The 220942-nt window shown below is 44.3% G+C and overlaps 12 protein-coding genes and 4 pseudogenes across 29 annotated transcripts in view; 5 read left to right on the forward strand and 11 right to left on the reverse strand.

The window, feature by feature from the left end:
• Window positions 1-7446: 7446 nt before the first annotated feature.
• LOC115531436 (gastrin/cholecystokinin type B receptor) lies at window positions 7447-9991 on the reverse strand. Its single transcript, XM_030340702.1, has one exon. It carries the CDS (start codon window positions 9322-9324, stop codon window positions 8011-8013), a length of 1314 nt encoding a protein of 437 aa, XP_030196562.1. The 5' UTR covers window positions 9325-9991; the 3' UTR covers window positions 7447-8010.
• A 26843-nt stretch (window positions 9992-36834) lies between these two features.
• tfam (transcription factor A, mitochondrial) lies at window positions 36835-41120 on the forward strand. The gene is made up of 7 exons (XM_030339473.1): window positions 36835-37148; window positions 37431-37573; window positions 37874-37944; window positions 38461-38610; window positions 38931-39026; window positions 39705-39761; window positions 39900-41120. The coding sequence occupies exons 1-7, from the start codon at window positions 37063-37065 to the stop codon at window positions 40161-40163; spliced, it is 867 nt and encodes a 288-aa protein (XP_030195333.1). The 5' UTR covers window positions 36835-37062; the 3' UTR covers window positions 40164-41120.
• zgc:171971 (RNA_pol_Rpc4 domain-containing protein) lies at window positions 41045-49897 on the reverse strand. Of its 6 annotated transcripts, none has more exons than XM_030339469.1 (9): window positions 49261-49897; window positions 47667-47928; window positions 47528-47574; window positions 47275-47432; window positions 44743-44867; window positions 43815-43932; window positions 43039-43334; window positions 42546-42698; window positions 41045-42348 (listed from the first exon to the last, which is right to left on the reverse strand). In XM_030339469.1, the coding sequence occupies exons 2-9, from the start codon at window positions 47853-47855 to the stop codon at window positions 42205-42207; spliced, it is 1230 nt and encodes a 409-aa protein (XP_030195329.1). In that variant the 5' UTR covers window positions 47856-47928; window positions 49261-49897; the 3' UTR covers window positions 41045-42204. The 6 variants fall into 6 exon arrangements, with proteins under 6 accessions (XP_030195329.1, XP_030195332.1, XP_030195328.1 ...); XM_030339472.1 differs by lacking the exon at window positions 49261-49897 and adding an exon at window positions 48368-49047 and having other exon boundaries at window positions 47275-47429; XM_030339468.1 differs by lacking the exon at window positions 49261-49897 and adding an exon at window positions 48368-49047.
• LOC115530754 (uncharacterized) lies at window positions 49172-68030 on the forward strand. 7 transcript variants are annotated; one of them, XR_003973782.1, is made up of 7 exons: window positions 49172-49280; window positions 50095-50184; window positions 50303-50425; window positions 50636-50867; window positions 52474-52583; window positions 53136-53386; window positions 67744-68030. XR_003973782.1 is itself a non-coding variant. In XM_030339474.1 (6 exons), exons 1-6 carry the CDS (start codon window positions 49278-49280, stop codon window positions 53196-53198), a joined length of 621 nt encoding a protein of 206 aa, XP_030195334.1. In that variant the 5' UTR covers window positions 49172-49277; the 3' UTR covers window positions 53199-53796. The 7 variants fall into 7 exon arrangements, 6 of the variants coding, with proteins under 6 accessions (XP_030195334.1, XP_030195335.1, XP_030195336.1 ...); XM_030339474.1 differs by lacking the exon at window positions 67744-68030 and having other exon boundaries at window positions 53136-53796; XM_030339475.1 differs by lacking the exon at window positions 67744-68030 and having other exon boundaries at window positions 50636-50834; window positions 53136-53791.
• LOC115530756 (T-lymphocyte activation antigen CD80) lies at window positions 63428-68030 on the forward strand. Its single transcript, XM_030339482.1, has 4 exons — window positions 63428-63704; window positions 63823-63942; window positions 64134-64332; window positions 67493-68030. Exons 1-4 carry the CDS (start codon window positions 63681-63683, stop codon window positions 67531-67533), a joined length of 384 nt encoding a protein of 127 aa, XP_030195342.1. The 5' UTR covers window positions 63428-63680; the 3' UTR covers window positions 67534-68030.
• Window positions 68031-70020: 1990 nt separating this feature from the next.
• On the reverse strand, window positions 70021-73143 carry LOC115531239 (sulfotransferase family cytosolic 2B member 1-like). Its single transcript, XM_030340369.1, has 7 exons — window positions 73089-73143; window positions 71908-71978; window positions 71626-71834; window positions 71117-71243; window positions 70868-70959; window positions 70474-70654; window positions 70021-70376 (listed from the first exon to the last, which is right to left on the reverse strand). The coding sequence occupies exons 3-7, from the start codon at window positions 71821-71823 to the stop codon at window positions 70195-70197; spliced, it is 780 nt and encodes a 259-aa protein (XP_030196229.1). The 5' UTR covers window positions 71824-71834; window positions 71908-71978; window positions 73089-73143; the 3' UTR covers window positions 70021-70194.
• Window positions 72706-89898, reverse strand: LOC115531230 (sulfotransferase family cytosolic 2B member 1). Of its 2 annotated transcripts, none has more exons than XM_030340362.1 (8): window positions 88466-89898; window positions 86128-87169; window positions 75813-75960; window positions 74501-74763; window positions 74041-74167; window positions 73793-73884; window positions 73280-73460; window positions 72706-73171 (listed from the first exon to the last, which is right to left on the reverse strand). In XM_030340362.1, the coding sequence occupies exons 3-8, from the start codon at window positions 75949-75951 to the stop codon at window positions 73062-73064; spliced, it is 912 nt and encodes a 303-aa protein (XP_030196222.1). In that variant the 5' UTR covers window positions 75952-75960; window positions 86128-87169; window positions 88466-89898; the 3' UTR covers window positions 72706-73061. The 2 variants fall into 2 exon arrangements, with proteins under 2 accessions (XP_030196222.1, XP_030196224.1); XM_030340364.1 differs by having other exon boundaries at window positions 74552-74763; window positions 88466-89892.
• A 458-nt stretch (window positions 89899-90356) lies between these two features.
• LOC115531236 (sulfotransferase family cytosolic 2B member 1-like) lies at window positions 90357-102340 on the reverse strand (annotated as a pseudogene).
• LOC115531234 (sulfotransferase family cytosolic 2B member 1-like) lies at window positions 99372-101759 on the reverse strand (annotated as a pseudogene). The gene is made up of 6 exons (XR_003973855.1): window positions 101613-101759; window positions 100807-101015; window positions 100452-100578; window positions 100204-100295; window positions 99813-99993; window positions 99372-99715 (listed from the first exon to the last, which is right to left on the reverse strand). The product of XR_003973855.1 is annotated as a sulfotransferase family cytosolic 2B member 1-like (transcript).
• Window positions 102341-102485: 145 nt separating the features above from the next.
• On the reverse strand, window positions 102486-126666 carry LOC115531233 (sulfotransferase family cytosolic 2B member 1-like). The gene is made up of 8 exons (XM_030340368.1): window positions 125240-126666; window positions 122902-123943; window positions 107585-107732; window positions 104312-104523; window positions 103822-103948; window positions 103574-103665; window positions 103060-103240; window positions 102486-102951 (listed from the first exon to the last, which is right to left on the reverse strand). The coding sequence occupies exons 3-8, from the start codon at window positions 107721-107723 to the stop codon at window positions 102842-102844; spliced, it is 861 nt and encodes a 286-aa protein (XP_030196228.1). The 5' UTR covers window positions 107724-107732; window positions 122902-123943; window positions 125240-126666; the 3' UTR covers window positions 102486-102841.
• Window positions 126667-127130: 464 nt separating this feature from the next.
• On the reverse strand, window positions 127131-139100 carry LOC115531238 (sulfotransferase family cytosolic 2B member 1-like; annotated as a pseudogene).
• LOC115531235 (sulfotransferase family cytosolic 2B member 1-like) lies at window positions 136164-138512 on the reverse strand (annotated as a pseudogene).
• Window positions 139101-139239: 139 nt separating the features above from the next.
• Window positions 139240-143955, reverse strand: LOC115531231 (sulfotransferase family cytosolic 2B member 1-like). The gene is made up of 6 exons (XM_030340365.1): window positions 142834-143955; window positions 141098-141309; window positions 140576-140702; window positions 140328-140419; window positions 139814-139994; window positions 139240-139705 (listed from the first exon to the last, which is right to left on the reverse strand). Exons 1-6 carry the CDS (start codon window positions 142985-142987, stop codon window positions 139596-139598), a joined length of 876 nt encoding a protein of 291 aa, XP_030196225.1. The 5' UTR covers window positions 142988-143955; the 3' UTR covers window positions 139240-139595.
• A 1138-nt stretch (window positions 143956-145093) lies between these two features.
• Window positions 145094-149743, reverse strand: LOC115531232 (sulfotransferase family cytosolic 2B member 1). Of its 2 annotated transcripts, none has more exons than XM_030340367.1 (7): window positions 149483-149743; window positions 148872-149012; window positions 146598-146809; window positions 146305-146431; window positions 146048-146142; window positions 145513-145700; window positions 145094-145416 (listed from the first exon to the last, which is right to left on the reverse strand). In XM_030340367.1, exons 2-7 carry the CDS (start codon window positions 149008-149010, stop codon window positions 145362-145364), a joined length of 816 nt encoding a protein of 271 aa, XP_030196227.1. In that variant the 5' UTR covers window positions 149011-149012; window positions 149483-149743; the 3' UTR covers window positions 145094-145361. The 2 variants fall into 2 exon arrangements, with proteins under 2 accessions (XP_030196227.1, XP_030196226.1); XM_030340366.1 differs by having other exon boundaries at window positions 145520-145700; window positions 149483-149688.
• A 274-nt stretch (window positions 149744-150017) lies between these two features.
• wu:fj29h11 (protein NO VEIN) lies at window positions 150018-195812 on the forward strand. 4 transcript variants are annotated; one of them, XM_030340358.1, is made up of 49 exons: window positions 150018-150283; window positions 150815-150956; window positions 151099-151304; window positions 155087-155625; window positions 156027-156228; window positions 156492-157399; window positions 157713-157841; window positions 158113-158310; window positions 158459-158599; window positions 159152-159406; window positions 159907-160084; window positions 160548-160714; window positions 163707-163853; window positions 164060-164235; window positions 164693-164868; window positions 165064-165297; window positions 165595-165704; window positions 166192-166389; window positions 166978-167107; window positions 167648-167891; window positions 168035-168182; window positions 168559-168736; window positions 169089-169269; window positions 169891-170017; window positions 170392-170511; window positions 171562-171712; window positions 171852-171964; window positions 172061-172211; window positions 172659-172907; window positions 173805-174014; window positions 176027-176208; window positions 176477-176663; window positions 177510-177652; window positions 178928-179106; window positions 181257-181516; window positions 182266-182485; window positions 183813-183996; window positions 184867-184993; window positions 185585-185677; window positions 186040-186234; window positions 186755-187005; window positions 187979-188151; window positions 188774-188858; window positions 190017-190125; window positions 191451-191573; window positions 192188-192493; window positions 193029-193164; window positions 193573-193726; window positions 194759-195812. In XM_030340358.1, exons 2-49 carry the CDS (start codon window positions 150829-150831, stop codon window positions 195200-195202), a joined length of 9645 nt encoding a protein of 3214 aa, XP_030196218.1. In that variant the 5' UTR covers window positions 150018-150283; window positions 150815-150828; the 3' UTR covers window positions 195203-195812. The 4 variants fall into 4 exon arrangements, with proteins under 4 accessions (XP_030196218.1, XP_030196219.1, XP_030196220.1 ...); XM_030340359.1 differs by having other exon boundaries at window positions 191454-191573; XM_030340360.1 differs by having other exon boundaries at window positions 155087-155490.
• Window positions 195813-213271: 17459 nt separating this feature from the next.
• The window catches only part of bsk146 (brain specific kinase 146), a gene marked incomplete in the record, with an annotated part of 16462 nt that continues 8791 nt past the window's right edge, over window positions 213272-220942 (forward strand). The window contains 1 exon segment of the mRNA XM_030341051.1: window positions 213272-214082.

Consider the following 220942-nt stretch of genomic DNA (forward strand, 5'->3'; position numbering starts at 1 on the left):
GTTTGGTGAGATTAGCCGCCACTAGGTAGGCTGGTAGACTGATCTATCCGTCACACATCTAGGTGGACACGCCCACCTGTGATGTCATAAGGGGCAGATTTCCAAAACGCTTGTAACGGCTAATTAGACCACACCTGGTGGCATGCCATGGGACCTTTAAACATATGCTGTAATGAACGTAGTGACTATGTATCAGGTGTGTTATGTGTTTATGGTAAAACGGGGTTTGGCGCACCGTGGGAAAGTGGATTGGAGTACATTACGGAATTAAATCTGTTTTGGAGTTGAATACATACATTTGGAATGACTAGATGATTAACTGGGGATGACACTGGTCAATGTGTTTACATGCATACTATAACGCACGGCACAGTTTCATTCGGAAATGTGCGACTGTCATGTAAGCACTAAAGAATACCAATCAAAAAGGAGATTTAGATTCAGAAGATGGTCTCCATGAGTTTTTCTACTAATCTTTGTCATAGATTCATGCCCCTCGCCCAGAATCAAGCAGGTTCACCGGATGAATTCAAAAATGACATTATGGGCTTGCTTTGTGTTCCTGTTTTGTCTTGAAACATCCAAAACATGAGAGAGCGAGAGAGACAGAGTCACATTGAGTGAGAGTCACACTGAGTGAGAGCAGTAATACTTGCGCTGCTGGATATTGACACATAACCACTACTTCTATACTACAAGATAATGAAGAGGAAACTTCAGCCAATCTTTAGTGAACGCTTAGCTAAAAATCATCACATTGATGGACGGTGTCACCCGATGGTCAACAGATCCAATCCCCCCTTCAACTGCTGGCTAATCCAGTCTCACCTAGAAAGGCCTCCAACTTTATTGGATTGAAATTAGCGGTGTACAAATATTTAACTCGACCACACACAGGAAAACACAAAGACACCAATTCAACTTTACAACTTTAGAGCTGTTTCATACAGTGCAAACAACTGTTGAGCGTGAAATTGTTTTTATAATAAAGTATCATGATAAATGCTTTCTGTGTGAAAAACTTGGATGTGAGATTCGTTTGTTTAGACAGCTGGGATTACTTTTAGCGCTGTCCTGCTGTCCAACAGCAGGGACGGAAGCCTGATTTCACACTATAATTATATTTAAATCCTGAGATTTATCAGACATATGCTGAGCTTTATTGCAAAATTATCCTTTAAGAGCTCGAGCAGATAAACATGTTTTGTAATATCTATGAATTCTGTCATTTTCATGGAATAAGGTATCAACTTTCTCATCTTATGACTGAGGCTAAAATCCTCAAACAAGCACACATACAAAGCCACCTTCTAAACGCCACCTTCTTCTTTTTACGAAGAAGTGGGCGCTATATTCAGGATAATACTAGGTAAGTAGCATTCATTATTATATTTCACACCCAGCAGACAGTCCAAAAAGTTTCACATGAATGCACGTTCATAAAAAGCAGGCAAGCAATTGAATCATCGGTCAAATATGTATTGAAATTGAGTAGCATTACGTGGCAGATTTAATCAACGATCAAGCAAATTATAAATGGTACTAACACGAGTAACCTTTGTCAGGATTAAATCCCACAACATTTCACAGCTCTCCTAGTCTTGCTTCAAGGCGCACCATGTTCACTGGTTTGGAACCAATGGGCTCGATAAATAGCTTATTTTGACATGCTGGGCTTTCACATAAAGTGTGTGCATAGGTGGGTGTGTGAGGCTCTCTGTGCGTGTGTGTGTGTATGTGTGTGTGTGCGTTTGTGTGTCCCCGTGTGTGTGTTCATATGTGTGTGTGTGTGTGTGTGTTTGTATATGTGAGTGTTTGCATGTGTCCATGTGTGTGTGTGTGTGTGTCTTTGTGTGTGTGTGTGTGTTTGTGTGTCCGTGTGGGTGTGTGTTTGTGTGTCTCCATGTGTGTGTCCATGTGTGTTTGTTTGTGTGTGTTTTTGTGTCTGTGTGTGTGTGTGCGTGTGTTTGCATGTGTCCATGTGTGTGTGTGTGTGTCCATGTGAGTGTGTGCATGTGTGTGTTTGTGCGTGCATGCGTGCGTCTATGTCATGTGTGTGTGCCTCCATGTGTGTGTGTTTGTGAGTGTGTGTGTCATGCCCATGGCCCCTGGATCCCAGCATGTCTGCGCTGCTGCATAGCTCTTCTTGTGTACCATATTGACAGTGGCCTCCGGCCTGTGACAGACAGAGGAGATAAGTGGGCAGAGGAGGAGGGCAGAGGAGAGGACTTTGCACCTAACGACGATCACTCCAGTCCCCGGGAACCTCGGTTGTCTTGTTAAGAGAAAAAGCCCACGTCGGCCGTTCCGCTCTCTGAACGTTGTCACTCAGCGGCGGTTCTGATTGGTCCACACAGCCCGTTTGGGCTTAGTTATGGTTGCACGTCTGTAAACCCGAGGGGGTTTACAGACCCGTTACGTCCTCACACAGACCCTCCTTCCGTGCACCGCGAGGGCCTGACGTGCGCCCCACAAAAAATTGTAACCTTGCGTCGAGGCAACGCAGCAGCGAGGGCTGTGATTGGTCCGCTTACTAACACCTGACGCAGAACCCAAACGGGTTCACGTCTGCGTCGAAGCGTCTGCGTGGTCCCTGCGTTGCGTCGACGTGGAACCATAACTGAGCCTTTAGAGTCCTCTGCTGGGGAATGTATTATACATGCATTTTCTTTTTGCGGGCGGCTGTTTGGAAGAGCAGTGAGGCGTTTCACTGAACACCCAGAGAGCTAGTGGTCCACTGAAAGTGAATCTAATCAAACATTTAGAGGACTATAGGGAAGATATATTAGAAGAATATATTAATGAAGTCTATAGAAGGAATTAAGACCTTGATTCGAGCAACCCGTCTTGCATAAGGACATGGTAGTTGCTCGTACTTGTTTGTATGTACTTCCTATGCATCATAGGAACACAAAAAAAACATGCACCCTGGAACATTAATATAATTTCAATGCTTTATTTATAGTTTTTTATAAGTATTTTTCTGCAGCATGGCTCATGTGTCGGTGGGACCTTGAAATCGACTGGCTCAGAAAGAGAAGCAAATCAGAGTCACGGTTAAAATGGAATGCAATTACACAGGGCATGTGGAAAATGGATCTCATTCTGTTGTACAATCCATTGCAAATTGTATCAACTGAAAAACTCCTTTAGAAGGCATGTTTCTAACCGTGTGTGGGAACGGTGTTGGGGCCCCACATGGGATGGGCCATCATGGGATATGTTGGGACATGGGGAGCACCCCTCTATCTTTGATGAGTGCATCTCTCGTCCCGTCCCTCGAACCCGCAGCCGCAATCACGTCCTTTCGGAAGCCATTTGTCTTGTAGCATTTGGGATTAATGCACAGCTGCTCATTTGCATATTACAATAACATTAAGAACTGTGGCAATTAATTAGTTTGGCAAGTCATTTGCATGTTTAAATTGAGATGCATACATTGCTTTGCTTTCCCATAATGTAACTCAGTACCAGGGAAATAACCGCCTATGTATATATTACCCTGTCTTCTTATCTTATCTTATAATTAATGACTTCATTATTGCTCCTCGTCAATCATCAGAGACAGAGCGTATAGTGAGCCTACCAAATTAATACATTAGCAGATAGAATCTAAGAAGGGGATAATCAGAGCAACGCCGACCGCTGTCATTCCCTCGGCTGGGCCATCATGTTCCATCAAACGACGTTGTTAACCAACGCCACATCCAACATCCCTGGATGTTCAAACCCCAGTACGGCTCAGAGACTCCCAACGGGGAGAGGCAGAGCGCCAGCTAGCGACGGCTCTCAACGACGGAGAGCGCGCGGTCGGGCGCGCGCGTGTGTGTGTACGGCTCCGGCTGCTCCAGCTGCTGAGAGAGCTGTCAGAGAGGGTCCTTCAGGGCTTCATTAGTCCAGCCCGGGTAAGGCTGGATTGGTAGTACCAGGGGCCTCCTTGGGACTCCTCCAGCTCCTGGTTTTGGAGCGGGATATGAGCATTATGTAGTCAGAACCCTTGGCGGTCACGCTGTCGTGTACTGAAGTCGAGGGGGTCTGTTGGAACTTGGTTCCCCTCACCAGTGTTTAGATGTGTGTGTGTGTGCGTGCGTGTGAGACCAGCCAAGCACTGTTGGGTGTGTAACGCACATGGACTGTGTAAAACAGAGACAGAGCTGGAAGTTATCCGACTGATTGCATGATTATCGCGATCAAGAGAGTGGGGGAAGCTTGTCATAATTCTGTGGAGCTTTTTTTTCCTTCTCTCCCATCGCAGACTCCTTTTGTGCTCTGGAGCCCGTGGGCTGGTTCCTAGTTTGCGCCGATCCACACCAGCCTTGAAGACCCCTAGCGACTCAAATAGTCCCCCCCCCCTCCCCCCCCAGACACTCTTCTGTGGGATACAAGCTTATCACACCGATGTAAACGTACACATACAATCACCAGGACATTTATACACTCGGATAAAAACATATAAACATACATATTTAAACACACAAGCACACGCACGCACACACACACACACACACAGAACTGTCATACAAGCTCCTGTTATTTAAATAATTACTGCACTAAATGATAACACTATCCCCTTCTCCTCCCACACACAGGGCCGGGAACCAACTTGACCTAATATTCACCAGGTCCTGCGACACCTCTGCTCTCTCCGTTACCCCGCTCCCCGTGTCTGACCATCACTTTGTTGATTTTTCTCTCCCCTTGAAATCCTCTCCCCCCCTCCTCTCTAGTCCCCACATTGTCACCACTCGCCGTAACCTCAAATCTCTCTCTCCCTCTACGTTTGCCTCTACTGTTTTGTCTTCACTACCTTCTATCGAACGATTCTCTCAACTATCTACAGATGAATCTTCAGACACTCTGCTATCCTCCCTCTCCTCCTCCTGGATTCCCTCTGTCCCTTCCACTCCAGACCTGACGAGGTCAACAGAATAATAACATCTATCCATGCCACCAGCTGCCCCCTTGACGCTATGCCCTCCTCTCTCCTCCAGGATGTCTCAAGCGACATCCTGCCATTTCTCACCTCAATTATCAACTCCTCCCTCACTTCAGGCATTGTTCCAGCGTCTTTCAAGACTGCCAGAATAAAGCCTCTCCTCAAAAAAACAACTCTTAATACCACCAACATCCAGAACTACAGACCGGTATCTCTTCTTTCTTTCCTGTCTAAAACACGGGAACGTGCCGTTGCTAACCAACTGTCGTCCTATCTCTCATCTAACAACCTCCTTGACCCTCACCAGTCAGGTTTCAAGAAGGCACACTCCACTGAGACGGCTCTCCTCGCGGTGACTGAGTCCCTCCGTGCTGCCAGAGCCTCGTCCCTCTCATCGGTTCTCATTCCCCTCGACCTTTCCGCAGCATTTGACACGCCCTGATTGCAACACTCATATCGGAATGTCTGGCGGACGTCAGCACCTGGACAACTGCCCATCACCTGAGGCTTAACCTCAACAAAACCAAGCTCCTCCTAATCCCAGGGAAGAATTGCCCACACATGGACTTACTGGTCACCGTTGAGAACATTACTGTATCTCCCTCTCCAACTGCCAGAAACCTCGGTGTGGTATTGGACAATCAGTTATGCTGCACCGCAAACATCACTGCGGTGGCCCGATCCTGCAGATTCGCACTTAACAGCATCCGCAGAATCCGGCCCTTCCTCACAAGGGAAGCAGCTCAGCTTCTAGTCCAATCACTGGTCATCTCCCGCCTCGACTACTGCAACTCACTCCTGGCTGGACTTCCTGCCTCTGCGATTAAACCTTTGCAGCGCATCCAGAATGCGGCAGCGCGCCTCGTGTTCAACCTTACGAAGTTCTCCCATGTGACCCCCCTCTTCCGGGACCTCCACTATCTCCCTTTAGTAGCTCGCATCAAATTTAAGGCGATGGTACTGGCATACAAGGCAGTCAATGGAACTGCCCCTGCCTACCTCCAAGCATTGCTAAAGCCACACACCCCAGCTCGATCCCTCCGCTCAACTACCTCAGCTGGACGTCTGGTACCGCCATCGCTAAGAGCTAGCAAAGGCTGTTCAGCAAAGTCACAACTTTTCTCGGTTTTGGGACCTCAGTGGTGGAACGAGCTCCCTGCCGCTCTCAGGACCGCAGAGTCACTCACTATCTTCCGAAAAAGACTCAAGACTCACCTGTTCAGAGTCCACCTCGACACTGCATAGCCACCCTCCCCCTTCTGGCCACCATTGTACACTGTATTGTGTTGTGTTGTATTGTATTGTATTGTATTAAAGTACTTAACTGTGTAGCAACTGCAGTAGCTGCTATCATTGCTGTAACACGGGGAATTGGTTAGCCTAGCGATTGTTGTACTTGCACTTGGTTCTATGAACATCCTTTCTGTACCGACAGCAATATATTGATGCACTTCTTATGACAAATGTACTTATTTTGAGTCGCTTTGGATAAAAGCATCTGCTAAATGCCCTAAATGTAAACGTAAATGTAATGTAGGACACCAACACACAGCAACAAGTTAGCTCAACTGAATGTGCTTATGATATTTTTTTTCGTATTTATATTGATCTTTAGAGAAAGGTGTTTATGCGCGAGGAGGGGAGCTTATCGGTTATGCTTTCCCTGTATGAAACAATACAAATATATTATGTATTCATGAAACACTATAGAGAACTCTGAAAGGAAGTGGCACTCTTTGAATTGAAGTGTGTGTGTGTGTGTGTGTGTGTGTGTGTGTGTGTGTGTGTGTGTGTGTGTGTGTGTGTGTGTGTGTGTGTGTGTGTGTGTGTGTGTGTGTGTGCGTGCGTGCGTGCGTGCGTGCGTGCGTGGGTGGGTGGGTGGGTGCGTGCGTGCGTGCGTGCGTGCGTGCGTGTGTTTGTGCTTGACGTTGATTCTGATGCTCACGAATTGGTAGTCCTCATGTCAGGACGAATAAGGCAGTTGGTAACGGATAGCTCACTGTCAGCCATCAGGTCTATCCTTCATGTCTCTGCTTTTAGCTCTCTCTCACTCAATATGACACTCACTCAATGCGACGATCTCTCTCTCTCTCTCTCTCTCTCTCTCTCTCTCTCTCTCTCTCTCTCTCTCTCTCTCTCTCTCTCTCTCTCTCTCTCTCTCTCTCTCTCTCTCTCTCTCTCTCTCTCGCTCTCTCTCTCTCTCTCTCTCTCTCTCTCTCTGTCAGTCTTTCTTTCATGCCACACTTTGCCCTGGAGATAAACACATGGAGACATGAGACATTTTATAAATATATATATAAAAAAATAAAATTATATATATAAATCAACAGGGCTGTTGATTGTGTCAGTCATCTTCTCTTTCATTTTTTTCTGCACCGCGTCCCGCCAGGAGCGGTTGTCTCGCGGGAGAGCTTGTCAACAGGATGACGCGTCAGGGAGCAGCTCATGTGGAACAGCGCGCCTCGCGCCCAGAAGCCCGGCCATCGAAAAGATTAACAGCTTGCTCTGTGTTTGATTTCTTTTTTTTAATCCTTTATCAGATATTTTCAATAGGGGACCTTTCGAAAATCAAAACGAAAACTTTGTGATAGTAAAAGCTAAATTATCTCCTGGATTATTATTGAAGAAAAAATTTTTGTGGTAATGACGGGATGACTCAGATATATGGAAATACATTTTTAATGCACACGTTGTTGATGTTGTTGTTTAACCCAGTGAAGACTATTTAACAGCAAATAGCAGCAATGTTTATAAATGTCTAATACAATTCAACTTCGTGGCTACTGGACAACATACGCAAAATGTAGATACACGTGAAATGGTCCAATGGGCAATACTTCCACCGACACCTTCCTCCCTACTTGCACGGTCTCGGGTGTGTCATTACGGCTTCCTCAGTAAAACACCACGGTCCCACACCGACTCACACACATTCAGTCCTCCACCGGCTCACTCACACTCTCAGTCAAATACCGTCCCACAAACTCTCGGTCAAACACCGTCCAACACACACTATTTTCAGTCCAACACTGGCTCACATACACACTTTCCGTCCCACACTGTCTCACCCACTCTCAGTCAAACACCGTCTCACACACCGTCACGGCCGACAGGCTCCTGCTCTTGGCCAAATTGTTCCCGCCCTGCCCGTAAACCTTTGAGGCGCTCGCGACGCCTGGCGCGCGTTTCTCCCCGTGCGCCGGAGCGCACGGGGTCGCTTTGCTCTGCGAGCTGCACGTGGAGGGCTGCTGGAGCGACAGGCTGAATACAGAGGACAGTTTATCCCGGTAGCTCTGCCGGAACCTCTGGGCCGACCGGTAAAGGTTCCCCACGAAGCAGTAGCACAGCGGGTTGAGCGCCGAGTTGGTGAGCCCGAGCCACTGCGCGAACGGCCTCCCCTGGAGGATCCACTCGTGGCGCAAGTGGTTCACCTCGCTCCCCTCCTCGCGCTCCAGTGAGTCTGGCATGTTGAAATCGATCCAGATGTCCACCACGTACAGGGGCAGCCAGGACAGGGTGAACAGCAGCACCAGTGACAGCACCATCTTGGCGATCCTTTTACGCACCCGTATGCGCGAGACCACCTGCGCGCTCCCTTGCTGGTTGGGCTCGCTCAGCAGCTTCTCGTCCGCGCCCCACAGCTTGCGCACGGTCAGGCAGCTGATGACCAGGTTGAACACCACGGGGAAGCAGTAGAGCGAGCAGAACAGCAGGAAGTTGTAGCCCTGCCGCAGCCGCACCTGGCTCCAGCCCTCCACGCACACCGTGACCGTGTGCGCCCCGTCCAGCAGCGCCAGGGCCCGCGTGGTGTTCATGAACAGCAGCGGGAGGCACAGGCCGGACGCCGCCGCCCACACCAGGCAGATCATGCCCAGGATCCGCCGGCCCGTGAAGAAGGAGCGCGCGTGCAGGGGGTTGTGCACACTGTAGTAGCGGTTGAGGCTGATGACAGCCAGGCTCAGGACGCTCGCGGACACGGACACCGCCTGCACGAAGGGCACCGCGCGGCACATCAGGTCCCCGAACACCCAGGCGTTGTATACCTGGTGGCCCAGGTTGACGGGCATGCACACGCACACCACCATCATGTCGCACACCGCCAGGTTGACGAGCAGCCGGCGCGTGGCCGACACCCCGGACAGCCGGTTCCGTTTACGCGTGAGTACCAGCAGCGCCATGACGTTCCCGCCGAGCCCCGCGATGAACGATACGGTGTACATGACCACGAGCGCGATGGTGCCCGGCTCGTGGCCCGAGAACAACACGTCCACGGAGAAGGGGTTGGGGTTGAGGAAGGTCCAGTTGTAGTCATGGGTACGGTCCTCCCAGAGGGAATAGTTGGCGGATAAGAAGTGCTCGAACCGCGTGTAGATCCTGGAGAGATTCATTTCCCGCGGCCGGTCACATCGCACGCGCTCTGGAAAGTGTCCATCACTCCGGAGGAGGAGGAGGTGGCGCGAGGAGCCGCCGATATCAGACGGACGGCGACGGGAACACAGCGAGCCGTTTAGAACCACTTTTATTTATCTGCGCGTGCCTGGATACGAAGAAAAGACGCAAGCAGCATTCCGCTCAAAGTGTGATAAGTATACCACTCAGAGTATACGAAGTACTCCGCTCCGAGTCATCCCATGCAGTGTCTCGTGCGCTGGTCGGAGCTGCACTGAGGTGGCGCGCGGTCCGTCTCTTACTATCCCTGTCCGTTCTAAGTGTCACCACCACCAGCGGATGTGGTAAGATACTAGACATCCATCCCTGCCACCCTCACACACTTAGAAGGATGCAGATCCAAATAAAGCTCACTTTCTATTTGAAACCATGTGGGTTGGTGAGGTAAAAACAGATTGAGGGAAATTCTTTGTTGTCCAAAGCAAGCCAATACATTAATTTACATGAACTTCTCGGTAAATGTACTCATTCTAACCATGAAAGCATAAACAACATTAATATTTCATGAATTATGCAAATCATATATGAGGACTTTGACTGCAGTTTTTTCACTTTAATATGACTTATTCATATTCATAAACATCATCATATTAAGTAAGCATGTTATGAATATGTTAAATAATCAGAAACATAGATCGAACATGTTAAATATGTATTCTAGGTTCTGTTTCATGAAGGTATCTCACCGAACCGCGTGTGTATTTCATAAAGCCTTTGCAGGCTTGTGCATGGGTGCTGTTAGTGTTTAATCTCATCCTGCTATCTTAAATGAATGCTAATGCCATTTTAATGTCGACGACTTAATGGTGTTTAAATGTGTTTCTCAGACGAATTACCAACACGCATGGTTCTGAGCAGGCGCTGAGGCAGCGCACGTTTTAATTCCAGCTCGCTATTCCCTAATTCCTCATTAAAGTTCCGGTATGAATCCTCAGAGAGTGAGAGGTTGGTCTGTCGCTCGCTCCCCAATTGATGAGAGGATTTAGCGGAGATGGGAGGTAATTTCCCTCTGAAGGGCTTGATTTAGCCCCAGCAAGAGGTCCCGTCATGAGTGTGATATAAGAAGACCTCTGGGTCGTGCTGGGTGTTGCCTGTAAAAATAGACGGCGTCTCTTGTCTCTTGGACGACTGACTGTGTTGCTCGCACCTTTTGAGAAGCAAAGCATGAAATGAGACGGCTGGGCCCACAGCTGGGAGTCCATGTTGGATTGTAAATCTGTGATATAAAGTAGTAGGGGGTGCCTCTGACCATTCCCCACCTGACGCACGCACACACACACGCACGCACGCACGCACACGCACACAGACACACACACACACACACACACACACACACACACACACACACACACAAAAACACCCTGGGCCTGTGTGTCTGGGTTTGTGTTTGTGTGCGATACAGAGAGAGATATGTACAGAGATATAGACACAGACATGGAAACCAGAGCCGGAGCCGGAGACAGAGACACAGAGAGAGAGAGAGAGAGAGAGAGAGAGAGAGAGAGAGAGAGAGAGAGAGAGAGAGAGAGAGAGAGAGGCACAGAGACAGCTACAGAGACACAGAGAGAGAGAGAGGCACAGAGACAGCTACAGAGACAGAGAGAAAGAGAGAGAGACTGAGAGAGAGACAGCTCGTTCACTGGTGAAATGTCAGGGTCATTAATAATGGGGTGTTAGTGTGCATGTGTGTGCGTGTGCGTGTGTGTGTGTGCGTGCGTGCGTGCGTGCGTGCGTGCGTGCGTGTGTGCGTCAGGTGTGCAGGCAGGAGGAAACGCAGGATGAAAAAAGTATATTTATTTGCCCATTTCAGGCTAATACAACACCCTTCTAATGTGTTGCTGACCGAAGATCACACACATTATAACGTATTAGTCCTATTAACACATTCACCCACCTACTCACAAGATAATCCCCAACAGACAGCCGTGCAACCTTCCAAACCATCACCCCCTCCAGGAACACACACAAACACACAAACACAGACACACACAGACATGCCTGGGGACACACCACACAAACACACACACACACACACACACACACACACACACACACACACACACATAGGCATTGCCCACTCCCCCCGCTTCCTCTCGCCCCCCTTTGCCCCTATAACATGAGACGCATTATGCAACCGATCGTGTCCAGACTGTCCAACTGGGTGATGTTTTTTTTCAATAAACTCATGACTGCACGGACCCCGTCCAACATCCCCTCTCCTCCACCCTGCTGAGCAGCGTCCGCGGCCCGAGACGCACCATGGCGACGGGGCCATAGCGACGGGGCCATTGCGACCGGCCATAGCGACGGGATGGTGAGGTGAGGGATGGAGCATGGAGCTCCGTGAAGAACCGCTCCTGGATACGGCGGGGGTCAGGACCCAGAAATGGTACGTGATCCGGTTTGGAAGTCGTGGGGTCACAAGCCTCACAGCACTGAACGCTCTTTTTTCCCCCAGAGTTTGCGTTTGATTTGGTCCCCCAGGACACACTGAAATTGTCTTTATGGGACCTGAGATGAAAAGGTTTGAGCTGTAAATAAATTATAGAGAGAAGCTGCGCAGCGCACTGCAGGATGTGCCAAAACACTGCATGGGATTCTATTGGTGATGAAATTGAGTGATAAACAATGCCTTCATTTAAATGCATACAATTCAAACCCACCAAATGAAATCGCACTTGTTTACAATGCCCAGTCCAAACACAACATCATTGTTCATAATAACCGCACGTTTTTTTTCATATTCTATTATTGTGTTTTGCCTGACACTCAGATATATTATATATTTATATTATAAACACATTAAAAGTTACAAAGCAATACCATCGTGGGAGTGAACCTGCCTTTGTGTCCAACGTGATTAAGGAGCTGTTGCTTTCAGTGAATCCCTTCTAAAAAAACACAATACACAAACACACACGCACGCCCACGCCCACACACACACACACACACACACGTGTACCAGAAAACATATCACGCACGGCTGCTCCACCGACCTTGGTTCGGGAAGAGCAAGCGGCCCCTCCAACCGTTTTCCGGGGGGGGGGCGGGAACGTTGTACCGCACGCAGGCAGGCAGGCCCGGAACAGTCCAGAAAGTAAACAAACACACGATGGCCAACACACACGCGCGCGCAACCTCAGAGCGCACACACACTCACACGGTGAAAGGGAGTAATGACTCGGCACTCGCCGGTAGCTCCCCTCGGGGGGGGAGAGGGGGGAGGGTGTGGGGTGATGGGGGTGGGGTGGGGGGGGGGGGGGGGGGGTGACGTGATGGGGGAGGAGGGGCCAACAGTTTGAGCAGTTTCACAGGAGGGAAAAAGTTAGAGGTGAACCCATCTGTGTGACTCCCTCTTTCCGTTCCATAAAACCGCTATTTGGGGGGGGGGGGGGGGGGGGGGTGTGCGCCATGCGTGAGAGCGGGCAGACAGGCGGAGACAGCAGCCGGCGGTGGCTTCTCACGGACGGACCCCACAATCAAACACTTTCCCAGGGAAGAGTAATTGAGTGGCAACGGCACCATTATGATGGCCAGGACTTGATGGTTGCATGTGGTTTTATTTAATTAGCATGACGTTATGTCTCTTCCGATTCTGGGGGACCGTTCAGAGAATTGAGTTTCCTCTCCGCTAATCAGCCCTGGACAGATGTCTATACGCAATGCCGTCTATGAATGTAACCTCAATAGAAATGGGATTCGACAGACGCAAAGGTGTACGAAACAATCAAACATACAAGCACTGTGACTGTCACAAACGAACAGGGGCACGTGAGCACACACACACACACACACACACACACAAACATACACACCCACGCAAACACACATACACAGACAAACACACACACACACAAACACATGTACACACACACACGCAAACACACACACAGTAGATGCAAAAACATTCAATAACTGGGGGACATACATGTGTGACATTTCAACCTCAAACCCTTAAACCCTCTGGCGACATTTTGAGGAGGATGCTGCCGGCTGAGCACTGATATGAATCCCTTAAGATTCCTCCTTAAACATTATCTCTGTTAGCTACTAGGTTTAGTTATGTGTGTTCACAGCTCAAATCGAATGGCAGCCGCCCAGCTCTGACAACCACAATAGGTTTTCCTGCCCTTGTTGCATTCTGTAACTTCATACAATATATTAGAATTTTGCAAAGAAGTTTGATTGATTGCTTAACTTTATGATGGTTTGATGGTTAACGGACCACCACCAGCAAGGCGAAGGGATTCTGATGAGGGACAGAAGTGGAATGAGAAACTCAGGTTATAATCACATGACGGACATGACGGTCACACAGGAAGACCTGACCTACCATCCAGGGTATAGATACATCCCTGTGTCCTGGACCTAGTCCCAAGAATATAGACCCATCCCTGTGTCCTGGACCTACTCCCCAGGATATAGACTCATCCCTGTATTCTCGACCTACCATCCAGGATATAGACCCATCCCTGTGTTCCATGCCCACCTAGAATATAGACTTATCCTCGTGTTCTGGACAAGCCTATCCTCATGTTATATCATATCCCATCTTATATTAAAAACCAATTTCATTGGAATTATTTCCACATTTTATATTGCTAGAACATGGACCCTTCTGTCTGGCAGTATGTGCTGTGTAATCAGACGAAGAGAGAAGCAATTATCCTCTCCTCTTTACCACCGCCAACGTCATCATCTAAATGGAAAATAGCTGCGGTGATTGTAAAGGTAGATGCATTTGATTATGGTTTGCGGTTGCTTCCCTGGGTTTTCTGCTGAAAATGTACTGTCAATACTTGTGGTCATGAAAGAGGGGAGAAAGTACAGGAAGAAAAATGGGTTAGCTATGTGTCGGCGGTGAAAGAAATGGACACTTTTTTCTTTTTTTTATATAATGTTTTTTTTGAATAATCATAATTATTTTCCCTTGGTACCCAGAGAGGATTACTGTATATCTGTGGAGGCATGGCCGGATGAGGTGAGATGCAGTCAATATTTAAAAGCACCCAAGATCTGACAAGTGGTAAAAAGTTTCTTTTATCTCAGCTCGCAGCCTTGAAAATGCAGGGAATAAGGGAAGAAAGAGAAGACTTCTCCCAAAATAAGCCACGACTTGATGTTTCGCGATTGTAGAGCGACAAAAAAACGCTTGTGACTCAGGACACGTCTAATCTCTGCATCTTCAGTACCACCGCGGCCTCCGCTGTGGATGCAGATAAAAGCCTCTCAAGCTAAGAGATGTCGAAAAGTGCTGAGGCATAATGTCTCGCCCTTCTGAAGATGGCTTTCTTCTGCCAAGCAAAGACAGTTTTGACATCGGGCCAGGGTTAAAAGAGGTTGAGAACTGATATGGATATTTGTGGCTTCTTTGGACCTCATGCAAACCATTAGGTTGATTTGATGTTATTTTGCTAACTTTTTTGAGCGTAGGGATCTGGTTGATTTGGAGTTGAAAATCTTTTATGTTTGTTTTTAATGCTTGTTGATTCCTAGTGCGTGATGATTCCAAATCCCTAATTTGACGAAGGACTGGAACTGATCCTAGAACTGATTGTGTGCAAGGAAAATATTGTCAGTTTGATATAGCCTTACCCACTCTCTACCTTGCCTGGAATACCAACTGAGTTTGTTATATTTAAACGATATAGCTAGCTATATTGTTAACTGGGAGTTCTGTTGGCATCGACTGACTGATGACACGCAACATTAATGCTAGCTTATAGTAGTCCAATCGGCATACCACTATCTTGACTAGGGTTGGGCGAAAAAAGTATGTTAGGCTACATTCTTGTTTGGTCTACAAAAAAATACTTGGATGACCATTATTTCGATACAATTTACAAACTGATCCCAAAAAACTTAATTTTAAATTAAAGTTCATTTTAAACCAACATCCAATAACCAACACTGAAGGTATGCAAGGGCAGGTTCAGTGCCACTCTCATCAGCACTTACTTACTGAAATTACTACGTCGCAAATAAACCTAAAGAACTGTGGTCTATCCGAGGTCGACGATGCATTTTATGGGAAATGATGTATCAGCAAATACATTTGAAAACATTGGCAATAAATTAGGCTGTCATTATTTCTTTGGTTCCACATTTTCTGCTCTGTTGTGAAGTTCAACATAACAGCCTCGTCGGCAGTTATCGTTTGCCTGCTGCTGCGAGAACAAATCTCCATATTAAATGTGATCATAAATGATATTCCAAATGTTGAAATTGCTGAAATTGAAGTGAAAACAGTGCGCTCTAACAGCACTAGATTGAATGAGATTCGGATGGTCGCGTTCACGACCAGTGTGTGTGACAGCCAGGTGGGGAATGAATTGAAGTAGACGGAGAGACTGACTCTACTTTTTACCAATGAATGAGTCTCCTTTTTATTGCTGTTAAAGGTTTGAGGGGGTTAAGTCAAAACAAAAATAAAACAAAGGACTATACTTGCCAAATCAAACTTGTTTGCTTTCTTCCCTCTGTCTCCCATTGCCCTGCGAGGGTGTACTGACTATTTTTCTATAAAAGTTCAGCATATTTCTTGCCGGCCGCATCGATGGCTGGAGGGCTAAACACTTTTAGCACTCATCCTCACGATTTGTAGTATATGTCTTGCATGCACATCTTTCCATATATTATATTATTCTTTTTATATATTAGGTTAAAACATCTAATTTGCTGAAATTGAGTGATTGGTTATGCAATTAAGAAAAAACAACGGTAGGCCTCTTCGTAACTAATTTATATCTATTTTTAATTCAATAATGTAATGTATATATATTTTTTGTTTTTTTACAAACCTTAATTTTGGTGCCCCCCCAGGTACTTGGTGCCCTACACACTCTGCGTACTCTGCGTATAGGGAGTGGCGGGCCTGCATCTTTTCAACAGACAGCATCGCCCAGGTGACCCAGCCGGGATTGACAAAGTCCCGGCCTGTGTCCAGTTTGCACTACCTCACCCACGACTCTCCTCTCCTGATCCTCAACCACCATGAGGCGACTTCAGCTGCCGCAGCGGCCATTGCTGTGAACCTTCGCTTGCATTCCCCTGTGATGCCCAGTATGCTGTAGGTCCCATGCACAGAGGGACCGGCCAGCGAACACGCTGCCCTCTACTTTGATGTGCTCACACCTCGCACATCACCCGTTGGAGAGGCACTGCTCTACCAGCTCGGCATGCTTCACTCTCTTCCTCTCACTGACCTCCTCTCATTGCAGTCTTCCCCAGGTTCGCTGATTTCCAAGGGGTTGACCTGACTGAGGCTTCCGAGACCAGCAACATGTCCGGCCTCAGTGTTGTTACAGCAAAATTTAACGGGAACTTGAGTTGCAACCCCAGCTCAACCTTCAGCTCCCAGTCTTGTGCTCTCCCTGTAAGATGCTGTTGTCTGATGAAAGCAATGGTTTTCTTGGAAGGGCCGATGCCCTTGCAGTGGTTGACTCCGCTACAGATGGTGTCGGCAATGTGCTTGAGGACTTGTTCATGATGCCCACGGTAGCGCACCTCCCCCAGGGCTTTCGAGCAGGAGCTGGGGATATGCTCCAGGGTCCTTCTCCTCTGGCAAAGAGGGCATGCTGGGGTCTCGACCTTCCCCCAGATGTGCAAGTTAGACGGGCTCTTGAATCAGTTCCCCCCGACCCTTCTGGGTCCACCCGCTAAACTTTGCCTTTATTTTCTCTTAGGTATGTATTTTATTTTATTACTTGACTTTATTGTGCAGTTTTACCTTTGACTTTGTTTTCTTCTACTTAGCTATTTTATTTTATTTTATGACAATGTTTCTTCTTGAAGCACTTTGAGACAGCCTTGTGTATGAAAAGTGATATAGAAATAAAACTGCCCTGCCTTGCCTTTCTCCCAGAGACAGATGTGGGGGTAAGGTAATTAAAGTAGATGATTAAGATGGTCCTGAGTCATCCATTCACAAAGAGATGTATCGAACAATGTCCAATACCTCCTCATTATCAAGGTGGTTCGTTACCACTGTGAGGCGGACCTGTCACAGACAACAGACAGAACTCCATCAAATCGGTCATCAAACAAACAAAGTTTCACAAATCTGATGTATCATCGACCACCAGGTCAATATTTGTGCTCCTCTTGTCTGATGGATAAACACACAAATTGTACGTGTGGGTTTTTGTGTGTGTCTGTGTGTGTCTCTGTGTGTGTGTGTGTGTGTGTGTGTGTGTGTGTGTGTGTGTGTGTGTGTGTGTGTGTGTGTGTGTGTGTGTGTGTGTGTGTGAGAGAGAGTAACAGGTTTCGACTGAGGGCATTGAGAGAACGGTCAACAACAAGGAGAGAGAGAGATAAAAATAGAAAGAGAGGCTTAGATCAAGATCGTGTTAACCGTTCAGAACCGGTATTTTCCTTGAATAATATTGAATGTTTAAATATTGAACATTTGTTTACATACATTATGTATATTTTTATATACATACTGTATTTGCAGATCGATTTGAGTTTTGTCAACCATGTTTTATTTTTCTATTCGATTCCATTGAATTATATGTATACAGTATATATATATATATATATATTATTTTTTTTATCATATATATCAATTTATTTTTTAAAACCAATGATGTTAAATTCAAACTCCCTCTTGCTGTGTATTAGACCTTTGATGGCTACTGTAAGATAGTCCCACAAAAACACCCACCCACAACATTTACACATCATATACTGAAAACAAGTGTACTTCAAATTTCAAATAATGCCTTTTATTTCTCAATGGTCCACATTTCTAGAGGCCCCAAAATACCGATCGATCCCCCTTCACTCAAAACCCAGACCCATTTATAAAGGAGCAACGGCCCCATAACCACCTGTAGTTTCCATTCTGCTGCAATTTACAGCAGCATGGAGGCCTGCTGTGCACACAGGGAACACTTACCACCACCCCCTATATTCAGTGGTCTGCAAAAACGGAATTTCAGAGTGAGAGGAAAAATCAACACCTTCTCAATGCAGTGGAGCTGAATGTACGGGCGGCCACGTGTCCTCGTGGCTCTAGGCGTGACGCAAAGAACGCCATATGCTCCACACCCCAAAACAGACAGATCTGAACAGACATGCACGCATGTTCACACACACACACACACACACACACACACACACACACACACACAGGCGATGATGCACATCAGGGAACACTTTGTGACTCTCCTACCCACTGTTCTCCTTGACCTATATGCTGTGTATATGTATGGTGTGTCATTTGTGTGGGTGTATGTGTGTGTGTGTGTGTGTGTGTGTGTGTGTGTGTGTGCGTGTGTTTGTGTATGTGTGTTTGTGGGTGTGAGTGTATGCGTGTGTGTATGTTTGAGTGAGTGAGTGAGACATAAAGCAGAGATAAAAAATAACATGAAGAGAGAGAGAGACAGAGAGACACACACAGAGTGTGAGAGAGAGTGATCGAGAGAAAGAAAGGTGAAGAAGGAGAGAGGTGTAGAGGGAGAGAGGAAGAGAGGTGTCGAGGGAGAGAGGGAGGGAGGAATAGGGAAAGAGAGGGAGAGAGACTGAGAGACTGCTTTGGCAATGTTAATGTTTATTTTCCGTCCTAATGTCGTTTTTTCCTAATTTAATTCAACTGGATTAATAGGGAGATAAAGAGAAAGAGGGAGAGGGAGAGTGATAGAGACAGAAAATTGTATCCGTCCATTCCAGAATAAATGTCTGAAAGAGCTTGATTCATTCTTAGAAAACATTAGGTTTTTTTCTTTTGCGTTTTATTTTATTGATCCCCCTCATTTAGGGTTTTTCTTGCAAATTCATTGAATGGTACGAACGCAGTACTCTGAATAGTTGCATTGAGAGACGCTCACCAGAGGTGCGGATCTATATTGAGCTGGGCCAAGGTAGCCGGTTCATCCTGAACGGAGGACTGAAAACACTCCTCGAGTCGCTTGCTCACTCCCAATCCCAAGGATCGGCCAAATAAACGCAGGCTGAGTCACTGGAACCAGAGGAGAGGAGGACAAGGAGAGGGGGGGAGGATAGGGGAGGATAGGGGAGGAGATGAGCGAAGAGATGAGGAGAGGGGAGGAGAGGGGGGGGGGGGGGGAGAGGAGGGGATGAGCAAAGAGAAGAGGAGAGACAAGGAGAGACTAGGAGAGGGGAAGAGAGGGGAGGAGAGGAGAGGGGAGGAGAGGAGAGGGGTGAGAGGAGAGGGGAGAAGGGGGAGGGGATGAGCGAAGAGGAGAGACAAGGAGAGGGGGAGAGGAAAGAAGAGGGGAAGAGACAAGGACAGGAGGGACGAGGAGAGAAAAGGAGAGGAGATGACAGGGGAATAGAGAAGAGGAGAGGAGAGGAGAGGAGAGGAGAGGAGAGGAGAGGAGGAGAGGAGAGGAGGGACGAGGAGAGGAGAGGAGAGAAGAGGAGAGACAAGGAGAGAATAGGAGAGGGGCGAAGAGCAGAGGATGGGATGGAGAGGATTGGAGAGGAGAGAGGAGGAGAGGAGAGTGAGGGACGAGGAGAGGAGATAAGATGAGTAAGGAGGAGGGGAGATGAGGGAAGAGGAGTGGAGGGAGTGTGTAGGGAGAGGAGTGGAGGGGGAGGACATACGAGAGGAGCAGATGCTAGAGGAGTGGGGTGGAGAGGAGAGAGGAAGAGAGAGGGCCCTATGAAATCCGCGATAACGAAAACGCGGACGGAATCACGGAATTGGACAATAAAAACGGAATCAACTAATTTTTTTTTTTTTATTATTATTTTTTTTTTTATTAAGCAGGAAAGTATTAAAAGTAACAAAGTTACAATGATTTCCAGCAGGTTCCTGTTCTTCAGCACATATAACATGCAACAGGGACAAGGCACATCAGACGTCACATTTACAATATGCAGCGGAATGCAGCGGGATTCGCCATTATTTTGGTGAAATTCAGTTTCGAGGGAAAAGGGAAACAACACAGGTGACATTAACGTCACTGAATGTTTAGCAGTCACTCGCACAACAATGTTAAAAAAAAATCCCCGGTCCACCACGCAAACAATAGGTCCCGCTCCTAACAAGAAGCCGAAGAAGAAGTTGAAGCGCCCGTAATTCGGTTCTAACCCCAAATTCAGAGCCGAACAATATCCAAAACACTTCTATCACTCAGGTGTTTTGTAGAATATTTCAACATACTATCGATTGGAAACGCAAAGATACGTGCGATGACCACTTGAAGTCCAAAATCCATATGAAAAACAATGAACGCCGTAGCCAGGGCACGCCCCTTCAAACAACACTTTGAGTTTATAAAAAAATAGTTTATAAGCACTTTAATATTTATGTCATGTTTTTATTTGAAGCACTAAAAACAGTGCAATGTTGTGATGTTTTAATAAATGTAGTCTTCTATCTGATTAAATTGTATTCGTTCGCACTTATTTGACACTCGTTCTGATGATTTTAAGTGTAAAAACGGAATTAATGAAAATTAAAACGGAAAAAACGGAATTTGGAAAAAAACAAAACGGAATTTGGAAAAAAATAAAACGGATTTCATATGGCCCTAGGTAAGGACGGGAGGGGGGTGGAGATGGTAGAGGATGGATTGGAGAGGAGAGAGGAAGAGAGAGAGGTAAGGAGACGAGGGGAGAAAGAGGAGATGAGATGGGGTGGGGGGGTCAGTGTGAAATGATTTGGCGAAAATGGTGATGGGGCATTGCTGTCTGCGTTTTCTTGATTCATGACAGCCATCAGCGTGTGACACAAAACCACACACGCGCACACACACACACACATACACAAACACAGACGCACAAACACAAAAACACACATTACTTTCTCCCTCTCTTTCACACACAAACACCCATCAGAGCTCCACCAGACCCAAATAGAAGTCTTATGATGAAAGATGAAAACATATATTAGTCTTTTCCGAGGGCTGCAGTCAACCAATCTCAATTTCACGCACAAAGAAAGTCCTGACAGACACTTAGTGAGACACGAGAGCCATAGAGGACCGGTCTACGTTCTCGTCTGCGTGCGTGTGGCGTGCGCGTACTGTCCAACAAGCGCTGTCAGTGTTTGAGTTAAAGGGTGCTAGGAGGAGCAGCTCATGATAACAGGATGTTAAGATTCTGGAGTTCCTAAAGGCAGACAGGAAGCGACCATAAGCCAAACCAGGAGGCAAAACGTTCCACAGCTTCCTCAGGACAAAGACCAGGTCCACTCTGGACAAAGCTGTGCTGCTTACAAGCATGCCAGGGAGGGAACACAGTATCCATCATTGTTGGCACGATACACAGCTTGAGATGAACTGTGGAGGGCCTGTGGCAGAGGATAGAAGGAAAATAATAGACATGGACTAGACACAGTAACAGAATAGATGTATCCCTCTTGGAGGTCACTTCTAGGGGCCAGGGACGATCAAGAAATTTCATGGATGATTTCTTTAAAAGCGATTTGAAGTGTGTTCGTAGACTGTAGCGAGCTCACAATTCACGTCACAACATGCTGGGTGAAATCTACAGGGATGCGCCTGGCCTGAAAAGAAAGTCCTTGATGTCTGTCTAGCTGGCAGTCTCCCTGTGTTGCTGAATTGATCCCGGATAAAGGTCCTCCTTCCCATTCAGTTAGTCTGTTGTCTTCCCTCTGTTAACATGAATGTGCTTGTCGTTCCTCCTCCCGGGGAGCCACCGATGCGCAGCGAGCTCTTGAATTGAAAGGTCGGTAAGTGACGTGAAGTGCAAAGTGTGTTGTTTGCTGAAAAGGTCTCCTGAGTTGGGTTTGACGTGGCCGTGTTAAGAACGTCATGGCTCCGTCTACCTGTTGGACACCGGATGCTAGAAGTGGGACATGAGACAAGGCCAGCTAACTGATCTATAAAGGGGATTTAATGTATGCGGTAGCAAATTTATCCATAAGCCGTTAAATAGCATTAGTTAATGTAGTACTAAGCATTAAGCAACAGTTCATAAACAGTTAACTAATGTGTCTAGTCATTTAGTGAACAATAACTAATGACGTTCATGTTTACTTATGGTGGTCAAGTTGACGAATGTTAGACATTATTTAACCCATATCCTTACCTTAAGTATGATAATGCTTATTGCTGCATTAACTAATGTTAATGAATGTACTTTTTGTTGTTAAGTGTTACCAATGATGATCATTTGCTTTAACATCAACATATTTATATCATAAGGGGAAGCACAATACATTTACCTCTGTTCACATTTATTATAAGTAATTAAAAGAGTGAAGGATGAAAAATATACATACATTATATAATTCTAAAAATATAAACAAAGATTGTTCTCAGGAGACTTCATGAGACGAAGACAATATGTGTTTAGATCTAGTGCAAAGCTGTCCATCTGCCCATCTTAAACAAGCTTGTATAAGAAGAATTGATAACCCCTACTTCAAACTAAAACAGACCATAATATTTGCAGAATAAATACCAGACTCTTTACTAATATTAACACAGGGATCAAAGCAGCTGCATGAAGTCTGTTTCCTGGGGGACATGAAGGGAGGGTAGATGTCTTTCTACAAAGCCAGTTTTATTCCAAAAGATAACATGAGAAATGAAAGCAGAAAAAGTAATGCATACATAACTTTGGTAATCAAAACTCACAAAGTGGACCGATGATTGGGCATTGGTTGCCGTAACGTACCTATGAACTGTGAGCATAGTGACTTATTGTCTTGTCTGGTTTTCAAATAAACTAAATCAATCCGTCATCCATCACCTGTTTGTTTCATTTGCACAAGTTTGGACGATTGCTTTCCTGACATAACACAACAACAGACCTTGACGCGGCGTTAGAAGTCGAAGAGCATCTGCTCTGTGTGCAGAGCGCAGAGCGGTACGACGGCACCTTAATGCTGATAAATGCGTCCAATGCATCGGCGCCACCAAACTGCACGGACGGTCAAACCAGCTCGGGCTGATAAAAAAAAAACCATTTGCCGAACTCTATTGCTTACTTGTATTTCCTCAGAGGGCTAGGAGGAACGTGAGAACAACTTGATGTCATGTTTATTCTGCTGGAAAATGAGGAGCTAGCGGCGTTTTTAAAGTTTGGAATTCATGCGAGGGACGCTGAGACATGAATGGGACTTGATGTGGGCGTGACCCTGTCTGACATGATTGGTGAACCCCTCACAGGACAAAGCCAGGACTGGGGTAGGATGGAGAGAGGGGGTGGAATGTTAATTTGGTGCGCATCAGGAATATGGCTGCCTATCAGATTTTAAAGATTTGCCGGAAAGGTGGATCAAACTCTTTCCCCAAGTATTTTTTTTACTAATGTGACAGTTTTTCATATCAGTGTGAACAACAAAAGTCACATGGAATCTGATATTTGCAGACACTTTCATATTTCGTCCTAAATCCGATACAGGGTAGCCCCGGAGCAACCTCAACTCGACTGAACAGTAATGCCGGAATCCACGTGGCTTTTTGCGTACGTTTAGCAATGTGTGGTAAACAGCCTCTGTTGCCAGTGAACACAACCCAAATCCTACGAGCTCTCTTGGGCAGATGGGTAGCCTGTTTGGCTTCGATAGCTGCTGGACCCAAGAGCAGAACACAGAGACAGGGCTGGAGTTGGAGTAATGAACGGGTTTATTTGGAGCAGACCAGGGGTGAGGCCTGGGGCAGGTTGGAGAGTGGGGAGCTTCAGGCAGGATGGAGCGAAGCAGGTGTTGATCCACAAAACACTAAGGAAAGGAAACAAAGATGAGGCACGAGATTCCAAGGGAGAAGAACGACTAAGTGTATATACTGTATAAGTACGAATATCTCCCACTGAAGTTTGAAGTACAGTCTGCTGATGACTGCAGGGAAACCAGGAGTATTTGAAGGGGAGTCGGTGAGCGGATGAAGGCTAAGTGGGAACATTTGAGGGGTTGCAGGCACATCATAGAGACAAACAGGTGGTGTGGCAGGCACAGGAGGATAACACAAAGCAGTGTTGTGCCGCAAGAGTCACGAACAAACACTCTCTGTGCAGCAGAAGAATCTGTTGCTCTATTATATGATAAAAATGATAAAAAAAATGTGCCGCTCATTCTCCTTCTCCTTGTTATCCTCCACTCAAGAATTCACTGTCTGACGCTGCACATCGCCCTGAACCCGGAACCATAAACACCGCTGTGGTCTACATGTCTCACCTAAAAAAGTCTGTGGACTGGACAGCCAACTAAAAGAAAATGGAGAGCGATAAATCAAAGGTGAGCAGCGGGGCTTGCAGTCCCCCACGCAGGGGAGACGTTCACTAGGCCCCGTCCGCCCGAGGGTCCGGCGGACAGGATGACTAAAGGGCCAAGTCGCGGGCGTGTGGGTCTCCTACGGGTCCTCACGTCTGAGTGGCATTCTGGCGTGTCTGGAGCATGAGGCAGCATGGTAAACAGAGTCAGCTGTACCGGGGATTATTATCGGGCCAGCGAGGAGCAGGGATTACCCGGGATTCAGACCGTCGTCCCGCGGACACTCTATCTCCACGTCCTGCTGATTCACAGCCAGCAGCACGCACACACACACACACGGCCGCACACACACACACAGACATACCAATGACTTACACACACACACACACATACCAATGACTTACATACACACAAGCGCGCGCACGCACGCACGCACGCACACGCACACACACACACACACACACAGTCTGCTTCAGACCTACCTGTAATGACTCTTCTGAACCTCTCAGTCAATCTCTGCCTCCTCTCCGCAGAACACTTTCAGGGGCTTTTCAGTCCGCTGTAAAAATGAGTTCTCATCTCGCTGGGGAACTAGCAGGGAGAACGAAGGAGGGCCACTGTGCGGATGTAATTGTGTGGTTGGGGGGGGGGGGGCAAGCGGGCTGAATCAGCAGGAGAGGCCAGAGCTCACCTACAACCGCCTTTTATTAGCGGAGAAGGCTTTTGAGAAAGAGAGCGAAAAGAGCTAATTTCTCTCTGCCGTTTTTCTATTCACCGGGGACGCCCTGTGAGAGAGAGTCAGGAGAACTCATTTCCCCCGGCCACCTCTCCATTCACCCGCGACGGCCTTCTGAGAGAGAGAGTCAGAACCTGGTCCATAGACACTGGCACTGGCTCTCTCTCTCTCTCTCTCTCTCTCTCTCTCTCTCTCTCTCTCTCTCTCTCTCTCTCTCTCTCTCTCTCTCTCTCTCTCTCTCTCTCTCTCTCTCTCTCTCTCTCTCTCTCTCTCTCTCTCTCTCTCTCTCTCTCTCTCTCTCTCTCTCTCTCTCTTGTTCTCTTTCCGTCTTGCTCTCTCTCTTTCTCTGCATGCATACAAACAGGAGTTTGTGTGCATGTGAGAGCGAGAGTGTGTATTTGTATTTGCCTTCATTGGTTTGTGTATGTGTACATGTGTGTGTGTCTGCGGGAGGGGGGGGTGTGTGTGTGTGTGTGTGTGTGTGTGTGTGTGTGTGTGTGTGTGTGTGTGTGTGTGTGTGTGTGTGTGTGTGTGTGTGTGTGTGTGTGTGTGTGTGTGTGTGTGTGTGTGTGTGTTTCTGTGTTTGTGTGTGTCTTTGTAATTTTGTGCCCAGCACCAGAACACAAGAACAGGGCCTAGACAGAGAGAGACGGGCGGCCCCATGAGTCTGGCTGGACCTGGGAGATACTCCCTGTTTACATTTCAGCAACAAAATCAATCAACGCAGACACACCTCTAAGCTGCTCTTATGGTTGAATACTGTAAGTCATAAAGCTGCAATTAAAATGCAGGAGTGATTCTAGCCTGAGTAGATTATAGGCTTACTTCATGTATAAGGTTCAGAAAACGGTCAAATAGTACAAAAAAATAGGCTTTGGAAATTGCCTTTAGCATGATATAGACAGGGTTCTCAGAGCGCAAATCACAGTATTTCAGACACAATATTCAACAAAAGCCACAAAACTATTCCCTATATGAATGCTTTTACCTGATTGTTACATACACCTAGACTGGGTTGCCCCGCCCATTCTGCCGGCGATTTGAGTTCGCCCTGCACAAGGGTCTGGAGAAGAGCAGCACATTTCTTTCTGCTTCCGATACGTTTTTGCGGGAGCCAATCACCAAGCTGGCTGTTCCCCTTGACGCGCTATTGGCAGACTAACATACACCACCATACACACTGCTTTTGTGTGTGAGGATTCCCTCCAGAAGCCACATTCCCATTCCACAATGGCATGTCCAATTTGGAAGGCCTTTTTCTGTGCATGTTGGTGTATGTAACAAGCAGGTATGCTTTTAATAAAGGAAACTACTCAGGAAATGACCAACTATTGCCTTGATAACATGGACGTTTAACTGGATGACAGATCTCTCTCCGCAGACATAAGGATGAAATGTGTTTTTCCAGCCAATGATGGAGCCCAGTTATTGAAAATCCTAAATGAGCTTTAACTTTAAAACAAATATCGTTTCTGTGACCTTGATCAGTTTCATGTCTGTGTTTATGCACGACAACACTCGTCACTAACAGTGTCCACCATTAAAGATTTTGGTAGAGTAAGACAGACGGCACTACGGCTTCAGTAGCGATACAGAGATCCACGTAGACATTAAGAAAATAACAATATCCACCAACCATCCATCTCCAACTTAGGCTTCTCCCTATCTATCTGCCAATGGATTATGGACATCCTGACCAACCGACCTCAAACAGTGAGAATAGGCCCACGCATCTCCTCCCAACTCACACTCAGCACTGGCTCCCCTCAGGGCTGTGTACTGAGTCCCCTGCTATATGCTCATTACACTTATGACTGCAGCCCCCGCCCACCCTACCGACACCATCGTCAAGTCGTCAAGTATGCAACACAACCATCGTTGGCCTCATCTCCGGGGGAGACGAGGCCGTCTACTGGGAGGTCAGCTGACTGGCGGGACGTTGCCAGGACAACAATCTCTCCCTGAACACTTCCAAGACGAAGGAAATAATCATGGACTTTCGTAGGAAAAGGGAAGACACGGAACCGCTTTGCATTAATGGGGAATGTGTGGAGAGGGTTCCTCTCTTCAAGTTCCTTCACACACTTCACAGAGGACCTCTTTTGGACTAACGAGTAAGATTTTCCCCTGCGAAATGTGGTTGAGTAAAAGTATAAAGACTCTCAAGTAAAGTACAGATACGCTAAATAGTTACTTAAGTACGGTAACAAATGACTTGTACTTCGTTACTGTCCACCACTTAGTAACTGTCCACCAGTGTATGTTGTACTGTGCCCTGTCTTGATGTATTTACTGTCCTGTTGATGTATATTATTGTATGTAGTGCCTTGATGGTGAAAGAATTTCCCCCTTGGGGATTATTAAAGTGCAATCAATCAATCAGTCAATCAATCAAACGACATCTTCATTTTCCGCTTCCTCCCCAGATCTGGAAACATCTTGACGACATCTTTATGTTCTTTTTAGAACTCTATTTATTTATAAAGCACCAAGAGAACTGCCATCCAATATTTTTGTATCCTGTGCAATGACAATAAAGAATTATATCATATTATAATTCTTTATATCAGCGGAACACTTCTTTCGTTACGTAACACTACATTTTTGTCCATGGTCGTTGCCATTGCCTTGATAATGCAAAGCATTGAGGGTTCTTTAGAAGGCATATGCCATTCACCGCCATGAAAGCTTTGAAGGTAGGATCATATCTGGCGGTTTCATATATTCCATGAATACATTTCAGAAAACCTACTGAAATCTTTTGATCCTTTATAACTCACTAAGGTGGCCAGCGCTCTTATATATTATGTGCTCTTTTACCTACAGCCACTATTCAATTTCTACCCGCCCTGTATTCAATAAATAAGGTGTGTGCTTGGATATACCAGCTTGACTACATGCATCTAAAGATGGTAGCATGACTTTATATTGACGAGGTCATCACTCTGACATAAAGAGTGTGTGTGAGAGGGAGTGAGTGATTGAGTGAGTGAGTGATGAGTGAGGAGTGAGTGAGAGTGAGAGTGAGAGTGATAGAGAGAACGAGAGAACGAGAGAGAGAGAGAGAACGAGAGAGAGAGAGAACGAGAGAGAGAGAGAACGAGAGAGAGAGAGAGAGAGAGAGAGGGAAAGTGTGTGTGTGTGTTTGCGTGTGTGTGTGTGACTTTGTGCGTGTGTGCGTGTATCACACAAACACTCAAACGTACACAAATGCACGTACGCACACATGCCGCGGCAAACACAAACACAGTGTCAGTAAGGCTTTTTCCGAGTCACGCCGAGATGGATCAATCATCATATTTAATATCATATATTTAATATATATAATTTATTAAATATCCTCCCACTGGAATAATTCTCCCAGAATTACTTTCTCTCTATTTTCTCCTTTTTCTTTTTGAGGCAGCCTTCCCTCCATCTTCACTAGCGGCCAAGACACCCTCATCACACACACAAACGCGCACACACACACACACACACACACACACACACACACACACACACACACACACACACACACACACACACACACACCACACACACACACACACACACACACACACACACACACACACACACACGTCATATCAGGAGAAACACACACCCACGCACACACACACCCCACTAACTTTCACAACACAGTGGAGTTAATCAACAATCATGTGTGATCACTGTTTTAAAAATAGATGTAGGTAGCCGGAACCACTGATTCTTTAGTACTCTAATCACAGGCATGAAAACAGAAAGTGTGTTCCATTACACAAGGGAAGTGAATAATCCCTTTTCTATCACATTGCAGTCTATTATATATTATTGATTGCATGAAACTTCTACTGTATCATATGTATGTATGAGCAGTGTAAGTACATCTACTTTTTCAAACGATGTGTCTACTGCATGAAATGTATCTACTGTATCAAATATATGTATCTTCTTCTGTTTAAGATCTATGGATCGACTGTCTGTCTACTGTACTGGTTCTGTAGTCAAGGCAATAATAGTACAGTTGGTATGTAAAGTCGATCACGTGGAAACGTGATTTGATTTGAATCTGTCTGCGTGATTCTCTTTTCACAAGTATCAAGAGTGTGTGTTTGTGTGTGTGTGTGTGTGTGTGTGTGTGTGTGTGTGTGTGTGTGTGTGTGTGTGTGTGTGTGTGTGTGTGTGTGTGTGTGTGTGTGTGTGTGTGGGTGTGTGTGTGACACTTAACACTAAAATTTGAAAGAAGTACACTTAGAACAAATGAATTGAACCAATTGTGCTTTTACCATGAAATTATGATTGAATGATCTACATGGCAAGAAAACCGTCAACCGTTCTTTAATTTGTGTTCTTCTTTTCAGTTCTGTAGTGATATTATTCATGTAACTTTAAGATTATGGTTTTTTTGTACTGGAATAAAAAACCAAAACATTTTAAACCACCCCTGGGGCAGGTGTCAGGGATCCTTGGACACGTATCTAGCTCAATTGGGTATGCACCCAATCCTATACCTCTCACTCACTCCCTGCACCAGTAATGCGCTGCTTGCTGCCGGTCATGGAGATGTCTGCTGGTTCCAATTGTTGCTCAAAGGCCTACCCACATACCCAGATTCAGGTTCAACCTACACACACTGAACACTCTGAATACACCGGACACCCTAAATACTCTGAATACTCTGAACACTTTGAATACACTGAACACCCTGAATACTATGAATACTCTGAACACGCTGAACACCGTGAATATTCTGAATATTCTGATCACTCTAAATATTCTGATCACTATCACTCTATTTGAGAAAAATGGATTGAAATTATTCACGGGAAATGCTTGAATTTCAGGCCACCTAGACTGTCTAACAAATCAGGGTAAATATGTGCACGTGTATGAATGATCACACACGCATGTCTGGACACACAATCACAAAATCAGACATGGACACACACGCGCACACAATAATACCCCCCCCCCCCCCCCCCCCACACACACACACACAAACACACACATACCCACAATCAGACATGGAAACAAACACACACACACACACACAAAATCAGACATGGAAACAAACACACACACACACACACAAAATCAGACATGGAAACAAACACACACACACACACAAAATCAGACATGGAAACACACACACACACACCCACACCCACACCCACACACACACACACACACAGACATGGAAACATACACAAACACACAAATACACACACATACCCACAATCATACATGGAAACAAACACACACACCCACACACAATCAGACATGGAAACATACACACACACACACACACACACACACATATAATCAGAGGCAATTTCACACATACAATCCGACCAAGCACACACAGAAAAACACAACACACAGAGAGATTTCATCATCTGAAAGAACTAATCATCTGCCGCAGCCCGTAAACGAGACGTCCTCGTATTCAGCCAATCAGCTTCCACAGCCTCTCCTCTGTGGCAGATTGAGCGAGAGCGCTCTACGGATGCAACCTCACAATGCCTCATCTGGGCCAGTGTGCTGAAAACAACCCAACACATTACTGCCTCAACATTACCCGTCACAAGATGGTCTTTTTTGGATGAATTAAAAAAAGAAGGCTGTGTAGTATTTTGCGTTACTTTATATACCTAGATAAACTAGTGTGTTCACTTTGTGTTGATTTGTATTGTAATTCTTTCTGGCTGCTACTTAAGACAATCTCATTCTCCATCTTTTCTCAGTCAAAACAGTCACCACAATGCACCAAACAGTGCCAATCACAGCCGGAAAATAGTTGTAGGCCTATTCTTGTTTCTGACAGCAAGCAAAAAAAGCAAGTAAAACAAACCAATAGAAGCACTGGCTTTAAGACCTTAAGAGAGGAGGAAGAAGGGGAAAGGAGTGAAATGTAAGTCTTAATATGTAGGCAGGTATATAGAGCAGGCAAAACGCAGAGAGAGGGAGAGAGGGAGAGAGCGAGACTGAGAGAGACAGAGGACAGATATACGTGTTGCTATCAGGTCAGATATTTCCCATAATGACCAACCGAGCAGGATTAGCTAAACCCGCCCAGTACCAATAGACAGGCAAATTGATAGCATCTCAGATTAGGCCTACCTCAAATATCTGGGATGAGCACGAATGCTAATGTACTTCCCGCTATTGACTCGACCTTGTGTTACTTTTGGCTCATTTAAGCAAAGGGATGGGAAACATTATCTCTGGTATTGACCTTCACTTCATGTGCGGATATCGATCTGGTTTCCAAATATGTTTTCACTCTATATTTCCTATCCGAGGTCTAAGTGTCTGTCTCAGAACATGATTAGCAGGGAATTTGATGATTTTTTTGTATGTAAGGACACAGCACCGAATAGAGATCAGGCCAGGATTTCGATTTTACAACCCACCCTGCGTCTAAATAGATGTCTTTGAACATCAGAGCACATCTATCCTTCCTCCCCATGATCGGCCTGCATAGTCAATCTAATAGAACATGTGCTTCTAGATCGCCCCCTGCTGATTAAACCTCATATCTCACGTTGAACATCCATCGTAAACCGAGAGAGGAAGGACTACGGTTCGACCTTTGGGCCACCTCAACAGTCATACAGCAGCTTATTTAATTTGGCCACGTTGATAACCTCGGCGGTAGAGATGCATTGAATACACAATAATGTAGGTCCTCAAAGAAGCTCAAATTTAAACCCTATCTAACGTTTCTCCCGCAGGCTTGGCGGCTGGTGGAATTTATTTGAGGGGGGGGCTGAACGTTTGCATTCCAAACCCCTGTAGGGGGGTCTGGGGGGATTCTCCCCCACAAGATTTGTTTATGATTTTCACAAACAAACGAAGCATTCTGGTGCATTCTGACAAAATAGTAACGGCAAAAAAAGAACATATACTTACAAAGACGAATGGGGCCAGGGAACTAAGAGTTAATTTTTTGCCTTGTAGAAATCAGCCATATTAAGAGTGCAGATGCATCAACAATAACTTTGAATTACACACAAGGTAACATACTCTCTCTCTCTGTGTGTGAGTGAGAGGGAGAGAGAGATAGAGATAATGGGTGAGTGTGTTACGGCCAAGCCATTGTGTGGGTAAACGTCACTAATATATCTACAGTCTGCATTCGTAAGCATTTAGACAAATACAATGAAATATGAATTCCACAAAATTCATGTAAATGTGCAAACTTTTGTGTGTGGTTGTTGAAGACACACTTAAGGCATGATACCATCATAGGTTTGCAGAGGACTACATAAAGTACAATATGCACACTGAAGGCCTGATGCCACCATAGGTTTGCAGAGGACTATATACAGTATGTACACTGAATAGGTTTGCAAAGGACTATATACAATATGCACAATGAAGGCCTGGTCCCATCACATGTTTGCAGAAAACTATATACAGTACACTTGAAAGGGGTGGGGGGAGGTTGTGAGGGTCTGCAACCAGTGTCCATCTCAAGGGAAAAACATATAGGCTAGTGGAATAAATAGAAGTTGCTTACCTCTAGCATGGCTAGCTTCACACAGTTGTTCATATGCACTCTTCCTCGCTTGTGTTTTTTTTATCCGTTCTGACAGATGTTTCAGGTCTGTCAGTGTCAACCCTGTCTGTGTTCACGAACTATCACACGCGCTTATTTTAAAAAGTATACAAGCAAAGCAAAAAATTGCATTGGCATACCACAGCTAGTTAGCCAAGCCTGAACCAAAATCTGGAAAAACTTCTCTTGTAGGCTCTATCCTTTTCTCTTGCTTGTTGTGTTATGTCCACTTCTGGCTTTTCTGCCCTGAGTTCTTTAACTTGCGATTTTTCTGCAAATGTTCTTCTTTCGAAGGGATTCATAAGCAAAGATTTGACTGAATTTGGGGCTAGCTGAACTCACAGTGGTAGCAGTACTCAAAGTCGCCATCTTGCTGATCTCTGAGGTAATGGCAAATGCGCGGTTACGCGCAGTGGACGGTGCACTGCGCTTGGGGCTATATCTTGAGCGCCCCAAAGCCATACAATTCGACGACGCTGATTGGCGAAATTATGTACTATTCTGCCTAGCAACGGGGAAAACATTGGCTAATAATTCAGGCATGTGGGGCTGAGCGAAATGCGCCCCACGGAAGACATATACAGTACTTCACCAAAATGAACATTGAACATGTAAGTGAATGAAGATATAATTATGGGGGATTCTAAATATATTCTTAAGTAAATGCATTATTCGAATGCAATTAACATAGATGAATTCTCAAAATGAGAAGATTTAAAAAAATATATATATAAATATATTTAAAAAAGAAAAGATGGCCGGTCGGCGGGAGGGCGGCGCCCCAGCGCCCTCTATAGGCGTGCCGCCGGGCCGCAGCTATTTACTCCATAAAAAACTCAAAAAAATAAATCCAAGCTACGAAGTTTCTCAAGAATAAAACACACTATCCAAGAGCTTTTAACCAGCCCCAACCATTGACAAATCATAGACAACAAAGCTTTAACTTAACTCCATTGTTTGACAGCATAAAGATGGATGCACGTTTTACTGAACAATTTAATATAATAAATCTATAAAAAGAAAGCCAGTCATTTCGCAGTATACAATTATTTTTGATGAAAATTGGTTAACGATCTTCTGTGAATTATAGGCCTCGATAAAAGCTTATTTGTAGAAGAAAGAGAAAAAAAGAACAAAAAGCCGCTGGGCAGCTCCATTGTTCCATTGTTTTCAACAGACGACCTGCTGGAGAGTACATGCACCCCAGTTCTGCCGCCTCACCCAGAGTCCAATCAGTCTGACTCGGGGTAGGTGGGGCTACACACACACACACACACCGCAGTCACTAACCATTTGGTCCCTTAGTTTCTGCAGTGTTGTTTCTAACAGAATGGGCTGCATTCGGTGCTTAATGATCCCATACATTTTTGTTCACATTGCATCATTCATTATCATCGAAAAAGCTCATTATTATACCTATAGGTAATGTTTTTTTTCACCCTCAAGTAGTAAACCTTTTGTTTTAACATGTCCTTTCTTTATTTATCTTTGCATTGCCTACTTTGAGGTTGATGAAACATGACTTCAGGATGTACAACCATTTGAACCCCAATGTGAAAACATGGACTAGAAAACTCCCCTTGGTTTGTGGTCCTTGGGTGAACAGAAACTAGAAGAAATAGTCGATTGAGCTAGCACTAAATTGCCCATGGGTTCATTAATATTATTCAGGCAGAGTGTCTGTCTCGCTCAAGGTAACTTATATTCAAGGGAAAACAGACTTTATTCTGTGCATAACTTTTTCTATTCCTAACCTCTTCATCTGCTTATATACGATTACTTTACTCAACTGTTTCTTATTACATCTCTTTCTCTCTCTCTCTCCCTCTCTCTCCTCTCTCTCTCTCTCTCTCTCTCTCTCTCTCTCTCTCTCTCTCTCTCTCTCTCTCTCTCTCTCTCTCTCTCTCTCTCTCTCTCTCTCTCTCTCTCTCTCTCTCTCTCTCTCTCTCTCTCTCTATATATGTCAGACCTACAGTCCACACTTGTTTTGTATTCACAAATGCACCTTGATTTGAATATGTATTCAAATGTGTTCCTAAATAATAAATGTCTTTGTATTACTTTTAACATTATTCAAATAATGAAATTACTCTTTTTAAGATAAGAGCAAAAACACTTGATTTATTCTCTTATCTTATTCTCCATTAAATAAGAAAAGATAACCTTCACTGGCTCATGTGAAATCAACAATTGTTTGTCGGAAGTATATGAGACCTATGTGAAAGAAAACTATATAGCTACAGAGATGGGCCCAGGTTCATAATAAAACGAACATTAAGTATTTTTCAAGTAGACCCTGCATTGCCGCAAAAATTAAAAGATAGGCCTACATGCCATATGACATTAGTTCCTAATTAATTGAGAACGGTGAACGGACAATTTGACTGGAACTACTTAGCAGGCGTCCGAATATCAGGAGTTAATGCATACCCTGCAGCCAATCAGAATCGAGCATTCCACCAGACCGTGGTATAATTAAGCAATAGATCACGCCAGGCTGTGGTATGTGCTCATTATACCACTGCTAAGGGGCGTTGTCCGGCCCCGACGCGCAGCGGAGGGCCGGCGACCCCCTTCCCAGTGGTATAATGAGCACATGCCACTGACTGAAGTGATCTATTGCTTTTATACAATGGTTACTGTTATGGCGAAACGAAAGTCATAGACACACTACATTTAAAAAGAAACCAAGAAAGTCAAAATAGCCGTTTTTATTAAAGAATACAAAAAAGTAGTCCCTCCTGGCTGCCGCTATGCATCGACGGTCGCTATGCAACACACTTTAGCGTCCCTCCGAGAGAAGGCTCCGATAGAGCGGTTCGCCGGCAATTTATTTATTTACGCCGATTTTAGGCTTCAGTGAACTGTGAACTGTGCTATTGCTTTTATACAACTGTTACAATTATGGCAAAATGACTCCACACACACACTAGTAAAAAAACTAGTAAATATATTTCCCCGCTGGTGAATCCCCTCCTCCATGGTCAAGTTAAATCTCCGTGTGATAGTTTCTTACGATACTTTGTAACGGTTTCCTCTTCAAGGCGCGGAGTGATACTTTCACAAAATGATCGGGCGTCATAGCAGTTGTGTATACGCTAATTATACAACAGTTGGGAACCAATCAGATCGCTGGATTTAGGTCCCCCATTGTATATTAAATGCTTATTATATTACCATACAGCAAACACTGGCTGTCAACTGTCAAACTGCAGTAGGCCACTATAACTAGTTGGCCCTAGGCCTACTGTTGAGTAGAAAACCAAACATTATGAGTGTTCTTTACTAGTGGGCTTAATTACATCAACTCCACTAATTGCATTTTTAAGATAAGATAAGATAAGATAAGATAGTCCTTTATTAATCCCCCTTGGGAGAAATTCACAGGTGACCAGCAGTACAGTGGGAAAAGAGAAGAGCGAAAAAACAGTATATATACAATACATTTACTAATTGAAAATAAAATTATAGTACAAAACTATTTTAATAAGATAAAGTTAAGATAAAACAAACATACTATATACATGTAACTCTCCGTTTGTAGGTGACATGTGTGTTAAGTAAATAAATAAGTACGATGAAATATGAGGTATAATATAAATATAAGTATAAATATAAATATAAATGTGCCAAATGTGCCGGGACCCTGAAGTAATCGAAAAATTACTAGACCATCATCAGCTTTATCGACAGATTTGTGCTGTCTGTCACTGTGATTTGATTTGAGTGTAGTAACTATTGCCTAGTAGTAACTGTTATTAAATGTCGAATATATCAAACGATTACGAAGATACGAAATGTTAGATTTGACGCGAACAAGGGAAACACTCAAGATAAATAAGATAATAAAGCTGAACAAACGCATTTCTACATCCAAACGTTATACTGACCTACATCGTTTAGACAGTCGAATAATAAATGATTGTTTACACACATTTAAATATGCTCAGGCGGACGGTCTCAAGCTTATATCGAAAGTGCTGTTGTGAACATAAAATGCTACAACATATTTGTATTTGACCTTCTGTGATTGGCGGCGCTGGCAGAAGCTATCCTCGTGAGACAATCTCGATCTCGCGAGTCCGGGAGGAAGGCGCCTTTTGCAGCTCCTGCATGGCCGATTAGAGGGAGCAGAGAACTGGACCAAAGTCATTCTGTGTTTCTAATGGAATAGTGATACGCCCTTGGCTTATCCAAGGACAATAGATCGGTCTGTTTCATCACGTAAGCGGTTTTAGAGATCAGGCATGGCGCATTTTAATCTAATGACAGCAGGTGTTAGCCTCTTGGCTAAATCCTTCAGTGCCTTATCCTGCACCAACTCTCTTGCAAGGTAACTTCAACTTGTTATGGGAGCTAGCTGGCTATTGTTAGCCAACGTGTGTCAATCTAAAACGAGTCACTCGTGTCACCATGCATACAAGTACGAACTGCAGTTATTGACTGTAATGGCAGTGGGATGAGGTTTTGTGTGAAACACCGTGTACTTATTTTCCCATGAGTTTAGAAGATCAATCATTCAATTATGGGCTAAATATGAGATAGTATCGTTGTTGAGGACGTTCAGAAAATGAGTTCAGTTAAAATGGTCGAACTCGTGGTTGGTTTTGTCCAGGTGCACCAGTGTCCACCCAGTGTCCTTCTTCCTAACATCAAGAGGTCTGACTGCCCAGGCGGGTGGACCTCCAAAGAGACCCCTAAATGGATACATGCGATACGTGGTGCAGCAACAGCCCACCATAGTTCAACAAAACCCAGGTATTTAGAAGGCCTGATCCTACAACAATATGATCATCATATGTATTGTGCCTAAGATGTATTATTATGCCCACTTCTTGCACTACTTCTAAAATGGATCTAGCAATCTATAGAGCTATTGTTCACTCGATTGCATTATTGGTGTTGGATCTAATGATTGGCTACTCTGAACTGTGCATTACACCTTTACTCTTATGTGTGCTTATCCTTTCTTTTCAATCAGAAATCTGTATTTATATAAAAATCTGTTTTAGTCACAATATAAAATGGGTTGACATCTTGTTATTTATACGCTTTCAGCTATCAAGATAACTGAAGTAATCAGGAAGATAGCCCAAGAGTGGAGATTGATGTCTGCAGAACAGAAACGTGTGAGTTACCCTTATACTATGCAATTAATTAGTTTAATGTAATCGTGGCTGACATCACGTTATCATCTTTTTGAAAAGTTGAATGAGCACCAAATGCAAGTGCCAGGCACTTGTTATATATTTTAAAGGAAAGTTATATATACATAATTAGCTAATTACCTTCTAAGTAGAGTAAGTAACCATAACCCACCATGTACAGTATGTGGTGATAACGGGTTTAAACTATTAGTTTAACTAGTTCTCTAGTGTGTAGCTGTAGCAGCATTAATTTAGCGGTCCATAGAGAAGCAAATGGTTAGGTCTCGGTTTCTCCTGTCCTTCACAGGTTATTGCAGCCCTAAATCTGGTCTTGTAGATGATAGACGTCAAAAAGCGCAACTACAGCTCTTATCGGGATGTGTTTATTGTTGTGTTCATACTGTGTTCAACGTTATTCACACTGCACAAGAGCAGCAGATAAAGTCATCAAAGAAGCAAAAGTTTCTGTCATCAATGGAGCGAACTTCTGCCTTGTAGCCTTTCGTGGAGGACTTTCAGCGCGCCAGGGACCAGTTCAAGCTGGACCTCAAGAGGTACGAGGCCAAGCTCACCCCTGCAGAGTTCGAGCAACAGGCCATTGAAAGGAAACAAGTGATGGCTAAAAGGAAAGAAATCCGCAGGAAGAGGGTAAGTGAGAAATCGTTGTCACTGCTTAAATAATTAGCTTGGCGTAGAGCAGCCTAATCAGTTAGTTGTATTAATGCAAATTATGCAAACTATAATGGCCATTCATTTACTTGTATAATTGTGCATGGAAGCTGACATTGAATTCTGGTGAAATGGTTTATTTTTTCATGGGAGTTGATGCTTAGAAATGCACACAGCACCTCTAGTGGCATGGCTAGAATCTCTCATGTATCCCTGGAGGCCAAGTTTGTCTCTGCACAACATGTCTACTTCAATCTGTTAAAGTTCTTCTCCCTCTATCTCCCCCCCGCTGGCTTTAGGAGATGAACAGCTTGGGGAAGCCCAAGCGGCCGCGCTCTGCATTCAACATCTACATGTCGGAGCACTTTGTTGAGGCCAGGGGACTCACAATGCCGGTGGGCCACTGAGCACAAATCATTGAGTTCATACAATGCATTTATGACTTGCTCCATCATAAGGAATCTCTGGCTGGTGGGCCACCCGACTCTACTCATTGAGTTCAGACACATTATTATATGTATCTGATGCCCCATAATAACTAATATATCGGGATCTCAGTGGTGTAACGAGCTTCCTGCCGATGTCAGGATCGCGGAGTCGCTCACCAGCTTCCGCAAAAGACTCAAAACTCAACTGTTCAGAGTTCACCTTGATTCTGCATAGCCATCCAGTCCCTTCCGGCCACCATAGTATGTTATACGTCCTGGCAATTAATGTACGCACTTATAGTACAGACTTGCATAATACTTACTTAATTGTGTAGCATCTGCAGCTGGTGCTATCACTGCTGTACACAGGGAATGGGTTAGCCTAGCGATTGTTAGTACTTGCACTTGGTTCTATGAAAATCTTTACTGTACCAACAGCGATACCTTGTTTCACTTCTTATACCAAATGTACTTATTGTAAGTCGCTTTGGATAAAAGCGTCTGCTTAATGCCCTAAATGTAATCTATATTATGATTTCTGAAGATTATGCGTTGCAGCTTTGTAAAGGGCCTTTGTTAACAATTGACCTGGACCCGGATACAACGTGTTGTCTTGACATTAATATTTTTTTTCTTTTAATGCAGGCCAAATTGATTTCATTGATGGATGACTGGAGAAGTCTTCTCGGTTACAAAAAACAGGTATTACATTTTTTACATAACGAATTTCCATTTTACAGTCTTGACTATTAATTGAAGATTCCTCCACCTAAAACGAATAGTCTGAGATTGTGTGTTACACAGCGTTCCTTATCCCTCATGTCTCTCCCCTGGCTCCAGGTTTACATGCAGCTGGCGGAAGACGACAAGATCCGGTACAAGAACGAGATAAAGTCGTGGGAGGAACACATGCTGGAGATAGGCCGTGAGGACCTCCTCCGGGAACAAACCAGGCCCAAAAAGGCCCCCGCCAAGAAGAGGGCCACCAAGAAGGAGGTGAAGGCAAAGCCCAAAGCGAAGAAGACTGCGACGGCCGGAGTGGTGAAGGCCGCTGGGAAAGGGAAGACGGCTGGGAAAGTGACCGCCACCAGGAGTAAGAAGTAAAGGAGTCAGGCGAGCTTGACCACTGGATCCCAGACTACTGAAATGTTCATGAGTATAACCAGGAGGTTCTAGGACTCTCAACCCATCCCGTTGCAACCAGGAGGAGTGGTCATCGTCATGAATGCTACCTTAGTACAAAGGGACAAACCTTTGTCCAGAATCAGTCATTTCTTGAAAAACGGTTTCAGTGACCACTCAATTCTATTTTTCAAATTGCCTGGCAGAGAAACAATAACAACACTTTGATGTTCCTTGTTACCAGCGCTGAAAGTGTCATAAAAGGTCTGAGAGAAAACATTTCACTCCCATATTGAACAGGTTTGTTACTGTGAACATGAGCACATTATTCCTGAAGGGCCTTCAGATGGTCTTTGTGTCTGTTGCTAGGAGACTGGTTTGTGTACCAAGATGATCCACAGAATGTTGTTGGCATGTCTCCAAGCCACAATGGCAGAGGAAATTGTATACAGTCCTTGTCGGCTGATAAGTGTCTGGATAAAGGCAGCCTCACTTTCTCCAGGCATTTGTTTCTGCATCTTTTCCAAATGGGTTTCATTTAAAAACAGGATGACACAAAAGAACTCTAAAATGTTTTTTTTTTTCTTTCTCCAATATGCAATAAAGCGGTTCGATTTTGTTTTGGTATACAAAATGTATTTTGTTTTCTTTTAGTTTCAATACTTTTTTGTAAATGAAAAAATATCTCATATTTGACCAGGTAGCTTCTTAAGGTGTTCCACCTCAATGTCTGACTGAATGTATAGACAATGTTTTTTTGTTTTTGTTATTTTTTCAAGTTTCTCAAGTTCTAGACCTGCCAGTTATGAAGTTACCATTATTATTACTACCAGTGTTTGACGAAAACGGTTTTGGATCATGCGCTTCTTGCAGAAATCTGGTTTTATTACATTGTTAAATGTTACCAAATAAACTGACAAATGTTGTTTTTTCACAAAATGACTGGGATGTAGAAGAGTGATAAGGACGAACATATACGTTATACAAAGGGAAGTCGTTTGACATTGTGGAAATATTCAGTTGACTTGCTTGAAGAAAGTGCTGTTTTTTTTATTAACCGTTGGTCTTGTAATACAAAAAAATTCCTTTTCAATTCCATTTTTTATATCAAAGGTAATATCCCAAACTGAGAACTTGCTGATTGAAGGTGTCTGCTCAGTATATTGCGGTTTAAGGGCCACTGTGTAAAAGTATCTAGCGGCATAACTTTAAGTAAACAGTTCCAAAACATACCCTGTTTTGACTTTAATCTTAATACAAAATATATGCTATTATTCAGTCACCCATCTTAAAAACGGTGATGAGCCAGTCAGAAGGAGATCACGACCACTTCTTGTTCAGTAACAGTTGAAATTGCGTTATGGTCGGAGAACACTGGTGCACCTGGACAAAATAAACAATGAGTTCGACCATTTTAACTGAACTTATTTTCTGAACCTGCTAGCTACGTTTTGAAAATGGTCATCAATCCAAGGATAAAAAGGCCAGAGGACTACAAAGAACGAGAATCTAAATGTAACATTAAACATACATTATCTTCATCAGTGCATCAAGTGAGTATGGGCTTTCCTCTTGTATTAAATTACATTCATCCCATTAAAGCTTGACTCCATGTTGTCAGAAGATCTAAAATGCATCAGTTCTACCTACATTGCTGGTGAGTGTCAATCTCAAGGCCATGTTCCTAGTAAGCTCTGTCAATTCCACCTGAATAAACGGAGGTCCTACTCGCTGCCCTCCTTCTCTAGGAAGCTGGCAATTCCACCAGTATAAACTGTTCCTGCTCTCCACTGGAGATTATTGACAAACGGCAGATTTCTCCATGTAACCCCAAACACATCCTACTGCATTACAGGACGCGTCTGTTTTCCTTCTGGACGCCAAACGTGATCTTCAGCAATGCTTTTAAGATCTTTTGTTTTGTTTCAGAGATGGAAGGACGAGGCTGGTCATCTCTGATAGTTTGGGCAGTCGCGTGTCTCCGTCAGACGGTGAAGTCCATTCGTTAACAGAGAGGAGCTCATCATCTCTGCCCCGATGTCGGGTTTGCCGGGGCCTCCTGCAGGAGAGTCTGGAAGTCCGGAGAGAACACCAGTTTCCTCTCTACGTTCCCAAGCACCGCCATGTCCCCCGTTCTACCGCCAGACAAACGCACGGACACCAGTTGCTGTCGTGAGAGAGAAAGAGAGAGAGATGTAATAAGAAGCAGTTGAGTAAAGTAATCTTATATTAGCAGATGGAAGCGTCACAATTACAAATTTACGGTTAAGACACCATAACATATTGACCAACTTAATAAGTGAGTCTATTGGTGGTTGTTAAAAAAAAAAAGACAAGATGATATTTGTATCTATAAATGCACACCTGGAGGAATGAGAAGGCTGCACCCTCAGACACATCCATGATGTTGTCTCCCAGTTTCAGCTGGACGCGACCAGAGCGTCTGACCAGCAGTTTACCCAGCATGCCCTCTGAGAAGTCTGACAGAACCGCTTGCCTTTCCCTCAGCGGCACCTTCTGCCCAACGGTAGCATGGGATACAAATGAAACGGAAAATGCTATGAACATTGTATAAAGTGTTGGAATAAGTGTGCATCAGTTGTTGACGTGTTCACACGCTCCGATTAGTGCACTGTACACAAGTGGACCAAGTTAAAGACGGAAATAGCCTTCAACATGTTTTTGAACATGTTGAGGACTTTTTTCCGTCTGTCTGGAACACCAAGTTTTCATTAAATTAAGAAAAGTCAAAAAAGATGTACACAATTAATTTTCAACATTTCAACATCAATATATGCTCTGAAAATACACACAACAACCATGCCCGCACGGACACCTCAGCCCCCGGGTGACTCACCGGTGGCGGGGGCTGGGCTGCCCTTCTGCTGGGGGTCTTCTCGGGGGCCGTGGCGTGGCCGGCGGGGTCCGCCTCCCCCTGCGACGCTGAGGGCGGGCCGGGCATGCAGTCCGGCAGCTGGATGAAGAAGAGCTCCTCTTTCCCGCTCAGGCTGAGCTCATGGAAGAGTTTCCCCAGGGTCGGGGCCGCATGCCCGGGTAGCTCTGCTGCCCGCATCTGGGACCCTCTCCTGGAGGGGTCACAGCCAGCACCCGTCCCCAAGACTGGAGACTCACCCATGGATGTGTCCTTTTTAACTGCCAGTGAGAGGGAGAATAAAAGCGTTGAATTAAAATATGCATAACACAACTGAAGAGAGTGTCGGTTATGGACCTCATGGAGTGCCCATAAACAGTGGTGTAGTTCTGCTTCACTCCATGCTAGTGGGACTAATTGACGTTGAATGGTCGTTAGCTTGATGTTGGCCATATTTAGAACGGCTTTTACAGAACCGTAACACAAACACAGAAAAACAAGTAAATTACGATGTGAAATAGACGCAGGCAAATTGTATTATTGTCGGAACGACTGCAATAAACGCTGACTGTGACAGAGAACTGTGAAAACCTCATTATTACTTCCCCAGAGTAGTTAGCGTATAAACAGACATGGATACATCACAAGGTCCTTAGACAAGACGCTATGGAAGAGGGAGACTAGCTCACACAAAATAATAAAAAGCAAGTCGTGGAAAAACACTTCCAATTAAGAGTATAGTCGTTCCGTAACCGTCTTACACGTTGTGCTAGTGACCATAGGCGTCTCTGTCTTCTGGAAGTTGGTATGAGTCTGGTAAAGAGGCAGCTGGACGGGCCTCAGTCGCGCATCGTTCCTCAGGTCAGGGTCGTCTATGAACTGTAGTCGGGGAGAGAGAGACAACCTTTATGAGATGCCATACAATACTACTTCAGGTTGTACCCCCTGTTCCAGCTTTCAAATATATCTCCACTAGACTTCAGGAATAGGAAATGTTTTAACTTGTGTGGTTACTGGTAATACGTTTTTTAGACCGATTTGAGATGCACTATATCAATCCCAGACAGGAAATGTGGGGGCTAAACTCACTCAATCTTAATGGACCACGCTTTACAAAGTAGGGTGAATTCTGAAGAGATTTGTATGATACAATATAGTGTTATGGTGTTATTATTTTAGACATTTGTTTTGCATCACACACATTTGCACAAGACAATTCGTTTTATTTGACTTTACTGGTATACTATTGTAGTACTACCTTGAAGTACTACCTATATTTTGCCACTCTACTCAAACTTCTGTCTCAATAGAGCAGAAATGTTGAACCGTGTGTTGAGTAAAACGTGGGAGAGAGAGAGAGAGAGAGAGAGAGAGAGAGAGAGAGAGAGAGACAGAGAGAGAGACAGAGAGAGAGACAGAGAGAGAGAGAGAGAGAGAGAGAGAGAGAGAGAGAGAGAGAGAGAGAGAGAGAGAGAGAGAGAGAGACAGAGAGAGAGAGAGAGAGAGAGAGAGACAGAGAGAGAGAGAGAGAGAGAGAGAGAGAGAGAGAGAGAGAGAGAGAGAGAGAGAGAGAGAGAGAGAGAGAGAGAGAGAGAGAGACAGAGAGAGAGAGAGAGAGAGAGAGAGAGAGAGAGAGAGAGAGAGAGAGAGAGAGAGAGAGGAGCAGCAGGATAGAGAGTGTCTACTCACGTCGTCACGCTGCAGTTTAAACAGCATCTCATCTTCATCCGGCTCCGACTCCCTTCTCTCCTTCTTCACCGCCTTCCCCAAAGGTGACGCTGCGGCCTCGCCAAGATCTGGGGTCCCCCGCCACGCTGAGCAGGGAGGGAGGGGGTCCACCACAGAAAACGACGTACGTTAGGACTGCAACGATCAGTTGCTAAATTGATCCTGTGATAACTGATTTAACGTGATTTAACGTCATTTATGTCACAATCAAATGTTCCAATACCAATCAAATGTTCTGCATTCAGCTTCAGAAGTTCAAATATTTGATTCATAGATCATTGTATACTGGCTTATATCCTGGTCACTCAGTGGAAGTAAATGGCGAATAATGGATGCAACAATTAATAATAATAATAATAATAATATTAAGGAGTTCTGCTTAACTAGTTCTAAAGAAGTATGTAGGTGGGAATAAAATCTCGAAGATGAGATGAGATGTAGGTGGGAAGTTTAATAATAACTTGTCACAACAAGTATGGGCATAGACCATGTGTAATAAACCAAGACTGGGTGTCCCCTTTGTTAAATAATGACCCGCAGTCAGACTTGTTCTGTGTGGTCTTGTAGGCTACTGTCCTGTGAGCCGAATCACCTAAATGAATTCCAGACGATTTGTGTCCTTGGTATTAATAAAGACTTGACTAGGCTATCTATCTATCTAGACTATTTAATCAAAAATCATTCACCTCAGGCTCCGTGAATAGTGGGGAATAGCGGGAATAGAGGGATAAAAGACGAGATATATCCCTTGTCATTTATCCCTCGTCTTGTCGATTAGTTTGTGTATGCGGCGATTTCAAAAACGTGTTTTGTTTAAAGCATGACTACACGCGATTGGTTGGTTAGATTGGTGGTATGGAGAGCTAATGAAAATGATTCCCGCTTAAATATGAACGTTCTAGATCGCAAATATTTTCTATAAATACTACCGCTTATCATCACTTTGTATCAAAATCACTATTGATGTTGCACTCATTAACTACTGAACAAAAAACTGAAAACACAGCTGTCATTATCATTGTCACTAACAGCGATATATTGTTTCACTTCTTATGACAAATGTACTTATTGTAGGTCGCTTTGGATAAAAATGCTGCTAAATGGTCATTTGTCAGCTGTCTATCCTGTTGTTTCGTGCATTATTCATTTGCATTATTATTGCATTATTATGCGTGCATTATTGCTTTGAACAATGTATTATTCCTTTGCACAACGTATGTATTTTCGATATTTGAAAACGATATCGTCCGATTCAGAGCAAGGAGGATTAGTATGCTAGGATCTTGGTTAGCAGGCATGTATCGCGCCTATTTTACAATGATCTCAAACGTTTCATTAACTCACACACCAGACCAACCAACCACGCGTGAGACCTCTGCCCAGGCTGGAGCCTTTTTGTTGCGATCTCTGAAATGAAAAAGGCTTGGATCGTACAACACCGGGCGCCCAGTTACAGCCGCGATAAATTTTCTCAGTCGACATTATGTACAGTCAGTAGGAACTAAAGAAGTAGGTAGGAACCAAAGTGCCGGTGTGGGTGTCGGATTCACTCAGCCGCCAGATCGACTCGGGGTCCTAGATGCGCAATAATGACGCACTTCCTGTAAACGCTGTCTTTTAAATGCGCATGCGTGTTTCATTCATTGCCATGTTATTCCCAAATATTAACAATCTCCTTTTGATTATTCTAATCTATGAATAATAATCTGCCTATACGTGGGTTATATATAAAAGAAGAATCGGTTAACTCCATTCACTGAACGGGGCGATCCACTTTATTTCCAGCGCTCCCAACACAGAGTCAAAACAGAGATCCACACGGAGACACTTCCGTTCTCCTCCTTCAGAATAAGAGTCCCTAACAGGAACTGGGTTACATATGCATTCATCAGTGCTTTTAGACGTGTTTCCAATGGCTTTGTTTGTGCGAAAGGAAGGGCTGCATTCAAGGAAATCAAAACCAAAACGGATTGAGCCTTCTTGTTATGTCCATGATTGAGCCCCTTTTATAAACAACCCTTCCGGGTTTGGTCCGTTGGCTTGTGTCGATATGTCAAGTGTCGATACGTCATCTGTAAGCGCAGGACCCCGAGTCGATCTGGCAGCCGAGTCAATGTGGTCCCCACACCGGTGTCCGGTGTTCCCTGGGATCCACGCAAGCAAAGAGCGTCTACATTCCGATTGGCTGTCAGTGTTTTGCCGCTGAAACGGGTCATAGTAATTTGCATAAAGTTCAGCCGTCTTCAGCTTTTTTTGGTCGCTCTGGTCGCTCACCTTTTGCCTCTGGTAGCGCTTGAGGCTTGTGTCGCTTTGGTCGCTCTTGCCCATAGAAAGTGAATGACTCCGGTGATTTGGCAGCTCAATTCGCTTTTGGTCTGAACGCACAGACGTCGCTTTATACTCTGGTAATTTATGATGGCCCTGGTATACCCCAAAAATATACTGATACTGAATAAATGTTCAGAAGTGAGAGGTTGGGATGGGTGGGGGCACCTATTTTGCGCATGGTGTCGGCGGGTCCTTGTTCAAAGATGGAGTGAGACTGGATGGTCTGGGGTCTCTCTCTCCTCCTCCCTCGGCTCTCTCTTTGCTTCTCATCTCGTTTCCTTCTCTCCTTCTTCGGCACCTCCTTACTTTCGTCTTGTAGCCTGCTGACAAGCAACACATGAAGCAAATGAAACACCAGGTCAATATGAGTCCAAATGGGTTATTTATATTTAAACGTAATTTATTGCCAGCCACTTACTCGTCTTTACTTTTCCTAACAGCTTTTACGTTTGGCTCGAAGATTTTCTGTAGGGGTACAACAGGTTGTACTGTTTACTTTTCGTTTTGAGTTTAGTGCTGTTTAAAAGACGCAACTATCTTCTGCTCTGTAGGCCTACCTTTGGCTTTTTTAGTCCGCCCAAAGTGAGGTCTCTGGATTTCAGAGATGTCAGTCTTCCTGGTGGTACGGGGGAGGAGAGCCCCGTGAGGCGTCCTGGATGCCCCCTCCCCAGGGCGAACCCCAGTCCGGTCCGGCTGCCACATCCAGACGTCCCCGGGGCACTTTCCACGTCCCCGATGTCACTCATGTTGTAAATTAAACCAGCTTCGGTTTGAGGTCAGACTCTGAAAGCTATCTTGCACAATATGGTGCTCCTACGCCTAGAATCAAAACATAACAACAAAGTCAGGTCTCTTAACACACGCGCACGCACGCACACACGCACACCGGACACACACACACACACACACATACACACACACACACACACACACACACACACACACACACACACACACACACACACACACAGACTATCCCTCTCTCACTATCTCTCACTCACCCATTCAGTCACTCACTATCTCTCTTTCTGAACATCAATTTTAAATGCATGTCCAACTAAAACTAGAAATATAACGACAGCATAGCTTGTCCTCCATTTTGTTGACTAGACATACAGACAGAACAATAACAGTAGAACCTGAACCCATGCATGTGTTATAAGCACACTGCAGAATCCAACACACTCTCCGTTCCCATGCATATGAAGAAATATAAACGAGAATATAACCATGTGTGATGGTTATTTAGCGCGCTAACCTGCAGCTTGGAGATTTCGTCGCGATCTTTTGTGTGTGTGTGTGTGTGTGTGAGATCGTCTTTGCGCTTTCGTTAAACACTTCGTAGTTCATACTAGATCCGACCTATACGTGTGGTTCATAATGCGAATAGCGAAGTAATAAAAGAATAATTTTCAATAAAAGCTTTCGATCGGTTTGTCTTAACAATCGAGATGGTGTGGGTATTGTTTTCTTCCGTCTTGTGGTGGGAGGGGGCGGGGGGTTATAGTCCGGACGACATTCTCTTACTGAGCCGCCAAGTGGCGCTGTTTCATCAGCATATGTGTTATGAGATGCCCAAGTTGTTATTATCAAATGATCAACGTTTAATCACAGGTATGGATTGCGTCCGGACCGGGACCCACAATCGGGCATGTACATATTTTTGTGTGAGATATTGTGTGAGAATTTCAAGGCATTTTAATGAAATCACAGTCTTCATTAGGGCAAATCAGTCAAATCTTCTCTGAGCAACTCCAAACCTAATAACACACTTCATTGAGATCAAAAAGCAAACCCTTATAATTTTTAAACCACTGTTATGTTAATACTGTTCTGAAGAAACCTTCCTAAGTTAACAAGACACAATTACCTTACAAATGCTAATTTGACGCCCTGTTTACACGACGACGCTTGCGGGTGAAAATTACCAAATATTTGATCAGATGTGCCTCACCATAAAATGTTCCAGGTGATATTCATGAGCCCCACTGGAACGCCTCCACAAAGACACACTTGCGTCTATGCGAACCCTGCAGGCCTGTAAAGTAAACCGCTTTTCCACCGCACATGTAGCTTTTGTTTGCCTTTGCTACAAGTAGAAGACAGGAAGTGGCCGTTGCTCTGCATCTGCACCTTTCGTCTGCAACTCACCGCATTGTTCAATCCAGATGGTACGTTCTGAGCCTCTCTCCTCTTCCCTTACCACAAGCCTCTCCTTTTAATAACCGTCCTAACCCCGGTGTCAGCACGGGTGACACATACACGTTTCAATGTTTTTCAATTGGACAATGGGAATTCCCATGGATGAAATCAACAGGATGAGCCGACTTTCTTGTGTCTTGTTTGATGTGAGGGTGGTCGGGCATCGGTCAGAGAGTCAATCGCCAAGCGAACGTTGGGTCTGATGGATGAGGTGCTTTGGCAAAACCCGCTGCATGCCTTCTGTGGTCCTGTAACTGGTGATACCCCGTGGCGGACTCAGACTGTTTGAAAGGCAGGGTCGAAAAAATAAAAAGGGCACATTCTGCACAACATGGGGCCCAAACAGCTTGCAAAAAGCTATGATGCATCATGTATGGCAATTTCTCTCATACTCACCACTCAGGGCACTTTTTGTCAACCATGGAGGCACTGTAAGGGCATTAAGAGGGCACTCATTGAGGCACGTTATCGAATTTTCTTGTTCTAGAAGGCTCATCATCATAATTTATTGTATGAAGGGGCACCACAGGGCACCCAATAATTTTTTTCACATGTAAAGGGCAGCCAATAAGGCACTTTCTCTCGTATTCGCCACTCTTGAGGGCACTTTTTCAACCATGGAGGCACGGGGGGGTTGTGGGCATACTAAAGTCAGTGCGGCTCCGTTTATGAGCAGCCTATAAACAACTAATGAGGATAAATAGTCAATATTTAAGTTAGAAAAAAAGTGCATTACAGTAATGCGTTGAACTGGATTTCTGAAACCCGCCGCCCCCTTGACAGGAAACTGTCTACACTGAAGCGGTTTCAGGGGCCCACTTTGTTTCCAACACTGATCAATTGCAGAAGATGTTATTGTCAATATATGTTGTGGTGAGTACATACATATTCATTTTTTTTAGGTTTCATTATGTTTGCCCTAAATGTGTAACTATGTCAATAAAATGAGAGAATAAAACAATGAATACATGCTTTTATGTTTTCATCTTAGCTGGCGTTTCTACATTTAGCAACCTCAAGTCCTAAAATAGTCGGGAATTGCAAAGAAAATGGTACTTTAAACTGTCGTGGAATCGATAGCGTTGAATCCTTCAACGCTATCACATGGACCAAGGTTAGTTAGTTTGCAGTTAAATACTGTACTGTATTTTAATTTAAATGAAAATCAGATAAAATCCTATCAGACATTCAACATTTGATCTGCGTTCATCTATTACACATCCATATTATAGCAATGTTGAGACAAAGAGCTCTGGCTCAAATGGGATCAAAATAAAAGCAGCCCCCTACAAAGAAATGATCATTTTCTTTCTATTGGGGACAGCAACCGTCTTTCCGTATAATCAGAAGAAGCCGTGGTCAGATTTGGCCATATGATTTCAATCGGACTGCTTACCTGACCGATGAAAACAGCCTTCTTCTCCCTGACCTTACGCCTGAAGACTCAGGAACCTACGAGTGTCTGATCGGGGCAAACCCCGGGGGTAAGAACTCCAAGTCCACGGTGATCCTGGAGGTTCCAGGTAGGCAGTACGTTTTACACAGCCCGTGCTCAGGTAAACATTGGCCCTAGTTTAGTCATTAGTTGATTAGGGCCAAAAGGCAACTTGAAGAATTTTTCGTTTTTTTTATGATTTCTAATGATGCAATTAAAACGTTGTTTTTGTTACAGATAAATAATATAATATTATTATAGAAAGGAGCCCTTGCCTACAACCATACTAGCTCTAACATCAGGGGATGAAAAATTGTGTACCTTTACTCGAATGCTGTAATTAATTACAATTGTGAGATACCAACAAATATATTTACTTTTTTTAGACTTGATATTATAATTTGATATAAAGAATGTATTTATACTTTAATCCCAAAACAAGAAGGCCTATTTAACTTTGTATAAACCGTCATGCAACAAGGACTAAATGTGTTTTCACATCAAAAAAGTATATGCTGATTAATTTAGGCCATTCACTTTTAATAAGCATTTACATAGGCCTAGAATTAAAAAGTAGGATGCATTCTTTAGTTTAAAGGTTGGGTATGGAATTCGCTTTTTTGGCCATTTTTGCAGAATTACTTGAAATCCTTATCATAACCCACTTACAGCCACTGAGTTAGAAGTACTGACATGAAAATTAAACAAGTCAATCATCTGTGGAACGGGCAGGGCTCGAAAAACTCCAGCCAATGATTTCCAGAGCCACCGAGTTGCATTGGACAGTAAGTACGTCAATCAAACGGTCGTACTGCACTCCCCCTCCCCCGCGCCCCGCGCACGACCCCTTCGTGCAGTACTCGTGACCCAGAGCTCGTGACCCAGAGCAAGCTCCTGTTTGTTGTTATCCTGCGGTAGCTACTGGAACTAGTTAATCCACATTTGGACCTAGCAGTAGAAGACAATTTCCATGGCAGGCAAGACGCCACCATCCCCATGTTGTTTTTTTAATGTTGCCATGTTGTTTAACGAAAACCTACGCTAGCCTGGCTCGCTCTCGCGCATCTGTGTTCGCGCTCGTGCATGATTGCGCGTCCAGGTAGGACCATTTGAGTTGTGTATTTTCAAAATCTGCTGGCGTTTCGCAAATCCCATACCCAACCTTTAAGATTGACTTTTATACCAATATACTTTTTCTCTGAATTTAATTACTTTCACTTTAGGCTTTCTAAACTTATCAACCATTTCCAACTGCTGCTTTATTTTTTGTATTGCTGTTATTTCCGATGAGTTGAAACCTATAGTTACAGTTAAAATTGTTTGGGGGGGGAGTAAAACAATTATCATTTTGTCTCAATACGAAAAATAAACTATCAGTTTATATTTATCTGGTCATTTGAATATTCGAAAGGACAAGATTTTCTTATTTCTCTTTTCTTTCGCCAATCATTTGTAGTATGGGCTCCCACCCTTGGAACTTACACTCCTTCATTGAAGTGTATATTCCAACTAAATACAACTTCTGGTTTGTTTTCTATTGTCTTTTTTTTTAATCTCATAATCAACATTTTAAAACATATTGCAATCTAAATTGATTCATTTAAATGTAGTAAGAAATAAAATAAAAATATGTTCTCTAGAAAACAAGAATTGTATCTGAATTGCAATTACTGTGCTTTGCTGCTGAGCCTCCATCGTGCCGATGAGTGTCTCTTGACTTTCTGCAGTTTGTGTGACTGAGCCCCCCGTTCCTGAGCCACCTGATCTGCCCATCCCACAGACAGTTGGCTGTTTCCTGGCCATATGCCTTCTCAAACTTCTTCTGCCCATCATTGTGGTATGTCATTATTTTATTTTTCGTAATTATTCAGTTGCAGAGAATCTTGAGGCCTTTGTTCGATGTTGTCTTAATTGCCCATGAGTGAGTAGCCTGGCCTGTAGTCCTACATTGATTGATTGATTGATTGATTGATTGTCTTTATTTCTAACATGTAAACAATAAAAAAAAACATGATTATCAATCAATTAATGATTATCAATTGATTATTAATATATGAAATAAAAAATAAAAGAGACAACAAAAAAAAAACACAAAGAAAAAATTCTACATGCTCGAAAGGGGGTAGGAGGAAGTAAAAAAAATGTATCTAGTCCTACCCCTACATTGAAGGTACCTCATTACCTTTATGATGATATCTACAGTAGCCTATTAGTTTTACATGTATATGTCATTGTTAAGGCACCATGAGTCTAGAACCGCAGAAAGCAAGATGTCAAACAATATAGCTTTAGCTTTTGGCGTTCCCTGTCACATTGCAGTGCTTTAATAATTTCTAAACAACAAGGTCCGAGCAGATCTTGATACATGTTTTTTTTTATTTTCCCACAGGCCCAAGTATTTCACGGCTTGCGGAGAGAAGTGAAGAGTGAGAACCCCCTGCCTTTGAGTTAATTTAATTTAAGTTGTGATATTAATTGTATTCCTTTGTATACCATAACAGCTGACTTTGTGTGCATCCCACCCCTTTATGCTATATTATCCAATAGTATTTTTAAAGAATAATTTTCTTTACTTGCTATTGAAGGATTGAATCCTCTTTCTGTCATCCTAAAGATACCTTGTAATTAGACAGCCCATAGGTTCAAGGTCACCAAATTATGATTTATCATAGGGCTGCTGAGAAATTGCCTTACTTCCTGTTTTGTCCAGCATGGCCTGAAGATCATATGTGCCAAGTTTTGAGATGATTGGAAAACATTTGTGATAGAAGATGCATTTTGAAGGTCTATACATAAACCAAGATGGCGGAAAATCCATCATGGTGCCAAGCGACGACATAGTATGCAAGCATATATGTAGCAAAATTCAAATGGCAATGCAATTTGCAATTCAATAAGTCATTACATCATGCAATTGACAATTCCTAATGCAATTTAATAATGTAATTTGTCAATACGTTATTCAAAGTGTATTTTATTTTGCAAAGTGACAAGGAAATCCTCAATTAAATGTGCAAAAGTTATAACAATAAAAAAAGAATAACATTTTGTCAAATTTTTTGAGTTCCTTTATTTTGAGTTCCTTTATTATATATTTATTGAAAAGCAATAGCGTCCCCGTGATTGCAATGCACTTTGCCACGCTCCGTGTGTTGCGAAATTCAAATTACTTTTCAATCCGCAAAGCGTTTTGCAAAAGGTTTAGCATAACGCTTTTCAAAAGATTTAGCAAAACGTCTCAGCCAATCGCATCTAGGCGGGAACTACGTCACTTCCTCGTCAGACCAGCTGATCATCCACGACCTGGCTAGCACTTGGCACTTTCTTTTCTATGCCAAGCATTGTGCCAGGTTTGACGGATATAGTAATAACGTGAAAATGGCGGAAAAGACGGTCGCGGAATTGCTGCGCGAGCTTGTTGCTTTGCTTAGAGAAGATGCAGAGCAAGAGACTACACCATATCAGACGACCGAAATGATAGCGAAAGAGCAAATAACTTTTGGCTGGGTGGTAGGCAGTGGAGGTAAACCAACATTAGGTTTTGAATAACTGGCGTAACGGCCTCTTCTTTTTGGAAACGAGACAAATACCGTGGTCTATAATAACATGGACAGTCTGGTCACAAGTTGATCTGGCTGCCTCCTGCTCTTTGGAAGACTAGTTGTGGTTTTTTGTACTGCAGATGATGAAGTCTCTATGGCTCAACGGCACAATGGCATGGAATCTGAACTTGAAATATTTTCCCCCCAAAATTGTATGAGTTTGGAACTTCCGGTTTGATTAAATTCGAATAATACAAGGTTTTACCATCACAATCATCTTGTGCAAGCTTTTGTGGAGGTATACTAAACATGGGGAAACCGAGGAAGAAAAGCCAACCTACAGACGAGCAGTCGCCTGGGAAGAACCAGGACCGCAAACCGAATGCTAGCCAAAAGGATCTGCGCGCACCTAGCTCAAACGAACAGCATGCTACTGGCAATGCTCCGCTGATTTTTGACAAAGTTGTAATTCCCTGGGATGACAGACGGATAGCGGGAAAGTGACAGCATGCGGCGGCTACTCTCTGGAGTGTGACGCTAGTGAAGTTGAAAACGCACGAAGCACGTCATTACGTATACACGCAGTAACGTCAACGGTCAAGTGGATGGTGTGGGCTGAGGGGAAAACAGCAGACCGCGCGCAAATAAAAAAAGATATATATTTTTTTTTTTTGGGAGATAACATGTGACATGTGGGTCTGCGCGGGCCGGACATTTTGCTCTTGCGGGCCGGATCTGGCCCGCGGGCCGCTAATTGGGGTTCACTGCCATAGGGTATGGGCATTTAACGTCAGATGATGGAGTTGCTGAATTTTGTTCCATAGTTCAAGTGGAATATTTATGGACAGGACATGGACATCTACTGGCAGGGCTTTAAGTTGCAGGTCCTAACCCTAACCGTTCCTTCAATAAAGTATTTTTTCAAAGTAAATCAATACAATAACTTATACCACAACATGTTAAATGGCCCACATGATAATGATTGTTCAGTAACCCTCACGTTCCAAGTGTGTTCATGTTACTATATTATAAAAATGAAAAAAATGAAATGCAACGCCTAATAATCTATATCTATTTAAGCCGATTAAGTTGATAAGACAACGATATAGATAGAAGTAACTAATATCTAATCATAGTTGGTAACTGTTTTTATTCAACGTCTCCCCCGTCTGCTGCCTTAATACAATGACGATTTGCCGGATACTAATATGATAGAATATGTTAGCAATCATGAAAATGTTTCACGATAGTGGCTTCATCCAGATTACAAACAAACAGCGCCACACACATACACACACACACACACGCACACACACGCACACGCACGCACACGCACACGCACGCACACACACACACACACACACACACACACACACACACACACACACACACACACACTGTGTCAAGTTTTAGGCAGACAGCATTTTTACTCCAGTTTGTTTGTAAGATAGTATTGTTTCCCAAATTCGTTTTACTAGCATCCCTACAATCATGGGTGGACTGGGAAAAAAATTCAGCCCTGGCATTTTCTGTCCAGAACAGTCCACTACATTATCAGCACTAGGGGTGGAACGAGACAAACGGGAGGAACCCTGTATGTACTTGATTAAAACAATTTAATCAAGTACATACATCTGAATAATAGTACAGCACTGTAAATAGCAGTTGTTGCTTTTTTTTGTTTTTGTTTTTCAAGTTTGTGTCTCTTGTCCTGCCAACAAGAAAATTGTGAAACCCGAACAGGAAGTTAACAGACCTGCTGTGGTCGCTGCATCTCCACCCCCCATATCTACAAAAACCTTGTTAAATAACAAACTTGATCCAACGCTAAATTCTCTCTTGCAGTGACTGTGAATATCTTTTGGTGTAAGACCAGCATTAGTTAAAGGAGACATATTATTGTGTTTTCCCGACAAGTAAACATAGTATTTGAGTTCCAGAAAACATGTTTTTGAAGTTGTTTGCTGGAAATAACTTTTAATAATGTAATGAAAGGTAGTAGCCTATAACTTGTTTATATAGGTAGGAATATATATAGAATAGGATAGAATCGGCGCTGGTCGCGCTAGCATCCTGGGTCGGCAGAGAGGAAGATGTAGGTGTTGTGAATCTCAGCTCTCCTTCGTCTCCTGGTTGCAGGTATGACTCCGAGACCGTTCGTTTATGTTTAAGGTACCTAAACGACAACGGCTGCAGCATTGTCCTTTACTGGAATGATGTTTACACTTTCAGATCACTTTAGGGTGACCATTTCAATAACACCAAAAAGGAGGACATTATAATAATAATAATACATTTAATTTAGAGGCGCCTTTCAAGACACCCAAGGTCACCTTACAGAGCATATAGTCATCATACATTTTTTAAATAAAAGACATTGTGGAAAAAATAAATAAATAGATAAATAAACATAAGCAATAATAAATAAATAAAACAAAAACAAGGCAAAACAAAACAAAACAAAAACAATCAAAACAGTGATCAGTTAGACGTTGTGTGCGAGTTTGAACAGGTGAGTTTTGAGTTGTAACTTGAAGGTTGTAATGGTGTCTGACTGTTTTATGTGTGGGGGGAGGGAGTTCCAGAGCCTGGGTGCTGAACAGCTGAATGACCGGGCACCCATTGTAGTGAGTCGTGATGTGGGGATACATAGTAGTCCAGCAGAGGTTGAGCGGAGGGAGCGGGAGGGAGTGTATTCTTGGAGGAGGTCGCAGAGATAACTGGGGGCTAGGTTGTGGAGAGCTTTGTAGGTGAGGAGTAGGGTTTTGTATTGGATACGGTAGTGTACTGGGAGCCAGTGAAGTTGAATGAGGACAGGGGTGATGTGGTCAGATGATTTGGTGCGGGTGATGATCCGGGCGGCTGAGTTCTGAATGATCTGCAGTCTGTTGATGAGTTTGGTGGGGAGTCCGGTGAGGAGGGCGTTGCAGTAGTCTATGCGTGATGTGACAAATGAGTGAACTAGGATTTCAGTGCTGATTGGGTCAGTGATGGGCAGAGTCTGGCGATGTTGCGGAGGTGGAAGACTGCAGTCCGGGTGATGTTGTGAATATGGGGTGCGAATGAGAGGGTGTTGTCCAGGATGACGCCGAGGCTCTTGACTTTGGAGGAGAAGGGTACTGGGAATCCATCGATAATTATGAGTGGAGCTGGGGTGTGTTGTGATTTAGTGAGGGTGGATTTGGATCCGATGAGCAGGGCCTCGGTCTTGTTTCCATTGAGTTTCAGGAAGTTCCTGCTCAACCAGCTCCGGATCTCTTCCATTATGCGGCATATCAATAAATTACTATGGTGTACATAGGACTCTGGTATACTCTCATTTATAGTGCAATTTTGAGTGGTTCAAAGATGATGTTTGTGAAGCTGAATGGGAAAAAATATTAATGAAAAGTCAAAAAGTGTTTGTTCACAGTATTTGTAGTTATTCAATACATTGTGGTGTTCAAAAAGTGACCACTGAGATTATATTTTTTGAAGTGAAGAGTACCACAAAGCATAACATGTGGGGACTTAAATGTGAAAAACAATTAACAGGTAACAACATAATAAAAAAAATGCTTTTTAAAACTTTTCGATATAAATTCATGCTCTTTTGTCCATTCAGAATTAAACGAATCCGAATACTTAGTACATACTATTTCTGTTCAGTGTCTACTACTTGACCGTACCACACTTGACTATGTAGTACGGTCTACAGCATTGGTTCTCAAAGTGCGGCACGCGATGACATACTATGATATTATGTAAGTTATAAAAAAAAAAAAAAAAAACTTTTTTATTTTTATTATTATATCAATATTAATTTAAACAATATAAATACATATAAAGAGAAAAGTCGACTCTCTCTAGCTTTCAATTAAATCCTTTTACATTTATTAGTTTTAATCCGACTGTACATTACTTTAAAAGGCGGAACCTCAGTTTCGTGATTTAGACCTCACTTGACCTCACACCCGGAGGTCCACGGTACAATGTTTTTTTTGACCACTGGGATGCTGACGGCGTTTCCCGCCAATTATTGTTTTCCTTTGGCGGCCCTCAGTCAAATTTTGGGTTCCTAAATTGGCCCTCAGTTGTCAAAACTTTGAGAACCCCTGGTCTACAGCTATGCGTAGAACACCTCCGAACGCTTCCGAACACCGCCGAAACTCCACCGGATGTTTGGAGATGACGTATCTCCCCTCAGATGCCGGCAAAATTACCTTGATAAGTTACCTGTTTTCCTTCTTGTCATCATTGCTATTAAATTAAAAATGTCTCTTTTTACTTAATTACTTACTTTACTTTTTTACTTTAATGACTCTTTTTTTCGCCGCTTTCTACAACGTCTTTCTGGTGGTGTCGGGTCATCAATCTCTTCTTCGTTCGTTACCAGACTCTGGTTGCATTGTGGGATAGGGTAGTGAACTCTGTTGTTTACTGTGGTAAACAACAGTAAACATTCGGAAACGTTTTCCGTACTACACAATGCGTAGGCCTACTGATCATTTGGACGCGCTATATTTGTGGCGTACTACAAAATGCAGTCAAGTATGAGTATTGGGATTCAGCCGAGGTCTTGCGTTTTGGCATGATGCTAACTTTCTGTCAATGTCATACGACGTAGCAGCACATGGACCCTTGTTTACTTTTTTAACCAATGATAAGCAGGTCACCTGACACCGCTCTTAGCCGTCATTTGTTAGACCAGATATGTTACTGCGTTGGATGCATTTTTTACAGTCTATGATTGGATATTGTGCTGCAGCCCAGCAAAGATGAAAAAACTCCGCTCTTCAAGCCTATGCCTCAAAAAGGAGGACAAATACGCGTTCCGGCTTGATGCTGCGCCGGACGCCGGAAAGGGCATTGAAAATCCGGACTGTCCGGCCTAAAGCCGGACGCCTGGTCACCCTAGATCACTTGGAGGCTTGAGCTTGTGTGTCTGTAACTGTCTGCTGAACTCGCGCCGAAACATCAACCTAGACTTAAAGGCCCACTATGCAACTTCGGGCATGTCTTCGCTGTTTTCTTGGTTTTGGCACGCACAGTTCTCTACACAGCGCCCCCTAAAGCTTCGTAGTAGATATTTCACAACACTGTCGTAACAACTCGTTGACGTCCCTTCCCCATGCTCTTCTACGCGAGCCATGTGCATTTGTTTTCAAAGAAGCCGGCGAATGCGCGGAGCCATGTCCGAAATAGATGTTCATAAAGTGTAGGCAAGGTTATACATTTTTTAAATGGTGTCTTTGCATTGCAATAAACATAAATCCATCATTTTTTATAGTTGACGGGGAGAATTTATACCCTAGGTTATAATTATTTTATCTTAGGTTGAACAGAACAATCAGTGTAAGAGGTTTGGCCAACATAATAATCTAAATAAACAAGAACCTGGATTCGGGGATTCAGTCTGTATCTGGGGGACGAGACAGACGAACAGCAAAACACCCATGGAAACAAAGGTGTTTATATGGTTGCAACCAAGCAAGCTAGAAACAAACAGGGCTCACAACAAAACGGTCGAGAAAACAATTTTTACAGGGCTCAAAAAAATGGTTGAGCAAACACATGTGTACAGAGACTATCAGAATCAAGAATATTACGCAGACAAAGTTCACCCAAGGGTACTTTCAATTTCAAAAGCAACACGGCCGAGTCGGCGTCTGATTTGCAGTCTTTTTCTTTCAGTTCACGCAATTCCTGAAAAGCTTGCCCAACGTTTACTCGTGTCTGGCCTCTCTGCCGGTCTGTCTCCCTTTTCTCTTCTTCTGTTCCTCCGACATTGGGTTTCTCTGTCTCTTTTTAGTCGGCTGATCTATGATGAATATAACAATCCATTAGTTACTTGTGTTTATATCGAGCCGGTTCCGTGTTTGTGGGTCTGTGCCGTAAAGCAATTCGTTACTGTAGTGACCATAGTAGTGACCCTTGCACAGAAGCATACGGCCGACATCTTTCTTTTTTCTGGGTGGAAATAGTAACATAGTTACGCCATTAAATGCGTTTATGGAAACATTTTTAGCGAGAAATGTGCATTTTACTTTCAGAATGTTCGCTCGGTGAATGTGAAGGATGTTTGGTTTGATAGTTATGACGAAGAGTGAACGCTCCGTTCACTTGCATGGACAGAGTCTCTGGCTGCTAAGCAACCTCAACGTCTTGGCGGACTATATATCTGCTGATCAACACTACGAATGCTGGAAACACACCAGACACACCATGTGAAGTTATTTAACCCGATTATCGTTATTTATGAGTCCTTAGCCCAAGTGAAGGAGTTCAAGTACCTCGGGGTCTTGTTCGCGGGTGAGGGTACTATGGAGCGTGAGATTGGCCGGAGAATCAGAGCAGCGGGGGCGGTATTGCGTTCGCTTTACCGCACCGTTGTTACGAAAAGAGAGCTGAGCCGCAAGGCAAAGCTCTCGATCTACCGGTCGATCTTCGTTCCTATCCTCACCTATGGTCATGAGCAGTGGTGTAGTCTACGTGATACGCAGGTATACGCCGTATAACCACTAGGAACGCACCAGGATTTGCGTATACCCACTTAAAAATGTGCACGGATACGTATCAATCGTCTTGTGACAGATCTTTCACTTCTGTGTTTATTTTTCGGAAATATCGGTTGGGTATAACTGCAATAAAATACTTTAAGCAGGGGAAGTTATCTCCTACATTCACCATTCATAAAATTCCCGCTACGCGCTCGCGCTCTGCCCTGTCTCTGTTACGAAGCGCGAAGCTGCCCCTGCATCTCTGCACGTTAGTTGGCGGGCCAAGCCCCTCCTTCTCGCGTGTGTGTGCCTGTGTGTGCGTGCGTGGGCGTGCGTGTGTGTGTGTGTGGCCAGTCCTCCCGTATTAATGTGTAAACCACATAATAAGTAGTCAACAGAAAACAATGTTTTAATCCCACTTTATATCTCCTTGTTACTTTTAGATGAGAACCCCTGGCCAGCCTTTCAGACTGGGTGTCAGGCTAGGGAATTTAAAAACAGGCATCCTTGGTTAGAGTGAGGGAAAAAAAGTTATAGGTAAATGTCAGCCAACATACAGTTGTTATACACAATTTAAATTCATAATGTTAATCACTATGCAAATGAGAGTATATAGCTAATTCATGGTGATTTTTAAGGTGCAGTAATTTCACACTTTTACACAATTCAATTACTGTATGGTATGTTGGATAACAACAGTAAGAGCTCAAATTAGAGCAATTGAAAGAGTGAAACATTAGTCTCCTGTCATCTCCTTCTCATGCACTGGTTAGCCATGGATGTAAACAGTTCATTCAATTATTTTGAGTAGATTTTGTCCTTGTTTAGCATGTGCTATTGCTACTATAGATATACAAAGGAGAACTTGTAATTTTTGCGTTCTATTTGTTCATGCTGTTATTAAAACTGGTTCTTTCCATGATTGTTGATAATCGTTATACTCTTAAATCAGCGGGTTGTAGACCCCTGCGTCGGTGAGTGTGGTGCGACACCCCATAAGCGCCACACACGTACCGGTCGGACGGGTTTGTACGAGGCTGGGAGGGAATCATCACAGTATACCCACTACAATAAAATAGACTACACCACTGGTCATGAGGGTTGGGTGATGACCGAAAGGACGAGATCGCGGGTAAAAGCGGCCGAGATGAGTTTTCTCAGAAGGGTGGCTGGCGTCTCGGGATAGGGTGAGAAGCTCAGTAATCCGTTGGGAACTCGGATTAGAGCCGCTGCTCCTTTACTTAGAAAGGAGTCAGCTGAGGTGGTTCGGGCATCTGGCAAGGATGCCTACTGGGCGCCTCCCTTTGGAGGTGTTTCAGGCACGTCCATTGGGGAGGAGACCTCGGGGAAGACCCAGGACTAGGTGGAGAGATTATATCTCAACACTGGCCTGGGAACGCCTCGGGATCCCCCCGTCAGAGCTGGTCAATGTGGCCCGGGAAAGGGAAGTCTGGAGCCCCCTGCTTGAGCTGCTCCCCCCGCGACCCGACCCCGGATAAACGGATGACGATGAGATGAGATCGTTATTTATATCCGAGATTATTTAATCTAACCCGATCTAAACTCTATCATGCACCCAAACACGGCGGCGTTGCCTCGCAACTGGCTGTTTATATCTAGCCGGTGCCATGTTTGGGTGTGTGTCTGTGCCGTAAAGCATTTTCGAAACTACAATCTGACTACATTTCGAGGATACTTCCGCTGCGTCACATGCGGATTGTGTCGGTCCGAACAGATCAAGTTGCATATGCGCTTTTTCACTGGAGAGGCGACATGGGTAAATGACACACCCACCAATCAACCCAGAAATGGATGCAGAACCATCAGCATAACTCTCAACCTGCATACTTAATGTAATTTTGGCTAAAAAAGTTGCATAGTGGGCCTTTAACCACCTTTTTTTTTAATTGAACAATACATATTTAGACAATTTTTGCACAAATTAAAAGCCGCTTATTACACGGCTATGTTGCCAAAGCGAAAAAATAACTTCAAAAGGTGTGTCTTTTTATAATTACCATTCGCAGTGTTGATCATTTGCTTCATATTGCTTATGTTTATTTATTTTTACACAATGTCTTGTTTTTAAAAAAATGTATGATGACTATATGCTCTGTAAGGTGACCTTGGGTGTCTTGAAAGGCGCCTCTAAATTAAATGTATTATTATTATTATTATTATTATTATTATTATTATTATTATTTTATTATTATTATTATTATTATTATTATTATTATTATTATCAGCAGAGAAATAGTCCGCATAAGACGTTTACGTTGCTTAGCAACCGAATACGCTGGGGTTGATGAATTACCTGACTACATGCGGAGTGATATCAAAGACGTTCTTTATCACGCTAAGGAGGGATCCAGAGCCTACGGAGGCGTCCAGCTCATAAAGGAGACTATTCATCATGTGTCAATTCTAGAGATACGAGCGGTCAAGATGTTCGAGAGACCCCGACGCTCAAGGCCACAAGAACAAGTGTAATTCCCGCACATAGCCACAAACAAAGTTGCAATGCCAACACATAGCCACAAGGGGTCAGCACTATACCACAAAGCAAGTTGCAATGCCAACACATAGCCACAAGGGAGCAGCATAGAGACACATACAACATCCAGAGAGGCGGGAGTTCAGCACCATGCTTAGCCAATCAGAGCACATAACTGAGTCCACGCCTGCCCAGCAGATAAGTCCCAACTGGTCCCAACACATAGCCCAGGGGGTTAGAACGCTCCAGGTAAAGCGTCCTTTGGAATGCCCTACTAAGTGTATCTCCACATGTGTTGGTACAATTCCCCTCCTTTTGCTTCATGTATGCTAGTCCAAACCTTTGCTAAATAAAGTGATCAAAGCGATCCTGACTCGGCAGATTTATCCAAAAGAACACGGCGTGATCAATTGCAGAAGATGTTATTGTCAATATATGTTGTGGTGAGTACATACATATTCATTTTTTTTAGGTTTCATTATGTTTGCCCTAAATGTGTAACTATGTCAATAAAATGAGAGAATAAAACAATGAATACATGCTTTTCTGTTTTCATCTTAGCTGGCGTTTCTACATTTAGCAACCTCAAGTCCTAAAATAGTCGGGAATTGCAAAGAAAATGGCACTTTAAACTGTCCTGGAATCGAAAAGGGCTCCTTCAACGCTATCACATGGACCAAGGTTAGTTAGTTTGCAGTTAAATACTGTACTGTATTTTAATTTAAATTCAACTCATTCAACATTTGATCTGCGTTCATCTATTACACATCCATATTATAGCAATGTTGAGACAAAGAGCTCTGGCTCAAATGGGATCAAAATAAAAGCAGCCCCCTACAAAGAAATGATCATTTTCTTTCTATTGGGGACAGCAACCGTCTTTCCGTATAATCAGAAGAAGCCGTGGTCAGATTTGGCCATATGATTTAAATCGGACTGCTTACCTGACCGATGAAAACAGCCTTCTTCTCCCTGACCTTACGCCTGAAGACTCAGGAACCTACGAGTGTCTGATCGGGGCAAACCCCGGGGGTAAGAACTCCAAGCACACGGTGATCCTGGAGGTTCCAGGTAGGCAGTACGTTTTACACAGCCCGTGCTCGGCCCTAGTTTAGTCATTAGTTGATTAGGGCCAAAAGGCACCTTGAAGAATTTTTCGTTTTTTTTATGATTTCTAATGATGCAATTAAAACGTTGTTTTTGTTACAGATAAATAATATAATATTATTATAGAAAGGAGCCCTTGCCTACAACCATAACATCAGGGGATGAAAAATTGTGTACCTTTACTCGAATGCTGTAATTAATTACAATTGTGAGATACCAACAAATATATTTACTTTTTTTAGACTTGATATTATAATTTGATATAAAGAATGTATTTATACTTTAATCCCAAAACAAGAAGGCCTATTTAACTTTGTATAAACCGTCATGCAACAAGGACTAAATGTGTTTTCACATCAAAAAAGTATATGCTGATTAATTTAGGCCATTCACTTTTAATAAGCATTTACATAGGCCTAGAATTAAAAGTAGGATGCATTCTTTAGTTTAATATTGACTTTTATACCAATATACTTTTTCGCTGAATTCAATTACTTTCACTTTAGGCTTTCTAAACTTATCAACCATTTCCAACTGCTGCTTCATTTTTTGTATTGCTGTTATTTCCGATGAGTTGAAACCTATAGTTACAGTTACTAAAATTGTTTGGGGGGGGGGGGAGTAAAACAATTATCATTCTGTCACAATACGAAAAATAAACTATCTGTTTATATTTATCTGGTCATTTGAATATTCGAAAGGACAAGATTTTCTTCTTTCTCTTTTCTTTCGCCAATAATTTGTAGTATGGCCTACCACCCTTGGAACTTACACTCCTTCATTGAAGTGTATATTCCAACTAAATACAACTTCTGGTTTGTTTTCTATTGTCTTTTTTTTTATCTCATAATCAACATTTTAAAACATATTGACATCTAAATCAATTAATTTAAATGTAGTAAGAAATAAAATAAAAATCTTTCCTCTAGAAAACAAGAATTGTATCTGAATTGCAATTACTGTGCTTTGCTGCTGATACTCCATGGTGCCGATGAGTGTCTCTTGACTTTCTGCAGTTTGTGTGACTGGGCCCCCCATTCCTGAGCCACCTGATCAGCCCATCCCATAGACAGTTGGCTGTTTCCTGGCCATATGCCTTCTCAAACGTCTTCTGCCCATCATTGTGGTAATTATTCAGTTGCAGAGAATCTTGAGGCCTTTGTTCGATGTTGTCTTAATTGCCCATGAGTGAGTAGCCTGGCCTGTAGTCCTACCTTGAAGGTACCTCATTCCCTTTATGATGATATCTACAGTAGCCTATTCGTTTTACATGTATACCATGAGTCTAGGGGCCCTATCTTGCATCCGGCGCAAGTGACTTAGTCACTGGCGCATGTGTCGTTGCTAGTTTACAACTGGCGCAGAGCGCTCTTTTGCCACCTGCGCCACTCGCCGGTAAATTAGGGAATGATCTTGCGCCCCAAGGGGCGGTTCGGCGGAAGGAGGAGGCGTGTTCTGGCGCAAACGGTATTTTGCTGTCTCTGAATACCATTGCGCTACTGACCAGGAAATACCTGGTTTAAAGTCAGTGGCGCGTTGTTCAGATGCTATTTTAAGGGCGCAAGCATACATGCGCATGCGATGCATACGGATTGCTTGTGCACCTCGCGCATACACTTTGCTTCTCTCATCTACCTAGCCGCACATTCTTGGTAAATTATTTGGGAAAGAACAGCTGATGCAGCGGTAATAAGTTGTAGGCTACTTTTTAATCAATGCATCTGCAAACACCGTACAGCAAACACATATTTTCTTGACACAGACATCGTGTAGGCCTACATGCCCATAACTTTTAGGATTGATGAGTAGGCCTATTTGATCGTGAAAAACATTGTTTTACCGCGAGTGAGTGTTAAAAATAATTAATGAATGCGGGCGCGCGTGTGTGCTCTGTTTAAACACACGCAAACTAAACACTCTCATCATCATCTCATCTTCGTCCGCTTATCGGGGGTCGGGTCGCGGGAGGAGCAGCTCAAGCAGGGGGCCCCAGACTTCCCTTTCCCGGGCCACATTGACCAGCTCTGACGGGGGGATCCCGAGGCGTTCCCAAGCCAGTGTTGAGATATAGGGCCCTATTTTAACGGTCTGAAACGCAAGTGGGAAAGCGCAAAGCGCAAGTAGCTTTGTGGGCGGTTCTACGGCGCTATCGCTATTTTACAGGCGGATAAATGACGCTTGCGCCGTGGCGCAAGCGTCAAAAGGGTTGGTCTGAAGCAGCCTAATTACCCGTAGGTGTGGTTTGGGCGTAACGTGCAACAAACCAATGAGAGTGCCAGCTCCCATCCCCTTTAAGAGCCATGAGCACATTTGAATCGGACGAGTTAATATTTTGACAGCGCGTCTGCAGTCTCCGATGAGACAGATGCACATGAATTTGCAAATGGCTTAGTTTATTGCCAAATAATGTGGCCTAATTCACACATGGAACAAGGGGTTTTCTTCCACAACTTCAGAAACAGAGTCCTCAAATAAATTTCGGCAAAGAAAACGTATGATAGGCTATAACATATGATACGCGGTAACTGTGGTTCTATTTAATGATATACGCAATACATTATAAACATTGTTTCTTATCAGTATTGTATGCTATCCTAATATATTAGGATAAAGAAGAAAACCCCTTATTCCATGTGTGAATTAGGCCACATTATTTGGCAATAAACTAAGCCATTTGCAAATTCATGTGCATCTGTCTCATCGGAGACTGCAGACGCGCTGTCAAAATATCAACTCGTCCGATTCAAATGGGCTCATGGCTCTTAAAGGGGATGGGAGCTGGCACTCTCATTGGTTTGTTGCACGTTACGCCCAAACCACACCTACGGGTAATTAGGCTGCTTCAGACCAGCCCTTTTGACGCTTGCGCCGCGGCGCAAGCATCATTTATCCGCCTGTAAAATAGCGATAGCGCCGTAGAACCGCCCACAAAGCTACTTGCGCTTTGCGCTTTCCCACTTGCGTTTCAGACCGTTAAAATAGGGCCCTAGAACCGCGGAAAGCAAGATGTCAAAGAATATAGCTTTGATTTTGGCGTTTCCTGTCACATTGCAGTGCTTTAATAATTTCTAAACAACAAGGTCCGAGCAGATCTTGATACATGTTTTTTTTTATTTTCCCACAGGCCCAAGTATTTCACGGCTTGCGGAGAGAAGTGAAGAGTGAGAACCCCCTGCCTTTGAGTTAATTTATTTTAAGTTGTAATATTAATTGTATTCCTTTGTATACCATAACAGCTGACTTTGTGTGCATCCCACCCCTTTATGCTACATTATCCAATAGTATTTTTAAAGAATAATTTTCTGTACTTGCTATTGAAGGATTGAATCCTCTTTCTGTCATCCTAAAGATACCTTGTAATTAGACACCCCATAGGGTACGGGCATTTAACGTCAGATTATGGAGTTGCTGAATTTTGTTCCATAGTTCAAGTGGAATATTTATGGACAGGACATGGACATCTACTGGCAGGGCTTTAAGTTGCAGGTCCTAACCCTAACCGTTCCTTCAAGTATTTTTTCAAAGTAAATCAATACAACTTGATTGAATAACTTATACCACAACATGTTAAATGGCCCACATGATCATGATTGTTCAGTAACCCTCACGTTCCAAGAGTGTTTATGTTATTATATTCTAAAAATAAAAAAAATGAAATGCAACGCGTAATAATCTATATCTATTTAAGCCGATTAAGTTGATAAGACAGCGATATAGATAGAAGTAACTAATATCTAATCATATTTGTTAACTGTTTTTATTCATCGTCTCCCCCGTCTGCTGCCTTAATACAATGACGATTTGGTGGATACTAATATGATAGAATATGTTAGCAATCATGAAAATGTTTCACGATAGTGACTTCATCCAGATTACAAACAAACAGCGCCCCCCACACACACACACACACACACACACACACACATACACACACACACACACACACACACACACACACACACACACACACACACACACACACACACACACACACACACACACACACACACACACACACACACACACACACACACACACTGTGTGAAGTTTAGTTTTAGGCAGACAGCATTTTTACTCCAGTTTGTTTGTAAGATAGTATTGTTTCCCAAATTCGTTTTACTAGCATCCCTACAATCGGGTGGACTGGGACAAAAATTCAGCCGCGGCATTTTCTGTCCAGAACAGTCCACTACATTATCAGCACTAGGGGTGGAACGAGACAAACGGGAGGAACTCTGTATGTACTTGATTAAAACAATTTAATCAAGTACATACATCTGAATAATAGTACAGCACTGCAGATAGCAGTTGTTGCTTTTTTTTGTTTTTGTTTTTAAAGTTTGTGTCTCTTGTCCTGCCAACAAGAAAGTTGTGAAACCCGAACAGGAAGTTAACAGACCTGCTGTGGTCGCTGCATCTCCACCCCCCATATCTACAAAAACCTTGTTAAATAACAAACTTGATCCAACGCTAAATTCTCTCTTGCAGTTTTTAGTCAGTAGGTGCGTTTCTATGGGGTCAGAACAGTCTCATTAATAATGAATGCGAAGAGAAGGATGCACAAATATATTTAGTGATTTATGTATAAATTACTCTCTTCTCGCAAATACATTTCAACGCACACACAAATGGATATCGGTATGTATAAATGTAAAATAAATCCATAAACAAAAATAATAATAAATAAATAATAATATAATATAATAATAAATAAATAATAATAATCACACATTTCTGATCCACCCACAAATGTGCCTTGTTTTAAATAAATGTAATATAAATCCATAAATATATTAATTAAAAAATATTTTGCAATTTTCATCAAAAATGTATTTGGATGTTGTTACATTTATTTACAAACTGTTGAACTTGTATTAACAAGACGCTTTTCATTTGTGAACTTGTTTGCATTTGTGTGTGAACTGGGACTGTATTTATATGTGGATTTTTGAGGCTCTCCTGACGTCGCTAGATTCACAAATGCATTTTTTTCAACAAGGAACTCTCTGTAGCCAATCAGATGCCTCCCTCCTTTTCAGCCAATCACATGACTGCTGTTCCAACCGCTGAGTCCAGCCTCCGAGCCTCCCACTTCCCTCGGTTAAATGTCTATGGGAAATAACATGTTTTTTTTTTGAATGATCGTACATAACAATCTCTAGGTGGCGAAAAAGTAAAAGCTGCGTTTTGAGCTACACACCTATCAGTTTCGACTGGGTTTTGGGATTGTCGGTGCCGTCAAAGTAGTAAACGGCACCGCCATGTAAAAACCCAGTCACTGCAGTCAAGTGATTGGCTGAAAACGAGGGAGTCATCTGATTGGCTACAGAGTTCTTTTTTGAAAAAATGCATTTGTGAATCCAGCAGCGTCAGGAGAGTCTCAAAAATCCACATATAAATACAGACCAGTTCACACACAAATGTTAACAAGTTCACAAATGAAAAGCGTCTTGTAAATTCAAGTTTAACAGTTTGTATATAAATGTAACAACATCCAACATCCAAAATACATTTTGATGAAAATTGCAAATATTTTTTTTATTCATATTTTTTTGGATTTATACTCCATTTATTTACTCCACAGACGTGATTCAGAGGGAAAAACACTTCCCTTGACACTTTCGTTCAACAGCATTGAAAAGAGCCGTGCAATAAATTGAAAATATATTATATATTATTTTATTTTTTATTTTTTTCAGAAAAGTTTGGGGTGGGCCTGTTGAACAGTGCCTGTTAAACGCTGAATAAAAGGTGAGAACGCAACGCCACTTTTGCGTTTTCTGTCAAGATCGTCTCCGTCTAAGAAATGCTGATTGTGATTTTAAATCATGATGCTGTTAGGAATAGTACTTTTACAATGGGTTGGCTTTGCCCCAGGACATGATAGAACACACAAAACGAATCCCAAAAAAATGTGTATTTTACATCCTTCATTTGCTTTCGGTAAAATTCATCAAAGTATTCCGCTTCTGCTGCAGTAAGATGATTCTTCCAGTCTCCAGCAATACCTGAGAAAGAAGATATATGATAAATGATGAAGAAGTATTGAGGACTAATGATAAGATCAACCATAAATGTGTGTTTCTGCTCATAGTAATCCCTTACCTTTCCTGAGGAAATCTGACACATTCTGGTCCATCATTGTACTTGGCATCAGGGAGTAGTTCGACATCTTGTTCTTTTTCATATTCTTCAACACACATCGATCGGTAATCTTCCTTATCATCTCAGAATCCAGAGGTGTGTCCAAGAACTGAGCCATCCTCGTCACAGAGGCCTCCAGATCCTACAGCAACAGAGGTTACCAAAGCACAGTTACTAGAGTATTAATTATCATCATCATCCCCATCTTCATCTGTATGAATATATAATCTAAATATGTGTTATAAGTGTCATGATTATTATTAGTAGCATTAAATATAACCAGTTTAAGTTTTAAGATTGATCTAGATTCTTATAATGTACATGATTAACAGAGCTGTATTTGCAGTCTTCCTACCAGGATCATCTCTTCATAGGAGATGTACATGATGTGCTGTTCTGTGGCAGACAGCCAGCCCTTCACGTGATCGAACCACGAGCCAAAAATCACTAAGGTTAGAGACGAAAAAAAGTTTATGTGAATGTGCAATGGCCAAAGTCGACCGAATACCTGTCTCTGGATTAAATATTAAGCCAAGCAGTGAAAACAAACACAAAGGGTAACAGTGAACAAACGCTATACACAAGCAATCCATATACTGTATACCTTTTCCATCAAGAAATTTGTTGAGAAATTCAGTCTGTGTCCCTGGACTAACCAAGAAGGAGGCCATCCTACTAAAGTGTGAGTAGGAAGTGAATACATTTCTCGGGTTCCTCATCACATAAATTACCTAAATTACAAAGAAAAACACACGCACGCACGCACACACACACACACACACACACACACACACACACACACACACACACACACACACACACACACACACACACACACACACACACACACACACACACACACACACACGCGCACACACACACACACACACACACACACACACACACACACACACACACACACGTGGCTTTACCTCAGCAATAACATTTTGATTGTTACTCATCCCAATTCACCTAGCAGGCAAGAACATCTGCTCAATGACTAAATTATAAAGTCGGAGCATACAAATAGTTAAAAATGTACAGGGACGGACATTTCCATTGGTTTATATCTTTACATAATGAACCTCTATGGCTCCAATCTGTATAGCATACCCTCGGTTTGACCTTGAGGAAGCCCGTTGGCATCATGTTGTACTGGAAGTGAGTAACGAAGACCCGTGGGGACGGTCTCTGGTCCAGGTTATGGATATATGCTCTGGCCTCCAACCAGGGGACCCGGTCCCAGTTGGGCACAGTGTCCACCACTACTGGGTCTCCCTGGTTCAGGATCAGAGGTACTATCTCCTGCATCCATACTGTCCCTGAAAGCATCACGCAGGGTGTTATTGTGGGGTTTGTGGTGCTGTTGTGTACTTCCTGTTGCAGTCGTCTTACTTGATTCATGCGCTTATTTTTTGCCAACTGGTTGTGACGGTATACAGGTCTTCTTCTGTCATATCTGCAACCTGTATGATTGGAATGGTAGTTGACAAGTGAAACACATATAGAAGCATTCAGACTTTGCTCTACAGTCCTGAATCAATGAAGGTTAACAAAAGTAAATAATAAAGGAATTACATGCTGTTCTATTACTTCTTGGTGTGCATGGTCGGTGAAGTTCAACCCTATTTTATGCAGGCCTAATTTATAGCTGTTCTACCAACAGGTTTATGACGATTTTTTGGGGGTAAATAATTTAATTGTTGGGTACTATTAGAATAGGGTTAGGGTCAGGGTTCATAATAATAATTATAATACATTTAATTTAGAGGCGCCTTTCAAAAGGCGACTGAATAGTGACGCCCCCTTTTTTTCAATTTCTTTTTCTCTATTGAACTTTCTAAGAATCGTTAAATAAAGATTTGTTAGCCTGGAACCAAGCCATTTATCAGACAAAAACATTTGATTTGGTGCAAAATATTTGCTAAACGGAAGGTAAGGCAAAGGTACAAGCAGGGCCATTTCTTGCCGCAGACTATGCTGTTGCATAGTGCCCCTAATGTGAAGGCATATAAAGGAGTATCTCATCATTTGTAATTATTATATAGTATTTACTGCGCTAACCTACACCGAAGAGATATGATTCGCAATAAAATTAGCAAACGTGCAAAGTGGTGCTGCTTCATCGGATCAAGCATTTTTTTTTTGTTATAGAATGTTTCCCTCACCCACAACCAGGAATAGACACATTAATATAGGTGAGATATAATTTATTTCACGAATTTGAAGGGATTTGAATGAAATCCCAGTCTGTATTCATGAAGGCAAGTCATTCAAATCTTCTCTGAGCTAGTCTCAGCAAATTAACACATTTCTTAGAGAGAAAAAACTGAATTTATCCCTTATCGTTATTAAGCTGCTTTGTTACACATGTTACGTTACACCTGCTCATACTAAGTTAACGAGACAAAATAACATTAGAAATATAAATTTTAGACTCTGATTGTGGTTTTAAATCATGATGAATCATGGCCATTAGTAACAGCACTTTAACAATTGGTTGGCTACTTTGCCCCAGGCCATGATAGAAAACACAATAATTATATTTTCTAATCCCAAAAAAAATTGTATTTTACATCCTGCATTTTCTTTTGGTAAAATGCATCAAAGTGTTCCGCCTCTGCTACAGTTAGATGATCCTTCCAGTCTCCAGCAATACCTGAAAAAGAAAAGATAAGATGAATGATGAAGAAGTCATATACATAGGACTAATGATATGATTCACCATACTGTTAAATGTGGGATTCTGTTCTTAGTAATCCCTTACCTTTCCTAAGGAACTCTGATACATTCTGGTCCATAATTGTATTGGGGACCAGGGAGTAGTTTGACATTTTGTTCTTTTTCATATTCTTAAACACACATCGATCGGTAATCTTCCTTATCATCTCAGAATCCAGAGGTGTGTCCAAGAACTGAGCCATCCGTGTCACAGAGGCCTCCAGGTCCTACAGCAACAGGTTACCAAAGCACAGTTACTAGAGTATCCATCATCATCATCATCCTAAATAATCATTAGCATCGTCTCTCTTTGCATCAGTCTGGTTTATTTTTGCCACTCCCAGCCTATGTAGGTTCGATACAGACCTTTGATATCTCACCCTTCTGGGGTTCAAAAAACAAAACCTTAGAGGTTCTACATAGAGTGATGGGTTAAAAGCGTCATGACTATTCATTTTCTTAGTATGATATAGAACCATTTTAAGTTTTAAGATTGATCTAGATTGTTATAGTGTACATGATGCAGTTTTTTTTTTAGCTGTATTTGTAGTCTTCTTACCAGGATCATCTCTTCATAGGAGATGTACATGATGTGCTGTTCTGTGGCAGACAGCCAGCCCTTCACGTGATCGAACCAAGAGCCAAAAATCACTAAGATTAGAGATGAAAAAAGTTTATGTGAATGTGCAATGGCCAAAGATGACCGAATACCTGTCTCTGGATTAAATATTAGGCCAAGCAGTGAAAACAAACACAAAGGGTAAAAGTGAACAAACGCTATACACAAGCAATCCATATACTGTATACCTTTTCCATCAAGAAATATGTTGAGAAATTCAGTCTGTGTCCCTGGACTAACCAAGAAGGAGGCCATCCTACTAAAGTGAAAGTAGGAAGTGAATACATCTCTCGGGTTCCTCATCACATAAATTACCTAAATAAAAAAGAAAAACACAAACACACACACACGCATGTACGCACACACACACACACACACACACACACACACACACACACACACACACACACACACACACACACACACACACACACACACACACACACACACACACACGTGGCTTTACCTCAGCAATAACATTTTGATTGTTGCTCATCCTAATTCACCTAGCAGGCAAGAAAATCTGCTCAATGACTACATTTTAAAGATTGAGCATACAAATAGTTTAAAATTTTAAAATAGCAGTTTTCAGGGACATTTACAGAGGCGAGCAGAATACACAGCTTCCTTGAGTAAAAGTACAGATACCCCTTGCTCTTTCCATAATGAATCTGTATGGCTCCAAGCTGCAAAGCGTACCCTGGGTTGGACCTTGAGGAAGCCTGTTGACATCATGTTGTACTGGAAGTGAGTAATGAAGACGCGTGGGGACGGTCTCTGGTCCAGGTTAAGGTGACGGGCCCTGTTAGTGTGCAACCAGGGGACCCGGTCCCAGCTGGGCACAGTGTCCACCACTACTGGGTCTCCCTGGCTCAGGATCAGAGGTACTATCTCCTGCATCCATGTTGTCCCTGAAAGCATCACGCAGGTTGTTATTGTGGGGTTTGTGATGCTGTTGTGTGTTTCCTGTTGCAGTTGTCTTATTTGATTCATGTGCTTTTATTTGCCAACCAATCACTTGGTTGTGATGTATTGGCTTATACCAGTGGTTCTCAACCTTTTTTGAGCAAACGCCCCCCTGACCTTACCCTGATCCTCTGGCGCCCCCCCCCCCAATAAAAAAATACAAATAAACTAACAACCCCACTCACATTCGTGTTATATTGCTTAAAGTTGTCAGTGCATCATTTTTCATTGATTTTGCGTTGGTCACTAATATCAATGAATGCCTCTTGAGTCAGTTTTGGTGCAAAAAATATGAATGAATATTCATGACATGCAATTCAACTTCCAAAGAGAGAGAGAGAGAGAGAGAGAGAGAGAGAGAGAGAGAGAGAGAGAGAGAGAGAGAGAGAGAGAGAGAGAGAGAGAGAGAGAGAGAGAGAGAGAGAGAGAGAGAGAGAGAGAAGAGTTGAGGAAGAAAAGGTTGGCACCATGCGGCCCGGCACCTTGACCTTGGGCACCGCGATCACTCCCGCGTCTCCCGCGACTCCCGCCATGCCCCGTGAACGAATGAATGGCCAGGGAAACACGGGCACCGCGGCCCGGGCAACGCGGACTCCACGAAAACAGATCGCATGCAGAGGCCTAACAAGGCTTATATATTTTGTATTTGAAATGCAAAAGCCTTTTCGTGGAGACTACGCTCAGAGCAGCTGGAACTGAACAACAGGAAGGAGGAAAATGGGCTATGAAACTAAATTTGATATTTTTTTCTTGCTATCGGCCATGTTTGATTGTGTTGTGTTGGTTATTGAACTGTTAACATTTGCTTTTGAATGTTAAACATGATGAAAACGACCACCACGTAATATACATGCATAACAATTTATACATACTAATTATTAAACCTTCCCACCTGCATACTACATAAAAACTAATTTATCAAAACTACTTTTCACTATTTGATGCATCAATCGTCCGCCATTTACTTCCATTGGGTATCCAGGAATGCTCTTACCTGACTTGGGATAAGTAACAATCAGAATGTCATCTGGACGGAAAGAGAACTCCTCGTAGTATTTCAGGCTCTCTGGGGTATGGGTCAGTTTGACCAAATACACACCCTTGTACACGATATACAGCTCCTCTTCTGCCATAGCTGCAACCTGCATGGATAGGAATGGTAGTTGAAAAGCAAGATTTCATTGAAGCATTCAGACTTTAGTCTATGCGCAGCGGTTTTGAATAGGTGAGGCGCGCCTCCCATGGGGGCGCCAAAGAGGCAAAGGGGAGGCGCCAGTACCGCGGGAAGTAGGGGTGCTGTCTGAGGCCCTGTCTTATCACAGAAAACGATTATTTCTAAAAACTCCGGCCAAAGTGGAGATTTCTGAAAACGCCGTTTATGTGTTGTCGTGTGAACGGGGAGAAACGGGATTTTAGGTTCTGAAGCGTCACATTATGCACCAGGAAATGCTTAACGTCATGTGAGCGCCCGCTGTACCGTATTGGTATATAAACACAAACCTCTTTGTAAGACGACCTATAGTTGGAAAAAAGATTTAAAGACCAGATCTTATTTTTATAAATAAATAAATTGTATTCATTGAAATAATATACGAAAATAAAAAGGCATAGAATAAAACACTGCATTGCCACTAGTGCAAATAGGCCGTAGGCCTACAGATGTGTACACCAAAGACTATTCCTGACACTCCTCTGCCCCGCTGTGTTCGCTCTGGCTGTGGTCGCTCCGCACTGTTTCGGCCCGTGGCAAAGCGAGTCATCCTCGCTGCTGTCCAAGGCATTTTGAGACGCAGCATTTATTTAATGCTCATATGACCTAGTGCTGAAAAAAAGTTATATGAAAAAGTGTGAGGGGAGCGGTGGTGTGCTAAACTTTCTGTGGGCAGCTGGATGTGAACCATGGTGTGAACACAAAGATCGATTTTCGACTGTGCGCGCATGCACTGGTGTAATTGAGCTGCGCTGCTATATATCTTTTTTTTATCAATGTAGCGAGTTGCGAGTCTAGTCCAGGCTGAGTTTTTTTTTTCCAGCACCCCCTGCTGAGAATACGTTCCCGCGGCTATGGGTTGCGCTACACGCGACACACAAAGAAAAAAATACTCATTTGTATGCAGCTCTATTGATATCGATAATTGTTCTTGCGTGTAGTAGTTTTAAAATGCATCGTTTCCTTGTCCCAAGTCAACAGGAGTCAGCATTAAGGGAGGAGACAGGACCCCGCAAAAAACGTCGGAAATATGATTTTGAATGCGTTCCTGCATTGTCTGTGGAGAGCGAGTTCCCCCAGATCTCCACTAAAGCTATGGAAGTCTTAATCCCCTTCCGCACTGACCCTGATTAAAAACAAATACAGATCAAGGCTGCAGGTGGAGGACGACTTGCGTATATTTCTCTGCACTGCAGCCCCGCATCGAACACCTCTGTATGGCAAGCCGAGTGTGCCACAATTCGACTTCAATTAAACGCGTTCTGAAACGCCAGCACGCGTGCCCAGAACGCGTTCCGGCGTTTCAGCGCGCGCGCCCAGAACGCGTTCTGGCATTTCAGCGCGCGCGCCAAGAACGCGTTCTGGCATTTCAGCGCGCGCACCAAGAACGCGTTCCGGCATTTCTGCGCGCGCGCTCAGAACGCATATTAGCATATTAACAGCACGCGTGCTGTTAATATGCTAATGCGCTCCTCCCCTCAATTTTCTCAGCCAATAGATTTGAGCCGTTTTCACCCAATCATATGCTAGGGCAAACACACAGACAACATCAGTCGAGACCAGAGCTCTTCTTTCGCGAATCAGTTTCTCTCACTCCTAATCAGGAGATTGTCGGCAGGTGCTGGTTGGACCGGGACCGCAGTGTATAGAGCCTGCCCAGACAGGCTTCTCCCTCCTCCCGGCATTTGATTTCTGCTGTTTGTTTGTAACACATGGACTAATGTTCACTTAATAACAATATAGTAATAACATACTAACTAGCTAATATAAATATATGATTAATATATTCCTCACCATGACCTGACGTGTAGACACTGTGAAAAAGAAATAGGAAAAAGGTGACCAAAACGTTTCACTAAATTAAAGGCTATGAGTGAGTTTGTAGGTGAGTTACAAATGTATCAAGAGTAGAGGCCAGTTTAATGTGAAAAGGGATGGTTAAATGGTAAATGTTGTGAATATTTTGGGGGCAATTTTGGCTGCAATATTTTCTGCATTTATATAGGCTATACACCAACTATTTATGTAATGTGACAGGAGCAGGATGGAAGTCTTCCTAAAGGGCTTGGTCTGTTGGGTACCAATACCTACCAGTTGGTTACCAATAGTATCAGTTGTAGTAGTATCTATCTCCTCACCTCCCTATATTATATATACATATATATATATATATATATATATATATAGTTTTTTCTATCTGTCTCATTCCAACTGATGAAGTGAATTATACCTCGTCTTATAGGCTACTACCACGTACAGGCTAAAACCTGCAACTGCATGTTAATACTTCAGACGGACTTATTTACTTCTAATGGAATTTTAACTCTAACTTCTGAACTCTTTTATTGTTTTTATTGTACTCAGAAGACGAATAAGCTGACTCATGTAATGCTGTAATAAATAAATGTAATAAACGATACCAGAGGCGTCGTCAGCCCCTTTTTACTGGGGCACGTGCCCCAGTAAAAGTCTCCAGTGCCCCAGTAAAATTCCATTGATCATTATTAAATTCATCTGCAGAAGCGCCGCTCTCGCTATGGAATCGGCAGGATTCATCAAGTGCATCTCCTGCTGCCTCTGGAGTCTTCAGTCGAGCCTGCCTCTTACCAGCCAATCAAAAAACGAAAGGGGCTACATAAAAGCCAATCAGAAAATACCCCTACTGTATCTGGGTAAGATTTAACGCAACAACCAATGAAAAAAATCAGTTATTTACGGATTCGTCCACGTGACTCTTCTGAATGTTTCAGTGGTAAAGTGTGTAAAGTATGACCAAGTGTTTCTTTCTGTTCAATAGTCTAGATAGAACTTTATCAATCCCCTGTAGGAGAAATTTGTTAATAAAACAATAATGGTAAAAAAAATAAGGAATCTCCCACTTCCGGCTTCCATGAAAGAGAACCATACTAATTCACACAATAGCGTTGATGCAAATCTAGCATTAAAGGTTAATTTAAGGAAGTTCTCTCCAGTCACGCTGAAATTAGTTTGCTAGTAGTAGCGCTTTAATTTGCAGCATAAGAGAATTCTGAGAAATCTGAATGCTGACAAAATTCTCAGAATTCTGACACTGCAATTTATTTGCACGCTATGACTAGTGAACTACTTTAAAAAAAAAAACTCAACACTGCGACCAGGCGACAAATGACTGGGGAGAACCTTCTTAAATGAACCTTTAATGCTGGATTTAATTATCAGAATTCGGATTTTATCCAAGTATTCTGACTTTATTATCAGAATGCTGAATTTTATCTCACAATTCAGAGTTAATTAGCCTATTCGATTTCTGAATTAAAATTCTTGTGATGAATAATCTACATTTGTACAGTCGATGTGCAGCACTTTAATTCCCGTCAACTTTGTTTTCTAACACCAGCATTTCCACAACTATGCTCATGTTCGTGACTGCTATACAAAACCATTTATAGTGCATCTATTTTTCTGCTGGGTAGTGATAGTCGCCCTAAATGCAGCTTTAATTTGGGCTCTGATTCTGAATAAATGCCGCTGCTGAACTGTGTGAATAAATAAAGGGAACTGAAATCGAAAGAAGACGTGTGGTTTTGATGTACCGTGAATTCCAGCTGAAAGTGGAACATTGCTGCCATCAGGGGAAATTAATGTAACCTAGGCATATTGTAAGTAGCTTTCAATTCCTTGTTTTTTTGTTGATCATGTTTCGTTGGAAACCACGGGAGCTGGAAACAGCCCAGAGTAAGTCATCTCCTTTTTTAACGTTACAACAAATTCACAACTTGTTTGACACAAACAATGACAACTTGATTGCTGTTAAAGAATGTTGCCCATATAATTAGCACCAGTTTTTCAATACTGAGCGTCTGTAGCCTGTAGTTTTATAGCACACACACACACACACACACACACACACACACACACACACACACACACACACACACACACACACACACACACACACACACACACACACACACACACACACACACACACACACACCATGCGTGCACGCACACACGCGGAAAATTAATAATGAATGAAAAATTGTCTGTATTCAAAACTTGAAGTTTTAGTGGACAAAAACTTCCTTAACACAAAAAAGGAAATTATGGATATACAGGGTGTTTTTAACATACTGGATCCAACAATGTTCCCAACACTGACACAGATAATTCAGATCATTGCACTCACAATTCCTGTAAACAGTTGTAGTTGTGAGCGATCTTTCAGTGTGTCGAGAAGGCTCCACACCTGGCTTAGGTCCACCATGGGGCAAGGAAGGCTTCACCAACTTTCTCTTTTGTCCATTGAAAAGGAGCAACTATGCAAAGTGAGTCAAAGCCACGTTATTGACCGCTTTGCCACCATGAAGGCGCGGCGATACAGCTTAATAGTGAAAGAATTATCATTTAAAAAGGCTCTATGCAGTAGTGTATGGACTTATTTAGTTTAATTTACGAGCTTTGATGGTTCTATAACATTTTCCAGGTTGATTGGTGGCAATGAGCCACCTCACCTTAAGTCAGAAATTCTATTAGTTTTAAACCTTGTTTCTTGCCTTTTTAGTACATGTCGTTCTGGCAAAATTATGCTGTTTCCACACAGCTTCTAAATAAATATAGATGTGTAGACTTCTCCTGATAAAGAGGTGAAGGTCATAAAGAGACTTTTTGTTTATTTGTCAGTTACCTTATTTGTAAATCTTTGAGATGTGTATGTGTTTAAATAAATATAATTGTACGGTACTCATGAATCCATCTTTGCGTCTTTACCTTTACCAGTGCTTTAATATAGCCTACAGTATGACAGTGACAATGATTTTGAAGCTCGTACATAACCTTCTGTATCAATCTATTTCATATTGTGCACACGTAAAAAAAAAAATGTTGGCAGTTGGGGGCCTGTGCCCCAGTAAAACTCTAGGTCTAGCAACGCCCCTGAACGATACGCTATAAATAAAAGTATTTTTTAATTATGTTATCATAGTTGCCACGGCACTTACCATACACAATGTTCGGTCAAGTAGCTTAGATAGTGTATAGTCAAAGTGTATGTACTTGTAGTGTTCACCACCTCCACATTAACCACCTAATTTGAAACATCTTAACATCTTTCGACTTTAAGAACGACACAACAGAAAAGATTCGCGAAAGAAGAGCTATGGTCTCGACTGATGTTGTCTGTGTGTTTGCCCTAGCATATGATTAGGTGAAAACGGCTCAAATCTATTGGCTGAGAAAATTGAGGGGAGGAGCGAATTAGCATATTAACAGCACGCGTGCTGTTAATATGCTAATATGCGTTCTGAGCGCGCGCGCAGAAATGCCGGAACGCGTTCTTGGCGCGCGCGCTGAAATGCCAGAACGCGTTCTGGGCGCGCGCGCTGAAACGCTGGGCGTGCGCGCTGAAACGCCGGAACGCGTTTTGGGCGCGCGCGCTGAAACGCCGGAACGCGTTCTGGAAAACCAAAACGCGTTCTGGGCACGCGTGCTGGCGTTTCAGAACGCGTTTAATTGAAGTCGAATTGTGGCACACTCGGCTTGCCATACCTCTGCGCATCAAAAGCGAGGCCTCATTGTTCCATCCCTTTGTCCACAGGTCCAGTCGTCGGATCCCCCCCTCCCCACCCTTTGTCCCTGCAAACATTCTCTTCCCCTACCCTTCCTCATTCATATTGCTTAAAGAAGATCGGGAACGGTGGGACGGGGGCTTCGATTTAACTAACAATAGAGATGCAAGTGGCCTCGCTGTTGTTGGTTGGGTTGAGGTTCTTGTCTTATTGTTCTTTCTTCCCCTTGCCCCCTCCCACCCTCACACCTAGCCATGTGTTGGAACCAGGATGTACATTTAGTTAAGGCCCCGTCCACACGAAGCCGATTTCATGGCGAAACCGCAAAGGTCTTGTACGGTTCGGCCTTCCGTCCACACGAAGCCGGCGAATCCGCTGACCGAAACCGCAAACTTCTGAAACCACCCTCGGAGGTGGTTTCAAATCTATCCGGTTTCGTTTTGGTTTCGTGTGGACGCCTGAAACCGACTGAAACCGCAAACCATGACGTCATCGCCCCACCCCTCGACCTCCTAGCCAATGGCTCTTAAGCCCGCGGAGTCTCAGAAATCACAACAAAAAAGATGATGGCGGACTACAAGCTTGTAATCGTTCTGCAGCATATCATGTCCCTTGTTTGGTTGCTAAGCCATTATTTATGAAGAATCTAGTTCGCCATCGTAGAAGAGCTGTTTGTTTGTGTTGTTAGCGGTTCGGGGGGCAGCCTTTATGCGCATGCTCGCATCTTCTTCTTCTGGATTTGTGTACCAGAAGCAGCGCCCCTTATGGGCCTGGAATGTTTACTACAGCGTTTCTACAGATCTATCCGGTTTCGCTTGGCTTCGTCTTTACGGAGATACTTCGAAACCGGATAGATCGAATCCGTAACGGTTTCGCCCGTTTCGGCTTCGTGTGGACGGGGCCTAAGTGTTTGTATATTTGAGGGTCTGTGTGTCTGGGTGCTGAAATACAGTGAGCCACTCCCTAGTTGATATCGGCAAAACACGCAAATGTTTGTGTAGGTTGTAATCAATGTTTTTTGATTCACCAACATTAATAGTTTAAATGATCTGTAAATGTTCACATTTGTACTAAATTTGTTCTTCCTCTTCAGGCCTTTGCAACCCAAGCAGTGATGGATGCCCGACATTCAGGGTTTTAATCGGTGCCCAAGGCGGGAGTTAGCTCAACTGCTGTAGTTCAATTACAATAACATTTGTTTCATCCGATGACTTCTGAATTTTTCTTTTAGGTTCAGTTTTTGTTTTGTTTGTAGAATATCAACATATATTTAATACCCAGATGTGCATAATTGTTGTAGGTTTGGATGACTCTTTATTCTACCTAGTTTAGACGGTTTTGATTGACCTAGCTCAAGATTCACCGGGTGTCAGCCGTAGGATTGTGGCACTTCCTGGGAGCCTCCGGGCCACACGTTAATCGACTAATCGTTCCTGCAGTGTTCTGAGGTGGTAACGGTGGGGCTCATGGGGAGGCCCCGGGAGAGTTGTCATTCGCGGGCTCACACGGGGAGAAATCGGGTAGGTCAGTAAGTCAGAAGGTTGAATTAATGTATCGATTTGATGTTGACCAACAAAAAACTAGATAATTATAATAATAAATACTGTTCATGTAATGGTATAGTTAGGTCTGGGACCTGCGTAGCTAAAAAAACTGTTTTGGAAATAGTAATGAACGTGTCCGGGACATGTATAGCTATAAAATAAGTAAAGATAAAACTGGGTTTTACTTTACTTCACTTTGCTAAGACATATTCACGTTTGATGTGGTATGCAGAAAGTGGCGCAATAGGATGTTGTGCAGAGAATAAGGCGTATTCACGTTTGATGTGGTATGCAATGTACATAGGAGTGAATCAAAGTGTGGACAACATCAAATGCGAGCAATAGGTAGAATAAATGAAGATTAGGTCATCCAATATACATAGTTAGTGTAGGACAATCAGGTAGTATGATGAAGGTAACTGTTATTATGAGATACGGTTAACACAGAAGTGATATTGAACATGCACATTTTAACATTGTTATTTCCCTTTTACATCTTTTTGGTTATAGGAACTTGGTTGCACTACGGTGTTGTTAGCTTTCGTTGTCATTCAATGCGCATGGCTGAAGCATGCGCAAGGAGGGATGTAGTGTGCAATTCAATCAAAGTAGATACTGTAAAACAATTAAAATTAGAATTCATGGAAATATGTTTTTGAACAACTAACTGCTGTACATGAGTTTGTATTTCTGCAATAGAAACAAAAGTTCCAGAACCAGATGCACACACACCCGGAGCCTACAAACTACCACCGCCGAGCAAGGACTAACAGTCACATGAGGAAATCAAATAACGCTCCGGATGGGTTGGTAACCAGGGCGCCGGCATAATTACAATCCCTCAGGTTAGAATTGGCAGAGAACTCCGGCATTAATGACCCTTTCACAGCATGGATGGAGAATATGTTTGGGAGGTGGAAAGGCACGATCCAGTAAGTGCCCGTCGCGGGAATAAATGCAGAGACCGTGTTAATTGTCACCGGCTGCCGTTGTATTCCCTGCGCACGAGGGCTACTGCATCTGCTGATCACCACAGCAGTGGGCGCTACAGAAGTGCCAAGTGCCATTCAGGCTTACATGGGGATCAGATATGATCCGATGAAAGTAAACGATACATCACCTTAGGGGCCCGACCCTATCCAGTTACAATATATAGAATAAAATGCCACCATTTGTAGCACCTGTGTCTAAGATAATCAATATCCTGGATTTACTTGAATAATTAATTATTGAACCACCAAGACGAGTTGTGTTTGTTATTATATAGTATTGTTTGGTTGCGAGTACAACCCGTTATTTCTGAATCGCTGCATTGATAATGGTACTGTTGATCTTCCTTGAGACGGTTGTTTTACAGGCCACCTGTTACTGACACGACGACGACGGAGAACCTGTTTGGAGGCTCCCATGATGTAGGAGTAACCTCTCTGAGTTGAGCCCTTGACAAGGAGGGACGAGTCTTGGGTTCATGAATTACAGGCCCGACGGCGACAGAAAAAACAATGACTACGATAATAACATCGCCCAAAACCACCCACATGAACCGGCGCACCAATACACGAAGATCACCTGAACCCCCCAAATCCATGCCCAAACCACCCACATGAACCGGCGCACCAATACACGAAGATCACCTGAACCCCCCAAATCCATGCTAGCCTATCAATCATTTTGAAATTTTAAAATTGCATTATGACCACCAATTTTTACGTTACTTTTGCACTTGTTGAATATTTTATGACCTTGTTGCACATAACCAAAAGTATTAGCTCAGGATTTCTATGGATAGTTTTGTTTGTGTGCTGTTTGGCCATGTGATTGTATGATAACAAGATTTATGTTCATTGTTGTATTGTTAAATAATGACCTGTATTTCCAATGAGACCCACAAGGTGAATGCCGTCTCAGTATTATGAGCGCGTAGTGGTTTTTTCCCTCTCTTCAAGAGTTCTTCCCACAACGGTTGATGGTGTCGATGATTGATCCTACTTTGGATATGTTTTTCGGTGTGGTAAATGGTGTTTATGATCTAAAATATTATTGTATGGTCATCTGAGATGACCAAGGAGGGATTGTTACGTATTTTAAGAATCTAAGCTTCCCTCACTTGTCCACTAGGAAGTAGGACCAAACATATAAGCTGCGTTACCCTCACATAGCCACAAGGGGAGCATGACGTTATTGAAGGCTGCTCCCTCTTCACCTTTAATTAAGTGAAGAAGCCGAAGCCATAACGTCACCCCGGCCACGCCCACTAGGCCACGCCCACTGCATAGGCCACACCCACTTGACGTCCTGTACGGAGGACGTCGAGTGAACAGCCAGAGATTTTCAGCGACACCCGCGAAGGGTCACGGGCCTCTGCCCGTGGCCCATAGAAGAGTTCAATAGGTAGACGGCGCAGAGAGCCCCCGGGCTTAGGCCCGGGGGCTTGAAGTAGATCACGGTATTTTCCTCTCACTCGTGTTAGATACAATTCCTTCCGTAGTCTCCATTTACCATACCGAAACATGCCGACGACTTTATAATAAATGAAGTGAGTTAAAGCAACCCGGGATTGGACATTTTCGAGAATATGCAACAGGACCACTCCAAATGTTCAGTGCCTCTCGTTTTAATATTTACATATTATATTTATAGGTACATGTTTGAGTAGAAACACTATTCAACAGGGATGTAGCCTTTTAAATCAAGTGGTCCCTGGAAGTTGGTCATCACACAGCAGACGGTCCACAGCTGATTGACTGTCGCAGACAAGGTGAGAGGACAGTGCGTTCCCAGATACGTTATTCCTTGACTGCCTATTGCTCTTTCTATGAGGATTCGAAGTCGAGAGATTGCTTGTGTTTTCAGAGCATCCTCTTCAGTGAACTGCGCAGTGGTTAAAGATAAATTAATTAGTAATATTATTGTGAGTGCTTCAGTCCATCTTAAACATTTGTCTACATATCTTAATGGTCACATTTGGGTCAAAGTTTTAATTTGAAATGTTCATTCCTTTCATGCCTACCTGTCATCTTGAAGGGTGGTATAATCAGCGTTGCCCCACGATCAGCTAGTGGCTTCTCGATGGTGAAACCCTTGTCTGCCATGCAGCCGTCTCCTGGCTCCAGTAAATCCAGCAGTCCACTTCGTTCAGTCAGCTCTGGGTCGGAGATGGAGCCGGTGAAGAGACTTGACACAAAAGTCACAGCACTACAAGGGGCAATCCCAATCAAGGCCTTAAAGGTTGTTGTGTTCTTGTAAGATGATGTTCGGGTAATCATCGACGTCACCTCGGTGCAGTCGATGATTACCCGAACATCTGGACTGTACTGCACAAATTTGCTTGGCATGGTGTTCTTGACTTGCTGTTTACTCATCCAGATGGGGAGGGAGCCAAGGAGCAGGGGAGGGAGCCAAGGAGCAGGTAACGGTAGTTGGCCCACGGTATAACCAAGTGGGTTTAAGAACAGTATGGGGTAATAGTAGGCCAATATTTCAGAACACTAACAAACACTGACAAACCTGGTTTAGGAGCAGAACCGAAATCATGTTCTGTCATCACCACCGAAGCTGCGATCTCCTCCATCGGCTCTTATTCACAGGGCAGCGGTTGCTCCAGAGGAAGGGATGGGTGAACGTCTTGGCCTAAGCGAGTTGATGCTCTTTTATAAAAAGACCCCCTTCTTGGCAGTCCCCAGTTGTTCCACTGGAAACGGGAGGGTACAGACCCGATTTTCAGTCGCTTGGTGTGACCCCGGTTGGTTGCTAGCTGTAGCGTTTGTAGTCTGATTCACTAGTGCCGGCTACAAACAAACGTGCTACCTTGTTTTATTTTAAAGTTTGGCCCTTCATCCCGGCGAACCGCTTGAATCCACTTCTTCCTTAGACTCATTTCAGTCGGGAATCCATGAAAACTTAAGTAGGGTTGGTGTTGTTTGTTAGATGTACAAAGTGGAACAGAGCAGTGACATCTAGCCTTTGTTTCAGCCATGGTGGAAGTGCGCCGGAAGTTTTCATGCACAACGAAGACAAATCCCGCCACCGGAACCAGGAAGCGTGATAATCCCCTATTGAGATCAAGGTAAAACGCAGCTGCGGGTTAAACCACAAGTACATATGACACAGCAATGGAGCCTAATACCGCGTTTCCACTGCAGGGTGCGTAACGGTTCTGTCGGAGGTGCGGTACGGGTTGAGTTTCCACCGCCAAAAGTGGGCGTGACCCGGACTTAGCTGTACCAGAGCCTGCTGTACCCGTTTTGGCCTCGTTTTCAGTACTCCTCCGTTGGGGTAGCCTACTGAAAACGAGACGAGACGCCTGAAAGGGTCCCGGGAAATTCTAGCTACACACCCCCTCCGTTGATTGGTCGACAGAATCATCACTTCCGGGCGACGTGGGGATAGAAACAAACAAACAGTAGCCTCGAGGTATTATTCTTTACAATTAACATGTCGCGTAAAACGCTTGCTTGGGCGAACAAGGAGGTGGAGACGTTCGTCTGCATTCTTGGGGAGGAAGACGTTGTTTACGATGTTTACGTAGCTGCCGCGGCGATCGACATTCCGCCTACCTTAAAGGGTACTGTCGACGGTGGAAACGCGACCTCTGAACTGAGCTGGGCTATACCGCCCCCTCCCTACCGCACCTTTGGGAACCGATCCGTTCCGCACCCTGCAGTGGAAACGCGGCATTAGACGTCACGTGACTTCTTAAATTTAAAACCGTGTTAAACTCTAAAAAGTCGCTAAACTAGCGACAAAGCAATTGCCCCTAGAGGTTCTACATAGAAGGATGGGTTAAAAGCATCATGACTATTCATTTTCTTAGTATGATATAGAACCACTTTAAAAGGCACCCAGTGCAACTTTCGAGGCTTAAAAATAAACATTCAATTTCTAGTCTTTTTTACACGTAGTAAGTTTCAATAACTCCATACCATTACATACCGACATTCAAGCAGCAAAGATGTGACGTCGTTGTGTGGTGAGAACTGATAGAAAATCGATAACAACAACAATGCCGCCATTTTCTTTATTTTTTGTAACCTACAATAAATAAAGCAGGCTTCCAGTCAATGGAAAAATGGCTTCTCCCCACCGGCGATTGTTGTTGTTTACGATTTTCTATCAGTTCTCACCACACAACGACGTCTCATCTTTGCTCCTTGAATGTCGATATGTAATGGTATGGAGTCATTGAAACTTACTACGTGTAAAAAAGACTAGAAATTGAATGTTTATTTTTCATTGAATGTTTACATAAAGTTGCACTGGGTGCCTTTAAGTTTTAAGATTGATCTAAATTGTTATAGTGCACATGATGTAAAGAGGGTTTTTTTTAGCTGTATTTGTAGTCTTCTTACCAGGATCATCTCTTCATAGGAGATGTACATGATGTGCTGTTGTTCTCTAGCAGCCAGCCAGCTCTTCACGTGATCGAACCAAGAGCCGAAACGAAAACCACTAAGATTAGTGAAGAAAAAAGTTTATGTGAATCTGCAATGGCCGAAGACATCAAATACCCCTCATTTAAAGGGTAAAAGTTACACAAGTACACACCAGCAATTAATAGACACCTTTTCCATCAAGGAATCTTTTTTTTTTTTTTGTCTGACATATCTAGTGGTGTTCTGTGTACTTACCTGGGCGTGTCTATGGTATCGCAGTATCCGGCCCTGAAACGGTTTGCCCTTTGGTTACTCTCTTAATGGATGCAAAAGGCGCCATGTTTTCACGTAGGCAACCTTGGGTACAGCAGATTATGTGAATGTGTCTACGGCTGAACCCTTTTTTGTCTCAGTACTATTCAGGATTACTCTCAGTACAGGAGGGGGGCTGGGTTACCCTCCGCTTGGTTGTTATCAGCCTTTGGCCAGGACGTGGCGATGGTACTGGTGTATGGCGTGGGCTGGGCATCATAGACACAGATGCATATTTTCACAATCGATTTGGCCCATTGTCCAAGGTCACACCTTCTGCTAGAAAAAGCTCTGTAAATTCCCCCAGAATAAACTGGTGTCCTGCACTCGGCTATTCTGCTCTAGAAAGCTCTACTGAAGAGAGCATCGGACCATTATGGACCAGATGAGTGACTGCCCATATACAGAGGTGCAGTTCTGCTACGCTACATGCTAGTGGCACTGATTTATATTGATTGGTCTTTAGCTTGATGTTGGCCATATTCAGAATGACTTTTACAGAAGTTTAACACATTTTATAGAAGGTCTCAGAATCATATGTTTAACAAGCTGGAGAAAGGTCTTGATGGTGAAGCAAGCACAAATTCCATTTTGATATGCCTACGAATCCTTTACAACATGTGTGAATAAATGAATAGGGATCAGGTCCTCAAGCTTCGGATGTGTCTGCAAGATGTTCCAGACTGCAGGGGAAGAAACGGGACTTAATGCAAACACCAAGGCCTGTTCGCCAAACTGATGAGTGCCCTAGGGACGGATAGACTAGCAAATAATAATTGCTAGTCCTTTGTGAGATAAACCCACAAAGAAAGAGCAAACAAGGTTATACTTATATTGTCTAAGAAAATATTTTAGCAGATGTGCCTTTTCGTTTAGACGGCGACGGCGCTTTCGGGGCATAAAAACGCAAAAAAGTGAAACCACCCACCAGATTGAAAATGCTCCACCGTTGAGTTTCTGTCTAAAGGGTTAACAACTGCTAGCCTGGTTCTACCAGACTCTCGTACTTCACTTAATTTCATTTCATTTGTACAGAGAGTCTGGACCTAATCAATCAAAACGTTAACTCACTTGAAGGCGGGTGTCTGTTGAAGTTTAAAATGATTGGATCTGCCCAGTGCCACTCTGGATCTGCCATAACCAATCGCTAACGTTTGGTTGTGACGTATGTCATGCGCCGGGAATCACGCGCAGGTTGTACACAAACCAAACACCTTGCGCGTCTGCACGAAAATGTCCGTCAACGACAGCTGCAGGTTTTGTTCGTTGAATTTAATTTATCAGGGAAAAATTGCACATTGTAAATCAATATTTTATAGTAAGGCCAGAGATGAAGTATGCAGTCAACTTTCGAAGCTGGGACTAGTCATTGTTCTCAGACACGCCCTCTGTTCGCTGATTGGGCGCACACTGTGGTAGCGCAGAAAACCAAATTACATACAGCAGGTCCAGACCTAGTACTGAAGGGAAATTCAAATTGAGCGGAAGTACTTAGGTGGGCGGAGCCAGGCTAAACAACTGCCGGGTTCTTTTAGAAAAGGTTGCCAAGTCAGGATCGCTTGTGAATAACTTTATTTGGTAAAGGTCCGGTATGATATCTATGAAGCAGAAGGATGGGAATTGTATAGCCACGCGTGGAGATACGCTTAGCTGGGCATCCGTGGATGCCCTGCCTGGAACATTCTGATCTGTTGGGCTATGTGTTGTGACTAGAATAATGGGCAGGCGTGGCCTCCGTGATGTTCTCTGTTTGGCTAAACATGGTGCTGAGCTCCCGCCTCCGGGATACCCGTATGTGTAATCGGTGCTGGTCCCTTGTCCCCTGGTCCCAACTTGGTTTGTGGCTTGGTCCTGACCACTTGTGGCTTTGTGTGTGCATTACAACTTGGTTTTTCTGGCTTGGTCCTGACCTCTTGTGGCTTTGTGCGGGCATGCCGCTTGTTTTTGTGGCCTCGAGCGTCTGGGTTTCAACACCTGGCCTGCTGTTATCGCTAGAATTGATGCGTGAATGAATGGCTCCTCACATGAGCCGGTCGCCTCCCTAGTCGGCAAGGACATATCTGGCCTCTCGGTATGCGTCACACAACGCAAAAGTGGGCTCTGATCTGCTCACTCTGGCTCTCGTCGGTACACGTTTATGTCCCATCCATTTGCAGTTCAGGCAAACAAGCCACCTGGCATGCATACTACATCGAATTTCACACACTTTTGCATCACCGTATGTGCGCAGAGTTCCACCCAAAGACGCTTGTCTATTTGAGTAATAAAAAGTGAGAACGCAACGCCACTTTTGCGTTTTCTGTCAAGTTCGTCTCTTTCTAAATTGAGCCTGAGATGCTGATTGTGATTTTAAATCATGATGAATCATGGCCATTAGGAATAGTACTTTTACAATGGGTTGGCTTTGCCCCAGGACATGATAGAACACACAAAAATAATCCCAAACAAATGTGTATTTTACATCTTGCATTTGCTTTCGGTAAAATTCATCTAAGTATTACGCTTCTGCTGCAGTTAGATGATTCTTCCAGTCTCCAGCAATACCTGAAAAAGAAGATATATGATAAATGATAAAGGAGTATTGAGGACTAATGATAAGATCAACCATAAATGTGTGTTTCTGCTCATAGTAATCCCTTACCTTTCCTGAGGAACTCTGACACATTCTGGTCCATCATTGTACTTGGCATCAGGGAGTAGTTCGACATTTTGTTCTTTTTCATATTCTTAAACACACATCGATCGGTAATCTTCCTTATCATCTCAGAATCCAGAGGTGTGTTCAAGAACTGAGCCATCCGGGTCACAGAGGCCTCCAGATCCTACAGCAACAGAGGTTACCAAAGCACAGTTACTAGAGTATTCATTATCATCATCATCATCTATATGAATATATAAATATATAATCTATAAATATGTGTTATAAGTGTCACGATTATTATTATTAGTATTAAATATAACCAGTTTAAGTTTTAAGATTGATCTAGATTGTTATAATGTACATGATTAACGGAGCTGTATTTGCAGTCTTCCTACCAGGATCATCTCTTCATAGGAGATGTACATGATGTGCTGTTCTGTGGCAGACAGCCAGCCCTTCACGTGATCGAACCACGAGCCAAAAATCGCTAAGGTTAGAGATGAAAAAAAGCTTATGTGAATGTGCAATGGCCAAAGTCGACCGAATACCTCTCTCTGGATTAAATATTAAGCCAAGCAGTGAAAACAAACACAAAGGGTAAAAGTGAACAAACGCTATACACAAGCAATCAATATACTGTATACCTTTTCCATCAAGAAATTTGTTGAGAAATTCAGTCTGTGTTCCTGGAATAACCAAGAAGGAGGCCATCCTACTAAAGTGTGAGTAGGAAGTGAATACATCTCGGGTTCCTCATCACATAAATTACCTAAATTACAAAGAAAAACACACACACACGCACGCACGCACGCACACACACGCAAACACACACACACACACACACACACACACACACACACACACACACACACACACACACACACACACACACACACACTTGGCTTTACCTCAGCATAACATTTTGATTGTTACTCATCCCAATTCACCTAGCAGGCAAGAACATCTGCTCAATGACTAAATTATAGTCTGAGCATACAAATAGTTCAACATTTAAAAATAGCAGTTTACAGGGACATTTCCATTGGTTTATATCTTCCCATAATGAACCTCTATGGCTCCAATCTGTATAGCATACCCTCGGTTTGACCTTAACGAAGCCCGTTGACATCATGTTGTACTGGAAGTGAGTAACGAAGACCCGTGGGGACGGTCTCTGGTCCAGGTTATAGATAAATGCTCTGGACTCCAACCAGGGGACCCCGTCCCAGTTGGGCACAGTGTCCACCACTACTGGGTCTCCCTGGCTCAGGATCAGGGGTACTATCTCCTGCATCCATACTGTCCCTGAAAGCATCACGCAGGGTGTTATTGTGGGGTTTGTGGTGCTGTTGTGTACTTCCTGTTCCTTCCTGCATTCGTCTTTTTTGATTCATGTGCTTATTTTTTGCCAACTGGTTGTGATATCAAAAAAATTGTATCATAATTATAAAATTCATACCACAGTATAAATCAGTGCTGATCAATATTGGTCAATATGGTTCCAAGGGTATGACTATTATTTCGATTACTCTTCTGCACGTGGACACCTCCACAAATCCAACAATATGCGCAGATCCATCAAGAAAAAGTAGTGTGTAATAAAGTATGTGTAATAATAGCAAGTGTTTATTACACATAGTCTATGTCCATGTCCATACTTGATGTTACAAGTTATTATCAAACTTTCTACCTACATACTACTTTCTTTGAAGCTAGTTTAGCAAAACTAATTATTATTATTAGTTGAATCCATCATACGTCATTTACTTCCACTGCGTGACCAGGAAAACTCTTACCTGACTTGGGATAAGTAACAATCAGAATGTCATCGGGACGAAAAGAGAACTCCTCGTAGTATTTCAGGCTCTCTTGGTTATGAATTTTTTTGATTAAATATACGCCCTTGTACACGGTATACAGCTCTTCTTCTGTCATATCTGCAACCTGCATGATAGGAATGGTAGTTGACAAGTGAAAGACATAGAAGCATTCAGACTTTGCTCTACAGTCCTGAATCAATGATTGGCATGAAGTTATATTATACATTAATTATATTAAGTGAGGTCTTTCATTAAAATCCATTCATCGCCTTGTTTATTAACCTGATCTTAAATCACCATGACTTACCACAGGGGTTTAAGAGATGAGCCCTGGGAAAGCAATATTAATTTAAACAGTGAAATATGCATTTGTAATAGTTAACAATGCCACTTTATTTGTCTGTGGCATATACAGTCATAATCCTAAAGCTGGTAGTGTCTGATTTTAACCAGGGTATGGATTAGTTTATTTAACGCTAACTTGAAGCCTACAGAATATACATTCTAAAGCCACAGACGAGAAACCACTGGAGGGCGTTTCCTCTCACCGTGACGTGAGCCAGCCGTCTTTGAGGGGCCACTTATACGTAAATGAGGCGGCTGGGGGTTCATCTTTTGTAACACGTGGATGAGGGACACATGATGATGTCCCTCAGAGTGCAGGCACTTGTTGACCAAGGAAAGACAGGTAATATCAATAATGTTTAACATTTGGGACAATACTTATCTTGTATGGTTTGTACTTAAAGTCAACCTTACTTATAGCCTACTTATAATCTAAGTTTACTGAGCAATAGACTGATGTCATTAGCTGCGTTTCCATCCCCCTGATTTTACGCAAATTTTGAAGTATCGAATCAGTAATAATAATAATACATTTAATTTAGAGGCGCCTTTCAAGACACCCATAAAAATCCTCTTATTCGCAGAAGTTGGGTAGTTGGGTTGCAAAATGGGAGATGGAAACACACTTTTCGAAACAGCTGTGACGTAGCGAACACACAGGACAACGTCCTTCCAATTTCCGCATAACGACCGGCCATAGCAACCCTGCCGACATCAATTGGTATCGTCAATATCTATATATTTTTAAGCGTTTGTATACATGGACAGATGTCTATGTTTGTATATCCTTTAATTATACCGTGTCCATTAATCCCTGATATATGTACACCTAAGTAATTCCAGTCAAATTGCAGGGCTCTCAAGTTTTGAACTGAGTTCAGAGTGAGGTTTTGTCGGGGGGGGGATATTAACATGTGACTGCATACAATGTGTCCAGAGACATGTTGACTAATGTATAATAATAATAATAATACATTTAATTTAGAGGCGCCTTTCAAGACACCCAAGGTCACCTTACAGAGCATATGGTCATCATAAATCGTTTAAAAGAACAAGACATTGTGGAAAAAAAATAAATAAATAAACATAATAAATAAAAAAATAAATAAAACAAAAACAAGACAAAACAAAACAAACAAACAATCAAAACAGTGATCAGTTAGACGTTGTGTGCAAGTTTGAACAGGTGAGTTTTGAGTTGTGACTTGAAGGTTGTAATGGTGTCTGACTGTTTTATGTGTGGGGGGAGGGAGTTCCAGAGCCTGGGTGCTGAACAGCTGAATGACCGGGCACCCATTGTAGTGAGTCGTGATGTGGGGATACATAGTAGTCCAGCAGAGGTTGAGCGGAGGGAGCGGGAGGGAGCGTATTCTTGGAGGAGGTCGCAGAGGTAACTGGGGGCTAGGTTGTGGAGAGCTTTGTAGGTGAGGAGTAGGGTTTTGTATTGGTTGCGGTAGTGTACTGGGAGCCAGTGAAGTTGGATGAGGACAGGGGTGATGTGGTCAAATGATTTGGTGCGGGTGATGATCCGGGCGGCTGAGTTCTGAATGATCTGCAGTCTGTTGATGAGTTTGGTGGGGAGTCCGGTGAGGAGGGCGTTGCAGTAGTCTATGCGTGATGTGACAAATGAGTGAACTAGGATTTCAGTGCTGGATTGGGTCAGTGATGGGCGGAGTCTGGCGATGTTGCGGAGGTGGAAGAATGCAGTCCGGGTGATGGGGTGTGTTGTGATTTAGTGAGGATGGATTTGGATCCGATGAGCAGGGCCTCGGTTTTGTTTCCATTGAGTTTCAGGAAGTTCCTGCTCAACCAGCTCCGGATCTCTTCCAGGCACGTGATGAGGGAGGTGGGGGGGATGGCAGCGGTGGGTGTTTGGTGGAGATGTAGACCTGTGTGTCGTCAGCGTAGCAGTGAAAATGGACCCCATGGTGACGGAGGAGTGTGCCCAGCGGGAGGAGGTAAGTGGTGAACAGGAGTGGACCCAAGACTGACCCCTGGGGGACACCCAGTGAGACACCTGAACACCCAGACTTGTGGTTGCTTAGTTGAACAAATTGTTGACGGCCGGTGAGGTAGGATGTAAACCAGGAGAGTGCAGCACCAGTGATCCCAATGCCAGCCAGGCGGTCCAAGGAGCAGAGGGTGGGAGATGGTGTCGAATGCTGCGCTGAGATCGAGGAGGATGAGAATGGTGAGTAATCCAGAGTCGGCTGCAAGGAGGAGGTCGTTGGTGATTTTGACTAGGGCTGTTTCAGTGCTGTGTTTTGGACGGAAGCCAGATTGGAACGGTTCGTGGAGATTGTTTGTGTCGAGGTGGGACTGTAGTTGTGCGGCAACCACCCTTTCAAGTGTTTTGGAGATGAAAGGGAGATTGGAGATGGGCCGGAAATGGTTAAGGTCAGTTGGGTCAGCACCAGGTTTTTTCAGGATGGGAGTGATGGCAGCCAGCTTGAGAGTGGGGGGTACAGTACCAGTAGTGAGCATGATATGATAGTATGATAGTAAGCATAATTGGCCCTTAACACTAATATTCAGAAACAACACTGCCTCAAAAAAGGCTATAGGCCTAAGCAACACCAGTAGAGGCATATAATTTTCTCTGAAATTTTAAACATTGCAAACGTGCAAAAACATACATTTATATTTATGTGGCATTCAGTCCAATGCTTAAAATATATCTGTCGCATTCAGTAGGCCAATGCTGTGGTAAAGTGTGCAAAGTATGAACAAGTGTTTCTTTCTGTTCAATAGATAGAACTTCATCAATCCCCTGTAGGAGAAATTTGTTAATGTTTGTCCCTATGAAACAATAATGGTAAAAAAAAGAAATACAAAACATGACGGTAACTCTAAAGTCAAACCGTCCAATCTGAAGGCTCTACTCAACCACTCCCCCTCACTTCCACCAATGCAAAGTGAACAGAACTGAGTAGGGGAGGGTGTAGCCTCACTAGTTTGTGAAAGACCCAGAGAAACGCAACGCAAATTCAATGTGAACATGCATGAGGCTTTGTGATGAAATCCAGTACGATTTTGAAATTCCTCCCGGACACTTTTTTTTTTTTTATGTCTCAAAAAGAGGGCTTGTCCGGGCAAAAGAGGACGTCTGGTTACCCTACGTACGGGGAACCCATTTGATTCCTACCTGTTCCACTGTTAAATAGCGGCGCAAATTGGTGGGCGCTATACTGGCAATTTTTCTGCATGAGAAATACGAAGTGTGGCGTGTGAGCGTGTGCATGGGTTGGATTGCGTGTGTCTCACGCCGAATGCGTGAGAGCGTGAGGCGATCTCTCTGCTCCACTTCACCACTTTTTTTCAAGGCGAGGATAAAAGCATAGAAAGAAGTGAAAACCACTATAATTCGAGGCATGTGGAAAGTTTTAGTTATGTGCGCTCTCTATGTGCCATCTCTGTGCCAAGTTCCAAGTGCGGGTGTGGTGACGTATATCATATGCGTCGAGAGCACGAAGAGCTGTAGTTCACAAAGCGGCCTCACATAAAACCTAAAATTATCAAACTTCTTCATGAAATTTTTTAGGTTTCTTTGCATGAAAAATTATCATTTAAATCCACAAATAACATATGTGTAATCCAGGGCATATAAAGACTGGGACCAGAAATTAATTATTTTCTCTCCATTGACACCATTCATATTTTTCGATCTCATAGGTCCCATGAGCTCTACCGGAAGGGGCGTGACTTCGCCACTCTATAACTCTGGGTGAGCTCTTTGGCCTTTACGGGTTCACGCCCCCTTGAGAAAGTGAGATGCGCAGTACACATCCAAAACTAATTTATAAGACCTATAGGCTAATTATTTAAGAGATACATTTCCAAACATTAGAATGACACGTGTGGCCTCTTCCACAATGCTAAAATATGATGAATAAGGAGCGGAAGTTTAAATCGATTAAATTCAAGAGCTTGCTGTAGAGGTGTGTGTGTGTGTGTGTGTGTGTGTGTGTGTGTGTGTGTGTGCGTGTGCGTGTGTGAGAGCAACCCGGTGCTTAATAATAAGAGAATTTATAGGCTACATATGTATCTGTCCACAATCTGAAGAGAAAACTGAATTTAAGTATCATATAAAATCATTTTGAAAATCTTTTTTCAAACAATTATGCATTATATAAAGAAATTATAAAAAAAAAAATATATATATATAGATATATTTATACTAAAATGCAGTCAGTCCAGTTGTGAAAAACATAATTGATCTTTTCACAATCCTAACAATGTATTCATAGAACATAAATCTAATAACACTTATTACCTTATGGAGAAAAATAAACTGTAATGAACCAATTGTAATAAGGTAACATTATAGGTTCTTACAAGCCTTGATCACTGCACAGAAACTTATTCGAAAAGTGTATGAAAGGTGATCTGATCTGCATAACCCAGACAGAATGTCCTGAAACTTCTTGGGTGACCCAATGGGGTCGTGAACTATAATCCTGAAGTGGAATGAGTCTGGGATAACAGGGCATTTCCTTTTAAACAAATCCGAATTCATATGTAATATGTCTCATATTTGAATTTTTGGTGGGCTTTTATTTTGAAAATAAATATCAAAACGGCCGTACATTTCCTTTGATAGCATTTGCTTTTATTGACTGTCCTTTGGTATGTACCCGACGAATGCTTTTAATTTGAAACTAGTTCAGAGACGCTATTACCGTAATAGTTAGTATAAACAGGTACAGCAAAAAACTGGGTTGGCTGGCTTGACCGCAGTATGGAAACGCACCTAATTCGAATTTCTTTTTTGCGAACTTTTTAAAGATTCGCTTCACCTTTTAGATGGAAACGTGACTATTGACTATAGATGGATGTCTGTCTGAGTGTTTGTCAACCCGGGACCTTCTAATCGAAGGTGATGGGAATCACATATTGGACAGGGCCCGGAGCCTTCCCCTGATGCCTCTCTCTCCAATATGCTCTACCAATGTTCCAACAGTTTGGCTGAGATGCCTCCAATATTTTCCACCATTTGAGTGAAAGCATCTTGAACACCGTAATGCTCAAAATAATACATTAATATAATCATAAGCTGTGAACTATGAACTGTATTGCTATGAACGTTATCGATCAATCTATAAACATCAACATTCAAAATAAACATTTGGCCTCATTTAAATGCATATGGAAGATGTTATAATGCTCCTCACTCACTCACTCACTCACTCACTCACTCACTCACTCACTCACTCACTCACTCACTCACTCACTCACTCACTCACTCACTCACTCACTCACTCTCTATCCCTCTCACTATTCATGAGTCACTAGTTCAGTCACTCACCATCATCAATTTAAAATGTATATCTACCTAAAAATAAGTAAGGGTTTATCTAAGACTAACTAATTCACAGCATAGCTTCTCCTCATATTGTTTACTAGAAAAACAGCCAGAACAATTACAATAGAAACCATGCATGTGTTATAAGCCCACTGCAGATTCCAACATGCTTTCCAAGACAATTTTTGCACATTTAAAAGCCGCTTATTACACGGCTATGTTGCCAAAGCGAAAAAATAACTTCACAATTTTATAATTACAATTCGCAGTGTTGATCAGCAGAGAAATAGTCCGCATAAGACGTTTACGTTGCTTAGCAACCGAATACGCTGGGGTTGATGAATTACCTAACTACATGCGGAGTGATATCACAGACGTGATTCAGAGGGAAAAACACTTCCCTTAACACTTTTGTTCAACAGCACTGAAAAGAGCCGTGCAATAAATTAAAAATATATTATATATTATTTTATTTATTTATTTTTTCAGAAAAGTTTTGGGTGGGCCTGTTGAACAGTGCCTGTTAAACGCTGAATAAAAACTGAGAACACAACGCCACTTTTGCGTTTTCTGTCAAGATCGTCTCCGTCTAAGAAATGCTGATTGTGATTTTAAATCATGATGAATCATGGCCGTTAGGAATAGTACTTTTACAATGGGTTGGCTTTGTCCCAGGACATGATAGAACACACAAAACTAATCCCAAACAAATGTGTATTTTACATCCTTCATTTGCTTTCGGTAAAATTCATCAAAGTTTTCCGCTTCTGCTGCAGTTAGATGATTCTTCCAGTCTCCAGCAATACCTGAAAAAGAAGATATATGATAAATGATGAAAAAGTATTGAGGACTAATGATAAGATCAACCATAAATGTGCGTTTCTGCTCTTAGTAATCCCTTACCTTTCCTGAGGAACTCTGACACATTCTGGTCCATCATTGTACTTGGCATCAGGGAGTAGTTCGACATCTTGTTCTTTTTCATATTCTTAAACACACATCGATCGGTAATCTTCCTTATCATCTCAGAATCCAGAGGTGTGTCCAAGAACTGAGCCATCCGGGTCACAGAGGCCTCCAGATCCTACAGCAACAGAGGTTACCAAAGCACAGTTAATTATCATCATCATCCCCATCTTCATCTGTATGAATATATCAATATATAATCTAAATATGTGTTATAAGTGTCATGATTATTATTAGTAGCATTAAATATAACCAGTTTAAGTTTTAAGATTGATCTAGATTCTTATAATGTACATGATTAACAGAGCTGTATTTGCAGTCTTCCTACCAGGATCATCTCTTCATAGGAGATGTACATGATGTGCTGTTCTGTGGCAGACAGCCAGCCCTTCACGTGATCGAACCACGAGCCAAAAATCACTAAGGTTAGAGATGAAAAAAAGTTTATGTGAATGTGCAATGGCCAAAGTCGACGAATACCTGTCTCTGGATTAAATATTAAGCCAAGCAGTGAAAACAAACACAAAGGGTAAAAGTGAACAAACGCTATACTCAAGCAATCCATATACTGTATACCTTTTCCATCAAGAAATTTGTTGAGAAATTCAGTCTGTGTTCCTGGACTAACCAAGTAGGAGGCCATCCTACTAAAGTGCAAGTAGGAAGTGAATACATCTCTCGGGTTCCTCATCACATAAATTACCTAAATAAAAAAGAAAAACACAAACACACACACACGCATGTACACACACACACACACACACACACACACACACACACACACACACACACACACACACACACACACACACACACACACACACACACACACACACACACACACACACACACACACACAAACGTGGCTTTACCTCAGCAATAACATTTTGATTGTTACTCATCCTCTATGGCTCCAAGCTGTATAGCATACCCTCGGTTTGACCTTGAGGAAGCCTGTTGGCATCATGTTGTACTGGAAGTGAGTAATGAAGACACGTGGGGACGGTCTCTGGTCCAGGTTTTGGATATATGCTCTGGCCTCCAACCAGGGGACCCGGTCCCAGTTGGGCACAGTGTCCACCACTACTGGGTCTCCCTGGCTCAGGATCAGGGGTACTATCTCCTGCATCCATACTGTCCCTGAAAGCATCACACAGGGTGTTATTTTGGGGTTTGTGGTGCTGTTGTGTACTTCCTGTTGCAGTCGTCTTATTTGATTCATGCGCTTATTTTATGCCAACTGGTTGTGATATCAAAAAAATTGTATCATAATCGTAAAATCCATACCACAGTATAAATCAGTGCTGATCAATATTGGTCAATATTGTTCCAAGGGTATGACTATTATGTTGATTACTCTTCAGCACGATCAGCACAAAATTGTATCATAATTGTAAAATCCATACCACAGTATAAATCAGTGCTGATCAATATCGGTCAATATTGTTCCAAGGGTATGACTATTATGTTGATTACTCTTCAGCACGTGGACACCTCCACAAATCCAACAATATGCGCAGGTCCGTCAAGAAAAAGTAGTGTGTGATAAAGTATTTGTAATAATAGCAAGTGCTTATTACACATACTATCTCCATGTCCATACTTGATGTTACAAGTTATTATTTAACTTTCCACCTACATACTACTTTGAAACTAGTTTAGCAAAACTAATTATTATTATTAGTTGAATCCATCATTTGTCATTTACTTCCACTGCGTGACCAAGAAAACTCTTACCTGACTTGGGATAAGTAACAATCAGAATGTCATCTGGACGAAAGAGAACTCCTCGTAATATTTCAGGCTCTTTTGGGCATGAATTTTTTTGAATAAAAATACGCCCTTGTACACGGTATACAGGTCTTCTTCTGTCATATCTGCAACCTGTATGATTGGAATGATAGTTGACAAGTGAAACACACATAGAAGCATTCAGACTTTGCTCTACAGTCCTGAATCAATGAAGGTTAACAAAAGTAAATAATAAAGGAATTACATGCTGTTCTATTACTTCTAGGTGTGCATGGTCGGTGAAGTTCAACCCTATTTTATGCAGGCCTAATTTATAGCTGTTCTACCAACAGGTTTATGACGATTTTTTGGGGGTAAATAATTTAATTGTTGGGTACTATTAGAATAGGGTTAGGGTCAGGGTTCATAATAATAATTATAATACATTTAATTTAGAGGCGCCTTTCAAAAGGCGACTGAATAGTGACGCCCCCTTTTTTTCAATTTTTTTTCTCTATTGAACTTTCTAAGAATCGTTAAATAAAGATTTGTTAGCCTGGAACCAAGCCATTTATCAGACAAAAACATTTGATTTGGTGCAAAATATTTGCTAAACGGAAGGTAAGGCAAAGGTACGAGCAGGGCCATTTCTTGCCGCAGACTATGCTGTTGCATAGTGCCCCTAATGTGAAGGCATATAAAGGAGTATCTCATCATTTGTAATTATTATATAGTATTTACTGCGCTAACCTACACCTAAGAGATATGATTTGCAATAAAATTAGCAAACGTGCAAAGTGGTGCTGCTTCATCGGATCAAGCATTTTTTTTTTGTTATAGAATGTTTCCCTCACCCACAACCAGGAACAGACACATTAATATAGGTGAGATATAATTTATTTCACGAATTTGAAGGGATTTGAATGAAATCCCAGTCTGTATTCATGAAGGCAAGTCATTCAAATCTTCTCTGAGCTAGTCTCAGCAAATTAACACATTTCTTAGAGAGAAAAAACTGAATTTATCCCTTATCGTTATTAAGCTGCTTTGTTACACATGTTACGTTACACCTGCTCATACTAAGTTAACGAGACAAAATAACATTAGAAATATAAATTTCAGACTCTGATTGTGGTTCTAAATCATGATGAATCATGGCCATTAGTAACAGCACTTTAACAATTGGTTGGCTACTTTGCCCCAGGCCATGATAGAAAACACAATAATTATATTTTCTAATCCCAAAAAAAATTGTATTTTACATCCTGCATTTTCTTTTGGTAAAATGCATCAAAGTGTTCCGCCTCTGCTACAGTTAGATGATCCTTCCAGTCTCCAGCAATACCTGAAAAAAAAAAGATAAGATGAATGATGAAGAAGTCATATACATAGGACTAATGATATGATTCACCATACTGTTAAATGTGGGATTCTGTTCTTAGTAATCCCTTACCTTTCCTAAGGAACTCTGACACATTCTGGTCCATAATTGTATTGGGGACCAGGGAGTAGTTCGACATTTTGTTCTTTTTCATATTCTTAAACACACATCGATCGGTAATCTTCCTTATCATCTCAGAATCCAGAGGTGTGTCCAAGAACTGAGCCATCCGTGTCACAGAGGCCTCCAGGTCCTACAGCAACAGGTTACCAAAGCACAGTTACTAGAGTATCCATTATCATCATCATCCTAAATAATCATTAGCATCGTCACTCTTTGCATCATTCTGGTTTATTTTTGCCACTCCCAGCCTATGTAGGTTCGATACAGACCTTTGATATCTCACCCTTCTGGGGTTCAAAAAACTAAACCTTAGAGGTTCTACATAGAGTGATGGGTTAAAAGCGTCATGACTATTCATTTTCTTAGTATGATATAGAACCATTTTAAGTTTTAAGATTGATCTAGATTGTTATAGTGTACATGATGCAGGTTTTTTTTTTAGCTGTATTTGTAGTCTTCCTACCAGGATCATCTCTTCATAGGAGATGTACATGATGTGCTGTTCTGTGGCAGACAGCCAGCCCTTCACGTGATCGAACCAAGAGCCAAAAATCACTAAGGTTAGAGATGAAAAAAGTTTATGTGAATGTGCAATGGCCAAAGATGACCGAATACCTGTCTCTGGATTAAATATTAGGCCAAGCAGTGAAAACAAACACAAAGGGTAAAAGTGAACAAACGCTATACACAAGCAATCCATATACTGTATACCTTTTCCATCAAGAAATTTGTTGAGAAATTCAGTCTGTGTTCCTGGACTAACCAAGAAGGAGGCCATCCTACTAAAGTGAGAGCAAGAAGTGAATACATCTCTCGGGTTCCTCATCACATAAATTACCTAAATAAAAAAGAAAAACACAAACACACACACACACACCCACACACACACACACACACACACACACACACACGCATGTACGCACACACACACACACACACACACACACACACACACACGTGGCTTTACCTCAGCAATAACATTTTGATTGTTGCTCATCCTAATTCACCTAGCAGGCAAGAAAATCTGCTCAATGACTAAATTTTAAAGATTGAGCATACAAATAGTTTACAATTTTATATAGCAGTTTTAAGGGACATTTACAGAGGCGGGCAGAATACACAGCTTCCTTGAGTAAAAGTACAGATACCCCTTGCTATTTCCATAATGAATCTGTATGGCTCCAAGCTAAGCAAAGCGTACCCTGGGTTGGACCTTGAGGAAGCCTGTTGACATCATGTTGTACTGGAAGTGAGTAATGAAGACGCGTGGGGACGGTCTCTGGTCCAGGTTAAGGTGAAGGGCCTTGTTATTGTGCAACCAGGGGACCCGGTCCCAGTTGGGCACAGTGTCCACCACTACTGGGTCTCCCTGGCTCAGGATCAGAGGTACTATCTCCTGCATCCATGTTGTCCCTGAAAGAATCACGCAGGTTGTTATTGTGGGGTTTGTGATGCTGTTGTGTGTTTCCTGTTGCAGTTGTCTTATTTGATTCATGTGCTTTTATTTGCCAACCAATCACTTGGTTGTGATGTATTGGCTTATACCAGTGGTTGTCAACCTTTTTTGAGCAAACGCCCCCCTGACCTTGCCCTGATCCTCTGGCGCCCCCCCCAATAAAAAAAATACAAATAAACTAACAACCCCACTCACATTCGTGTTATTTTGCTTAAAGTTGTCAGTGCATCATTTTTCATTGATTTTGCGTTGGTCACTAATATCAATGAATGCCTCTTGAGTCAGTTTTGGTGCAAAAAATATGAATGAATATTCATGACATGCAATTCAACTTCCAAAGAGAGAGAGAGAGAGAGAGAGAGAGAGAGAGAGAGAGAGAGAGAGAGAGAGAGAGAGAGAGAGAGAGAGAGAGAGAGAGAGAGAGAGAGAGAGAGAGAGAGAGAGAGAGAGAGAGAGAGAGAGAGAGAGAGAGAGAGAGAGAGAGAGAGAGAGAGAGAGAGAGAGAGAGAGAGAGAAGAGTTGAGGAAGAAAAGGTTGGCACCATGCGGCCCGGCACCTTGACCTTGGGCACCGCGATCACTCCCGCGTCTCCCGCGACTCCCGCCATGCCCCGTGAACGAATGAATGGCCAGGGAACCACGGGCACCGCGGCCCGGGCAACGCGGACTCCACGAAAACAGATCGCATGCAGAGGCCTAACAAGGCTTATATATTTTGTATTTGAAATGCAAAAGCCTTTTCGTGGAGACTACGCTCAGAGCAGCTGGAACTGAACAACAGGAAGGAGGAAAATGGGCTATGAAACTAAATTTGATATTTAGGGGTCCAAGCCAACAGGTTGGATCCCTATTGTTTTTGTAAGGATTATTATTATTAGGGGTCCAAGCCAACAGGTTGGATCCCTATTGTTTTTGTAAGGATTATTATTATTATACTTCCCATCTAGAAGTGGTACCACAGCCCAAACAGTAAATGGTGCACACGCGCCAATTGCATCACTAGATCCAGGTCCGTGAATACTACGCAGACGACCAAACCCAGACACGCCGGCCACTAGGTGGCGCTATACCAAGGAAAGACGCGTTTGGGGCTATAACTCCCACACCGAACCTCCCACAGTCAAAAACTTGTACCCACTTATTCACTGGAGTCTGCTGCATCTTTTGGCATAGGCCACGCCCATTTGCGTCTAGAATTTTTTTTCGCAAAATCGCGAAAACCGCAAAAGTGTTTTTTCCATACTCCTCCCACATTTCTCGACCAATCAACACCAAACTTTGCACACGACATCTTCAGACGCACACGAAAAGAAAAACTCAAACACTTTTTGATCCGACCTTCGATTACGAAACGGTAGCGTTTTGAATATTTGTTTATAAGCTAAATTAGACGTGGAATATCAAAAATCCAAAGAAATCCAAAATTAGACATCGGATCAAGTCCTATTTTTTGAGACATGTCGATGCTCCACTTAATGGCGTTCGATAAAAAAATCGGAAAAATTCGCCACAAGGGGGTGCAAAAAACCGATGACATTGTCTATCTCCTATTTGGCCAATGGAATGTTCTGAAAACGCGTTTCAGGCTATAACTCCCACACCGAAGCTCCCACAGTCAAAACCTTTATATCCACATGTTGTTCACGGTAGCGTTTTGAATACTTGCTTCGCGTTGTGCCGGCGAAACGCACATTTCTTGTCGCGTTGTGCCGGCGAAATGCACACTTCTTGGACCCCTGCATAACTGCTTGCAGTTCTAGTTATACTTCCCATCTAGAAGTGGTACCACAGCCCAAACAGTAAATGGTGCACACGCGCCAATTGCATCACTAGATCCAGGTCCGTGAACACTACGCAGACGACAAAATCCAGACACGCCGGCCACTAGGTGGCGCTATACCAAGGAATACGCGTTTGGGGCTATAACTCCCACACCGAACCTCCCACAGTCAAAAACTTGTACGCACATATTCACTGGAGTCTGCTGCATCTTTTGGCATAGGCCACGCCCATTTGCGTCTAGAATTTTTTTTCGCAAAATCGCGAAAACCGCAAAACTGTTTTTTCCCTACTCCTCCCACATTTCTCGACCAATCAACACCAAACTTTGCACACGACATCTTCAGACGCACACGAAAAGAAATACTCAAATACTTTTTGATCCGACCTTCGACGACGAAACTGTAGCGTTTTGAATATTTGTTTATAAGCTAAATTAGACGTGGAATATCAAAAATCCAAAAAATACCAAAATTAGACATCGGATCAAGTCCAAATTTTTCACACATGTCGATGCTCCACTTAATGGCGTTCGATAAAAAATTCGGAAATTTTCGCCACAAGGGGGCGGAATAAACGAGGAATTTGTATATCTTCTAATTGGCCAAAGGAATGTTCTTCAAACTCAAGGGAAACCATCAAGGGGCAATCCCGAGCCTATATAGAAAATATGGCCAAGAATTATTAATGTGGGCGGGAGTTATTTGGCAAAGGATAATTCTCTTTGGAAAATTTCGCCACAAGGCGGCGCCAAAAAACGACGACAATGTCTATCTCCTATTTGGCCATGGAATGTTCTGAAAACGCGTTTTAGGCTATAACTCCCACACCGAAGCTCCCACAGTCAAAACCTTTATATCCACATGTTGTTCACGGTAGCGTTTTGAATACTTGCTTCGCGTTGTGCCGGCAAAATGCACATTTCTTGTCGCGTTGTGCCGGCGAAATGCACACTTCTTGGACCCCTGCATAACTGCTTGCAGTTCTAGTTTTTTCTTGCTATCGGCCATGTTTGATTGTGTTGTGTTGGTTATTGAACTGTTAACATTTGCTTTTGAATGTTAAACATGATGAAAACGACCACCACGTAATATACATGCATAACAATTTATACATACTAATTATTAAACCTTCCCACCTGCATACTACATAAAAACTAATTTATCAAAACTACTTTTCACTATTTGATGCATCAATCGTCCGCCATTTACTTCCATTGGGTATCCAGGAATGCTCTTACCTGACTTGGGATAAGTAACAATCAGAATGTCATCTGGACGGAAAGAGAACTCCTCGTAGTATTTCAGGCTCTCTGGGGTATGGGTCAGTTTGACCAAATACACACCCTTGTACACGATATACAGCTCCTCTTCTGCCATAGCTGCAACCTGCATGGATAGGAATGGTAGTTGAAAAGCAAGATTTCATTGAAGCATTCAGACTTTAGTCTATGCGCAGCGGTTTTGAATAGGTGAGGCGCGCCTCCCATGGGGGCGCCAAAGAGGCAAAGGGGAGGCGCCAGTACCGCGGGAAGTAGGGGTGCTGTCTGAGGCCCTGTCTTATCACAGAAAACGATTATTTCTAAAAACTCCGGCCAAAGTGGAGATTTCTGAAAACGCCGTTTATGTGTTGTCGTGTGAACGGGGAGAAACGGGATTTTAGGTTCTGAAGCGTCACATTATGCACCAGGAAATGCTTAACGTCATGTGAGCGCCCGCTGTACCGTATTGGTATATAAACACAAACCTCTTTGTAAGACGACCTATAGTTGGAAAAAAGATTTAAAGACCAGATCTTATTTTTATAAATAAATAAATTGTATTCATTGAAATAATATACGAAAATAAAAAGGCATAGAATAAAACACTGCATTGCCACTAGTGCAAATAGGCCGTAGGCCTACTGATGTGTACACCAAAGACTATTCCTGACACTCCTCTGCCCCGCTGTGTTCGCTCTGGCTGTGGTCGCTCCGCACTGTTTCGGCCCGTGGCAAAGCGAGTCATCCTCGCTGCTGTCCAAGGCATTTTGAGACGCAGCATTTATTTAATGCTCATATGACCTAGTGCTGAAAAAAAGTTATATGAAAAAGTGTGAGGGGAGCGGTGGTGTGCTAAACTTTCTGTGGGCAGCTGGATGTGAACCATGGTGTGAACACAAAGATCGATTTTCGACTGTGCGCGCATGCAGTGTAATTGAGCTGCGCTGCTATATATCTTTTTTTTATCAATGTAGCGAGTTGCGAGTCTAGTCCAGGCTGAGTTTTTTTTTTCCAGCACCCCCTGCTGAGAATACGTTCCCGCGGCTATGGGTTGCGCTACACGCGACACACAAAGAAAAAAATACTCATTTGTATGCAGCTCTATTGATATCGATAATTGTTCTTGCGTGTAGTAGTTTTAAAATGCATCGTTTCCTTGTCCCAAGTCAACAGGAGTCAGCATTAAGGGAGGAGACAGGACCCCGCAAAAAACGTCGGAAATATGATTTTGAATGCGTTCCTGCATTGTCTGTGGAGAGCGAGTTCCCCCAGATCTCCACTAAAGCTATGGAAGTCTTAATCCCCTTCCGCACTGACCCTGATTAAAAACAAATACAGATCAAGGCTGCAGGTGGAGGACGACTTGCGTATATTTCTCTGCACTGCAGCCCCGCATCGAACACCTCTGTATGGCAAGCCGAGTGTGCCACAATTCGACTTCAATTAAACGCGTTCTGAAACGCCAGCACGCGTATGGCAAGCCGAGTGTGCCACAATTCGACTTCAATTAAACGCGTTCTGAAACGCCAGCACGCGTGCCCAGAACGCGTTCCGGCGTTTCAGCGCGCGCGCCCAGCGTTTCAGCGCGCGCGCCCAGAACGCGTTCTGGCATTTCAGCGCGCGCACCAAGAACGCGTTCCGGCATTTCTGCGCGCGCGCTCAGAACGCATATTAGCATATTAACAGCACGCGTGCTGTTAATATGCTAATGCGCTCCTCCCCTCAATTTTCTCAGCCAATAGATTTGAGCCGTTTTCACCCAATCATATGCTAGGGCAAACACACAGACAACATCAGTCGAGACCAGAGCTCTTCTTTCGCGAATCAGTTTCTCTCACTCCTAATCAGGAGATTGTCGGCAGGTGCTGGTTGGACCGGGACCGCAGTGTATAGAGCCTGCCCAGACAGGCTTCTCCCTCCTCCCGGCATTTGATTTCTGCTGTTTGCTTGTAACACATGGACTAATGTTCACTTAATAACAATATAGTAATAACATACTAACTAACTAATATAAATATATGATTAATATATTCCTCACCATGACCTGAGGTGTAGACACTGAAAAAGAAATAGGAAAAAGGTGACCAAAACGTTTCACTAAATTAAAGGCTATGAGTGAGTTTGTAGGTGAGTTACAAATGTATCAAGAGTAGAGGCCAGTTTAATGTGAAAAGGGATGGTTAAATGGTAAATGTTGTGAATATTTTGGGGGCAATTTTGGCTGCAATATTTTCTGCATTTATATAGGCTATACACCAACTATTTATGTAATGTGACAGGAGCAGGATGGAAGTCTTCCTAAAGGGCTTGGTCTGTTGGGTACCAATACCTACCAGTTGGTTACCAATAGTATCAGTTGTAGTAGTATCTATCTCCTCACCTCCCTATATTATATATACATATATATATATATATATATAGTTTTTTCTATCTGTCTCATTCCAACTGATGAAGTGAATTATACCTTGTCTTATAGGCTACTACCACGTACAGGCTAAAACCTGCAACTGCATGTTAATACTTCAGACGGACTTATTTACTTCTAATGGAATTTTAACTCTAACTTCTGAACTCTTTTATTGTTTTTATTGGACTCAGAAGACGAATAAGCTGACTCATGTAATGCTGTAATAAATAAATGTAATAAACGATACCAGAGGCGTCGTCAGCCCCTTTTTACTGGGGCACGTGCCCCAGTAAAAGTCTCCAGTGCCCCAGTAAAATTCCATTGATCATTATTAAATTCATCTGCAGAAGCGCCGCTCTCGCTATGGAATCGGCAGGATTCATCAAGTGCATCTCCTGCTGCCTCTGGAGTCTTCAGTCGAGCCTGCCTCTTACCAGCCAATCAAAAAACGAAAGGGGCTACATAAAAGCCAATCAGAAAATACCCCTACTGTATCTGGGTAAGATTTAACGCAACAACCAATGAAAAAAATCAGTTATTTACGGATTCGTCCACGTGACTCTTCTGAATGTTTCAGTGGTAAAGTGTGTAAAGTATGACCAAGTGTTTCTTTCTGTTCAATAGTCTAGATAGAACTTTATCAATCCCCTGTAGGAGAAATTTGTTAATAAAACAATAATGGTAAAAAAAATAAGGAATCTCCCACTTCCGGCTTCCATGAAAGAGAACCATACTAATTCACACAATAGCGTTGATGCAAATCTAGCATTAAAGGTTAATTTAAGGAAGTTCTCTCCAGTCACGCTGAAACTAGTTTGCTAGTAGTAGCGCTTTAATTTGCAGCATAAGAGAATTCTGAGAAATCTGAATGCTGACAAAATTCTCAGAATTCTGACACTGCAATTTATTTGCACGCTATGACTAGTGAACTACTTTAAAAAAAAAAACTCGACACTGCGACCAGGCGACAAATGACTGGGGAGAACCTTCTTAAATGAACCTTTAATGCTGGATTTAATTATCAGAATTCGGATTTTATCCAAGTATTCTGACTTTATTATCAGAATGCTGAATTTTATCTCACAATTCAGAGTTAATTAGCCTATTCGATTTCTGAATTAAAATTCTTGTGATGAATAATCTACATTTGTACAGTCGATGTGCAGCACTTTAATTCCCGTCAACTTTGTTTTCTAACACCAGCATTTCCACAACTATGCTCATGTTCGTGACTGCTATACAAAACCATTTATAGTGCATCTATTTTTCTGCTGGGTAGTGATAGTCGCCCTAAATGCAGCTTTAATTTGGGCTCTGATTCTGAATAAATGCCGCTGCTGAACTGTGTGAATAAATAAAGGGAACTGAAATCGAAAGAAGACGTGTGGTTTTGATGTACCGTGAATTCCAGCTGAAAGTGGAACATTGCTGCCATCAGGGGAAATTAATGTAACCTAGGCATATTGTAAGTAGCTTTCAATTCCTTGTTTTTTTGTTGATCATGTTTCGTTGGAAACCACGGGAGCTGGAAACAGCCCAGAGTAAGTCATCTCCTTTTTTAACGTTACAACAAATTCACAACTTGTTTGACACAAACAATGACAACTTGATTGCTGTTAAAGAATGTTGCCCATATAATTAGCACCAGTTTTTCAATACTGAGCGTCTGTAGCCTGTAGTTTTATAGCACACACACACACACACACACACACACACACACACACACACACACACACACACACACACACACACACACACACACACACACACACACACACACACACACCATGCGTGCACGCACACACGCGGAAAATTAATAATGAATGAAAAATTGTCTGTATTCAAAACTTGAAGTTTTAGTGGACAAAAACTTCCTTAACACAAAAAAGGAAATTATGGATATACAGGGTGTTTTTAACATACTGGATCCAACAATGTTCCCAACACTGACACAGATAATTCAGATCATTGCACTCACAATTCCTGTAAACAGTTGTAGTTGTGAGCGATCTTTCAGTGTGTCGAGAAGGCTCCACACCTGGCTTAGGTCCACCATGGGGCAAGGAAGGCTTCACCAACTTTCTCTTTTGTCCATTGAAAAGGAGCAACTATGCAAAGTGAGTCAAAGCCACGTTATTGACCGCTTTGCCACCATGAAGGCGCGGCGATACAGCTTAATAGTGAAAGAATTATCATTTAAAAAGGCTCTATGCAGTAGTGTATGGACTTATTTAGTTTAATTTACGAGCTTTGATGGTTCTATAACATTTTCCAGGTTGATTGGTGGCAATGAGCCACCTCACCTTAAGTCAGAAATTCTATTAGTTTTAAACCTTGTTTCTTGCCTTTTTAGTACATGTCGTTCTGGCAAAATTATGCTGTTTCCACACAGCTTCTAAATAAATATAGATGTGTAGACTTCTCCTGATAAAGAGGTGAAGGTCATAAAGAGACTTTTTGTTTATTTGTCAGTTACCTTATTTGTAAATCTTTGAGATGTGTATGTGTTTAAATAAATATAATTGTACGGTACTCATGAATCCATCTTTGCGTCTTTACCTTTACCAGTGCTTTAATATAGCCTACAGTATGACAGTGACAATGATTTTGAAGCTCGTACATAACCTTCTGTATCAATCTATTTCATATTGTGCACACGTAAAAAAAAAAATGTTGGCAGTTGGGGGCCTGTGCCCCAGTAAAACTCTAGGTCTAGCAACGCCCCTGAACGATACGCTATAAATAAAAGTATTTTTTAATTATGTTATCATAGTTGCCACGGCACTTACCATACACAATGTTCGGTCAAGTAGCTTAGATAGTGTATAGTCAAAGTGTATGTACTTGTAGTGTTCACCACCTCCACATTAACCACCTAATTTGAAACATCTTAACATCTTTCGACTTTAAGAACGACACAACAGAAAAGATTCGCGAAAGAAGAGCTATGGTCTCGACTGATGTTGTCTGTGTGTTTGCCCTAGCATATGATTAGGTGAAAACGGCTCAAATCTATTGGCTGAGAAAATTGAGGGGAGGAGCGAATTAGCATATTAACAGCACGCGTGCTGTTAATATGCTAATATGCGTTCTGAGCGCGCGCGCAGAAATGCCGGAACGCGTTCTTGGCGCGCGCGCTGAAATGCCAGAACGCGTTCTGGGCGCGCGCGCTGAAACGCTGGGCGTGCGCGCTGAAACGCCGGAACGCGTTTTGGGCGCGCGCGCTGAAACGCCGGAACGCGTTCTGGAAAACCAAAACGCGTTCTGGGCACGCGTGCTGGCGTTTCAGAACGCGTTTAATTGAAGTCGAATTGTGGCACACTCGGCTTGCCATACCTCTGCGCATCAAAAGCGAGGCCTCATTGTTCCATCCCTTTGTCCACAGGTCCAGTCGTCGGATCCCCCCCTCCCCACCCTTTGTCCCTGCAAACATTCTCTTCCCCTACCCTTCCTCATTCATATTGCTTAAAGAAGATCGGGAACGGTGGGACGGGGGCTTCGATTTAACTAACAATAGAGATGCAAGTGGCCTCGCTGTTGTTGGTTGGGTTGAGGTTCTTGTCTTATTGTTCTTTCTTCCCCTTGCCCCCTCCCACCCTCACACCTAGCCATGTGTTGGAACCAGGATGTACATTTAGTTAAGGCCCCGTCCACACGAAGCCGATTTCATGGCGAAACCGCAAAGGTCTTGTACGGTTCGGCCTTCCGTCCACACGAAGCCGGCGAATCCGCTGACCGAAACCGCAAACTTCTGAAACCACCCTCGGAGGTGGTTTCAAATCTATCCGGTTTCGTTTTGGTTTCGTGTGGACGCCTGAAACCGACTGAAACCGCAAACCATGACGTCATCGCCCCACCCCTCGACCTCCTAGCCAATGGCTCTTAAGCCCGCGGAGTCTCAGAAATCACAACAAAAAAGATGATGGCGGACTACAAGCTTGTAATCGTTCTGCAGCATATCATGTCCCTTGTTTGGTTGCTAAGCCATTATTTATGAAGAATCTAGTTCGCCATCGTAGAAGAGCTGTTTGTTTGTGTTGTTAGCGGTTCGGGGGGCAGCCTTTATGCGCATGCTCGCATCTTCTTCTTCTGGATTTGTGTACCAGAAGCAGCGCCCCTTATGGGCCTGGAATGTTTACTACAGCGTTTCTACAGATCTATCCGGTTTCGCTTGGCTTCGTCTTTACGGAGATACTTCGAAACCGGATAGATCGAATCCGTAACGGTTTCGCCCGTTTCGGCTTCGTGTGGACGGGGCCTAAGTGTTTGTATATTTGAGGGTCTGTGTGTCTGGGTGCTGAAATACAGTGAGCCACTCCCTAGTTGATATCGGCAAAACACGCAAATGTTTGTGTAGGTTGTAATCAATGTTTTTTGATTCACCAACATTAATAGTTTAAATGATCTGTAAATGTTCACATTTGTACTAAATTTGTTCTTCCTCTTCAGGCCTTTGCAACCCAAGCAGTGATGGATGCCCGACATTCAGGGTTTTAATCGGTGCCCAAGGCGGGAGTTAGCTCAACTGCTGTAGTTCAATTACAATAACATTTGTTTCATCCGATGACTTCTGAATTTTTCTTTTAGGTTCAGTTTTTGTTTTGTTTGTAGAATATCAACATATATTTAATACCCAGATGTGCATAATTGTTGTAGGTTTGGATGACTCTTTATTCTACCTAGTTTAGACGGTTTTGATTGACCTAGCTCAAGATTCACCGGGTGTCAGCCGTAGGATTGTGGCACTTCCTGGGAGCCTCCGGGCCACACGTTAATCGACTAATCGTTCCTGCAGTGTTCTGAGGTGGTAACGGTGGGGCTCATGGGGAGGCCCCGGGAGAGTTGTCATTCGCGGGCTCACACGGGGAGAAATCGGGTAGGTCAGTAAGTCAGAAGGTTGAATTAATGTATCGATTTGATGTTGACCAACAAAAAACTAGATAATTATAATAATAAATACTGTTCATGTAATGGTATAGTTAGGTCTGGGACCTGCGTAGCTAAAAAAACTGTTTTGGAAATAGTAATGAACGTGTCCGGGACATGTATAGCTATAAAATAAGTAAAGATAAAACTGGGTTTTACTTTACTTCACTTTGCTAAGACATATTCACGTTTGATGTGGTATGCAGAAAGTGGCGCAATAGGATGTTGTGCAGAGAATAAGGCGTATTCACGTTTGATGTGGTATGCAATGTACATAGGAGTGAATCAAAGTGTGGACAACATCAAATGCGAGCAATAGGTAGAATAAATGAAGATTAGGTCATCCAATATACATAGTTAGTGTAGGACAATCAGGTAGTATGATGAAGGTAACTGTTATTATGAGATACGGTTAACACAGAAGTGATATTGAACATGCACATTTTAACATTGTTATTTCCCTTTTACATCTTTTTGGTTATAGGAACTTGGTTGCACTACGGTGTTGTTAGCTTTCGTTGTCATTCAATGCGCATGGCTGAAGCATGCGCAAGGAGGGATGTAGTGTGCAATTCAATCAAAGTAGATACTGTAAAACAATTAAAATTAGAATTCATGGAAATATGTTTTTGAACAACTAACTGCTGTACATGAGTTTGTATTTCTGCAATAGAAACAAAAGTTCCAGAACCAGATGCACACACACCCGGAGCCTACAAACTACCACCGCCGAGCAAGGACTAACAGTCACATGAGGAAATCAAATAACGCTCCGGATGGGTTGGTAACCAGGGCGCCGGCATAATTACAATCCCTCAGGTTAGAATTGGCAGAGAACTCCGGCATTAATGACCCTTTCACAGCATGGATGGAGAATATGTTTGGGAGGTGGAAAGGCACGATCCAGTAAGTGCCCGTCGCGGGAATAAATGCAGAGACCGTGTTAATTGTCACCGGCTGCCGTTGTATTCCCTGCGCACGAGGGCTACTGCATCTGCTGATCACCACAGCAGTGGGCGCTACAGAAGTGCCAAGTGCCATTCAGGCTTACATGGGGATCAGATATGATCCGATGAAAGTAAACGATACATCACCTTAGGGGCCCGACCCTATCCAGTTACAATATATAGAATAAAATGCCACCATTTGTAGCACCTGTGTCTAAGATAATCAATATCCTGGATTTACTTGAATAATTAATTATTGAACCACCAAGACGAGTTGTGTTTGTTATTATATAGTATTGTTTGGTTGCGAGTACAACCCGTTATTTCTGAATCGCTGCATTGATAATGGTACTGTTGATCTTCCTTGAGACGGTTGTTTTACAGGCCACCTGTTACTGACACGACGACGACGGAGAACCTGTTTGGAGGCTCCCATGATGTAGGAGTAACCTCTCTGAGTTGAGCCCTTGACAAGGAGGGACGAGTCTTGGGTTCATGAATTACAGGCCCGACGGCGACAGAAAAAACAATGACTACGATAATAACATCGCCCAAAACCACCCACATGAACCGGCGCACCAATACACGAAGATCACCTGAACCCCCCAAATCCATGCCCAAACCACCCACATGAACCGGCGCACCAATACACGAAGATCACCTGAACCCCCCAAATCCATGCTAGCCTATCAATCATTTTGAAATTTTAAAATTGCATTATGACCACCAATTTTTACGTTACTTTTGCACTTGTTGAATATTTTATGACCTTGTTGCACATAACCAAAAGTATTAGCTCAGGATTTCTATGGATAGTTTTGTTTGTGTGCTGTTTGGCCATGTGATTGTATGATAACAAGATTTATGTTCATTGTTGTATTGTTAAATAATGACCTGTATTTCCAATGAGACCCACAAGGTGAATGCCGTCTCAGTATTATGAGCGCGTAGTGGTTTTTTCCCTCTCTTCAAGAGTTCTTCCCACAACGGTTGATGGTGTCGATGATTGATCCTACTTTGGATATGTTTTTCGGTGTGGTAAATGGTGTTTATGATCTAAAATATTATTGTATGGTCATCTGAGATGACCAAGGAGGGATTGTTACGTATTTTAAGAATCTAAGCTTCCCTCACTTGTCCACTAGGAAGTAGGACCAAACATATAAGCTGCGTTACCCTCACATAGCCACAAGGGGAGCATGACGTTATTGAAGGCTGCTCCCTCTTCACCTTTAATTAAGTGAAGAAGCCGAAGCCATAACGTCACCCCGGCCACGCCCACTAGGCCACGCCCACTGCATAGGCCACACCCACTTGACGTCCTGTACGGAGGACGTCGAGTGAACAGCCAGAGATTTTCAGCGACACCCGCGAAGGGTCACGGGCCTCTGCCCGTGGCCCATAGAAGAGTTCAATAGGTAGACGGCGCAGAGAGCCCCCGGGCTTAGGCCCGGGGGCTTGAAGTAGATCACGGTATTTTCCTCTCACTCGTGTTAGATACAATTCCTTCCGTAGTCTCCATTTACCATACCGAAACATGCCGACGACTTTATAATAAATGAAGTGAGTTAAAGCAACCCGGGATTGGACATTTTCGAGAATATGCAACAGGACCACTCCAAATGTTCAGTGCCTCTCGTTTTAATATTTACATATTATATTTATAGGTACATGTTTGAGTAGAAACACTATTCAACAGGGATGTAGCCTTTTAAATCAAGTGGTCCCTGGAAGTTGGTCATCACACAGCAGACGGTCCACAGCTGATTGACTGTCGCAGACAAGGTGAGAGGACAGTGCGTTCCCAGATACGTTATTCCTTGACTGCCTATTGCTCTTTCTATGAGGATTCGAAGTCGAGAGATTGCTTGTGTTTTCAGAGCATCCTCTTCAGTGAACTGCGCAGTGGTTAAAGATAAATTAATTAGTAATATTATTGTGAGTGCTTCAGTCCATCTTAAACATTTGTCTACATATCTTAATGGTCACATTTGGGTCAAAGTTTTAATTTGAAATGTTCATTCTGTTACGTATTTTAAGAATCTAAGCCACCCACACATAGACCCAATGATGCAGGACCAAACATATAAGCTGCGTTACCCTCACATAGCCACAAGGGGAGCATGATGTTATTGAAGGCTTCTCCCTCTTCACCTTTAATTAAGTGAAGAAGCCGAAGCCATAACGTCACCCCGGCCACGCCCACTAGGCAACGCCCACTTCATAGGCCACACCCACTTGACGTCCTGTACGGAGGACGTCGAGTGAACAGGCCAGAGTTCAATAGGTAGACGGCGCAGCAAGCCACCCGGGCCTTAGCCCGGGGGGCTTGAAGTAGATCACGGTATTTTCCTCTCACTCGCGTTAGAAACAATTCCCTCCGTATAGCTTCAGTTACCATACCGAAACATGCCGACGACTTTATAATAAATGAAGTGAGTTAAAGCAACCCGGGATTGGACAACTTTCTTCGAGAATATGCAACAATTTGGTGACCCGCGACGTTTGGAAGAAAGTCCCGAAAATCCCGGGGGGCGCGACGCTAAAACAACTTCAACAGGCCACACACGTCTGAGGTAAGTATAAATCATTGTTTTAAAGATTAAATCTGAAATAGGATTGGTTATAAGAACACTTAGGTGTAAGCTTGTTTTAGCCACCGTCCGATTGTGCTGCTGCAGAGGCCTAGCATAACAACACGTGTAGATCAACGGTTGCAAGGAACTGTGAAGACCCCCCCATCCCCCCATCCCCCCATCCCTTTGTTTACCTGGGCGCTCCTGGCTGTTTGATAAGGCAATGGTAGCCTGCACAAAGGGACCCCCGGTGTGTTATGTCTGTCTGTCTCTGTCTCTGTGTCTGTCTGTACCACGTGGGAGACGTAGTACCTGTGTTTTTTTGATTTATATGATGAATGTCTCGAAGTTAAGCCGAGATAAGGTAATCATAAGGTAATTGATGAATGTCTCGAAGTTAGGCCGAGACCATCTAAGGTAAATAGTGAAAGCGCCGAAGTTAAGCCGGGCCACTATAAGGTTTATTTATTACCGGCCACAAACTTCCAAACTCTTTACGGTGGGGTGAGGAAAGGTCAGGTTTTTAACGTTAATCTAGCTTAGTTGCATATTAAAACGGAGGCTTGGCCAAGGAGTTCAAATTGGATTGATTCCTCCCGGTTCATTTCAAATCTAATGTGCAATTTTGATTAGTATACAACGCAGCCGTAGAGTGTAACCACGGGGTGTTAAAGAGACAGCGCGTCTTCGTGACGTGGGTTTCCTTTGTCCAGACGTCCGCCATCTTGGGTCTTGCAGAGACCAAGAGCAGCGGGGAGCCCCCCCCCCCCCCCCCCCTCTCTCTCCCTCCTCTTCCCCCCCCACCCTCTCTCTCTCTCCCTCTCTCCTTCCCCCCTCTCTCTCTCTTCTCCCCCCCCCCCCCTCTCTCCCCTCCACCCCCCCCCCCCCCCCCCCTTCCCTCTAGAAGATCCTATCGTGAAACCCCCCCACTCCCTTTGTCCCAGTCTTCACAGGTCCAGTAGTCAGACCCCCCATCCCCCTGTCCACAGGTCCAGTCGTCGGATCCCCCCCTCCCCACCCTTTGTCCCTGCAAACATTCTCTTCCCCTACCCTTCCTTATTCATATTGCTTAAAGAAGATCGGGAACGGTGGGACGGGGGCTTCGATTTAACTAACAATAGAGAGGCCTCCCACCCTCACACCTAGCCATGTGTTGAAACCAGGATGTAAATTTAGCCTTTGCAACCTGTGTTTGTGTGCATTGATCTTAATATTCTCTCTCTCTCTCTTCAGGAAATAGCAGTATATGCAGTAACGAATGCCTAACACTCAGACATTATGTTTTTCAAGGTTGCTGGGCCCTTCTGTCTGTTTTCATGCGTTTTGTGTATCAAAACAGGAGTGCAATAGACACGGGTTGTGTCATGCACAATGATATTAGAGAACCAGGATGGTTCAAATAGACACAGGGTTCAACTGCTAAAATAATATGTTTAATTAATAAATGATGCACATTGTTTTAACCGGTGCACAAGGCGGGAGTTAGCTCAACTGCTGTAGTTCAATTACAATAACATTTGTTTCAACCGATAACTTCTGAATTTTTCTTTTAGGTTCAGTTTTTGTTTTGTTTATAGAATATCACCATATATTTAATACCAAGATGTGCATAATTGTTGTAAGTTTGGATGACTCTTTATTCTACCTAGTTTAGACGGTTTTGATTGACCTAGCTCAAGATTCACCAGGTGTCAGACGTAGGATTGTGACACTTCCTGGGAGCCCCCGAGCCACACGTCGACTGCACCAGGTGTCAAGACGTAGGATTGTTGCACTCCGAGCCTCCGAGCCACGCGTTAATCGACTAATCGTTCCTGCAGAGTTCTGAGGTGGTAACGGTGGAGCTCAATGGGAGGCTCCGGGAGAGTACAATCGCGGGCTCACACGGGGAGTGGTGGCGGTGGGGCTCATGGGGAGGCCCCGGGAGAGTTGTCATTCGCGGGCTCATACGGGGAGAAATCGGGTGGGTCAGTAAGTCAGAAGGTTGAATTAATGTATCGATTTGATGTTGACCAACAAAAAACTAGATAATTATAATAATAAATACTGTTCATGTAATGGTATAGTTAGGTCTGGGACCTGCGTAGCTAAAAAAACTGTTTTGGAAATAGTAATGAACGTGTCCGGGACATGTGTAGCTATAAAATAAGTAAAGATAAAACTGAGTTTTACTTTACTTCACTTTGCTAAGACATATTCACGTTTGATGTGGTATGCAGAAAGTGGCGCCATAGGATATTGTGCAGAGAATAAGGCGTATTCACGTTTGATGTGGTATGCGATGTACATAGGAGTGAATCAAAGTGTGGACAACATCAAATGCGAGCAATAGGTAGAATAAATGAAGATTAGGTCATCCAATATGCATAGTTAGTGTAGGACAATCGGGTAGTATGATGAAGGTAACTGTTATTATGAAATACGGTTAACACAGAAGTGATATTGAACATGCAAATTTTAACATTGTTAATTCCCTTTTACATCTTTTTGGTTATAGCAACTTGGTTGAACTACGGTGTTGTTATCTTTGGTTGTCATTCAATGCACATGGCTGAAGCAATGCGCAAGGAGGGATGTAGTGTGAAATTAAACCAAAGTAGATACTGTAAAACAATTAAAATTAGAATTCATGGAAATATGTTTTTGAACAACTAACTGCTGTACATGAGTTTGTATTTCTGCAATAGAAGCAAAAAGTTCCAGAACCAGATGCAGACACACCCGGAGCCTACAAACTACCACCGCCGAGCAAGGACTAACAGTCACATGAGGAGATCAAATAACAGCAGGATTTGAATCGCACCGGATGGGTTGGTGGCCAGGGCACTGGTATGATTACAATCCCTCAGGTTAGAATTGGCAGAGAACTCCGGCATTAATGACCCTTTCACAGGATGGATGGAGAATATGTCTGGGAGGTGGAAAGGCAGAATCCAGTAAGTGCCCGTCGCGGGAATAAATGCAGAGACCGTGTTAATTGTCACCGGCTGCCGTTGTATTCCCTGCGCACGAGGGCTACTGCATCTGCTGATCACCACAGCAGTGGGCGCTACAGAAGTGCCAAGTGCCATTCAGGCTTACATTACCTGAGGGGCCCGACCCTATCCAGCTGCAATATGTAGAATAGTCAACACCTATGCTATTCTAGTAGAATCGACTGTATTTAAGATAATCAATATCCCGGATTTACTTGAATAACACATTTTAAAACAACCATACCAGACTATGTTTATTATTTGGTAGTATTGCTTGGTTGCGAGTGCAACCCGTTATTTCTGAATCGCTGCATTGATAATGGTACTGTTGATCTTTGAGACGGTTGTTTACAGGCCACCTGTTGCTGACACGACGACGACGGAGAACCTGTTTGGAGGCTCCCATGATGTAGGAGTAACCTCTCTGAGTTGAGCCCTTGACAAGGAGGGACGAGTCTTGGGTTCATGAACTACAGGCCCGACGGCGACAGAATCCATGCCCAAACCACCCACATGTAACAGCGAACCAATGCACGAAGATCACCTGAACCACCCGAATCCATGCTAGGCTATCAATAATCTTGAATTTTTTAAAATTGTATTATGACTACCAATTTTTACTTTACTTTTGCACATGATGAAAATTGTATGACCTTGTAGCACATGACCAAAAAGTATTAGCTCAGGATTTCTATGGATAGTTTTGTTTGTGTGCTGTTTGGCCATGTGATTGTATGTTAAGAAGATTTGTGTTCATTGTTGTATTGTTAAATAATGACCTGTATTTCCAATAAGACCCACAACGTGAATGCCGTCTCAGTATTATGGGGACGCGTAGTGGTTTTTCCCCTCTCTTCAAGAGGTCTTTCCGCGACGGTTGATGGTGTTGATGATTGATCCTACTTTGACTATGTTTTCGGTGTGGTAAATGGTGTTTATGATTTAAAATATTATTGTATGGTCATCTAAGATGACCAAGGAGGGACTGTTACGTATTTTAAGAATCTAAGCCACCCACACATAGACCCAATGATGCAGGACCAAACATATAAGCTGCGTTACCCTCACATAGCCACAAGGGGAGCATGATGTTATTGAAGGCTTCTCCCTCTTCACCTTTAATTAAGTGAAGAAGCCGAAGCCATAACGTCACCCCGGCCACGCCCACTAGGCAACGCCCACTTCATAGGCCACACCCACTTGACGTCCTGTACGGAGGACGTCGAGTGAACAGGCCAGAGTTCAATAGGTAGACGGCGCAGCAAGCCACCCGGGCCTTAGCCCGGGGGGCTTGAAGTAGATCACGGTATTTTCCTCTCACTCGCGTTAGAAACAATTCCCTCCGTATAGCTTCAGTTACCATACCGAAACATGCCGACGACTTTATAATAAATGAAGTGAGTTAAAGCAACCCGGGATTGGACAACTTTCTTCGAGAATATGCAACAATTCCTTTCATGCCTACCTGTCATCTTGAAGGGTGGTATAATCAGCGTTGCCCCACGATCAGCTAGTGGCTTCTCGATGGTGAAACCCTTGTCTGCCATGCAGCCGTCTCCTGGCTCCAGTAAATCCAGCAGTCCACTTCGTTCAGTCAGCTCTGGGTCGGAGATGGAGCCGGTGAAGAGACTTGACACAAAAGTCACAGCACTACAAGGGGCAATCCCAATCAAGGCCTTAAAGGTTGTTGTGTTCTTGTAAGATGATGTTCGGGTAATCATCGACGTCACCTCGGTGCAGTCGATGATTACCCGAACATCTGGACTGTACTGCACAAATTTGCTTGGCATGGTGTTCTTGACTTGCTGTTTACTCATCCAGATGGGGAGGGAGCCAAGGAGCAGGGGAGGGAGCCAAGGAGCAGGTAACGGTAGTTGGCCCACGGTATAACCAAGTGGGTTTAAGAACAGTATGGGGTAATAGTAGGCCAATATTTCAGAACACTAACAAACACTGACAAACCTGGTTTAGGAGCAGAACCGAAATCATGTTCTGTCATCACCACCGAAGCTGCGATCTCCTCCATCGGCTCTTATTCACAGGGCAGCGGTTGCTCCAGAGGAAGGGATGGGTGAACGTCTTGGCCTAAGCGAGTTGATGCTCTTTTATAAAAAGACCCCCTTCTTGGCAGTCCCCAGTTGTTCCACTGGAAACGGGAGGGTACAGACACGATTTTCAGTCGCTTGGTGTGACCCCGGTTGGTTGCTAGCTGTAGCGTTTGTAGTCTGATTCACTAGTGCCGGCTACAAACAAACGTGCTACCTTGTTTTATTTTAAAGTTTGGCCCTTCATCCCGGCGAACCGCTTGAATCCACTTCTTCCTTAGACTCATTTCAGTCGGGAATCCATGAAAACTTAAGTAGGGTTGGTGTTGTTTGTTAGATGTACAAAGTGGAACAGAGCAGTGACATCTAGCCTTTGTTTCAGCCATGGTGGAAGTGCGCCGGAAGTTTTCATGCACAACGAAGACAAATCCCGCCACCGGAACCAGGAAGCGTGATAATCCCCTATTGAGATCAAGGTAAAACGCAGCTGCGGGTTAAACCACAAGTACATATGACACAGCAATGGAGCCTAATACCGCGTTTCCACTGCAGGGTGCGTAACGGTTCTGTCGGAGGTGCGGTACGGGTTGAGTTTCCACCGCCAAAAGTGGGCGTGACCCGGACTTAGCTGTACCAGAGCCTGCTGTACCCGTTTTGGCCTCGTTTTCAGTACTCCTCCGTTGGGGTAGCCTACTGAAAACGAGACGAGACGCCTGAAAGGGTCCCGGGAAATTCTAGCTACACACCCCCTCCGTTGATTGGTCGACAGAATCATCACTTCCGGGCGACGTGGGGATAGAAACAAACAAACAGTAGCCTCGAGGTATTATTCTTTACAATTAACATGTCGCGTAAAACGCTTGCTTGGGCGAACAAGGAGGTGGAGACGTTCGTCTGCATTCTTGGGGAGGAAGACGTTGTTTACGATGTTTACGTAGCTGCCGCGGCGATCGACATTCCGCCTACCTTAAAGGGTACTGTCGACGGTGGAAACGCGACCTCTGAACTGAGCTGGGCTATACCGCCCCCTCCCTACCGCACCTTTGGGAACCGATCCGTTCCGCACCCTGCAGTGGAAACGCGGCATTAGACGTCACGTGACTTCTTAAATTTAAAACCGTGTTAAACTCTAAAAAGTCGCTAAACTAGCGACAAAGCAATTGCCCCTAGAGGTTCTACATAGAAGGATGGGTTAAAAGCATCATGACTATTCATTTTCTTAGTATGATATAGAACCACTTTAAAAGGCACCCAGTGCAACTTTCGAGGCTTAAAAATAAACATTCAATTTCTAGTCTTTTTTACACGTAGTAAGTTTCAATAACTCCATACCATTACATACCGACATTCAAGCAGCAAAGATGTGACGTCGTTGTGTGGTGAGAACTGATAGAAAATCGATAACAACAACAATGCCGCCATTTTCTTTATTTTTTGTAACCTACAATAAATAAAGCAGGCTTCCAGTCAATGGAAAAATGGCTTCTCCCCACCGGCGATTGTTGTTGTTTACGATTTTCTATCAGTTCTCACCACACAACGACGTCTCATCTTTGCTCCTTGAATGTCGATATGTAATGGTATGGAGTCATTGAAACTTACTACGTGTAAAAAAGACTAGAAATTGAATGTTTATTTTTCATTGAATGTTTACATAAAGTTGCACTGGGTGCCTTTAAGTTTTAAGATTGATCTAAATTGTTATAGTGCACATGATGTAAAGAGGGTTTTTTTTAGCTGTATTTGTAGTCTTCTTACCAGGATCATCTCTTCATAGGAGATGTACATGATGTGCTGTTGTTCTCTAGCAGCCAGCCAGCTCTTCACGTGATCGAACCAAGAGCCGAAACGAAAACCACTAAGATTAGTGAAGAAAAAAGTTTATGTGAATCTGCAATGGCCGAAGACATCAAATACCCCTCATTTAAAGGGTAAAAGTTACACAAGTACACACCAGCAATTAATAGACACCTTTTCCATCAAGGAATCTTTTTTTTTTTTTTGTCTGACATATCTAGTGGTGTTCTGTGTACTTACCTGGGCGTGTCTATGGTATCGCAGTATCCGGCCCTGAAACGGTTTGCCCTTTGGTTACTCTCTTAATGGATGCAAAAGGCGCCATGTTTTCACGTAGGCAACCTTGGGTACAGCAGATTATGTGAATGTGTCTACGGCTGAACCCTTTTTTGTCTCAGTACTATTCAGGATTACTCTCAGTACAGGAGGGGGGCTGGGTTACCCTCCGCTTGGTTGTTATCAGCCTTTGGCCAGGACGTGGCGATGGTACTGGTGTATGGCGTGGGCTGGGCATCATAGACACAGATGCATATTTTCACAATCGATTTGGCCCATTGTCCAAGGTCACACCTTCTGCTAGAAAAAGCTCTGTAAATTCCCCCAGAATAAACTGGTGTCCTGCACTCGGCTATTCTGCTCTAGAAAGCTCTACTGAAGAGAGCATCGGACCATTATGGACCAGATGAGTGACTGCCCATATACAGAGGTGCAGTTCTGCTACGCTACATGCTAGTGGCACTGATTTATATTGATTGGTCTTTAGCTTGATGTTGGCCATATTCAGAATGACTTTTACAGAAGTTTAACACATTTTATAGAAGGTCTCAGAATCATATGTTTAACAAGCTGGAGAAAGGTCTTGATGGTGAAGCAAGCACAAATTCCATTTTGATATGCCTACGAATCCTTTACAACATGTGTGAATAAATGAATAGGGATCAGGTCCTCAAGCTTCGGATGTGTCTGCAAGATGTTCCAGACTGCAGGGGAAGAAACGGGACTTAATGCAAACACCAAGGCCTGTTCGCCAAACTGATGAGTGCCCTAGGGACGGATAGACTAGCAAATAATAATTGCTAGTCCTTTGTGAGATAAACCCACAAAGAAAGAGCAAACAAGGTTATACTTATATTGTCTAAGAAAATATTTTAGCAGATGTGCCTTTTCGTTTAGACGGCGACGGCGCTTTCGGGGCATAAAAACGCAAAAAAGTGAAACCACCCACCAGATTGAAAATGCTCCACCGTTGAGTTTCTGTCTAAAGGGTTAACAACTGCTAGCCTGGTTCTACCAGACTCTCGTACTTCACTTAATTTCATTTCATTTGTACAGAGAGTCTGGACCTAATCAATCAAAACGTTAACTCACTTGAAGGCGGGTGTCTGTTGAAGTTTAAAATGATTGGATCTGCCCAGTGCCACTCTGGATCTGCCATAACCAATCGCTAACGTTTGGTTGTGACGTATGTCATGCGCCGGGAATCACGCGCAGGTTGTACACAAACCAAACACCTTGCGCGTCTGCACGAAAATGTCCGTCAACGACAGCTGCAGGTTTTGTTCGTTGAATTTAATTTATCAGGGAAAAATTGCACATTGTAAATCAATATTTTATAGTAAGGCCAGAGATGAAGTATGCAGTCAACTTTCGAAGCTGGGACTAGTCATTGTTCTCAGACACGCCCTCTGTTCGCTGATTGGGCGCACACTGTGGTAGCGCAGAAAACCAAATTACATACAGCAGGTCCAGACCTAGTACTGAAGGGAAATTCAAATTGAGCGGAAGTACTTAGGTGGGCGGAGCCAGGCTAAACAACTGCCGGGTTCTTTTAGAAAAGGTTGCCAAGTCAGGATCGCTTGTGAATAACTTTATTTGGTAAAGGTCCGGTATGATATCTATGAAGCAGAAGGATGGGAATTGTATAGCCACGCGTGGAGATACGCTTAGCTGGGCATCCGTGGATGCCCTGCCTGGAACATTCTGATCTGTTGGGCTATGTGTTGTGACTAGAATAATGGGCAGGCGTGGCCTCCGTGATGTTCTCTGTTTGGCTAAACATGGTGCTGAGCTCCCGCCTCCGGGATACCCGTATGTGTAATCGGTGCTGGTCCCTTGTCCCCTGGTCCCAACTTGGTTTGTGGCTTGGTCCTGACCACTTGTGGCTTTGTGTGTGCATTACAACTTGGTTTTTCTGGCTTGGTCCTGACCTCTTGTGGCTTTGTGCGGGCATGCCGCTTGTTTTTGTGGCCTCGAGCGTCTGGGTTTCAACACCTGGCCTGCTGTTATCGCTAGAATTGATGCGTGAATGAATGGCTCCTCACATGAGCCGGTCGCCTCCCTAGTCGGCAAGGACATATCTGGCCTCTCGGTATGCGTCACACAACGCAAAAGTGGGCTCTGATCTGCTCACTCTGGCTCTCGTCGGTACACGTTTATGTCCCATCCATTTGCAGTTCAGGCAAACAAGCCACCTGGCATGCATACTACATCGAATTTCACACACTTTTGCATCACCGTATGTGCGCAGAGTTCCACCCAAAGACGCTTGTCTATTTGAGTAATAAAAAGTGAGAACGCAACGCCACTTTTGCGTTTTCTGTCAAGTTCGTCTCTTTCTAAATTGAGCCTGAGATGCTGATTGTGATTTTAAATCATGATGAATCATGGCCATTAGGAATAGTACTTTTACAATGGGTTGGCTTTGCCCCAGGACATGATAGAACACACAAAAATAATCCCAAACAAATGTGTATTTTACATCTTGCATTTGCTTTCGGTAAAATTCATCTAAGTATTACGCTTCTGCTGCAGTTAGATGATTCTTCCAGTCTCCAGCAATACCTGAAAAAGAAGATATATGATAAATGATAAAGGAGTATTGAGGACTAATGATAAGATCAACCATAAATGTGTGTTTCTGCTCATAGTAATCCCTTACCTTTCCTGAGGAACTCTGACACATTCTGGTCCATCATTGTACTTGGCATCAGGGAGTAGTTCGACATTTTGTTCTTTTTCATATTCTTAAACACACATCGATCGGTAATCTTCCTTATCATCTCAGAATCCAGAGGTGTGTTCAAGAACTGAGCCATCCGGGTCACAGAGGCCTCCAGATCCTACAGCAACAGAGGTTACCAAAGCACAGTTACTAGAGTATTCATTATCATCATCATCATCTATATGAATATATAAATATATAATCTATAAATATGTGTTATAAGTGTCACGATTATTATTATTAGTATTAAATATAACCAGTTTAAGTTTTAAGATTGATCTAGATTGTTATAATGTACATGATTAACGGAGCTGTATTTGCAGTCTTCCTACCAGGATCATCTCTTCATAGGAGATGTACATGATGTGCTGTTCTGTGGCAGACAGCCAGCCCTTCACGTGATCGAACCACGAGCCAAAAATCGCTAAGGTTAGAGATGAAAAAAAGCTTATGTGAATGTGCAATGGCCAAAGTCGACCGAATACCTCTCTCTGGATTAAATATTAAGCCAAGCAGTGAAAACAAACACAAAGGGTAAAAGTGAACAAACGCTATACACAAGCAATCAATATACTGTATACCTTTTCCATCAAGAAATTTGTTGAGAAATTCAGTCTGTGTTCCTGGAATAACCAAGAAGGAGGCCATCCTACTAAAGTGTGAGTAGGAAGTGAATACATCTCGGGTTCCTCATCACATAAATTACCTAAATTACAAAGAAAAACACACACACACGCACGCACGCACGCACACACACGCAAACACACACACACACACACACACACACACACACACACACACACACACACACACACACACACACACACACACACACACACACACACTTGGCTTTACCTCAGCATAACATTTTGATTGTTACTCATCCCAATTCACCTAGCAGGCAAGAACATCTGCTCAATGACTAAATTATAGTCTGAGCATACAAATAGTTCAACATTTAAAAATAGCAGTTTACAGGGACATTTCCATTGGTTTATATCTTCCCATAATGAACCTCTATGGCTCCAATCTGTATAGCATACCCTCGGTTTGACCTTAACGAAGCCCGTTGACATCATGTTGTACTGGAAGTGAGTAACGAAGACCCGTGGGGACGGTCTCTGGTCCAGGTTATAGATAAATGCTCTGGACTCCAACCAGGGGACCCCGTCCCAGTTGGGCACAGTGTCCACCACTACTGGGTCTCCCTGGCTCAGGATCAGGGGTACTATCTCCTGCATCCATACTGTCCCTGAAAGCATCACGCAGGGTGTTATTGTGGGGTTTGTGGTGCTGTTGTGTACTTCCTGTTCCTTCCTGCATTCGTCTTTTTTGATTCATGTGCTTATTTTTTGCCAACTGGTTGTGATATCAAAAAAATTGTATCATAATTATAAAATTCATACCACAGTATAAATCAGTGCTGATCAATATTGGTCAATATGGTTCCAAGGGTATGACTATTATTTCGATTACTCTTCTGCACGTGGACACCTCCACAAATCCAACAATATGCGCAGATCCATCAAGAAAAAGTAGTGTGTAATAAAGTATGTGTAATAATAGCAAGTGTTTATTACACATAGTCTATGTCCATGTCCATACTTGATGTTACAAGTTATTATCAAACTTTCCACCTACATACTACTTTCTTTGAAGCTAGTTTAGCAAAACTAATTATTATTATTAGTTGAATCCATCATACGTCATTTACTTCCACTGCGTGACCAGGAAAACTCTTACCTGACTTGGGATAAGTAACAATCAGAATGTCATCGGGACGAAAAGAGAACTCCTCGTAGTATTTCAGGCTCTCTTGGTTATGAATTTTTTTGATTAAATATACGCCCTTGTACACGGTATACAGCTCTTCTTCTGTCATATCTGCAACCTGTATGACAGGAATGGTAGTTGACAAGTGAAAGACATAGAAGCATTCAGACTTTGCTCTACAGTCCTGAATCAATGATTGGCATGAAGTTATATTATACATTAATTATATTAAGTGAGGTCTTTCATTAAAATCCATTCATCGCCTTGTTTATTAACCTGATCTTAAATCACCATGACTTACCACAGGGGTTTAAGAGATGAGCCCTGGGAAAGCAATATTAATTTAAACAGTGAAATATGCATTTGTAATAGTTAACAATGCCACTTTATTTGTCTGTGGCATATACAGTCATAATCCTAAAGCTGGTAGTGTCTGATTTTAACCAGGGTATGGATTAGTTTATTTAACGCTAACTTGAAGCCTACAGAATATACATTCTAAAGCCACAGACGAGAAACCACTGGAGGGCGTTTCCTCTCACCGTGACGTGAGCCAGCCGTCTTTGAGGGGCCACTTATACGTAAATGAGGCGGCTGGGGGTTCATCTTTTGTAACACGTGGATGAGGGACACATGATGATGTCCCTCAGAGTGCAGGCACTTGTTGACCAAGGAAAGATAGGTAATATCAATAATGTTTAACATTTGGGACAATACTTATCTTGTATGGTTTGTACTTAAAGTCAACCTTACTTATAGCCTACTTATAATCTAAGTTTACTGAGCAATAGACTGATGTCATTAGCTGCGTTTCCATCCCCCTGATTTTACGCAAATTTTGAAGTATCGAATCAGTAATAATAATAATACATTTAATTTAGAGGCGCCTTTCAAGACACCCATAAAAATCCTCTTATTCGCAGAAGTTGGGTAGTTGGGTTGCAAAATGGGAGATGGAAGCACACTTTTCGAAACAGCTGTGACGTAGCGAACACACAGGACAACGTCCTTCCAATTTCCGCATAACGACCGGCCATAGCAACCCTGCCGACATCAATTGGTATCGTCAATATCTATATATTTTTAAGCGTTTGTATACATGGACAGATGTCTATGTTTGTATATCCTTTAATTATACCGTGTCCATTAATCCCTGATATATGTACACCTAAGTAATTCCAGTCAAATTGCAGGGCTCTCAAGTTTTGAACTGAGTTCAGAGTGAGGTTTTGTCGGGGGGGGGATATTAACATGTGACTGCATACAATGTGTCCAGAGACATGTTGACTAATGTATAATAATAATAATAATAATACATTTAATTTAGAGGCGCCTTTCAAGACACCCAAGGTCACCTTACAGAGCATATGGTCATCATAAATCGTTTAAAAGAACAAGACATTGTGGAAAAAAAATAAATAAATAAACATAATAAATAAAAAAATAAATAAAACAAAAACAAGACAAAACAAAACAAACAAACAATCAAAACAGTGATCAGTTAGACGTTGTGTGCAAGTTTGAACAGGTGAGTTTTGAGTTGTGACTTGAAGGTTGTAATGGTGTCTGACTGTTTTATGTGTGGGGGGAGGGAGTTCCAGAGCCTGGGTGCTGAACAGCTGAATGACCGGGCACCCATTGTAGTGAGTCGTGATGTGGGGATACATAGTAGTCCAGCAGAGGTTGAGCGGAGGGAGCGGGAGGGAGCGTATTCTTGGAGGAGGTCGCAGAGGTAACTGGGGGCTAGGTTGTGGAGAGCTTTGTAGGTGAGGAGTAGGGTTTTGTATTGGTTGCGGTAGTGTACTGGGAGCCAGTGAAGTTGGATGAGGACAGGGGTGATGTGGTCAAATGATTTGGTGCGGGTGATGATCCGGGCGGCTGAGTTCTGAATGATCTGCAGTCTGTTGATGAGTTTGGTGGGGAGTCCGGTGAGGAGGGCGTTGCAGTAGTCTATGCGTGATGTGACAAATGAGTGAACTAGGATTTCAGTGCTGGATTGGGTCAGTGATGGGCGGAGTCTGGCGATGTTGCGGAGGTGGAAGAATGCAGTCCGGGTGATGGGGTGTGTTGTGATTTAGTGAGGATGGATTTGGATCCGATGAGCAGGGCCTCGGTTTTGTTTCCATTGAGTTTCAGGAAGTTCCTGCTCAACCAGCTCCGGATCTCTTCCAGGCACGTGATGAGGGAGGTGGGGGGGATGGCAGCGGTGGGTGTTTGGTGGAGATGTAGACCTGTGTGTCGTCAGCGTAGCAGTGAAAATGGACCCCATGGTGACGGAGGAGTGTGCCCAGCGGGAGGAGGTAAGTGGTGAACAGGAGTGGACCCAAGACTGACCCCTGGGGGACACCCAGTGAGACATCTGAACACCCAGACTTGTGGTTGCTTAGTTGAACAAATTGTTGACGGCCGGTGAGGTAGGATGTAAACCAGGAGAGTGCAGCACCAGTGATCCCAATGCCAGCCAGGCGGTCCAAGGAGCAGAGGGTGGGAGATGGTGTCGAATGCTGCGCTGAGATCGAGGAGGATGAGAATGGTGAGTAATCCAGAGTCGGCTGCAAGGAGGAGGTCGTTGGTGATTTTGACTAGGGCTGTTTCAGTGCTGTGTTTTGGACGGAAGCCAGATTGGAACGGTTCGTGGAGATTGTTTGTGTCGAGGTGGGACTGTAGTTGTGCGGCAACCACCCTTTCAAGTGTTTTGGAGATGAAAGGGAGATTGGAGATGGGCCGGAAATGGTTAAGGTCAGTTGGGTCAGCACCAGGTTTTTTCAGGATGGGAGTGATGGCAGCCAGCTTGAGAGTGGGGGGTACAGTACCAGTAGTGAGCATGATATGATAGTATGATAGTAAGCATAATTGGCCCTTAACACTAATATTCAGAAACAACACTGCCTCAAAAAAGGCTATAGGCCTAAGCAACACCAGTAGAGGCATATAATTTTCTCTGAAATTTTAAACATTGCAAACGTGCAAAAACATACATTTATATTTATGTGGCATTCAGTCCAATGCTTAAAATATATCTGTCGCATTCAGTAGGCCAATGCTGTGGTAAAGTGTGCAAAGTATGAACAAGTGTTTCTTTCTGTTCAATAGATAGAACTTCATCAATCCCCTGTAGGAGAAATTTGTTAATGTTTGTCCCTATGAAACAATAATGGTAAAAAAAAGAAATACAAAACATGACGGTAACTCTAAAGTCAAACCGTCCAATCTGAAGGCTCTACTCAACCACTCCCCCTCACTTCCACCAATGCAAAGTGAACAGAACTGAGTAGGGGAGGGTGTAGCCTCACTAGTTTGTGAAAGACCCAGAGAAACGCAACGCAAATTCAATGTGAACATGCATGAGGCTTTGTGATGAAATCCAGTACGATTTTGAAATTCCTCCCGGACACTTTTTTTTTTTTTATGTCTCAAAAAGAGGGCTTGTCCGGGCAAAAGAGGACGTCTGGTTACCCTACGTACGGGGAACCCATTTGATTCCTACCTGTTCCACTGTTAAATAGCGGCGCAAATTGGTGGGCGCTATACTGGCAATTTTTCTGCATGAGAAATACGAAGTGTGGCGTGTGAGCGTGTGCATGGGTTGGATTGCGTGTGTCTCACGCCGAATGCGTGAGAGCGTGAGGCGATCTCTCTGCTCCACTTCACCACTTTTTTTCAAGGCGAGGATAAAAGCATAGAAAGAAGTGAAAACCACTATAATTCGAGGCATGTGGAAAGTTTTAGTTATGTGCGCTCTCTATGTGCCATCTCTGTGCCAAGTTCCAAGTGCGGGTGTGGTGACGTATATCATATGCGTCGAGAGCACGAAGAGCTGTAGTTCACAAAGCGGCCTCACATAAAACCTAAAATTATCAAACTTCTTCATGAAATTTTTTAGGTTTCTTTGCATGAAAAATTATCATTTAAATCCACAAATAACATATGTGTAATCCAGGGCATATAAAGACTGGGACCAGAAATTAATTATTTTCTCTCCATTGACACCATTCATATTTTTCGATCTCATAGGTCCCATGAGCTCTACCGGAAGGGGCGTGACTTCGCCACTCTATAACTCTGGGTGAGCTCTTTGGCCTTTACGGGTTCACGCCCCCTTGAGAAAGTGAGATGCGCAGTACACATCCAAAACTAATTTATAAGACCTATAGGCTAATTATTTAAGAGATACATTTCCAAACATTAGAATGACACGTGTGGCCTCTTCCACAATGCTAAAATATGATGAATAAGGAGCGGAAGTTTAAATCGATTAAATTCAAGAGCTTGCTGTAGAGGTGTGTGTGTGTGTGTGTGTGTGTGTGTGTGTGTGTGTGTGTGCGTGTGCGTGTGTGAGAGCAACCCGGTGCTTAATAATAAGAGAATTTATAGGCTACATATGTATCTGTCCACAATCTGAAGAGAAAACTGAATTTAAGTATCATATAAAATCATTTTGAAAATCTTTTTTCAAACAATTATGCATTATATAAAGAAATTATAAAAAAAAAAATATATATATATAGATATATTTATACTAAAATGCAGTCAGTCCAGTTGTGAAAAACATAATTGATCTTTTCACAATCCTAACAATGTATTCATAGAACATAAATCTAATAACACTTATTACCTTATGGAGAAAAATAAACTGTAATGAACCAATTGTAATAAGGTAACATTATAGGTTCTTACAAGCCTTGATCACTGCACAGAAACTTATTCGAAAAGTGTATGAAAGGTGATCTGATCTGCATAACCCAGACAGAATGTCCTGAAACTTCTTGGGTGACCCAATGGGGTCGTGAACTATAATCCTGAAGTGGAATGAGTCTGGGATAACAGGGCATTTCCTTTTAAAACGAATCCGAATTCATATGTAATATGTCTCATATTTGAATTTTTGGTGGGCTTTTATTTTGAAAATAAATATCAAAACGGCCGTACATTTCCTTTGATAGCATTTGCTTTTATTGACTGTCCTTTGGTATGTACCCGACGAATGCTTTTAATTTGAAACTAGTTCAGAGACGCTATTACCGTAATAGTTAGTATAAACAGGTACAGCAAAAAACTGGGTTGGCTGGCTTGACCGCAGTATGGAAACGCACCTAATTCGAATTTCTTTTTTGCGAACTTTTTAAAGATTCGCTTCACCTTTTAGATGGAAACGTGACTATTGACTATAGATGGATGTCTGTCTGAGTGTTTGTCAACCCGGGACCTTCTAATCGAAGGTGATGGGAATAACATATTGGACAGGGCCCGGAGCCTTCCCCTGATGCCTCTCTCTCCAATATGCTCTACCAATGTTCCAACAGTTTGGCTGAGATGCCTCCAATATTTTCCACCATTTGAGTGAAAGCATCTTGAACACCGTAATGCTCAAAATAATACATTAATATAATCATAAGCTGTGAACTATGAACTGTATTGCTATGAACGTTATCGATCAATCTATAAACATCAACATTCAAAATAAACATTTGGCCTCATTTAAATGCATATGGAAGATGTTATAATGCTCCTCACTCACTCACTCACTGACTCACTCACTGACTCACTCACTCACTCACTCACTCACTCACTCACTCACTCACTCACTCACTCACTCACTCACTCACTCACTCACTCACTCTCTATCCCTCTCACTATTCATGAGTCACTAGTTCAGTCACTCACCATCATCAATTTAAAATGTATATCTACCTAAAAATAAGTAAGGGTTTATCTAAGACTAACTAATTCACAGCATAGCTTCTCCTCATATTGTTTACTAGAAAAACAGCCAGAACAATTACAATAGAAACCATGCATGTGTTATAAGCCCACTGCAGATTCCAACATGCTTTCCAAGACAATTTTTGCACATTTAAAAGCCGCTTATTACACGGCTATGTTGCCAAAGCGAAAAAATAACTTCACAAGATGGATCTTTTTATAATTACAATTCGCAGTGTTGATCAGCAGAGAAATAGTCCGCATAAGACGTTTACGTTGCTTAGCAACCGAATACGCTGGGGTTGATGAATTACCTAACTACATGCGGAGTGATATCACAGACGTGATTCAGAGGGAAAAACACTTCCCTTAACACTTTTGTTCAACAGCACTGAAAAGAGCCGTGCAATAAATTAAAAATATATTATATATTATTTTATTTATTTATTTTTTCAGAAAAGTTTTGGGTGGGCCTGTTGAACAGTGCCTGTTAAACGCTGAATAAAAACTGAGAACACAACGCCACTTTTGCGTTTTCTGTCAAGATCGTCTCCGTCTAAGAAAGGCTGATTGTGATTTTAAATCATGATGAATCATGGCCGTTAGGAATAGTACTTTTACAATGGGTTGGCTTTGTCCCAGGACATGATAGAACACACAAAACTAATCCCAAACAAATGTGTATTTTACATCCTTCATTTGCTTTCGGTAAAATTCATCAAAGTTTTCCGCTTCTGCTGCAGTTAGATGATTCTTCCAGTCTCCAGCAATACCTGAAAAAGAAGATATATGATAAATGATGAAAAAGTATTGAGGACTAATGATAAGATCAACCATAAATGTGCGTTTCTGCTCTTAGTAATCCCTTACCTTTCCTGAGGAACTCTGACACATTCTGGTCCATCATTGTACTTGGCATCAGGGAGTAGTTCGACATCTTGTTCTTTTTCATATTCTTAAACACACATCGATCGGTAATCTTCCTTATCATCTCAGAATCCAGAGGTGTGTCCAAGAACTGAGCCATCCGGGTCACAGAGGCCTCCAGATCCTACAGCAACAGAGGTTACCAAAGCACAGTTAATTATCATCATCATCCCCATCTTCACCTGTATGAATATATCAATATATAATCTAAATATGTGTTATAAGTGTCATGATTATTATTAGTAGCATTAAATATAACCAGTTTAAGTTTTAAGATTGATCTAGATTCTTATAATGTACATGATTAACAGAGCTGTATTTGCAGTCTTCCTACCAGGATCATCTCTTCATAGGAGATGTACATGATGTGCTGTTCTGTGGCAGACAGCCAGCCCTTCACGTGATCGAACCACGAGCCAAAAATCACTAAGGTTAGAGATGAAAAAAAGTTTATGTGAATGTGCAATGGCCAAAGTCGACGAATACCTGTCTCTGGATTAAATATTAAGCCAAGCAGTGAAAACAAACACAAAGGGTAAAAGTGAGCAAACGCTATACTCAAGCAATCCATATACTGTATACCTTTTCCATCAAGAAATTTGTTGAGAAATTCAGTCTGTGTTCCTGGACTAACCAAGTAGGAGGCCATCCTACTAAAGTGCAAGTAGGAAGTGAATACATCTCTCGGGTTCCTCATCACATAAATTACCTAAATAAAAAAGAAAAACACACACACACACACACACACACACACACACACACACACACACACACACACACACACACACACACACACACACACACAAACGTGGCTTTACCTCAGCAATAACATTTTGATTGTTACTCATCCTCTATGGCTCCAAGCTGTATAGCATACCCTCGGTTTGACCTTGAGGAAGCCTGTTGGCATCATGTTGTACTGGAAGTGAGTAATGAAGACACGTGGGGACGGTCTCTGGTCCAGGTTTTGGATATATGCTCTGGCCTCCAACCAGGGGACCCGGTCCCAGTTGGGCACAGTGTCCACCACTACTGGGTCTCCCTGGCTCAGGATCAGGGGTACTATCTCCTGCATCCATACTGTCCCTGAAAGCATCACACAGGGTGTTATTTTGGGGTTTGTGGTGCTGTTGTGTACTTCCTGTTGCAGTCGTCTTATTTGATTCATGCGCTTATTTTATGCCAACTGGTTGTGATATCAAAAAAATTGTATCATAATTGTAAAATCCATACCACAGTATAAATCAGTGCTGATCAATATTGGTCAATATTGTTCCAAGGGTATGACTATTATGTTGATTACTCTTCAGCACGATCAGCACAAAATTGTATCATAATTGTGAAATCCATACCACAGTATAAATCAGTGCTGATCAATATCGGTCAATATTGTTCCAAGGGTATGACTATTATGTTGATTACTCTTCAGCACGTGGACACCTCCACAAATCCAACAATATGCGCAGGTCCGTCAAGAAAAGGTAGTGTGTGATAAAGTATGTGTAATAATAGCAAGTGCTTATTACACATACTATCTCCATGTCCATACTTGATGTTACAAGTTATTATTTAACTTTCCACCTACATACTACTTTGAAACTAGTTTAGCAAAACTAATTATTATTATTAGTTGAATCCATCATTTGTCATTTACTTCCACTGCGTGACCAAGAAAACTCTTACCTGACTTGGGATAAGTAACAATCAGAATGTCATCTGGACGAAAGAGAACTCCTCGTAATATTTCAGGCTCTTTTGGGCATGAATTTTTTTGAATAAAAATACGCCCTTGTACACGGTATACAGGTCTTCTTCTGTCATATCTGCAACCTGTATGATTGGAATGATAGTTGACAAGTGAAACACACATAGAAGCATTCAGACTTTGCTCTACAGTCCTGAATCAATGAAGGTTAACAAAAGTAAATAATAAAGGAATTACATGCTGTTCTATTACTTCTAGGTGTGCATGGTCGGTGAAGTTCAACCCTATTTTATGCAGGCCTAATTTATAGCTGTTCTACCAACAGGTTTCTGACGATTTTTTGGGGGTAAATAATTTAATTGTTGGGTATTATTAGAATAGGGTTAGGGTCAGGGTTCATAATAATAATTATAATACATTTAATTTAGAGGCGCCTTTCAAAAGGCGACTGAATAGTGATGCCCCCTTTTTTTCAATTTTTTTTTCTCTATTGACCTTTCGAAGAATCGTTAAATAAAGATTTGTTAGCCTGGAACCAAGCCATTTATCAGACAAAAACATTTGATTTGGTGCAAAATATTTGCTAAACGGAAGGTAAGGCAAAGGTACAAGCAGGGCCATTTCTTGCCGCAGACTATGCTGTTGCATAGTGCCCCTAATGTGAAGGCATATAAAGGAGTATCTCATCATTTGTAATTATTATATAGTATTTACTGCGCTAACCTACACCTAAGAGATATGATTCGCAATAAAATTAGCAAACGTGCAAAGTGGTGCTGCTTCATCGGATCAAGCATTTTTTTTTTGCTATAGAATGTTTCCCTCACCCACAACCAGGAACAGACACATTAATATAGGTGAGATATAATTTATTTCACGAATTTGAAGGGATTTGAATGAAATCCCAGTCTGTATTCATGAAGGCAAGTCATTCAAATCTTCTCTGAGCTAGTCTCAGCAAATTAACACATTTCTTAGAGAGAAAAAACTGAATTTATCCCTCATCGTTATTAAGCTGCTTTGTTACACATGTTACGTTACACCTGCTCATACTAAGTTAACGAGACAAAATAACATTAGAAATATAAATTTCAGACTCTGATTGTGGTTCTAAATCATGATGAATCATGGCCATTAGTAACAGCACTTTAACAATTGGTTGGCTACTTTGCCCCAGGCCATGATAGAAAACACAATAATTATATTTTCTAATCCCAAAAAAAATTGTATTTTACATCCTGCATTTTCTTTTGGTAAAATGCATCAAAGTGTTCCGCCTCTGCTACAGTTAGATGATCCTTCCAGTCTCCAGCAATACCTGAAAAAGAAAAGATCAGATGAATGATGAAGAAGTCATATACATAGGACTAATGATATGATTCACCATACTGTTAAATGTGGGATTCTGTTCTTAGTAATCCCTTACCTTTCCTAAGGAACTCTGATACATTCTGGTCCATAATTGTATTGGGGACCAGGGAGTAGTTCGACATTTTGTTCTTTTTCATATTCTTAAACACACATCGATCGGTAATCTTCCTTATCATCTCAGAATCCAGAGGTGTGTCCAAGAACTGAGCCATCCGTGTCACAGAGGCCTCCAGGTCCTACAGCAACAGGTTACCAAAGCACAGTTACTAGAGTATCCATCATCATCATCATCCTAAATAATCATTAGCATCGTCTCTCTTTGCATCATTCTGGTTTATTTTTGCCACTCCCAGCCTATGTAGGTTCGATACAGACCTTTGATATCTCACCCTTCTGGGGTTCAAAAAACTAAACCTTAGAGGTTCTACATAGAGTGATGGGTTAAAAGCGTCATGACTATTCATTTTCTTAGTATGATATAGAACCATTTTAAGTTTTAAGATTGATCTAGATTGTTATAGTGTACATGATGCAGGTTTTTTTTTTAGCTGTATTTGTAGTCTTCCTACCAGGATCATCTCTTCATAGGAGATGTACATGATGTGCTGTTCTGTGGCAGACAGCCAGCCCTTCACGTGATCGAACCAAGAGCCAAAAATCACTAAGGTTAGAGATGAAAAAAGTTTATGTGAATGTGCAATGGCCAAAGATGACCGAATACCTGTCTCTGGATTAAATATTAGGCCAAGCAGTGAAAACAAACACAAAGGGTAAAAGTGAACAAACGCTATACACAAGCAATCCATATACTGTATACCTTTTCCATCAAGAAATTTGTTGAGAAATTCAGTCTGTGTTCCTGGACTAACCAAGAAGGAGGCCATCCTACTAAAGTGAGAGCAAGAAGTGAATACATCTCTCGGGTTCCTCATCACATAAATTACCTAAATAAAAAAGAAAAACACAAACACACACACACACACCCACACACACACACACACACACGCATGTACGCACACACACACACACACACACACACACACACACACACACACACACACACACACACACACACACACACACACACACACACACGTGGCTTTACCTCAGCAATAACATTTTGATTGTTGCTCATCCTAATTCACCTAGCAGGCAAGAAAATCTGCTCAATGACTAAATTTTAAAGATTGAGCATACAAATAGTTTACAATTTTATATAGCAGTTTTAAGGGACATTTACAGAGGCGGGCAGAATACACAGCTTCCTTGAGTAAAAGTACAGATACCCCTTGCTATTTCCATAATGAATCTGTATGGCTCCAAGCTAAGCAAAGCGTACCCTGGGTTGGACCTTGAGGAAGCCTGTTGACATCATGTTGTACTGGAAGTGAGTAATGAAGACGCGTGGGGACGGTCTCTGGTCCAGGTTAAGGTGACGGGCCTTGTTATTGTGCAACCAGGGGACCCGGTCCCAGTTGGGCACAGTGTCCACCACTACTGGGTCTCCCTGGCTCAGGATCAGAGGTACTATCTCCTGCATCCATGTTGTCCCTGAAAGAATCACGCAGGTTGTTATTGTGGGGTTTGTGATGCTGTTGTGTGTTTCCTGTTGCAGTTGTCTTATTTGATTCATGTGCTTTTATTTGCCAACCAATCACTTGGTTGTGATGTATTGGCTTATACCAGTGGTTGTCAACCTTTTTTGAGCAAACGCCCCCCTGACCTTACCCTGATCCTCTGGCGCCCCCCCCCCCAATAAAAAAATACAAATAAACTAACAACCCCACTCACATTCGTGTTATATTGCTTAAAGTTGTCAGTGCATCATTTTTCATTGATTTTGCGTTGGTCACTAATATCAATGAATGCCTCTTGAGTCAGTTTTGGTGCAAAAAATATGAATGAATATTCATGACATGCAATTCAACTTCCAAAGAGAGAGAGAGAGAGAGAGAGAGAGAGAGAGAGAGAGAGAGAGAGAGAGAGAGAGAGAGAGAGAGAGAGAGAGAGAGAGAGAGAGAGAGAGAGAGAGAGAGAGAGAGAGAGAGAGAGAGAGAGAGAGAGAGAGAGAGAGAGAGAGAGAAGAGTTGAGAGAGAGAGAGAGAGAGAGAGAAGAGTTGAGAGAGAGAGAGAGAGAGAGAAGAGTTGAGAGAGAGAGAGAGAGAGAGAGAAGAGTTGAGAGAGAGAGAGAGAGAGAGAAGAGTTGAGAGAGAGAGAGAGAGAGAGAAGAGTTGAGAGAGAGAGAGAGAGAGAAGAGTTGAGAGAGAGAGAGAGAGAGAGAGAGAAGAGTTGAGAGAGAGAGAGAGAGAGAAGAGTTGAGAGAGAGAGAGAGAGAGAAGAGTTGAGAGAGAGAGAGAGAGAGAGAAGAGTTGAGAGAGAGAGAGAGAGAGAAGAGTTGAGAGAGAGAGAGAGAGAGAAGAGTTGAGAGAGAAGAGTTGAGAGAGAAGAGTTGAGGAAGAAAAGGTTGGCACCATGCGGCCCGGCACCTTGACCTTGGGCACCGCGATCACTCCCGCGTCTCCCGCGACTCCCGCCATGCCCCGTGAACGAATGAATGGCCAGGGAACCACGGGCACCGCGGCCCGGGCAACGCGGACTCCACGAAAACAGCTGTTTTCGTGGAGTCCGCGTTGCCCGGGCCGCGGTATATATAAGCCTTATTAGGCCTCTGCATGCGATCTAGATCGCATGCAGAGGCCTAATAAGGCTTATATATTTTGTATTTGAAATGCAAAAGCCTTTTCGTGGAGACTACGCTCAGAGCAGCTGGAACTGAACAACAGGAAGGAGGAAAATGGGCTATGAAACTAAATTTGATATTTTTTTCTTGCTATCGGCCATGTTTGATTGTGTTGTGTTGGTTATTGAACTGTTAACATTTGCTTTTGAATGTTAAACATGATGAAAACGACCACCACGTAATATACATGAATGTATAACAATTTATAAATACTAATTATTAAACCTTCCTACCTGCATACAACTTTAAAACTAATTTATCAAAACTACTTTTCACTATTTGATGCATCAATCATCCGCCATTTACTTCCATTGGGTATCCAGGAATGCTCTTACCTGACTTGGGATAAGTAACAATCAGAATGTCATCTGGACGGAAAGAGAACTCCTCGTAGTATTTCAGGCTCTCTGGGGTATGGGTCAGTTTGACCAAATACACACCCTTGTACACGATATACAGCTCCTCTTCTGCCATAGCTGCAACCTGCATGGATAGGAATGGTAGTTGACAAGCATACAGTGAAAGACTTTATTGAAGCATTTAGTCGCTGATCTACAGTCCTGAAGGGTTAATAAAATGACTGAATCAATCACGTTGTGCTAGTGACCAGAGGCGTCTCTGTCTTCTGAAGATTGGTATGAGGCTGGTAAAGAGGCAGCAGGACGGGCCTCAGCCACGCATCCTCAGATGTTGGGGGAGAGAGAGAGACCAGAAGGGCCGCTTTACAACCTAATGAGATGCCATTCAGTACTAGTACGAGATGTTCCAGCTTTCAAAAAGAACACGTGTGGAAAGAGGCGTGAATGCATCACAAGGTCTTTAGAAAATACACTAGGAAGAGGTTTGACTACAACATTAAAAACCACTTTTCCAAAGTGTTCGAAAAGCACTTGAAGAATAAGAATATATAACATACAACAAACATTTAAAGTACATAAAACAAAACATTTTATAGTAGGTAGTATAAACGAGAATCTCCCCATGTCTGATGATAATATAGTATTCACTGCGCTAAACTGCAGCTTAAAGATTTGCCACGATGGGTTATCTAGCGTGTGCTTGTCATTGCGCTTTCGTAAACCAATTCACATTCATTGTATATCTGACCTGGTTCACAATATTAGTTAAGTTCGAAAGAATATTTTTTAACAAAAGTTAAGCAAAAGTGCAAAGTGGTGCTGTTTCATCTGATCAAGCATTTATGTGCTTTGTGATGTATTAGTTGAAACCCAAGTTTTTATTATCAGATTATAACCTTTTATTTACAGATATGGAATGTGTCATCGACCAAAAACTTGGAAGAAACATATATGTGAGATATAATTTATTTCAAGAATTTGAATGGATCTTAAAGGTTGGGTATGGAATTCGCTTTTTTGGCCATTTTTGCAAAATTACTTGAAATCCTTATCATAGCCCGCTTACAGCCACTGAGTTAGAAGTACTGACATGAAAATTAAACAAGTCAATCATCTGTGGAACGGGCAGGGCTCGAAAAACTCCAGCCAATCATTTCCATTGCCACCGAGTTGCATTGGACAGTAAGTACGTCAATCAAACGGTCGTACTGCACTCCCCCTCCCCCGCTCGCGACCCCTTCGTGCAGTACTCGTGACCCAGAGCTCGTGACCCAGAGCAAGCTCCTGTTTGTTGTTATCCTGCGGTAGCTACTGGCAGGGGCGGCCCCAGCACATTTGGCGCTCTAGGCGAGATTGTTGAGGGGGGGGGGGGGGGGGGGGGGGGAGGTATGCAGCGATTGTTGGGGGGGGGGGGGGGGGGGGGTATGGAGCGATTGTTGACCGGGGGGGGGGTAGCCGATAAGAATTTTTTTTTTTTTTTTGGACGCACTATTTTGCGCTCCCCCTCTAGATGGCGCTCTAGGCGGCCGCCTAACCCGCCTGTAGGGAAGGCCGCCCCTGGCTACTGGAACTAGTTAATCCACATTTGGACCTAGCAGTAGAAGACAATTTCCATGGCAGACAAGACGCCACCATCCCCACCACCACCACCAGCAAAGAGAAGGAAAACTCTTTTTCAGAGAGTAATTGATAATAAAAACGCTGAAAGAGAAAAACTGAAATCAAGAATAATCCTAGGCACTGCTTTTCGAACGTTGGCGGCAACTGAAGGACGAGAAGGGTCTAAAAACCGATGCTTGTGTGGCGGTTGACCTAGTTTCAAAGTTTATACCGTTTATACTCGGTAATACCGGTGTTGAGACGAGTGTATTACTCGGTGTGAAAATGTCCACACCGCAGCAACCCTAGTGAAAACCAGGACTTCCAATACAATTATATGAAACAAACATACATTTTCTAAAAATAGTAATGATTTATGTGACCGTTTAATGTTTATAACATCTGGCGCAACCATAGCGAGTAACCCCTGACTGCAGCTCGCAGATCGAGGAGGAGCTAAATGTGGGCAAATTCCGCGCAGCATCATGGACTCAGTATCATGGTTTTACCCTCTCGGGCGCCATCTGGTGGCGGAGATCCGGCAGCACATTCTCAAACATCAATACAGCACAGCACAGCACAATGACTACCGGTAATATGGAAAAAGGTTAATGCATTTGATAGACTGAGACATTCCTACTTTTAACTTGTCATTTCAAATGTCTTTTTTAGTATAGACACATAGCTATTATGTTACACCTGTTCCGAAGAAGCCTAACTAAGATGACAAGACCAAATGAATATACAAAAACAAATTTCAGACTCTGATTGTGATCATTAATGATAGCACTGTTCAATGGGTTGGCTACTTTTGTCCTTGGCCATTTTAGATAACACAATAAATATATTTCTAATCCCAAACAAATGTGTATTTTACATCCTGCATTTTCTTTCGGTAAAATTCATCAAAGTAATCCGCCTCTGCTACAGTTAGATGATTCTTCCAGTCTCCGGCAATACCTGAAAAATAAAAGATCAGATGAATTCAGTCATAGTATTGAGGGCTAATGATATATTTAACCATTTTGCTGAATGCTTGTTTCTGCTCTTACTAACCCTTTACCTTTCCGGAGGAACTCTGACACATTCGGGTCCATAAATTCACTCGGGACCAGGGAGTAGTTTGACATTTTGTTCTTTTTCATATTCTTAAACACACATCGCTCTGCAATCTTCCTTTTCATCTCAGAATCCAGAGGTGTGTCCAAGAACTGAGCAATCCGGGTCACAGAGGCCTCCAGGTCCTACAGCAATAGAGGTTACCAAAGAACAGTTATTAGAGTATTCATTATCATCATCATCATCCTCATCATGATTCCATTCATCAGCATTGTCTCTCTTTGCATCCTTCAGATTTCTTTGTGGCACTCCCAGCCAAAATAGGTTATAGATCGACCTTTGTTATCTAGAATGATTACTTGACTTAAACAAACCGACACTTCCAAAATTAATTGTCATCTGGCCAAAGGATATGGACAGGAGCTACACTATTCGCTATGAACCAGGGGAGTTTTGCAATTCCTCCCATTATATTTAAAGTTAGTTAGTTATCTAAGTATCCAAGATACAGCTTTATTTGCCATCTTCTTACCAGGATCATCTCTTCATAGGAGATGTACATGATGTGCTGCTGTTCTGCAGCAGACATCCAGCCCTTCACGTGATCGAACCACGAGCCGAAAATTGCTGAGGTTAGAGAAGACATTAGTCATATATGATTGTGCAACTGGCCAAAGACATAGAATACCCGTCTCTGGATTAAAAAATTAACCACGCAGTGAAAACAAACACAAAGGGTAAAAGTGAACAAACGGTATACACAAGCAATCCATTTACGGTACTCTATACCTTTTCCATCAAGGAATTTGTGGAGAAATTCAGTCTGTGTCCCTGGAGTAACAAGGTAGGAGGCCATCCCACTAAAGTGAAAATACGAAGTGAATACATCCCTCGGGTTCCTCATCACGTAAATTACCTAAATAACAAAGAAAACACACATACACACACACACACAAACACGCACACGCACAGTTATCATATCAAGTCCCGTAGGGTAGCAAAGTAGAAGCGGGAGTGGGACATTTCCATTGGTTTATATCTTGACATAATGAACCTGTATGGCTCCAAGCTGCATAGCATACCCTCGGTTTGACCTTGAAGAAGCCCGTTGACATCATGTTGTACTGGAAGTGAGTAATGAAGACGCGTGGGGACGGTCTCTGGTCCAGGTTAAGGTTGCATGCTCTTGTTTCCTCCAACCAGGGTACCCGGTCCCAGTTGGGCACAGTGTCCACCAGTTCCGGGTCTCCCTGGCTCATGATCAGAGGCACTATCTCCTGCATCCATGTTGTCCCTGAAAGCATCACGCAGGGTGTTTTTGCTGTTGCAGTTGTCTTTTTTAAAGGTCCCACAACATGCTATTTTATGGATGCTTTAATATAGGTATTAGTGGGCCACTAACACAGTATTCAAAGACGTTCCCGAAATTCAGCCGTGGTGCAGAGTTACAGCCACTCCGAGCTAGTCGCACATTGAGCTTCCCGCAAATGCGCTGTTTTGGTGTCTGTAGCTATAATGCAAATGAGGAGGAGCGCGGCGGGTCAAGGAGGAGGGTGGGGGTGTGGCCCTGAGCAGCTTGCAGCCACGGTACCATGCACTCTGTTTACAGTGGATGTATCACAATGGCGAGGCGCACACAGCCTTTAGCTGTGTGCGTTCTGTAAATATTCTAGAACACACGGGAGTCCTGGAGCTCTTTATCTAAATAATATCATATTATACATAGATATCTATGTTATATAATATATAACGTAGCGCCGGGGTTATGTTTGTTGTTTTGTTATACGACTGCTATTGGTTGATGTGTTCCCATCATGCTTTGCAGTGCGGAAGTTAGGGGAGGAGTTAAAAAGACGTTGAGCTTTGTTGTGGTTACGGGGTGCTCGTTGAGCTTTGTTGTGGTTATGGGGAACTGGGGATTTTTCAATAATGTCACTGAAAGAATATAGCACGCCTCTGCTTTTGATAGTTGCCACAATAATATCGCGGCCAAAAGTGAGTGAGAGCAATATTATGAATCTCAAATGACCGCGTTGCGTTCCTGGTTCTTCCACTTCCACATCAATCTGAAGTAGACTGAACCGCGACATGGAGGAGAAAGGGATTGTTGCCGGGCAGCGCTTAGGCACCTCCGCCTCCTGCAGCGCCGGATGGGGGTGGTCCCTCGGCAGCGGTCCCTTGGCAGCGGGAAGCGGGCTCAAGCGGGAAACATTTGCGGCCAACAATCCCTTTCGCCTCCATGTCGTGGTCCATGTTCTTGAGGGAGTCAAAGCCAAAGTTCCTTTCCCCCAATTCATTCTCAACCATGGCTGAGATAACCCCCAATACGAGTCTCGTTGTAGAAATACCAGAGACGAGAGTCCGACGTGTTATGCGCCATAACACCAAAGGCAGAACGGTTATCCAAATAACAAGGAAGTGTAGAACACTTACGTTACAGTCCTGGAGCTCTATATCTAAATAATATCATATAATACATAGTTATCTATATCATATAATACATATTATCACGGCCAAAAGCTGTGTGGGCCTCCAGACGATATTATGAATCACGAACGACTTCGTCAGCTTCTCCGACGTCTCTGGTTCTTCCACTTCCACATCAATCTAAAGTAGACTGAACCGTGCGCTGCCTGCTGCCGGCTGCCGGCTGCCCGCTGCCGGGCGGTGGTGCTTTACAGCGGTGGTGCCTCGCGGCAACCGGTGGCATGTCGCAGTTCATGTACTTCAGGGAGTCAAAGCCAAAGTTCCTTTTCCCCAATTCTTTCTCAACCATGGCTGAGATAACCCCCACTACAGTCTTGTTGTGGAAATGCAAGAGACATCAAAGAACGGACAGCAAACACTTGCGTTACAGTGTGTGTAATCACACATTTGTATTACTTTGCAATACCTGGACACCTCCACAAATCCAACAATATGCTTAAAGTGTCATACTAGCATCATCTGTTGTTGTTTATTCAGGTCATTATTTCCAATAATTATTTCCAATAATGGGAGACCCCATTGTGGTTTATTCCACATAGTCTATGTCCATGTCCATACTTGTTGTTCACAGTGTTTAACACATTTAACACTACATGTTCAAACACATACACAAATTCTTCCTGCATTTGCAGGAAGAATTCTTCCTGCATTTGCAGGAAGAATTTCAATGAATGTTAACCTTTGCTTTTGAATGTTAAACACGGTGAAAACAACATCACAATATATATAAATGTTGACAATTTATAACAACTTATATTTTTAAAGGTCCCACCTAAATACTACTTTAAAACTAATTTTGCAAAACTATTAATATTATTTTTTGCTTCCATTTGCCATTTACTTCCACTGAGTGACCAGAAAACTCTTACCTGACTTCGGATAAGTTACAATAAGAATGTCATCTGGACGAAAAGAGAACTCCTCGTAGTATTTCAGGCTCTCTGAGGAGTGAACCACTTTGGGCAAATACACACCCTTGTACGTGGCATACATTTCTTCTTCTGTCATTTCTGCAACATGAATGGATAAGACGGGTAGTTGACAAGCAAGACAGTGCGAGACTTTCTGAACCATCCGGACTTTGGTCTACAGTGCTGAAGTTAAATTAATTAATTAACCCTTAAAGTAATTGAAGGTAACACTCTATAATAAGGTGCCATAAATAGAAAACTAGTCATTACCTAACCCATTGTCAATATTTGTTAATTACTACTAAAATATCAATTTGGCACAGGTTAATAGTTTTTCATCATTAATTAAACATTAGTTGTTTGCATAGCCCTAACCCAAACCTAACACACGACCCTATCCCTCACCCCAACCAGCGACACTCTGTGGTCAGTGGGACAAAAACTATTAACTTGTCCCAAATAGACATAGTAACAACTAACAAATATTAACAAAGGGTTAGGTAATGACTAGTTTGCTATTTATTATGTCACCTTATTATAAAGTGTTACCGAATTACGTTATGGCCTACCCGATAGGCCTACGCCTCGTTATCCTCTCACGACGAAAGTCTGGGATCGGGATCCTCCAAATGATAGAGAGGCGAGAGAGAGAGGGGCGGGACTGGTGTCTGCCCAGAAAAGGTTTCGTCATTTGTTTTGGTTATTCTTTTATAACGCCGTAGACCTAGAGGAAATGTATTTCGTTGTTCTTTCAGAAAAGTTGACTTGTTCTTAGAGGGGGGTTAATCATAACAGGCATGGATAAACATGTATTGAGAACTTATTTCAAAAAGAGATTTGAAAACATCATGAGTAAATAGTAGAAGTAACTCTGGCTTCACCCATTAACTGATGTGATGGTCCCATAATCAAAACATATAATTAAACGTATTATAACCAAATGATAAAAAAAAAACACAGGAATCTCCAATCGTAGTATAGGCTACTCTGTATATTTCTTATGCGCTCCACTACATTTAACGAATCGACGAAGTGAACAAGTTTGTCCACTAGATGCTGCCTTAGAAGAGTATACAAATGACGTCAGATGAGCACGTGACCGCTGCGCTACATATATTCTACCGCCAACGCTCCCGTTTCTACTTTCCGTTTCACCAAAAAGTGTTTTTCGGTGCTGGGGCTTACATATATTACACAGAATTAAACCAACACCACTCTGCAAGTGTGCTACTAGTGGGCTTACGTGCAGCTCATGTCAAATACATGTTGTGAACGCTGCAGAGAATGTTATTGCCAAGGGTCTTGGGATGAGTGAGCATCGGAGGCGACATGTACATGGAGAAATGAACAGCATATAAGCACATTATATGGTAGTTATTATACATCACACAATCACCTGATATTCATTTGTTTTTCCAGTAATTAAGCCTGGCTAATACCTTACGATAGCTAATTGCTAACTGTTGCATGGGTCGATTTGCTTTCAAGGGACCATTGTGTTTCCCCGGAGGAGCAATCGGTTCGCACCGTTTTTAATCGATTGATAATGCAAGTTTTTAGATGTGTTCAAACTAGCGGATCGACGCATTTTATCTGCTTGTTTGTCACGTCCGCAGAATGGCAAGTAACCGATGGGTTACTGGGTGTGAAATGCGTCTAGAAACTGCCCTCATCCTCTTACCATTTCCCTATGCATAAGTCCTTTGTTTGTGTGAATGTTCATATCTGTCTTGAGTTCAGTTCTCTGCAACATAATGCTTATGAGTCATAACGAGTTAACGTAAGAACAGGTGTAAATCCATTTCTCCCTATCTATATGTATCTAAATATATGGGTCTCTTTTCTCTTTCTGAGACAACAGTCCCAGGGTTCTACCAATGTGATTTTAAACCATGTTTCAGACCAGCGGGACACCATGGAGGAGATACAGAAGGAGGTCGTCCGGCTGTGCAACGGCTACCCGGAGGGTCTTCCAATACAGGAGATCCATGGCCTCTACCAGCGGACCTACGGGAAACCCCTGCGTCTCGGGACCCCTAAAAGGTAGGCCCACATCAGTGGACGAAAGAAGGCAGATTCACTATGTTCACCTTAGGCTACCTATCTGTACCTTTGGCCATGGTACATCAGATCAGGATGTGATTTTACAAACCGTGTCTGATGGACCCGTTTGTGTGCTGTGTAGGTTTGCCCCGCTGCAGACCCTGCTTAGGAGCGTGCCTGACCATCTCTATCTGTGCACCGATGGGGAGATGGTAGTGTGGCCCATCGCATCTCGGCCATCGGCCTCGCGGTCGGCACCTTCTTTCCCGTCGCCGCCGGCTGCCCTAGCAGCAGCAGCACGCGGCCCTCGGCTGGCCTCACCGCGGAACGGCAGCTCCGGCGGTAAAGGTGAGTGATGTCATCAGCAGCCGATGAGGTGAGGGGATGTTCCGTCCGTCTAGCAGCAGCCGTTGACTCTTTTCGGAACGCCAGTCTGGTGTGGAGAGATGTCCTTGGTTTCTTTTTCACTCATAATATATCAATGGGCTTTTTGAAATGGCCTACGTGGTGGACTAAACCAGCTTGAACGATTTAATGATTTTGATTAACCGTTGCTCTGTGAATGAGTACATACTTCTGCTTACGCAGAGGGGGTCTGATGAGTAGGCGGTCATTCATTGTGGCCAAGGATGTATGGCCCCATAAGCGGACGCACTGCTCAATATATGGGGCCATATGCAGCCCAGTCCATCTCCAAACGATGGGTCCTGCATGCATCTTTGATGCATTGACAGTTTGTCAAATGGTGCATTCCAGGCAACCCGGAACTCGTGTTTACACATCCTTCTACCCGTGAAAGTGCCCTGGAACGGCAGTCAAATCCGCAGCTCACTACCCGTGAACTCATACCAGATCGATGTACTCCCAGTTCCGGCTCGTAACTTACGGGCTAAAAAGTGTCCCTGGAACGCAGCATTAGTCCTCCTGTTATGGAATCACCCAAAACACATACAAATACATACTGGAACTAATCACAAAAAAAAAAAAAAAAAATGTGTCAAGGTAATGGGGCCTAAGTTTTCCTGGTGTGAACGGGGTCATCATTGATGCAGATGAGTTCTTTGATCCGATATCTTTTGCGTTAAGCAACTTCCTTCCTTCATAAACTTGTTGGGGATTTCCTCCTTGGTTCTGGTCAAAGTTACAAAGGCCAATTGATTGAGCATGTGTTTGTATGATTGCTATACTTGTAAAAAGGTTAATGAGTGACTTAATGCAGCTTAAAATGGATGAGGGGGAGGATGGGGCTAACTTTGCAAGTTTCTTTGCCCCAGAAATCGGAAGGGGCAGCGCCTGCAGTGTGTTGTAAACGTCTCATCCGGCCAGTTATCGATCGCTGTGTGCCATAATACTTTATCTTCAGTTGGTTGAACCAGCAATTATCTGGGAGCGGTCTCTGATTTGGCTCATACTAACAAAGACACACTCATTATTCTAGCACAGGTATTCTAACAGAGCATTTCACTCACGAATAGCTGACATGATGGCTATGGCATTGCTAACAAAGTATACTCAAATAGCTCTTGTATCTTGCATACATCACCTTTTATTCATATATTGGTTTATTTAAACATTCTTTTCCCACTGGATTCTGTACTTCTGCTTTGAGATGGAGAGCAGAGTGACTTTGTTTAAAGTTTCATTTGAGTAGTTGACTCATGAGAAAATAAGGACATGGATTACTCTTTGTCCCCGTCAAAGTACAAGAATAGCACAGAGTATTTTTGGGATATGGAGAATGTGAGTTTACAAAATGAGTTTACAAAAGGCCTTTTGTTGGGAGACGTATGACCCTGGTCACATTCTAAAATATCCTGTAGAGACTATTTGACTGGTGTAAATAAGGTGGGTTTAAACAAAACATTGGATCCTATTTTCTTGCACTTTGAGGGCTAGGGTTATGAAATTTCATAGCACGATGGCCTTTGAGACTGTGTCTTTGGTTAAGAACTGTACCAACGAGATTGACTAGAATTTACTGTCACCTGCATCGTTGGTGAAAATGGATGCAAATTTAAATCAATGTTGTGTATTTCCAGCTTAATTGTGACATGGCTTTGATAACTTTGTGTAAAGAGATGTATCTATCAGGCTGATATGTTGGGCTCTTATCTAGTAAAAAAGCAATAAACTGCATTCTAGTAGCCATATATATTCATATTGTTTTGTGCTTGAAGCTGGCCCCTAGTCACAGCTTGATAGCCCTGGTGCAGGGTCACGTGATTTCATTGGCAACAGCCGAGTTGAATCAGCTGCGGATCAGGAATCTGAAACTTAAAGACACACACACTCACACCCTCTTTCTCTCCCTCCCTCTGCTGCTGCTACCTCTGGTTTTGTTTTCCCTTCTCTCTCCATGTTGTTTTACATTCCCAACTCAAAAGTAAACTAAAGGTGACACCCTAGGCTGGTTCCATTTATAAGTGTATTATTGTTATAGATATTTATTATAAGTAAATTATTATATCATTATTAATGTTGCTTATTCAAACATTTAATCAAAGGCTTTATTATTACGGCTGAATATGACTAGACTTACTCTTAAGTCATTTAGCAGGTGCTTTTAAGGCCCCTTTGGTGCATTCAGGAACAGGATGCCCGATCTTGCTCAAAGAAGCTTACAGTTTACAAATTATGAGTTCATCAGAATCAACCAAACAAGGTAGGCCTTTTACTTCTGTTACCCGTCTTGCATGCAAATTTTCATACACACAAACACTCAAACACACAAACACACACATGTAACACAAGAACACTTGTAACACAAGAACACTTGTAACACATGAGCGTGGAGAAGCTGTTCTGCCTTTTTTGCTGTCTTTTATGCAAGGGCTTTTGTTCAAAGGAAAGGGGGGGGATTACCCAATGAACGGGGGGCTCAGCAGCATCATTCTGCATCACTTTCAGTTTCGTTTCTCCCTCACGTCAGTTGTGAACGCTTCTCTGTAAGTCCTTAGGAGGAGGAGGCAGTTGATAAACACAGCAGACCACAGCAGCTGCTCTCCCATATTCAGTTGGTAGTCCATCCACTGATATCCGTTTGTCTTGTGCCTGAACATTATGATTTGTCGTTTGGTGAACCCTAGGAGTTGCTTCAGAGAATAGGTAAGATTAAAAGGCTTGTCTCTTCTAGGTCAACCGGTTTGCTTAGTTTGATTAGGTTTTGTATTGTGTAATATATTGAAAAGATATGAGACATTGTCTTGTTTGCTTTTTATCAACATATTGTTTAATAGGACGCTGGATATTTCTCAACTACAGAAAGTTATCGGTTATTTAGTGAAAAGACAAGACAGCTGATTCGTTTAAACCTGTTGACGTCATCAAACCGGATATGTTCAGATTTTTAAAAAGATGTTTTTCAGGTTCAACCCTTTTAATGACCAATACTCATATTGTGCTTCAGGGTTAATAATAAGGTGTTTACTAAATGGATGAATAGCCTTTTATTGGCTTTTTCACCATAAATGCAAAGTGTTTTATCTACATCAGATAAGCATCAGATGACAGCCGCTTTATCCCTTTAACACCAGGTACTATCCAGGACTGGACTGTATGTTACCAAAATCTTAGATTTAAGCATGGTAACAATTCCACAGCTATTTTCAGTGATTCCCCCAGGAAATGTCTTAGTCAAGGTGGTCTTTTGGAGGTATTTTTTATTATTAATAATAATATTAATAATAATAATAATTAAAATGATATATATATATAGCAGTGTTTCCCCCAGCACTATATGGTTAAGGCGGCCGCCTTAACAACAATAGGGCCCCTCCTTGACTACCAATGTATAAAAAATAAAAAATAGAATATTTTTATTTTATATTCATTTTTTTTATATTTGTTTTATACATTGGTAGTACATTGGTAGTCAAGGCGGGGCCCTAGTATGGTTGAGGCGGCCGCCTTAAGCACACCGTGCTGGGGGAAAAAATGGTTGTATTGTTCTGTTTGATGTCCATTTTTACCTGTCGGGGTGCCGCCCATGTACTTCCCTTTGGGGACAATAAAGTCTAAAGACTACCATAATAACCCCCAGTATTTATTAAATATTTTTCATTCCTTTTTATGTTTTCATTATTATGCCTTTTTTATTCATGATATTCTATGTTGTGTTCTTCTTGTCATAGCGACGACCATCATGGGCGAAACCCGGGAGGAAATCGTGGCCATGATTAAAGGCTTCCCCGGCGGCGTCCCCGGTAGGAAGGTGGCCGAGCAGTACAACCGGACGTACCACAAGAACCTGACCGTGGCCTCCCTGGGCTTCAAGTCCATGGCCCTGCTGCTGGCCTCCCTGGACAAGGAGCTGGTGGTGCAGGGGGAGCTGGTGTTCCACCGGAGCCACTGGCCACCAGGGGTCGCCGACACCGCGCTCGAGGCCGGGGACGGGGACCAGAGCACTGCCCAAGAGGCGGGCGAGAGGCCTTCAGCGTCGGCCCTGGGGGACGGCCAGCCGGCGAAGGCCCGGAAGAAGAGGCATCGATCGGGGAGGGGAGCATCCCCGGCCCCCCCTGCTGGCCAGCCGCTGGAGGTGAGTTCCTCTCCTGGAAGCGTCCCATCGTTCGGCGTTTACCAAGCGCCTCTTGGAAAACACAGCGTTCCAGCCGGAGCAGGCGAGCCCGTAGAGACGCTGTCGCAAGATCAGCTGTTGCAGAGGATCACACAGGTTGGTTGTGTTACGCAAACCGTTAAGCTTGAATGCTTTTGGTTTATGATCTGGTTTATCTACATGTGATGAGTGATGATGATGACTGATGGCTGATGCATGCTTGCCAATCTCAAAATGCAACTGAAAGTGCAATCTTTCACCTAAGATTGCACAGTGTTTCAGCAGACAAAATCACTGTTCATAATGAAAAAGCGTGTGTCTAAGTGTCTTACGCTTCATTAATCATGAATCATCATTTATCAGGATGAGAGGTTTTAATCTAATATTCAATATCTCAGTCTAATATTACACCTACCAAATGAGGAGTCTGATTTTCAGATACTAGTAGAACCCGTCTGTTTTTTAATCTGTAGCATAGCAACACTTCCCTTGGTGACTGTAACACTGATGTGTCCTAGGTTATGAAGGAGGACAAATTGGCTGGCGGGTCAATGGCGCGGCTGGCCGAGAGCTATTCTGAGCGGTTTGGGGAAGCTCTCCCGCTGGAACAGTACATGACTCTGTATGACACCTGGGATTCCAGACGCCCTGGGAAACCATCGGGGGCATCGACGGAAGCCGCAGAGCCGCGCAGGCCGGTGCCCACACAGCACACTGAAGGTTGGTGCTTCTCGGTGTTTGACGTTTACAGAGTAGAAAATGGACTCTGGCTTATTTATGGTACCTGGAAAATGTTCAATTGAATTGATGCACATATTCCCCAGATATGTCATAGGAAAGTAACTCAATATCATTGCTTCGATCTCAAAAATCTAAGTAACATTTCAAACCCCCTCCTCCTCCTCCTCCTCCTCCTCCTCCTCCTCCTCCTCCTCCTCCTCCTCCTCCTCCCCACTCCTCCTCTTTATCTTCTGTCCTCCCAGCTCCCACTACGTCTTCCATTGCGACTACAAAGGACTTCCTGTCCTTTGGCTCCCTGCCTTCCAACATCCTTCCCCTAATGCCCGCCCACTCCCTGGCTTCTGGCCTCCTGCCTTCCGGCGCCCTGCCCTCAGAGGTTCCCTACCAACAGCCCTTCGGCTCCAGGCATACCAGCTCCCTGTTCTCCAACTCCCTGTTCTCAGACTCCCTGTTCTCCGGCTCCATGCCCGCCGGCACCACGCCCACCAGCTCCTTGTTCTCCGGCCCCAGGCCCACCAACTCCCTGTTCTCCAGCTCCATGCCCGCCGGCACCATGCCCACCAGCTCCTTGTTCTCCAGCTCCGTGCCTGCCGGCACCACGCCCACCAGCTCCTTGTTCTCCGGCCCCAGGCCCGCCGGCACCACGCCCACCAGCTCCTTGTTCTCCACCTCCAGGCCCGCCGGCACCACGCCCACCAGCTCCTTGTTCTCCGGCCCCAGGCCCGCCGGCCCCAGGCCCGCCGGCCCCATGCCCGCCGGCCCCATGCCCGCTGCCTCACTGCCCTCCAAGGTGGCCTCCCCGGTGGCCATCGGCTCCCTGCCCATCAAACCCCCGCCCGCCGGCCCGTCCGACGAAGACTTCCCGGCCCTGGGCGCGGCGGTGGCCAGGGAGCCCCGGCGGGCCACCCCGACCCGGCCGCCGCTGGAGGAGACCCGGAAGAACTCCCCCGTCTTCAGGGACGACTACCACGGGCAGCTGCGGCACGTCCACGCGGCCAACCGGCGCGCGGCGGAGGTCCTGGAGGCGGACAACGAGGACGCCAAAGGCCGGAAGAGGAACCGCGTGCTGGACCTGGAGACGGTCAACAGCCTGGTGGAGGGCGTCATACGCGACCTGGCCGATGAGGGCGAGTTCGTCACGCAGGTGAAGGTGAGCCCTGAGTGACACAGAGGCAGTCAGCGTCACCATTAGTCCTCTTATGGCGTGGAGGACACAAACTGTGATGGAGTGCATCAACAAAGTATTTTCAATGAGTTTGCTTTGGCTTTCAATCAAACACAATGAAGCCCAAGTGCTTATTTCCATTGTGGTCCTTTTGGGTGTGTTACTCAAAGTGGGGGCAAGGCTGGAGGGCAGCAGGTTTTCCCTCTCTCTGTCCTCATCTAGGTCCCTGTCTTTATCCGTCTCTCTCTTTCTCTGACTCTGTCTCTGTCTCTGACTCTGTCTGTCTCTGTATATCCAGGTGGTGTCCAAGGTGTGCATGCTGATGCAGGTCCCGTCCCTCCGGTCAGTGGGCATCATTCAAGCCTGGCACATACCGGCAGTGAAGGACCTTCAGTACACCATCCGGGAGATCAACATGTTCCTTGAGGTACGCCTGCTTTAAACACTTCTCTGCCGCCGTGTCGTTTTGACACTCACCTTAATTTAAATGAACAATAATTCTGCTGCAAAACATCTTTGATTTTGAATCTTGAATCTTCCAATGTAGTTTCCTTTTTATTTATTTTTACATTTGATTCCTACCTTTGTTTATCCCTACGAATGGCCTTGTGTCTGAAGGGGGCTCTATCAATAAGCTTGCCTCGCCTTTGTTATAAAAATGAATATTCATCCACGGGTGTCGTTGGCCTTCTTGTTAGTCCACCGAGGCGGCGACGGCCATTTGCACCCTTTATGAGCTGGGCCTGTCCCTGGCCAGCCTGAAGGAGAAGAAGCGCTACGAGGAGCTGAACCTGGGCCCGCTCTGCAAGCTGCCTATCGTCCACCGCATGTTCAAGATAGACAGCAGCACCAAGGATGACGACATCCCTCAGATAGAGACCGTGGACATCCTGAAGGTAGGCTTCATTTCAGATGTCGTAGTTAAGGCGGCATGCCTGTGTTGCTTTAGGCGGCCGCCTAAACTGTAAAGTGCTGCGGTAAACCCTGAGATAGAGACCTGTGTCGCTGTTCCACTGGTAAACTCGTACTCCTCCTCTTCCATAGAGCCTGAAACATTTCAGGCACATCGAACACAAGCAGAAGGTGGACCTCGCTGAGTTCATGAAGCATCTGGCGGACCAGCACAGCTGTGAGTCTCCCTACGAGCTGGGCATCCGGATCCAAAGCCTGGGCCTACCTATAGCGGTGAGAGACCATCTCCCATGGAGGGAAACCATTGATCCAAACTTTTCTGACCCTGTTCACGGAACAGGGTTCCATAAACCCCATCATTTATGGATAGGAATGATCGTACTCCAAAAAAAAAAAAAAAAAAAGGCATTTGATATCATTTCCTTTGTGAGGTCAATGATCATAAAACAAGTTTTAGTTAGTTATTATCTAGTTCCTGGTCATTTGTCACGGATGAGTTACTATATTTCATTTCTATGAGTGTGGTTTTAAAAATTACTCTGGGTTCGATGATTTCAGCAAATATTAAATGAATAGGAGAAAGAACTTAATGGAGATCCTCCGCTTTCAATTTAACAGGCAAATAGTAATTTACAATTCAAACGTAATGACGTCAATCCCTGACCGGAGTGCCTTGGAAGGTTAAGCAACTATTGCTCATCTCTGTTTGTAGAAAGATCGTTTTTAAGTAAAGAAAATAGAAACGTTAAGGACACGCAGAAGCCACAGTCATGAATCCCTGCCCTCTGGCCCCGCCCCCTGCCCCCTGGCCCCGCCCACTCCCAGACCCTGAACAAGGTGACCCGCCTTGAGCATCAGCATCTCGAGCGGGCCCAGCATCTGATCCAGAGGGAGCTGGAGGAGGAGGTGACGGACAAAATGAGGAAGATGAAGAGGAACGTGATGGATCCCTTCTCCGCCGCCTCCTTCGGCGCCGGAAGTCTGGAACTCCGCAAGAAGTACATCTCCATGGCGGCGGTGGAGGTCGTGCTGGAGGTCTTCACCAACGCGGCAGACATCTTTAGCTCCAAGCTGAACAAGGTGAGATCCACCGATCTCTTTTGTCGAGACCTTCGGGGGAATGGAGCAGGATAAAGTGCAGCGTTCGACCATTTTAACGTCTGCAGTGACTGCGACTACAAAGGAGGCTTGTATGGATTGCAGTGACAACAAAAGTGCTAACTCCCATAACATACTGACATTGCATAACATACGAGCATACAAACTGCTTACAAACATAATTATTCTGTTCTGAGGACGGGTGCTTTCCTCAACGAAAATGTAATCAAAGGCTTACGAAATTAACTAGTATTAAAGCAAATAAGGTTTTATACACGTGACATATGGCGTTACTCGCGGCAGATCTCAAAGTTACCAATATTTACACGATCATGGGATTGGATACGGCATAATCTTTGGGTAACCACGATTGTTAACGCAAGGATTTTATTGATTGATTATGATTTTTCCATGAAAAAAACCTCTTTGGGGTTATGAAAAACGACCTCCTCGGCTGATGTTTCGTGTCACTTCCTGTCCAGCGCGTCCAGGACTTCCTGCTGCAGGTGTCGGGCGATCGGCTGTGTTCGGCCATGTTCCAGCTGGCCATCTGCGGGGGGTCCCTAGCCGTTCCTCAGGACCTGGTGGCCAAAGACCAGCCGGCGAAGGCTGCAGGGAAACCTGCCACACACGAGCCTGCGGTCGCCCTGCCCAGCGAAGGTCAGCCAGTACACTGTTAATCCACTGGTGATGCACACATCATGGGAGCCCGCATCACAAAACACAGCGGGCTGATTATGTAAACGCAGGTGTTTTTCATGTGCAGTATGATCAATCACATATATAGTCTAATTAATATTAGAATTCTACTTTGTACACACAGAAATGAAAATAAAAACATACAGGCCTAACATTAAGAAATACACGCAGAAGATGACAAACTGATTTAGAAAAAAAACTGAAATCTCATGTTTTGTTTATATGTCTCGTCGTATCTCTTATAGTATTCATGAGAGTACCCAAAATCTGTACTCATATTTGACCTTCAAAAAATCTGTTATCTAATGTAAACTGAGAGATCAAAAGTGCTCCATTTTGGTTCTAGATGAAGGATGGAATGACTTCTATTGTACTGAATAAGCACTACTGAGTCTCCTTTCTCCCTGGTGCTTGTCCCTCCCAGATGCTGTGAAGCAGTTCCTTAGGACCAGTCTGTCCAAACAGAGTACAGCTTTCTCTCTGAGCTCCATGGCCTCTCTGGAGAAGAAGCTGAGCTCACACTTTAAGCTCCCGGAGTTTGGGTCTCTGCAGAGAGGAACCTTCCTGGAATTCCTGGTTAAAAACGACCAGGTATCTCACACACACTCACACACAAACACACGCACACACACACACACACACACTGGTATTACCCTGCAGGTGGCCCTACCGATGGAGCGATTGCAGATAGTGGCTCCTTGAGATAAAAGCACAAGAAGCACTAACCCTAATATTCCACAGTTTTTTTTTACACAAGCAATGAGAGGATGGATGCTGTATAGTGTATACTAATGAACAGGCTCAAATGGGCTAGTGAAATCGAGCGCAACCTTCCTGCAGGAATCTCTAACCTCTGATTGGTGGGTGGGGGTCTCCTGTTTGACAAAACCAAAAATGCAGCACGAGCGCACCAAACATATTTTCTGCTGTTTTGTCTGTCAAAGAGGCTAGCTAGTCTTTATCAGAAAATCCACGATTTCCAGCTGTATTACAACATGACCTGGTAATAATAATACAAATAATTTTAAAACCTTGACATAATCTTTCAGATGTCTATTAAATGACAGTTGGCCACAAGACGATTCTATATATGCCTCTTCTTGAATTGCTTCATGTTTTAGTCGGCAGAGCCTTGTAATGCTGCGTAGCATGATAAGCATGATAAGGTGCAAGGAGCAGAAAAAGTTGACATGGGGGCTAATTTTCAGTTGAAAAAAAACGCTGGCATTAGTTTATCAGCTGAGGGCGTATTCATTGCCATAACGAGTATTAGAACATGTTAGACTCAGGCAAACGCCCTCAGCTGATCAAAGGTGTCAGGGGGGGCGTGAGCCGCAGAGGGGACTTAGTGTCTTATGTATTTATTTATTTATTTTAATACATTTTATTTTAAATAGACATAATACCAAGGGTCAGAAGTTTTACAAGAATTTTGATCTTACAAAGTGGTGTCGTTATTCATGCTTGAAAGATGAACATATATTATTTTTTTTGAAAGGGAATAAGCTGATGAAGCTGACAAGTGACCAATGTTAATTTTTGTAATTAAATGCAAACCCCAGTGAATCATTGTTTCTCTGTTTTGAGATTCACACAGACTTAGCAGTCTTGTTTAAATGTTACAAATTGAGTTAATAAACTGAAGTTGGAAATAGTTTTAAGTTGTTGCAGATGTTATCTCCGCTAATTTTATTAATCTAAATAAATAAATATTAGCAGGTTCTGAATAGTAGGCTACTTCAATTCAGGGATGGCGTGATACAATGTCTGTCTCCTAGGGGGGGAATGAATGAAAAATAATTGAGAACCACTAAGACATGATGTACTTGTTGATTAGCTCAGCTAAGCTTGTTATGGCAATGAAAACGCCCTCAGCTGATAAAATAATGGCAGTGGTTATTTTTAAACTGAAAATTAGCACCCTTTTTTTTTGCATCAGAACAACAAGATTTTTTGGCATCAGAAGTTTTATAAAAATGTATGGGTCCCTGAAGTTGAGGCAACATAGTTTAGTGCTCCCGAAATAGTGGTCTGTTTCTCATAGTATTCGACTAGTACATGTTGTACTTGTTGATCTTTTTGCATCAGAAGTTTTATAAAAATGTATGTTGATACAGTTTATACAATTTTATGGGTCCATGAAAGTGAGGTGACATCATTTAGTGCTCCCGAAATAGTGGTATGTTTCTCATATTATTAATCTAGTACATGTTGTACCAATGTGTTTCAGTAACATATTCAGGAAAATATGGTCATTTTTGAGTGAAACTTACACAAAGGAAATTTAATATACCTCAAATTTGGTTATTCCAGTTCACATCCATTGATTATTCCTTCATCCAAACAGTCTTTTTTCATTTCATCACTTTAGTGGTTCAGAACTGCATTATTTAGCTGACACTGCCAGCTATCATCTTAGACATACAACAGCATAGTAACTAATGACGCGTTTCCACTGCAGGGTGCGGTACGGTTCGGTTCGCAAAGGTGCGGTACGGATTGCGTTTCCACCGCCAAAAGTGGGCGTGACCCGGACTGAGCCGTACTAGTTTTGCCCTCGTCTTCAGTACTCCTCAGTTGGGGTACTGAGACGCCTGAAAGGGTGTCGGAAAATTCGAGCTACACACCGCCTCCGTTGATTGGTCGTCAGAATCGTCACTTCCGGGCGACGTTGGGATAAAAACAAACAAACAGTAGCCTCGAGGTATTATTCTTTACAATGAACATGTCGCATAAAACGCTTGCTTGGGCGAACAAGGAGGTGGAGACGTTCCTCTACATTCTTGGGGAGGAAGATGTGCAGAGGGAGCTTGGTGGAGCAGTGAGGAACGAGAAGGTCTTCCCGCTGGTTTCTGGTCGAATGGCTACACTGTGTCGCGCTGCTATGATGTCACGATGTTTACGTAGCTGCCGCGGCGATCGACATCCGGCCTACCATAAAGGGTACTGTCGGGGGTGGAAACGCGAACACGGAACTGAGCTGGGCTATACCGCCCCCTCCCTATCGGACTGAGGCGAACCGTACCGTACCCTGCAGTGGAAACGCGGCATTAGGACTTTATACACTCGTATACCCCTGTGGCTTCCTGGGGTTGAGCCCCCCCAAAAGTCAGAACCTAGACTCGCCCCTGGTTAAAAGTTTGCGATTAACTATGTCTACACACCATGTACAAGTAGTATCCTAGAATGCATTACAGCAATTAGACAGAGCACAAATATTATTATTAATATTATTATTATTATTAAATTATCTTAGCTATAACTGAATCAACAGTTTGAAGATCAGTTGTCGGGTCTTGAAATTATTGTGAAACGTATTCGTCTTGTGAAACATGTTCTCCATTTTACCATATCTTGTGTGTACCAGTGTACTGTGTCCCATTTTGTAGTGTTTATTTACCCCTCTGTTGCGTTTTGAGCGTTCAATGCATTAGGGAGTGCCTCCAATCGTGGGATAGTTGTAGGGAACAGAAATGGTCCAGGGCTCATATCTCTCTCTCTCTCTGTCTCTGTCTCTGTCTCTGTCTCTGTCTGTCTCTGTCTCTGTCTCTGTCTGTCTCTGTCTCTGTCTCTGTCTCTGCAGCTGCTGCAGGAGACTGTAGGGGGCGCTGTGGCCCTGGGTCGTGGTGGCGGCGCAGAGCACCAGGGCTGTGGCTTCTGGCCCAGCCGCCAGGATGTGTTTGAGTTCATCAAACAGTGTGGAGCGTTCACCTCCTCCGAGCCTGACGCAGTGGGTCACCTCACTCACTCACTCACCCACTCACTCACCCACTCACTCACTCACTCACTCACTGACTCACTCACTCACTCACTCACTCACTCACTCACTCACTCACTCACTCTCTCAAAAAATAAATCGATCACCAACAATGAACGACCTCGTGAGATCCACACTGTCTAACGTCATCTTCTGTACCCCTATCGTCGTCATCACAGCTGGTGCACATTGAGCGGGCTCTAAGGGCCCATTACAGGGTGCGTGACAGCCGGGACCTGGGCTTCGGGCCCCTGAAGACGCTGGCTGAATTTGTGAAGCGCCAGAGAGACCTTAAGGGGGGTGGGGCCTGCGTCCAGGTCCACTATGAGACGGCCCTGTTCGCCAAGCACAGCAGGTACACAGTGTGTGTTTGTGTGTTTATACAGGTCAAGGCGCATTGAGGATCAGCATCTCTTTTACAAGAGAGATCTGATAAGCAGCAATACACTGCAGGGCAAAACCGCAGTACACCCTTAACAAACCATAAAGTAGCCACTTACAAACACTAACACACACACACAAACAATACGGTACACACTTGCAAACAACACAATACACTCGCTAAGCTTTAAAGTACGCACTTACAAACAACACAGTACACCTTCTTTCATTTTTCTCCCCAGGTCTAATGTTTAGCACTAGCCAACAGTGTGGCTGTATGTCTTGAAGCGTGCGTACATGTAAACATAGGTCTTACGCAAAACGGTTGACTAAACAAATAGTATTCATCCAGGATCGAGGAACTGCAATCATTTCATCAGTCATATCCCATGGTTGTTCATATTCCTCCCCTGGGTCATGTTGTCCTCCAGCGCCACCGACGTGGGTGGAGCGTCTGTGGGTCTCCTGGGGGAGGTCTCCCAGGACCAGGCCCTGGCCTGCCTGCTGTCCTGCCCCCTGCTAGAGGACATGGAGCAGTGGAGCCAGTGGGAGGTGGTCTTCAGGCCTGTCCACGGCCCCCTGAAGGACTTCATCGAGAGGAACGCAGGTACACCATTCCGGAGTGTGTGTGTGTGTGTGTGTGTGTGCGTGTGCGTGTGTGTGTGTTTCAGTTTCATGGACATGATATCTATGAAGACTACGTGTCAAAATAGAGAGGCTTGATACACCGGTTGGGTTCCTGTGCACACGATGGGACAATTCAGAGAGCCTAACCCCAACCTTAACCCTGGATCATCCGCAGCCGTGCCGGCCAACTCTGATTTGGCGGCCCTGGAGGTGAGCCCGGGGGTCCTACTCCGCATCACCACGGCGACGGGCGACAAGCTCTTCTCGCAGGCGGCGACGAACCTTGACCCCGTGGGCACCGCCGGCCACCTGGTGTCCATGGCGGTGGCGGACGGCGTGGTCAACGTGTCCACGGCGCTCCTGGCCAATCACATGGAGAGCGCCCTGGCGGCGGGCGTGGCCAATGCAGGTAGAGGCCCCGCCCTCCTCCGCTTTTTGCTTCCCGTCGCTCTCCCTCCTCTTTCCTTCCACAAGCCTGTTTTCAAACTGTCGGAGGGATCGGACACTAGAGGCTTATTCATGAATTGTTCCCATTATTTTCCCGACTTTTGTTTTCAAACAACATATCAAACATGTAGTCGTCCGATATTACATTTTCTTATTTATAACTGCAATTCTATCCAGAGGTGGCCTGATGGATGGATGGATCATAGCGGGTCAGTGTTGCAGCAGAGGCATTCTAACTGCTGTTTTTTGTGTTTGTCAGATATGTCTCAGGGGGACGATGACGTGTCCAGCTACGGATCTGTGCCCCGCTTCCTCCTTGAGAGCATCACTCGGATCCCCCCCATGACCTGCCAGGCCCTGCTGCAGCAGGTGGGTACCCATGCTCCCCCCCCTCCCCCACCACACAGGTTGGACGTTGACGCATCGCAAGGGGGTTTACAGACCCATTACGTCCTTGCGGACCCTCCTTCCATCCAACGCAAGGGTCTGACGTGCGCCTCCCAAAATTGTTAACCTTGTGTAGAGGAAATGCAACATCACGGCAGGACACTGGGTGGTGCTAGAATGCAGGGAAACTCTTCAATTTTTTTACTGACAACTCATAATAGGACCGCTGTATGTCGATGTTCAAACAAGGTCATAATACTTCCAAGCATTCTTCCTACCTTTTGTCCTGGAAGAGTTCTTCTTGTAGGGACCTACATACTCACTCACTCACTCACTCACTCACTCACTCACTCACTCACTCACTCTCAGACTCACTCATACTCACATTGCTCTCTCCCTTTACAACTCCTCCCTCTTACCTACAGCAGCTCTTAGATGGTTAACATTAAACCCCCCTGACCCCCTGCAGGTGTTCCTGGAGCCTCTGTACCGGGTCTTGGGCCAGGCCAGCTCTAAAGCCCTCCTGCTGGCTGTGGCTCGCTCGGACCCCCGGCACCTCAACCGCCTGCACCAGCTCGCCATCCGCCTGGGGGTCACAGAGTGGATCAAGGACTACCAGAAGAAGATGGACCCTCCCAAGCCGCGGGACACGCTCACGGCTACAAAGGTCTGCTGATCGTGATACATCCACCCTTTTTTATGGCAAATGTTTTGATGGCTCCATCGCTCAGAATGGATGACACTGCATTATCTCAAGAATATAGCAGTTGCCTTAATATAAATCGACCCCAGTATTATCATTACCCCCCGATTATTAAGAGGTCCATTAGAGAAATGAAAATAAATAAATAAAATGTAAGCTCAACATGCCGGCAATACGTTTTGTAGCGACCTGGGTATGATTCCAATCTTGGGTCCTTAGTTACATGTCATTCCTTCGCCTTTCAAACCAAGATCCCTGTCTCTCGTCCCTCTCCTGTCCATAAAGGAAAGGCAACAAATCTTCCTCAAGATTTACATTTTTTTATTTGGCCATTGTCTATGCTATCAGAAAACACCCATAGCTAACAAAACCAAGAGAGGACTGGGGATGCAGCCTGCAGCTTGTAGCTACGGGCTACATTCCGGGTTTGTTTGTAGAGTTGTCGACACGGGGCTGAGCGGTACCTCGGCTCCACTCCCTCTTTAGTGTTCTCAATGATCGCTTCTCTTATTTTTTCGGGGCCATGTTTTCTGTTTCCGTCCGTCTGTCTAGCCTGACTTGATGGACTCCTTCGGCGGCAGCCAGTCCGCCCTCAACCTGAACGGCGATGACGACTACCTGGACGATCCCGCCAAGGAAGACAGCTCTGAGACGTCGTCGCTCAACCGCCAACAGCTCCCAGGTGAGAGAGGGGAAAACTGCAATGCATTATGGGAGAGATCGACGGCTAGTTCGGTGCACGCCTATGTCATCGGTTCATGTTTTGCTGTTCCGATGCTTCTTGTTAAAAACATCGCTTATAGCTTATACATTTATTAACTGGGGAAACGATACTTAACGGTCAATGTATGACTATCTATATATTCTATAAAAAATTAGTCTAGTTTAAAAGCAGTTGTATACTTTATCATACAGTGAGATAGTTAGGAAGGTATGGGAGATAGTGGAGAGACATGCATCAAAGGACCGCGGGCAGGAATCAAACCCGGATTGCTGCGATCAGGACTGAGCCTTAATGGTACGCACTCTACTCGGTCAGCCACCGGGGCGCCCAGAATTTTCTTTGAAATATTTTTTAAGGTTAATGCAATTAATTTAACACAGAGTTGCTGATGTTACATCTTGAACCGAGATCCATGAGTCGCGATGCGTACTGCTTACTGCCAACATACTGATCAATAACCTTTGATCCGTTCCATCTGTCTGCCTACTCCGCCCGCAGCCGAGAGTGAGAGAGAGGAGGACGACGTGGAGGAGGAAGAGGAGCCGCGGTACGAGCTCGTCAACAAAGAGACCCACAGCGACTATCTGACGGCCAGCGAATGCGACGGAGGCCGTGAGATGGGCGAGGCAGAACTCTCTGAAACTGACGGCGTGAAGGTGGAGAAGGAAGAGGGGGAGGGGGAAGACGCTGCTGACACTGAGGGCGAAGAGAACTTTGAGAGAGCCCTGATCGAGGACATAAGGTTGGTTCTGCTGGCTGTTGTACTGCTACAAGGAAGAACTCAAAATATGTAAATCTTGATTATAGGTTGTACACTTTGCTGTTATTAAATTACCTCACCTCTAGTGATTAAGTCCTGTTGGATTTTCACCTTTCCCTCCTCAGGAAGAGTCAGTTTGGCGTGGGTGTGGAGCTGACCGCTGAATGCAAGAATCTGATGGCGGTGCAGCAGGAACGACTGGGCCGCAGCCTGGACCGCCTGTCCACAGAACTCTACAGCAAAGACGCACACTTTGTCCTGGAGCTCATTCAGGTACATCTATCTCCAGAGCCATTTGACTGGTGGCCTGTCAGAACGGATCCAACATTGTTTTTCTCAGCCCTGCAAGGGAACAGCCAGCTCTCAGGGTTCAGTAAAGGTTAGGTGCATTGCTCAGGGAAGCCTCAGCACTTAGCTAGGAGGAGCTAGGGATCAAACCAGCAACCTTACCGGGTTACCAAGACCTGTTTTTGATATTTTACGTTTATTTAATATTAACATTTTATTGTTGAATCATGCAAAGGGGTTTTGGTTAGTTGAAAACAATTTGTTTATCGTGTGTTTTCTGCACCAATACGACACAGGAAAATACCCCTAACCTTCTAAACACTTTAACTTGAAAACCACGAATAACCCGGGTTGATTTCAGAACGCGGACGACAACACCTATCCGCTGGAGGGGGGGGTGGTGCCGGCGCTGGTCCTGGTGGTGGAGAAGAACTGCATCACCGTCCTGAACAACGAGAAGGGCTTTCAGGACCAGAACATCAGGGCCATCTGCGACGTGGGCCGCAGCACCAAGGGCAAACACAAATACGGATACATAGGTATTTCCCTTTCACTTTTGAGTCAAAGTCAGGAGTAGGACTCTCTGGGGACCCCTAGTGGAGACCCCCCCCAAGGTTGGCAACGTCAGTCTTCTAACTGCGCCATTTGTTGCACTTGTTCCCACATTTTCCTTACAGGGTGAACACTTAGTTCATTATTATATCCTGGATATAATCAATCATAGATCATAGAAAAAGATATGAGAAATCATTCTTAGGAAAATAATACTGATTATGAATAAATCAAGGCTATGGATAAAATCCTGGACACGAAAAGTCATGTTGAAACAACCGTGTCTCGATCCATGATTCTGGTTGTCCCTCCCCATCATTCTCGCCTCTCTCCCCGCAGGGCAAAAGGGCATCGGCTTCAAGTCTGTGTTCAAGGTGACGGACCGCCCCGAGATCCACTCCAACGGGTTCCACCTGCGCTTCGACAAGAAGAGCGGCCCCATGGGGTACATCCTCCCCCACTGGGTGGAGGAGGAGAGACCCCTGGACCTCCAGCAGATCCCCAGCATCGGCGAACACAGGTCTGTGGTCTGGAGAAAGCTGTGAATACGTTGTCCTCGAGATCGCAGTTTTATTTTGTACAATTAATTTATTGGAGGGGCTGTAGGTAAGATTTAAGAGCCATTCTTTCAGTGTTGATTGTTCGATAGGCCATGGCGTTGAGATAGTCAGCTAGTGGTGAGCGGAATTATCTGGGGGAATATCTTTTCCTAGTGTACTGCGAATGCCTCTGTATGAGACAATTTAACAGCCGGCTCGTTTCTGACCATCAGGGCAGAAACGATTGGTTCTGGGACTCCCATCTGCCTGTCAATCACAAGCGTGCACACGGCAGCGGGAAGGTTGCACTCTTAAATGGAGGCGAAACATAGGGAGCCTGGAGGGAGGTGTTTTCTTTCTCTTGCTCTGTTCTGCTCGGCTCTGATATTCAAACCCTGAAATCTTAACAGCTAAGCGGCAGCACAATGTTAAGGCAAGGACAATATATACCAATACAGATCATCAGAGTTGCCAATCACAGCAAGGAAAGGAATCGGATCCAAGAAGCAAAATGTTTAGGTAGAACATTAACATCAACACGGGGTCAGATATTCTGGCCTGTTTGGTAACCCTCCTCCTCGTCCTCTTCGTCTCCCTGCTAGCTGGACCACAAAGATCTGCCTCCCGCTACGGTCGGAGAACCAGCAGACGAGGAACCTGTTCCACGACGTCCACCCCTCCCTGCTGCTGTTCCTCCACCGGCTGCGCTCCATCACCATATACAACCAGGTGGCTGCACACGCAAACACGCATGCAAATGCACACGGAAATGCACACGCGCGCACACACACACACACGCAAATGCTAACGCACACACGCGTGCGTACAATCACAAACGCATGCACGCAGATGCACACGCACACGCACGCACACAAAAACACGTGCGCAAACAAAAACACAAACACACACACACACGCGCAAATAAACATGTAAACACACATGCAAATGCACGCACACGCAAATGCACAAGCATACACACAAGAACACACGCATACATTCACACAAACACACACACACGTACACACACGCATACAACACACTCTGTCATTCTCCCACACTCTCCCACACGATCAACATCCTTACCCGTGTGTGTTCCTCTGCAGTGTGAGCGTCAGGTGGTGGCGATGACCCGACGTGACCGGAGCCACAACGTTCTGGAGGTGGAGCACACGGAGGGAACGGAACGCTGGCTGGTCATCAAGCGCACGCTGGAACCGAAGAAGGTACGCACACGCACACATGCACACACGCACGCACGCACACGCACACACACAGGGGGATCATGTGCCGTAACGCGGTGATCAACAACATAGCCAATAAACATGTAAACACAACAGGACCAACGACGGTAAAATGCATGGACGGCACGCATAATGTGGAGGGTTAATGGAGGTTCAGTTCAGATTTCTGCTCGTAGTTTGACCGGCAAGCGAGTGGAGCTGTTTGTGTGGGATTTGATTCTCTCCAAGAGAACTCTGTGGAACGTCAGCTGTAAGTGGTTTGATGTTCCAGACGGAGGATCTTTCCCCATCACAAAAGTGATCCACCTGTACTCTCTGACCTCTGGTCTGGCCCTTGCCTCCTCCAGCCTCTGCCCCAAGGGACCGATAATCAAACTCACCCTGCCGTCTGCTCACATGATCGATGCGATATGAGATTAAGCACTTTACCAAGCGGCATCCCCGTCTGAAGGCAACGGAAAAAAAGGAAGCAGTTAGCACAAAGGCAGTCTGTAGACTGCGGAACTAGCTGTTGTGACTGTGACTCTGTGTTGTACTTAATTAAAGCGCACGGCGGTTGTGACTGTTTGAAGTACTAAATGAAAGTGCATGGTGGATGTGATAGTGTATTGCACTAAATGAAAGTGAACGATGGTTTTGACAGTGTGTTGTACTCAATGAGACCGCCCGGTGGTGGTGACCGGGTGTTGTACTCAATGAGACCGCCCGGTGGTGGTGCCCGGGTGTTGTACTCAATGAGACCGCCCGGTGGTGGTGACCGGGTGTTGTACTCAATGAGACCGCCCGCTGGTGGTGCCCGGGTGTTGTACTCAATGAGACCGCCCGGTGGTGGTGCCCGGGTGTTGTACTCAATGAGACCGCCCGGTGGTGGTGACCGGGTGTTGTACTCAATGAGACCGCCCGGTGGTGGTGACCGGGTGTTGTACTCAATGAGAGCGCCCAGTGGTGGTGACAGTGTGTTGTACCCAATGAGAGCACCCAGTGGTGGTGACAGTGTGTTGTACTCAATGAGACCGCCCGGTGGTTGTCCAGATCAAGGAGGAGGTGGAGTCCACGGAGCTGGCCCTGGCCTTCCTGTTGGGGGACAGCTCTCTGCCCGGTGACATCATCACCCAGCCCCAGAAGCAGCCCGTGTTCGCCTTCCTGCCGCTGCGCAGCTTCGGCTTCCGCTTCATCGTCCAAGGTGAGCTCACAAGGAGAACGCATCACGTTATTAACGTTATTAAAACCAACATGTCACACAACGAGGTTAACCACGCATGAAGAGGTTAACCACACATTATTCACCGGAAAAGCATCTGGTTCTTCCCGTGTGTCCTCAGGCGACTTCGACATCCCCTCGTCCCGTGAGGACGTGGACAGAGACAGCCCCTGGAACCAGTGGCTGCGCTCCGAGATCCCCCAGCTCTTCGTCCAGGCCCTTGACGTCTTCAACGTACGTTCGACTCTCGACAACACAAACAAACCTTAGATGGGCTAAGTAGACTCACTACGACTCACCGCCTCACCGCCTTTCCCTTCCCCCCGTCAGGACCACCCAGAGTTCAGCGGGATGAAGGGCTTGGTCCACTTCCTGCAGTTCGTCCCCCTGCCAGACGAGGTGCTGGACTTCTTCAAGCCGGTGGCCAGGCAGATTATACAGCTGCTGAAGGGCCAGGCCTTCCTTCCCACACTCAACTCAGGTACTCACTCACTCACTCACTCACTCACTCACTCACACCTACCTGGCTTGGTCAAACTCGGCTTCCCCAAAGTGTGAATTCATAAGGCGTGAAGGGCTTTGAGGGCACGATGCCACATAGCGGTATTATTTTAGAAAGGTCATGTTTGATTAGCGGGACTAGTTATCATGGTAATGGAATGTAGTGTCAACATCTTCTGTCTCTGTCTGTATCTGTATCTTTGTATGTCTGTGCCACTCTCTCACCGTTACGCACATAATTTGCCTTTAACATCAAAACTCTCCTCAGATTTAAAAGCATCTGTATGCTTTTTTTAATGCTTTAACGCCACTTATTTTTTCATATTTTTCCTGAGTTTGTTTTTACTTAGTTTCTTAAAAAAATAAATGTGCGTGTTTCAGTACTTATACAATCTGAATAAAAAGTGTTTTTCTCGGTCATCGTCAGAACGGGAGGTGGAGTACAAACTGCCCTCCCAGGTGGCCGTCTGCCAGGACTCTGTGATCCGCAACGTGATTGGCCGCGAGGAGCTGGACAGGCACCTGTCCCTGGCCTACCTCCACCCCAGCCTGCAGCCCCTGCCCCCCCTCTCCCTGCTCTCGCACCTGGGGGTGCGACACCTGCGGGGCTCTGACGTTACCACGGTGACCACCGCCATGGCCCGGGAGCTCACGGCAGGGGGGGAGCTGCACACAGGTGCGTCCGTGACCGTCGCTATCTACACCATTGCCATGTGTACCTTGCTGTGTACCTGTGATGTACTGCCTGACTACTGTCCCATTGTGTGGTGACGTGTACAGATGTGTATATAGTAATGATTAACCGAATTCAAACCAACATTGTGTTGTAATAGAACGCAATTAGCAATCGGCAAAGAGTGATAAGAAAAATAAATTGGGTTGTGCTGGTCATACTATAGAATGATTTACTGCTTATTTAGTGAATTATAAAGAACATACTCTGAAAAAGAAAAATCGCATTCTAAATCGCAAACACAATATTGCAATTCGATTATTTCCCCAACTCGTTCAGCCCTATTATATAGTATGTTCCTAGAGGAAAACTGTACTTTAAAAGGGCCATTCATGGAAATCAAGAAAAGCATTCGTATAAAGACTGGTTTTAATGTTGCATGAAGTACGTAGGTTATAAAAGCTGATCCTTCCTATCTGTGACATCAGGAGTTTGAGGAGAACTTCCAGTAAGGCCTTAAGGGTGACATATTATATCACCGGCTGTGAGTGTGATTAGCCGTTACAAGCCGTTTTGAAAATCGGCCTCTTCTGACATCACAAGTGGGCGGGTCAATCTAGATGCATGACGGACAGATGAGCAACATTTGCTCCAGTCAGCTGGGGAGGCTTGTAGTATGATCCATCCAGCACACATCTAGGTGGACACGCCCACTTGTGATGTCAGAAGAGGCCGTTTTTCAAAACGGCTTGTAGCGGATAATCACCCTCACACCTGGTTGTATAACATATCACCTTTTAACCTGTAGGCGTACACTTGTTCTTTAACACATTCTGCTTTACTTGTCCTGTGAGGCTGAATGAAGCCCCATCACCTGACGCGGTCTCCTCTCTCCCCCAGATGAGGGACTGCGCCGGCTCTCTCGGCTGCTGGTCTGTAACTTCCGGGCGCTGGAGTACGGCTATGGCGAGGAGGAGCAGATCCTGCAGGCGCTGCGGGAGCTACCCATAATCCCCCTGGCCGACGGGCGGGTGGTGGCGCTCAGCAGCGTGGGGGTCTTCTTCCCCATGGAGAAGGCCGAGAAGAAGAAGGGCAAGCAGAAGCCAGCAGGTACACCCCCCGGGGAACGGCGTGTTCTGACCTGCAGTCGGGATTGTGTCGGCTGCCATAGATATTCCTGGCCTGGTCCCGCTATCCTGCATACTTACGCTAAGTTTCAATTTCCCTTCAGTACTACGTCTGGATTTGCGGTATATATCCGCGGGTTTTCTCCAGCCAACCTTTTGGCCGTCCAATCAGCGATCAGAGGGAGTGGCTGAGATCAATGACGTTGAGGTTGTGCACTAGTTTGCGTTGTAGTCAAACGTTTGCGATTGGTTGGGGCAGATCCAATAGTTTTAAACTCCAACAGACGCCCGCTTTCAAGTGAGTTAACGTTTGTCAATGGAGAGTGGCCAGACTCTCTGTGCAAATGAAATGAAATACGAGAGCAAGGTAGGACCAGGCTAGGATATTTCTGCCATGTCAGGGAATCTTTCCCCCACCTCGGATTGATGGGGCTATCATGGAGGATCATGTACTCCTGTCTGCCTGCTACTGGATTCCCGCTGTTCTCGTGTTCTCATGCGCTGTATAGCTGTTGTGACATGAGAATACTGAAGAGGAAACTGTTCATCGAGTGAATATATGTGGACAGTGTTAATAATACATATGGCCGTTGAAGAAAGTGTCATGTTATGATAAAAGAGGTCACGGAAGATGTTAAATCGCCACAGAGTGGGAACTCGTCCAAGGCTCTTTCCAAGATATTGATTTAAATCTGGTGCTCAGAGCGAAGGTCAGGCAGCGAGTTAAGGTGCACTTGTAAGGGTTTGAGAGTCGTAGTTTGTCTTCGAGTATGAAGAGGCCGTGCGTTGTGTCTCTGGACACCGGAACGACCTGTCGTCGGCTTGCAGGTGTGGGCTGCCTTCGAGTCTCTTCAGAGGAGGAATACAAATAGAACCTGCTTGGTTATTTTCTTTTCTTTAAGTTATTTTAACACTCTTAAGAACCACGTGTCAGCAGTTACACAGACACACACAACCCGTCACACACACACAACCCGTCACACACACACACACACACACACACACACACACACACACACACACACACACACACACACACACACACACACACACACACAGGCGCATATGCATACACACACATACAAGCACCCACCGACGCACATACACATCTAACTGCAGCAGCAGAGGTAGGCATATGACTATGTCCACCTCTCACCTCTAAAAAGTACAGACCTACACTATTTTTACACACACGCACACGCCCACGCACACAGAGGGGAGAGAGAGGCATGCCCATTGCCCACACGTGGGTTGGCAAACTTGGCAGTGTTTTGCGTCATCCATTTCACAATAAAAGACCCCCCCCCCCCCCCCGCCTCTCTGAAAGCAAGGAGTCAGAGACAGACGATGAATAATTCTCCTCTCCCACACCGTGACGTCATCACTCTGGCTGCACTTCAATGGCAACCACAGCCTTTCAAACACACACACACACACCTCTGTACGCACACGCACAAACACACGCTCACTCAGTTAACCTTCAGTGGTCCTCCAATTCCAGACTGGAAGATCAGTGGGTAGAAAAAATTAAATCAATGCAGGATTGTACAGTCATCCGATCCACACAGTCACACAACACCACTACAGCTGTATAAGCTGCTGAGAACGATGTTCATGAACAGCTCTATTCTGAGCCCAGATGTATTCTATATGTCGTGTACTCTGTCATACGCAATAGTCTTTATTACAGAATAGAAGACTATATTTTTGTCCTCCTGTTCTATTGTGTTCTCCTATCCTATTCACTGTGTCCCCCTGTCCCACAAACCGTGTTCCCCCTGTCCCACTCACTGTGTCCCCTGTCCTACTCCCAGTCCCACTCGCTGTCCCCCTGTCCCACTCGCTTTGTCCCCCTGTCCCACTCGCTGTGTCCCCCTGTCCCACTCGCTGGGTTCCCGTGTCCCACTCGCTGGGTTCCCCGTGTCCCACTCGCTGTGTCCCCGTGTCCCACTCGCTGTGTCCCCCTGTCCCACTCACTGTGTCCCCCTGTCCCAGGACCCTTTGCGGCGCTGTACGAGGACGTGAGCGTGGTGCACCCCTCCCTGCTGGCCTGCGAGGCTCCCCTGGAGGCCCAGCAGGTGCGGGAGCTGCTGAAGAGGATGGGCGTCCACGAGCTGGAGCCCCAGCAGCTGCTGGAGAAGCACATCTACCCGGCGCTGCGCGACAACTCCTGGAAGGTACCCCTCTGATCACGTTGTGTGGGCGCCCTAACCAACTCTCTTGTGTGTATTAGTGTGTACTCTAACCAACTCTCTAGTGTGTGTGTGTGTGTGTGTGTGACTGTACTATGATGGCGTTGTGTGTGCACCCTAACCAACTTTCTTGTTGTTCTTTGAGTGTCTGTGTTTACTCTGATGGCGTTGTGTGTGCACCCTAACCAACTCGTGTGTGTGTGTGTGTGTGTGTGTGTGTGTGTGTGTGTGTGTGTGTGTGAACCCCCATCAGGCCAAGCCAGAGGCGGTGGTGGTGAGCTACCTGGTGTTCATCAAGCAGCACAGCGCCGCCTCCAGCTGGCCCCTCCTGGACACCGCAGTACCCGTCCAGACCAGCAGGGGGCTGCTCTGCCCCCAGCTCCACCGGGTGCACTTCTCCTCCGAGTACAACAACGTGGACCTCACCAAGATACTGCCTGGTGAGAATGTACACACACACACTCGCTCCCCTCACACCCACGCACACACATTTAGTCGAAGAAACACACAATCCTCATGCATGCATGATGAATCGCATACATTCACACACATGCACATAATTGCGTGCCCACACACACACAACCGCGTGCGCACACATGCATATTTGTGTGATCAAACTCACATTTTGGCATATTGGCAAAAAGTGGAAGGATTTGAATAATCCTGGTTTTGAATTGACCCAGAGTTCACTCATGCTTCAGGAGATTTTGTGATCTTCAACCCCGTTTCTGTGTGTGTGTGTGTGTGTGTGTGTGTGTGTGTGTGTGTGTGTGTGTGTGTGTGTGTGTGTGTGTGTGTGTGTGTGTGTGTGTGTGTGTGTGTGTGTGTGTGTGTGTGTGTGTGTGTGTTCTGTGGGCAATGCCTCCATTGTTGGGAGTAAAGCCAGCATGAAATGTTAGCTTGTGTGGAACACAGCTGTAGGGGAGCCTGTGCTGTCATGCGTGTGCGTGTTTGTGTGTGTCTGTGCCCGCGCGCGTACACCCACACCCACCCGTTACGTAAGAGGCAGAGCCCTGGCCGTCGTGTTACAGACCACTTGAGCCCTACTTGTGTTTTCTGCCTTTTGCTTTATTAGCTGCTCATTTTATTATCCAACTGCAAATCTCTAAACACACACACACACACACACACACACACACACACACACACACACACACACACACACACACACACACACACACACACACACACACACCATGTACAGCCTGAACTTCACTCACCTGTCCGCCTCACCTGTCCCATCGCCCCCACCCCTTTCCACCCACTTGGTCCAACCCGAACCAAAGGCTGTGATTGGCTGCTGCTGAGCCCCTGCTACGTGGGGACCGACGGAGACGTCGAGGGGTGGAGAGAATTCTTCTCCGCCCTGGGGGTCCGGGACAACCTCATCATCCGCAAGGAGAGACGCACCCTCTCCCCCTCCGAACTGGTGAGCCTGTGTGTGTGTGTGTGTGTGTGTGTGTGTGTGTGTGTGTGTGCGCGTGTGTCATCATTTGGCCTAAGCGTGTGTGACATTGTGTGTGGGCTATTTTTAATGAACCCATGGTATTTAGCAGCTGAATGCAACAGGATTTTTTGCAAATGCTGCATATCCGAAAAAGAGCGAACTTTGACTTTATAACCTTCAAACAGTCCTTCTCGGGACAGGAGGCCCAAAGTCCACAGCATACTGGTAGCCATTGCTGAGCAGGAGGCCTCTTACCCCTATTTCCTTCCATGGCGTGTCACCCTGAATAATAGTAGTTATAATAACAGTAAACTAAATAGATATAGTAAACTGAGCCCTGTATATAGCATTAGCAATTTGAAACCCCCCCTACCCAACCCCTTGAATGAGGGTTTTATTCAAGTTGTTTTTTTCAAAGAGAGTTTAGAGCACGGTTTAATGAAGTAGGAACAGGCTGAACAGATGCAGCCTTTGAAACACATTTCAACGACGGCACGCTACCGAGCAGCTGCCTTCTACCAGGCACTCCCGTGCGCTCGGCTGCAGCCCGGCCGCGGCGAGTCAGGCAGCGGTAATCCATGGCAGATTAAAGGATGAAGGTCCCCCAGAAAGTGTGGAGTCCCAGCTAAAGCCAGAGACACGTAGAGGGCTTTCAAGAGGAGCGGGGAGCGGCCCGGTGACTGATGCGACGCGACCGCCCCGACCGGGCTGTGAACACTCAGCAGCCCGCTGGGTTTAGCGTCCGCTCACAGAGGGAGCGTTCAGCCGGTGCCCGTATTGCCTTCAAGCAACTGCATTACCGTCTGACTCTGCACTGCTCACACACTCATACACACTTAAACACACGGCTCTTTCAAAGAGTTATTTATATTACTCAGCTTTGTTGGGTACCCCAGTCTAATTGGTGAGTTATGGTGTTCTACGGTCTTGTATTTCTGAATTGCACACGCACATCGCGGCTATGAATAACAGACTGTTGTCATGGGCGTTTTTTTTTCAATTGATCAATTTTGGTTTATTTTATGTTCTGTCAAATCTTTGATTTCTTTAGGTTTGTGTGTGTGTGCACTAAGTATGAGATTTATCACCATCTTCCCCTACCTGTTGTACTCAACAGCACTACTATTGTACCCAAGTACAGCAGTTCCAGTATTAACAGATACCATTATAACACCCCATAGTGCACTACATTATGTATGGCTTTGCCAACCTTGACCGCTGTCCTCATTGTGATGCTTCATTCTCCGTGTCCCCCAGGCCGCCAGCCCCTGGGCTGTGGGGAGCGACTCCTGGCCCACAGCTGAGGGGGGCTACGTCATGGACGACTACCCCTGCCAGGAGTTCCACTCCCTGGCCACGGCTGAGCTGCCCGACAGGCAGCTGGTGGAGCAGAGACGAGCGCTGCTGGAGATGGTGGAGGACAACTGGGATAAGGGGTGAGGAGGGCGCCTCGGAACACGGACAGCGCACGCTCGCGCGCACGCACACACAAACACACACACACACACACACATGTACACACGTACACACGTACACACACACACACACACACACACACACACACACACACACACACACACACACACACACACACACACACGTACACACACACACGTACGTACACACACGTACGTACACACACACACGCACACACACGTACACGTTTACACACACACACACACACACACGTACACACACACACACACACACTTACACACACACACACACACTCGTACACACACACACACACACACGCATGCACGAAGACACACACAGGTACAGACACACACACACACTCTCTCAAACACACACACACACACTTAAACCCACACACTTCAACACACACATAATCTCTTCTGCCACTTTGGTTACAGAGTTAAAGTAAGAGTTAGTAGTAAATACTGTCACTAGAAGCTGAGGGCCCTTAGACTCAATAGGGTTAGTGTATACTGTCACTGGAGGCTGTGGCTCATGATACACTCAGAGTGAGGGATGTCCTCAGGGATGACAACAAATATTCTAAGCCTTTGTTTGGGTGTCAACCGCTGTGGCCTTGAATTCACTCCAGGGATTACCCTGGGATTTAGCTGCTCATAGTTCACTCCGACCCTGTGCGTGCGTGCGTGCGCGCGTGCGTGCGCGTATGGTCGATTAATTCAGGTGAAATAGGTCAGTCTGTACCTTACTGCTCAAAGCAAATACCTTTTCATCTGCTTCAATTGGTTAATGAATAAATGGGCTTGCCGTTTTGAAGTAGCTTTTCCTTATTATGGCTGCCTCTGATGTTTCTGAATGAGTCTATATATTTTTTTCTATTCTAGAACAGCTGCATCTCGCTCGCTGTGTCTCTAGCTCTGTAGTTTCGCTTTTTTAAATCCAGTTATTTTGAAATTGCCACTATCGCTATGCAACTCTTTTAATAAAAAGATTCTCGTGGTTGCAATTACTAATGGATCGAAGGGTCGCTGCCAAACAAAAACTGATTTAAGACACCTTCACACTCGCACACGCCTAAAATATAGTCTTCACAATTCACGCGCACACAAACGCACAGGCACACACTAGATGTGATCCAAATCTAGCTTTCTTTCGTCTCGCACCACAGCACTAGAATGTCATTCAACCCTGATGAATAGCGTGTGATGGTTGGCTCTTCTTCAAAGTGCAGACTGGCTCCGGCGAGTTACTAGACGCCTCCAGTCTCTCTGTTCCCTGGCGGGAATGTGGGTCATTTAGTTCTGACTCTGTTCCCCAGTCCTCCAAAGGCAATATAGGTTTCAAAAGGGCCCCCATCTGATATCCTTGAGCAGGCAAGTGTGGACTCTGCTGTCTGACGCTGGGTTGTAGTCGTATTATCAAGGCCTTTTGATGATCAATTCATTAAAGGAGGTTTGGGTGTTAATCTAGGTTTGTCGATGTAAAAGGCAGTCTTCTCCAAACGGGGTCTCCCAATTTATATACACTTGGCTTTGCTTTATTATTGGTTTCTTCCTTCAAGGGTGGGCAATTTGGAGAAACCGGCCAGAATGAGCTAGATTTTGAGATTGTCTGATGGAAAAAAATCCCACCATTCCCTTCAAGCCGCCCTCCAAAGCCACTCCCCAGCAAAACGTGACTAGCTCGCTAGCTTTAGCAATATGTCTGCCCAGCCTTGTGGAAGACTCTGGTCATGCGCAATGAGTGCAGAGGCAGTGTGCTTGCAGGTAGCCGGGGCTGCAGGTAGGGCTTATTACAGGCCTGCCAGGGCCACGGATACCGGGTGTCTTCCCCCTTCACGAAAGAGCATTTGATGTTGTCATGCAAAGAGAATTTTAACAAAAAAAAGCTTCTTAAATACAACACCTGCCCTATCATTAACGTGAAGCCTATTTTGATGGTTCACATAAGATCACAGCCTACCGAACACAAGCAGTAGTGGTCAAATTGTCCACATTTCCTTAACCTTTATTCATGCAGCTTTGTCTCATTGATATTGAGAGGCCGGGTGCTAGCATCCGACGCACAGGTAGTACCGAAGCAGAGCCGACGTCATGCAGAGCCTGCAAGTCCGTGCGTCACATTAACCGCGTCTCCTTCCTGTCCACAGCGACCGCTACTCCCAGTACATCACCGCGCAGGTCGTCGACGCCGACGGCCAGCCCGCCAAAACCACCAAGTCCTCCTTCTTCCACTTCCTGTCCCGGCTGCCCTGGGTCCCGGCCTACCGGATGCTGGAGGGCGGGGAGCGGCAGGTCCAGTACCTCGTCCCCGACGCCGTGTACCTGGCGTCCCCCGAGGTGCACGGCCTGCTGGGCGTGCACGTCTGCTACGTGGAAAAGACCCCCAGCGAGCTGAGTCGCAAGCTGGGTAAGGATGTCGCCCCAGACGCCCGTCCATCCGGTATCCTGGGGGTGTTATGAGGAGGGCGTAAGGTGAAGGACGCGGCGGGGAGCGTCTTAGGCCCAATCCCATTTCTACCCCATACCCCTCCCCCTTGTTTTGAAGGGGGAGGGGGAAGGGGAAGGGGAAGGGGGAAGGGGTAGAAATGGGATTGGGCCTTAGACGTTGTTTGTGTTTTGGGTGTTGGAGTTGAACTGGTCTCTGCTACGTCTGGCAGGCGAGCTCCAGTCAAACAGAGGACATGTAAACCCTGCTGATCATCCTACCAGCAGGACAATCAGTCTGATTTGTCTTTGTTTATTATTAATTATAATATAACAGGTTATTACTAGAGTGGTTTTAGAGTATTTAGAGTAGAAAACATGAACTGACACTCTCAACCGGCGGGTCGAGCATTGGGGACGGCCCCTTCTTCATCTTTGGAAAGAAACCTGTGAATGAATTAATGATTTAATGTTAAATCACTCATTTAATTGGTTGTTATTACTTTGAGCTGAGCCCCAACTGTAGCAGCTTTTTGTTTGCTCAATGCTTTAAACGGGACATAAAGGATCAGCACAGGCAATCATTGGTAAATGACATGTTCGGGTTGTGAGTCAATAACCAGCGACCAGTGCGTCCTGAGGCTAGACCAGGGGAGAAGCAGCGCTCTGAGAGAGGGCAGAGCGTCCTCGCCTCTCATCCTCCTGTCTGTGGCTCCTCCTCCTCCTCCTCAGGGATGAAGCACAGCGTCTCGGTGGAGGAGATGATCTCCTACCTCAAGACCTGGAGCTCCCGGCCGGAGGAGACGGAGGCGGAGGGCCGGCCGGGGCCAAAGTTCACCAGCACGGTGCAGCACGTCTTCAACGTGTACTCCTACCTGCAGAAGAACTGCTCCCAGGGGGCCCTGAAGGAGCTGTTCGAGCACTCGCCCGCCGTCTACGTGGAGCACGACAGGTCAGTGGGCGGGGCCGGGGCCCTTCTGCACATTGTACTGTTTAGAGGGGATGTAGATGACCACCAGGTTTGAGTGGGATTAGCCGCTACAAGCCGTTTTGAATAGCTCACCTTTAACGCCGTTACATTGAGCAGGGGATTTTACCCTTGCCCCGCAGTAAGTTAGGATGTCATTAAGTAGCAGGTAGGGGTTAACGATAGGGAATCTTGCTCAGTGATGCTTGCCTGTATGGTCGCACCCATGACTCTTTTTCAATGCCAATTCTGGGTATTGGTTTTGGATAAAAGGCTGAATACATTAAGAAGAAAGTAAAGTTAAGAAAGTATAAAAAACATTATATTATCTATCTTACAGCTGATTAGCAGCTTTGATTTTGCGATGCAAGAAAAGTTTTGTGAGGATTAAATGCAACCAAAATAGGCTGAAAGATGGTAGCGTGCAGTTGTCTGTTATCTGCGGACATCAGGTTTGAACCAAGACCCTTTCGCCGTGGGGTCACCCTAACCACTCTGTTGGGCCCAGCAGTAATTTAGAGCAGACCTTCTGTGGGGAGATGGCAAAGAGCCTGGGCCTGAAATCACAAACAGCCTTGTTTCCTGTTTCATTAGAGAGGTTCTCCTGAAGAAATTCATTCCCGCTAGTGACTGAAGCGTTCTATAAGTGGATTTCTACAGGGCCAATCACAATGTGTTGCTTTGAAACCGCAACAGAAACCTTTCTTAACCGACTTGTACAACTGGCTGAGTTTGTGTTCGCTTTGATGAGCCAATGACGTGATGTAATTACAATCCCCGACTCCAACATCACGGATTGGTTTAAACAAATCTGAGGTCTCACTCTAGATGTGAATCTAAAGCCTGACTCTAGATATGAATCTGAAGTCTCACTAGATGTGAATTTAAAGTTTTACGTCCGGATATGAATCCAAAGCCTGACTCTAGATATGAATCTAAAGCCTGACTCCAGATATGAATCTAAAGCCTGACTCTAGATATGAATCTAAAGTCTGACTCCAGATATGAATCTAAAGCCTGACTCTAGATATGAATCTAAAGCCTGACTCTAGATATGAATCTAAAGCCTGACTCTAGATATGAATCTAAAGCCTGACTCTAGATATGAATAGAAAGTCTGACTCTAGATTTGAGGCAAAGTCTGACTCTAGATATGAATCCAACCTTCTGACTCTAGATGTGAATCCAAAGTCTGACTCTCGATATGAATCTAAAGTCTGACTGCTGAGACTACCACAGCCCCTTCCAGCCTAAATGTAACCCTAACCCTAACCCCATAACGCCTCGTGGTTTCCCCCCCCCCCCCCCCCAGGCGTGAAGACGGCTGGACCTCGGGGGTCTTCTACCACCTGAAGGAGGTGTGCTGGAGCGACCCCACCCAAATGTTCAGGCGCTACAAACAGCTGGTGCGCGCCCCCGACAGCCCCCTGCCGGAGCCCCGGCAGCTGGCCCCCTTCTACTCCACCCTCGAGGGCATGCGGGAGCTCTTCACCAGGGTAACCACCGGGGGCGCCGTTGGGCCTCCTCCCCTCTTCCTCTCTCGTCTCTTTGGCCTCACTCTTATGCTACTTATCGCGCTGTGTCTCGAGACGGAAGCGGACGGAGCTGCTTTACGTCCTCAAACACAAAGGCACGGCAAGAAGCGTTGTTCAATTCTGGCCGTCTTCCGTCTTTCGCCTCGTTTGGCCGCAGTAGATGACTGAGCTGTTGGCCGTGTGCATGTGTCAGCAGGCTAGGATAAGGACTTTATGCACGGTTAGCTAGCTCGTAAGGAACATGTATAAAAACTGCTTTTTTGTTCGCCTGAGGGAAAGTTTGTCATGCTTACCAACGGGAGTGACACCGGCATAAAACTTAATTTGTTCATTTACTCAAGGTTGGCATCTGATTTAAATGTAAATTATAACAATTATTCACAGACGAAAGTTGACGGCATACTCGGTTGACCCTAGTCCGTGTTTACTCCACTCAGAGGAAGCAGAGACCTGACGTGTGTGTGTGTGTGTGTGTGTGTGTGTGTGTGTGTGTGTGTGTGTGTGTGTGTGTGTGTGTGTGTGTGTGTGTGTGTGTGTGTGTGTGTGTGTGTGTGTGTGTGTGTGTGGTTATGCTCCCTGTGTGTGTGTATGTGCTCCCTGTGTGTGTGTGCTCCCTGTGCGCGTGTTTGTGCACCCTGTGTGTGTGTGTGTGCTCCCTGTGTGTATTTCCTCTGTGTGTGTGTGTGTATGTGCTCCCTGTGTGTGTGTGCTCCCTGTGCGTGTGTTTGCGTGTTTGTGCACCCTGTGTGTGTGTGTGTGTGTGTGTGCTCCCTGTGTGTGTTTCCTGTGTGTGTGTGTGTGTGTGTGTGTGTGTGTGCTTCCCCCCTGTAGCAGCTGAACGTGGAGCCCAGTCCCACCATGTTCCAGTACGTGGGTCTTCTGGAGCTGGTGTGTGCCTCCTGCCCCATGCCCACGGCGGAGGTTCTGCAGGACGTGTCGGTCATCTACGCCCGCCTAGGTGAGTGGAGGGACGGGGAGATTAAAGCCATGTCTACGGGCCTTCTGGAGCTCAGAGCTCCACAAATGGGACGTTTTTAAACGTATGATCGATCTGACGTTACAAAAGTACCTTCTAACCCGCCATCTTGGTGCTTCTTCCCCAAAAACGTCTTTGCCAAACACCGGTATAAATACCGATATTGCAGTGATCAACCATGACTTCATGTACTTGATGTACTCCTTCATGATCATGTACATGTTCATTTTATTGTATATATTTTATATTTCTATGTATTTAATTCGTATTACGGTGTTGACCTTAGCCTTGGCACAATAATTTCATTATCAAAAACTAACCTGTGTTTAACGGAAATAACAATGATATTAACCTAGAATATGAGGATTTTCATTATGTTCTTCCATTTCATTGGTTTAATATATGTTCATGTTGCCCTACATCTAATAAATATGAGATTATCTGACCCACATTTGGGGAGAGATAGTAGTAGTTCCTCTTTCATCTTCTAAACGGACTAAAAAGTGCATGGCTAGCCTGTAGTTCTCCCAGACTGTATTTATGGCGTTTCTCTCACTGTGTTTCCCTCCACAGCTAAGAAGTGTAAGACCACAATGTCACCAGAGCAGGACTACATGGATCATGGTCAACCCAGGACCATTAGCAGCTACTGCTCCACCCTCAAGGGTGAGGCCCGCCCCCCCACTCACAGACCCATGGCTGTCATTGGCTCGATCTAACACGCCAATCTACAGCCTCAATCCTCAATCCAATCGATTATTATTGACCATCATTTAATTGATTGTAATGATGTTAAAAAATGAATTAAAATGCGCTTTTTTGTAAACCAGTGCACTATGATAACCCCCAAGTTTATCTTTCACTATATATCATTATATAATATGTAGTATATATAAAGTCTTCAAATTTGTATTATATCAAATTAAATCAGTTAAATGTGTATACCACTACCTGCGAAGTCCAATGGACCCCATTGAAGAGGGACAGAAGGAGGGCGTGTGTATGATGGGCGTGTCGTTGTGTTCCAGGGATGGTGTTGGACAAGAAGGTGTTCCCCACCAAGGCCAAGAACTGGGTGACCCTGGCCCGCCGGCCCATGGTCGCGGACGACCGGGAGCTGGAGAAGATCTTCAAACCCCATCCCGGGGTGTGTCTGCTCAACCTGCCCCCTCCCGACAAGAAGCACGGGGCACTACCCAGGGGCAAGCCCAGAGACCACCGCGGTACGTAGACCTCGGGTTTAGCCCCGCTTTGAGACCGGATGCATGGATCTTTCTTTAACCCAGGCAAGTCGTAAGTAGGGCTGCTCGATTATGGAAGAAATCTGAGCAGATTATTTTGGTCATTATTGAATTCCCAATTAAAAGGGGCTGGGATATGAAGTTAGTAAGGTCGTACTGCTCCTCGTCGGACTCAAAAGCATCGACACGACAAGAGCAGTCGAGCCCTGTGTCGTAGTACGGGATCAACCGCACGCGGTATCGACTTTTCCTGTCTGCTTGTCGTGTTGGATCAGCCACGGGTCTAGGAGTGGGGGGGGGGTAGCGGGGGGGTGTCCCTTCCCTTCCCCTTGAGGGTGCAGCAGTAGCAGTGATTGGTCCTGGGTCTGCTGCTTGTCGTGCGTCACCTCAAACACAACGTCATCTCAAACAAAGACATGGGCACCGCCCGTGCTAACCCCACCTCCACACCCCCCCCCCCCCCCCCCCCCCCCCCCCACACACCCAACCAATCCCTCCCCAGGTCCGGCCTTCCAGGAGGAGGACCGCGACCTCTTCCTGGAGATCTGCGGCGTGCGGCGTCTGTCGGACTGCGTGCGCTCGGAGCCGCAGACGGAGAACCTGCGGGCGTGCCCGGCGGTGCAGGCGCTGGTGCGCGCCGTGGTGCCCTACGTGCAGCGCTTCCTGTGCGCCCACGAGGAGCTGGCGGCCGTCTACCGCGAGCTGCAGGACGCCGGCGTGGCCCAGACGCTCCGGAACCTCCAGTACAGACAGGTCAGCCCCCCCCCTCCCCCCCCATGCCGGGTCAGCGCCCGTAGGACGAGCCCAGTTCACACCACAGGAGTTCTGGATGGATGGATAGAGGATAGCTGGAGTGATAGAGTGATATTTATATATATATATAGATCAATTAGGTTGAGTGATATGAAAATATTACATATTGATAGATGGATATATTAGAAAGAGATTGATGGATATTTTAGATAGATAGATAGGTATAGATATATTCAATGTATGTAGGGAGTGATATAGGTGTATTAGATGGACATAGTGATGGATGGATGGATGGATATAGATATTTAACAATTATTTGCCAAAGGAGGAGTGAATGGTGGGGAATAGCCCCCTGAGACCGCTATTCTCCACTATTCACGGAGCCTGAGGTGAATAATTGTTTTAGTATATACCCCACGTGAACTCTCCAAAAATAAACAAGATACCATTCTTTGCCGGGATTTTATTTATTTTTTATTAGCGTGACTAGACTGTCACGCGCACTCCCATTTAGAAAACAACATCCCGAGTTTGAGATCTCAATTATGGGATATTGCCCAATATCCCGAGATAGCGAACCAATCAAATCGCGCCACCTTAGGCGGTTCACGTGTAGCATATACTAATGTGATATAGATATATTAGATAGACGCTTTATTCATCCTGGAATTCAGGGTGTCACAGCCGCTCACATCCAAACCTTTAACCAATAGTTGAATCCAATATTAAAGTAAGTGACAATAGAACAAAACACAGCCCTGCAGACGACGGGCTGTGTGATGATTTGTGACACAGGAGGGGACAGCAAGTGGTCCAGTTTGAGTCCAACCCCCCCACCCCACCCCACCCCACAAAGCCCCCTTAAAAGTGTGTGTGTTCTGGCGTCCCCCGGCCGGTAGTACCTGTGACGTGCTCGCCTCGTGACCCCCTAATCCGAGCGAGCGGTGGCGGCGCCGTCTGTGCCCTCCTTCAGGTGGGGAAGCTGTACATCCGCTACCAGCTGTCGGTGGGAGGCGGTGGGGACCCCCTGGACCCCGACCAGGAGCAGCCGCTGCTGGAGATCCAGGACGTGGTGTGTCTGCTGAGGGACGACAAGGAGCTGTACATCCAGAAGGACCATCTGACCGCACACATGGACATCTGCAGGTGTGTGTGTGTGTGTGTGTGTGTGTGTGTGTGTGTGTGTGTGTGTGTGTGTGTGTGTGTGTGTGTGTGTGTGTGTGTGTGTGTGTGTGTGTGTGTGTGTGTGTGTGTGTGTGTGTGTGCGTGCATCAATTTCCCGACCTGGTGTTTATTCTAATTCCTGGGAGGTCGGCCCCCCTGTCAACACCCCTTCAGTTAGCTTCCAGTCATCGGAGGACAGGTGTGTCGCATCGACGCTTCATAGGACAGGTGTACCCTGTCACTGTATCGGCCAATCAGAGGCTATGCATTCCATCGTCTGCGCACCCATAGATGAAGCCATCTTATTAACACCGTTCTACAAAAGGTGTTTGGCTTTAAAAACAACGTTCCTGAAACAAATTCCTCCTCCCCTGAAAGCTTTTAAATATGAAATCTGGAGTATTGGAGTAGGAATTTCGGGCCGATTAAATGTTTGGAATCAAGACAATTCTGTCATCAATTACGCCATTTGTTTGTTTGCGTGCCCTTCATTATAACGCTCATAGCATGCGCGTGTGCAGGCGTGTGTGTGCGAGGGCTGTGTATAGCCGGGTCGTAGCGCCGGGCCGTGGTGTAACGGCGTGTGCTTGCGTTGTGTTTCCAGGGAGCTGGTGAAGCTGTTCTGCGTGGAGACGGCCCACAGGAAGGAGCTCATCGACTTCCTCAGTGGCTTGATGACCTCACTGGACGTAAGCGATCAGTGTGTCCTCTGCCTCTCCCTACAGTGCACCCAGCCGGACTAGAGGCTTAGTGTAACAGATGGGCCAGTAATGACGATCTGGTCGTGATGAGGCGTGTCCTCATTTCCGATCCGAGAAATGCAACAGATTCGTTGGGGTGCCGGTTTACAACGTGAAATGGGCCACTAGCACTAACCACTGCTTTCGCACGCCCAATAACTTTCAAACCAAATTAGTTTTCCTGGTACAGCATTGACCTCAAGCAGTAGTGTTTAGGGTATATTGAAATAAAGGCTATGCCTTTCTTTGTCTGAAAAATAAGAAAAAAAAAGGAATGTCTTGTAATTGAATAATATGTTTTACGACTTTTGGTGTCTAATCTTTGTAATCATGATAATTTGCCTGTACACCTTTTACGGTCCCGTACAAGGTGCTGTGCCTGAACAATCCTCATTTCTGTACACCAACTGCTCTGATAGTGTTGCCTGTGCTGTCTTTTTCTCTGTGCTGCCTGAACGAGTCTGTTTCTCTGATTGGATAAGCTGCATCGGTGAAATTGGCAACATTGCGAATGTAATACATTCCCGTGTAATTAATTTGTTTCATCATCTGATACTCAATAACTGCAATCCCATTCCGTGCCAACTACCGCCGCCCGGATCTTTGCACATAAAAGGCTTCTGAAAATTGCTTAGTTTATTTATTTCTTTAAAAAAAAAACTATTTTAATGGTGCGGGGGGGAGGCCCTAATGAGTTAGCGCATGCTAATCGGCTTCTTGACATTCCGTGGAGACCATGCTTCTCCAGAGCTCCCCTTAAAGAAAAACCAACATGGAGGTGTGTTTATTTGGGACGTCTTCCGTGTATTTCATGAGCACTGCACCTCCGTGTATCACTGCTACCTTTACATGGAACGTCCCACCGGCTGCTGAAGTCACTGAGGATTACACTAACCAACCAACCTTTTTGTGTGTGTGTGTCTCTCTTTCTATTTCTGTCTCCTTCTGTGTGTTATTGTGTGTGTCTCCCCCTCACTCTCTGTGGTTTTGTCCGTGTCTCTTCTTCTCTCTCTGTGTTTGTGTGTGTGCCTCTCACCCTCTCTCTCTCTCTCTGTCTTTGTGTGTGTTTCTATCTGTGTGTGTGTGTGTGTGTGTGTGTGTCCTCAGGACCCGGCGTCTCTGAAGCGCTTCCTGAAGAGGGAGGACGTGCAGGAGCTGCCCAAGGAGGAGGTGCCCTGGGAGGTGCCCGAGCCCCCCCGTCCTGAGCTCCCCCCAGGTACCAGGGAGGGAGGGAGGGAGGGAGGGAGGGAGGGAGGGAGGGATGTGTATCATGACGGTCAAATTATCGCAAATCACATCAAATGAGCCGAATAGAGCGTCACAAAATCTCTCTGGGCCTGGAGATCTCGACTTGGAAACATGCTCTAATTTTTCATAGCGCTCATCCCAAGATGCTTAATCAATATGTGTTATTTATGCGATGGTGTCGCCGCTCTTGGCAGAGCGGGGAGGCCTGCCTGGTCTCAGTGAGCAGCGTGTGAGCCATGTTAGAACTGGAGAGCTGACAGCCAGTGGGTCCAGAGAGAGGACACACAGCACCAGCTGAAGGAGCAGCTGGCTGGGCCAGGAGTCCATAAGACACACCGAACACAGACACACACACCCACAGAAACATGCACACAGGAACACAGAAACACACACACACACACACACGCACACAGAAACAAGCACACACACAGAAACACACACACACACGCACACACACAGAAACACACGCACACAGAAACACACACACACGCACACAGAAACACACGCACACAGAAACAAACACACACACACACACACGCACACAGAAACACACACACACGCGCGCGCGCAGACAGAAACCGAAACACACACACACACACACAGAAACCGATACACACACACAGAAACCGAAACACACACACAGAAACCGAAACACACACACACACACACACACACACACACACACACACACACACACACACACACACACACACACACACACACACACACACACACACACACACACACACTATAATTAAATAGTGGGCCCTATTTTCCACAGCTGTGTCTCTGTCTCCGATGCTTGCATCCTAAAGGGCCCCACAGCGGACCTTTTCTTCATCCACATGTCGCCAGCGTTCTGCTAACGCTGCCTTTCCGCACGCAGATGCTCCGGTCTGCGGGCCTTTGCGTCCACACCCAGCGTGCCTCTTAATAGGTCGGGTCCGTCTTTATTTTTACCCATCTGCTCATGCGGCGTGCATAGGCTGCCTGGGCCGGTTGGGTAACGTCTCCGTAGGAAACACCGCAAGGACCCCGCGATCAAAGAGCTGCTGTGTATCTCTAGCCCTGCCCCTCGATTGCGTAACGCCGATACACGCGTCAGACATCTGAGAAGAGCACGCCGAAAAACTGATTCGATGACATTTGCAACGTTCGCCGAAATGTCACATTAGCCCTTCTTCAATTATTCTCTCCCGTTGTTTCCCCTCCTCCCCCCCCCCCCCCCCCCCCCCACACCTGAACACCCTCCCCCCTCCCTCCTCTCCCCCGCCCTCCCTCCCCCACGACCAGCAGCACCCAGGCCGTTGGCGCCCCCGGAGGAGGCTCCCCGACGGGAGGAGGACGGAGAGCAGACCCTGGCCTGCTGGCCCCCGAAGGCCAGCATGGGCATCGTGGCCACGTCCGGTCGCACAGGTACGCTCAGGCTGGCCCTCGACCCTCGCCCTGGAAACACCAGGCTCTCTGGAGCAAGAGTGATGCAGGAATCTGTCTGTAGACCAAACCACAAGAGGTCAACTTATTCTATTCTAATAATAGAATAGAATAATTATTATAATTATAATAAAATAATAATAAATGGGATTTATAAAGCGCTTTTCTAGGAGGGGGCGTGGTGGTAAAACAAACAGACTGACAGCAGTGACACACGGCTGTCAATCTGGGGGGGCGGCTAAGAGTAGGCAGTAGAGACAAGATGGGTTTTGAGGCGGGATGGAGCCTAGGAGCGGCCCTGGAGAAGGCTCTGACCCCAAAAGTGCAAACGTCACGCAAGGTCTTTTTTGGCGTATCACTTGTCATGAGATGCTCGGCGTCCTGATTAGAATGTTCAGGTTAAATCCATCAGTAACGCCGTTATTTTGCGTCCATATTTTGTTCATGTTCTATTCAAGTATTTTACCTGAGTGGAGGATATGTCGGAGATTGTTCGGTTGTCCTTCGCCCCTGATGCAGTCGTGCTGTCAGAGGCGATGTGTGTTCAATGCTGTAGTCACCGTGGCAACAACACGATCATGCCCGTTGCTCCGCAGGCGCCCGGAACGACAGCGATGCGGTGGACGCCGTCATGAAGATGTGGCCCCCCCCGGCGCCCCCGAAGGACCAGGACCTCGACAGGGGCGACCGCGGCCCCGCCTCCTCCGGCACGGGGGTGCCACAGGGCCCACAGGGGCCCCCGCACAGCGGCGACCCAGGGGCGGCGGCGGCGGCGGCGGGCCAGCCCAGGCCCGCCTCGGACCAACCCAGGCCCGGCTCGGACCTGCCCAGGCTCGCCCCCGACCACGCCCACTCCGGCTCCCCCGGCGCTGGCCACGCTGGTAGCAGCCAGCCGTCCCCAGGTGACTCACGTCCTCTCCACCCCCGTTGAAGCCCTCTCAGCGTAGGGCTGACTCACGCCGGCTCTCCTCTGGTTGTAGCACTCGGCGTGTTGCACGCCGCGTCGGGAGAGCCTCTGCCCCGAGCTCCCCCGGCTGAGGACCGTTTGCCCGTGCGCGGGCGGAACTATTAGACTAGTTCAAACCGAAGTTGCGATGTAACAGAACGCAATATGCACATCGCCACGGCTGCGGTTTGCATAACAAAAACATAATTATCTTGTATTCAACATTTGAATACAAATGTTATATCAACTCATGCATCAAATCATAACAACACAGGCCTGGCCTGAAGGAAAGAGCACTTTATATGTCGCCTGCTTCCCGTGTTGTGTCGGTCAAAGTATAGGATATTCATTGCTTGTTTAATGAATACTACAGAACAAAAGGAACTTTAAAAGAGAAAGATCTCCTACTGAACCTCAAACGGCTCAGCCCTAGCCTGTGTGGGGCGGTCGTCCCGTGTGTCCGCGGGGTCCTAACTCCCCTCCTGTTTCAGGGTCAGAGGGCGGTCAGCGTGAGGGTCACCCCCCGGGGCCCGGCGCCGGGTTTAGCGGCGGGGAGAGACCCGTCCACAGCGGCCCCCCACCGGACCAGCCCAAGACGGACTCAGACCAGCGTCCAGCAGCCATCCAGTGAGACCCCCCGCCTCCCTTCATCTCCTGAGCCCTGTCGCTGAGGGGAGCGGCCCGCTTTGCTCTATCCTGAGAGGACTTAGTACTGCAGACGGATGTCATCAGTCGGGACTTGGGTTCTCCTAGTAGGATTTGGGTTCTCTATGTAGGACCGATGACGTCAGTCGTCTGATTTCTGCGCAGTAACAGAGTTGAAGATGGCGCACATGCGTTTTTAGCAGTACCCTCTTAGGCGGTACTCAGTAGAAAACAGCTGAGCATGTTGGTTACCCTTAAATATGGCAGTGGCCAACATTGTGGATGTGTATACATAACTATATTCATTTTATGCAGACATCTTGGGTAGTTGCTTGATTCAAGACAAACACTTTTCATCAGTTTCCTTAAACGATTTCCCCCCGCCCAAAGGCCTGTCCCCGAGCTGGTGGTGACGGGCAGCACCTTCCAGGGCACGGAGGGCGTGTCCCAGCGGCCCCCCCTGGCCATGGACTTCCCCCAGTGGAACAAGAGCGCCCTGCTGGAGCTGGAGGACATGGAGCTGGCCTGCACGCGACCCACCACCGTGAGTACCGCGCCAGCACTGCTGTCTCTTCTAGGCCCCCTAACCTCGTCGAAGCACAACATCCGTCCAGGCGATTAGGCCAAAACAAGACAGACGTTGGAGGTATGAGAAGGAGCGGACACAAAGGAAGAGCGGGTGTGCCAGGTGTTGTGAAACAGAGCCTTCTAAACAGAGCCTTCCACCTGACACATTTCTGTCAGAAATGTTCAACACCAATCCCTGAGACCCAAGCAGTTGTAGTGATGTGTGCGTGCGTGCGTGCGTGCGTGCGTGCGTGCGTGCGTGCGTGCGTGCGTGCGTGCGTGCGTGCGTGCGTGCGTGCGTGCGTGCGTGCGTGCGTGCGTGCGTGCGTGCGTGCGTGCGTGCGTGCGTGCGTGCGTGCGTGCGTGCGTGCGTGCGTGCGTGCGTGCGTGCGTGCGTGCGTGCGTGCGTGCGTGCGTGCGTGCGTGCGTGCGTGCGTGCGTGCGTGCGTGCGTGCGTGCGTGCGTGCGTGCGTGCGTGCGTGCGTGCGTGCGTGCGTGCGTGCGTGCGTGCGTGCGTGCGTGCGTGCGTGCGTGCGTGCGTGCGTGCGTGCGTGCGTGCGTGCGTGCGTGCGTGCGTGCGTGCGTGCGTGCGTGCGTGCGTGCGTGCGTGCGTGCGTGCGTGCGTGCGTGCGTGCGTGCGTGCGTGCGTGCGTGCGTGCGTGCGTGCGTGCGTGCGTGCGTGCGTGCGTGCGTGCGTGCGTGCGTGCGTGCGTGCGTGCGTGCGTGCGTGCGTGCGTGCGTGCGTGCGTGCGTGCGTGCGTGCGTGCGTGCGTGCGTGCGTGCGTGCGTGCGTGCGGGCGGGCGGGCGGGCGGGCGGGCGGGCGGGCGGGCGTGCGGGCGGTTGGGGGAGGGGGTGGTGTGTGAAGGTGGAACCGAGGTTGAGGTGGTGGGTTGGTGAAGGAGCTGCCGGGGTTGGCGGGGTGTGTAGGTGACTCCGATGTTAGGGTGTTGGGTGGGGGTGTGTGCATGAGACCAAAGAGCTCATGGTTGGGTGGTGGTGCCTGCTCAGGTGGTGCTGACGGACGTCCCGGGGGACCTGGCGGCCATCGGGGCGTGGGGGGAGCAGCTGGTCCACTCCTTCCTGTGCCACTGGCGGGACGGCGACGCGGCCGACCGGCCCTCGGAGGTCACCTGGTGCAACCAGCAGGCGGAGAGCGGCCAGCCCTACGACTTCAAGCTGACCTTCCCCCCGGCGGCGGCGGCGGCGGCGGGCCCTCAGCCCGGGGCTGAGGGGGCGGTGGTGTACGTGGAGGTGAAGTCGACGGTGAAGCGGGACAAGGCCTTCATCCACCTGTCGGCCAACGAGCTGGACTTCGCCCTGACGGAGCGCGAGCGCTACCACATCCTGCGGGTGTACAGCGTGGGCGACGCCCAGAACGTGCGCCTGTGTCGCGTCCGGAACCTGGCGCAGAAGCTGCACGCCAAGGACCTGGAGCTCTTCCTGTTCATCTGACGCAGCGCTGTGATTGGCCCAAACACACAACACAACCCAGCCGAGCCCTCCCAACCCCCCCCCTCCCTCTCCCACACCTGTATCCTTGGTAGTTTGCACTCTGTATTTTTATTTTTATTAGTCTGTGGACCAGGTGGTGGTTAGAAGCTGTGGTGACCTTTAACCCCCGAGATGAGGACCTGCTGGAGGCCTCTGTGTCGTGCTGGGCACTATTTACTGTTTCTACTCAGGCACTGAAAACGGAAGGGATCTTGACTGCCTCTGCACAGGCTGTTTGCGTTGTTCTGGATTTGTGTACTTTGTTCCGATTTTTTACTAAATTAATCAGTGTTTTTTAATCGCTGCTTTTATCTGTGTATCCACTGTCATTTGTCAGCAGCGTTTGCACTTTTCCTTTTAAAAATGTTGAATTTTACAAAGGTTGTCCAATCTTTTCTCAACAGACCGTAGCGTAGACTGCCCAGAACTTTTGTGGTATTTGTGAAGGCTTTTCCTCCAGTTTCAGCATCTAAACCATTCCCCGTTCAGGCACACGTTCACAAGGTTTTTAATATTGATGCTTCTGTTTACCTGTGGCATTTTAATCTAAATAAAAATGTTTCTGACTTGAGTTCATTGTTTTTGCTTTTGATATTCATCTGTGCGTTTTTGTAATAAGCAAGGAGACCTAAATAATCATTGGATACATGACGTTATAAGAGGGCCTAAACATTTCATCACAGCACCCAACGTGGACAAATTAAAACCATGCATTAAATATTCAAAGTGGTGTTAAAGTAAATGGATCATAATAAACTCAATAGATATTCTGTATTTCCTTCTCTTAACCTTGGGAAGATAAATAGAAGCTTCTGATATTACATTTAAATGCAATTCCTTCTATTAATTATCAAGTTGACATAGGCTCTTTTCAAGAACATTCTTCTCACCATTGCGCAACCATGTCATGTCACACATTAATAAAAGGAACAAAAAACAGGCAGAAAAGTGTTATCTAAAAGTTATCATCAAATGTAATCCAGTTAATAAACTATAAAAAAGGTGTTCCGTTACTTTTTCAGAAAAGTAATCAGTTACTTTTCCAATAAAGCAATCTGTTACTTTTCTGAAAATAATTCAATAAATGTAATCCGTTCTTTACTGAAAAAGTATCCTTAACAGCCTGTGCCCTCATGGACGCTGTTGAACGGAATAAAGCCTAGGTCACCCTGAGATTGTCGTCACCTTTCCACGCATGGCTAAATATAACATCCAGTCACTGCACGGCTCCCTGCTGCGACACGAAAGCTGCCTGATGTTCACCAGCTACTTTAATTCGGATTATGATGGTCAAAATAGATCATCCTTCCTCGGACAGTGCTGCTCTGCTATTCCCAGCGTTTCGCCAAGGGTGGTTCGTGTCTGGTCTGAGAGATGTGTATCTGTACTGTATCTGGGAAGAGTTTCTCATCCCCACCCGTGCCTCGGGTGGAGATGATGGGTACTGTGATGCAACCCCTTGGCAACCACAAGGATCCAATAACCCACTGCAGACGCAAATGGGCGTTCTCGTGTGGAGGGGGTTCCCGTTTACGCAGAATGGAACGCCCTCTTCTTATTCTTCGTCGCCTTTCTCGCTGAACTGTATTAAAATGTCAAAGTGTACATCTCCGAAACCATGTAAATAGTGTTGTATATAAACTTTCAAAGCTTTTCAAATCTTATTTGGAAAATAACTTCACATGGTGTGTCTTAGCAAGCGAAGACGCTGGGGTTGACAAGATACCGGACTACTACCCATGCAAGTGAACGGAGTGTTCCACGGCATTGAGAAGACCCGTGTAATAAAGGCCTATAAAATGTCTGTTTATGGCATAGATTTCTCCTAAAATTAGGCCTATAAAGCAATGATAACAAAAACAAAAAAAACACAAACGATCGATCAAAGGCCCGACCCGACAATCAAAACCCTCATTGTTTAACATGAATTGGCTAAACAAATGACCACTGTAGCATTTAAACACAATTCAAATTGTGCAGAGAATTATTTCCATTGGTCAGTGGCGGCTGGCGATCAAACTTGGTGGGGCACAGAGACAGGGGGTCTGAGGTTCTCGCCCCCCCCCCCTATGAAGGTATTATTGTAGCAAAAGTCTTTAGCACCTGTAACTGCAGAATTTGAATGCGTACACTAAAGTCACAGTAAATTTGAAGTCGTATATATTTATTTTGCATGTGTACTCTAAAGTCACAAATGTGTAACAGTACATTTGTAGTCGTAAAAAAAATATATATTTTTTTTATACCATTGTAAACACAAAATAGGGTCTACGAGTAGGCCTACGCTAATCTGTGTTACAGGTGCACAAATCCTTTTGCTACAATTATTGCAGCGCAGTTGGTGCAAAACACATTCGCACACCCGTGTTTCATAATCTGAGAACATGCCCAAAAGGTGTGCATTCGTAAACCCAAATTTGAACAAATGCATCAGAAGTTGCACATCTGTGAACGCTATGTTAATTCAGCATTTTAATGAGCGAGCACAAAACCATTTTACAACTGCTCGAATCTGCTCCTGCAAGTCTCAGCTGTGGGGTTTTTTGCAGGTTGTTTTGCAACACGCCTAGGTGGTAAATGTGTAGCAAAAGTATTCGTATCCGTAGATGACAGAGCGTCCGTGAGCGGGACAAAATAGTCCCGCCCATAATTTCCTAATCCAATGAAATCGCCGGCAGGGATGCATTTCTCAAATTACACTGGGACCCACCGCGTGCCAGCCATGGAGCTATAAAGATCGCAGCATACTCAGCGCGGGATACGTTTCTTTCTGGAGAAGTGAAGAGGGCGTCCTACTGAACGGAGATGGGTATCCTTTATTATGTTAAATTAAATGATTTAGTTCAAGTGAATTCCCCCCAAAGTATTTCATTAACATGCCGCAAATGTCCTTGAATGTATTTTAATGGTCGCCATAACATACATTCAGAAATGTTAATGCAATACTTTGGGGAGAATTCACTTGAACTAAGTAATTTCATTTTACATAATGTAGGATAACCACCTCCGTTCAGTAGGACGCCCTCTTCACTTCTCCAGAAAGAAACGTACCCGCGCTGAGAATGCTGCGATCTTTATAGCTCCATGGCTGGCACGCGATGGGTCCCAGTCAGGGACGGCTGGTATAAATGGGCTAACAGGGCTAAGCCCTCTTACAGTGAAAATAAAAAAAATATTATTAAAAACTTAGAACATATTGTTTTAAATTTTGGTAGAACCTAAAGGAGCAACAGCACCAAAAAGTGACAGAAAAACCCAGGATATATATATCTTCGTTTTTTTTCCTGTGAATGGGCTAAATGTATTCAGCCCGAGCGCAGTAGCATAAGCTTCCATTGACGTTTGATTGACAGGTGCCCTGACACGCCCCCTTCCTATGCTTCCCATTTGGGCTAAATTAGTTTAGCCCAAAGGCTGACCTAGCACAGTAGCTACAGTAGGCTACAGTTACCTTCGACTAATCACAGCACAGTAGCGCAAGTGCAGTATGGCGGGCCTTAGCATGAAAATTAAGGAAGTGGATTATTTACTTTCTAATCGGTTTTCTTTAATGTCTTTGGAGGAAAAATTGGAAGTGAAAAGATTGGGGACACATCAACCAAACGATGTACAGATTTACTGTCAGGAGTGCGGTCAGAATATGGCCAGTAATAGTGCATTTGTAAGCGGGTCAACTACGTTTCGTATCGAAACATTTAAAAAGCTGTCTAAATAACCCAACATGACGGGACTAGTGTGTAGAGATAGTGGCCCCTCTCCAAGCTGCATTTCAGCGACAGGCAGTAACAATAAGGTTCTCTAAGGAATCGGAAATTATCTCATTTAAAGGTTGGGTAGGTGATTTGCGAAACGCCAGCAGATTTTGAAAATACACAACTCAAATGGTCCTACCCCCTCTCCTTCAACGCTGACTCTGACTCCACCCATTCCAAGTACCTGGACGCGCAATCATGCACGAGCGCGAACAGAGATGCGCGAGAGCGAGCCAGGCTAGCGTAGGTTTTCGTTTAACAACATGGCACTACATTCAGCTGTAAGTTGCACCCAGTACCGCGGGAAGTAGGAGTGCTGGGGGTGCTGCAACACCCCCTGTCCGAGGCCCTGTCTTATCACAGAAAACGATCATTTCTAAAAACTCCGGCCAAAGTGGAGATTTCTGAAAACGCCGGTTATGTGTTGTCGTGTCAACGGGGAGAAACGGGATTTTAGGTTCTGAAGCGTCACATTATGCACCAGGAAATGCTTAACGTCATGTGAGCGCCCGCTGTACCGTATTGGTCCGAATATAAACACAAACCCCATTGTAAGACGACCTATATTTGGAAAAAAGATTTGAAGACCAGATCCGTTTTTTATGAATAAATAAATTGTATTCATTGAAATAATATACGAAAATAAAAAGGCATCGAATAAAACACTGCATTGCCACTAAACAGTAGTGCAAATAGGCCGTACTGATGTGTACACCAAAGACTATTCCTGACACTCCTCTGCCCCGCTGTGTTCGCTCTGGCTGTGGTCGCTCCGAACTGTTTCGGCCCGTGGCAAAGCGAGTCATCCTCGCTGCTGTCCAAGGCATTTTGAGACGCAGCATTTATTTAATGCTCATATGACCTAGTGCTGAAAAAAGGTTATATGAAAAAGTGTGAGGGTAGCGGTGGTGCGCTAAACTTGTTCTGTGAGCAGCTGGATGTGAACGATCGATTTTCAACTGTCCGCGCATGCACTGGTGTAATTGAGCTGCGCTGCTATACATCTTTTTTTATCAATGTAACGAGTTGCGAGTCTAGTGCAGGCTGAATTTTTTTTTTTCCCTGCACCCCCTGCTGAGAATACGTTCTCGCTGCAATGGTTGGACCAGATGTTATAAACATTAAACGGTCACATAAATCATTACTATTTTTAGAAAATGTATGTTTGTTTCATATAATTGTATTGGAAGTCCTGGTTTTCACTAGGGTTGCCGCGGTGTGGACATTTTCACACCGAGTAATACACTCGTCTCCACACCGGTATTACCGAGTATAAACGGTATAAACTTTGAAACTAGGTCAACCGCCACACAAGCATCGGTTTTTAGACCCTTCTCGTCCTTCAGTTGCCGCCAACGTTCGAAAGCAGCGCCTAGGATTATTCTTGATTTCAGTTTTTCTCTTTCAGCGTTTTTATTATCAATTACTCTCTGAAAAAGAGTTTTCCTTCTCTTTGCTGGTGGTGGTGGTGGTGGTGGGGATGGTGGCGTCTTGTCTGCCATGGAAATTGTCTTCTACTGCTAGGTCCAAATGTGGATTAACTAGTTCCAGTAGCTACCGCAGGATAACAACAAACAGGAGCTTGCTCTGGGTCACGAGCTCTGGGTCACGAGTACTGCACGAAGGGGTCGCGCGCGGGGGGAGGGGGAGTGCAGTACGACCGTTTGATTGACGTACTTACTGTCCAATGCAACTCGGTGGCAATGGAAATGATTGGCTGGAGTTTTTCGAGCCCTGCCCGTTCCACAGATGATTGACTTGTTTAATTTTCATGTCAGTACTTCTAACTCAGTGGCTGTAAGCGGGTTATGATAAGGATTTCAAGTAATTTTGCAAAAATGGCCAAAAAAGCAAATCACCTATACAACCTTTAATGTTGCATACAACATTGCCAAAGAGGAGTTGCCATTCTCAATTTAAATCCGAAATTATTCTCATGAAGAGAAATGGATTAAACATCAACCCGACGTATAGCAATGAGATGGCATGTGCACAATTCATTGCAGTAGGCCTAATGGGCGACACCTTAAAGCAAAAGACTGCTGCGGACGTCGGAAACGCCACATAGGCCTACATGTCCTTCATGATTGACGGCGACACAGACGTCTCTACCAAAGAGTGTGTGATCGTCTCCAGCCGCATTTTGCGCAAAGGGAGACCAGTGAACATTTTAATTGTGTAATACTTTATTTTGCTTAATGGTTTAGTTCGAAATGTTCAATTTCAGCTCAGTGAAGCACTGTAAACACCTTATTTTTCTTTTTATTTATAATTGTGCTTCAAATAAAGACATGCCTTTCTCTACACCTTAATCTTGTTTAAAAATCATTCACATTATATGAAAGTTATGAACAGAGATATAAAGGTGACCTCATGGCGTCTGGAGCCCTGTGAAGTATTGATAAATGTAATGCATTCTTTAGCCCACCCACCCAAAATCACCACCAGCCGTCACTGTAATTTGAGAAATGCATCCCTGCCGGCGATTTTCATTGGATTAGAAAATTATGGGCGGGACTATTTTGTCCCGCTCACGGACGCTCTGTCATCTACGGATACGAATACTTTTGCTACACATTTACCACCTAGGCGTGTTGCAAAACAACCTGCAAAAAACCGAAAAAAACCCACAGCTGAGACTTGCAGGAGCAGATTCGAGCAGTTGTAAAATGGTTTTGTGCTCGCTCATTAAAATGCTGAATTAACATAGCGTTCACAGATGTGCAACTTCTGATGCATTTGTTCAAATTTGGGTTTACGAATGCACACCTTTTGGGCATGTTCTCAGATCATGAAACACTGGTGTGCGAATGTGTTTTGCACCAACTGCGCTGCAATAATTGTAGCAAAAGGATTTGTGCACCTGTAACACAGATTAGCGTACTCGTAGACCCTATTTTGTGTTTACAATGGTATAAAAAAAATGTATATTTTTTTTACGACTACAAATGTACTGTTACACATTTGTGACTTTAGAGTACACATGCAAAATAAATATATACGACTTCAAATTTGCTGTGACTTTAGTGTACGCATTCAAATTCTGCAGTTACAGGTGCTAAAGACTTTTGCTACAATAATACCTTCATACCCCCCCCCCCCCCCCCCCCCCCCCCAATATTATTTTGGAATTTAATAGATTTGATTTCCTGTATTCTGGTGCATTTTGGGGATGGCCACTACCTATTTACCTGCTTTTTATTCAGATTCATAGCCTACATCCTGAATTGCAGGGCCTGGACAAGCTTACACTGCATATACAGACCTACTTTATGGCCATTCCACCAGCCATTGCTATTTGACCCATTGTTGTTATTCTGATATTGAGACAAATCATGATCACTGTCCTATATATCACTGTCCATTTTTTGTGAGTCTCAATGTCTACTTCAAATGCAGTTAGAAATATGGGACAGTTGCTTCATTTTGTTTACATGCTACAAGCCGAAAGACTAAATTAATATGTAATTTACATGCTCCTTTTAAGTATAACATTGCTTGCACTGTCGAAATGTATCGAATAAAACATAGGGGGTAACACTGTCGTTTTCACCAAATGGAACATGAGGGGTGACACTGTCGTTTTTCTTTGGTCGTCATGAAAAAAACCATAAGGGGTAACACTGATGTTTTTTATTGGTCGACTCGTCATGAAAAAAAAACATAAGGGGTAACACTGTCGTTTTTTATTGGTCGTCATGAAAAAAACATAAGGGGTAACACTGTTGTTTTTCTTTGGTCGTCATGAAAAAAAACATAAGGGGCAACACTGTCGTTTTTTATTTGTTCGTCATGAAAAAAAACACAGGGGGTAACACTGTTGGTTTTTTTATTGGTCGTCATGAAAAAAAACATAAGGGGTAACACTGTTGTTTTGTATTGGTCGTCATGAAAAAAAACACAATGGGTAACACTGTCGTTTTTTATTGGTCGTCATGAAAAAAACATAAGGGGTAACACTGTCGTTTTTTATTGGTCGTCATGAAAAAAACATAAGGGGTAACACTGTCGTTTTTCTTTGGTCGTCATGAAAAAAAACATAAGGGGTAACACTGTCGTTTTATATTTGTTCGTCATGAAAAAAAACACGGGGTAACACTGTTGGTTTTTTTATTGGTCGTCATGAAAAAAAACACAAGGGGTAACACTGTCGTTTTTTATTGGTCGTCATGAAAAAAACATAAGGGGTAACACTGTCGTTTTATATTTGTTCGTCATGAAAAAAAACACAGGGGGTAACACTGTTGCTTTTTTTATTGGTCGTCATGAAAAAAAACATAAGGGGAAATAACAGAAACACACACATACATTTTAATGTCATGTATATCCTCTTTATTGATGATTGATAATTTTGTATTGTCATCGACTCAGTGGTGCAGTGGAGTGCACTCTGCCTAACACACTGGAGACCGGGGTTCAAGTCCGGTAGATGTCCTCTGTTGTATATAGTATAACCATTGTGATGATTTTATTCGGTGTCCTAATGGTGTATTGATAAGTTCGGAGGTTAACACTCTAAACAGCTCAGGTTCGGATCCCTGCAAAAACGTTGACAGGGGTGCCACAGTTGTTTTTTATTGGTCGTCATGAAAAAAAAACATAAGGGGTGACACTGTCGTTTTTATCAAATGAAACGTAAAGGGTAACACTGTCGTTTTTTATCTGTCGTCATGAAAAAACCCATAAGGGGTAACACTGTCGAAATGTATCGAATAAAACATAGGGGGTAACACTGTCGTTTTCACCAAATGAAACATGAGGGGTGACACTGTCGTTTTTCTTTGGTCGTCATGAAAAAAACCATAAGGGGTAACACTGATGTTTTTTATTGGTCGTCATGAAAAAAAACATAAGGGGTAACACTGTCGTTTTTTATTGGTCGTCATGCGAATTCAAGTCAAGTATAACCATTGTGATGATTTAATTCGGTGTCCTAATGGTGTATTGATAAGTTCGGAGGTAAACACTCTAAACAGCTCAGGTTCGGATCCGTGCAAAAACGTCGACAGGGGTGCCACAGTTGTTTTTTATTGGTCGTCATGAAAAAAAAACATAAGGGGCGACACTGTCGTTTTTATCAAATGAAACGTAAAGGGTAACACTGTCGTTTTTTATCTATCGTCATGAAAAACCCATAAGGGGTAACACTGTCGTTTTCACCAAATGAAACATGAGGGGTGACACTGTCGTTTTTTATTGGTCCTCATGAAAAAAAACATAAGGGGCAACACTGTCGTTTTTTATTGGTCCTCATGAAAAAAAACATAAGGGGTAACACTGTTGTTTTTCTTTGGTCGTCATGAAAAAAAACACAAGGGGTAACACTGTTGTTTTTTATTGGTCGTCATGAAAAAAAACATAAGGGGTAACACTGTTGTTTTGTATTGGTCGTCATGAAAAAAAACACAAGGGGTAACACTGTTGTTTTTTATTGGTCGTCATGAAAAAAACATAAGGGGTAACACTGTCGTTTTTTATTGGTCGTCATGATAAACACATAAGGGGTAACACTGTTGTTTTTTATTGGTCGTCATGAAAAAAAACATAAACTGTTGTCTTTGTCAAATAAAATATAAGGGGTAACAGTGTCGTATTTTATTGGTCGTCATGAAAAAAAACATGAGGGAAATAACAGAAACACACGCATACATTATAATGTCTTGTATATCCTCTTTATTGATGATTGATAATTTTGTATTGTTATCGACTCAGTGGTGCAGTGGAGTGCACTCTGCCTAACCCACTGGAGACCGGGGTTCAAGTCCGGTAGATGTCCGCTGTTGGAAGAAAATTATTTCTATTTCATGCGAATTCAAGTCAAGTATAACCATTGTGATGATTTTATTCGGTGTCCTAATGGTGCATTGATAAGTTCGGAGGTTAACACTCTAAACAGCTCAGGTTCGGATCCCCGCAAAAACGTCGACAGGGGTGCCACAGTTGTTTTTTATTGGTCGTCATGAAAAACCCATAAGGGGTAACACTGTCGAAATGCATCGAATAAAACATAGGGGGTAACACTGTCGTTTTCACCAAATGAAACATGAGGGGTGACACTGTCGTTTTTCTTTGGATGTCATGAAAAAAACCATAAGGGGTAACACTGATGTTTTTTATTGGTCTTCATGAAAAAAAACATAAGGGGTAAAACTGTCGTTTTTTATTGGTCGTCATGAAAAAAACATAAGGGGTAACACTGTTGTTTTTCTTTGATCGTCATGAAAAAAAACATAAGGGGTAACACTGTCGTTTTTTATTGGTCCTCATGAAAAAAAACATAAGGGGTAACACTGTCGTTTTTTATTGGTCCTCATGAAAAAAAAACATGAGGGGTAACACTGTTGTTTTTTATCGGTCATCATGAAAAAAACATGATGACCGAAGTTTGAAAGTGTGTGGTGGATTTCCTCCTCCGAGGTTTTTATTGGTCGTTATGAAAAAAAACATAAAGGGTAACACTGTCGTTTTTAATCGGTCATCATAAAAAAAAACATAAGGGGTAACACTGTTGTTTTTTATCGCTCGTTATGGAAAAAAACATAAGGGGTAACACTGTTGTTTTTTATCGGTCGTCATGAAAAAAAACATAAGGGGTAACACTGTCGTTTTTTATTGGTCCTCATGAAAAAAAACATAGGGGGTAACACTGTTGTTTTTTATCGGTCGTCATGAAAAAAAACATAAGGGGTAACATTGTCGTTTTTTATTGGTCCTCATGAAAAAAAAAAAAACATAAGGGGTAACACTGTTGTTTTTTATTGGTCGTCATGAAAAAAACCATAAGGGGTAACACTGTCGTTTCTTATTGGTCGTCATGAAAAAAACCATAAGGGGAAACACTGTCGTTTTTTTATTGGTCGTCATGAAAAAAAACATAAGGGATTAATAGAAATACACACATAATAATAATTCTTTATTTCAGACCCAGGAGGATCCATATCAACACAGACAAAATAAACAAACATCCATTTTAATGTCATGTATGTCCTCTTTATTGATGATTGATTAATATGTTTTGTCTTTGCCTCCGTGGTGCAGTCTCCCGGTCTCCTGCCTAACCCACTGGAGACCGGGGTTCAAGTCTGGTTGATGTGTTCGGTTGTAATGTCGAAATTCATCAAATAAAACATAGGGTCTAACACTGTTGTTATTTTATTGGTCCTCATGAAAAAAAATATAAAGGGTAACACTGTTGTTTATTTTTGGTCGTCATGAAAAAAACATAAGGGGTAACACTGTCGTTTTTTATTGGTCGTCATGAAAAAAAACATAAGGGGTAACACTGTCGTTTTTTATTGGTCCTCATGAAAAAAAACATGAGGGGTAACACTGTTGCTTTTTATCGGTCGTCATGAGAAAAAACTTGAGGGGTAACACTGATGTTTTTTATCGGTCGTCATGAAAAAAGACATAAGGGGTAACACTGTCGTTTTTTATAGGTCGTCATGAAAAAAAACATGAGGGGTAACACTGTCGTTTTTTATCGTCCTCATGAAAAAAAACATAAGGGGTAGCACTGTCCTTTTTTATTGGTCCTCATGAAAAGAAACATTAGGGGTAACACTGTCGTTTTTTATTGGTCCTCATGAAAAAAAACATAAGGGGTAACACTGTCGTTTTTAATCGGTCGTCATGAAAAAAAACATAAGGGGTAACACTGTCGTTTTTTATCGGTCGTCATGAAAAAAAACATGAGGGGTAACACTGTCGTTTTTTATCGGTCCTCGTGAAAAAAAACATAAGGGGTAACACTGTCCTTTTTTATTGGTCGTCATGAAAAAAAACATAAGGGGTAACACTGTCGTTTTCAATCGGTCGTCATGAAAAAAAACATAAGGGGTAACACTGTCGTTTTTTATTGGTCGTCATGAAAAAAAACATAAGGGGTAACACTGTCGTTTTTTATCGGTCGTCATGAAAAAAAACATAAGGGGTAACACTGTCGTTTTCAATCGGTCGTCATGAAAAAAAACATAAGGGGTAACACTGTCGTTTTTTATTGGTCGTCATGAAAAAAAACATAAGGGGTAACACTGTCGTTTTTTATCGGTCGTCATGAGAAAAAACATAAGGGGTAACACTGACGTTTTTTATCGGTCGTCATGAAAAAAAACATAAGGGGTAACACTGTCGTTTTCAATCGGTCGTCATGAAAAAAAACATAAGGGGTAACACTGTCGTTTTTTATTGGTCGTCATGAAAAAAAACATAAGGGGTAACACTGTCGTTTTTTATCGGTCGTCATGAGAAAAAACATAAGGGGTAACACTGACGTTTTTTATCGGTCGTCATGAAAAAAAACATAAGGGGTAACACTGTCGTTTTTTATCGGTCGTCATCAAAAAAAAAAAAAACATAAGGGGTAACACTGTTGTTTTTTATTGGTCGTCATGAAAAAAACCATAAGGGGTAACACTGTCGTTTTTTATTGGTCGTCATGAAAAAAACCATAAGGGGTAACACTGTCGTTTTTTTATTGGTCGTCATGAAAAAAAACATAAGGGAAATAATAGAAATACACACATAATAATAATTCTTTATTTCAGATCCGGGAGGATCCATATCAACACAGAAAAAATAAACAAACAAACATTTTAATGTCATGTATATCCTCTTTATTGATGATTGATTAATATGTTTTGTCTTTGCCTCTGTGGTGCAGTGGAGTGCACTCTGCCTAACCCGCTGGAGACCGGGGTTCAAGTCCGGTTGATGTCTTCTGTTGCAATGTTGAAATTCATCAAATAAAATAAAGGGGCTAACACTGTTGTTATTTTATTGGTCCTCATGAAAAAAAACATAAGGGGTAACACTGTTGTTTATTATTGGTCGTCATGAAAAAAACATAAGGGGTAACACTGTCGTTTTTTATTGGTCGTCATGAAAAAAACATAAGGGGTAACACTGTCGTTTTTTATTGGTCCTCATGAAAAAGAACATAAGGGGTAACACTGTCGTTTTTGAATGGTCCTCATGAAAAAAAACATAAGGGGTAACACTGTTGTTTTTTATCGGTCATCATGAGAAAAAACATGAGGGGTAACACTGACGTTTTTTATCGGTCGTCATGAAAAAAGACATAAGGGGTAACACTGTCGTTTTTTATCATGAAAAAAAACATGAGGGGTAACACTGTTGTTTTTTATCGGTCGTCATGAAAAAAAACATAAGGGGTAACACTGTCGTTTTTTATTGGTCCTCATGAAAAAAAAAAAAAACATAAGGGGTGACACTGTTGTTTTTTATTGGTCGTCATGAAAAAAACCATAAGGGGTAACACTGTCGTTTTTTATTGGTCGTCATGAAAAAAACCATAAGGGGTAACACTGTCGTTTTTTTATTGGTCGTCATGAAAAAAAACATAAGGGAAATAATATAAATACACACATAATAATAATTCTTTATTTCAGACCCAGGAGGATCCATATCAACACAGACAAAATAAACAAACATACATTTTAATGTCATGTATATCCTCTTTATTGATGATTGATTAATATGTTTTGTCTTCGCCTCCGTGGTGCAGTGGAGTGCACTCTGCCTAACTCCCTGGAGACCGGGGTTCGAGTCCGGTTGTTGTTTTCTGTAATGTCGAAATTCATCAAATAAAACATAGGGTCTAACACTGTTGTTATATCATTGGTCGTCATGAAAAAAAACATAAGGGGTAACACTGTTGTTTTTTATTGGTCGTCATGAAAAAAAACATAAGTCGTTTTTTATTGGTCCTCATGAAAAAAAACATAAGGGGTAACACTGTTGTTTTTTATTGGTCCTTATGAAAAAAAACATAAGGGGTAACACTGTCGTTTTTTATTGGTCGTCATGAAAAAAAACATAAGGGGTAACACTGTTGTTTTTTATTGGTCCTCATGAAAAAAAACATAAGGGGTAACACCGTCGTTTTTTATTGGTCGTCATGAAAAAAACATTAGGGGTTACACTGTTGTTTTTTATTGCTCCTCATGAAAAAAAACATAAGGGGTAACACTGTTGTTTTTTATTGGTCCTCATGAAAAAAACCAAAAGGGGCAACACTGTCCTTTTTTATTGGTCCTCATAAAAAAAAACATAAGGGGTAACACTGTTGTTTTTCATTGGTCGTCATGAAAAAAAACATATGGGGTAACACTGTTGTCTTTGTCAAATAAAATATAAGGGGACACTGTTGTTTTTTATTGGTCGTCATGAAAAAAAACAAAAGGGGTAACACTGTCGTTTTTTATTGGTCGCCATGAAAAAAAACACAAGGGAAATAATAAAAATACACACATAATAATAATTCTTTATTTCAGACCCAGGAGGATCCATATCAACACAAACAAAATGAACAAACATAAATTTTAATGTCATGTATATCCTCTTTATTGATGATTGATTAATGTCTTTTGTCGTCGCCTCAGTGGTGCAGTGGAGTGCACTGTGCCTAACCCCCTGGAGACCGGGGTTCAAGTCCGGTTGATGTCTTCTGTTGAAATGTTGAAATTCATCAAATTAAAGATAGGGGCTAACTGTTGTTATTTTATTGGTCGTCATGAAAAAAAACATAAGGGGTAACACTGTCGTTTTTTATTGGTCGTCCCCTCCACGAGGAGGAGGAGCTTCACTAAAGACGGCGTAGCGTTTTATTCCCAGCGCCTCACACTCTCACACTGCACCTCCTCCACCTCCTCCACCTCCACCTCCTCCACCCCCTCCACCTCCTTTTCTCCTCTACCTCCTCCACCCCCTCCACCTCCTCTACCTCCACCTCCTCTTCCTCCTCCACCTCCTCTTTCTCCTCTACCTCCTCCACCCCCTCCACCTCCTCTACCTCAACCTCCTCTTCCTCCTCCACCTCCTCCACCCCCTCCACCTCCTCTACCTCCACCTCCTCTTCCTCCTCTACCTCCTCCAACTGGGGTTTTTCACAACGCTTTTCCTCCACCAGGATCTGAACCTCACTGTTAAGTTATTAGGTACAGCCAAGCTGGTCTGGGGGGGCAGCCATGAGTGTGTGTTAGGGGGGGCCCATCCATGAGTGTGTGAGGGGGAGCCGCAGCCATGGTGGTCTGGTCGGGCCCCTGCCATGAGTGTGTGCGGGGGGGCCGCAGCATGAGTGTGTTTAGGTGGGGGCATATCCTAGGTCCCTTCTTCCATAAGGTCATCAGATTGACTCCCAGCTCAATCCCAGTGTTCTTCTATATTATAGTTATATAATCAAATGTATTCTTATGAATGTTCTGTTTGGCGTTACATTAAGACGGTTCATCTCTTTATTAGTCATTGCGTACTCAACACAGAATGATCTCTGCATATATAATAATAAAAATAATAAATGGACATGGGGAGAGAGACAGACAGGCTCCACACGGGGAGAGAGAGAGACAGGCTCCACACGGGGAGAGAGACAGACAAGCTCCACACGGGGAGAGAGAGAGACAGGCTCCACACGGGGAGAGAGAGACAGACAGGCTCCACACGGGGAGAGAGAGACAGACAGGCTCCACACGGGGAGAGAGAGACAGACAGGCTCCACACGGGGAGAGAGAGAGACAGGCTCCACACGGGGAGAGAGAGATAGACAGGCTCCACACGAGGAGAGAGAGACAGGCTCCACACGGGGAGATAGAAAGACCGACCCCCACCGGGTTTCAACCAGGGACCTAGTGGCTGTGAGGCAGCAGTGCTAACCACTGTACCAGCACGACACCAGTGGTAGAGGCTGAACGTATTTGAGTACAATCAGTGTCATCATCTAGTTGTAATAAGCTCAAGAAGCGCATGGACATGAATGTCCGTTCCTCCAGGACACGGCTAGAAAAACATAAGGGGTAACACTGTCCTTTTTTATTGGTCCTCATGAAAAAAAACATAAGGGGTTACACTGTCGTTTTTTATTGGCCCTCATGAAAAAAAAAAAAAACATAAGGGGTAACACTGTTGTTTTTTATTGGTCGTCATGAGAAAAACCATAAGGGGTAACACTGTCGTTTTTTATTGGTCGTCTTGAAAAAAAACACAAGGGGTAACACTGTGGTTTTTTATTGGTCGTCATGAAAAAAAACATAAAGGGGAACACTGTTGTCTTTGTCAAATAAAACACAAGGGGTAACACTGTTGTTTTTTATTGGTCGTCATGAAAAAAACGTAAGGGGTAACACTGTCGTTTTTTATTGGTCGGCATGAAAAAAAACATAAGGGGTAACACTGTTGTCTTTGTCAAATAAAATATAAGGGGTAACACTGTCGTTTTTTATTGGTCGTCTTGAAAAAAAACACAAGGGGTAACACTGTGGTTTTTTATTGGTCGTCATGAAAAAAAACATAAAGGGGAACACTGTTGTCTTTGTCAAATAAAACACAAGGGGTAACACTGTTGTTGCTTATTGGTCGTCATGAAAAAAACGTAAGGGGTAACACTGTCGTTTTTTATTGGTCGGCATGAAAAAAAACATGAGGGGTAACACTGTTGTTTTTTATTGGTCGTCATGAAAAAAAAACACAAGGGGTAACACTGTGTTTTTTTATTGGTCGTCATGAAAAAAAACATAAGGGGTAACACTGTTGTCTTTGTCAAATAAAATATAAGGGGTAACACTGTCGTTTTTTATTGGTCGTCATGAAAAAAAACATAATGGGTAACACTGTTGTTTTTTATTGGTCCTCATGAAAAAAAACACAAGGGGTAACACTGGTTTTTTATTGGTCGTCATGAAAAAAAACACAAGGGGTAACACTGTGTTTTTTTATTGGTCGTCATGAAAAAAAACATAAGGGGTAACACTGTTGTCTTTGTCAAATAAAATATAAGGGGTAACACTGTCGTTTTTTATTGGTCGTCATGAAAAAAAAACATAAGGGGTAACACTGTTGTTTTTTATTGGTCGTCATGAAAAAAAACACAAGGGGTAACACTGTTGTCTTTGTCAAATAAAATATAAGGGGTAACACTGTCGTATTTTATTGGTCGTCATGAAAAAAAACATATTTGAAAAAAAAAAAGAAAGTGTCCTTGTCAATTAAAATATAAGGGGTAACACTGTTGTTTTTCATCATTCATCATGGGAAAAATACATAAGGGCTAACACTGTCGTTTTTATCAAATGAAACCTAAAGGGTAACACTGTATAGAATGTAATAGAATTGAATAGAATAGAAACACACACGCACACACGCACACACACACTCAGATGGATCCGACCGGGATTTCCGTTGCGATGGGTTTCCTCCATCAGCGACTTATACAATACACAAATTATTTAAAACAAAACCCCTCTTTCATTTTAAAATAATAGTATGCAAATATGTTGAATAGGCCTCCATCTTTGTTATACTTCTAAAAATGTTCCTATATAGCCTATTTTATAGCTTACCCACTGATATTTTAAAACAGGAATGCGAAATGCGAAATGCATCCAGGGATATTTAACGGTCCCGAGTCCACACCATGTACATATTGGGCTAGCCCCACCAGTAAGTAAAATAATCTCTTTCCACTTCAACAGAGAAACACTCTGAGCATGCGCATTTCAATGTTTCAAGTCCAATACACATTACATTGGGCTGGTGGGGCTAGAACCCCTCTTGCCCCTCCAGACGAACTCAGCCGGGAGAAGCAAGCCAGGGTCGACTAAAAATTAAATAAAAGCGCCGAATTTATTATTTTATAGTACTTTCTGGGGAGATTATTATTATTTAAAAAAAAAAAAAAAAAAAAAAAAAAAAAAAAAAAATATATATATATATATATATATATATATATATATATAAATATATATATATTCTATTTTTTATATATTTCTTTTTTTTTTCATTTTCTTTTTTTCTTGTGAGAGTAGCGACTTGCCCCTAATGACCAGTCGCCACTGGTCATTCTGACCTGGGACATTTAGAATTGTCGGTCCTCCTCATTTTTTTCCGGTCATTGACCGGTAATAACCGAAAACGGAAACTCTGCTATAAACCGGCCTAACTTTCACCGTCCACACCGAACCCCTTCTTTTTCGCACGGCTGTCAACATCCGAAACATACGCTAGTTAGATTTTCTCAAACAGCAGTTTCAAGTACGGGTAGCATAGAACTAACGTTAGCCAAGTGGGGGCTCCATGATTGCTAAATCTAATGAGAGAGGTAAAATTACCATTTAGGAAGGAAAGCATAGTAGCCTATGCCTTGCGACTGTGCTTCGCAGTATGCCTTGCGAAACCCAGTATGCCTTTCGAAACACCTCGTGATTGGTCGATGAAACGCTACCAGGAACGCCTAAAGGGCGTTCTTGTGTCATAACGGAAACGCCCAAGCGTGCAGCTGGACCCTTCTCCAAGGATCGGGGATCCACAGGGAGGGACATAATTGTCATGTTGTGTTTATGCAATCTGGCAATTTCATGCTGTGCGATATTTAGCCTACAACCAGTCTGACGTGCAGCTTTCACTTTGCTGACTAAAACAAATGAGCTGGTAATCTAACCGGGCGGTGGATGTGTAGCCTCGCCGCGTCGGTGTGTGTAGCCTACTCGGCGTGTGATGCTGTGCACTTGCCGTCGATGTCTATCACTCCAACGCGACGTGGCAGATTTCCGCAGCCACGGTGGAGTCTGTATGATATTGTTTACCTACTTGGACACTACTCATGTTTGGAATAAATCTAAAGAAAGCGAGCACGTTGTTTCCCGGTGCGTACGGGACTGTGGTCTAATCTGTACGGAGACAGCGTACCCGCCGGTCGCTCAGGAACGAGCTGAGCATAGCGGGAGTCCGACGGAGCGGCCCTCTGATTGGTCGAGCGGTTGGAAAGGGGCGGGTCTAACATCCCCCATCCCATCTCCCTGCTCTCCCCTCCTCCTGCCTGCCAACAGACCGAGGAGACAATAGCTAGGAGAACAGCGCTCAAGGGGACCCTGCTGCGAAATGCCAAGAGGCAGCCCGAATACACCTCGACAGTGGTGGTTCAGTGTCGCGCGGAGTGAGCAGGACGCGTCCACGGTTGTCGGTTCCATCCCCAGCTCCTCCGGGGTAGTATGCCGTCGTGTCAGCCGCTCTGTTTATCACCTGCACGGCTTAATGGGCCGGACCTCCAGAGCCCTCGGATGTGGACGGAGTGAATGGTGAGTTGAAGCAGCACAGCACCACTAGTGTTATATTTTGCGACAACTAAGAACCCGGGCTATGCCGCAGGGCGAGTGTCATTCGGACCGGGATGATGAGTTTATTCAGCAATGATGGCCTACGTGTCATTATGGTTTCTGCAACAATGCGTTGTCTTTGATTTGATGCATGATCAATATACAGGCCTATTTGGTGCGTACACACACACACGCAAACACACACGCGCGTGCACGCACACACACACACACACACACACACACACACACACACACACACACACACACACACACACACACACACACACACACACACACACACACACACACCACATAATACCAATTAGAGATTATTAAAGGATAGGGATCTCGTGCATTTGTTCTGCATGCCCAGTCCAATGTCTGACTCACGCAACAAACTTGAGCCTGAAATCTTTGCTTGTCATTTGTTCATGTTCGTTTATTGTGTAATATATTTTTGGCGGTTTGTGCCCGTGCTAAACAAACAGAACATTATTACTCCTTCTCTTCAATTTCCCCTCTCTCTCTCTCTCTCTCTCTCGCTCTCTCTCTCTCTCTCTCTCTCTCTCTCTCTCTCTGGGAGACACACACACACACACACACACACACACACACACACACACACACACACACACACACACACACACACACACACACACACACACACACACACACACACACACAGCTCTCCTGGTCTCCTAGTCATCAGCAGCTTTGTCCCTTCACTCAAGGGTCCGGTAGGATGGGAGATCAAAGGGACTCCGGACTCCGGTCCCCGGCTAGCATCCGCTGCCCCGCTACCGGGCCGGTTCTGTCTATCACCTCACGTCAAACCACAGCGAGTGACAGGGCCTCCCCCCTCCCCCCTATGTCAGCGAGGGGAGGTGAGGACACAGGGAGAGCAGGTGGGGTTGCGGTGACAGCAGGTGGGATTCAGTTTCCGAAAGTCGCTTTAGCAGGAAGCGATACCAAAGCGGTTTGTGTGTTTTGCGTCGGCTGCCAGCGATAGGCTGATCCCCGTTGAACAAACAGGAACCGACTAGAAGGTGTAGCGGTCTCACTGGGCTGCGCGCTGTCAGGGATTCTGTGCGGCGTCAGCCGATGTGATGTCCCGGTTGTTGTACAAGAGCGCCTGCAGGGGAAGACCCTGACAGTCGAGGGGCAGGCCAATCCCAAGTGAGCTCGAGCTGTGATTGGGCAGATTGGTCTTGACACGAATTGAAGGGCGGAACGGGCAGCTTGAGGGACCAATGGGTTGGCTGCATCCCCGATTCCAAATGCAAACAGTAGGGGGAACTGTGAAGGTAAAGCGTGTGGTGGGACTGGTCTGGTGAGGACATGTTTCTGGAAACGTTTGTTCACGGTAGATCAGAATATCGGGTATTTGTTCTCCACGTTTCTGTGTGAAATGTCCTATAGGCCACATTTCATGGAACGGTTGATAGACAACATTGCTCATCGTTACCTGAATGATGTGTGGTCTGTGATGATGGCGTGTCAGGAGACCATACGGCTTGGATTGATTGACGTTTCTTTTCTTTGGCAGTTGGTCTAAATAGCGTTCCTTTGATTAACTTGCGTTGATTTGTTTCTGGATACACACACACTCTCACACACACACAAATATGCACACAATCATACACATACAGACACACACACAAATAGGCAAACACACACACACACAAATACGCAAACACACGCACACACACACACACACAGACACACACACACACACACACACACACACACACACACACACACACACACACACACACACACACACACACACACACACACACACACACACAAATACACACACGCACATACACATTCATACACACACACACACACACACACACACACACACACACACACACACACACACACACACACACACATACATCTCTATACAAAATATATCACTAAATATATCACTAACATAACACTGTGGTTGCAGTGTGTCCATGCGTGTGTCTGTAATGGAACCCATTACATTCATGGCAAAATCCATTCCAAACAAGCTACTCGATCGTGGGTTACGCCACAACGATCAAAGGGGAATTCAATCATTTGCATGCAAGCACAAACAGATACACACACACAAACACACACCGCTGCAATGACTCACACCACACAATATATAGGTCACAGAGCGAGCAGTTTACTGGAGCTCAGAACTGGCCATACTTTTGGACACACACAAACACACACGCACACACACAGACACACACACACACACACACACACACACGGACACACACTCGCCCCCCCCCCATACCTCTACAGAGGGGGATGAGAGAGGCGTGGGGCGGTCTGACATCTCCTGTTTCTGTGTACAGTCCAGTGCTGTCACGTTATCACTTCAACATTCGATTCCAGGGGTTTTCTGTCTCCTGCTACTAGACAATCTGTCTCTCCCCCCCCTAACCTCTCAGCACCTGACTCCTTCTTGTAAAACACCAGAGTGCTTTGGGCCGTCTTTGGTCCTCATTCAACCGCCGGCCATCTTGGCTCTAAACGCTATCTGAGTTAGTATCCCCACCCAGGAATATTGTTAGGAAGGGTTAGGGTTATGGTTATGTGCTAGAGGTAGGTTAAGTGATAGTTAGAAATATGGTTAAGTGTTAGTTAGGAATAGGGTTATGTGTTAGTTAGGGTTAGGGTTAAGTGTTAAATAGGAATAGCGTAATTTGTTAGTTAGAAATAGGGTTATGTATTAGTTAAGAATTGGGTTATGTGTTTGAGTTACTAATAGGGTTATGTTTTAGTTAGGAATGGGGTTATGTGTTTGAGTTAGTAAGAGGGTTATGTATTAGTTAGGAATGGGGTTATGTGTTTAAGTTAGTAATAGTGTTATATGTTGACGGGTAAGAGGTTGTTCAGTGCAAGGGATATGGGTTAGTAGTCGGGTTAGGGTTAGTAATATGATTAGTTGAGGTTGAGTATAGTGTAAGTAATTTTGATAGTAGGATATAATGTAAGTATAGTGTGAGTAATTGGGTTGAGGTAATAGAGTTAGGTTCTAGGGTTAGATTTTTAGCAATATATTTACCTCTTCACTGATTTATACCAGTCTATACTAAATATATATATTTAATCACTACTTATCTATTCATACACCAAATACATCTATCTATTCAATAGTTATCTATTCCTTCGCTAAAGATATCTATCCCTTATATCTCCCCCATACATTTTCAAAAAGTACATTAATACATTTCCAAAATTGTGTGTGTGTGTGTTTGTCTGTGTGTGCGTGTATCTAGTGTACCATCACTAGGTTACTGATCGCTGCAGCGTTCCCACTATTGAACCTTGGAAAACTATATGGTATCTGCTATGTGGGCCGCCTGCTTGCTAGCTCCCATTTTGTCCACGTTTATTATAGTTGCCTGAGTGGGCAGTGTGGAAGGTTGAACCAGTGTACCCAAAGAAATAAATAAATATATATGGCCAAATCTTGCTTCTATTTCGACGTTGCTTTTTTTCAACACGTCCCTAGATAACTGAAAACAGTGTTTAACATGGCAATATACACAGAGCTACGGCGGTTAGCAACACCGTGTTATTCCGGGTTGCTTCAGGACATGGAATGATTTATTGAATTGTTGTTTATTTATTTATTTTCGGAGTCAGAGAGGTTATCGCAGCTGGTGTCAGTTAGCCATAGGCTTTTTATCTATTATCCATTGTAGCCTACTTTAGCTTTTAGACCTGAATACTTTATATACTTTTCTGAATTTCTTGTTACTTATTTTGAGACTTCCTCCTCCTCAAATCGTCTAGTTCATCTCGCAGTATCGAGGGGAGTTCAGAACACCGCCATTTCTTGGAATTTCCTAGGATCCGTCTCTTTGCTCTGGGTCTAGGGTTTGTCCCGGGGCGTTCCGTTTCCGCCGGCTACCGGGGTATTCCCGGGATTTCAGTCTGACAATGTCGATGATGATGTCATGGGTTTGAGGAGAGCCGTTCCATGTACCTGAACCAAACGACACAGGGCCCACCTGTTACAGGAGGACAAGAACAAGAGGCCATTATGACCCTCTATCTATCACTGCTGGTCTCTAGAGTAGAGGTTACACCCCCCCCCCCCCCTCCCTACTGGAAGCACTCAAAGGGATAGCTGACTCCTGTGCCTCTACAGTGGTATCTTGAATCTGATTGGACGGGGCAGGCAGGCAGTGCAGCTCCAGAGGAATCATCCTCATGTTGGGTTCTCAGACGCGTGATCGTAAAGGGAACACTTGGCGGGCAGCGCCTCCTATACCTGGACTTCCTGTCTCTCCCCCAGACCGCCGTGTCTCAGGGAGCTGATCGATCGCTCCATTATACATGTCTGCCGGAGATCTGAAACGCTGTGACGCTGTCTGTGATGCATTGCACAAGCCCCCCCCCACACACACACACACACACACACACACACACACACACACACACACACACACACACACACACACACACACACACACACACACACACACACACACACACACACACACACAAGCGTACATACACATGCACACACATGTACACACACACGTGTGCGTCTACACACAGATACACAAGTGCAAAGGCACACACACACACACACACACTTGTGGACACAAACATATGCACACATGCACGCAGACACACACACACACACACACACACACACACACACACACACACACACACACACACACACACACACACACACACACGCATACAGCGAGGGCTCACATTTTTAGAACCTGGGTATGAGTCATCAGTTTCACGGAGTCTGCTTGTATAAATAAATACATAAACAAGTCACACATTATAAAGGACTTGTCTTGTTTTGGGCAAAGCACACACAGACACACACACACACACACACACACACACACACACACACACACACACACACACACACACACACACACACACATACACACACACACACACACACACATACATACACACACGCGAGCGCACACACACACACACACACACACACACACACACACACACACACACACACACACACACATACACACACATACACACATATGTACCCACCGAGGGAGGGATGGGGAGGGAGAGGACAGAGTGTGCTTTGGTCCAGTCCTTGTAGGCCGACAGCTAAGAGGGCGTCCCGGTCAAGAGAATGAATCCATTGTTAGGCTTTGTATGAATAGCCTCCTGAATACTAGCTCACGCTTTCTCTATCTCTCTCTCCCTCTCTCTCTCTCTCTCTCTCTCTCTCTCTCTCTCTCTCTCTCTCTCTCTCTCTCTCTCTCTCTCTCTCTCTCTCTCTCTCTCTCTCTCCCCCTCTCTCTCTCTCTCTCATCCCCCCCCCTCTCTCTCTCTCTCTCTCTCGCTCTCTCGCTCTCTCTCTCTCTCTCCTCTCTCTCTCTCTCTCTCTCTCTCTCTCTCTCTCTCTCTCTCTCTCTCTCTCTCTTTCTTTCTCTCTCTCTCTCTCTCTCTCTCTCTCTCTCTCTCTCTCTCTCTCTCTCTCTCTCTCTCTCTCTCTCTCTTGCTCTCTCTCTCACTAAATCTATCTCTCTCTATAATTCTCTCTCTTTCTTGCACTCTCTCACTCTGTATCCATGTCTTCCACCCTCTCTTTCTCTCTCTACCTGTCTACCTACCTGTCTGTCTGTCTGTCTGTCTGTCTCTCTCTCTCTCTCTCTCTCTTATAAAGCGCTCAAATCATCCATATGCAGAACACAATGACGTTCACATATGCTGCACTCATCATAACATAATCAAACTGCCGCGCACATTAGGAGGGTACACCCGTTAATTTGAGAAATCTTTTTTGTTTGATCTGGCGGAAACTCTCTTCTCCACACTCACTCTCTCATGGGCTCCAAACACAAACTACACATTAGCAGTAAGGTGTCGGGCCGGTGGAGAAATACGCAGTCAAAGTTTTGCATCAAACCAAAGAAATCGATCTTGAAATTGAAAACAAGGTTAGCAAGGATCCCAATATGAATAGCAGCGATCTCCATAGCAGAATAATACGCTGGATTATGGCTGTGGCGGCCATATGGTGCGGAGCTGGCAGCCTTGGGACATGAGCGCACTCAGCTCTCCTCCTGCTAGCGGACCCTGACACACTGTCTCCTGTTTGTTTACAACTCCTGCAGAGCTCAGAGCTGCAAGGCTGGGGCTTCTGTGTGTGTGTGTGGTGTGGTGTTAGTGTTTTTGTGTGTTTGTGACATGGTTGGGTGTGTGTGTGTGTGCCAGTATTTCCTCACGCAAAGGGAGGGGGAGGGAGACGGAAGAGAGAGGTGAGCTGTAGAGTCAGAGAGAGGAGGCTGAGAGAGAGAGAGAGAGAGAGAGAGAGAGAGAGAGAGAGAGAGAGAGGAGGCTGAGAGAGAGAGAGAGAGAGAGAGAGAGAGAGAGAGAGAGAGAGAGAGAGAGAGAGAGAGAGAGAGAGAGAGAGAGAGAGAGAGAGAGAGAGAGGAGGCTGAGAGAGAGAGAGAGAGAGAGAGAGAGAGAGAGAGAGAGAGAGAGAGAGAGAGAGAGGAGGCTGAGAGAGAGAGAGAGAGAGAGAGAGAGAGAGAGAGAGAGAGAGAGAGAGAGAGAGAGAGAGAGAGAGAGAGAGAGAGAGAGAGAGAGGAGGCTGAGAGAGAGAGAGAGAGAGAGAGAGAGAGAGAGAGAGAGAGAGAGAGAGAGAGAGAGAGAGAGAGAGAGAGGAGGCTGAGAGAGAGAGAGAGAGAGAGAGAGAGAGAGAGAGAGAGAGAGAGAGAGAGAGAGAGAGAGAGAGAGAGAGTGTGAGAGAAGGAGTAGTAGAAAAGAGAAGCAGCAGAGAGAGAGAGAGAAGCAGCCGCAGAGGGAGAGGAAAGGGAGAGAGAGAGAGAGAGAAAGAA

Source organism: Gadus morhua, chromosome 18, assembly GCF_902167405.1.
Source record: "Gadus morhua chromosome 18, gadMor3.0, whole genome shotgun sequence".
NCBI classification, from domain to species: domain Eukaryota; kingdom Metazoa; phylum Chordata; class Actinopteri; order Gadiformes; family Gadidae; genus Gadus; species Gadus morhua.

Coding starts and splice junctions, on each gene's coding strand:
- LOC115531436 (XM_030340702.1), bottom strand. CDS start 9,324: ATGAATCTCTCCAGGATCTACACGCGGTTCGAGCACTTCTTATCCGCC.
- tfam (XM_030339473.1), top strand. CDS start 37,063: ATGGCGCATTTTAATCTAATGACAGCAGGTGTTAGCCTCTTGGCTAAA. Junction 37,149..37,430: donor TGCACCAACTCTCTTGCAAG/GTAACTTCAACT, acceptor GGTTTTGTCCAG/GTGCACCAGTGTCCACCCAG. Junction 38,611..38,930: donor AAGAAATCCGCAGGAAGAGG/GTAAGTGAGAAA, acceptor CGCTGGCTTTAG/GAGATGAACAGCTTGGGGAA.
- zgc:171971 (XM_030339469.1), bottom strand. CDS start 47,855: ATGAGTGACATCGGGGACGTGGAAAGTGCCCCGGGGACGTCTGGATGT. Junction 47,433..47,527: donor GTTAGGAAAAGTAAAGACGA/GTAAGTGGCTGG, acceptor GTTGCTTGTCAG/CAGGCTACAAGACGAAAGTA. Junction 43,335..43,814: donor TATGGTCACTAGCACAACGT/GTAAGACGGTTA, acceptor TCTCACTGGCAG/TTAAAAAGGACACATCCATG.
- LOC115530754 (XM_030339474.1), top strand. Junction 50,868..52,473: donor TTTACACAGCCCGTGCTCAG/GTAAACATTGGC, acceptor GACTTTCTGCAG/TTTGTGTGACTGAGCCCCCC. Junction 52,584..53,135: donor TTCTTCTGCCCATCATTGTG/GTATGTCATTAT, acceptor ATTTTCCCACAG/GCCCAAGTATTTCACGGCTT.
- LOC115530756 (XM_030339482.1), top strand. CDS start 63,681: ATGTTATTGTCAATATATGTTGTG. Junction 63,705..63,822: donor TATTGTCAATATATGTTGTG/GTGAGTACATAC, acceptor TTTTCATCTTAG/CTGGCGTTTCTACATTTAGC. Junction 63,943..64,133: donor ACGCTATCACATGGACCAAG/GTTAGTTAGTTT, acceptor TATTGGGGACAG/CAACCGTCTTTCCGTATAAT.
- LOC115531239 (XM_030340369.1), bottom strand. CDS start 71,823: ATGCAGGAGATAGTACCTCTGATCCTGAACCAGGGAGACCCAGTAGTG. Junction 71,244..71,625: donor TCCTCAAGGTCAAACCGAGG/GTATGCTATACA, acceptor TTTGTAATTTAG/GTAATTTATGTGATGAGGAA. Junction 70,960..71,116: donor CAAATTTCTTGATGGAAAAG/GTATACAGTATA, acceptor CTCTAACCTTAG/TGATTTTTGGCTCGTGGTTC.
- LOC115531230 (XM_030340362.1), bottom strand. CDS start 75,951: ATGGCAGAAGAGGAGCTGTATATCGTGTACAAGGGTGTGTATTTGGTC. Junction 74,764..75,812: donor TGTTACTTATCCCAAGTCAG/GTAAGAGCATTC, acceptor TGATGCTTTCAG/GGACAACATGGATGCAGGAG. Junction 73,461..73,792: donor CCTATGAAGAGATGATCCTG/GTAAGAAGACTA, acceptor CTGTTGCTGTAG/GACCTGGAGGCCTCTGTGAC.
- LOC115531233 (XM_030340368.1), bottom strand. CDS start 107,723: ATGGCAGAAGAGGAGCTGTATATCGTGTACAAGGGTGTGTATTTGGTC. Junction 103,949..104,311: donor TCCTCAAGGTCCAACCCAGG/GTACGCTTTGCT, acceptor TTTTTTATTTAG/GTAATTTATGTGATGAGGAA. Junction 103,666..103,821: donor CAAATTTCTTGATGGAAAAG/GTATACAGTATA, acceptor CTCTAACCTTAG/TGATTTTTGGCTCTTGGTTC.
- LOC115531231 (XM_030340365.1), bottom strand. CDS start 142,987: ATGCAGGTTGCAGCTATGGCAGAAGAGGAGCTGTATATCGTGTACAAG. Junction 140,420..140,575: donor CAAATTTCTTGATGGAAAAG/GTATACAGTATA, acceptor CTCTAACCTTAG/TGATTTTTGGCTCTTGGTTC. Junction 139,995..140,327: donor CCTATGAAGAGATGATCCTG/GTAGGAAGACTA, acceptor CTGTTGCTGTAG/GACCTGGAGGCCTCTGTGAC.
- LOC115531232 (XM_030340366.1), bottom strand. CDS start 149,010: ATGACAGAAGAAGAAATGTATGCCACGTACAAGGGTGTGTATTTGCCC. Junction 146,810..148,871: donor TGTAACTTATCCGAAGTCAG/GTAAGAGTTTTC, acceptor TGATGCTTTCAG/GGACAACATGGATGCAGGAG. Junction 146,432..146,597: donor TCTTCAAGGTCAAACCGAGG/GTATGCTATGCA, acceptor TTTGTTATTTAG/GTAATTTACGTGATGAGGAA.
- wu:fj29h11 (XM_030340358.1), top strand. CDS start 150,829: ATGGAGGAGATACAGAAGGAGGTCGTCCGGCTGTGCAACGGCTACCCG. Junction 167,108..167,647: donor CAACCGCCAACAGCTCCCAG/GTGAGAGAGGGG, acceptor CTCCGCCCGCAG/CCGAGAGTGAGAGAGAGGAG. Junction 181,517..182,265: donor CGAGCTGAGTCGCAAGCTGG/GTAAGGATGTCG, acceptor CCTCCTCCTCAG/GGATGAAGCACAGCGTCTCG.